Source organism: Vombatus ursinus, unplaced genomic scaffold, assembly GCF_900497805.2.
Source record: "Vombatus ursinus unplaced genomic scaffold, bare-nosed wombat genome assembly UNPS02014798.1, whole genome shotgun sequence".
Lineage (NCBI taxonomy): Eukaryota > Metazoa > Chordata > Mammalia > Diprotodontia > Vombatidae > Vombatus > Vombatus ursinus.
In genome coordinates, this window is record NW_020954576.1 from 77767100 (window position 1) to 78055457 (window position 288358).

At 36.8% G+C, this 288358-nt stretch overlaps 3 protein-coding genes and 1 long non-coding RNA gene across 6 annotated transcripts; 1 reads left to right on the plus strand and 3 right to left on the minus strand.

Annotated features, from left to right (window-relative positions):
* The first annotated feature begins 22789 nt into the window (after nucleotides 1–22789).
* LOC114050109 (saccharopine dehydrogenase-like oxidoreductase) lies at nucleotides 22790–41879 on the plus strand. The gene is made up of 12 exons (XM_027871682.1): nucleotides 22790–23045; nucleotides 26294–26406; nucleotides 27038–27118; nucleotides 28824–28953; nucleotides 32261–32310; nucleotides 33922–34052; nucleotides 34893–35010; nucleotides 35682–35801; nucleotides 35888–35944; nucleotides 38195–38306; nucleotides 39689–39770; nucleotides 41110–41879. The coding sequence occupies exons 1-12, from the start codon at nucleotides 22853–22855 to the stop codon at nucleotides 41213–41215; spliced, it is 1293 nt and encodes a 430-aa protein (XP_027727483.1). The 5' UTR covers nucleotides 22790–22852; the 3' UTR covers nucleotides 41216–41879.
* Nucleotides 41880–41979: 100 nt separating this feature from the next.
* On the minus strand, nucleotides 41980–101087 carry LOC114049470 (kinesin-like protein KIF28P). The gene is given in 23 exon segments (XM_027870710.1): nucleotides 41980–42562; nucleotides 42837–43018; nucleotides 43288–43432; nucleotides 43656–43759; nucleotides 43986–44152; nucleotides 45106–45240; nucleotides 47492–47766; nucleotides 49046–49153; nucleotides 50252–50370; nucleotides 56765–56909; nucleotides 61367–61490; nucleotides 65826–65880; nucleotides 69847–69937; nucleotides 72283–72404; nucleotides 73864–74006; nucleotides 75039–75106; nucleotides 79267–79378; nucleotides 80709–80863; nucleotides 86138–86362; nucleotides 89088–89123; nucleotides 90808–91011; nucleotides 96148–96342; nucleotides 101043–101087. Coding segments are annotated over 23 exon segments (3129 nt in total). The 3' UTR covers nucleotides 41980–42388.
* A 974-nt stretch (nucleotides 101088–102061) lies between these two features.
* LOC114049663 (protein ELYS-like) lies at nucleotides 102062–229686 on the minus strand. 3 transcript variants are annotated; one of them, XM_027870968.1, is made up of 36 exons: nucleotides 229561–229686; nucleotides 203236–203362; nucleotides 197082–197335; nucleotides 191733–191913; nucleotides 189092–189299; nucleotides 184616–184732; nucleotides 176178–176262; nucleotides 174807–174957; nucleotides 173861–173993; nucleotides 173562–173743; nucleotides 172746–172807; nucleotides 170157–170285; nucleotides 167161–167251; nucleotides 166972–167061; nucleotides 164866–165006; nucleotides 162482–162586; nucleotides 161189–161282; nucleotides 158279–158402; nucleotides 158068–158124; nucleotides 157382–157528; nucleotides 156441–156628; nucleotides 148074–148218; nucleotides 147865–147996; nucleotides 147056–147203; nucleotides 143995–144145; nucleotides 142451–142558; nucleotides 130387–130579; nucleotides 128218–128421; nucleotides 124262–124685; nucleotides 123112–123235; nucleotides 118575–118678; nucleotides 116904–117115; nucleotides 113219–115013; nucleotides 110173–110306; nucleotides 109799–109890; nucleotides 102062–102403 (listed from the first exon to the last, which is right to left on the minus strand). In XM_027870968.1, the coding sequence occupies exons 2-36, from the start codon at nucleotides 203354–203356 to the stop codon at nucleotides 102211–102213; spliced, it is 6819 nt and encodes a 2272-aa protein (XP_027726769.1). In that variant the 5' UTR covers nucleotides 203357–203362; nucleotides 229561–229686; the 3' UTR covers nucleotides 102062–102210. The 3 variants fall into 3 exon arrangements, with proteins under 3 accessions (XP_027726769.1, XP_027726770.1, XP_027726771.1); XM_027870969.1 differs by having other exon boundaries at nucleotides 229423–229686; XM_027870970.1 differs by lacking the exon at nucleotides 229561–229686 and adding an exon at nucleotides 229205–229281.
* A 52624-nt stretch (nucleotides 229687–282310) lies between these two features.
* On the minus strand, nucleotides 282311–285190 carry LOC114049634. Its single transcript, XR_003569888.1, has 4 exons — nucleotides 284990–285190; nucleotides 283759–283884; nucleotides 283440–283567; nucleotides 282311–282549 (listed from the first exon to the last, which is right to left on the minus strand). It is a non-coding gene; the product is annotated as an uncharacterized LOC114049634 (long non-coding RNA).
* Between the last annotated feature and the right edge of the window lie 3168 nt (nucleotides 285191–288358).

A 288358-nucleotide genomic window follows, 5' to 3' on the forward strand; every position in this document is an offset into this window, starting at 1 on the left:
GGGTCTGGACCAAACCAAAAATCCAAACAGTATGGTATTTCAAATTTTGGTTTTGCATAACAGCATTAAAAAGATAGCTGTCTAGAGACCTGGGGTCACAGTTGGACACAACTGAACAACATTTGGTGTTCTCTTGGCAAAGATATTGGAGTGGTTTGCCATTTCCTTTTGTAGCTCATTTTGCAGACAAGGAGACTGAATCGAACAGGGTTAAGTGACTTGTCCAGGGACACACAACTAGTAAGTGTCTAAGGTTGGATTTGAACTCAGAAAGATGAGCCTTTCTGACTCCAAGCTTGGTGCTTTATCTTCCGTGCCACCTAGCTGCCCTTTGTCATTTGTTCTTATATTTATTATCCCTAAAAACACCCTTGCCAGGTATTCTTTCTATCTTGGACATGACTGAGGTGCCATGGAATAGACCAACTGAATCACTCCATAAAGAGAGACTAAGCTACTGAAAAAAGCCTGGAAGGCCTTTGCTGACTTCCAGGGCTCGAATCAAAGCATGCTGCTTTCAGTGTCCTACCCCTGAATCCCAATAAATACAACAGATTCCAATTCATTAGCTGGAAAAGATGAATGGATGACCAGCAAAGTGTTTCCCTAATGATCCAGCAGCCTGTTGGTGGAGTCCAGCTTTTCAGCTTTATTTTTCTTGCGCATTTGAGTTAAGAGCACAAAAGTCACTGTTCAGTAAGTAGGCACCCTGGAAAAGACAAAGATCTCCAAACATCTAAACAAATAGCTAAGATCACCTGGCTCCTCACAAAGGGAAGGCAAGAGATTAGGTGGTACCAGAGACTTTACCAGGGCTTTCAGCTTGATGCAAAGATCAAAGGAATTCCTTCCTCATTTCTGCTTTCTAAATTATTAGATTTAATACTGATCTCAAATCTGTAACTACAAATAACAGAACAGTTCTGTATTGTTTTGGCCAGAGTTAAAGGAGTATACAAACACACCCCATTTACTATTTACATCAGTGCAGAAGCAATATGGGATAGAGAAGAGAATCCATCGGTGAAGATCTTTAAGCAAGCACCTATTGGCTTGGCCTAGACATCTCTCCAGTCTCTCCTAACTCAAAAACTCTAGGGATTCTTTACCTCCATCATCTATAGGGTCAGGGTCACTAGAGTCACAAGAGACTGAAAGATGTGATTGGCTTTTGGCATGATGTCCTTCTACTCCATTAAAAGAGCTAATGGCTAAGCAGAACCAAGTAGAGATTTCTGTAATCCCCCAACTAAATTCTACTAATCAACTCCTTTCTTAACATCAGTCCACACTGCATAGTAACAAGTATCAAATGGATTCACAGGAACAGCCTCGACTCTCTGCTTAGACAATTAACCACATGTCCATAGGATAGACATGAGATGACCGTCTGTAATGACTGTACCAAGTTAGAATACTTTCTGATCTGCAAATGATAAGACATTTTGATTCTGCTGCTCTGATCTTCAGTGGACTGGAACTGGGCAGGGATTACACAGTGAGCATCTGAACAAGCTTGCAGTTAGAAATAGGATTTGAGGTATTAGGCTAAAATGCTTTGCCCTTAAAAATAAAGTCACTTGGGGGGCAGAGTCAAGGTGGTGGAGTCAAAGCAGTGACGTGCTTGAGCTCTCCCCCAAACCCCTCCAAATACCTGTAAAAATGGCTCTAAACAAATTCTAGAGCAGCAGAACCCACAAAAAGACAGAATGAAACAAATTTCCAGTCCAAGACAGCCTGGATGGTTGACAGGAAAGGTCTGTTTTGCCAGGCTGGGAGAGGAGTGCAGTTCCGCATGGGCCACGTATGCAAAGACCAGGCCTCAGCAAAACCTGCAGCAGGCCTCAGGGGACTGAATCACAGGCAACCGTGGTGGTTTCTAGACTTCTCAACCTACAAATTCCAAAGACAACTTAGAAGGTCAGTGGGAAACGTCTGTCAGACCTGAGTGAGAGAGGAACACCTGTTCACAGCCCTGGTGCAACACCAGACGGCAGTGGGGGCAGCTGCTTCTGGAGCTCTAAGCCCACATAAGGTGGGGGTATCAAGTGGCTGATCAGAGGGGGACTGCAGGGATCTCTTTGCTGGTGCTGAGGCAGGATTCTCTTGCTTTGCTTGTGCTTGGATCTGGGTCGCAGTCCTAGGGGGCAGACCAGGGGCAAGGAGGAGTGCTGGCTTGGAGGAGTTTGTGGCAGCAGTGAAGAAGGAATCCTCCTCACAGTTCCAAGGCAGAAAAGAGTGTTTGTGGTCATTCACAGACCAGAGCACAGGCCAGAAAAGGAATAAACACATCTCCTTCGATCATACCATCTTGGAAGAACTGAAAATTTGCAGGTTCTTAGAAGTACCTCTGAAAATAGCTGCACAAAACCCCTGAAGCTTGGGACAGTACACACTCCACACTGGAAGCAGAGCCCTACCTTAACAAAGAATTTAAAAGTCAAGTAATTGGCTAGGAACATGAGCCAACAGCATAAAAAAACTCAGACTATAGAATCTTACTTTGGTCACAAAGAAGATCAAAACATACAACCAAAAGAAGACAACAAAGTCAAAGCTCCTACATCCAAAGCCTCCAAGAAAAATATGAATTATTCTCAGGCCATGGAAGAGCTCAAAAAGGATTTTGAAAAGCAAGTAAGAGAAGTAGAGGAAAAACTGAAAGTGACGCAAGAAAATCATGAAAAACAAGTCAACAGCTTGCTAAAGGAGACCCAAAAAAATACTAAAGAAAATAGCACCTTAAAAAACAGACTAACCCAAATGTCAAAAGAGGTCCAGAAAGCAAATAAGGAGAAAAATGCCTTCAAAAACAGAATTGGTCAAATGGAAAAGGAAGTCCAAAAGCTTACTGAAGAAAATACTTCCTTAAAAATTAGAATGGAACAAATGGAAGGTAGTGACTTTATGAGAAATCAAGAAATGAAAAACAGAAGGCAATGTGAAATATCTTATTGGAAAAACAACTGATCTGGAAAATAGATCCAGAAGAAATAATTTAAAAATTATCGGACTACCTGAAAATGAAAAAAGATCCTAGACATCATCTTTCCAGAAATTATCCATGAAAACTGCCCTGATATTCTAGAACTAGAAGATAAAATAGAAATTGAAATAATCCACTGATCAATTCCTGAAAGAGATCCCCGAAGGAAAACTCCCAGGAATATTATAGCCAAATTCCAGAGTTCCCAGGTCAAGGAGAAAATATTGCAAGCAGCCAGAAAGAAACAATTCAAATATTGTGGAAACATAATCAGCATAACACAAGATTTAGCAGTTTCTACATTAAGGGATCAGAGGGTTTGGAATATAATATTCCGGAGGGCAAAGGAGATAGGATTACAACCAAGAATCACCTACCCAGCAAAATTAAGTATAATCCTTCAAGGGGAAAAATGGATATTCAATGAAATAGAGGACTTTCAAGCATTCTTGATGAAAAGACCAGAACTGAATAGAAAATTTGACTTTCAAATACAAGACTCAAGAGAAGCATGAAAAGGTAAACAAGAAAGAGAAATCATAAGAGATTTATTAAAGTTGAATTGTTTACATTCCTACATGGAAAGATGATATTTGTAACTCATGAGACCTTTCTCAGTACTTGTGTAGTTGGAAGGAATATACGTAGACAGAGGGCACAGGGTGAGTTGAATATGAAGCGATGATATGTAAAAAATAAAATTAAGGAGTAAGAGAGAATTATACTGGGAGGAAGAGAAAGGGAGAGGTAGAATGGGGTAAATTATTTCACATAAAAGAGGCAAGAAAAAGCTTTTACAGTGGAGAGGAAGAGGGAGGAGGTGAGAGGGAATGAATGAATCTTACTCTCATCAGATTTGGCTTAAAGAGGGAATAACACACACTCAATGGGGTATGGAAGTCTATCTTACCCTTCAGGAAAACCGGGGGGAAGGGGATAAGAGAGGGAGGACAATAGAAGGGAGGGCAAATTGGGGTAGGGGGTAATCAGAAGCAAACACTTTTGAGAATGGACAGGGTCAAAGGAAAGAATAGAAGAAATGGGGGGCAGGATAGGATAAAGGGAAATATAGTTAGTTTTTCACAACATGACTATTATGGAAGTGTTTTGCATGACTACACATGTATAACCTATATTGAGTTGCTTGCCTTCTCAATGAGGGTAGGTAGGGAAGGAGGAAGGGAGAGAATTTGGAACCCAAAGTTTTAAAAACAAATGTTAAAAATTGTTTTTACATGCAACTGGGAAATAAAATATAGGTGATGAGGTATAGAAATCTATCCTGCCCTACAGGAAAATAGAAGGGGAAGGGGATAAGAGAACAGGGGGCATGATAGAAGGAAGGGCAGATTGGGGGGAGGCGTATTCAGAATCCACGCCATGTTGGGGTGGGGGAGGGGAGAGATGAGAAGAAAATTTGGAACTCAAAATCTTGTGGAAGTGAATGTTGAAAACTAAAAATAAATAAGTTAATTTTAAAAATAAATAAATATAATTTTTGCCAAAAAAAATAAAATGACTGGGGTTCTTCCCAGTGTATACAGAAAAATAAATAAACTCACTTATTGAGGTCCTCCACTCAATGCTGCTGGGCAGTCAGACAGCATGCCCCAAAGGATACAATCACAGAGAAAGCAGGGATAGAAGAAAGCCACTTGGAGAAGAAGGAGAAACACAAGCTAAAAGCTTCACCACTCCCCAGATTTTTTTATTTCTATCTTGATTGAAGCCCTATATGGAAGAAATGACACTTGTTCCAAAAGAATTCCGTGTTCCTGGAAAATTCTAGGATCTGGCTATAAACAAGATAATTAAACTGTATAGATCCAGAGACAAATCAAACCTCTCTGACACTGGTCATAAAAAATGTTTTACTGAAAACCTATTTCATCAAAGCTCAGGTAAATCTATTGTTTTCCCAGCATTTAACAACTGCCAAAAATACAGAAAAAGGAAAGACAATAAAACTTGGAGGGGAGGTGGGAGTACTTATAACTGGCATCCTCTCTATCAGTGGTTTAAACTAAAGAGTTTACCTTTACTATATTCCTAAGACACAGGTCAGGCCACATCACTCTATGCTAAAAATTCTTCAGTGACTTTTTATTGCTTTTAGGATAAAATGCCAGCCTGGCATTTAAGATTCTCAATTATCTAGACCTCCCCACCTACCTTTCAGACTTATTCCATAGTGCTTCTCTTCACATGCTCTATGTTCCAGCCAAACTAGATGACTAGTTTTTCCCTGAATTTGATATGCTAAGTCCCATCCCTGTACCTTTGTACATGCTATTCATCCTTTGTGAATCTTATCTACATCCTGTGATAAGTTCAAGACAGGAGATTCACCATTGCAATGTCTTCTTTGGGTGATGTTCAGTTTCAATCCTTTGGAGACTCTAGTGCCATGTGACTTCAGTTATGTAACACACTGGAAAAATACTGTCATTAAAATTCTGAGCCTTTGTTTCAGGAAGAAACTTGGAGATGTTAAAAGAACTTCTCAATTTTCCATAGGCAACCCAGGCCCATTCTTCTTCTGTTCAATTTTGGGCCCAACTCACTGCGTATTTGCTGTATCAAAGATAGAAGGATAGACAGACAGACAGACAGATAGATAAGCAGATAGAAATAATATACATACATGTTATATATATACACATATATACACACACGTAGTTATATAGAGATATATGTCTAGGTAGAGACTATCTATGGGTTTATGACATTATTGCAGACCACATCTTTATCTAGACATATCTCTCTATCTACCTATCCTGACTATGTCAGTGCTAACTCTCCTTGCTGCAACTAGGTGGGACAGTGGATAGAGTGGCTTGGAGTCAAGAAGACTCATCTTTCTGAGTTCAGATTTGGCCTCAGACACTTACTCAGCTATATGACCCTAGGCAGGCCATCACCAGTCGTCCTGATTTATATCCTGCCACTGGACCCAGATGGCTTCTGAGGAGAAAGTGAGGCTAGTGACTTTGCACAGCCCTCCTTCACTTAAATCCAATTCACTTGCAAATCATGGCATCACCTTTCTGATGCCGTGGTCCTCTTTGAGAATGAAAGACAAACAACAACCTGTGAGTAGTATGGGCTGCTCCACTGGGGACCCAACTGGCCAGTTCCAGTAGGGCAACAAAGTTCCTGCCTCCCGTCCTTTCTTCTTTCTTCCCTTCCCTTCCCTTCCCTTCCCTTCCCTTCCCTTCCCTTCCCTTCCCTTTCCTTTCCTTTTCCTCTTCTCTTTCCTCTCCCTCTGTCCACATAGGGTAGCATACCTTTACCTTGGGGTGCTCTGCCCAAAGGAATGTAAATTTTGATCACTGAAACCTCACAAGATATCTTAGGGTTTATGGGCTTGCAAGTCATGGCACCACCTTCCTGATGCCACGGTCCTCTTCTAGAGCAAAGAACAAACAACAACAACAATCACCAGTTTAGAAGTTCAGTTCTCCTGCTAATCACTGTTCTAGTCTTGCCTCAAGGAACTCTGTTGTCCTTGAGGGATGCAGGTAGAAACCAGGGAGTCTGGTCCAACATCTAACCTCACAAATGGATTCAAACAATGAATATTTCTTAATCACAGGACTTCAACTTCCCCTCTGAGTAGTTAAAAGAAAATGTGTTATCCCGCATACCTTCAGCTCCCAGATAATCCCGTGATGTATTTTCTATCTTTGAAGGCTTACAAGCTGACTTGGTACATTTCCACAATATATATTGTCCATCCTTGCTGGTCCTTGTACAATTTTTTTTATAAATAAATTTATTTATTTTTAGTTTTCAACAATTATTTCCATAAGGTTATGAGTTCCAAATTTTCTCCCCATCTCTCCCCTCCCCCCAGTCCAAGATGGCATGTAAATTGATATAGGTTCAACATATACATTCATATTAACCCTATTTTCACATTAGTCACATTGTAAAGAAGAATTAGAACCAATGGGATAAACCATGAAAAAGAAGAAACAAAAAAAGAGAGAGAAAGCAAATAATTGCTTTGATCTGCATTTAGACTCCATAGTTCTTTTTCTGGGTGTGGAAGGAATTTTCCATCATGAGTCTTTTGGAGTTGTCTTAGATCCTTGAATTGCTGAGAAGAGCTAAGTCTATCAAAGTTAGTCATCACACAATGTGGCAATTACTGTGTACAATGTTTTCCTGATTCTGCTTACTTCATTCAACATCAGATCATATAAGTCTTTCCAGGTTTTTCTGAAGTTGGCCTGCTCATCATTTCTTACAGCACAATAGTATTCCATTATGTTCATATACCACAACTTGTTCAGCCATTTCCCAAATGATGGACATCCCCTCAGTTTCCAACTCTTTGCCACCACAAAAAGAGCTGCTATAAATATTTTTGTATATGTGGGCCTTTTTTCCATTTTTATGATCTCTTTGGGATACAGCTCTAGAAGTGCTATTGCTGGGTCACAGAGTATGCACAGTTTTATAGCCCTTTCTCCATAGTTCCAAATTGCTCTCCAGAATGGTTGGATCAGTTCACAACTTCACCAACAATGCATTAGTGTTCCAATTTTCCCACATCTTCTCTATTATTTATCATTTTCCTGGTTTGTCATGTTAGCCAATCCTGACGGGTGTAATGTGGTACCTCAGAGTTGTTTTGATTTGCATTTCTCAAATCAATAGTGATTTAGAACATTTTTTCATATGACTATAGATAGCTTTAATTTCTTTATCTGAAAACTTCCTGTTCCTATCCTTTGACCATTTACCAATTGGCGAATGTCTGTCCTTGTACAATTAAAGAGGGTCTTATCTCCCTCATAGGAGCCATGGAATCTGTTATCTCTGGTCCACTTTCAATGGCCTCAGGATGCAAATGGGTCCCATAAATCAACCAAGCATTCTTCTAAGACAGAGAGAAGGGTAGTTGTTAGCCCCACATGGGTGCTAGTTTGCTCTTCTTAATGTAACCAATCATGTCACCCCCATCATGCTGTCAACCCTATAACCAATATTATTTTCTTTACCTAGTCAATTCTGTTCTTTATTCTATGCTTATAAAAAGGAGCTGTACTTCCTCCTCTGGGTCATTGGCCTATCTGAGGTAGCCATTTGACTATTTAATTAACAGGTTTACACCCTGCTAATAAACTGATAAAGCTCAGAATTTTGTGCCTTAATTTATCTTTATTAAGTTCTATGGAGACATTAATAGGCATTTGTTTTAAAAAACACCTTCCCAGGGTTAGTACAGATTAAATTCCATCTTCTATACTTCCCACATTAATTCTTGTATTTGAGATCTGGTATTCAGCATCATGACCTAGAGGTGCTGAAAAATTGTCACTATTATAAAGATGTGGGAGAAGCCTTTTCAGAAAAAATTTTCAACAAGAGCTGAAACAAAGAGATTCTTACTTTTAAACCTTGGCTTATATTATTTCTATCCCATTGCCCTTTCTCTTTCTTTCCATCTATTTAGATCCTACCTGTCCTTCAGCTCAATTGGTCCCATGAAATCTTCCAGGCCTAATGCAAGCCACTCAGTCAATGGCCTAAGAGGCCACATAGTACAATCTATATTTGTATAGAAATTATCTCCACAACATACTAAATAGTTTCACAGTCTTTGCTTGAAGATTTCTAGTGAGGGTGGAACACATTATTCTATGCTACTTCTTATCTTTTGGCTACCTCTAATCATTAATCTTTCCCCTACATAGCTCTAGGGCTGGAATACACTTCCTCCTGTTTTTTCTCATAAAAACTTTAGCTTCTTTTAATGTTCCACTCAGGAACGATGCATAGAAGACTATCCTAGTTGTTAGTTTTCTTTCCCTCCTCAAATTACATTAGATTATTTATCATGTTGTAAACCCCAGCAGAATATAAAATTCTTGAAAGCAAAGACTATTTTTTGGTTTTATATTCACAATGCCCAGAACAATGTCTTTAAGAACTTAATAAATATTTGTTGAATTTTCACTTTATTCCCATGACACTCATTTTAGCACTTTAATTTTATGTATTGTTTTATAATGCCTTTAACTTTTTAATGGGTGAATGTCCTGTCTCACCAACAAAATCTAAAGTTGAGGCTCTTGCCTCCATTGTTTAATCTATAAACTCAACTCAGCAAATATTTAAGTGCCTTCTGAGTGAAACCATTGGTCTAGGAACTGTGAGAAACAGAATTTTGATAAGATCTCTGCTTCTGGAGCTTGCAGTATAGGAAGCGCCTATGATTCCCTACTAGGCTTCAGCAAAACAGCTGACAAAATCTTTCATGACATCTTTTTGGACAAGATAGAGAAATAAAAGTAGCGAGGAAGATTTTTTTAAAAGATATTTATTATTATTGTCCTTTTAAATTTAAATTTTCTCTTTTATTATGAACTTAATAGTCATCAATAAACATGAAGATATCAGCATACAAAGAAGAAATGCATATGATCCTGGGCTTACAAAGCCCTTCTTTGTAATGATCAAGCAAAAACAATCCAATGCATTAGTTATATCTAAAAATGTCTTATTCTGTACTACTAGTACATCATCTCTGCTAATACTTTGTTTTCACTTTACCTTCATTACATGAGTATATCCCCCCTTGCATCTTGTGAGTCATTCCTTGTAACAAAGTTTTAAAAAAGAGAAAAATAAAGCAGTTCAGCAAAATTAACTAATATATCAACAGAAATTGTAATGTCCTAATAGGCTCTAGTTCTCCCCTGCAAAGAAAAGAGGGAACTGGATGTTCTCTTTTCTGGGACCAAGTTTAGTTATTATGATTACTAATTATTCAGTTTTGTTATTTTCCTTTCCTTTTACATTGTTGTAGTCATTGTGCATATTACGTAGATTCTTAACTTCTTGAATGACTGTACCCAAAGACTTGTCATTAATGGCTTGTAGTTAACTTGGTTCATAGTACCCCAGGGATCTATGCTTGGCCCTGATTTACATTTTTATCCATGACAGATAAATGAATAGATAGCATGATTATCAAATTTGTGGATGACAAAGTTAGAAGAATAGCTAAAGTGATGGATGACAGAATTCAGGTTTCAAAAAGATCTCAACAGGCTAGAACAGGGGTGGGGAACCTGTTGTGACCTCAAGGCCACATATGGCCCTCTAGGTCCTCAGGTTCCCCACCCCTGGGCTAGAACAACAACCTAAGAGTTTGAAGTTTGATAGGGATACATGTAAAGTTCTATATTTGGATTCAGATAACTAGCTTCACAAATACAAGGTGGAGGAAGTGTAGTTAGATAATACTTCGTTTGAAAAAAATCTGGGCATTTTAGTAGACTGCAAGTTCAATGAATCAACAGTACAACTTGGCAGACAAAAATCAAAATAGAATCTAAGTGAATCCTAGACTGCATTGAAGGACACAATGTCCTACCCAGGATTAGGGAAGTGATATTATACTTTGCCCTGGTCAGACCACCTACAACTAGAATAGTGTATTCATTAAACATTTATTAAGTTCCTGCTATGTACTAGGCACTACCAAACTAAAAGCTTTGCAAAGGATGTTCCAACTAAAATATCCTTTGAAAGGAGGTGGGCATTTTAAAAGGCGGTATAAGGTGGGAATGCATTCCAGGCATGGGGATAGTCCCTAGGTTCAAAAGCATGGAAGTGGCAGATGGTAAGTTTTTAGGAAAAAGTCAATAGGCCAAAATGACTGGGGTACATTGTATATGGAAGTAATATGAAATAAGAGGAGAAAAGCAGGTAGGGCCCATCTTATAGAAGGCTTTAAATGCCAGGCTGAGTTTATGTTGTCTTTGTCACAATTGAAATGTAACAAAAAAGGTAAACCAAGGCATATTCTCTCCAAGCAAGATAACATTTATTAACAGTGATGGGTATAGCTATGTATACAACAGTATGCCTCAGTTTATGCCAAAGATCCTAAGCAAAAGGATGGCTCCCCTTTTATGTATTTTTGGGGTATACAAAACAAAGAACTGAACAGGGTTGGTGACATCATGGGATTAAGGACAATATGACTGGTTGGAAGTTTGGTAATGAGAGACTAGCAATGACCTCCTCCTTCTCTCCTGAGACTAAGTGTTCATTGTCTGAGTTCACCTGCGAGATAGTAGCCCAGACTTTTTGGACAGCAAACTAAATATCCTTGAAAGATAGCTTGGTGGTGTAAAGATATTAGGCTCCTCTCCTTTATGACAAATTGCATCCCCCAAGGACAACAAAATTCCTTGATTCAAGAATAGAACAATGATTAGCAGGAGAGCTGGATTTTTAAACTTAACCCATTATAGGCCAGCTGAGTTCTGAACTAAGTTCAGAGACAGAGAACTATGACTTACACAGTTGAAGGACAAAATCAATTAATTGTAAATAGAATCAATAAGAAAATTATACAGGACTGCTTTTAATTTTTCTCAGTCCTACAGGCAAAAGGGAGCCCCTGAAGATTTTTTTAGAAGGGTAATGGCATGGTCAGATCTATGTTTTTAGGAATATAAATTTGACAGCTGTGTAGAAGATAGATTGGAGAGGAGAGATCACCTAGCCTCTGCTTTGATGACCTCTAGAGAAGAGGAATCTACCACCTGTAAGTCAGTCCATTCTGCATTAGGATAGCTCTGATTGTTGGGTGACATCTCTAGTTGTCCTGATCTATATCTTGCAACTGGACTGGTGACTTTGCATAGCCCTCTCTCACTGAAATCCAATTCACTTGCAAATCATGGCATCATTGTCCTGATGTCATGGTCCTCTTTGAGAACAAAGGATAAACAACAGCTCTAATTGTTAGAAAGTTTTTCCTTATGTAGATCTAAATTTAGAGGTAGCTAGATTGCACAGTGGATAGTCTTGGACTTGGAGTCAGGAAGACTCAAGTTTAAATTTTGCTTCAGGCACTTACTAGCTGTGTAATCCTGGGTAAGTTACTTAACTTCTGACTGTCTCAGTTTCCTCATGTATAAAATGGGGATAATAATAGCATCTATCTCCCAGGATTGTTGTAAGGATAAAATAATATTTGTAAAGCAATAAGAAGGGCCTGCCTGGCACAAAGCACACCCTTAATAAATGCTTGTTAGACAGAAAATCCAAAGTACAGCTTGGAGATGAATGAATATACAGAAAACTCAAAATTGATTGGACATTCCTAATATGAAGAAGTCAAGATTTCTACCCTGATGGTAAAAGTTTTCTTTCTAAATGTATAAACAGGCAGGATTGAAGGCAGAAATCAAAAAGAATTTTTGATAGAGTACTACATAAAAAGAAGTGAGAACCAGGTTTCCCAAGAACTAAGCATTTATTGTGTCAAGTCTCCAAAGGATGAACAAGAAAGAGAAAATTTTGAGATCCGAGAAAAGAAGTTTTACAGTGGAGGAAGAGTTTGAAAAAAGCATCTCTTCACAATCTGTTTGCTGCCCAAACAGATTCTGCTGAATTAAATTGTGATTCACAGACATATATACCTTATGAAAAACACATTTATGAAAGAAAACACCAAAGAATAAATAGATAATTAAATAAATAAATGAATAAATGAATGAATAAATAAATAAATGAATGCTCGTTGGAAGAAATCTGCCACTATAATTTCCACCCGTGACTCCTACTTTTTTTGTTCTCTTGTACCAAATAGACAAAGCTTAATTGCCTCATATACATGGAAGTCTACTTTGGCACCTGTGTGGAAAAGGGATTAGAAAAGGGAGAAACTGGAGATAAGAGAGACCTAGGCTATTTCAGTAGTCCAGGTGAAGATCTGTGTGGATGTAGACCCTTGGATGTCAGTACCTCTGAGACTCAATGTCCTCATCTGAACACTGTAAAATATGGGAAATAATACTTTATTTATTTATTTCACATGGGTGTTATGGGCAAGGAAATCTGTAAACCTTAGAGGACTTTATGAATGTGCATTGTTATTTTTTTCTGTTATTTTGTTTTTCTCAATTACATGTGAAAAAAATTTAACATTCTTTTTTCTAAAATTTTGAGTTCCAAATTCTCTCCCTTTGTTATTCCCCATCTCTCTCCCTGAGATGGCAAGTGGTTTGATAAAGATTATACATGTGCAGTCATGCAAAACATTTCCATATTAGCCATGTTGCAAAAGAAAACACAGACCCCTCCTCAAAAGAAAAAGAAAAGAAAAATTTTTTAAAGTATGCTTCGATTTGTACTCAGAGTTCATTATTTCTCTCTCTGAAGGTGGATGGCATTTTTCATCACAAGTCTTTCAGAACTGTCTTAGACCACTGTATTGCTGATAATAGCTAAGTCATTAATGCTGTTACTGTGTACAGTGTTCTCCTGGTTCTGCTCACTTCACTTTGTATCAGTTCATATAAGTCTTTCTAGTTGGCTCATCATTCTTAGAGCACAATAGTATTCCATCACAATCACATACCACAACTTGTTCAGCCATTCCCCAATTGATGGACATCCCTTCAATTTCCAATTCTTTGCCACTACAAAAAGAGCTGCTATAAATAGTTTAGTACATAAAGGTACTTTAGCTTTTATCTCTTTGACACACAGATCTACTTGTGGTATTACTGGGTCAAAGTTTTGCAAAGTTCCAAATTGCTCTCCAGAATACTTGGATCAATTTACAACTCCACCAGCAGTGCATTAGTGTCCCTATTTTTCCACATCTCCTCTAACATTTGTCATTTTTATTTTCTGTCATTTTAGCCAAATTAGGTGTGAAGTGGTACCTCAGAGTTGTTTTAATTTGCATTTCTCTAATCAATAGTGATTTAGGGGGCAGCTAGGTGGTATAATGGATGGAGCACCAGCCTTGGAGTCAGAAGGACCTGAGTTCAAATACAGCCTCAGACACTTGACACTAGCTGTGGGACCCTGGACAAGTCACTTAACCCTGATTGCCTTGCCAAAAAAAAAAAATACCATCTAAATCTATCTCCTCCACTTCCTCTCCTCTCCTTCACTTCTCAAACCTTTCAAGTCTGGCTTCTAACCTCATCACTTATTTGAAATTGCTCTCTCCCAAGTTACCAACAAAAGGATTCTAATATACAGCAACAAATTTCCATTTTAAGAAAGCCTATATAATAAATACTACACATTGTGTTCAGAGCTGTCTTTGCTTCCTTTTAAGTTTTCTTTTGTTCTCTGCTGTGCACTTTTTACTTTGTTCTTTCTCCCCCCTTCCTTCCCCTCCCCATTCCCCAAGAAGGCCCTAATTGAGTATACATACATATATACACACACATATATTTTATACACATATGTATGTATGTATATGTATATACACACATATATGTGCATGTACATGTGTGTATATACATACACATATCTACACACAAACATATCTACATACCTACACATACATATACTTAAATATCTATAATCATACTTATATAGACATATACATTCATATGCATCTATGTAAGACCATACTATACTTGTTTTTCCTATTTCTCTGAGGGTAGATAACATCTTCCTTCATAAGTCCAAGTCTTTCCATGTTTTTCTAAGTCCACTAACTCATTTCCTATACCACAGCAATATTCCAACTTTATACTGTCAAGGTATTTTAAATAGTCTAAAATAATATTAATTAATATGGCTGACACGTAGTATAGTTTCCCTATTTTTCTCTTTTGATTAAATCTATTTTAGCTTTAACTTTGTCTGAGATCATGATTACTACCCCTGCTTTTTTTCCCTAATAAATTCTACTGCTGATCTTTGTTTTATGTTTGTATCTCTTATTTCCTATCCCTCCTAACCCCTCTACTTTATTTCTACCTGCTACCTTGCCCTATTACTTAACCTGCTCCCCCTCCAAAGATCCTTCCCTTATCCTCTCTCCCCCTTCCCCTCGTTTCTATGAGTTTAGAAGACCTTTATAGCCTTCCAAATATGTTATTCCCTCTTATCCCATTCTCATTAATCTAGACACCCTTCTATACCCCCCTTATCCTATTCCCTCACTCTTTTATTTCTTTATAAATCAGAAGACTTTTATTCCCTTCTAGATGTATGTATTGTTCTCTCTTGAACCCATTCCCAGTGAGAGCAGGGTTCCAGAACTACCAGCCCTCCTCCCCCATCTAATTCCTCTGCGGCAGTTCTTCCTCCTTCACCTCATTTATGTAAGATTACTCTTTTTCTCTTTTCCTAAAGAGTTTTACTTTTTAGAATCACACCATACTCAGGTCTACCCCAATGCTTCTTTCGAACTATTAGACATCAGTTTTACATTTCCTCCTATAAAAAGCAAACAGTCTATCCTTATTGAATCCCTCGTAGTTAGTCTTTGATGTGTACCTTATATTTCTCCTGGATCTTGTATGTCAAATTTTCTATGAAGTTCAGGTTTTGGGGTTTGTTTTTTGTTTTTTTTTAAACAAAATCTTAAAAGTGTGACAATTTATTGAACATCGATTTTTTTTTCATTCAGGATTATGCTTAATTTTGCTAGATATGATCTTTTCAGCCACAACCTCAGTTCTTTAGCTCTTTGATATATAATAATCCAAGACCTGTCTTAATAAAATGGATGGGCCGGAGCAGTTGGAAAAACAGATTCTGACAATGAAGAAGAAAGTAGATTTCAAGGAGAATCTCATTACACCCCCCCATCTTAGAGTAAGGGCTGGGGGAGGATTAAGAAGTTGTGCCCATGAACCCATTAGAAATGTTGCCTTTGGAGCCCTCCTACTGCTGACCCCACAATCATGAATGAAACTATAAAGGAATGAAAATTGACCTGTAGGTTTTCCTCATAGGATCTCTTTAAGTGGTGATCAGTGGATTTTTTCTATTTCTACTTTTTCCTTTTGTTCTAACACTGCAGGACAATTTTCTTTAATTATTTCTTGTATTATTGCACCACGATTCTTTTTTTTTTATTGTAGCTTTTAGGTAGTCTGATTTTTCTTATATTTCCTCTTCTTGATCTGTTCTCTAGATCAGTTGTTTTTCTTATGAAATGTTTCATATTCTCTTCTATTTTTTCATTCTTTATATTTTATTATTTCTTGGTCTCTTATGACTTCTCTTGCCTAATTCTAATTTTCAAAGAGTCATTTTCTTCCTTAAGATTCTGAATCTCCTTTTCCAATTGTTGGAGTTTCTTTTCATAATCTTATTATTCTTGGATTGTGTTGTTTTTTTTTTAATTTTTCCTCAATCTCTGTCATTTGATTTTTAAAGTCTTTTTAAAGTTCTTCTATGAATTATTTTTGGGCAGGTGACCATGTGACATTACTCTTTGGGGTAAGAGAGGCTTTTTTGTTTCAATATCCTCCTCTGAAAATGAACCCCAGTCTTCTCTATTTCCGTGGTAACTTTCTATAGTTGGGTTCTTTCTCCTTGCCTACTTTTTTTTTTTATTTGTAGCAGCTTATTACTGTAATCACCTCTAGTTCTGGGGTACGGTGGATGGTGCCTTTAACATCAGATTCTCCTTCATTTCTCCCCTCTGGCCTGGAACCAAAACCAAGAACTCTACCCTCCTGTAAGTGCCCACAGCCAGTGGTGTCCCTGCCCTACTGCATCTGCACTCAGTGGGCATGTGCTGGTTCTTTCTTGCCCAGGGCAGTGTCTTGGCAGCACAGCTGGGTCTGGCATCCTTTATCAGCAGAGGTTCTCCCAATCTTCCTCCACTCGGATGCCTGACTCCCCACACTGTCTAAGAGGTGAAAATTTCTGTGGCTGGGGCTGAGGCTACCTCCCAACCCAGCTAGCCCCAGGGCTCATTGCTGGCTGTTTCAGGAGAACTAGCCTGGAGGTGTTTGTACTTCACAGGGACCAAACATTGTTCTTGGGATTTTTCTTTAGATCTTCTCCAGTTGTCCCAGGAGGACCACTGTTCTGCCCCAACTCTTGTTTATTTTTATGACTCTATGGTTGATCTGAGGTGCTATTTTGACTTGTTTGTGGTAGAAATCTGGTGAGCTTGGAATTTTCTGATCTACCCCACCACCTTCCCAGAATCCTCTCCCACCACTATATTTCTTAGCCAGTATCAGATTATTTTCATAATTACCACTTTGTCATACAGCTTGAGATCTGGAACTACTAGGCCACCTTCCTTCAAAATTTTTTTTCATTAATTCCCTTGACATTATTAACTTTTTTGTTCTTCCAGATGAATGTTATTATTTTTTCTACCTCTGTAAAATAATTTTTGGTAGTCTGATTAGGATGGCACTGAATAAATTAATTTAGGTAGAATTGTCATTTTTATTATATTGGCTTGGCCTACCCATGAACAGTTAATATTTCTCCAATTATTTAAAGCTGACTTTGTGTGAAAAGTGTGTTGTAATTGTGTTCATATGGTTCCTGGGTTTATCTTGGAAGGTAGATTCTCAAGTATTTTTTATTGTCTGCAGTTATATTGAATTGTAGTTCTCTTTTTATCCCTTCTTGCTGGACTTTGTTGATAATGTGTAGGAAATGCTGATGATTTATGTGGCATTATTTTATATCCTGCAACTCTGCTAAAGTAGTTAATTATTTCAACTAGTTTTAGTTGATTCTCTAGGATTATCTAAGTATTGCATCATATCATCTGCAAAGAGTGATAGTTTTGTTTCCTCATTCTCTATTTTAATTCCTTCAATCTCTTGTTCTTCTCTTATTGCTATAGCGAGCATTTCTAGTACAGTATTGAATGACAGTGGCAATAATGGACATCCTTGCTTCACCCCTGATCATAATGAAAAGGCTTCTAGTTTATACCAATTACAGAAAATACCTGCTAATGGTTCCACATGGATACTACTTATCATTTTAAGGAAAGTTGTTTATTCATATGCTTTCTAGTGTTTTTAATAGGAATGAGTGTTATATGTTGTCAAAAACTTTTTTTGCATCTATTGAGATATGATTTTGTTGCTTTTGTTACTGATATGGTCAATTCTACCAATAATTTTCCTAATATTTAACCAACCCTCTATTCCTGGTACAAATTTCACCTGGTCATAGTGTATGATCTTTGTGATATGTTGCTGTAATCTCCTTGCTAGTGTTTTATTTAAGATTTTTGCATTAGTATTCATTAGGGAAATAGGTCTAGAGTTTTCTTTTTTTGTTTTTGCTCTTCCTGATTTAGGTATCAGTACTATATTTGTGTCATAAAAGGAATTTGGTAGGACTCCTTCTTTGCCTATTTTCCCAAATAGTTTATATAGTATTGGAATTAATTGTTCTTTAAAGAATTCATTTGTGAATCCGTCTGGTCCTGGGGATTTTTTCTTAGGGAGCTCATTGATGGCTTGTTAATTTCTTTTTCTAATATAGAGTTATTTAAGTTTTCTATTTCTTCTGGGCAGTTTACATTTTTGTAAATGTTCATCAGTTTCACTTTGATTGTTAGATTTATTGGCATATAATTAAGCAAAATAGCTCCTAATAATTGTTTTAATTTCCCCTTCGTTGGTGGTGAATTCACTCTTTTCATTTTTGATCCTTGTAATTCTGTTTTTTCAATCAAGTTAACCAATAGTTTCTCTATTTATTATCTAGTTTTATTTATTAGTTCAATGATCGTTTTATTTTCGGTTTTATTAATCTCTCCTTTGATTTTCAGGATTTCCAATTTGGTGTTTAAATGGGGATTTTTAATTTGTTCTTTTTCTGGTGGTTTTTTTTTTAGTTGCATGCCTTATTTATTGATCAGCTTTCTCTATTTTATTGATATAAGAATTTAGAGCAATAAATTTCCACTAAATATCGTTTTTGATGCAGTCAATAAATTTTATTATGTTGTCTCATTGTTGTCAATCTCTTTAATGAAATTGTTTTGTTCTTTAATCCACTCATTTTTTAGCATTTGACTAGTTTCCAATTAACTTTTAATCTATGTTTTCAAGGCCCTTTATTGAATGTAATTTTTTATTGCAGTATGGTGTGAAAAGGATGCATTTAATATTTCTGCTTCTCTGCATGTGGTTGTGAGATTTTTATGTCCTACTACGTGGCCAATTTTTGTGAAAGAAAAATTATACTCCTTTCTATTCCCATTCAATTTTCTCCAGAGGTCTAGTACATGTAACTTTTCTAAAATTCTATTTACCACCTTAACTTCTTTCTTGTTTATTTTACAGTTAGATTTATCTAGTTCTGAGAATGTAAAAATTGAGGTCCCCCACTAGTATAGTTTTTCTCCTATAACTCATTTAATTTTCCTTTAAGAATTTGGATGCTATACCATTTGGTGCATATGTTTAATATTGATATTACTTTATTTTCTATGGTACATTTTAATAAAATGTAGTTTCCCCATTTATCTCTTTAAATTAAATCTATTTTACCTTTGTCTGAGGTCATGATTGCTACCCTTCCTTTTTTCTTATTTCAGCTCAAGCATAATAAATTCTGCTCCAGCACCTTATTTTTATTCTGTGTGTCTCTCTGTTTCAGGTGTGTTTCTGGTAAACAATATATTGCTGGATTCTGGTTTTTAATCTATTACTTTATCCAATTCTATTTTATGAGTGAGGTCATCTCATTCATATTCACAGTTATGACTATTTCCTTCCATCATATTTTTCCCTGTTTATCCTTCTCTATCTTTTTACCCTGCTCCCTCTCAAAAGTCTGTTTTGCTTCTGACCACTGCCTCCCTTAATTCACCCTCCTTTTGACCATTCCCTCCTCCCTTTACCACTCCTTCCTCTCCCACTCTTATTCCCTTCTTCTCCTACTTCCCTGTCGGCTAAGATCGATTTCGATGCCCAACTAATTGTGTATGTTACTCCTTCTCTGAGCCAATTCCATAAAAGCTGCCCACCACTGCTGTTCATCTTTCCCTCCATTGTAAAAGAACTTTTCACGCCTCTTTTATGTGAGAAAATTATCCCCATTTTACCTCTCCCTTCCCCCTTCTCCCATTGTATCCCTCGTTCTTACCCCTTTATTTTTTTAAATTATCCCATCACAATTAACCCACGTCCAAACCCTCTATCTATATACACTCCTTCTAACTGCCCTAACTATAGTTCTTAGCAGTTACAAATATTACCTTTCCATATAGGAATATAAACAGTTTAACCTTATCGAATCCCTTATGATTTCTCTTTCCTCTTTACTTTTTTACGCTTCTCTTGAGTCTTGTATTTGAAAGTTAAATTTTCTATTCAGCTCTGGTCTTTTCATCAGAATGCTTGTACATCCTCTATTTCATTAAATATCCATTTTTTCCCCTGAAGGATTATACTCAGTTTTGCTGGGTAGGTTATTCTTGGTTGTAACCCTAGCACCTTTGCCATCCAGAATACCATATTTCAAGTCTTTAATTTAATCCTTGCATGTAGAAGCTGCTAAATTTTGTGTCATTCTATAGGTCTATTATATTTGAATTGTTTCTTTCTGGCTGCTTGCAACATTTTATCCTTAACCTAAGAGTGCTGCAATTTGGCTATGATATTCCTGGGAGTTTTCATTTTGGGATCTCTTTCGGGAGGTGATCGGTGAATTCTTTTAATTTTTATTTTACCCTTTGGTTCTAGGATATTGGGGCAGTTTTCCTTGATAATTTCTTGAAAGATAATGTCTAGGCTCATTTTTTTTGGTCATGACTTTTAGGTAGTCCAATAATTCTTAAATTATCTCTCTTCAATCTATTTTCCAGTTCTAGTTATTCCACTGAGGTATTTCAATGTGCATTATTATTAATGAATATTTTCCCTCCTCTTCTAAAAAACATACTCCAACTTACTACAGTGGAGTGCAAGTGAGTAATGGTAGTACAGGGATTTTTAACCTGGTGTCTGTGAACTTCTTAAAAAATATTTTTATAAAAAAATAGACGGCCTCTAACATACTTTTTCACTCAAGATCTAGGATCCTATGACTTATCAAAGTCACACAGCTGGTAAGTGTTAGAGATAGGATTTCAACTCAGGTCTTTCATGAGGCCAGGCCCTAACCTCTGAATCATAAATTAGAAGAGACTTTAATATATGATTTTCTAAAATAATAATATAAATTTATTATTTTCTTTTACATTCTTTGTTTTAAATTTTGAGTTCCAAATTCTCTCCCACTCTCCCATGCCTCCCCCACTTATCGAGAAGGCAAGAAATGTGACTCAACTGTACATGTGAAATCATGCAAAACCTATTTCCATATTAGCCATGTTACAAAGAAAGCAAGAAAAATAAGGTGAGAAAAATTATGCTTCAAAGATATTTTATAACTGCATTTTAATATAATTATTTAAACATCAGAGGTCAGCTACATGGTACAATGAATACAGCACCTACTCTGGAGTCAGGAGGACCTGAATTCAAATCCAGCCTCAGACACATACTACCGGTGTGACCTGGACAAGTCACTTAACCCCAACTGCTTCCTAAAAATATATATAAAAAAGAAAAATAAATAAGAAACATTATTCTGAGGCTTCATTAGATTGCCAAAGGGAGGTCCATTTTAAAAAAAAAAAAGGTAAGAACACCTGTACTAGATTCTCAAAAGCATCTACATCAATAGAGAGAGCACAAACTCTAGGATGTTTAATTATGATGAAAAAGTTCTATATATGTGCTTATATCCACCCAAGGCACAGCCTAAAATAGAAGTTAATCTTCTGATAGTCACCAAAGGATACATTTATTTTTCTCCTTCAGAAACTTTGTGCCTCTTCTTTCCCCTTCTGCCTGGAAAGTATCCAATAATCCATGAGAGATATCATGGTACAGTGGAAAATTCTGCTGGAACTGGAATCAAAAGAAACAAGTTTAAATCCTGGCTTAGCCATGTACTACTTGTTCCACCTTGGGCAATCTATCCAATGGCATTTACTTAACACCAGTATGTAGATTCTGATAATCATTTAGGATAATGTGAACCCCAATTAGGGCCAAAGCCTGAACTAATCAACCACAAGCACTCCAACAAAACAGACATGCTTTTGTTTGTTCTCTCAGTGAACTCAAAATGCCCCTTTCTCTGTCAGCAACTTCAGGACCAGATGAAGCTGACCAGAATTCTTCTGTTCATGACCCCCTAAGGTGCCTTAGACCTGGACCCTACCTCCAATGGTGGAACTTTTCTTATCTATGTTAAACCCATTTATCCTGAATCTATAATATCAACTGACACTTTAACATTCTCCCATTTCATTGTATTTACAACCTATTCAATTAAGAAAATTCCTTTCTCATGCCGTGGTTAAGCACCTATAGAGACCATGAATCTGAGTAACCCAGACATCCTGAGTCAGAGTTTAAATGTCCTCCCTAAAACTGCTTGGGTCAGTCAGAGTTAAAGCTCTGGCTCCATGTAAGGGAGTAATACGAATTTACTTGTCACCCAGCTTGTTGGCTCTTTAACCAACTTTCAGGTCGACAATTAGATGACAGAAACGAAAGAATCTCTGCCCTCAAGAGGCCGACACTCTATCGATAAAGTTATTAATCTGTAAAATGTGGGGCCTGGATTGGATGGCCTCTCTTCTAGGGATTACTCTATGATCTAGAATTAAAGTAATAAAGTTTGGGAAAGGTTTGCGCAGGGCATTTTCTAAGAGAGGGCTGAAACATAGACACCGCTGGGTCACAAATGGGAAAACTGAGAGACTTCTGGGGGCCCTCGGGGTCTGGGAGTGACCAGTGCGGCCTCCCAGGCCTAGGCATCGTCGTCCATTTTTTCCTCTCTCTTGGGCAAACCACTAACGCAGCAAATCTAACCGAAGGCCCAAGCCTCAGCCCCCGCCCCACGGGCAGCGCAGCGAAGGCCAACGTAGCAGGAGACCAGAGACGGCGGCGGCCGCCAGGACGGCGCTGACGCCACCCCGTCGTGGGCGTGGCGCGCGGGGGGAGAGGCGCGCTGGGGGCGCTGCCTTTGGCGTAGACACAGTCTGAGCCGCGGTGATCCTGGTCCCGTTGCTGGCTGGTCATGGCGACCGTAAAGAGGCCTTATACCTTTGTGGTCCTTGGAGCCTCCGGCTTCACCGGCCAGTACGTGGTTCAGGAGGTGGCCCGGCAGCAGATGAACCCGGAGCTACGAGGCTCCGCGTTTACCTGGGCCGTGGCCGGCCGGAGTCGGGAGAAGCTGCTGCAGGTGTTGGAGAAGGCAGCGCAGAAATTGGGTAAAATGGGGGCGGGGCCTTTGTGGGGAAGAGACGGACCCCCGGGGAATTAGGACCCTCCTCGGCCCCCGTCTTTTTCCGCTTCTTCCACCCTTGAGTTTCAACATGCTCGCGCATGCTCCGTGCGGATGGTGGCCCCCTCACCCCCAAATCCTGCTCTCCCAGGGCGAGGGGGAGGAGGAGGGGGTGGGAGTGGCCTCCTTCCTGGGTTCGGTTTTTTTCCGTCTCCGCACGGTTTAAATTCCTACCGTCCTTTCTGAAGGATCTGAGGTATTGCCTTAGTTTCCCCCATTGTCATATCCGTAGACTAAATAACTGGGGGTACCCCTCCTGGGGGATGTGTGGTGAGCTCGGGAGGGTCTTTTGTTTTCCCTTTGTCAGGAAAGGGTGAGAAAACAAGTCAAGGTCAGCTAATCAGCAAGCATTTATTAAGTTCCTGCTGTATACCAGGCGCTGTGCCAAGAGAAGAGGACCAGAGAGGCAAAGCGAGCAAACACAATCCGCGCCCCGAAGGAGCAGCATCCTTTGGAGGGGGCGGTAGAGACGAGGCGCTAAGGTTAAGGAGGCCGGAGGAAGGGTTCCTGCAAAAGGGATTTTATCTGAGGCTTGGATGGAAGCCAGGAGACGAGACGAGAAAGGACAGAGAGTGCAAGGCCTCGGGGACAGCCAGGGAAAGAAACCTGATAGACAATGCAAACTTAAAAAAAATGTTTTTATTAAAAACTTAGTAATAGAAAAAACGAGATTGTGCACAAAATCCTAAACCTAAACTGTTTAGTTGCCTAAAAGGGGGGAAATGTAAACTTTAAAAAACATCTTTGTATGTTGTGGTATTCCCTTCTGATATGTTTTCTATTTGCGGATTCGAGTTTAGTTATTTTTATTTGGTGGTAGCCACTGTGTTTTCTGAGTCGGAATGGCTTGTTTTACATCATGACTTAAAATTTTGAACTATTTTAAAGTAATTTTCTATAGTGCAACCAGAGTTTATTTGAGCCATCTTCCACATAGCTGAACATACCAATTTCTAGTTTTTCACTATTGCAAATAAAGCTACAATAAACTTTTTTTTATAAAACAGCTTGTTCAGTTTTTTCCAGTTGTGTACGATTCTCTGTGACCCCATTTGGGGTTTTCTTGGCAAAGATACTGGAGTGGTTTGCCATTTCTTTCTCCAGCTCATTTGACAGATGAGGAAACAGAGGCAGACAGGGTTAAGTGATTTGCCCAGGGTCACACAGCTAGTGGCTTAAGTTAAATTTGAACTCAGGTCTTCCTGACTCAGACCCAGTGTTCTGTCCACTGCGCTATCTAGCATCTGGATTGTGAGGAAACAGGAAAAATATTCTGTTGCTGAAACAATGTGAAATGATGCAATCTTTGTGAAGAGCAACATGCAAAGCTCATGACCTTCGACCTAGTGATCCCATAAGACTAAGAATATTATTTAAGGAAAAGCAAAGATAGGATTCACATTGTTTAAGCAACGGAATATTTTTCCTGTTTCCTCATAATTGGTACAATATTTAAATTTTAATGCTCTGAACTATTTGAAAATTTGGATATTAGGTGGTAGTAGGGTTTCTTGACTTATAGTGCATAGATCCTGGAAATGGAAAGATTTCAGGGGGTCTGTGAGATTGGTTGAAAAAAAATTACATCTTTATTTCTAATACAGCTGATTTCCTTTATAATCCTACATATTTTATTTTATGCATTTAAAAGTATTCTGAGAAAGATTCTGTAGAGTTCACCAAATTGTCAGAAAGGTTCTTTGACAAAAAAGGATCAGCCCCTGCTTAACATTTTAATTTACATATTCTCTGATTATTACAGAATTTATATGATTAATAACCCATTGTTTTTCTGATTCAGAACTGAAATGGTTCATATCCTTTGACCATTTATCTATTGAGGAATACATGGGTTTTACTTTTGTAAGTGGTTATCAGTTGTTTATAGATCCTGTTTGATGAGTTTTTATAAGCAATGTTTGGAAATACATACTTTCTGGTTAAAATAAAACCTTAGGTTAGGCTGTCTAGTGTCTTCATTGCATGTGGTAATGGTTGTGCATTTTTTCCCTCTTTCCTAGTTTTTAATAAGTTAGGCATTCCCCCAATATGTTGCTGAGTTGAGATTTGTGACACCCGGTATTAGGGGGCAAGCTTCCAATTGTGAAAGCTAAATTTAGCTCTCGCCTTCATTGTCTTCTCCATTCCTTTTATCTTTTTTCAAGTTAATTTTCATTTTGAGTTGTGTTCAGTTTTTTAGTTGATAGGAGAGTAGATTGGAAAACCAGATTTAATTTTTGTTGTGTAATCTCTCAGTGCCCCTAGGCAACTCTCTAAGACTAAATTGCAGAGCAGGTGCTGCTTTGCTTGTGGGTAGAAGGAATTGCCTCTTTGAGAGTTCTTTATACCAATGAAATCACAAGTTTGATCCAGCCCTAAAGCCATTACTCTCCTCCCCACCCCCAACTGTGGAGACTTCTCTTCATAGAAAGTTAATAATCAAATCTGTTCAGCCACCTGAGCTCCCTTACAAAGTTGTCATATTATTTAGGTGATAGATCACACTTGGTTATGCTAGGTGTTTTTTTTTTATTATTAGTGATATTTTGTACTTATCCTTTTATTTTTTTAAACAATTATTAATATGAACATTGTTTCCTCTAAATATTTAAGAGATCTAAAATGTGAAACTCAAGAGACCTTAAGTCTTCCTTACTATTTGGTGAAAGATGTTAATAAAACAACTATGTTTTTTAAGGGTAAAGCAGAAGTTTTATGTGTGTTAAAAGGTGGAGAGTGTGACTTCTGAGTCCCTTTAGCCAAACTAGCCTACTAAGCTCATCCCTGAACTTGGCATTCCATTTTTCATCTAAACTTGACCAGTGCTGGGAATACTCTTTCTTCACCACCACGCCTCTTAAAATCTTTGAAGGCTCTGCTTAGATGCCATCTCCAAGGCCAACAGTCATTGGTGATCTCACTGCGCATTAGTGTGACTTTTTTTTTTATCTGTTTACCTGTTGCATCCTTCTAGTGGATAGTTAAGATCTTTGAGGTCGAGCCGTTTCATTTTGTCTTTGTATTCTTATTGCCTAGCATAGTGCCCTGAAAGTAGTAGGTACTTAATAAATGTTTGTTGATTTAGATTGTTTATTTTAGCTAATATTGTTTTAAAAGATCCAGAGGATCTAATGTTATACTATGTCTCTTTTGTAATTTTCTTTTCATTTCTAGAAAGACCTACACTTCCAGATGAAGTTGGTATAATAATCTGTGATATCATTAATTCAGACTCTCTTGATGAAATGGCTAAACAAGCAACTGTTGTTCTCAATTGTATAGGACCAGTAAGTAATCAGCCCTTGTATTCATTGGAACAAACAGCACATTCTTTTCTAGCAAAATTGCTACTTTGTATTCTAAAGGAACATAAGGTAGGAAGAAGGGAGGCAGCTCAGTTGGCATGGGGGACCTTAACCCTGTATCAGACAATTGCAAGGCCGGAGGAGAAGGGAAATGATGTGTTCCCAGGGATTCTTTTCTCTACTGTATGTAGTGTTGGTTCATACTATTTAACTCCATTTGAGAGTAACATTGCACGCTTAATTCTCATACTGTGCAGCAGCATTAAAGAGAGAATTTCTTTTTCAATACTATAGACTAATTTAAGCCTGGCCATCAATGTTCTCACAAAAGCAAGATTATTGGTCATGAGGGGGATCAAGTGAAAGTGTGGATAGTTCAGTGAAAACATATAATTACTGCTATGGAGAGAGTGCAAGAACCCAAGCTCTACAGATGGTATATCATTAGTGCTTTGCTAAAACACAGCATTAGATCATCATTATAGTATCGTCTTATTAACCAGAAGAAATGTTTCTTTTCCTCTAACAATTTCCATTGTTAGGTAAGATTGAGAGCATTTACTTTATTTTAACTGACTGAAAAGATAATTTATGTATTTTTTTATTTCCTGAGTATCGATTTTATGGGGAACCTGTGGTCAAAGCATGTATTGAAAATGGAGCTAGCTGTATTGACATCTCTGGGGAACCACAGGTATGTAAAATATAAAAGATTTAAGATAAAGTACAATTAGCATAATTTGTGAACGTTCAGTATTGTTTATAAGTTGGGAGGGAATCAAGTCAAAAAGCATTTATTAAATACTTCCTAAGTACCAGGTACTATGCTAAACACTGAAAATATCAACAAAAAGAAAGAATTCACTGTTCTCATGGAGTTCACATTCTAATGGGGGAAAACAACACAGGAAAGGGAGCTGAAGAGTGAGTGGGTAAGGGAGAGAGTAGAGAAATCCAGAGTGTCCTGAGCAGAGGTGGGAGAGGAGTGAGTGTGGCTGGCCTGGGCACTTCTTTCCTTTGAAGGATTCTGTAGGAACTCCCAAGGAAGGGGAGGAGATGATGGTAGTGGTGGTGGCGGTGGAGACAAAAAAATCTTCCAGGTTGAGATTGCTGCTTGAACATGGTGGGGAAGTCTGGAGAGTTCAGAGGGCTGGAAAAGGGAGCTTTAACTCATTTTTTACAAATAGCATAGTGATCTGGAGTCAGGAGGACCTGAGTTCAGATCCAGCATTTGACACTTAATAGCTGTGTGACCCTGGGCAAGTCACTTAACCCCATTGCCTAGCCAAAAAACCCCCAAAAACAAACAATCAAATAACTTAGTGAAATTTTAGCAATCCAATCAGTCTCTCGTTTAGTCCCCTTCTAAACAGTGACATGACTTCGACATCATTTTATAAGAGGTTAGTTATATATTTAATTTCAAATATAGTTATATTTGAAAATGAGTGACAGTTAAATAAACATAAGTTTAGAGAGAAATACAATCAGGTCAGCTTTGAGTATTGAATTTATTAAAGATCTTTTTTCTTTTCTTATTTTTATCTTACTTTTTCTTTTTTTTTAATCTTTTATCTTTTTTTTCTTGTTATCACTATCTCCCCCTCCTCCCTAAATCTTCCCCTCCCATGAAAAAAAGGAAAACACAGTCCTTGTTAAGAAATATGCATAGTCAAGCAAGGCAAAGCCATACATTTGCCATGTCCAAAAGTATATATCTCATTTTACATGTTGGGTCTGTTATCCTTATGCCAGAAGGTAGGCAGCTTGCCTTATTATTGGTTTTCAGTTGTGCTTGGTCACTGCTTTGATCAGGGTTCTTAAGTCCTTCAAAGTTTTTTCTTTACAATGTTGTTCTTACCATATACAACATTTTCTTGGTTCAGCTTACTCTGTTTTGCATCAGTTCATACAAGTCTTCCCATACTTTTCTAAAACCATTCCTTTTGTCATTTCTTAAGGTACAATTTAATATTTCATTACATTTTTAGACCTTAATTTTTTTTAAGCCATTCTTCAATTGCTAGGTACCCTCTTTGTTTCCAGTTCTTTGCTACAACAAAAAGTTTAAAGCTATGTCTACAAACCTAGATGACTAAATGGAAATCTGTGAAAGAAGCACTCATCTATACTTTCAAAACAAAGTGACAAACAAGTATTATGTGCATAAATAAGGCTCTAAAAAAGATGTCCCTAAAACTGAAAATGCCTAGGGCCAGTGCAGATAAGTTTGTAAAGTAAATCGTAAAATTGTTAAGTTACATCAGCAGTAGAGGTAAGTTTCCACTACTGAAGCTTTGTTGGTGTTAAAAGTTTCATTTTAAAAACAGTTCCATCATCTATAACCACTCTACATAGTTAACACTTTATGTTAAATATTATATTCTTACATTTTTCAGTTTTTGGAAGAAATGTATTGGAAGTATCATGAAAAAGCTGAAGAGAAAGGGGTATATATTGTTGGAAGCAGTGGTTTTGATTGCATTCCAGCTGATCTAGGAGTATTATATACCAGAAATAAATTGAAAGGTAATTATTGATAAGCAACAATTCATTGAAGTAGCATAGAAGTTTGATATATGTGATTAGTTTGATGACTAATGTAAAGATATACCTTGTTTAGATACAGATGTAATGATGAATTGTCAAATTTTGTTTTGAGACTTGAAAACTGTTTTTAATAATGAGTCAGAACTCATTGCATAATTTAGTTATGATTAAAAAATGTAAAATTTCCTAAATTTTGAAGCTGTGGAGAACTTTTTTTTTAATGGGGGGAGAGTGGAATATCTGAGGAAAAATTTCTAAAAAAAGCATTTATCCCTAAGCTTTCCTAATTTAAATTCAAGAGGCACTGTGGCATAGTGAATTGAGGGCTAGCCTTAGAGTTAAGAAGACGTGGGTTCAGTCTGCCTCTGACACACAGTAATTGTTTAACCAAGGTTGGAGTCAGTGACAATTGTGCTTCGGAGAATTAAGCTGTAAGTTACACATGAATTGCTGATCTCCGTCCATGGGGGGGTGTTCCTACGCCTGAGAATTCCCTGCGCCATTGACATCACGGGTCTGGACAAAGAATTCCAAAGTCACTTTTATCTTCCACAAGAACTTTATTGATGTTGACAGTTTGAAATTTTCAGGCTTCTTGTCTAAAAATAAAGCTAGTGAGAATTTTTTTTTTTTAACATGGAGCTGCTTATATTATTTAGTTTTTTGTCGTGTCGATTGGGTAGCATTTAAAGAGAAAGCTGATGTGACAGAAGCTACACCAGGAACAATGGCAAGCTCACTGGCTGGTGGATCAAGGGCCCTGAAGAGTGTGTTATCAGCCATGCGGCATTGGTCATGTCCTGTAAACTTTGGTGAGGGGCTTTCGTTTTCCTCATCTGTAAAATGAGGAGTTTAGACTGGATAGTACTTAAAGTTTAATGACTTTTGGACCAAAAAATTAGAGTGTGTTCACTTTCTTTTCCACTTAACCTAGGAATGATTTTAAAATTTCTTCAGGATACTTTTTACATACAGGTGTATTAGGTAATCTTAAGTAATATTTGGAAATGAATTCTTCAGTTGATAATATTTGCAGATTGTACACTAAGCTACCACATATACAAGTGGTTGAATATACCTAGTCAGTTAATTAGGAGGCCTTCCAGCACCTTCAGCTCTGTAGGCCTGAACTTATTCCTGAAGTTAAATAGGAGGATGATAACAACTAACCATTTATTGCCGTTTAAAGTTTATAAAGCACGTTACGTATATCTCTGTTTTACAGAGGGTAGGATAGAGGTACGTAGAGTGTTGGACTTGGAATCCGGAAGACCTGCATTCGAATCCCATTTCTGGCCCTTAGTAGCTGTGAGACCACAGGGAATATGCGTAACCTTGCTCAGCCTCAGTTTCTTAATCTGCAAAATGGGGATAATAATACCTGTAAATGCCTGTTTGTTAGGGTTATTGTGAGGCTCAAATAAGATGATGTATGTAAAGGTCTTTGCAAATGTCAGTCGTTATTACAGATGGGAAAACTGAGGCTTTGGGAGGCTAAATGATATGCCATGGTCACAGTTAAAGGTGGGATTTGAACTCTGGTCTTCCTGACTTCAAGTTCATCACTATCCACTATCTCATGTTAATGACACTGTAATTCAATAGGTGAAATAGTGGGGTCCAGTCATGGTTTACATGGGTTATTAAAAATATTGCAAACTGCCCGAAATATGGCTTGTCATTCTTAAGTCAATTTAATCTTCTATATTTCAATTAAAAAAGAGCCTTTTCAGCTCTTTTGTTGATCTTTATATCATCCAGCCAAAAAGAGGCAGGCTGCAACTATCTTCAAATTCTCAAACCTTTAGATTTGTGTTTACTCTTCTTTGTGTTTAGACTGTTGGTCTACTGTCTTGGTTTAACAGTAGTAATGTTTTTGTGTAATGTGTTTAATTTTGCAAAGCACTTTTCTATCTGTGATCACAGTTCTTTTTTTTTTAATAATATTTTTAATATTTTTTTTCCCAATTGCATGTAAAGAAAGTTTTCACCATTCAGTTTTATAAGTTTCAAACTTTTTTCTCCCTTCCTTCCCTCCCCTCTCCCCAAGATGGCAAGCAGTCTGATTTGGTTATACATGTACAATGTGATCACTGTTCTTACAACAATTCTGTGAGATAGGTATGGTCTAATCATTACCAAATGATAATGAACTTAAGGACTTCTCCAAGGCCATCTAGTCATTTTAACATTTTAGTATTCCTACCCTGCCTATATGCACAAAAAGATTTGCAGTGGCTTACAAAATTAAACAGTATAAAATTGGGCAATTAAAACAGAATGAGACCATCAAAAAAACTGAGTTGAGTTAATGAGTACAGTTGGGCACTAAATTTGTCTCTGTAATTCTTGGCACCTAGGGTGAAAATGGAATTTTATCAGAATACTGAAGTAACGTGGTCTACGTAGGTTGCTTTCTTATCTAACTTAATACTAATAAAGAGTTTAGGATATGGATGGCTCATGGACAGTACATATCCATTGGGTTGCCTCTCAAATGGCTCTTTGCCAGGTGTTAAATTTGTAGTCAATTCAGGGTTGAATTCTTTGAATACCTAAGGTACTGTTTCCTTGGCTGTTTAAAAAGTGATCTGTGTATGAGGTAGAGTTATTACTTGGTCATGAAAATGTAGGAGCCTGACTTAGGTTCATGCCCAGATGGAGGACATGGGCCAAGGTGAGGCCTGAAGGTAGGACTGATTCTTTCCTCTAAAAAGGGGTCGAAAGTCTAAATTATTTAGATAACACTTGGTTGAGATCTGAGAGTTGCTTGTCATAGAACATAGAAGAGAATGTTTTTGTCCTGAAAAAAATGTGAAAGCAGGTGGCCTGCCTCAGAATGTAGTCTGTAGAACTAATGCTTTTGAGTAGAACTGCATATTAATGCGGCCTCCGAAGCAAGTTAGCTACAGTGTTTTCTCCTCCCCCACCCCCATGGTTAAATGATGGGGTTTTTAGTATTGCCTCTTAAATGCTGGAGAAACCAAATAAAGTTATTTTATCCTTATATGATTTATGCTGAACTGCTTTCTGACAATAAACACATTCCTTGCTAGAGGTAGTAAAATTATAGCATCGGCATCGGGAAGAATGTTTTCTGTTATCATGTATTTAATTGGTACATAGCTGAGACTAAAGTCCAGGACTTATAGCTCTCAGCCTCAGTATCAGACTGTTGATACTAAAATTGGGCCAAGGGTAAGGAGGAGTAAATGAGAAATTGAATCTCTCATGGATGATTGAATTTTGTTTTTTGATGCGTTAACTGTTTTCTCCACTTTTAAAGGTACTCTGACTGCTGTTGAAAGTTTCCTGACAATGAATTCAGGACCTGAGGTTAGTGTTGTGAGCTCCTTAACATGTTAAACACATCCAGAAAAAGATTGTGTGCTCATGCTGCTATTATGCCCAGTGCTCCAAAAAGGAATTCTCACTCTTCTCCTCCCTTCTGTTGTCATGTCCTTCCTTCTCCCAGCTCTAGTTTATTTATTTCCAAAACACATCAATCTCTTTATTGGTAGAATTTCAGTCAATATAAGGGAGATATTTTTGGCCTTCTCAAAACCACACTACTCACCTTACCTTTATTTAAGTGTAGCTTTTTCCTTCCTGCCTCTGTGCTGGTCAAAAGAAACAACCAGTGCCCTACTTCTGCCTCCTGATCTTGAGGTCCTGACAGCCTAATCTTTGGCCTATCGGTAGGAAGGGAAATTGCTCTCACAAAGAGAACATTTTGCCCTTCCTTAAGTAAAGTACAGCTCCAAGCTCTCCTATCCTTCCCCAAATTTGGGAGTATGAACACTTGTCAGCACAAGGATCCTGGATTATGAGTTCCCCTGCCAGAAAATTTGGGGAAGCTTAACACCCTGGATTCTTTTGGGTAACAAATCGAGGGGTCTTCAGAGGGAGACGAGTGAGCAAGGTGGTCTGGACAGGTCGCTGGAAACAGTGGCTTGATTTTTACTGTGGGTTTATTTCCCCCCCCACCCCACCCCACCCCATTAACCTTAGAAATAGTTTCTCTAGGCCTTCTCTTTGCAGACCCAGCCTCAGGCCCTCAAATCTTTTTTTTTTCTCCTTTGAATTTTTCCAAGCATCAAACTGTTCCATACAAGCTCAGGGTTTCTATTTTCCAGGGTATCAAACTTAAACTCTGGCAAAAATTATCTCTCACTCCCAAAGTCTGGGTTGTCCTTCGAACGCTGCTCAATCTGCTCCTTGGTAGGTGGGGTGGGATCAGAATAGCTAGTTGTTGACTGGGCTGGCTCCTAGGTAAAATAGAAAGTAAATGAAATTTATCTTTGGGCTTTCTGACCTCTAGTGTTATTTATACCTAATTATTATTCAGTACAACGTCAATTTTTGTTGATTGTCTATCTCATATGTCATATTAACTTTGTTGTCAGGTTTATGTGATTTATTGATTTACTTGATTACCAAACTGCACCTTAGAGGATGATATGACTATCAAATAATACTTTTTAACTTATAACTTAAGCAGGTAAATGAATGTTCTTTGAGGAGGATTATGAAAAAATCGGAGGTGGGGGATATGGTCTGAGAGGTCTCTACAGTTGGCAGTAGGGTTAGATTTAGGCAATAAATTCTACTTTACAGGAAGGAATATGATTTGGTGATAAAGGGATGGAGTGGTACAGCATTTCTGGAAAGAACATGAATAGTGGCTGTCAGGGATACAGACAGGTTGTCCTATGCCAGAGAGGGAATGTAACAGTAAATGTATTGAAGCTAGTGAATTCTGGTGTAAGCCAACCAATTATGAAAGTCTGTCTTTGCTACTCTGTTAGATAACTGATAGTATCTCAAACACCTTGATTTCAGTTAACACAGTTAAATATGCACTGAAATAATGCATAATGAAAAAAAGGTTGTGTGTGTAGGATTTGCCACTTCTGAAGTATTTTATCACTTGCGATATTTCTTCAGGGAATGTGTATTCATGATGGCACTTGGAAGTCAGCTGTTCATGGTTTTGGTGACCAGAAGCATTTAAGAAACCTACGAAAACAATCAAATATGAAACCTGTTCCAGTTGTTGGTTCGAAATTGAAAAGAAGGTATGTAATCTTAAGATCTGTTAATAAGACACCTCTTATTCTAAGCATATTATTGCTCACTGGAATATTATTATAATTTGTGAAGGAACGGATTGCAGTGTACTAATTAGAGCAACTGTAGAATGTGTGGGATCTGGGATCAGTGTTATCAATTAAAGTAAAAAGAAAAAAAAAAAGAAACTTGAAGTTATAATTCAGATCACCCTAAAAAGGAATATTCTGTGTATAATAGTATATTTAGAGCCTGGGAGTAAAAGTAATTTTGTAGCAAATTTTATTACCCAATGTCAAATTTAAATGTGAATCATCTTAATATATGATACTCTTGTCTGCTCTGCTGTGTCTTATTGATAGCTTTTTTTTGTTGTGGGAAAAAATATAATCCTGAAGCCATGAAGCCTGTTGGTACAAACTACCTTGTACTTTCAGGATTTGCCTATAGAAATGTGGGTTCTTTAATCTAGAATTTGTTTGCCTTCGAAGGCTTTTGACAAAAAGAAATTTATTTTTTGCTAGGCAGTGGGGTTAAGTGACTTGCCCAAGGTCACACAGCTAGCGAATGTTATGTGTCTGAACAAAAAGAAATTATGGCATAGATCTTTAGTGCCCTCTGTGTGCAGAGCATGCTTTCGTCACTCCGGAATTTCTCATCATGGAGACAGGAAGTAAAGAGAGGAGAACGAAGCTGACTTGAGAGCAGATCTCAGCCTTCATGTCGTTATTGCTGTTAGAGGATCACCACATTTTTCTCTGATTTTTTTTTTAAAGACATTGTTTCTAAGCTTTTGTTGTGTTGGAAGCAGGAAAGAGGGAAGCCCTCATTTTGGATTTCTCTTTCAGATGGCCTGTTTCTTACTGTAGTGAATTGCGGGAATATTCTATCCCATTCCTGGGAGCTGATGTCTCTGTTGTGAAACGGACACAGCGGTTCTTGTATGAAGACTTGCAGGAATCACCAGTATGTTTATATGTTTGAAGTTTGTCAATGACTGAGCATTCTTTAGTATATTTTCCCTTATTAGTTTCTCCTAAATAGAAATCTGTTGTTTTTAAAGCAACAAAATAAAAGAGCTAAACAATGCTCATTTCATTATTTGGATGTAAACCAGAATCTTTAAGTAGGGTAGGACCAGATGGTTCCCAAGGAACATATTTTGTTTTTATTAGTTTTTTTATTTTAGCTACATGACTTTGGATTCTATATCACAACAGTGGTGGCTGGCCACTTGTCCATTTCTGTGGCCATGGAATAGCCCTTTCTCATATGTGGTACACCTGGACAGCTCCTTCCCTTCTTACTCTTTTGCTGTAACCTTCTGCTGCTTGAGACTTCTTGTCTCAAGCCAGGGCTGCATCTGGGGGATATCTGGTGCCCCAAATTGGAACTGGGAACAAATTCACGTAGAAACAGTGTTATTCAAGGTGGTGCTGCATACAGTTCTGTGATATTATGGGTTAAAATGAGTTTTCCTGGCCTGTCCTAGGAACTTAAACATTTATAACATTATTTCTACCGAATTCTCCCCCTACCCCCGAGTCCATACGTAAGAACTAAGGACCTAATCTCGGTGTTAATTAGTACAGCCAGAATGTAGAACATCCCATAACAGCTTGGTGCTCTTTATTTAGGTTCAGTATGCTGCTTATGTGACTGTTGGAGGCCTTACTTCCGTTATTAAGCTGATGTTTGCAGGACTTTTCTTTTTACTCTTTGTGAAGTTTAGCATTGGAAGACAACTTCTGGTCAAAGTAAGTATGGCTGTCAGTGTTTGTTTTAAAAGAAGCATTTGTCCACTTGTTCTCTTAAAATTCACTCTAGGTGTTTTTTTCTTTAGTTTCCGTGGTTTTTCTCCTTTGGGTATTTCTCACAACAAGGACCAACACAGAAACAGGTAATCCTTTTCTGTTTATAAAGCATTTTCTCAAAATTGTTTTAGATCAAACTTAATGGTAAGAGGCATTGTAACTCTTAGTTTTTTCCCAACACATTTGTAAGCTGTCCCTTCCACAGCCCTTCTGCCCCATTGAATAACAACAGAAAAATGAAAAATTAAACCCTCATCTTAAATATATAGTGAGCCTTTAGTTTTTGATTGTTTTAAAAACATCTTTCATCTTTGGTTTTTATTTTAATTGTATTGTGTCCCTAGATCTTTGACATTTGGGTGACTGGGGGGCAGCTAGGTGGCGTGATAGAGTGCTGGGCCTCTAGGAGGACTCGCCTTCCTGAGGTGAAATCCAGCCTCAGACACTTACTAACTATGTGACCCTGGGCAAGTCACTTAACCCTGTTTGCCTCAGTTTCCTCATCTGTATAATGAGCTGGAGAAGGAAATGGCAAACTACTCCAGTAGCTTTGTCAAGAAAACCCCAAATGGGGTCATGAAGAGTTGGACACAGTTGAAAAACGACTGAAAAATAAGCTTAAATAGAAAAATCATCTTTGACCCTTCTCTTATCTTTATTCCTCACTAAGACCAAGGCCTGTTTGATATCCTTACACTTAAAAAGGTCATTTCAGGTTCATATTCAGTCTGTTGTATTCATGTCCCAGTTTGAGAACTTTTAGCCTTTTTTTTGTGTGTGTGTCATGGACCCCTGTGGCAGTCAGGAGAAACCTGTCTTTTCTCAGCATAATTTTTTTAGATGCATAAAATAAGATACATAGAATTACAAAGGAAACATTTATTTTGAAATAATTATCAAAATATTTACCCCAAAACTCCACAGATTGAAAGATACCAGATTAAGAACCCCTGTCTTAAGTGATTTCCCTCTGTTCACTCTACATACCATGTCAAATTAGTCTTCCTAAACCTTCCTTTTGATTGTGTTGCTCCCAGACTCTAAACCTCTCTTGGCTGCTTGTGACCCTCAGGATAAAATCCAGCAGCCATCGGTCATAATTGTAAATCCTTCCTGTCTGCCCACAGCCTCCTTTCCAGTTACTGTCGCACACAATTGCTCTACACAAATCTTTCAAGTTAGGCAGATTGCTTGATTTACTTAGCATATTATGAACATCTTTTTTGCCTCTTGACCTGATAAAATCCACCTTTTTTTTTTTTGGCTAGGCATGGGGTTGAGTGACTTGCCCAGGGCCACACAGCTAGTAAGTGTTACATGTCTGAGGCCGGATTTGAACTCAGATCTTCCTGAATCCAGGGCTGGTATCCTATCCATTGCACCACCCAGCTGCCCCAAATCCACCTTATTCTTCAAGAGCCTTTTCAGATTGCATCTCCCAGGAAGCTTTCTCTTTCTACCTTAACCAGAAGAACACTCTGTTTTTTGAATTCCCTTGGTACTTTCTGTCTTTACCATTCGTGTGCACATTAACTTTGTGTAACAATTATGCGCTTGTGTGCAAGTATATATTTGTAGATACACCTATGTACAGCTATGTGAGCATACACATTTGTGCTCACACCTGTATGTGCATATATGTATACACATGGTGTGTGTGTATTTATCTACCCAACTAGATTGTAAAGTCTTAGAGGGAAAGGACTAAGGCTTATATTTTCTTTGAATCTCACAATCATTCTGCACACATGCTTGATAAATAATTCTTGAATGGTCTGGTATCTTTTAGGGGCATGTAACATTTTCTTAACGGAAGAAGGTGTGGAGGCAGTGAGGTGGCGCAGTGTATAGAGCACTGACCTTGGAGTCAGGAAGACCCGAGTTCAACTCTGGCCTCAGGCCACCACACTTAGTAGCTGTGTGACTCTGGCCGAGTCACCATTGCCTCACCAAAACAAAACAAATAAAAACAAACAAACAAAAAAAAAAAAGGTGCAGGGGAGGCAGAACTGTTATGTAGAACTGAAAGAAATACAGTATGAGAATATTAATGGGATGAATGGACTTTTAGGTGTTTTTTAATCTTTCTGAAATAAGAACTAAGCAGATTTGATGTACTAATAAGAAATTTTTATTTGGGTAATCACTTTGAAAATTGGAAATATCAAAGAAGCTAGAATTTTTCTTGCCCAAAGGATTGATATGACTTATCAAGTTGAATCTTGGTTTTCATGTTCTGAAAATGAGAATTTTATGACTTAGGGAGTAACAGGCATTCCTATGGTCAAAGAAGAAATATATATTAAGTAAATGTCTCTTTATTTTGTCTTTTGTAGATGGATGATGCGTCATTTACACTTACATTCTTTGGTCAAGGATATAGTCAGGACCATACTACAAAACATGGCAAACCCAATATTAAAATTTGCACTCAAGTGAAAGGACCAGGTATGTTTGTAATTTAGGGACATTGAGCTTTTCTTCTTGTGGCTTTGGGATATATACATTCTACAGTCATTTTAAAATAGAAGTTGATTCCTCTCAGCTTCAGGGATCCATGATTCAGCTCATTTGGGCACTTCCTTTACTTATCCCAATCCCAAACCTGCCCTACCATCAGAGAGATTTGAATTTTTTTTGGCCATAGCAACTCATTTATTATGTAGAGACCAATCCTTTGATGATGAATCTCTCCAAATTTAGCTAGGCTGGTCTAGTTTGTCTAGCTAGACTTCTGGTTTGGTGCTAGATTTGTATTCGAGGCTTTTTCAGTTTTTATACTCCCTGCTTGAGTTTATACTATGCTTTCAAGAATCCAGGATAACCTCCACAATGAGGCATTGGATTAAAGTGGAGGAGAAGTTGAATCATATTTGCATAAATTACATGAATCAAGTTGAAATGAGGGATACTGAGAGAATAAATGCATTTACAATAACATCCATCACAGTGGATTTCTTTAGTAAAATCAATTATTTAGCTTTATTAATTCCGCTTTGGGAAAAGTTGGGGCTAAAGTTAGCACTTGCATTTGAAAAGGGATGGTTGGCTTATAAATATTGATTATAGTATCAGAAGTCTGAATATAGAGAGAGAACTACAGAGACACAGTAGCATTTGTAAAACATGTAAACTTTTTTTTTTTATCAGTCAAGCCAAATTACTATAACTGGGCATCATTTTCAGATTCTCAAATGATTTTCTAAAGTGGATTGGTTTTTAGTCTCATATGACAGTCTGTCATCTGTTTGACTTTTATTGCTTTTTTTAAAGGACGAAGAGAGAGAGGAAAGCAGACTTATGATTTCATAGGTGTAGGAGTGATCACTGATTATATATCCTGTTGCAAGGTTAATAACCATAAGTAGCTATTTTTCCCTTTTGTAAGAAATAGAATAACTAAGTTTTTGAAAGTAGAACATAGAAAAACAGATAGCATCCAGTTTCGTTACTCTTTGTGGCATAGTGAATAAAGGGCTGGTCTTAGAGTCCAGAAGACCTGTTCAGGTCCTGTCTCTGACACATACTGACTGTGTGACTTCCCTGCGTCTTGGAACATCCTCAAAGACTTTTAAGACTCATCAGCTGCTGATCTGTTTCGATGGAGGGAGTTTCATACATCTATGAAATCATAACTCTGATTTTCTCCCCAACTCTCCAAATGAAAAAAAAAATCAAAGGCCCCAAACCTAGATTATTGGGCTTCATAAATAGGTTAGGTTTTAAAAGTTCTGTATGCAAAGTGACAAAAAAAAATTGTATTTGGATTATGTGACCTTGAATAAATAGTGTTTTAATTTTTTTTTCTTTCAATAAAATGTTTTCTGTAGAGGCTGGTTATGTGGCTACACCCATAGCAATGGTTCAGGCAGCTGTGACTCTTTTAAAAGATACTTCTGAGCTTCCTAAGGGGTGAGTTGGTTTTCTTATATTTAGAAGAATTAGCCCATGTATAGCTGTCAGACTTTTGCCTTTTTTGTGATGGTTCTCAGTATTTTCAGTTCCATTGTCCAAAGATACAGGGATATTTAAATTATTTTATCAACTGGTTATTTCTATTAACTACTTGTTTTTAAAAATGGACATGGATCCCAGGGTTAGGGAAAAAGTCTTAACTATACATGCCTAAGATGAAATCATTGCCCAGTAATCAGTCCTGAGCTGTATACTGTTGATAATGAAAGTATTTACATTTAAGAAGGAATGGGATAGTTTGTCCTAAGCTAGATATTCATTTATTAAACTATGTTAATGGAGAATTGAACTGTTACTTTAACAGTAGGACAACCCTGCAAAGTAATTTGAGACTACAGGCTTTTAGAGTCTATAAAAAGAAATTAGGCAGGGCCTAAAACAATTAGCCAATAGGCATTAAGTGCTGGAGATTGGAGTGAGACAACATACGTATAAGTTGGTACATAGAAGACAAAATACAGCATTTGGAAGCTCACCTTGGGATGGGAGGTACCAGGAAAGTCCTCTTGGAGGAGATGGTGTTTGAGCTGGATCTTAGAGAAGTGAGAGATTCTGCCTTGAGGTTAGGAAGGTGAGGCATCTTAGGTGAGGAATAACAGGACAGGACTATGGAGCGGGTGTGAAGAGGAGTGTTAAGAGTGTTAAAAGACTGGAGAGCAGGGTCAGGTCCTAAAGAACTTTAAATACCAGAGACATTTCATTTTTGATCCTAGAGGTAAATAGAGAACCAGTGGAGTTTACTAAATAGGAGAAAAACTAGGGCTGGATAGATTTGGTCATCATCTGCTTAGAGAGAATAATTTAACCAGGGAAATCAAAGGATGTGTAGAGAGTTCTTAGACAGTCAACCATATGCCCTTTCCAGAAGAAAGGTTTTAATTGAGTTAATTACTGTATATTTGGGGGGGAGGGGGGAGGGAGTTGGTGGCGGTGTGGCCCCACCCTAGAGTGAGAGTCCCAAACTGGAATAGTTTAGGTCCCCTGGGGCTGTGGTGTCAGGGTACTTAACTGATCCAGATGAGAAGCCCAGTGACGGTGCAGATGGCATGAGCTTTCCTTCAGGATGATAGGTGTTGATTTAAATAATTAAGAGTGTGGAAATGATAATGATTATAAGAAAAAAAAGTATCCTTCAGAGTTTAAGAATTGTGATTTTTTGATTCTGCTGTAACCTACATGTTTGTTGGAAGCAATCTGCGAAATAATTCTGCAGCATGTTAAAGGGATCAGGACTTGGATACTTTGTCTTAACGTTCTAATTTATCTTGTTTTCCAGAGGTGGTGTCTTTACACCAGGAGCTGCTTTCTCCAAAACCAAGCTGATTGAAAGACTCAACCGATGTGGCATTGAATTTAGTGTCATTAGCAGCTCTGAAGTCTAAAAATTAGAAATATTTATAAAATTGCATGAATTAATAGCTTCTTCATTTGACGCTTGAAATTCTTGTGGTAATTCCTTGTGATCAGGGCAAAAAAGCTTTCATAAAAAGCAGTTTGTGCTTGGCACACATGCGCTAAGTTGCTATTCTTAACTTGGTATCATTGCTTGTCAGAGCATGAGATATTTCCCTTACATAGATGTGAAGTGGCTGGTCAGGTGGGAGGAGTGAGCTTTGAAACATGGAGGGCAACTTTGCAGTGAGTTTCCCTGATGCTTTTATGTGCCTTTGCTATTCGAGCTTGATTCTCACTACCCTCTAACTAGCTTTGGTTATTTAGTGAGATGAAGACAAAGTACAGGTGCCATCGAGGTGATTGCTTGTGTGCTGACTTGCCTCTCATAGTTACGCAGGAGTATGAATGTGCTTCTCGTGCCCTGACTTACCTGCTAATGATACTTAGGGAGTCTTTCTTCTTCTGGCTGCATTTTTAAAGACTATACTTGAGTGTGCTGATAAAGATTTTTCTTTGATTTTCAGTGCTCAAAGTAAGTTTTTTCCTATTCACCTTTTAGGCCAAAACTGGGTTCTCCGTTGAAGTATGTTGTCCTTCATGAAAGCTGTATGTGGGTTTTTTAAAACATTAAACATGTGCCATATAGCCTTAGAGTGTCTTCTAAGAAATTATCAGATATCTTTGTATTTGTGCTATCTGCCCTTGGGAAAAGCCTCTGTGGCATGCAGTTGATTCATTTGTAGGATGTGAGGGAGTAGACCAACTTTTTCAAAGTCCATTCTGGTTTGTGCTGCTTTCTCAGACCCCAAGCGCTTATCATGCTGTCTCATTCAGAATTAAACTCTGAGTACACATAAAATAGTACAGTCTTTTAAAACATCCTCAGTGTGGTCACTGGAAATAGCTTTTCCTTTAATGAGTTTCCTTAGATAATTATTATACACACAAAGTAAATAAATGGTTCAAATGATAGCATATAATTAAAAAATTTAGGGTTTTAAGCCATTTACAGTTTGTCCTCGGTACCTACAGATTTCATTTTCAAACTACAGATAATTTTTTGATCAGTAATTAACTCATTCAGCCTCTTTTATAAAACATAAGTATTTAGTAAACCAGCATTAATATTAACAAGTTAATCAAAGTGAATTTTAAATGTTTTATGGGAAGCTGGAGCCTCGATATTTGGTGTGCACTAAACTCTCTCTCTTCTTCTTAACTATGAGAGCAACATCATTTTTCAGTTTCCACAGGCTGGCTTCGAGTAGTTCACCAATGTCCTTTAAGAGATGTGACTGTCTTAGTGTAAAAGGACGTAACATTTGATCGTCTTCCTGAAAAATAAATGAACCAAAATGAGTAAGAGTGGTCATGTCTTCTTTCTTTTTTTTGGAATAATGTAATACTTAAGGAGGCCTGGCTTTGTCACATAGAGCTCAGCCGAGAAACATATTCTGTACCTCATTTCTACTGTTACCTACAGAAGTTAACTCTTTACATTTTGATAGGCAAAAGAAGTTTAGTGACTAATACCTCCCAGGATGCTGCTAAATGTGTTGGAAAGAAAATCCATTTACCCATAGAAGATGGAAGTAGCTGGTTACTTACAGGAGGCCTGTTATGTCTTAGCTTGAGAAACTGTCCTCTTACTATGTTCATACCTTGATAGAAGACCTTAAGAGCTTTGGCAAAGTCAGCATCATTGCTGATCCGAGGAGTGTGCATCTGGGGAGTGTCTTTTTGTGATGCTGCCTGTGCAGTTATTCTGGATGCACTAGATAGTTTATGATCTGGAAGACAGGGGGGTTTCTTGGGTTGTTTTTTTTCAGGGTTACTCAAAAAGTAGGCATAGTCTCCCTGAAATAATTGATAGGGAAACATGTGTTTGCAAAACTTTTACCATCCTGTTAAGTGAAACATTTCAGTAATACTGTAGAATTACCCGGCAGAGCAGCAAATAGATTGTCCTTCCTTGGCTTAGTAGTTATATCAGAAACATTCTAATTAGAAGCCTATGATTGATAGCTTAACATAATCAAGGTTTAAGTGCATCACTGACCTTGTCCAGGACCACATCCCTTTAGTGAATCCTTGAGAAGTACGTTCTCTTCTTTTAGGGCTCTGTTAATGTTTCTCAGCAGTTCTGTTTCCTGTTCTAACTTCAGTAGCTTCAAATAAAGTTCTGCCATTTGGTTTGATGCAGCCTATAAAGTAATTCCAGCATGTAGTAACTTATTCTAGCCTCTTTTCATAGATTGCCTAGCTATCATCTTTTCTGGAGATTGTTACTTTTAGCATAATGTGAAAAGTACTTCTGAAGAGGCAGGAGCAAATGAGAGTCATATTGATTAAGGTGAAAAGAAAACCACTAATAACCGAAGTAAGTGTAATCATTTTCTATTTCATGTATCATTTGAACACACTTACCTGGTTGGCGTCTGGAGCTGTTAATGTTTTCGTATTGTCTACCAAAATGTTGCCTTCCCGTGTGATAAGGTCTTTCTGAGTATAGTTCAGTTCAGTACAGCCTTCTGTGGTAGGGCACAGATTGTAAAAAAAGAATTCAAGTTTCCCTTCTTAGCTCACTGGAGCAGACTACTACTAAGCATATACTAGTCACATTCTGGATTAGGAGCTAGGAACCCCTGTGAATATGAACAAAGACTGAAAAAGTTACTCTTCTATTCCCTTTATTACCGCAGATAGACAAACTTGTTATCTAAAAAGATGATTCTCAAAAGAAAATGAAAGAGATACCTTGAAGACCCCATAAGTCAACATTTAGAGCATTTTTCTGTAAGTAATTCAAGAACTCATGAGATGCATTTAAGGCCACAAAATGGACTGTCTCTTCAATTTTGGCATTCGTGTTTTTCCAGACAGGCTTTGTGTACAAAGTGATTGGAAGGTCATAGACTTTGTAGCTGAAAAAAAGAAGCCAAAGTAGGCATTAAGACTATGGAGGCATTGTCATGAATAAGGACAAGATTTATAGCCATGTTTACTTTGAAGTGTGGCCTTATGATTGCCCACTGTAGCACTTCAGAAGCAGCTAGAAGTTGCTATCATAATCTTATTAAGGATGCCTTGAAATTGTTGTTCTGTATCTCTTGAGGAAATCAGTGCTTTAGGGGCAGCTAGGTGGCGCAGTGGATAGACCTCCAATCTTGGAGTCAGGAAGACCTGAGTTCAAATGTGGTCTCAGACACTTTACACTTACTAGCTGTGTGACCCTGGGCAAGTCACTTAACCCCAGTTGCCTCACCAAAAAAACAAAAAAGAAATCATTGCTTTATATGTTTGCCTCCTGTATAGAACTTAAAATATTACTTTTTCCAGTAGATGGATGTTTTTAAGTCTTGACATTTTGTAATGTGTAATGAATAGTTCCAGGCATATTTAAAAACATAAATACATGCCCAGAGTGTTAGATGGTAATGTTCTCTTCCCAGTTCATTAGGAAAATATACTACTGTTCATATTAGATAATGCTGGAAAACAGATAAATAGGCTTTTAAACGTCATGTTTCTTCAAAATAATATTAGAACACCACTACCAGCCAGTTTTTTATCTTAGACTTGGCTCATACCACATAAACCTTGGTGATATTTAGGAGAGATTCTCAATGAACCTAAAATGGTGGTAGACTGGTTTAGTGGAAAGAGCTCATGGCTGTTAAATTACATGTGGTATGTGGGTATATATGTATGTGTATGCATATGCATGCACATGCGTATGGATGTGCATGCAGATAGATTATGCAGTTGAAGAAAAAGAAACTAGAAAAAATACAACTAAAAATTGGAGCGTCCTCATATCTAGACTACCAAGTTAACAAATAACATAGTTGTGTAAGGAGCTAACAGAGCACAATACCCAATTTGTATGCCCCTCCTTGCATCTTCTTTGAGCCATTTAACACCAAGGCACTGTGCAATCTGAATCTGGAAATCAATCCTCTTGCCAAGTAGCTCTAAAGGGTCGATAACCACATCGTCCTCACCATAAGCCCTGTAAAACAGGAGAGGGAAATGCATAGTCTGCTGAGATATTGACTGTTGCCCTGAGGCTTCCTTAGTGGATGAGGGGAAGAAGATGTACCACTAGGTCTATGGTGACATTTGTGAGTCACCAACAACCTTAAAGTCGGTTATCATCACCTCACCCCCAGTGGTCTCCAAACCTTTTTGATCACTTCCCCCTCCCCCCACTTGGCACAGTGCCTAGCACATAGTGATTGCTTAATAAATGCATAGTCATTCAAATACATGTATACTTAATTATAAATTATACGTACTACTACTACATTGATGATTATATACATTATAAAACACATAGAAATTTTAAAAGGATGAGATGAAGATGAAATAATACTTGATCCTTGAGGAGATAGGAAACCACTAGCACTTACTGATCTGAATCAGGGTGGTAGCTGTGTGAGTGAAAAGAAGGGGAATGGATGGAAGAGCTATGGAGGTAGCGTCTGTAATACTTGACAATTGATTGGCAATGGGACATAAAGGAAAGTGAGGAATTGAGGATGACGCCCGGCTTGTTAGTGTAGATGACAGGAAGGTTAATGGTGCTCTAAATAGAAGTAGAGAAGCTGAAGTTTTGAGTTCCAAATGATATCCCTCTGCCCAGGAGTACAGAACCTTCTGAAGCCACAAAGTGATCTGGGGAGTAAGGCATGGGTACATTAAGGAGCAGGGTGTGAATTTTGCATGCACAGTTGCTGGTGCAGTCGCACAGATTATTGTTAGGTTATAATTGCTCTGAGAGTTAACTCCCAGAGCAGCAGGGGCCATGCTGAAAGCTTGCGGAGCCATGAGAGATGGCACAAGAAGCACTCGTAGAGATGGTGGGATGCTGCTTCTCAATCAGTCGCCCACTGGGGTCACACCATGGCCTTCCCAGGTTGTAGTGCCCTCATTTTGGAGACAGATGAACTAGACCACAGCTAACTCCATTCAGTAGGCCAGAACAGGTTATAGCTTGTGCCAGAGACATGGTATAAGAGGCATCCAAGACAAGCATGACTAAATACAGAGGTGGACTGATGGAAGCAGTTGGTTTGGTTGAATGCTACATTGGTGTCCCTAGAATACTACAAGAGTCAGAGGAAGCCTTCCATAACATTGGAAAGATCCTCTATAGATCATTTATTTTAAAAAATGGAAAGAATTACAGAGGGGTATTGGGTAAATCCTCTATGGGAAATTTGTGATAAAACATGGACCAGTTTCCCAGGATGAGGTAAGGATGGGTAGACAGGGTCTCTGGGTCTTGTGAAAGTAGCACCTCTACTGATTAGTAGCATTGGTAGCAAACATGCTAACAGATGAAGTCAAGGCTCCCTCAAAGTATAAAGGTCATTCTTGTTGTTTTAAAATGCCTGTACTGATGTAGCATTGGGACACAAGGCACTTGTATATGACTATTCCCTCATGCCATGGGTGTGCTTGTTGGCTATGAAGGAGAGACGAGTTCGATCTTCAACTTCCCAGGATATTACTAATTGTTAGATTGCTACAGCTCTGGACGTGTAGAGCCAAAATCACTGGTGGGACTTTAAAATCACGTGGCTATTGTTTTAACTTGAAGAACTCAACAGCTTTTTTGTGGTGCAGAAATAAGGAAAACCAATAACAATAGCATTCTGGATTTATGTAAGCATTTTTCACTGCTACTGATAAGACATCTCAGTCCTCACTGACCTTTCTTCCTATCCATCAAACAGTTGGTAAGGAAATATTATCCTATTGTGCCCTCTGTTGACAAGGAAATGGAGTCATAGATGTTACTTGATGGATCCAAAGTCATCTAATAAGTTAAAACAAGTATTTTTACTTCTTTGGGGCAGCTAGGTGTCATGGTAATGTGCTTGGCCTGGAGTCAGGAAGACTTGAGTTCATATCTGGCCTCAAACTTCCTAGCTGTGTGACCCTGGGCAAGTCACTTAACCCTGTTTGCCTCAGTTTGCTCATCTGTAAGATGAGCTGGAGAAGGAAATGGCACATCAGTATCTTTTCCAAGAAAACCCCAAATAGGGTCACAAAGAATCAGACATGACTGAAAAATGACTGAACAACATCCCCCAAAGTTTCTAGCCCAGTACCATCTCAGGTGCTCAGTTACATGATTAAACACGGCTCTAAGTTCAGCATCTTTAGCAATAGACCATACTGCCTCCTGTGAATTTTCCAAATATTATTAGAACAGTTTCAAAAGAAGGAAAGAAGCAAAGGAGGAAGAAACCTACTCTCCTGTTCTTGAACATGGAATTATGTTGATGAGTACAACAGCCTCTTCCAGCCCTTCAGAGTTCAAAAGTTCTGCCTGCTCTTCGAGTTTCATGGAATAAGCAAGAGACTGGAGCCAGACATGAGCGGATCCCAGGTGAATGGCCTCAGTGGGATCCCAGAATGGGTCATCTTCTTGAGCTACCTGGATATCTTCTCCATCTAAAAAGTGCTGGTAAATTTCCTCCATTAGATATTTCCTGTTAATGAACTTGGCTTTATCCCATATCCATACCTGGAAATGCAAAGTAAGATCAGCGACATTTTAATGATTTTTTTTATCTCTTAGGATTAAATTGTTTTTATTCTAACTGGATGAATGTTGTGTTCTCAGGTAATTGGGCCTGAGAGTTGTTGTTAAGTCATTCAGTTACGTCCAACTCTTCTTCACCTCGTGGTTCATACTGTCTGTGGGTATTATTTCCTTCTCAAACAAAGGTTAAGTGACCTGCCCAGGGTCACAGAGCTAGTAAGTGTCTGAGGCTGGATTTGCACACAGGTCTTCTTGACTCCTAGGCCAGCTCTCTTAGCAACTGTGCCACCTAACTGCCTCTGATAGGCACTTCCTAATATTTGTTAAGTTCAGTTAAATGAGTCAGATATTACAATAGAATGGGCAATCAGGTTACAAAGCTCAAGCTGCTGTTGCAAGGTCGTAAATAGGAAGTGTGCTGTGCTGTGAGTCAACTTAATTTCTTTCACCTGCCTGATGATGACTGGCCAGGCTTAGGGTACAGTCTGTTACCACTAAGGGAAGGCCACAGGGTTCAGAACCTTGATCTTGCATCATTCCCATGATGTCCAGGCAACTGAACTCACACCCACATTTGGAAAACACTCACAATTTGAGATAAACACATCTCAAAACATACTTACATCTGGAAATGAAAAAGCTCAAGGGTTAACCATCTCAATCCCAGACCATTTCCCCTAATCCTTCCAACAGGCCTGAGCTTGGGCAAAACTTCCCACAGATGTGGAGCAGGAGAGCAGCAGAAAATTCATAGAAGCCACCAGTCATTTGGGAACTGCAATGTTGTATTTGCAACTCAGAAGAAAATGTTTAGAACTTTAGGAGTTCAGCAGTTTAGGAGTTGGACACGACTGAAAAACAACCCAACAATAACCTTTCAAATAGACAAAAGAATAGGAACTTAGGTAAAAAAAATTTGCTCCCAGGAAAGCATTTTCCTTTCTTTTTCCTGTTTTGTTTTGTTTTGTTTGCGGGGCTGGGGAAGGGTGGATAGCTTCCTTTCTTTACTGGTTTCCTCAGAGATAGGGATTAAACTCATGTTGGTACTCCTTGCTTGGTCTTCCAAATCAGTCCCATTGTTCTGAATTACACGGGCCATGGTTCCTTTACCTTTGGAGTACATTTTTCAGTTTTGTCTTTTTGTCACCTTTTGCTCACTGACATTTGTTCTGTTCTCTGCTTCCATGGATGAGGGAAAACATTTTCAAATGAAGCATGTCGCCTACAAATGAATGTTCATGCCTTCCCCATGCAGCCTCACCTCCTGAGTCTCTCTGTTGGTCACCTTCACTATGACTTCCTTTTGCAGATCATAACCTTTAGAATCGGATGATGCCAAATTCTTCACTTTTAGCTCCAATTTAAGCCCCTAGAAAAGGAAATACTTCTCAGATGGCTGTTCTAACTCCATCAGGCTTCAGGATATATTCTCTATCATCTTACCTTTTCACACACAGCTAAGAAACAAACTTTGTGAAGTGTGCTGGCCTAAACATTTTATTCCTGCTCAAGGGAATAAAGGGGGTGCATACAAACAGGTCAAACCAAAAATGCAGCAAATCATTCATGTTAGCCCAATTCATAAGGATAGATCAGTCAGGTTCTACTTCTTGCTCTGACACAAATTGGCTGCATGACAATTTCTAGGGCCATGTTTCTTCTTTAAAATGAGAGATTCTGTTAAATGACCACTAGGGTCTCTTCCAGCTATAAATATATGACTTAAATATATGACTTTATTGACTCAAGGATGCTATTTTAATACCAACTCTAGTTTTATTTTATTTTTTGAGGCTGGGTTTCCCTATTTTACCCAGGCTGGAATCACAATGGCTGGGACCACTGCTGACCATCATGGAAGCTTGGAGTCACTCCCTTCCTGATCTGAGCAGTTCACCTATTCTTAGGGGCAGCCTGGTGGCCCTCTCCCCACCTCCCTAGAGTCTCTTAGCCCTGCTGCTGCTCAGACCACCTGAATTCGATTCTATGCTTCTGTGAGGGCAGCAGTCATGACACTGTCTTGAATCTCTGAGGTGTCTGTTTAAATTTAAAATATGGCTCCATGCTCAGTTCACTCCAGCCCATGTGGTTTTGAGTTGTCTTCTTTTTGGAGAGAGGAATCTCTATGGATTTCACAGAATTACAGATTTAGAGACAGAAAGGGATCTTAGAAGCAATTAAACTCAAACTCCCTAATTTTATACGTGAGGAGACTGAGGCTGATCAAGGTTAAGTGACTGGTCCAGGGTCACCCAGATAGTAAATATTTGAGGCAGGATTTGAACTCAGGTCTTCTGATTAAAAACCCAGTGCTGCTTTACCCTCTGTGGCACCTAACTGCCTACATCTAAGGGAGGGTGTGTAAACAAAAGGCACATCCAGAAAAGGACTAATGAAATTAAGAGTACAGGATATTTGAGGGGAAGTGAAGGGACACTGGCTGGGCTATACCAGCATTGCTAATTACCTTCATCAGCTCTTCACTCATTTGATTTGCTTCTGCAACCAAAGGTATCAATTTGATATAATCCTGGAATACAGCCAGAACACTGGGATCAACTTTCCCATCTTTATTATTTATAGCACCTTTTAAGAAACAGAAATTAGAAGAAAATTAAATGAACTTTCACTTATTTTTTAAAATTTTTAATAGTTTTTCAGCTATTACATGTCAAGACAACTTGGCATTCATTATTACAAAATTCTGAGTTTCAGATTTTTCTTCCTCCTTCCCTCCCCTCCCATCTTCTGAAAATAGGAGGCAATTTGATACAGGTTACACATGTGCTGTCATGTAAAACATATGTCCCTATTTGTCACAATTGTGAAAGAAGAAACAGATAAAAATAAAAAAAAACACTAAAAAGAATAAAGTAAGTGAAAAAAGTATGCTTTGATATGTATTCAGAGTCCATCAGTTCTTTATCTGGATGTGGATATAGCATTTTCCTTCATGAGTCCTTTGAATTAGTCTTGGATCAGTGTGTTGACAAGAGGGGCTGAGTCATTCATAGCTGATTATCACACAATGTTGCTGATACTGTGTACAATGTTTTCCTGGTTCTACTCATTCCACTTTGCATTAGTTCGTACAAGTCATTCCAGGTTTTTCTGAAATCTGCCTGTTGATCATTTCTGATAACACAATAGTATTCCATTACATTCATATACTACAACTTGTTCAGCCATTCCCCAATTGACAGGCATCCCCTCAATTTCCAATTTTTTGCCATCACAAAAGGAGTTACTATAAATATTTTTGTACATGTGGGTCCTTTTCCTTTTTTTATGATCTCTTTGGGATACAGACCTAGTGGTGATATTTCTGGATCAAAGGTATGCAGTTTTTTTTGCCCTTTGGGTGTAGTTTCAAATTGCTCTCCAGAATGGTTGGATCACTTCACAATTCCACCAACAGTGCATTAGTATCCCAGTTTTCCCATATCCTTTCCAACATTTGTCATTTTCCTTTTTTGTCATATTAGCCAATCTGATAGGTGTGAGGTGGTACCTCAGAATTGTTTTAATTTGCATTTCTTTAATCAAAAGTGATTTAGAGCACTTCCTTCTATTATAGATAGCTTTGATTTCTTCATCTGAAAACTACTTGTTCATATCCTTTGACCATTTATCAAATGGGGAATGGCTTGTATTCTTATAAATTTGACCCAGTTCTTTATATATTTGAGAAATGAGGCCTTTGTCAGAGACACTTGCTGTAAATACTGTTTCACAGCTTTCTGCTTTCCTTCTAATCTTGGTTGCATTGATTTTGTTTGTGCAAAAGCTTTTTAATTTAACATAATCAAAATTATCTTTTATATTTCATAATGCTCTCTATCTCTTGTTTGGTCATGAACCTGTAACTCACTTAACTTCTCCTTTAAGAATTTGGATGCTAATGATCGAAAACAATTCCAAAAGACTCATGATGGAAAATGCTATCGACATCCAGAGAAAGAACTATGGAGTCTGAATGCAGATCAAAGTATATTATTTCCCCCCCTTTTTTTTTCTTTCTCGTGGTTTTTCCTTTTGGTTTTAATTCTTCTTTACAGCATGACTAAAGTGAAAATATGTTTAATATGATTGTACATGTGTGACCTATATCAGATTGCATGCTGTCTTGGAGAGTGGGGAGGGGGAGAAAATTTAAAACTCAAAATCTTATAAAAATGAATATTGAAAACTAAAACTAAATATTAAAAATAATTTGGATGCTATACCACTTGGTGCATATATGTTTAGTATTGTTATTCATTGTCTGTGGTACCATTTAGCAACATGTAGTTTCCTTGCTTAGCTCTTTTAATTAAGTCTATTTTTGCTTTTTCTTTGTCTGAGATCAGGATTGCTGTCCTTGATTTTTTTACTTCAGCTGAAGCATAATAGATTCTGCTCTGGCCCCTTACCTTTACTCTGTGTGTGTCTGTCTGCTTCAAGTAGTTATCAATATATTGTTATCAATATATTGTAGGATTCTGGTTTTTGATCCACTTACGTTTTATGGGAGAGTTCATCCCATTCACATTCACAGCTATAATTACTAACTGATTTTACCTCCATCGTATTTTTCCTCCTGTTTGTCCTCTCCCTCCTTCTACCTTTTCCCTCCTTGACAGTGTTTTGATTCTGTCTACTGCCTCACCCATCTACTCTCCTTTCTGTCAGTCCTGCCCCACCCCCTACCTAATGTCCCCAACTAATTTCCTGTCGGGTAAGATAGACTTATGTATTCAACTAATTGTGTATATTATTCCCTCTTTGCGCCAGTACTGATTAGAATAAGGTTCAAGCAATGCCCATCGCCCACCCTCCCATCTTTACTTCTATCATAATAGGTTTTTTACTCCTTTTCACTAATTTACCCTGTTCTACCTCTCCCTTCCTTCTGCACCCAGTGTACTCTTCTTTCTAATCCCTTAACTATTTTTTTAATGTCATTCCCTCAAATTCCCCTTATACCTGTATCCTCTGTCTATGTATATTCCTTCTAGCTGTACTATTAGTGGTATAATTTTTGAGAATTACAAGTGTCATCTTCCCATGTAGGGATGTAAACAGTTCAGCTCCATTGAATCCCTTATGTTTTATTTTACCTTTTTACCTTTTTTAGGCTCCTCTTGGGTCTTGATATTGGAGATCAAATTTTTTGTTCAGTTCTGGTCTTCCCCTAATGAAAGCTTGAAATCTTTCTATTTCATTGAATGACTGTTTTCCCCCTTGATGTATTATGTTTAATTTCGCTGGGTAGATGATTTTGGGTCATAGTCCTAGCTCCTTTGCCTTCCAGAATATCATGCTTCCTGACCTCCAATCTTTTAATGTTGCAGCTGTTAAGTCCTATTAATCCTGATTGTGGCTCCCTGATATTTGAATTGTTTCTTTTGGTCACTTGCAGTACTTTTTCCTTGACCTGATAGTTCTGCAATTTGGCTATGATGTTCCTTGGAGTTTTTATTTGGAGATCTATTTCCTGAAGTGATCAGTGAAGTCTTCCAATGCCTGTTTTGCCCTTGGGTTCCAGGATACCAGGGCAGTTTTCCTTGATAATTTCTTGAAAGATGCTGTTTAGGCCCTCCTTTTGGTTATGGCTTCCAGGTAGTCTGATGATTCTGACATTGTTTCTCCTGGATCTGTTTTCCACGTCAATTATTTTTTCCATGAAGTATTTTACATTCTTCTATTTTTTTTTCATTCTTTTGAATTTATTTGATTATTGATGTCTCATAGAGTCATTAGCTTTCATGTGCCCAAATCTAACTTTTAAGAAGTAGTTTCCCTCAATTAGCTTTTGTACTTTTTTTCTACTTGGCCAATTGTACTTTTAAAGGAGTTTTTTTCTTCAATGGATTTTTGTATCTCCTTTTCCATTTAAACATTTGTTTTCTTTTTCCAAGCTGTTGACTCTTTTTTCATTAGAGAATTATAAAATTATGAATCACTCTCATTTCTTTTCCCAACTTTCCTTCTACCTCTAAGTTCCTTTTTGAGCACTTCCATGAGTTCTTTCTGGGCTTGAGACCACTTCCATTTTTCTTTGGAGTTTTGCCCATAGGTGTTTTGACATTGTTGCCCTCTTGTGAGTTTGTGTCTTGATCTTAGCTGTCACCATAATAACTTTCTGTGGTCATATTATTTTTTGTTGTTTCTTGCTCATGTTTTTGGGCCTTTTCCCTTTCTTTTAAATTTGAGCTCTGCTCTTGGGGTAGAATTGGCACCGTCTCAGGCTTCTTGTGCCAGAGGCTGCAGGCCCTGGCTGTTTCCCTGGTGCTGCACTGTTGCTCTGAAGCCCATGGGGACCCTTGTATCTGGTGCTGTACTGAGGGGGTGGGGTAGCTGGCACTGCTGGAGGCTGTAGGGGTCTGGCAGCTTACCTGGTGCTGAGCTGGGGTTCTAGTGCTCATGTCTGGCATGTGTTGAGGCTGATGGGGTGTTTCTGCATTTCCCTAGGGACACACTGAAGCACTGGGTGGTCTGGCCTCTGGAGGCTGCCTGTTTGCCCAGGGCTATGCTGAAGCACATGGCAGGGGCCCAGTGATGGTAGCTGCCTGTTTGCTTAGGCAAGGGACTCCTCCTAGAAATGCTGCCTCAACAGGGCTTCTCAGAGCACTGTATTTTCCAATGGTAAAGGGATCAGCCATGCAGAGACTGGAGAAAACTGGAGGTGTGTGTTGGGGTGGGGGTGGGGGGCAGGATGGCTTTACAGACAGGGCTAAGGAAGACCAAAAAAGGAGATGGAGGGTAGTGGTCACAGTCAGAAGTTTGCAGTTTTTTCAGAGACAGCCCACAGTGTGGGCTGCCAAGTTCTAGGGTACAGTCTGGGGAGAAGATGTATGACTTTTCCTCCAAGCTGCCTGTGTCTGTGCTCCTGTTCATAGGGGAAGCTCCCAGTTGCTCCTAGGGAACTCTCAGTGATGAGGGAGAAGTCGTACTTAGGCGGATTGTACTATACCCAATCCCTCCTTTTCAGGATACAAAGGGAAAGCTCGTGTCCCTGGCTGGAAGGCTCTTCCTTCTCTGTGACTTCAGAGCAGAGAACTCCTCAGAGATGATGTGCTTCAAAAAACTGAATCAGAAGAAGAAAATCTCTCCTTCGCTGAGTCGAAACTACCAACATGTGTCCAAAGAGAAACCAGTCATAGGCCACAGTCAGATCGAGGATCTTATCAGACTTCAGGGCTGCATGGATCAGCCCATCTGCCCACAAGGAAAGGAGTAGGAAAGAGATGAAGAGAGGTATTTGGCACCTATACGGTTGGCATCTACCTGTTTGCCTGGGGCTACACTGAAGCACATGAAGGTCTGGCCACTGGAGCATGGCAGTTCTCAAGAGCTAGTCTTCCAGTTCCACTGGCTATGCTGAGGCAGGTGGGGGATCCTGGTGTTGGCATTTTCCTACTCCACCAGCTTGCTGCTGGCTTGCTGGGACATGTCCTGTCTTAGACTGAGTTCCTCTTTTACTTGAGTGAGACACACTTTTCCTTCCAATCTTCCAAGTTTCTTGGACTCAAAGATTGTTTCATCTGACTTTTTCTTGGTTCTGCTGTTCCAGGATTTGTTTTGGGGCACCATGTTATGGTTGTTTGGAGGTGAATATGGGAGTGTTACAGTGATTTACTGCTTACTCCACCATCTTGGCTCCCAGAAATCAATGAACTTTCATTTAGCAAGTATCAGAGTTCAAAAGACTTTTTCATTCATTCATTCATTCATGTATACCAAGAGTACCTGCCAAGTAAAAGACTCTCTGCTAAATACTCTCTGAGAGACAAAGATGCCTAAAGTACTGGTCCTGTGTTCAAGGAGTCTACTGTTTTTTCTGATCAAGATACCATATACTTCCTCGGTTTTAATGAAAATAGCAGCTCCTCAATATATAAGGCCAAAAAAACATCCCTGCCCTCAAAAGTTTACATTCTGATGAGGGGCATTATATGTAAACAGAGAAGTAAATATAAGACAAGTCTAAGACAGAGAGAGCATGGCAAAGGGGGATCATCAAAGGCTTCCTGTAGTGGAGATGATACCTGAGCTGAGTCCTAGAGGTCAGAAGGGAGGTCATGGCAGGAAAGGCATGACCTGTGGAAGATGGAATGCTGAGTTCATGGATTGACAAGTAGCATAGTTGATGTGGAATATAAAGCATGTGTCCACTCTGTTATTCATTACCCCAGGAGAAGGCCCAGAGAGAAGCAAAGATAAATCAGATTATTTTGCCAAAGAAAAGCATTTGAAGGTAGGAGGGAGAAATTATTTTGAATGACTTATGAATATTCTTTATCTGATAAGCATGTTATCTCTATTATTCATGACCATGGGTAGCACCATTTTACCAGGCAAACTTAATGTTTATCTTCTTTTATGAAGGAGAGGCAGCCTACAACGTAATATAAAAAGTTCTGGATTTGAAGTGAAAATACATGTTCAAATCCTGGTGTCCTTAGACACCTCACTTAATTTTTCAGGGCCTCAGTTTCCTCATCTATAAAAAGAGAGTTTGGACTACATCAGGGCTATGGAGCATTTCTCAGAGAGAATCATCTTTTTTTTTGTTTGTTTTTGGTTTTTTTTTTAGGCAGTTGGGGTTAAGTGACTTGCCCAGAGTCACACAGCTAGTAACTGTCACGTGTTTGATCTGAGGCCAGATTTGAACTCAGGTCCTCCTGACTTTAGGGCCAGTGCTCTATCCACTTTGCCACATAGCTGCCCCGAGAATCGTATTTTTTAATGCATAAAATATAATACATAGGATTACAAAGAAACTAAAAGTAAGTGAAAGTAAAGGTGTAATTTTTCCCCCATCTAAGCTCATAAACACCACAAAATCTAAAGAGCCTATGTATGGTGTGCAAATCTTCCTCCATTCTAGAAGAGACACACAATGGAGGGGACAATTGTTGGAGATGAGATACAGATATTTGTAACACAGGTCAGCACACAGGAAACATCAGAAATAAGACACACAGGCTATGCTTACCAAGCTTATCCACACTTACTCCCTCTGCTGCTGCAAGTTCGGACTGAAAAAAGTCATAATCAAACCTGGCCAAGTCGTCATTGCTACGTTCAGAAGGAAATCCAACGTAGAGGTAGGCACTGTTGGATCCCAAAATTACTCGGTCCTAAGGAAAAGACAGTGGATTTAAGGATCCCAACATTCCTTCTGATACTAAATATCACTGTTTTGAGAAGGAATTGTCATCTGCCACAGGCTGGGAGCAGGGTATGAGTCCACAGCATAGGAGTAGGGATGGAAGTCCTGATTTTATTGATATAGGAAACTCCCAGATGGGGAAACACCCTCCACTGATGTAAGCTGGCACCTTCCCTGTAATTTATAGTCTTAGAGAATTGACTAGAGCACTGAAACATTAAGTGATTTATCCAGGGTCACACAGTAAGTGTGGAAGAGAGGCAGGGTGGTATAATGGATAGAGAGCCAGCACTAGAACCATGAAGATCAGGAAGTCCTGTGTCAGATATACTTGAATGTCAGCGTTATATAGGAGAATAAGAACAAACTTCTCACAAACTAAGAGGACGATAATAATATGACTAAAGATAATAAGTAGGTCAGGTCACCCCTTTATAAGAATGTGCCACTTAATCCCAGAAGAATCTGTGCTTGTAAAAATAATAACTTGCATTTGCACAGCACTTCCAAGTTTTACAAAGCACTTTTTAGAATCTCCCCCTGCCCCCACACTACCTTCAAAGAAGTCCCATCTTGGATCTGACGCACCACCAAACTTTTGAGTTGGAAGGAATTTCAAGAGCATCTAATCCAACTCCCAGAGAGATGAAGTGATACATGGAGAAGCAGGTGATAGGAAATGCAGAGCTAGAACTCAAGTCCTCTTTCAAGGCTCTTTCTATTACATCGTTGTGTCTCTTTTTATTTCTCTTAACCCATTACAATCTAGTTTTCGACCTTATCATTCCACTGAAACTGCTCTCTCCAAAGTTACTAAGGATTTCTTAGTCACCAGATCTCTAATGGCCTTTTCTCAGTCCTCATTCTCCTTGATCTCTCTGTAGCCTTTGACACTGTTGATCACCCTCTCCTCCTTCGTACTCTCTTCTCTCTGGGTTTTTGCGACACCACCCTCTGGTTCTCCTCCTACCTGTCTGACTGCTCCTGCTGTCTCCTTTGCTGGATCCTCCTCCAGATCATGCCTTCTAATCAGAGATGTCCCCCAGGATTCTCTTCTGGACCCCCTTCTCTTGCTTCACGTGGTGATGTCTTCATCTTCCACGGATTTAATGACCATCTCTATGCTGATAATACTCACACCTGCCTACACTACTCTGCTGGCCTCCATTCTCACATCTCCAACTGTGTTTCAGACATCTTGAACTGAATGTCTAGTAAACATCTGAAACTCAATGTGTCCAAAAACCAAACTCATTGCCTTTTGCCCTAAACCACCCTTCCCTCTTACCTTCCCTATTACTGTAGAGGGCAAGACCATCCTCACAGTCCCTCAGGTTCACAACACAGGAGTCATCCTGGATTCCTTTCTATCTCCCCCCCCACCCCCATGTCCAAGTTGTTGCCAGGGCCTGTTGATTTCACCTTTGCAGTATCTCTTTTCTTTGCCCCCTTTTCTCCTCTTACACTGACCCCATCCTGGTACAGCCCTTATCACCTAACACCTGGACTACTGCAGTAGCCTTTTTGGTGGGTCTGCCTGCCTCAAATCTTCCCCCACTCCAATCCATCCTCTGTTCTGCCACCAAGGTAATTTTCCTAACGCAAAGGACTGACCACATTACCCACTATTCAGTAAACTCCAGCAGCTTCCTCTTGCCTCCAGAATTGAATACAAAACCCTCTGCTTGGTATTCAAAGCCCTTCATAACTGAATGCCCTCCTACCTTTTCAGTCTTCTTACACCCTCCTGCCTGCCATGTACTCTTTGATCCAGTGATGCTGGCTTCCTTGCTGTTCCATGAACAACACACTCCATTTTGTGGCTCTGGGAATTTTCTCTCACTGCTCCATCCTTAAAATGCTCTCCCTCCTCATCTTCATGTCCTGGTTTCCCTGGCTTCCTTCAAGTCCCAACTAAAATCCCATCTTCTACAGGAAGCCTTTCCCAATCTTTCTCAATTCTAATGTCTTCCCTTTGTTAATTATTTCCTATTTATGTTTCCTATATATGTTTAATACATATTTCTTTGCTTGCTGTCTCCTCTATTAGACCATGAGCTCCTTAAGGGCAGAGACTGTCTTTTGCCTCTTTTTGTCTCCCCAGTGCTTAGGCACATAGTTGGTGCTCAATAAACACTTATTGACTGAATAACCAATAGAGGAATGAGTCAGTCAATAAGCAGTAAGTCACTAAGTAAATAAAGTGCCTACTATGTGCCAATTCTTACATTACAGCTAAGGAAAATGAAGCTTAGCTGGGACCTGACCTTATCCAAGATCACCTGAAGAGTAGAGATGAGGGAAAGACTAAGACCTCCTCATTTACATCAGGTCTACAAATAAGAATGACCCTACTACTGGCACCTCACACCCCACTTTTTAAAAAATAATATTTTAACTCAGACATTTGACACTTACTAGCTATGTGACCCTGGGCAAGTCACTTAACCCCAATGGCCTCACCCAAAAGCAAAAAAAAAAATTTATTTTCCCCAATTACATGTTAAAACAATTCTTAACATTTGGGTTTTTTTAAGTTTTGAGTTCTAAATTCTATCTCTTCCTCTATCCCCTCCCTCCCCTTAGATTGCAAGCAATCCTCACACCCCACTTAAACAATTCCCTATAAAATTCATGATGTACATCTCAAAAGAATAAAATTAATTCTTATGTGGTTAAGGTCTTCCTTTGCTAAACACTCCAAGATCAATCAATACGTTAAAATACTTTTACAAAATGAAACCCCTGTAAGTCAGAATGATAGAAAGCCTCAAGACTTGACTCAGGGTCAAGAAAATTTAAGTTTGAGTCCCAACTCTGTCACTTACTAGTTGTATATGAACCCTACAAGAGATGGTCATCACTCCTCAACCAGCTCGTTGACTTGCTACTATTTTCATTCTCATCATTCTCAAGTTCTATGGTTATAGAAGGGTGTATTTGGATATTTCCTAAGTAGGGACTAAAATGATAACATGTATTTTATTTAAACAATTAGCTTGGAGCCCCCAGTCTGGGTTATTAAATATTTAACAAACTGGAGAAACTTCTTTTCTCAGAAGGAGTTTCTCATTTTTATTTTTCACTACATATCAAAAATTTAATCTATTAATTAGGCTTAAACAAATATCAAAGTTGCTAGCTATACAATTCATTAATAATGTAAGCAATAACAACACAAAACATAATTCTTTACATTTTGTCTGTGAGAAAGGTCACAGTTGGAGTTACCTCAAACTATAACATTTTGACTTCTTATTTCTGAGACACAGTCTCATCATTCAGTGTCTCTAGATAGCACCCCAAGTTTCTCAAGCATGCTTTTCTTATTTATTCATAATATAAGGGTGAAACTTAATCCTCTCTTATCAGGCATCATCTCTAATGGTCTCTCTAGAACAAGGGTTTCTGGTCTCTCTAGAACAAGGGTTTCTAGTCTCTCTAGAACAAAGGATCTGTGGACCCCTAAATGACCAGTGGATAGATTTCATGAGGGTCAATGAATATTTTTTTCATGCTCTGAAACATTTATTGAAATTGTTTTTCAGTATAATTGGATTCCTTTGAAATCCTATGCATTTTATTTTATGTATCTAAACACATTATTCTGAAGGGGTCCATGTGTGTCACCAGACTGCCAAAGGGGTCCACAACACAAAAAAAGTTAAGAACTACTCTAAAACAATAGTTAAAACTTCTGGTCTCCCACAAATTCCTCCAAGAAGGACAGTTAAACTGTAACTGGTCAAGATCCAAGTTCTCTTAAAGAGACAATAACAATTTCTAGATTCTGTAGGAGATAAAATGAAGCTGGTGTCACATATAACTGGGTCACTTCATCTCCCTGGCCTTCAGTTCTTCATCTTTGAAACACAGCTTACATCACCATCCACCTTAAAGGGTCTAAGAAGCAAATATAATATGATCTACCTAAAAACAATATACCTAAATAATAAGACTAAAAGTATACCTAAAAGATAACATATCTAAAGTAGAAATACCAGAGAGATGTAGTCATGTATGCCAGGAAACTAGGTGGCATAATGGATAGAGTACTGAACTTGGAGCTTGAGTTCAAACCCAGCCTCAGACACTTATTAGCTGGGTGACCCTGGCAAGTTACTTAACTTCCCTCAGCCTCAGTTTTCTCATCTGTAAAATGGAGTTCTACCTCCCAGGGTAGATAAAATGAGATATCATTTGTAAAGTGCTTAGCAGACCTTGAAGCTGCTCCTGCTCTTACACAGCACCTCTCTTTTGGGGACAGAAGACATGTTAACCTGGAACCTTATATATTTAGGTTTATTTGTCTAATTTCCTCATTTATTTATTCATCTGTCTATTATCTCTCCATTCATTTCTTTATTCATCTATCTACCTGCCCGTTTGTTCATTTATTTACTTATCCGCAGATAGCTAGGTTACCAAATGCTGTAGCTTTGTCTTTGTAACTGTTGGCACACCGTTGACAAGAACTCTGCACTTGTTCTGAGGCCTCACGGTCACTTCTCCATCCACGTTGGTGAATGTGGCATGTTTATCAGAAATTCTGCAAGGACAGAAGAAGATTTATGGGTCACTAATAAGTTATCATTAAAAACATAAGAAAGAGTGTCTTTCTTTTCCATTCCTCGGAGCAAAAAAAAAAAGCCTACATGTTAGGAGGAAGGTCAAATGAGGATGGAACAATAACAACAGCTAGCATTTAAGGTTTGCAAAAGCACTTTACAAAGATCACTTCATTTTATCCTCACAACTGTGGGAGGTAGGTACTATTATTAACCTTATTTTACTGATGAGGAAACTGAGGCAGATTGAGAGGTAAGTTACTTGCCCAGGATCACACAGCTAGAAAGTGTCTGAGACCAAATTTGAACTCAGATCTTTCTGACTTCAGGGCCAACTCTCCATCCATTGTGTCACCTACTTGCCTACAATGTATTTTATTCTGTGATCCCTGAGGGTAAAGATTAACACTTGCACACATAGAAGAATGGTGCATATTATAAAGTGGAAGGATCTGATATAAACAGATACTAGTTATGGGAGTAGAGGTTTTTCAGTCTTAAGAAAAGGGAGGGGGGCAGCTAGGTGTAGCAGTGGATAGAGCACCAGTCCTGAAGTCAGGAGGACCTGAGTTCAAATCTGACCTCAGACACTTGACACTAGCTGTGTGACCCTGGGCAAGTCACTTAACCTCAATTGCCTCACCCCCCCCCAAAAAAAGGGGAGAGAAACGGGAAGCAGACCCGTGATTTCAGTGGTCCAGGGAACTCCCATATGAGGAAATTATTTCTACTGATGTAGGTTTGCCCCTTCTTTGCTATTTAGCCTCTCAGACAACTGAGAGGTTCAATGATTGCCCAGGGCCATAAACCTAGGTCTTACTGGCTTCAAAGTTAGTTCTCTACTGGGCTACATTGCCTCTCCTTGCTTTGATATTTCTATTGTATATAAAATTTAGTCTTTCTCAGAGTCAGTATTTCAAAGTCTTTTTAGCTGGATAGGAATGGTGAATACCAACTGTACTGGCATAACCATTGAGAATCTAAGTTACTTCCACAATGAAATCTCTGAGGACTTTTATGGAGAATATGTGTGTGTTTGTGTGTGTGCATGTATGTGTATATGAAATTCTGCAATACAGGGGATGGTGACTAGCTTTTTCCATCTTCATAGAAGACAGATAAATTCCATCAGGGTGGATTTCTTTTTTTTTAATGTACATTTATTTTTTTCTCTTTTTTTAATTTTAAATTTTTAAATTTATTTATTTTTAGTTCTCAACATTTACTTCCACAAGATTTTGAGTTCCAAATTTTCACCCTATTTCGCCCCTCCCCCCACCCCAAGATGGCATGCATTCTGAATACCCCTTCCCCTAGTCTGCCCTCCCTTCTATCTTTCCCCCCCTTCTCTTATCCCCTTCCCCTTCTATTTTTCTGAAGGGCAGGATAGATTTCTGTACCACATTTCCCGTATTTCTTATTTCCCAGTTGCCTGTGAAAACATTTTTTTAAACATGTGTTTTTAAAACTTTGGGTTCCAAATTTTCTCCCTTCCTCCCTCTGCACCCACCCTCATTGAAAAGGCAAGCAACTAAATATAGGTTATATATGTGCAGTTATGCAAAACACTTCCATAGTAGACATGCTGTGAAAAACTAACTCTATTTCCCTTTATCCTATCCCGCCTCCCCCATTTATTCTATTCTTTCTTTTGACCCTATCCCTCCTCAGAAGTGTTTGCTTCTGATTACCCCCTTTCCCAATCTGCCCTCCTCTCTAACATTCCCCTGTTCTCTTGTCCCCTTCTCCCACTATTTTCCTGTAGGGTAAGACATATTTCCATACCCAATTGAGTGTGTATGTTATTCCCTCCTTAAGCCAAATCCTATGAGAATAAGATTCACTCATTCCCTCTCACCTTCCCCTCTTTCCCCTCCACTGTAAGAGCTTTTTCTTTTGTTTTTTTTTTGTGAGATAAATTACCCCATTCTACCTCTCCTTTTCTCTTTCTCCCAGTATAATCCTCTCACCCCTTAATTTTGTTCTCCAGATATGACCCCTTCATCTTCAACTCACCTTGTGCCCTCTATGTATGTATGTATGTATCTATCTATCTATCTATATACATATATATAATTTTTTCCCTCCAACTACCCTAATACTGACAAAGGACTCATGAGTTACAAATATTGTCTTTTCATGCAGGAACGTAAATAGTTCAACGTTAATAAGTCTCTTTTGATTTCTCTTTCCTGTTTACCTCTTCATGTTCCACTTGAGTCTTGTATTTGAAAGTCAAATTTTCTATTCAGCTCTGGTCTTTTCATCAAGAATGCTTGAAAGTCCTCTGTTTCACTGAATGACCATTTTTTTCCCCTGAAGGATTATACTCAGTTTTGCTGGGTAGGTGATTCTTGGTTGTAATCCTATCTCCTTTGCCCTCTGGAATATTATGCCCTGTGGTCCCTTAATGTAGAAGCTGCTAAATCTTGTGTTATCCTGATTGTGTTTCCACAGTACTTGAATTGTTTCTTTCTGGTTGCTTGTAATATTTTCTCTTTGACTTGGGAACTCTGGAATTTGGCTACAATATTCCTCAGAGTTTTCCTTTGGGGATCTCTTTCAGGAGGTGATTGGTGGATTCTTTCAATTTCTGTTTTGCCCTCTGGTTCTAAAATATCAGGGTAGTTTTCCTTGATAATTTCTTGAAGAATGATGTCTAGGGTCTTTTTTTGATTTTCAGGTAGTCTAATAATTTTTAAAATATCTCTCCTGGATCTATTTTCCAAGTCAGTTGTTTTTCCAATGAGATATTTCATGTTGTTTTCTAATTTTTCATTCTTTTGGATTTGTTTTACAGTGTCTTGATTTCTCACAAAGTCACTAGCTTCCAATTGCTCTATTCTACTTTTTAAGGAAGTATTTTCTTCAGTAAGCTTTTGGATTTCCTTTTCCATTTGGCCAATTTTGCTTTTTAGGGCATTCCTCTCCTCATTGGCTTTTTGAACCTCTTTTGCCATTTGGGTTAGGTTATTTTTTAAGGTGTTATTTTCTTCAGTATTTTTTTGAGTCTCCTTTAGCATCACTTTCAGTTTTTCCTCTACTTCTCTTACTTGCTTCTCAAAATCCCTTTTGAGCTCTTCCAAGGCCTGGGACTGATTCATATTTTTCTTGGAGGGTTTGGATGTAGGAGCTTTGGCTTTATTGTCTTCTTCTGGTTGTATGTTTTGATCTTCTTTGTCACCAAAGTAAGATAATATAGTCTGACTTTTTTTGCGCTGCTTGCTCATGATCCCAGCCAATTACTTGAGTTATAAACTCTTTAAGGTGGGGGTCTGTTTCCAGTGTGGAGAATGTACTGTCCCAAGCTTTGGGGGTTTTGTGCAGCTGTTTTCAGAGATACTTCTAGGGACCTGTAAATTTTCAGTTCTTCCAAGGTTTTATGATCAAGGGTGATGTGTTTACTTCTTTCCTGGCCTGTGCTCTGGTCTATGAGTGACCACAAGCCCTGTTTTCTGTCTTGGAACTGTGAGGAGGATTTCCTCTCCACCACCAGTACAAGCTCCACCACACCAGCGCTGCTCCTCCTCGTCCCAGGACCACCCCTCAGAACTGTGACCCAGATCCAAGCCTGGGCAAAGCAAGAGATTCCTGCCTCAGCACTGGCACAGAGATCCCTGCAATCCCCCTCTGATCAGCCACTAGATTCCCCCTCAGTCTCTGGGCCAGAAGCTAAGGAAGCAGCCGCCGCCCCAAGGAATGGGGCTGAGACCCTGCACTCCTCTCCTTCCACCGTAGAAACAGACTTTTCCCACTGACCTTCTAAGTTGTCTCTGGCATTTGTGGATTGAGAAGTCTAGTAACCATCACAGCTACCTGTGATGCAGTCCTCTGAGGCCTGCTTCAGGATCGCTGTGGCCTGCGCGCCCACGCTGAACTGTGCTTCTCTCCCAGCCCTGCGAGATATACCTTTTTGATCAATCATCCAGGTTGTTTTGGACTGCTAATTTGTTTCACTTTGTCTTTTTGTGGGTTCTGCTGCTTTAGAATTTGTTTAGAGCTGTTTTCTACAGGTATTTGGAGGGGCTTGGGGGGAGAGCTCAAGCAAGTCATTGCTTTCACTCTGCTATGCCCCCTCAGGGTGAATTTCTGTTAGAGAAAAGGAACAACTTCCTGGTAGTTTGGGTTGGTAAGAATTGGAAGGGGTCATTAGGAAAGGGCATACAATCTCCTTCTTTGCAATTGTCCAGAAAGAGTTGGGTGGGACCTTGCTTGGGGGCAGAGAGATAGACAAGATAACTTCTCAGAGCCCCCATTTAGGCTGAGGAATTAATAACTCTGATACTGAATAAAGGTGTAGATTCATAGAAACTTACCCCAATCCTTGAAGGATAATTTTATTTGAAGCTGCTTGACCAACATCAGATGAACCTGAAAATATGAAAACATCCCATTTTAAAAATGATAGGGAACAAAGCAGAACCAAAAGAATATATTAGCACAACTGTGTGAAAAAAGATACTTTTGAGATGGCAACAATACTGAAGTAAATAATGGTATTTAAAAAGAATGAGAAGCTTGTTTTGTTATCATAAAACAACACCTATCTCTAGTCATCCTGATCCATATCTGGCCACTGGACCCAGATGGCTTGAAGGAGAAAGTGAGGCTGGTCACTTTGCACAGTCCTCTCTCACTTAAATCCATTTCACTTGCATGTCCAGGCATCACTTCGCTGATGTCATGGTTCTCTTCCAGAAGGAAGGACAAAACAACAGCAGCAGCAGCAGCAGCAGCAATCCTTTATTTTGACAACAACGGAACTGCTAAGGCATAAGGTTGTATATCTCCATGACTTTTTATGGTGCTGTTTTCAAGGTGTAAATTGTGAGGGAATCAAAAGTGATTATGCACATTGTAGAAACAAAGTTTATCAATAACATTTTTCAAAAGTAAAAAGAAAACCCAAATGGCTTATGGCAAGGCTTTTTTTTTTCTACCTACTTTTTTGGTTTTTAGATTTTTTTTTTTAGGGTTTGTTGTTGTTGTTGTTATTGTTTTTAGACTAGGTCTACCTATCTCACTCAGGTGAGGAATATAGCAGCCACTTAAAGCCAGGTCCTGATACCCATCAATATGGAAGCTTTAATCTGGGGCCCTCCTTGGGTAACCTGGTGTTTCTCTGCTCCAGGGGGCTCATCATATTGGTGCCAGTGTGGATACCTGATCAGGTTTAGGTGTACTATGCCTTATGACTCTTGAACTCAAGTGATCCAGCAGCATCTGGGACTCCCTAGCATATGCCCTTGTGCCTGGCTATTTTTTATCTTTTAAAAAGTTTTACTGATGATTTTTATTTTTCTTAATCACAGTCATTTGGAGCTTATCTCAGAGTATGATGTGATATGGTGTGAACTGTTGGTCTATACCTAGTTTCTGCCAGATTGCTTTCTGGTTTTTCTAGCATTTATTGTTGAATAGTAAGTTCATATCCTACCTGCTAGAATCATTGGGTTTATCAAAAACTATTATACTTGTTTGCTTCTGTATATTATATACTCAGCTTTTCCAACTGATTGACTTTAGTCAGTCATCCAACATTTATTTAGCACCTACTATGTTTCAGGCCCTGTTCTAAGTGCTGAGATACAAAAAAGACAATTCTGGCTCCCAAGGAGCTCACAGTCAAAAAGGGGTGACACCATTCAAACAAGTATATACTATATAAAGATATATACAAGATAAATTGGACATAATCAACATTTCTTTGTCTTTTCCTTTTTTAAACTGACAAAGAGGTAATTGTATTAGGGTGCAGATTGAAACATAAGTTTTTTGGACATGGCCAATGTGGGAATTTATCTTCCTGGACTATTGATTTTTTTTAACTAGGTGGGGAGGTGGAAGGATGAGTAAATAGTTTTTTGTCAACTGAAAAATAATTTAAGAACAGAGATGGGGCAGCTAGATGGCTCAGTGGATAGATCATTGGCTTTGAAGTCAGGAGGACCTGAGTTCAAATCCAACTTCAGACACATAACACTCACTAGCTGTGTGACTCTGGGCAAGTCACTTAACCCCAATTGCCTCACCAAAAAAAAAAAAAAAAAAAAAAAAAGAACAGAGATCATTGGCTGTTTTGTGGTGAACAGTTTCAGCTGAATGATGAGGTCTTAAGCCAGATGCCAAGAGTTTAGAAGCAAGTGAGAAAAGATGAAGTGGAGGCATCTAGTATAGGTAGCTTTCTCAAATTTACCTGAGAAGGGTAGGAGAAATATAGGATGACATTTAGTGATAATGATTAGATTAAGTGAGTACTTTTTAGGAGGGGTGAGATATTGGCACATGTATAGAAGGCAGCAGAGAAATAGTGAGGAGATAAGGAATGATGGAAGAGAGGGTAAGTATTCTTCTGGAAAATGATGCTCGAAAATGATGGGATCTCCTCATACCCCAAGGCCACACTTATTCTCCCCTCTCTCCAAGAAAATAGTCAATCTCATACAACTACTTCACCGAGGAAATCAAGGCTATCTGTCCTCAGCTTTTTCATCTTCCTGACATCATACCTCAAAACTCTTTTAAATAATGACTCATTCTCCCTACTTTGCTCTATACTGAGAAAGAAATGGTCTTTCTACTTGTGAAGGCCAAGGTCAAAATTTCTACTTCTGTCCTTGTTCTTATTTTCCTCCCATCTTTTCTGAAAGCCTGTCCTCTTAATCATTCCCTCCAATCTCTCCTTTTCTACTGGTTTCTTCCCTATTGCCTACAAACATGTCTAAGTCTCTTCTATTCTTAAAAATCTTTGACTTAATTCAGCTACAGACCCAAGCTATTATCCTTTTCCTCCTTCATACCATTGCTAAGTCCCTAGAAAGAGCTGCCCACTTACTTCCTATACTTCTCCATCACCCACTAATAATCAAGCTTCAGAACATACCACTTCACCAGTTGTTCTCTTCAAGATTACCAAACATCTCATAAATTCAATGGAGCTCTCAAATTCAGTGATTTGTTTTTTCCTTCATGATCCTTTTTTTTAGCTCTTCACACTGTTGACCACCCATTCCTCCTGGATATCCTCTTCCCTTGGCTCCATTTCTCCTCTTGGTTCTCCTCTTACCTGTACAACAACTCCCTTTCACTTTCCTTTGCTGATTCATCACCATTTTCCTTGTCCCTAAGCATGGGTGTTAGTCAAACTCCTATCCTGGGCCTTCTTCCATTCTCTTTCTAAACTTCTTCTTAGCATCTTTTGTCAGATAACTCCCAAATCTATATATCTAATTCCAATCTCCTGAACTCTAGCCCTACCCAGAATCACCATAATTCCATAAGTTTGTATTTTATCCTACAGGCAATAAGAAAACACCTAAGGTTTTTAAGTGGGTGAGACCTGTGTCATGGAAAGATTATTTTGGCAATGGTGTAAAATGAATATAGGCATAATCCTGGTACTTCAGACCTTCCACAAGTTGGTTCCAGCTCACTTTTCCATTATTTCTCATTGTTCTCTTTCACATACTCTATGTTTCAGTCACAACGTATCCTGCTCAAAATTGATATTCCATCTCTACACCTCATGTACTAAACATGATGGGGAGGGTTGTGGTGGAGAGGAAGACCGTAAGTCAACTATTAAACTCACAGATGAAGAATGAAATGAACAGAACCAGGAGAATAATTTGTACCACAACACTGTAAAACTAGCAACTTTGAGAGGTGTGACAACTGTGATTAATACATTCATGATTCCAGAGCACTAATGATGAAAAATGCTATCCGTGACAGAGCAGTGATGGATATAAGGCGTAGAGTGAGACATATATGTATACATATATACATACATACATATGCTTATATGTATATATACATACATATACTTGTATATATACACACGTGTGTATGTATGTGTGTATGTTTGGTTACAGCCATTGAGGTTGGGGAAATTTATTTTGCTTGACTATACATATTTGTTACAAGAAAATTTTTTTTCAATAGGATGGGGGGAAGGAGAAACAATTCTGTTAATTAAAAAAAATAGAAAGGAAGGGGAACGCTACAGAAGTGGAATGTTGCATGCATTTCAAGATGAGGCCACTGTATTACTAGTTTTACTTAATTGTTTTATAAGAGACTACTCATGGTGGGGGTAAGCTATAAATGAACGTAATATTAAAACAAGGCACACCAATAAAACTTCAAAAAAGAAAGAAAAGAGGACAAATGACCCCAAGTCCTGCAGATGCCAACAACAAGGATTTGGGTAAGGTAATATAGAGAAATGAAGTGAAATTTAGCTAACAATTAGGTGAAATAATATAGTTATTATTAATAGCTGCAGGAGTGAAGAACATTGAGTACCATAAGAAAAATATAAAGTAAGTTGAATACCAGCTTGAATGAAGTGCTTAAGAACTCCTGTGAGTTGTGGGTCCTCATTGACATTGAAGAGATAAGGGAAAGCCTTTGTCATTTGCCGTTCCTAGAAAGGAAGCCAGGGTTAGTAGTGCCATCAAGAACATATCAGAATCAGGCTTCCTTTTCCATATACTTCCCCTGAAAGTGATACTACTTATTGACCTTAGAGAACATAGGACAACACTACATCTTAACCAAATCCAGAAGACAGAGAAAGGGGAAAAAAGTTTAAAAAAAAATCGTGGTCCCTTTGGATAAGGAAACTTAGCATTATGCTCAGTAATTATAGTTTTTCCTTCGACTGTGATAAAAATTCAGACTCCACCAATGTGAAGCTTTTATCACTGGAACCACCCAGTTAGGGTTATTCCAAGACATTATCTGCTCCAGACAATCAGGAGTGGACACTGTTTGGTTGTAGGCTGGCATATGGAAATCCATTAAATTGGACAGTGATAAGTGATAATCTGGACTTCTTCACATAATCTTTTTATGACAAGATAGGGAGCTTTTATTGCCTCTACGATAAAATACAAACTCTCCAGTCTGGGATTCAAGGTTCTCCATAATCTCCTTCCAACCTACCTTTCTAGCCTCATCTCATATCACCCCGCATCCCTCTTCTCCTCCAGCCTCTGACAGCACACTCTTCAATCTCTGCATCACCTTGAAAATAGAATCCTTTTGCCAAGAGCTCTGTCTTATCCCTTATTTTATACCTTAGTATGTCTTGACATTGTCCCTGATTCTCTCCTTCTTTCCTCCAGATTCTGTCTCTGATCCTTCTCCTTGCACTTTTTTTTTTTTTTAGGCAATTGGGTTAAGTGACTCGCCCAGTGTCACACAGCTAGTGAGTGTTGAGTGTCGGAGGCCGCATTTGAACTCAGGTCCTCCTGACTTCAGGGCCGGTGCTCTATCCACTGCGCCACCTAGCTGCCCCACTCCTTGCACTTTTGATCAAATCTGTTCCCATCTCCTCTTTCTTCTAGCAGACTGTTCCAATGATGATGCCCTTTTTTAGCTAATCTTCACCTTTCCCTCTCTACTGCTTCCTTTATTGCTGCTTTCAGACATGCCCAGGGGGTAGAACATGAAAACATTTTGGGAAGGAGAGTTGAAGTCAAGTTTACCACGGGCTTACTCTGGCTCCTTATTTACTCAGAATTTTCCTCCCTCTTCTCCAGTTGTCCCCTTAGACTGGATTTTGCTGATGCCTCGGACCAAACAGGGGTTGGGAAATAGGCTAGCTCTTTGTCCCTCATTCGTTTCAAGGGTATTAGATGACCAACAGGCTAAATACAAGGTTAGGTTGCTTTGTGTCACCTCAGAAGCACCTATCTTCCTTTCTGCTTCCCTTTATCTCCAATTTGGCATTTCCTACAGCCTTGATGGTTTGTCTTTCAAGATGAACAGGTTATAGAAATTAGAGGTTTTTTTAAGGTCTCTATTGCTTTTTTTTTTTTTTTGTGAGAGGCAATCAGGATTAAGTGACTTGCCCAGGGTCACATAGTTTAGAGATTAGTCAAACCTACTACCTTGGCAGAGATGGAAACTGGGTCCAGGAAAGGAGAACTAACTTGGGATCATAGATGTTGAGAGGAAAGGGAGATTAGAAATTATCTAATCCAAGCCATGTGAAAATTTGACTCCACATTTCCATGTGGAGATGGTGGCAAGTCTAGAGCAGTTAAGTCACCTGCCCAGAGTCTCACAATAGCAGAAGCAGTGTTTGAACTCAGGTCCTCTGGATCCAAATCCAGTACTCTTAACAACTGTGCTAGGCTTCCCCCCTCCTACAACCAAAAGGTTACCTGATAACTCTGTGGCAAATCCAGTCTAAGGACCTCAGATTCCCAACTTCAGTGTCCTTTCTATATCTTGTTCAGTCATTTACAGTCATGTCTGACTCTTCATGACCCCATTTGGGGTTTTCTTGGCAGAGATACTGGTGTGGTTTGCCATTTCCTTCTCCAGCTCATTTTACAGATGAGGAAACTGAGGCAAACAAAGTTAAATTATTTGCCTAGGGTCACACAGCTAGTAAGTGTCTGAGGCTAGATTTGAACTCAGTGCCTCCTGACTCCAGGCCTGGCACTCCAGCCACTGCACCACCTAGCTGCCCCATTCTTTCCACTACCCTGTGTTTTCTCAGTATATACTGAGCAAAGACTTTAGGCTTTACTTCCTCCATCCATCAATAAACATGGATTTCTTAAGCACACATCATGCTTGTTCCCACTCCATAAGAATTTTAATTAGCCACCAAAAAAGCAAGCAACTGTACCATGATTGCTCCAGTCTGGGAGTAAGAAAATCTCAACATATCACAAAACTCTTTAGCTTCATGAAAGCTAGTGGGAGGTAAGTCCAATTAATTTCTAAGCCCTGAGGAATCAGAAGAAAGTTCACCTGCGTGATTGCATTATATTGTTCTTCCCATTCCTTTCGAGCCTCTTCCAACTGGTGTTCCCATGTAATCTGTATAGTCTGAAGGCGCAGTTGGTTTTTTGCCAGTAAATACTCCAGTTCCTCTGGAAGGAAGGTGATGTTTTAAAGATCAGATGTACAGCATCAATGACTATGGATAAAATAACCCCTCAATACCTTGACCCAATCTTCAAGGCATATTGAGCATTGTACACCTATGTATTGTGTGTACACACACACACACACACACACACACACACACATATGTATATAAGAATATAATGCATATAAGAATTCTATTCCAGAAAGATATTACAATTCACTTGTAAATGAATGATAGCATTTAACTGTCTTTTTTTTAATACCTCCAATATATTTGCTTATGTAGCATATTTACCCACTCAGATTGGGGCTGACCAGTACTATAAAAAGAGAACTTTTAATGCAACATTTCTCTGTTCAACATCCAACCCATTTGGTGAGCCTTTTGTGTAATGGAGAATGGCCAAAAGAGTCCAGTGTATATTGATTTTATTATTATTATTTTATTATTTAGCGCTGTTTATGAAGTGATTTCCAGTTGTTTTCTTTAAAGAAAGTTGGAACAGAGTGACTTGTCCTTTGAGAGAGAACGCTTTGCCAGGTGAGTTTTCCTTCATGATTCATGATTTGAACTCACCCTGAGGTACGCTAAGCAAAATAAACACAAGCAGGTTGCCTGCTGGTCCAAAATGTTGCCATTTCTGAAGAAGAAAAGCAGGGTGGGCTGATGTCTATTAAGAAGGATAATTCAGGAATATAGAAATGAAAAGGATTAGGTCCTAGGGTTAATATGTTCACCAGTGTGATCTGTGAAGATCTCCACCGGACATTACTACCAGATGAGGACAGGGCTGTGTCTTATAGTGATGTAAGGCTGTCATTGAAACATATTCTGGTATCATTAGTTCAGTAAGTTGGGGCACATCCTGAAAACAATCCTCTGCCATCTCAAATGAAATTATTGGGTGCAGGCAGAGGAGAGAGAATCATCTCTCTACCATAAATCAGCCATTCACTTGTTACTCTTCCTAGAGTCAGGCCCAGCACACACCCGGTACTCCACATGTAGCAGGTAGTCTAGTAAAGGTTTGTTGGCTCAATTCCAATCCTTGCTATTGGTTCCTATGTCTACTTTGGGGTCACTGCTTTTCTTTTTTTTCCACCGGACATTATGTTTTGTTTTTGTTTTAGGCAATTGGGGTTAAGTGACTTGCCCAGGGTCACACAGCTAGTAAGTGTCAAGTGTTTGCTCTGAGGCCGGATTTGAACTCAGGTCCTCCTGATTTCAGGGCCGGTGCTCTATCCACTGCACCACCTAGCTGCCCCTTCCACCGGACATTATGTCTGCTCCCTTGGGCAAAGCTCTCAGATCCAACTTTGGTGATGACTCTGCTTAAATGATCCCAAACAGGGCTTGCTAGGCAGGTTTCCTACCTCTGACACCATCCTCTCAATACTTAACACCTCTATTTCCCTTAGTCTATGTGACAGAGACCTGTGGTTTTAGTTGATAATACCTACTTGTTTTATCTGCTACTCTTTTCCCTGAATTTCCCAGTCCAGCAAGCCTAGACAACAGTCTGTTGTTTTCTGCCTTCAGTTCTTTTATCAACTTCTCGGTGGGGCTTGTATTTATCACAGCTTTATTCTTGATCTTTTTAGTTCTTTCTCAAGCCAAGGCCAACAACAAAACAAAACAAAACAAACAACAACAACAACAACAACAAAAAAACAACAAAACACCACACACATTCAGATACCCCATATCCTTTTATAAAAGCATTTAATAATGATTGCAAAGCAGTAGCTAGAAATTGACCCATTGTCTTTTCAAAATCCAACTAGACCTATTTTCTCTTTCACATGGCCCAGTATTCTATAATTTCAACTTCTAAACTCTGAATTTAAAATAAATTCCACTCTTTACCAATCAATGAGCCAGGGGGTTCTAATGGTAAATGAGTGAGCTGCTACCTAGGCCTGCTCAGCTGAATCAAAGAGTGAAACTTTCAAGGATGTGTCAAGTTGTTTTGTAGAAATAACAATTCTAGAGACTGTCACAGAGTATATTCTAAGATGTGGTTTACAAGTCACAGAAAGGGCTAGAAATGAATATTTCATGACTTCTGGAGGATAATTGGGTTACACCAAAGATGCTAGGAGGCCAGCATTTCCACAGTAGATTATTAACAAGTTCTTGTTTTAACAATTTATCACATATATAGCCAAGATGGCAGACAGCTCTCTCCAGCTCCTTCACAGAATGGTTTATGTCTCTCACTCTCACTCCTGTAAGATTCAATAACAATTCCTCTCCTTCCCAGCACTACTATTCCCTAGTATTCCAGAGGAAGAATACAGATATGCTATCAGCAAAAGATAGTCAACTCCTGAATGAATTGTTCCTCATCAAATATTTTTAGTACTGGTGTAACCAAACACTCCCATAGAATTTAGAATATGTTTCTTCTCCCAAATGGAGGTTTTCAGAGTATGATGAAAGAATGAATGGTCCTAGATTTCTCTCTATCTTAGCTTCTTTTTTCTCAGCTCCACTTCTCCCTTTTAGCCTAATAATCCTACCTTTTCCCCTTAAAAAGAAAAAAAAAAGTTCATTCAGGAGCTGTGATATTGCATGAACCTATCTGATTTAAAAATCTGGAACCACTAAAGTTAATAAGTATTCACAAAATTACCTTTCAGCGTATCTTAAAGTTGACAAAGTTTCTTCATAACAGATATCAGCAGGACTTATAGCAGCAATCTGTAAATAATATTCACCAAGTTTTCAGTTCCATCTATTGACTTTATAAAGAGTCCTTGCACCAGGTGCTACTGAAAGAGATTTGAATAAGAACTAAATATAAAATTTTACAGACTGAGAGGTAACATGGTATTGTAGGAGGAGGACATGATTTAGTCTTAGAAGACATGGGTTCAAATTTCAGCTCTGCCACTTACTACAGCTAGGTCTGGATTAATGGGAATAAGAAATACTCTGAAGTGGTCATATTACTCAAATTCACACTGTATATTTCCATTGCAATGGAATCAGTCACCATATTCTACTCAATTATGACTTCTATCACAGAATCAGTCATTCAACAGGCAGCAAGGTTACTCAATGACTAGAAAGCTGGACTTGGAAAAGAAGATCTGAATTCAAATCCAGCCTTAGACATTTACTGACTGTGTGAGTCACTTAATTTCTACCTGCCTCAGTTTCCTCAGTCATAAAATGGAAATAATAACAACAATACAGGGTTATTGTGAGGATCAAATGAGATAATATTTGTAAAGCACTTTGCAAAACGTTAAGTGCTATACATATGCCCGCTATTATAGTAAAAGTAATATCAAGTCAGTCAGTCAACAAGCATTTATTAATCACTTACTGTGTGCCAGGCACTATGCTAAGTACTGGGGCTAAAAAGAAAGGTAAAAAACAACCCTGCTCTCAAGAAGCTCATGGTCTAAAGGAGAGAAAACATGAAAACAACTATGTACAAACAAGATATATACAAGATAAACTGGAGACAATTAACAGTGGGAAGGCACTAACATTAAGGAGGAATTGGGAAAAGGCTTCTTATAGAAGGTGGAATTTTAGCTGCAACTTGATGGAAGCCAAGGAAGCCAGGAGGTAGAGAGGAGGGAAGAGAGAATTCCACGTATGCACAACAGCCAGTGAAAACACCTGGAGTTGAGAGATGAGGGAGAGTATGAAGGCCAGTGCCACTGGATCACAGCTGGGTTGTGGTGGTAGTGGTGGTGGTAGTGGTATAAGGTATAAGAAGACTGGAAAGACAGGAGGGGAGCAGGACTCAAAGAGCTTCCAATGCCAAACAGAGGATTTTCTATTTGATCCTAGAAATAATAGGGAGCTACTAAAGTTTACTGAAGGGAGGATGGCTGAATGACACGGTCAGACCTGAGCTTTAGGAAGATCAACTTGACAACTGAATAGAAGATGGACTGGAGCGGGGAGAGACTTGCGGTAAGGTGATGTGGGGATGAGGCCTCTACTGGGGTGGTAGCCGTATCAGAGGAGAGAAGGTAGAGAATCCAGGAGGTGTTACGATGGTAGAATGGATGAGACTTGGCCGCAGATTAGATGTGGAGCATGGGAGAGAGGGAGGAGTCAAGTCACAAATGTCAGAGATGGAAAGGATCTCAGAGTCTAAGGTGTCCATGATCAAGAATCCCCTCTACCACATTCCGAATAAATGGTCTTCCAGTCTCTGCTTCAAGATCTCCAGTGAGGGAGAATCAAATCATCCTAAAGCAACCCATTCCATTTTGGAATAGTACATTGTGAGAAAATCTTTCTTTACATAAGCTTAAACTTGCTCCTCTGAAAACTCTGTCCATAGTTTCAAGGTTCTCTCTTCTGGGAATGAACAGATCGAGGCTAATCTCTCTTCTTCATGACTACCTTTAGAAACTCAAAGAGCACTATCATAAATACTCAAATTCAATTTGTCCAACAAAACACAACTCATTATCTTCTCCCTTTCTACAATCCTGCTAGAATTTCTCTGACCTCCCTCTTCTCTAAACTTCCCTATTTCTGTTGAGGGCATAACTATTCTTCCAGTCATCCAGGTTCACAACCTCCAAGCCATTCTCAACTCCTCACCTTAAGAGATGATTTGTGAATAGACTCGATGGGTATCTATCGAGATCTCTTACATCTGTCCCCTTCCTATGGCCACTGCCCAAATTCAGATCTTCATTAACTCTCACCTAGACTACCTCAAGAGCAACAGTCCTATTTGGTCTACCCACCTCAAATCTCTCCCCTCTATAATCCATCCACAGCAGAACCACCAAAGTGATATCTGACCACATCACTCTTCTCCTCGATAAACTCCCTATTACATTTAGGATAAAACAAAAACTTCTTTGTTTGCATTTAAATTCCTCACTGCCTGGCTCCGGCCCATCTTTCCAATTTATTATATATGACTCCCCTTCATACTGTCTATGATTTAGCCAAACTGGCCTTTTTGCCCTTCTCCTGTTTCTGTTCTTTTACACACTCTGTCCTCCATATCTGGAATGCTCTCTCTCCCTCCCTCTTTATCTCTGCCTCTGAGAAACTCTACTTTCCTTAAAAACTCAGTTTCAGAGTAGTATCCTTTCATGAGGCCTTTCCTCATCCCATCAAATACAACCATGCCTCCCCAGTCCAAATTACCTTGTATTTACTTTGCATATATTTATATGTGGACACGGTTCACCTGATAGAATGTAAGCTGCTTTTGGGCAGGAACCATTTGGTTGTTATCTTTGTAACCTCAGAACTCGGTACAGTCTATGAATATAGTAGGCACTTACATTTTATTGATTGACTGATTGAGGAGGAAAAAAAGATAAGGCTGGTCATGTAGTAAGTAATAAGTAAAACCAGTGGATTGTCCATGCACTCCTTTGGTATCCATACAACGCGAAGAGAATAAGAGGAAGGTCTCCAGCACACTGGGTTCTATTTCCTGTAGAGTATTTACAGGAAGATAGGACAAGACTATTATAGGATAAGCAACCATGGATAGGCTGAGAGATGTATCACTGGCATGAGTACTCACACTGACAAGAGCACAAATGCATCAAATAAATGGCTTGAGATTCTTAACAAACTCAAATATCAATTTAAACTTATAAATACTTTTAAAAATCAGTACTTGGGAAGATCAGAAATTTCAGGAGTACACATACTATCTGCCCTCTCTTACATTATAGATAATAAAGCCATTTGGGATTCATGAGTTACCTTTGCTAAAGAAAAATTCACTAGCTGGTGGCCAATGTTTGGCAATAAGCCTTCTTAACTTAGACTGGCCTTTGGATGACAGACAGAGTCTATCTCTGGACTTGTATTTAAAGTTTTTCCAGCTTGCTAAGACCTGGTGCAGCTTATACTCCATTGGCATGGTCTTCTAGATCCCAGGGCTACCTCCTCTTCACTTTTGGAATGGACCTGGGTAGTGGGAGTCAGAGAAGCTATCACTTAAAATTTCATAGATCTTAGTAAAATTAATGAGAAAAAAATTATCAGGCCAAACTGCATAGTCAATAGTAATAGAATACAGAGATCAAGAGACTTTGAGCAACACAGAAGAATACCTTAGACCAGGAAATTTCTTTTCTAAAAAAAGAGACCCACATTTAGACTAAATTCCTCTTGTGGCAGAAGAGTCTTATGTTTCTCACATTTTGTCTTATGCATTCAAGGTAATTGGATGTAAAAAGCTTCAATTGAATGACCATTGTATTATTTTAGAACATGCAGAGCAACATTGATTTCAAATAATTTTAAAATTGCCTAAGAAATAAGAGAATTTTAGAATGAATAAAAGGTTTAGTCTTAGAGTGGAAATCATTCAAGTCAGATGAAATGATAAATAATCAATTTGCTTTTTTTTTAAATCTTGGGATATTTTTGGGGAAAAGAGCAAATGTTTAGTTTCAGTGACCTATCTTTCTCTCCTGGCCACATCAATAGACCAGCATTACCTGCATTTAGTAAGAGATCCAACTAAGAAACTCATGCCTCAACTCCCTTCTCTTTTTTATACCTCTGGTAACAAATTATGTTAGGACAGGAGCAACATCTTTTTATATAATAGGATGTAAGCTTCTTGAGAGAAATAATTGCTTCAGTTTTGTTTTTTCATCTCTAGTACCTAGAACAATGGCTTACACGTAAGAAGAACTTAATAATTTTGGGACTGAAACAATATTTTTGACATCCAGACAGTGGATAATGGGAAATGACTTTTCGAGTGAGACAAAGTAAAATTGTTTGTTCTATAAAAGGATTTTGCTATTAGAGCTGATAGACTGTTGTTTTCATTGCACATATGACCAATGTGACAAAGGGTAGTAAGAGACAAAATAGTTCAACAAAATACATTATTTTACCATAATAGTCTTACTGTTCCCACCCAAGGCTGACTGGAGGAGTCTGGTCAGAACAGAGTCTCTGTAAGGGATGTGCAGAACTCTTTTCCCCATGGCAACATCTGCAAGAGCACTACAATTAAAAGAACATACAATAGGAGAAAACAAAATAAATCTCTTCGTGAGTGACAAGGGAAAACATAATTGCCATCTGCCTTGGAGAGAAAAATCCAAGAAAAGTATGCAAGATGCATTGTTGTCATCAGATTCTTTTGATTAGTTGATTGGTTTTGCTCAATTTTTTTTCCTCCTTTAAAAAATAAATCTTTTTTATGACAGCTACCTGTTTGTTACCTGGGAACTTGTGTTGAATCAAAGATGGGAGACCAGTGTAGACTTAGTGTTTCTGGATTGCCCGTCACTGGCCAGATGAGCCAATCAGTATTGAATTCTCCAGCACATTCTAAGAGCCAATGAAAACAACTGCTGGAGGGCCTGAGGCTGAGTGACAGCTGAACCAGCCAATGACACTGGTGAACATAGAAAGATCCCTACGTTTTTATATACCCCATAATTTCTAATGCCCCATTAAATTAAAATTCCTGTTCATAGCCCTTCTTTAAATGGACAGTTGTCTGTTCAGAGAAAGTATATGAGTTGTCATTGTATATAGAAAGACATTGATTAACAAAATGGGCATTATTAAAAATGAAAACTGAAGAACAAAAGACCCACATCATCTGTTAATAACATTGTTAATGCCAACCTCCAGTACCCAAGATTGGCCCAAATGTTCTATGCTCCTTTTCATATACTCTGTGATCTGGCTACCTTGGTCTTCTTGCCCTGTGTACAACATTCCAATCTCCTGACTCTGTGTCATTATATAGGCTGGATTCCCCCCCCCCCCCCCCCCATGCCTGGAATGCTCTTTTTCCTTACCTCTACCTCTTGGCTCTCCTGGATTCCTCCAAGACTGAGCTCAAGTTTCACCTATGGGCGGCCTTTCTCTGTTTCCATCCTTCCCATCTCACTTTCCTCTGAGATTACCTTCCGTCTACTCTGTATATATCTTGTATGTACTTAGTTGATTGCATGTTCTCTCCCCCAATAGAATGTGAGTTCCTTGAAGGAGGGAACAATGTTTCTGCTTTTCTTTGTATTCCTAACATTCAACAGTGTACCTAGCACAGAATAAAGGTTTAATAAATACTTATTGATTGCCTGGTTCTCAGACATGCACCACAAATCTAAAGTGTGAAAAGCCAGTTTTTAGGTTGCTTTCCTAAAATATCAGTCTTCATTTGTATATTTTTTATAATTTGTTCATATTTTTTATAATACCTAATTCTAATGTTCAAAATAAATGGATTTAAAAAGTCTTAAAGAAAAAGCCACTTTGAATATCATCTAAAATTTATGTTACAAATGTTAGAAAGATGCTTCCTTCTTGATTCCATTACCTGATTACATTGCCCAGTGTGGTTAAACTCAAGGTAACACGTGACCCTTCTCTCAATCTGTCTCCTTCAGATGCAGAGGATTTTTGCCTTTCACTACCTGCCAAATCCACCAAATTAATAATGGATTGCTTGGTGAGGTCTCCATCAAGAAAAACCTATTTAAGAAAATGAAGCATCCATTACTTAAAAATTGTAGAAGGCCATGCATCCACCCACAAAAGCAGATCATTAAAAATATCCTTTCCAAATGAATCTTGCATCTGAAAGAAGAAAGGGAAATTGTTACTGTAGAAATCTCTTGATTAATATAGTAGAGATTATTAAAAATGAAAACTGAAGAATAAAGCAAAATGATAAATGCTTTCTACTCTGGAATTGACATTCTATAATATTTGATGGGAAAAACCACTGGGTTTTGAGACTAGAGGCTCTGATTAACTTCTCTAAGCTTCACATTGTTGAGGTCAGATTCAGGAGAGTGGTTTGGGCGTGAAAGAATTCACTTAGACATTTTCTTTAGCCATCAGGAGCTTTATTAATGTGAAAGCACATGGACCTGTACTGTATCAGTGAGGCTACAATTAAGATGGTTGGTATTTGGGGAAGCTAGGCTTGTATAGTAAAATTCTGACAGAAAGCCTGTAGCTGCTTCAGATGAGGATGAAGCTTTATGGTGGTTCAAGATAAGGACAGGATAAGGAAGATGGGGGGAATTTTATGATGATAAAAGAAACCAAAAGGAGATTGAGAAGAGATAATTTAAGAAATATTGGACTACCTAAAAACCATGTTCAAAGAAAGACACTAGACATCATTTTTTCAAAAAATCATAAAGGAAGATTGCCCCAATATCTTAGATCCATCTTATCATTATTAGGGCAGTTAGAAGGAGTCTGCATAGACAGAGGGCATGGGTGTGAGAGATGAGGGAGACAAGGAATTTTATGGTCCAGGATAAGGGAAGCAGAAGGAATTTTTTTTTTGGGTAATTTTATGGTACAAGGTAAGGAGAAGTTTTATGATGTTTGAAGATAAGGGGAAAAGGACTTTTAAGATGTTCTCAAGTTACAGAATGAGCTCAGGAAGTACTGGAAAAGCGGCCCTTAATATTCTCTTTAACCCCTAGGGTACCATATGCTGTATCTTCATCAACATTAGTCTTTAAAACCACAAACTAGGCATGGCCTCCCTCACAGGTGTTCCTAACCTGAGGACTGCACACTGGTTTTCGGCTTTTTGAAAAATGTCTGTCAAGATAATTGCTTTCTTTTGTAATTATGTGTATTTTATTTTATGTACTTAAAAACATTATTCTGATTAGGAGTCCATTGGTTTTATTAGACTGCCAACAAATGCCCTTGATTTAAACTCATTTTTTAGGCTGAAGAGTGGCAAGGATAAGAGATGTTCAAAGAGAGATCTGAAACATTTTTCTGACTCATGTGACTTCAGCTTAGTCAGGAGAAGACGATAATTCAGTTCAACTTCTACAAAGTCACCAAGGCTTCAGACCTTCTTTCCACACAATGAACACAGGTATCATTCCATTCAGCCCTTCCCCATTCTCTTCCTTCAACCCCTTTCTAGCCCCCTACCAATGTAAGCACGTTTTGCAATCAGCTTTCCCCGCCCCCATCTCTACCACTTTATCTCTTAGTAATAGGTATGATACTTCTTCATTAGCTTTTCCTTTTGTTCTCCTGACCAATTCATCCAGGTTTCAGTTAACCTAGACTAGAATGTTGGTGGATTCCCTACAAAACAAGGGGTGGGAAGGGAATGGAAGAACAATTCTCAAAACACCTTTAAGCCATCAAGTTCATTTTCAGACTCTGCATCTCAGGACCTGAGCTGGCTCTTGCCCAGGTCTACCTTTTAACCATTTAGTCTCTTGGCTACTATAATAATGAGAGCAGCTCATGTTTAAATATCATTTTAAAGTTTACTAAATTCTTTACACACAAGTACCCTGTGAGGTGAAGCATTATTATCTCCTTTTACAGATGATGAAACTGAAGTGAAGTAAAGCTAAGTAAGTTATTAAGTATCTGAGCCAGGAATTGAACCCACATCTACTAAGGGAGGCCTTAGGACTCTCCATACCACTACATTGTTTAATATTCCTGTTTACTCATCTGAACATGAGAATACTAATTCTCATGTTATCTACTTACATACTCACAGGGTTATTGAGAGTATTTTATTCACTTAAAAGCATTATATAAAAGGGAGCTATGATTTTTCAAAGCCATTTTCCAGGAATACATTAGATTCTATTGGTTTCTTTAGTATATTTTTCAGCAAATAGGAATGCATAAATAGAGAACTCTTGCTAAATATCCAGATTAAGTTATAAGTAAGCAGAAAATGGTGCCAAATCTGTCTCCTGCACTTTTCTCCAAAATAACATGTAGCTTTTTTGTTCATTACTTCTTTTTGGAATAGGATTCCTAATCTGGGATCTATGGACTATCTGTAAATTTCAGGGAGGTTGTTAATGTGGCTGGGGAAAAATTGCACCTCTATTTTCACTAACTATGAACTGAAATTTAGTATTTCTTTCAATTATTTAAAAACATTATTCTGAGAAGGGGTCCATAGGTTCTATCAGACTGCCAAGGGGTCTATGATACAACAAAGGTTAAGAACTCCTTAGAGTTTTAGAGAGAAGATTGCTCACACCCTTGTCCCAAATATCAAGGTGGAAAAAAGATGTGGTAACGAGGTAAACTGAAGTAATAAGTAGAACAGTAAATTATCCCAACATAACTGACTCACACCCATGCCGTATGTCTACGAAGACTCCGTCTAACTGCCCTAATAACGATAAGGTGGATCTAAGATATTGGGGCTATGTTTTTTTGAAATATGATGTCTAGGGCCTTTCTCTGAACATGGCTTTTAGCTAGTCCAATATTTTTTAAATTATCTCTTCTCAGTCTCTTTTCCAGGTCAGTTGTTTTTGTTTTTGTTTTTTTTCTAATGAGATAGTTCACATTTTCTATTTTTTTTCCCATTCTTTTGACTTTGTTTTATTGTTTCTTGATATGGAGTCATTAGTTTCTACTCACCCAATTCTACTTTATCTATCTATCTATCTATCTATCTATCTAGTTGTGAAGCAATTGGGGTTAAGTGACTTGCCCAGGGTCACACAGCTGCTAAGTGTCAATGTCAAGTGTCTGATCTGAGACCAGATTTGAACTCAGGTCCTTCTGATTCCAGGGCTGATGCTCTATCCACTGCACCACCTAGCTGCCCCCCAATTCTACTTTTTAAGGAATTATATTCTTCAGTGAATTTCTGTACCTTCTTCTCCATTTGGCCTATTCTGCTCTTTAAGGAGGTCTTTTCTTCAGTAATTTTTTCTGTGGTACTTTTATCATTAGGCCAATTCTGTTTTTTAAGGTTTTATTTTCTTCAGCATATTTTTCTGCCTCTTTTTACCAAGTTGTTAATTCCCTTTCCATAATTTTCTTGCATTACTCTCATTTCTTTTCCCAATTTTCCCTCTACCACTCTTATCTTATCACTTTCTTTAACTCTTCTAGGAATTCTTGTTAGACTTAGGTCCAATTAGCATTCTTCTTGAGGCTTTGCTTATAGCTGTTTTCACATTGTTGTCTTCTTTTGAGTCTATGTCTCAGTCTTCCCTGCCACCATAATAGCTTTTTATGGTCAATTTTTTGTTTGTTTGTTTGTTTGATCTTTTTTTCCAGTCTATTTTTCTACTTTGAACATTATGTTGAAATTTGGCTCTACTCACCTGGGAGTAGGGAGGCACTGTCACAAGCTTATGATTTCATCAAGTTGCTGTTTTCAGAACTAGTTCGTAGGGTCTGCAGGCTTTCAGTGTTTCCAACAGGGTGTGATCAGGGGAGAAGTATAGTCACTGCTCTCCTGCTCTGTCTCTGGTCTTTACCCAAGAAGCAGCCACAAGCAATAGCTCTCCTCCTGGCCCTAGAACTATGACCAAGTTCCCTGTTCTGCCGAAGCCACAAGGGTTGGTGCTCCTTCCTGTCTTAGAACTGTGACCAGAGCTCCTGCTCCCCCGTGACTGATCACAAACGCTCCTCTGTACCTTGGAACTGTGCCCCAGAACTGCTTATGGGCGATAGAGTTGCCAGTTAGTGCCAGCCACACCCAGTGCCAACCAAAGGCCCCTGGCAATCTCTTTCTGACCCGTTGTCCAATCCCCTTACCATCTCGAGGCTGAGAGCTCATGAGGCTGCTGCCAGTAGTGCCGAGGCTGCCGTCTCCAAGGCCCACTGCTTATGCTGCTGTTGAGCTTCCAACTGGGCCCCTACCCTGGTGTCACAGACCTCTCTTACCAACCTCCTAAGTTGTTTTAGGCTGGAAAAATGTCTCACTCTGACCTTTTTTTGGCTCTGCTGCTCCAAAATTTGATTTGAGGAGTTATTTTAAAGTTGTTCGGAGGGGAATGTCGGGAGAATTCGTCTGTGCTGCTACCTGTATTCCGCCATCTTAGCTCCCTCCCTTCCTTTATTTCAACCAATAGTAAATTACAAAAGTATACGGTGGCATGTATCATCAATGACTATCACTTTTTCATTCAACTCATTTCATGAAGCATATTTTGTTTTTGGTTTATCTTGGTTTGTTGTATGAGAAACAAAACTTAACAGCAAACATTTTCTTTAAGAATTACTTTTGCCAAAAAAAAAAAATTAATCACTCTGAAACCACTGGTAATGGGCTCCTTTGATCTTAGTAAGGCCTGTCCTTAGAGAACAAACTAATAGTCTGCTACCAGTCCCATACTCTGAGCTTTTCCTATGGGGCTAGGAGGTCCTAGGACTTGGTATTCTGCTGGCTTACATTTTGAGAATCCAGGGTGAACATTAGGACTTTAGTACAGGCACAAATGCTTAACACTAAAAACATCCTAAATATAATAGTTTTTTGATGATTTAGAAGGATTTTAAAAAATTTTTCTCATGGTGATTATATTTGAACAATAGTTATCACTAGAAGTGCAGAGGTGTTAGCAGAGTGACTTTAAATTGTTAAAAGCTGGTTTATTTCAGCATTCTAATTCAGACTAATTCTTAGTATTTTGTACTATGCTACCAGTATGACTTAGAACCTCTTTCCAGAACACAGTATGTATATGGGGAAACATAATCTCCAATTCCAGGTATACTGCCTTAGTGCTGGGATATATCCATGACCCTCCCCCTTACTGAATCACCATGGTGAGGCTCACTTAGTCTTAAGGAACATAGTGAAGAGGGAAGAGTAGACTTCTCTTTTTCATCTTGCTTTATCCCCACATTCTTTGGTCTGAAATATGGACACCTTACGTATTGGTCAAGCCTGTCTGGGCACCAAGCTGATATAATCACTTTCAAGGTATTTCACTTAATGCCTCTTGGTTATAGATGGAAACAACAACATCAGAGTCATACCTGTTTAAATTGAATGGTGATGACCATATGGGACCGGCTGCTGGTGGCATTCATGCTTGTTGCTGCAGTAGTTCTGGCTTTAATGCCTTGTTCCATTAGCCTCTCAATTTGTGCGTAGCTGTCACAAGGTACAGAAGTCAAACCATCTACATAAAAGCCTTGGTGCTGATCTTCTCTTACCTTAAGCCCTCCAGGCTTCTTGGTTTTAGAGAGCAAATCCCTAACCTACAGGAAAAACAAGGACAAAGGGTTACTTAAGTCTTTGTGTGGAGTTTCTGGGTATAAAAGAATTATAGAATTTTTTAGAGAAATAATTTTATTACTTTCAAATACTTTAAGTAGTTGAAATTAAGCTAACAAATTGGAAGACTTGGATTTTAATCTAGTATCTGCAACTAACTAGCTATATAACTTTGAGTAAGTCAACTTTTAGGGGCCTCAGTTTCCTCATAGGTAAATAAGTGAGTGGGATTAGAGTTTTTCAAAGATTCCCAACATTCCTAAGCTCTTACATTAGGATTTTTTTTTTTTTAAGGAAAAGCATGTGATGAGAAACAGTTACCAGGCTAGTCAACAGATGCAAATCATCATTTGTTGTGTCTTTCATTTCCAAAGAGGACCAATGACATCATGGATGATGTTCCAACTGGCTTGGGAACTAGATTTAAGTGAGGCAGAGCTTCGTGAAGTTATCAGCCTCACTCTCCCAGAGTCACCGAAATCCTGTTGCAGGACAAAAGTCAAGACGACAAGAGATGGCCCAGGATTCACTGGATGACCTTGGAGACTGATGTCTGACCAAGCTCTAAGTGTTTCCACAGTGCCTGCTTCAGCCTTCTTTGTGGCCACTGGAACACACTGTTCTCACGCACCCATTTGGCTGGGGAAGTCCTCATATGTATGGGTAGGAACCCCCCCAACTCACTGAAGGGTTTGAGACTCTTTGGTTACCTGAACCTGGTTTAGCCTGTCTGCTGAGAGGGTTTTACTTTGAGGTGGCCGCTGCACATGCTACAGCTTCTTGGAGTCACAGATGAGAGAGTTGGGTGAAGGTAGACACCAAAGGTAAATGAATAGCCCTAAGAAGGGCTCAGCAAGCCCTCATATCAGAGGTGCTAGTCCTCCCTGAACACCCCATACACTTCAATATGCTTCTTCCTTCCTTAATCTGAGCTACATTGTGGCCATAGCCAAACTTACCTGCTTGCATAAATGAATAGGTAACCTATCATAAGGAAATGATAGGCTGGTGTGGCAAGTACAGAATTCAGAAGGGAAATACTAATGCCTGAATAAATCAGTTTTTTATTGAGTACCACTGATAATCAGAAGTTTGTATCAGATGTTGTATGGCTTTAAGTCATGGAACACTACAGTACAATCTCTAAAGAAATAAAGTTGAAGTCATCTGAAGGGCAATGGAAAGGCACATGGTAGGCATGAGGGGTTTGCCACAAATTACAAATGACAGACTATCAGGAAGTAATATAAAAGATATCATTGTCAAAGAAATATTTAATTGAGTCAGATGGACTGGACATATGTTTGATTGGTGACACAGTATCAAAGAGAACTAGAGGAAGATCTAATATCACGATGGATACACCCATGGAGGAGCTGGAGAAAGACATGGACCTGCACAGGATACTCAGGTATATATGGGTGGGGATCTACATCGTTGGAGGAAATAGCTAAATCGATGAGATAGGGACACAAACTTAGGAACTTGAGAGATCCTTGATTTCACTGGTATGAGTTCTTCCACTGATGGAGACTGAAACCTCTCAACACCCCTCATCTTCTGTGATTCTTGTCTATGTAGCAGTCTATGGAAAAGTCCAGGAAATGGTGTGGTGGGCCTGGGACCAGGCAAGATGAGGTACAAGCTCACAGAACAGAGCCCAGAGTGATAGGGTAGGATCTTAAGTACTAGGTGAGATAAGAACTTCTATCATACTTACTGAAGTATTTTCCCGATATCAAGGAAATTGTGTTGGACAATACTGATTAAAGGAATTATAATAAAGATATCACAAAAAATAAAGAATACATATGATATAAAATAAAAAACATAAAATGTAAAAAAAAAAAAAAAAAAAAAGCTTGTATAGTCTGATTGCCCCAACCAATAGTACAGGGGATAAAGAAAAGAAAGCCCAGAATAGAGCCTTGAGAGATAACCTCAGTTAGCAAATCCCCATATAAAGACTTATATTTTTAGCAACAATATTCTTTTGGTGATGCTATATGGCTGTAAGTCAGAGAAATTCAGTCTCTAAAGAATTAAACTCGATGGACGATGAAATGACAATGGGGAGGTAAATGATGAACAAAAGCAGACTTCAACCATTAAGAATGGTGTGAGAAACATGATATAAAGTTTGAGATGTGTACAAGCAGAAAAAAATGTTAGGCTAGTTATGTGGTAAGAATGAGAGATGACCAGTTGTCAGCCCATGTGCACCACTTATATCCCCTCTAAACACTAGGTGTAATTAAACATTGCAAGACTCAAAGAAGAGTTGTACAAGATAAGAGTGATGGATGGGTTGTGATCTACATCATTGGAAGGGGTATCCACATCACTGATATCCCAAATCCACTGAAGTATCCAACAATAGAAAGTAGTAAAGGGAAAACAATATAGTAACATAGGATGCTAGAATTAGAAGAAGCTCAGAAATTATTTTTTCCCAGCTCTTAAAATTTATAGATGGGAAAATTGAGCCCAGAAGGATTTGTCATTACCAGGTCATACGTGATTTATGTAAGAAAAAAAAAGAAAAGAAAACTGGAAAAATACTGATCATTTAATCAGTCAGAGCAACTGCTATGTGCAAGCAAAGTACTGTTCTAGATAAAAATGATTAAGATATGGTTTCTGCCACTAAGGAAGTTATAGTCTGGAAAGTGGTAATCAGAAAGTATTGGAAAATGCACTTATTTTTACCTGTTCATTGTAAATTTCCAGCATACTGAATGTCACCTGTCAAGACAAAAGTATAAAGAAAGTAAACATTGTTTTGAATGATTCTCTCTAAAGTTATCTTTGAAATACAGGTAATCATTTCAGAATAAACATGAAATGGAGGCAATGGACACCATCCTTAAATTAAAGTCATCTTGCTTTAGTTCTTTAAACAAACTGGCTAGTCATTTCTTTCACACAGGATTAAAGGGCTTATACCTAGAAGATAATTCAGCAATCATCTTGTCTTACTTTACAAATTATGAAGAAAATGAGACATGGAGAGATCAAGTGTCTTGCTCAAAAAATAAAAGTAGGAGAGTCGGGACATTAATACAGTTCTTTTGACTTGAATTTCTGCTTACCACACAGTTCCTCCCACAGCTCACTGATGGATGATTTATCTTTCTTTGACCTTCCACAGGGGAAGTATAAACTCTGATTTGAATGGTTAAACTTGAAGGGAAAAAAAAAACAACTGCATTTCTTAGTCTCCTCATCACCAACCTCAATCCTGGTTGCTGTGAGGAAGAAGTAGAAATAGCTGATTGCACTGGTCAGTTGACTTCTGTTTCCAAAATATCACCAAACATCCATTTATAGCAGGGTCTAAAATAAAGCCTTATACTTTAAAGTCATGCATACTAGTTAGGGTGAGAAATTGGATTGCTGTGCTTTGGATAAAAAGAAAAACAATCTTTACTTTGCCAATGACCAGCACTGTAACCTTGAGGAAGTTATTTGACTTTCCTGGTCCTCACTTTCCTCACCTGTAAAATAAAGGCCTGAGTATGGTGGATGGAGCACTGGCTTTGTAGTCAGGAAGAACTGGTTCTGAATCCCACCTCAGACACCTGTTAGCTATGTGACCCTGGACAAGTTACTTAGCCCCTTTGTAATCTGTAAAATGAAGGGTTAGGTCTGATGGCCTCAGAAGACCCTTCCAGTTGTGATCCCATGAACACGTATGACAATGAAGTGGATGAGTCTTACCCAAGCATTAAGGGGAATCAGAGAAGATTGGAAAAGAGAATTAAAAAAAATATCATTTATAAGAAGCATACCTGAAACCAAGATTGACAGAGTTAAAATGAAGGGCTGTACAAAATTTATTATGTTTTTAGAAACTTCAAAAGACAAGGGTAGCAATCATGACAACAAGGCAAAAGCAAAAACAGACAAGAGTGAAAGAGGGAAACTACATTATACTTAAAGATAGATAAAATAATATCAATACTTTATATATATATATTCACTACATGGCAAGGCATCAAAGTATTGCAGAAAAAGTCAATTGAATGACAAGGAGAAATAAGAGAGCAAAACTATAATAATAATCGTGAAGCCCAATGTGTGCCTTTTTCAGACAAATCTAACACAAATAATACAATTAAGTAACTGGAAAAATGTAGAAAAATAGGATGTAATAGATCTCTGATGATTACTGAAGATGGTTGGTTCTGTGCAAAATCACTTTTTATAACTTCTAATGGTTTGCATGCAGAGACAAAAAAATCAACTTTGTGCTTAACAATTTGATTTACAGTCATACTTAAATAGTTGGTCTAGTTGACATGTAAAATTGGTTTTTACCTGAAACACAAAAATGGTCATCATTTATCATTTGGGAGATTTTCACATAAAATAAAATTCCACTGAACCAGAAACCTAGAACTACTGACACTGGTAGAATAAATCTTACCTGATACTGCTGGTTTTTCTCTTTGTTTTCAGTGGCTTTAAAGAGTTCTTCACACACATTTGGGATTACGCCCTTGTCTGCACCATAACCAATCATGGAGTAGCTTTTCCCAGAACCAGTCTGACCATAGGCCAGGAGGGTGGCATTATAACCCTGCCAAGCACTGTCCAAAACTCCTTGACCAAGGTCACGAAAAACATCTCTCTACAAAGATCACAGTTGGGAAAGCTTAGCAAATGGAGAATGACAAAAAGAAGCATTAATAAGCACCTATCAGGTACTGGGCACTGTGCTAGGAGATGGGAATACAAAGAAAAAATATAAATGGTTCTTGGTTCCAAGGACATGAAACCGTTAGGCAAAACAACGATATATAAAACAACAATATTTAAATAATTTTTACATAGGAAAATAATAATAGCTAGCACTTATATAGTACTTTAAGGTTTACAAAGTGCTCTGCATATATTATCTCATTTGATCCTTTGAACATACTTTGTAAATGATTTTTGTAAATACAAACCGTATATGAAATAATTTCAGTGGGGGCATTTGCAATCTGGGGGAGGCGGTTTGGGAAATATATGATGTAAGGAGAGAGGACAAACCCAGCTTTGAAGGAATCCAAGCATTCGGAGCTGCAGAAGTGAGGATGGCATGTAAATGCACAGACACAAGATAGAGTATCACGAGTGAGAAGCCAGAAGTAGGGTAGTTTGGCTGAAACAAAGAGTGCGCAAAGGGGATAATATATATGAGTGGACAAGCCGCCTGGAGCCAGGCTGTGAAGGGCTTCATATGCTAAACAAAGGAGTTAGAATGTTCTCTTCTGGGAAGCTGGATAGAGTGCTGAATGGGGAATCAAGAATTCCTGAATTTGAATTCTGCCTCACAGACCTACTAGCTGTGTGGTATGGTTGCCACTGTTGTGTTAATTAGTCATGTTCTACTCTCCCTGACTCCATTTGGGGTTTTCTTGACAGAGATACTGGAGTGGTTTGCCATTTCCTTCTCTAGCTTATTTTACAGATGAGGAAACTGAGGCAAAACACTGAGTGACTTGCCCAGGGTCACACAGGTAGTAAGTATCTGGGGTCAAATTTGAACTCAGATCCTCCTGACTTCAGGGCCGGTAAAATGACCATGTCTTTTTCAGACTAATTGTCATCTAGTCATGTAGCCACCCTGTACTTGCAAAAATGATTTTTTTCAGCCCAAGTTTAAGACTTTACATTTACCCCTGATGAATTTCATCTTCACAATCTTTTCAAATTGTGTCACTCAGTGGGATAGATTGACTTCCTAGATTCTGTCATTAGAAAATTTGATACATGTTATTTATGCCTTCTTCCAAGTCACTGTTAAAAATATTAACCAACACTGGGCTGTTGCAGATCTGTGAGCCACTCAGCTGCAGAACTCCTGCCAGGCTAAAATGGAAACATTAACCAATCAATTACTCTCAGTTTAACCATTTGACTGAATCTACCTACTCAGTATATTATCACACAGTATGTATTTTTTCCACAAGAAAATGATACCTTCTCAAATGGTTTGCTAAAATTTAGATAAACTATACCTACAATATTTCTTTGAACTTTGGTAACCTTGTCAAAAAAGGGGAAAAGGTTAGTTTGGCATGACCTTTTCTTGATGATATCATATTGCATCCTTTGAAAAAAGTGATTCATTCTAGAATTTCCCCAGGAGCAGAAATTGTACTTGGCAGTTCTTTCAATACTCAAAGATGTAGTTTATCTGTGTCTGGTGCATTGAATTCATCAAGGGAAATTGGGTACTCCCCTCATGATTTTCCTTACTTATTGTGCATATTAACTCTCCGTTAGTAATTTTTGTTTTCTCTTTTTTTGTTAGGCAATGAGGTTAAGTGACTTGCCTAGGGTCACACAGCTAGTAAGTGTTACGTGTCTGAGTCTGGATTTGAACTCAGGTCCTCCTGACTTCAGGGCCAATGCTCTATCCACTGCACCACCTAGTTGCCCTCTTGTTTTCTCTTTTCTAGTGCCAAGTAATTCTCCTTGGCAGAGAAAACATAAGCAAGGTGAGAATTAAACAATATTGCCTTCTCTGTTTTTACTTATCAATACCATTCTTTCTGAGAAATAGTCCTTTCCCTTCTTTAATCCTTCTCTTTCCTCCAACTCAGAAAAAAAAGGACTATCTTTTCATTGTCAGCTTTCCTTGTCAACTTCACCTCATCATGTGACATTTCTGACATTTTCACAAGACTGTGCCACACTAACATTCATTCTCTTACCTATATTTGCTCCTATCTTTCCTACACATCTTTAAAAAATCTAACTTGCTTGGTAAGTTTTATGCATTCCTTGCATTCAATTGATGGCAGTGAGGAAAATACAACCTATGCCCCTGTGGTCTTCAGTTTATTGCCTAAACTTTGTAGCTTTGGTAACACTTTCTAGATTCCTTCTAGAAATATCATTTGTGCCCACATGAATCACTGGAAGCCGATAGTAGTCATCTGTTTTGAGAAGCCTTGGGAAATCATAACATACCACAAGTATCCTGGGAAGACAACAGACATCTCTATTGCTATTAGGTTGTCAAAGAGCTGCCGCAGTACAGGGAATCATCACCACTTAATCCTTTTCCTCCTCCTCTTTTTCACCCCTACTAGATAAGAACTTCTATGGATCTACTTTATCATTTGGAGGCAATACCACTATTTCCTCCTGAGAGGATCTAGCTCCTTCTCCATGAAAAGTTTCAAATTTGATTTTTGGTTTTTTCTTTTTTAAGCTCTAAGGATCACTGTCCTTTTTCTCTTCATCCTCTGCTGTGAGACATTCTTCCACTCTCCAACCTTCTGCCAAGATTCTGCCACTTCAAATCCTCCCCCCCCTCCACCCCAAGTCTTTGTTTTTTAAAGAATACTTCATTGTCCCTGTTAACGGGGAGTGTGGAAAAATGTCATTTCACTTTCTCTTTGGGGAGGCAGATCAGCTTATAAGCAAAATATAGATAGTAGTTACTTGAGTGTGGCAGAAATACAAACAATACTCAATATAAGGCATTGCAAAATTTTCCATTTCTATAATGAATAGGAATCTTGGCCTTGCTTTTAAAATGACTTAGGAGAGCTTATACTTCACCTTCTAAGCACCTCATTAAGTCTTTTAACAGGCTTTTATCACCTCTTAAAAATTTGAACTCTCCAACTTGCTTTTGTTTCCGTAACAACTTTACAGTTGTGCTCTATTTTTTTTCCCTTTTCTAACTTATCTCATACTTCTTTCACTATTTAATTTACCAATTTACTCATTTATTTTCTTATATTGCCAACCATCTTCTTGAATTCTTCTCTTCAGGTCCTTTTGCCTTAATCCTTTTCTTTCTTCAGGTGGAGAACTCCTTCAGATTAAGCCCTTCTCTTTCAATTTAGGTTATTCTCCTTATTTATCCTCAAATTCTCCCAAATTTAATCCTTGTCCTTCTGCAGAAGTCCAGACCCCTCCAAACCACTATTTCCTTACTCCTTTTCCTACAACTTTCTCTCAAAGAATCAAGGAGAATCTAGACCTAGACTTACTTTTTAAAACTGCTCTTGACAAGGTTCCTAAGAGTCTCTTAAATCCAAAGGATCATCTGACTTCTCTGTAATTTGTGATACTATAGACTTTCTAGACTCTTTTTTCTCCCTTTAATTTTTACAACTCTGCTCTCTTGGTTTTCCTGAACAGTGCGTTTCTGCCTGGGATCACCATTTCATGCCTAGGGCCGGGGTCGGGAACCTGTGGCCTTCTAAATCCTTAAATGTGGCCTTTTGACTGAATCAAAATTTTACAGAACAAAAAGAACAGGCTTAATGAATGCTTTACCTGATTGCCCTTCCTTATTTCCTTTACTCAATTTATTATTCATCTAAGTGTCTATAGATTTTACCAAGTCTCCAAGTGTCTAGACTGAGTGTCCCACAAAGGATATGAACACAGGAAACAAGGATGAATAGAAGAGGAATAAAATGGAGAAAATGAGGATTACAAAGATGAGGATGATTCAGAGCAGGAAGATAAGGACAGACAGAAAGTAATGGAAAAGTAAAAGACCCAGAGAAAGAAGTCAAAGCTGACAGCAGGCTCCGTAAATCTGGAATACAAACAACACCTGGCCAAAGAGGAAGAGAATGAGGCAAACTGGCTAATCACTGTGATGAAGAGAGAAAAGGTACTTTTGCCAGGAGCTTATATACATCCCAAAGAAACTAGCAGTGAAAAAAAAGCCTGCAAAAAGACATTGAGGTCAGAAGAGATGATGTCCAAAAACATGCAAAGCACTCACAGAAGCTGAGAACTCCATGCCTACCTACTCTTATTTATGGGATGTGGAAGATCTTGCCAACCTGCACTCATAAAGCAAAGATTTCATCCCCTAATCTTTCTCCTCCCCCACCACTCAAGCTTAAGACTTCTGGCTAAGCAATTTTCCAAGGAAGGACCCCTGTGGCCGAAGCCTAGAAGGCTTTCTGCCTTGACTGCTTCCCAGTTGGTAGAATGATGAAGCTCAGATATGAGTATCCTTTCTAGTACCCTCCTAGACTCTAATAGTACCCAGGGTGATTGAAAGAAGCAAAAGCCTGAACAGCCCAGGTAGAAATGGACCTGGGGTATGTGATCCTAGGTGTTGTTCATACAAAGTTAAAAAAAAAAAAGTCTCTTGCCCTCAAAGAATTTATATTCTGCTGGGGAAGGTGGGAGAAAGAAGTGAGGTAGGGAAGTAATGAGTCTCACTTAATCCAACATACTTCTTTTGAAATTGTTTTTGGAGTCAATTTAGGGGTTATACAAGGAAATGAGTTTCATTACTTTATAGCCATTCCCTTTTTTTTTTTAAACCACAAATAGTTATTATCCTGTTTGATCATCCATCTTTTTCACCACACTGAACCAGGAGTGAATTTTGTGTTTTGAAAAATCATATCAATCCTCAAATGATGACGATTGCTACAATAGAAGAAATTTTAAAATATGTATTGCTAAAAAGTCTATGAGGGAGGGGCAACATCTTTGTTGTTTTCATCTTCTCTAGTGCCTGAACAGTCCTTTCCATAAGTAGATTTTGGATGCAATTACAAATGTTCCAAAAACATGTAGAACCATGGCAATATTACAGGGATAAAGATTTATACTCTCAAGACAACTACTTTGAAAGGCATCATTTATTTGGATGCAGGAAATATACAGTCTTACCATATCTATAATTACCAATATGTATTGGTAAAATTGTCAAAATCTATTTTTATCTTATATCAACATTTTGTAGATGTTAAAAAAAAAGAAATTTCATTTTAAAACAATTTACCTGGCCTGCAAATTCGCTGTTAGGACCGGTTGAAATAAGTACACCATCTTTGTCCCTTTGAAAACCACTGTGAGACCAATATGCCAAATCAAAAGTAAAAATTTTTATGTGTTCTGGGTTCTTGGGGTCAATATATAGTGGTGGTAGTCCCAGATTGCATTGAAATCACACATTGCTTCCTGCATTCTTCTCTCGCTAAAAGCAAACCAGAAACAGTCTTAGAATAATTACAGATAGCTTTTTATTATCTAATTAAATTTGTATTTATTTTATTTGTAGCTAATAATGCAATATACCTGAAATCAAGTCATAAGTCCCAGTGACTGAACAATAAGCTTGTTTTTCTGAAGATGCATTCTTCTTTGTTGTTAGAAAAGGTGAATATTTTTGTGCTGTCTCAGAGTCTTAGACAGGTTTTGTCTTGCTTTGTAAATTCTTAGACAAGTGACTCACTTGTCCTATCCCCCACCCAAATTAGGGATATAGACATTGGGGCCTCTTTTGTTTTCTATTGCTAAGCACAAAATCACAATTTCAGAATTGGAAGGGATCAAGGCTGTGTGATGCTTGATTAAGAATTCTCTGTATAAAATGCCTGAAAAGTGATGATCCAGATTTTGTTTTAAGGCCGCTAGTACAGAGAAACAAAATATTTCCTAAGACCATTTGGATAGCTCCATTTATCTGGATGTTTTTCTTTTTATCTTAAAATTTGCCTCATTGCTCTTTCCACCCATGTTTAGTTTGGCACTCCGGGTCCAAAAAGAGTGTCCATTATTTTTCTTCTATATGACTGCCCTTCATACTTGAACACAGCTATCATGCTGCTCTCTCCTAATCTCCCATGATTTCTCTTGTTTGGGCTAAACATTCTTAATTCCTTCAATCCATCCTTACATAACATAATCCTTAGACTTCATCCTGGTGGTTCTTCTTTGAATACTTGTTTACCAAAGTCCTTCCTTAACGTGGCATTCAGAAATAAATATATTCCAATTGTGGTCTGACCAAAGCAGAGTATAGGATTATCAATTTTCTAGACTTGTAGCCCATATCTATCAGATCAAGATCACATTAGGTTTACTGGCTGCCATATCAAATTATTGACTCGTTGAGCTTTCAGTTCACTAAGACCACCAGATCACTTTCAGAAAAACAGTAATCTAATCATGCACAGACACCCTCTCGTCTCCATTACTTTTTTTTTTTTTAGGCAGTGGTGGTTAAGTGACTAGCCCAGGGTCACACAGCTAGTATCAAGTGTTCGGTCTGAGGCCAGATTTGAACTCCAGTCCTCCTGACTTCAGGGCTGGTGCTCTATCCACTGCACAACCTAGCTGCCCCATCTCTATTATATTTTATGCCTGCCCCATGTCAAGTTCTTTTTGGACCATGGCTCTGTCATCCAATGCATTAGCTGTTCCAGTTAATTTTTTGTAATCTGTGACCTTGATAAGCATGCTTTCTATGCCTTTACTTGAGGAAGAGAATCATAAAATTTAGAGTTAGGACTCCATTCTTTCCATTCCCATACCCCCAAAGGAATCCCCACTATAACCTGTCACAAGTGGTTATTCAGCTTTAGTGTAAGTCTCCTAAGAGCTTTCCTAAGAATCCACCACCTCTTGAGGCAGCCTATTTTATTTCTGAATGCCTTTAAGAAGTTTTTCCTGATACCAAGCTTAAATTTGCCCCTTTGCAACTTCCACCAATTTTAGTATTTCCCTGTGAGGTTAGAGAGGACAAGTATCATCCCTCTTCCACATAACAACATCAGACAGCTATAATGTCCCCCCAAAGCCTATTAACACCCTGTATCCACAAGTGGTCTCCCATCTAAATACTATGCCTGTGTATCTTCTCAGATCCGTCACATTTTGGGTAGCATAACTATAAATCAGACGTTTATTGAAAACGTTAAATAGTATAACAGGGTCAAACATAAATATTAATTGCTGAGTTACACAGCGCTTTAAGGTTTAAAAAGTGCTTTAACACTGCATAGATTATTTATGTATGTATGTATAAAATTGTCCCCCCATCTTACAGATGAGGAAACAACTTCAAAGACTGTGACTTCCTCATGTTGACTCAATGCCTTCTCCCTCTTCCCCCTTCTCTAAATATTTTTTGATAGGCACAAGAAGTTGTTTAGGAGCTGGATGGAGTGAAATTATATTGTGTAGGCAAACTACACAAGGTTTTGCTTTACCATAGCCTATAATTCTCTTAATCAGTTTTAACCACAATTTTTTTTTTTTAACGTAAGAAAATAGTCCTTTGTTAAGAATGGCAGCTATTCTTATCTGATACAGTAACTCAGATCCCACTGGGCTCTGACTGGTGAGCTTTCACCCTTTCTTGTTCAGTTTCAAGCCTGCCACTTTTCTGGTCATCAAGGTCAATGCCACCTATTAGAGCTTTCTTCTCCGTAAAATGGAAGGGCCCACCCCTGTGGCCTTGGGCTCCAGTTGAGGAGCTTTTACCTCTTGTCTCATCCTCAGGCCCATGACCCTAGTTCCTAGACTTCTTCCTACTATTCTGATTAAGAGAATCACTAGGTACAAAGGAGCTTGTACCGTTTGACTGCCTAACCAATTTAACTTCAACCCACCTTTCTCCTAATCAACTTCCTTCTTGTACTTGTCAAAAAATAGGGAAGAGGGAGGGAGAAGCCACTGAGGCAGAATACTAAATGTCTTAACATTTGTTGTCAGACCCATCCACTCCATTTACCTGAGATTTATTACAACCCAGGATTACCTTCAATTACAAGAGCTTTTCAGTGCCACTTTTTTGAGTGTGGAGGGGGTAAATTACTCTTCAATTAGCAAAAGCAAAGATGATAATCATCAACCTGTGATTTGATACTGTACTTACCCAGATTCTTAAAATAACAATCATTTAAGGCAGGGACTATCTTTTGCCTCTTTTTGTATCCTCAGTGCTTAGCAGTGCTTAGAACATAGTAGGTACTTAATAAATGTTTACTGATTAATAATAAAAGCTGACTAAAGAATTTTAAGGTTTGTAAAGGAGATGGAATGATATAGAGCTGGCCTCATTTAAGACAAACAAGTTTCAAATCTTGTCTCTGATACATACTGGCTGTGTGCTGCTTGACAAATCACAGCCTCTCAATGCTGTAGGCAACTTCATATAATCTGTGTAAATGAGATAATAGAGGAAGGTTTCTCACCCAAGACCTACCTGCGAAGATGACATCACTAATTCAAACAGATAAAAAGAGGTTTTCAAAACACTTTACATAACGTGGCAGGTATAGTGGACAATTCACTAGACTTGGGAGTAAAGAAGATAATCTAGGTTTGAATTCTGCCCCAAACACCCTTCTGACCTTGTGCACGGTCACCCAATGTCTCTGTGCCTCAGTTTCCTTTCCCCACAAAATATGTACATTAGCACTTGGTCCACAGGACTGTCCTGAGGATCAAATGAAATAAATATGAGGTGCTTTGCAGATTTTCGCATTACATAAATATGAATTATTACCATCTTAACATTTGATTTTCGTTAACAATCCAATGCAATGGGCTATCATCACCATTCTACTGATGAAGAAAGAGGCTGATAGACCAAGGGCCTTAATCAAAGTCACACAGACATTAATTGCTTGAGGGAGGCTCCAAGTGCAGGTCTTCCAGATTCTAAGTCCAGCGCATTTAATAGTTAGCAAAATGAGTCATAGAGGAATTTAACTAGGTAATTTCTTGGTTGAGCTCTTTATAACTATGGTTCAGCTTTGTTTGACCTCTCTAGGGTTAACCTTTTCCTAGATTTTTTTTTCTTAAAATGTTGTTACATTTCCCAATACATATTTTTCCACATCTCAGAGGGGCTCTCTTATGACAAAGGGGGAGAGAGGGAAGCACAGTTCAAACACATGCACATATGCCAGAAATGACTACAACAATGTAAAAACAACAGAAACTGATGTGAAATTATGACCATTCTTAACTCCAAAAAATGATATCCTTTCTTCTCGTAATCAGTTCAAAGGTTCCTTACAATAGTATGTCACAGTGACAAGGTATTATATAATTACTGAGAAAACTGACATTACTAAAACCAGTAAAACAAAATGTAGTTTTATGAAAAAAGCTGTAACAACTTTTACTTTCAAAGTACTTACTAATACATTTTACTCAAATAAGTGTTCTAGCCCCAAGTTGGAAATGTGGCATGCGGCAAATTCTCAAATCAAATCAACATTTTCTAAGGACAGTCTTTTAATAAAAAATTTTTTGCAAGGCATGTTAAGTTTTTATGATTTACTAAAAGAGCATAAAATTGGTTAATTTGATTGTGTATGATCCACTTCTGGACTAAAAAAACAAAACCATGGAAAGAAAAATTTTCATCCCACAATTTTGTTTTAGAAATCCTACTTTAACATATTGGAAAGAGTGTCTTCAGATATTTCTTTATATCCAAAAAATTAACTTGACAGACTGACATTAGATTACTTTCTACTGCGTTACTTTTTCTAGTGAATATACTTGTGTTTAAATAAATTACAGAATCACAAAAGAGGAACGGTAGAAGGGACCTCAATGGTCATCTGGTTCAACTCATACCAGAAAGTAAATCCCCATCATGATTCCTGATAAACGGTCATTCAGCCTCTTCCTGAAGACTTCCAAGGTTAAGGAATCCACCTTCCCTGAAGTAGCCCAATTTATTTTTCAACAATTCTAATTGTTAGCAAGTTTTATCTGACATTAAGGCTAAAAGATGCTTCTGGAAGAAGCTACTCAGATAATGTGTATAAACAAGTCTAAGTCATCCAAAAAAACTGCTTAAAGGGAAGGCTGATCCCTGCTACTATTAAGTCAAAATCAGCATGAAACTTTTGATGGGCACAAAGTACTTACCTGATTGAAAGGCCGAACTCGAACTGCAACTTTTACGCTGTCCATGCTTGCCATTTCAATTATCTTTTTATGGTATTTGGGAGAAAAACAGTTAAGAAAAGCACTCCTAACTTACAATAAGCCAACCAGGTATTGAGATATCTGCCAACCTTCTAAATGATTAATTTTTAATGGAGTCATTATAAACTATCAATTATGGGCTATAAATTATTTATAGGCAATCTTCTATAACTCTAGTTTATTCATGAATTCTGGATCACCACCAATTAAGCTTTGCTCAGATACATTCCAGAGACAAAAGGGTTTTGTTTTTTTAAGTACTGCATTACCTGTACTCTCTCAGTGAACTGAGTTAACATTTTCTAGGCTTTTCTACTGTGTCCATCAGCACCATTCTATTGCTCCTGAACAAAGGGCTAAAAATACTATGTCTCTGTAGCTCTGCAAGAATATAGACGATATAAGCTCCTTAAGTGCAAGGACAGTGAAACGAGTATTTGCATTTCTTAAAATACTTAGCACAATGCTAGACATAAAGTATAATGTTCAATGAACTGCAATTGTAAAGTGGGGGAAAATTATTTCAAACCTCCTCCCCTACCCTTTCCCATGTGTTTTTGTGGAAATGCTAGTGACCAATGAACTAGCCAGTTTAATAAGGATAACCCGGCCCTGAATGATTTAAGCATTTGAAAATGCAAAGTCTAAGTATGTTAAATTAGATATGCCACTGTATATGGTAACTACTGTATTACTTAGGGATTTGAGTATGTTTTTAAGAGAAATTTAAATTCATAAATTAATGAGTTGTAAAAAAAAAATGAGTATTATCTACAAAATTATACCAGTAATACACATTCATCTTCTTTCAAAAATTTGACAACATATTGTTAAGTATACAGTTTATTTAACATTCCAATAATAAGCTGTATTTACATATTATATAAATGTATGAAGTCTTAATATAAAATAGAAAAAACTGTATGTGACTGAAGGAATCACACTCCATATGGAGTTACTTTACTTATTGAAGACCATTTATTTATGAAAATTTACAATAATTTATATAAATTATTCTTTTCCAAATTAGATGATTTTTAATAATCCACACAATTCTGATGACTTTACAAACTGGGGTGGGGTGTACATTAAAAACTTGAAAAAAAAATTACAGCATCTTCCTGCGTAAAACTTGCTTTGGAAAGGAAGACAGTTTCCTTTTGCTCCTTCCAAGAGTTTTTTCTGTTGTTTCTGTAGTTCTTCTTGGTTTGCTCTTAGGTGCATCAACTGGAGTTGCTAAGGGAGAAATCAGCTTGATTTCCACAGGGGGAGGTGACCAAGAACTTTCTTTTTCTGTGGTTCTGGGAAGAGGAAGAAGAGAAAAATGTATTAAGGTGAAATAGGTGAAATATCTTATCAAATAGAATTGTCGTGTGGGAAAAAAAAAAGAAATTCTGGAATTTTAACATAACTGATCACTACTGAATTTACCTTTTGTTTCCTTAATTTTTATTAATTAATACTATCATACAAGCAAAGACTTGGTCAATACCTTTCTGATTCTGCAATCTGTAAGCAATTAGCAGCACTAGTACAGAACTAAGAGGGCTTTCTTAGAACAGGCGTAACAAATGTCCAATGGGAGCAAAATTTCTGCTCAATTACTTTGTACGTTCTATTTTATTTACAAATATCTACATGCCATTGAAATATTTCTCACATGTATAAATATACATATTAGAAATACGGAGATAACAAAATAAACATCTTAGAAATGGCACTAACGAAGAAGGGAAAATCTGTTAGAGGCTCCATAGGCATCAATATGGAGATTTGATATGACGAGATGGCAAGCTGTACACATGCTCTTGAAGCATGATACAGGGATATGACAAGAAGGCAGGTAGGTGGCATAGTGGGTACTAGAGTAGGAGTCAAAAAAACCTAAGTTCAATTCCTATCTCAGATACTAGCTGTATGATCCTGGGTTAGTCATTTAACTACTCTCTGCCTGTTTCCTCATTTGTAATTTGGGGATCATAATGGTACCTATTCTCAGGACTGTTGTGAGGATCAAATGAAATAGCATATAAAGTGCTTTGCAAACCTTTAAGTAGTAATATAAATGCCAGGTATTTATTATTAGAAAGCCTACTGAAATGCTTTAAAAATGCAGTCATTACATACATAGAAACAGAAGACACTGATCAAAGAAACCTAAAAAAAAAAAAAAAGAACCAGAATTTTATGACATAAGTGTTCTTATAGCTTTTTCCATCTAAAGGGTGTGTTTTTTTGGGGGGGGGGAAATGAAAATTGAACAGTTCACTTTGTTGATGGCATAGATTTTTAAATGGATGTTTGTAACCATGCTTTTAAGATTAATGAGGGGTTCCCATGTAGGGATTAAAAACAGCATAAAAACATGCATAAACATAGAACAGCATAAAAGAATGTGACATTCGACTAGAATCATGCTAAAAGGATTAAGAAGGCTCAATAGATAATGAAAGAAATAAGAAAAATACTTAGACAAAACTTTAAAACCCACTACTATGAAGTAGAGTCTAAATAATGATGAATAACATTATATGATGAATAACAGATGAATATGGAAATAGGGTCAGGAAGAACACTTTATGGCCATAGATCTTTACACAAGAGATGTGTAGTTTGAAGTGAATTTGGGATTCCAACAGAATGGTAACACCACTTGCCATTCATCTTTGAAAATCCAGCCTAGGGATGTAACCATCTTAACAATATTGAAACTCTGCAGGATTCTAATGAACTCTGTCTTCATACAACTTAAATAATAATCTGAAATCCTCAATTACTGTATGAAGTGCCAATCCCTTCCTCCTTCTACCTCTTACTAGGATTTTAATCCCTTATTAATCAACCTTACTAATCTTGGTCCAGGCTGTTTCAATGTGTCTGGAATGCCAATTTGTTGTAAATACATTTTCCTTTCACCCTGATCTCTTTTACTTGCTCTCCTATGTCTTGCAACACAAACTTGTGCTCCCCCTAAGAAAATTACATTGTTGGCAAATCATCAATATTTTTGTCAGCTTCATTGGTGACTCTAATCTCTCATGTTTGTAATTTTGGTGTTATCTTTTACTTTTCCTTGTCATATCTAAATAATTATTGTGACCTTTTCCGGTCACAGTAAGACTCCTTTTCAGGCATTTCATTTTAAAAATATTTGTTTTTAAAACTTGTCATTATTTTTGTCTATTATATCATAAACTGTTACTTTCTCTCATAATAATGCAAAGTAGGAAAGCAAAACTAACTAATGTAGTAAAGGTTATGTCTATGTGACCAACCATGTTCTGAATCTGACCTTAGGATTCTTATTTCAAGTTCAGTTGCCTTTTGGTGTTGTTTTAATTTACACTATCACAGCCATTGTGTATATTGTGCTCCTGGTTCTGCTTACTTTGTCTGGATCAATTCATACAAACATTCTCAAGTTTCTCTAAATTCCACATTTGCCATGTCTCACATTAAATTTCATATTCATTAAGTTTTTTCTCAACAATTTCTCAATTGATGTGTGCTCAACATTGTTTCCAATTTTTCTGCTAACACAGAAAGTGCTGCAATGCATTTCTTGATGATGAAATAAGACTATGCTTTTTGTTTCTGACTTCTTTAGGGGTATATCTCCAGTAGACTGATTGCTGGGTCAAAACGTACAAGAGACTCACTGAATGAATTCACAAATCCACTAATAATCCGCTAATAAGCAAAGCTAATATTCCACAGCCCATCAGCAATGATTATGTTCAGTTAGTCATCTTTGCCAATTTGATGGGTGTGAAATGAAACCTTGAGAACGATTTTAATTTGCATTTTCATTATTAGTGACTTTGAATATTTATAAAAATTATGGAGAGTCTGCAAATTCCCTCCCCCTCATTACTTCCTTGCCCAGGCTTGAAAACCTTTCATCTTATTCTGTACCTCTAGAATACCACTTCTCTTGCAAATGTAAGGAAGCATCATTCATTATCAGCCTTCTGGAGTCATGATTGGTCATTACTGATCAGAGTTGAAGTCTTTCAAAGTTTTCATTTATAATGTTGTAGTTACAGAAATTGTTCTTCAGGTTCTGCTAACTCCGTCCTGCATCAGTTCATACCAGTTCTCCCAGGTTTCTGTGAATATATCTCTTTTATTATTTCTTAGAATATTACTGTGCCATACTATATAAAACATATTTATATACTCCCAAATTGATGGGCTCCTACTTTTTTCCAAATCCTTTCAACAACAAAAAAATTTCAGTTCAAGGGCGGCTGGGTAGCACAATGTCAGGCCTGGAGTCAGGAAGATCTGAGTTTAAATCTGATGTCAGACACTTACTAGCTGTGTGACCTTGAGCAAGTCACTTAGCCCTGTTTGCCTCAGTTTCCTCAATTGTAAAATGAACTGAAGAAGGAAATGGCAAACTACTCCAGTATCTTTGCCAAGAAAACCCCAAATGGGTCATAAAGAGTCAGACATGATTAAAAAATGACTGAATAACTCCCAAATTGATGGGCTCCTACTTTTTTCCAAATCCTTTCAGCTAACAAAAAAATACTACCTACTATAAATATTTTGTGCATTTTTTTTTCTCCTTGTTTTGATCTTTTGGGTCTACTAGTTGTATTGAGGGCCAAAGGGTATGGACAGCTTAGCGACTTTTACTCGGAACCCCTTATATCTCCACCAGTGAAGTAATAGTTGTCTGTCCCTCCCACAGTAACACTAACATGTGTCACTTTCCTTATCTTTATCAATCTGTGTGATTTTAAATTTCATTCCTATCATTAGTCATTTGGAGTATTTGTTCACATGACTTTTGATAGCTCAGAATGGCTATCAAAATAGCCATTTGAATAGAGAATGGCTCATTTTAATATATTTTAATCAATTCTCTATATATTTGGAATAGGGACAGAAATGATAGCAATGAGACCTGTGTTTTCACTGGTATAGGGAATTCCTCGATGAGGAAACTAGACCAGGGTCATACAGCTGGTATTTTTCCAGGAAGGACTAGAATCCAGGCATTCTTGACTTTGAGACTGACTTTACATCCACTATGCCATACTACCTCACAGTAGCCATTATACTGGCATGGTAAAACCACGAACAATGAATATTTTTCTAATTAGTAAATCAGAATAGTTATATTTACATAATTTCTGTGTTATGATAGCTGGACTCCTAGATAGCTTACAGATTCCACAGCTATTTTGAAATGATTCTCTCTCTATTTCTTATGTTGGGTTTTATTGATAATATACAAAAAACCTGATAATTTGTCAGTTTTTTATCTTTCTTTTTACTTATTATTTGGTTCTTAATTTCATTTGAATTTCTAACATTCTTAAAGTAAACCACATCATCTACAAAAAGTATTGTTTATGCTTATTCCCTTAATTTCTTTTTCTTGTCTTAATTGCTGTAGCTAGTAATTTTAGAAGTATATCAAATAATAGTTGTTCTAAAAGACATCCTTACTTTGGCCCCTCACCTTAAACCTGAAAAGCCTTTAGTGATTCCTGTCATCATAGTTAATGTTAACTTTTAGTTTTTGATAGATACTATTTACTATATTAATGAACAGTCAGTACATGTTTCTGATTGAATATGAATGATTAAGATTTTTAAATATAAAGGATTATATTTAGTCAAGAAAATTTTCTGTATCTACTGATTTTTATTATTTTTGTTATGTGGGGAGGGTCTAGGATAGCTTTTGTAATATAGAACCAACAATCCTGCATTCCTGAAATAAATACAAATGGGTCATTATATTAATCTGTTTAACGTAATAGTCTTTTTGCTGGTACTTCGCTCAATTTATTTATATCACTATTCACTGAAGATAGTAATCTGTATTTTCTTTCTTTGTTTTCTTCTTCTGTATCAAGATACTTGCCTCACAGGAAATTATTAGGATGTTTTATGTCCCCAGTTTTGCAAACAACTTCGAAATATTAGAATAGATTTTTTTCTTTGAATACAGAATTTATTTATAAATCAACTTGGTCCTGTTCCCTGCCCCTCCTTTTCCCTTCCCTTTTTAGGAGGTTTTTTAATAGTTTACTCAATTTTTAATATTGGATTTTTTCAGAATCTTTATTTTTTGTGTCCAGTTAAGATTTTATTTCAAGCTTTTCCATTTTTTTTTAAAGCCACATGTCCAATTTATTCTCTTTCTCTTGGTGATGAAAACATTTACAGATTTTTTTTCCAATGATTTTTTGGGTAACATCTCTAAAGTTTTATGTCGTTTCACTGTCATTTTCTTTGCCAAAATTATGTATTGTTTCTGAGATCTGTTCTTTAAACCATGTTTTTTAAGATTAGTTTCCATTTAAGTTTGAATCCTTTATTCAAAGGGCCTTTTTTGATTATAATATTTAGTGCAGTGTGGTCAGTAAAGAATGGTTAACATTTCTGATTTTCTGCATTTATTTATTTATTGTGGCTAGGCAATGGGGTTAAGTGACTTGCCCAGGGTCGCATAGCTAGTAAGTGTTATGTGTCTGAGGCTGAATTTGAACTCAGGTCCTCCTGAATTCAGGGCTGGTGCTCTATTCACTGCACCACCTACCTGCCCCTATTTTTTTTTTTTTTCACATTTTCTGCATTTTTTTTTTTGAGGATTTTATAACCTACCAAATACACAATTTTATAAAGGCACCAATTCAGGAGTTGAGAAATGTGTGTGTATTCCTCTCTATTCTCATTCAGTAATCACTACAGAGCTATTCTATGTAATATTTCTAGAATTCTATTGAGATACTTCTTACTTTGTAAGATCTGACACTATCTAAAATTCTTCGTCAGTGGTTGATTTTTTTCTTTAAATACCTGGATGTTATGCCATTTGGTGAACGTGTGTGTGTGTGTGTGTGTGTGTAGATATCTGTATCTATACATGTATATATCTCTATATATCTAAAGATATATATATAGATAAGTACATCTATACACACATATTAAGTATTGATATTATTTCATTATCTCTGGTATTTTCACTGTGATGTAATTCCCCTGCTTTTCTCTTCTCAAAGCAGTTAATTTTGTCTTGCCTGAGATCATGTTTGCTATAACGTCCTTTTCTGTATTTACCTGAAGCACGAATTCTGCTCCAGGCCCCTCATTTTAAATCTATGTGAATCTGTTTCAAGTGGATTTCTTATTAACAATTCACTGTGGATTCTGCTTTCTAATTCATTCTGCTGCCCTTTTGTTTCATAGATTAATCAATTCTATTTACATTCATAGTTATGATGTTAACTGTGTATTTCCCTCCATCATATTCTCTTATACTCTCCCCCAAATCCTTCACTTTCAAAAGTAGATAAAGAGAAAGAAGTTGATTTACATTAGCTCTTTATAATTGAAATCGTCTGTTCCTATTGCCCTCCCCAACCTCTTCTTTTATCACAGCCCGAGACGCTGATCTCCAATTCTTCAACTACCTCTTTTTGAAATTTTCCTTTTTAATTCACTGAACAAAGTTGATATTTGCTTACGACTACTTTTTCTCTGAATCTACCTTCACTACTAAATACTTTCTTCCTGTACCTATCCATTTTCTTGATGAGTTTCATGTATTTTTACACTACATAATGTACATATGTTTTCAACTGTCCCTTGTATGACTCAGAAAATAGTTAAGTTTTTTGAGAGCCCTACTACTGCCTATCCGTTCCTCCATTTTTGGATGTTATTAACTCTAATTATGTGAATTGTAGGCTAGTCCCTCTCCTTTCTCATTTTTCCTAGTGAATTTTTTAAAAATTCTCTTCTGTTTTCTCCCTCTATGACATTTGAAAACAGTGGAACTTTGAAGGGACATTTATTTCTTTTTATCCCATTTAGAATGCAAAGCTTTTAACCAGTATTTAAGGTGCTTCCAAATGCTCAAAAACTGTTATCCTGTGTTTTGCATTTCAAAAGTTCAAGCTGTAAAAGTCATACAGGATAAAGGAGACATGGCTCAATAATAGTTCATGTGTAAAAAAAAAAAAAAAAAGAAAAATTAGGCTGAAAGTTCAATGTCAGTTAGTGATAAGCTTATTAAATAAGCTAATGTCTTAGAATATGTACTATATGCACAGTGCCCAAAACAAAATAAGTGCTGCTATACTTTTCTTGGATTATACAATTTCTGGAATGCTTTGCTCTGTGGAGATAAAATTTTAAGAGACATTAAAAATTATAGCAAGAAAACCAGAATAGTGAAGTCTCAAAACTATGTTATATGAAGATCAGATGAGGATTTTTTTTAGCTTGGAAAAATCTAAGATTCATGGCCAGGGGATGGACATGATAGCTAACTTTCTCACCTTCTGCACTATTAGCAATATGCTAATAATATGTTATATAATAATAATAATGATGATGATAATATGCCTTTTTAAATTAATCAAGCCATCAACAAATAAAGCACTTGCTATGCACTAGGCACTGATAGGTTCTGGAGACTCAAAGATAAAAATGAAAGAGTTGCTTGTTCACCTAAAACAGCAGAATTAGCATCGAGCTGTTATTTTACACACTTTAGAGTACATAACTATGACATAATAAAAGATTGCTTTCAGGAATTCATGTAAGTAAAGTTTATCAATGACAAAAAATTCTCAGAGTTCCCCAAAACTAATTAACAAGTTTCAGTTCTTATTCCAGTCTAATTTTGAATGAAAATAGATGTTATACTGTTGAAAAGTTTTCCATACTTGCTTGCTTTTGTTTTTGTTGTCCTGATTCGTTTTGCTTTTCGCTTTTCCGTAGTTTCTACTGATTTTGGGTCATTTTCAACTGGCAATTCCTTTGGATTAAAAAAACAAAAAACCATTTTAAGTACATTAAATACAATGTGAAAACTGACAAAGAAACCAATAGAGAATTACTTCTAATATCATCACATTCACAGCTGTTAGTAACTGCCAGGATATTTGGCACAAAGAGGCAGAATTGTCAAATAAAAACTGAGGCAGTTTTATGTTTTTAATATACATGTGACTGCTACTTAAACTGACATTAGAGACATGCCTCAAGGGAAAAAAAGGGTACTCTGAGAGATTAAAACCAACAACAACATAATTCTTACCAGTTCTTTTACAATCCGTGAAAGTTCAGATGCCTGTTTTCGTGTGGTCCTCAAAGTAGGGGGTGAGAAGACAAACTGAGAGGACAAATCTGAAACAAGGCCCTTCAACTGTACAGTGGTTTCTATTTTTTGAGCTTAAAAAAAAAATCACAAATACATAATTAAATTTAAGTGCCAAAATCTATGAATAGAAAAATAAAGTTCAGAGCAAATGGTATATATGTTATAAAGCTGCAAAAGCATTTCCATCTGTACCTGAAGGTAGCATTTATCCAAAAGTGTATTACATTTTTAATCATTGTAATAAAATGTGCTGGCCAGAGGTGAGCAGCATTAGGAATAATTCCAAGAGGCAATGTGATACAGTGGAGAGAAAACTGGATATGGAGTCAGAGAACCAGGGTTTAAAAACCCCAGTTATACTACTAATTATTACCTGTATGACCTGAGACAAGTCCCCTGAGCTTTCTGGTCCTCAGTCACTTTATCTGTAAAAAAGACGGTTGGACTAAAGGATTTCCAAGGACCCTTTCTCTAAATCTGTAAGATCCTTTCCCAAAGTCAATTCGACTTAACCCAGACGACTGGGATCAAATGTACTGACATACCATCTTACTCGTCCATGTATTATTATCTGATTCATGCCTTCTTGGGGATAAAACTAAATCAGTGTTTTAGCATAAAGTTAAAAACTTTTATAGCTCATTCTGGACTCCACATTGTAATTCAGTTAAATGATAAGCAGAAATGATAATGATATCAACAAAGGGGCTAAGTAAGCAAAGATATGAACGTGTCTCAAAGAAGCTAAAATCAAGGTTTATCATGGAGAAATCAAAATGGAATAACTGAGAACCAGATCTCTTTTGTAACTATATAGACATTGTTATTGTAGAATCTGATCTGTAGCCTTTTCCTTTCTATTCATGAAAGGGATCTCCGAGATTAATACAGAAGGATGTTAATTTATAAACCTGTGAAAGAAAATTCTTAAATATACATTGAGATCATTTTGCGAATCCTGAGAGGTGATTTTTATATATTTAAGTTTTGACCTCCCCCTGCCCCACAAATTTATTTTACTTCCAAAATACTAAGATCCTTAAAAAAGCACTAATAAAATGACAAAGCCAGGACTTGGCCAAATTTTCTTACTTTTACTAATCTAGTACTCATGACAATTAAAACTGGACATTTATTAAAATTGACAAACAAAACTTATATGCCATAACAGATGCTTTTATATAACAAAATTAATGTTTTAAGCATGTAAATAAATAGAAGTCTTGATTTTACATAAAGCTCTTAGATTTACTTCTTTCTTCTAAGGTTCTCTGTGTAACAACTCCTCTCCCTATTATTTTAAGTTAACTCAAAAGAGGTACTTAACTTTAGAAATCACAAAAAGATGAGATTCCCCCTGGAATAAATGTTACTACTTTTTTCTTTTCCCATTAGAAATTAGCTTCACATCTGTGCCAAATTTGATTAAATACCTTTAACATTTGTTATCTCTTGAATCTGGCTTTGCCTTAACTAGAAACTCATTAACCAATGGATAACTTATCTGAATTTAGTTTACTGACTCCGAATAATAATGGAAATTTTATAATAATTACCTTGGTAATTCAGAATGCATATAAAAACACTAGATAGTTGATATCATTTTTATTTATTAAACATCTCCTAATCAGAAGCAACTATACTTTTTATCATACTTTAGGAAGAACAAATTTGACTAATTACCTAAAAGCTCTCTTCAGTATCCAGAATGGAACATAACTCTGATATTCTTACAGTTATAAGAGAATTTACATTGTATCTATGTGGGGCCACAGTATCAAACAATCTGCTTGAAACTTTTTTTTGACCCTCTCATTTGATTTACAAGGTAGCAAACCCAAAATTTTTAAAGGGCAATTTAATGGGAGATTTTTTTAAATACAAATATATTAACATATTACGTGCATATGTAGTATGTGCATGACAGAACTTAAGATACTGTCTTCATATTTGAAGAGTTAGACTAGTCCTGAGTAATGTTCCTTAACTCACTGATCATGTATGTGCTTTTTACCTTACTATGAATTAAATTTATTACTAGCTAAGGGATTAGTTACATAACCATAACTTGAGTTTGAATAGCAAACTTATGCCACTTTAATTACATACAGAAGGTTAATCTGCTTTAAAATGAGTCTCCTTAACAGAACTGGCAATGTTACAACAATCAATAACTTCCAGATACCAGTTGGTCACAAAGCAAAAGAGACTGTTTTTGAAAGAAAAAAAATCATTTTAAGATGGTAAAACTACCTTTCAAATTTTTAGTTAGAGGATAGGAAGGGTAGAGGGAAACTTTTTTAAGCCTAGAAAAGAACACTCTTGGGTACTGTCACTGGACAGGTTGAAAGTAGTTTTAAGACTGGTGTTTTTGGGGAAAAAGCTAATTATACAACTTATTTAGAAAGTGAAGGAAGTGATGAACAAAGCTCATAACCCACTTGAGACAAGGGAGAGGAAAAACAGAATAAATGAGATGAGGGCCAATGTGATTTATTCAAGATAAAAATAAGCGATGAAGCAGGTAGTTCAAGAAATAATAGAATTAGTAATTAAAAATTAACAACACATTGGTTATAATCAAAACTATTTGATGAAAAAAACAATTACTTTTGGCTTATGAAGAGCCAAAAAAAAGGGGAGAAAGAAGCAACTAAAAAAAAAATCAAACTCCTTAGTAAAGAAATTTACAGAAATGCTACCCAGAATATATTATTTGGGAATACTACATAGAAAAACCCAGCAATTTGGAGAAAAAAAAAAGTAAAAAACCAATCCTCAATCAGTACTGCTTGACTGAGAAATAAACCACAAGAACTAAAAGTACATGAAACCAATTTAAAGAAAACAGAAGTATGTTCATTCTTAAATGATACATTTTAGTCTTCATACAGTTAGGTCTTAAAACAATCCCATGAAAGCCTATTTTAAGTTTTAGACTCTGAATGGAATTTATTTTGGTCTGAAATAAAAAAAAGTATACCTCTTGTCTTCCTTGTAACTTTTGAAACAGGTGAAGAAAACAAAAAAGAGTCAGTCTGGGGGTCAGAAAAGTTAGGAAAAATTATAGTCTTGTTGGATCTAGTCCTTGTATTACGAGAAGAATTGGTCAAACCATTATCAGCATGCAGTAATTCCTTGCTTTTGGAGTCCTTGAGAGTAATTTCTTCATCGGTGCTTCCTTCTGATACGGAAGAAAGTTTATTTTTTCTCCTTTGATTTTCAGTCACTTTTGTCAACTTCCTCTTAGAGCTCAAGGTTGTAGTCAGTCCTTCATCTGGTGATAAAGGGTTGTTTCCTAAAGTTAAGTTTCCAAGGTTATTACCACCAGTTTTACCTGGAGTGATTCTTGTAGATCTTCTTGGGGTAAGAGGAGTTTGTTTCTTCTCAGTACTAACTTCTTGAATTTCTTTATCTTTTGATGGATTTACTCTTCTTGGTCTGCCACGTTTCTTAGGTGTAGCCGGTGTCTTAAATTCTGTTTCAAAAGTCAGTTCAGATAAATCAAGCTGAGAATGTTCTGTAGATACTGAGGTGTTATTCACTCTCCTTCTACTTCTCCCACTCTGTCGGATAGGGTGCTTCTCTTCACTAGATGCACTATCTTGATTAGGACCAGCATTTCCAGAGAGTTCCATATTAGTGCTTCTCAATTTCCTTCTACTTCTGCCAGGGCTGGCTGCTAATTTAATGTTCTGGTCATTTAATAATTCACTACTTTCTGGCTCCTCTACAGATTTTTGTGTTCTTCTCAAAGTTCTTCTTGTAGCAGAAAGCTTAACATCTTTACTATGGGGAGTTTCATTGGATGATTCAGAAAGTTGAGACGATTTCATCCTCAATTCTCTCCGTGAAGTTGCGGAGTCTTGTAATTCCTGTTCTATAGCAATTTTTAATGTATCCAGATTAACATTTTTTTTCCTTCTTCTTCTAGGAGTAATAGAATCCTGGGATACTTTCTGAGAGGCTGCTTCAATTTCAGCAAAGACACTTTCAGATATCTCAGATTTTTCTTTTGTTTTCCTGGTGCTTCTCTTTATAGCAGAAAGCTCTAGTACTTCAGGTGCTGGAATGTCTGAGGACTTCTCCTCAAGTGTTGATCTGGTCTTTAGATTTTTGATGCTTTGTCCTCTTGTTCGTGTTCTGGAAGGTATCATGTCACTGCCCTGACTATCATTTAAATCTACTAGACTTGTTTCCTTCTCTGCCTTGGTGGAACGCATGACCTTCTGAGTTATTAAAGGCATAGTTTCAAGGATAGTTTGTTCTACTGTGTCTGAAGCAAATTCTTTATTCCTTGTGTCTTTAATGACATCTAGTAAATTTTCGGCAATAGCGACTTTAATTGGTTCTGGAACATATGGTAATGTCTCCACAACATTCTGCAACTCTGGATCATTTATTCTGACAGGTGCCAAACCTTTAAGATGTTCATCTTTACCACGGTCATCACTGTAATCTTTCTCCTTCTCAGCTGCAGTATTAGCTGTTTTAGCTGATACATCAGATGAGGCACAATCTCCTGTTTCAACTTCTCCTTCTTCACCTTCCAATATCAAGGTAAAGTTGCTCTGAGCCACAAAAAGCTCTCCATCTACTTCAGCCATGTCACATTCAACAGAGTCTTTGCTATCAGGTAAGCCACAAGTGAACTGTTGCTCAATGGTATCAAAGTTGCACTGAAGTTTTAGAGTTCTTGAAGGATATAACTCATTTAATGAAAGTGTCCCAGTCTCTTCTCCTGATGCCAAGGCTTCAACTCTTTCATGTTCAATCACCTAAAATATATTAAAATATAAAATCTATTAAGAAACATCTCCATAAATGAATTTATTTCAAAGACTTAACAAGGGTTTTGCAGTCAGTTTTACCCTAACTTTTCAATCATAAACTACATAATGAGAATATATACAACACATAGATATACTTATAAAACACATAATCATTATTTTAAAATATGGGATTTTGCACTTTTCAGTCAAAATAGCTAAACAGGAAATGTTTTGTTTCAGCAATCAGCCATATCTGGATTTGAGGCACAAAGGCCAGGTTGTCTCCTTTAGAAAAACGGCTTTACATTCTAAAGTTTTGTAACAATAATAGTTGTGAGGAGAATAAAGAGCACTTAAAGGTATTATTCTATTTGAAGGAGTAGGAGGTAGAGGGTGGAGGAAGAGAACCTTGGGGGAAACAAAGTACTTCATTTCATTCATTTATGCAACATTTAATTAAGCCCATACAAAGTACTATGCTAGGTGTTGGGAAAAATACAAATAGTAAATAAGACATAGTCCCTGCCTTCATGGAGCTCACAGTCTAGTACACATATACATACTCAAGGGACTACAACATATAATATGAGCATAAGGGGGCCAAAGTACTATGTGAGGTCTCAGCGGGGAAACGAGAAAATATTATTTCTAAATAACCCCCAGATGACTTAACAACTATCCATACTTTTCTAAATAGAATGATCCCCATAAGGTTGAAGAAGAGTTCACCTACATAAGCTCCCTTGGGCTAGCCTCAATCCTCTTCCCTTTGGCTGGGACTGCATAAACCATGAAATTCCTAAGGCTTTCAAGATGAATACCTCTCTTGTAAGGGACTGGTGGAAGAAGGAATGGTCCTTGCATTTACCTTTTGGTAAGGGAAGGGGAAAAAAAGGAGGAAGTAGAAACAACAGAGATCTCCTGACCAAGTAGGCAGAACATTATTACCCACCACTGAGAACACAGCCAGTTTCCCATTTCCCAAACATTCAGTTAGATTAAGAGAATGGCAATTCTTAGAAATAAAATTTCTCTCCCATTCATGCCATCACCACAATTTCATTAGCATTTCAACTTGAAGGAATGGGGATTCAGATATTTATCTTTTTGCTAAGGAGTAAAATGTGGCTAGTGACATGAATGTGGCTAGTCAGGGTATGATGAAAGTGAATTGACAAGTCATTAAAAAAAAGCTTTAAAACATTATAAATGCGTTATGTATTTGTTTTTTCAGAACAAAAAACAAAAGATTTTCATATGAAATGCTTTATACTGGCATGTCATCAATGTTACTACTGCCCACTGACAAAAGGATGGCTTGGCAGGATTCCAAAAACTAAAAATCACAAACAAGTTTCTAAATTAAAAATCATAACAAACAAACAAAAAAAACCCTGAAAAACTTGTGAGTGTAAATAAGTTCAATTATGTCTGGCTGAATGTTACTTAATTCTCTAATAGAATAAAAAATGCAGTTTTAAAAAAAAATAACTTTCATTAGCCTAATTACTTCTAAACTTATCTCAATTAAATGACTAGTCAAAGAACAATTCATTCTGAATTCCTTACCCTTCTCTTTTGAGTAGCCATTATCTGTTTAAGATTATGTCTAAAAATCTTCAAATATTACTTGGGTAGCAAGAAACTACTTCAAAGATGCTGATTTTGTTATTAGATAGCCTCTTAATTTTCATAAAATTAGAGGCTTAAGGAAATGGTGGTACAATTTTTCAGATCAGTATATATTACTTAAAAGGCTTACACAGTATAAAAACAGAAAATACACTATACTCCATCATTATGGCATATAATAATTATCGAAACTAAGATGGAAAAAATGGACAGATCCAACTGACCTCATATAGATAGTTCAAAATGTGGGAAACATTTTCTTACATTAATTTCTTGAGATTCAGAACTGTCAGAAACTGATGATTTTTCTTCTGGTAAATTAGCATTTTCTTCTGGTGCATCAACCTCTATTTCACAATCTTCATTTAAATCTAAGGCTATTTCTTGTTTAAGTCTATTTTCAGAGATATCGGTTGTAGGAGTCTCAGAAGTAACAGGCACAGAACTTTCACTGACATGCAGGATACTCATCACAGCTGAAAGACAGTGATAACCATTAATTGTCTGATCTGATGAATTTGAAACTGGGGAAAGCAAGTAGAAGGAAACAAATTATACTCCGCTTAAACCCTGTTCTGATTGACTGGTTCGCAACTTATTTTTAAAACTTTGCTGGTTCTCAACTTGTTTTTAAACTATTACATAATACTCAAGAGCAAGCTAGTACTATGAATTATATAACGATAAAATACCTATCAACCTATTTTCTATTACTGACAAGACTGGAATATCTTACAATTGTTTTAATTGCCCACATTTCATTTCTACCTAAAGAAAACATGTAAGCTGAAACATATTCTGCATTTTTTTTCAACTACCACTTTTGATTAAAACACAATACGTTTCCTTCTTGATTCAAATAATGTCATGACTTGGGAACTCAAATTCCTGTCCCTTAATCAGTCTGACAGTTCATTCAACAGGTCACTTTTGGCAAGTGGATATCCTGATTTAAACAGTATAATATCACACAAGGTTCACTGGGGAACCTCTGGCCTCAAGGCTACATGTGGCCCTCTAGGTCCTCAAGTGCCGCCCTTTGACTAAATCCAAACTTCACAGAACAATTCCCCTTAATAGAAGGATTTTTCTGTAAAACTTGGACTTAGTCAAAAAGCCACACCCAAAGACCTTGAAGGCCACATGTGACCTTAAAGTCACAGGTTCTCCACTCCTGTCCTAGATAGCTTTTTGGTGTTTTTGGCCAAAAAGAAAACTGGCTGATTTTCTTATGGAAGAGACCATCCAACTAGAAATATTAAGAAAAAATATAGTCTTTTGTCCCATGTTTATGTAAACATTAGTGGTACCTTATCACTCATCTCCATTACCTCTTTTTCTTACTCTTAATTTCTTTCTTCTCCAAACTTCTGCTACCAACAGGCACTGCAGATCTTAGTCCTGCTACTGGCACTCAGTGCTAAACAGCTTGCTAAATGCCTGTCCTAAAGTTACATTTCAACACTCTCATAACTCTACATGGATAAAGTCAGTTTCCCCTATTTTTTTTTTAAATCTGTACAGCCATAAATCACTAGGCAAACAAAGAATGGAATACCTGTCATTTGGGATCAGCAGGCCAGGTAGCTTTTCCAGCTGTGAATTAATGAGCTGGTCAGCTCCTTTCTGTACCTAATATGGCAACAATGCCTACAGTTACCATGCCAAAACATTGTCCACCAAATGCTATGGCTAATACTGTGAAAGCAAAAGAAATGACCCACCACACCTTTAGCAACAGTGCTAGATTCTTCTCATTCGTCATCGTGCAACTAAAGAGAGAATGGATGGAAAGGGAGAAAATAGAAATAATATAGCACAGGTACCATTGTTTCCCACTCTCCTTTGCTCATTCCCCATTCCAAAGAAAATAAAATCTGTGTTTCCAGACAATACTAGAATGCATCTGACTCTAAACTTTTAGAGTATACATACGTTCATTATTTGCTCCTGTTATTCCAAATGTGGTGGTACATATTTCATCAGATAACTGCTTTTCATCCAAAAGTGGCAACTTGGGCTCGTGGGTGAAGATTTCCCTTTTGAAACAGAATCATAGTTCTACTGTGTTAAAATGTACGATATATCACATGTGTTTATGGATTTATATTGCTTTTGCTGATTGTATATTATGTTTATGATAAAAAAAAAATCATAGCATGGTGGAGGGGCTGAAAGAAAGTTTAAGAGATCAAGAGCTTCATTTTACAAATAAAGAAAATGTGAATGCAAAAGATAAAAATCTAAATTTCAATTAATGTTACATAAATTGCAAGGAGAATATATACCTTTCTACAACATTTTCACTTACTCTTGTTTTCTTTCACTTCACTATATGCTTACCGATTACAGTTACATCAGGAGTTGTTCCTGTATTTTCAAATAAAACAACATATCCAATAGGTCTAGAGTAATAAAAAAGTAGTAATATTTTAAAATATCATTACTCAACATCCTAAAAAGTTGATGTACATTAAGGTTCTAATTTAAACTATATGTTATATATTCAGTTTATCCTAGAAATCCACAGCCAATTTCCAAAGAGATTCAACAAGTGTTTGCTAAACACCTTGCAGAAGGCACTATGGGAGTGGAGAAGAGGGTTAGTATACAGTCCTCGTTGATAAATAACAGTGGACAAGGTTTTGGATTGGTAGTCATGAGGGCCTAGAAGCAGAATTCAGCTCTATAAATACCTGTGTGAATTCTAAAATGAAAGCTTGATAACTTAATCCTAAATCTATGATCCTCTGAACATAGTGAGAGATAAAACGTAACACAGCAGAAAGATCAGTAGTGGTCTTAGAGCGATAAGAGTTGAATTTCAGTTCCAGTTCCAACACTTAACAACCCTGGACAAGTCACTGAACCTCAGTACCTTCATGACTTCAGTAAAATGGAGATAATACTAGCACTATACTTGCCCTGCAGAGTTGTTTTAAGGCTCAAATGAGAGAATATATTTAAAATAGCTTATAACCATAAAGCATTGTATAATCTGGCATATTATGAAGAATGTTGCTCTGACCAATATCATCTTACCTCATCATTATGCTATAATATTTACTGATCAAAAAAATTCATTCATTTAAAAATAAATAATACCCATTTTTATATCATTACATTTAGAATATTGTTCCTATGAAACTAATTATTCCCTACAACACTGTTTTGCCTCATGAGGTCTTTTTTTTTAGGATGCAATTAATGAAATAAGGAAAAGTATTGATGGCTACTGAGGCAATGTCATATACAGATAGAAACAATGAAACAGATTATTAGAAGTAAAAAAAAAATACATAAAATAAATACTATAGAAGTATCTAGATGGGATTCCAGATTAGAAAAGAAGGCTCTATTTCTGGGACAAACAGGAATGAAGTGTGGATAGATCTAGAGGACATTGTAGGTAGAGAGAATACTATTACCAAAGACTAAAAGAAATAGGAATAAGTATGATGGTTCACAGGACAAAGATGTTGCCTGACCATGTTAGAGTGGAAGGTTTTCCTTGGGAAATGGTGGGAGATAAGGATGTATAGTATTTGAGGGGCTGAGAGTTGTGAATATTAATCTGAGAAGTCTAGAGAGGAGAGGGACATAATAAACATAGTATTTTAAAAAGAGTAATATGAGGAGCAGTTACGTGGTGCAGTGGACAGAGCTCTGGCCTTGGAGTCAGGAGGACCTGAGTTCAAATCCAGTCTCAGACACATGACACTTACTAGCTGTGTGTGACCACGGGTAAGTCACTTAACCCTGACTGCCTCAAAAAAAAAAAAAAAAAAAGGAAAAAGAAAAGAGTAATATGGTGTCACTATAGGGGATGGATTTGAATTACATGAAAGGCTATCACAAGGAGGTTACTATAATAACCAAGATGACAAAAGACAGATTTGGTTGGGAGCAGAGATCCTTTGATGATCATAGATTAAGAGCTGAAAAAGGACATCAAAAGCCAACCAGTCCAAGCCTCTTAAAGATGAGGAAATTTAGGCCCAGGGAGGTGTACTGATTTGCCCACAATCAAACTGTAAGGCAGAGGTGGAATTTGAATAGCAAGTTCTCTGATTCTAATCCACTTCTGTTTCCACTAGAAATATCCCTTCTGCCCTGCCTCCTCTGCTCCTTAACTAGGGTGAGCTTAGGCAATGCAAGCTAATTTTGGAATTAGTCTCAGTAAGCCTGGATATGGGGCAGCTAAGTGGCACAGTGTATAGAGTGCTGAGCCTGAAGTCAGAAGACTCATCCTTTCTGAGTTCAAATTTGGCCTTAAGACACTTACTAGCTGTGCAACCTTGGGCAAGTCACTTAACCCTGTTTGCCTCAGTTTAGGAAATGGCAAACCACTCTAGTATCTTTGCCACAAAAAACTCAAATGGGGTCACGAAGAATATTACATGACTGAAACTACTGATAACAAAGCTTGGATAGAGTGATAATGCTACAATCAGCAATACCTGGGGGTTTAAATCATGTCTCTGACTTAGTAGGTGTGTTATCCTGAACAAATCAGTTAGCTGTGTCTCAAGGAAATATGGAACATATTTTCTAAGTCATAAACTAATTGCTGATCTGCCTAGGAAGAATGAGTTCCCATACCCTTCACCATCTGTCATCACAGAGCCTTCATTATTTATATATTAAGATCTGAATCTACTGGATAAAGGAAATTCCCACAGATATTTCCTGTGTTTAGTGCATAAGCAAAGAAAATGAGGAAATCATATAATGAATTTTAAAGTGATATATAAACGATTTGGATATAGGCTATTTAGAACTATCTGCATCAACTATTCCTTGTCCTTAGCACAGATAATTGAATCATAGTTCTTTACAATAACAAAGTTTCATCAAATATAAAAATCTTTAACAAAAATGATCTATATTTGTTCCTACTGTCACAGATAGCTATGAAAACAGCTTTTTATTAGCTAATTATGCTTCACAAATAGTTGTGATGTCATAATTTTAAAAATCCAAAAGATTTTAAACTTATAATGAAGCACTCAATTCAATACACAATAAAAACAAATTCCAGTACCGAACAATAAAGACAATTTTGATAATCTTGTGCTGTTAACCGTAATGTACATTTTTGATCTTGAAGTAACAGCTTAGGTCCCACCTCTTCCACAAAGCCTTCCCCAGCTACTTCGTTCATACTGATCTGTCTTCTGTGAACTCCTGAAGCACACAATTGAGCACATGATTATAGATAAGATGTAACTATTTTGTAATGACAATGATTTTCATGTGTGCCTTGGGGAATCAGTATTACTCCTTTAGTGTTTCAGGGAATATTGTTTTACCTTCCTGTGTTTACTGAAAATCTACTGAATCATGCACTGCTCCTCCCCCCAACCCCTGCTCCCAATAATGCTAAAAGAATGTAAATTCTATATGTTTTGTTCCCTGAGGGATTATGGGGAGCGAGAACAGAGGATCAAGTCAGCTCCAGGAAGAGGCAACAATATATGAACTCTTAACATACCAGCCCAAATCAAAAACAAAAAACTTCCCCATACAACCTATCAATTAGAGAATGAAGTTAATAGGTTCTTCTTTAGAGATGGATACACCTATATTTATTCACACCTTAGGTCATCCACTCTAATCAGAGAATCTGTTCAACACTGAGTTGAGACAGTGAAAGAATTTTAATTGGAAAGAACATGGGGGTAATTTTGGGACCTTAGACCACAGAAGGGTTACTGGGAATCAGAGATACAAAAGTGTATGAAATAAAAGAAAAGGCAATAGGTATATAGGAAGAATAGACAGATCTAGGCACCACCCACTTGTTTCCAAAGGAAAATAAAGTCACATTTTTCTCTCTGGCCATCCCTATCTTCTCTCTTTCCAATTATATCAACCTCTAAAAACTGAAGTACAAGGACTTCTGCATAACATAATTCTGGTATGATATAGGACACATTAAAAACGTTCATTTTAAATACCAATTCGGTTCATCAGGTTGGTCATCTTTGTACTGTACCATGTACTATACACCATGCTATAAAGGGAGCCATATGAACTTTAGGAACAAAATCAAATGATAACAGTGTCCAGTCTGGGGATGAATATTAGCAGTAATAGTAGAGCTAGATCTTGTACATGTAGTACAAATCTGATCATGGCTTCTATACTAGTATACTATTTGGTCCTATCAGTCACTATTTGAATCTACCTTCTATCCTACATTATACGTGGGCAGTACTGAATCAGAGTCCTTCTCAGTGTCAGAGGATATATAAGAAATGAAGAGACTAAAAATTATGGACTCTTTTGGGAAGAAAGCTTTTTTCCCAACTAAGTAATTATATCAATTCTCATCATTAAGAGAAAACTTACTATTATCAAAATGAAAACTTCAAAAATCTAAATAAAGTGTAATAGAACCAAAAAATATCTCTTTAAATTTTTCAGTGGCTTGTTTTTGAAGATTTTTATTTTCCTCCAAAAAACTTACCTTTCATGGTCTGATAAGGCACAGGGTGAAGGTTCAGAAACTTGAACGGAGCTTGGGTGATTTAATTCTGAAATTCCAGATATTGAAACTGAGGCCATTTTGTTTTCATCCTCTTTCAAAACATCTGTAAGTTACAAATGGCTAAGAGTTACCAATCTCCCCCAAATTATTTATACTAAAAGTTTTAAAAGTTTAAATCTTATTTTCTTTTGGAAGACAATAAGATATAGTCACACAGCTATGAAGATTAGAAATTAGGAAGCTTTGGTTATAGTCCTACTTCTGATACTAGAAAGCTGAAACTTTGGGCAAATCATTTAATCTTTTTTACTTCAGTTTCCTCATTTGTGAGATGAGCCAATTAATAAGCTACAGGATAGGAAAGATCCTTTTCCAGCAATAACTTTCTGTGATTTTATTAAATCGAAAAAGAAAATAATTTTATTATCTTATTATAAGAATACCTCACATTATCTCAGTTGTCTGACATCATCTTCTAGACAATGAAAACCACCTAAATTTAAGAGTCCTTTTTCTTTTAACAAAAGGATAATCTTTCTAAAATATTATATTTTACTGCCTAATTTAAAAAATAAAATGAACACTAATTTTAACCTTTCCAATGATTTGCTATAATCAGAACTATAATAAGGTATGGAGGACTGACCCTTCAAATTAAATAGCCTTTTCCTTTTCATTGTTTTTCTGTCTTTTCCTCTGAGTAATAAAACAAAGTTGTTATTTCTTGTTGTTTCCAACAGCTCCTTCTTCATTTCTACTTTGCAGCTTTTAATCTACTTGTGAGGCTAAAAAGTCACATAATCAGGCTTGTTAGTACTGTGAGATCTAATAAATACCATGTCGTATTATATGCAAGGTACTGTGGTTATAGCTATGACCAAATTGCAAATTTTGCTCAAATTCTTTAGAAAATGAAAGATTTTTTAAAAAAGTCCCCAAATTCATGAATATTTTTATATTTGTGACTGATAATGCTTTCTTTAGAACTTTAATGAGCAGGCACTTCATGATTCTATATCATGTAGAGAAGTCAAAAGATTAAAATTCTATTCTACAAGTTAAGTAATCAATATTAAGCAATAATGATAATAATCATATACTAAATGAGAACAACTACTCAAAAACATACCAGTTCGCTCTTCCGTCTCTGAAGATATTACTTCTGGCCCAGTACCTTCTTTGTCATCCTCTTTCTTTTGTACTTCTAAGTCATCGGTTAAGTCAGCTGAAATGTTTGCTGGCTTGGAAAAAATGAAAATAATATCATCTTCATCTTCAATGTCATCTGGCAATGGAGCAGCCTCATACTCCAAGGTGGTCTGGGTTGACTTGGTAAGAATATTGCTGTTCTCTTTAGCCACTTCTAATTTCTCTGTGTTTTCCATGGGAGAATTCTCTGTTAATTCAACTGCCTCTTCATGTTCCTCATTTTGGCCACTAGGGACCAATGGTAAAGTCTTATTTTTGTTCTTCAGCCACACATTCTCTGAATGAACTCCACATTTATGCAAAGGTGAGGGTATAAATAATTTTGCTTTGTTGTCTTCAGTAACCTTTTAAATTTAAAAAAATTTTTAAAAGCAGTTAAATTTTCAAGTAAAAATGGTCAGGCTCAGTACTAGATAAAATTGTTTGTTGGTTATTGTTACTTGGGTACCTGTAGTACAGTGCTTCCCCCAAGTCAGCCTTTTTCAGTAAACAGGCCACACACAGTACTGTTCCTGTCTTTCTGCCTTCTCAAAATCTACCTGCTTTGAATCTCCTCTCCCAAGCAATATAGTTGCATTTGCATTTAGGGACTTCCAAAGCAGTAGTAAGTTATAAATCTAAAAGAGTAATTTTAATATCTGAATCTTCCAAAAAGTGAGATGTTTTTGGACAGGTAGGCTTTAAAGTACTCTTCAAATCACATTACAATGGAAACTACTATTGAAGAGGTTAGAAACGACAGGCCTATAATTTAAAAAGATAGCCATTGAAACAGTTGTAGGGAGAGTTACTTATTCTACAATATCAAGGTAAACTAATTAATTTCCTGGGTGTAAAGCCAGATGATACACAGTAGTCTACTAGAAACTCTATCTGTTTTTTTAGAAGGGGAGTTGGGGAAAATTTACGAGTATTAATAGGTACTTTTCAATACGATATTCTACAAGAAGCAGAATAATTTCTGCACCAAAAATTAATCATCAAAATTAATGCATCAAGGTTAAGAAGAGAAGTTGTTGCATGAGAATAAGGATTTGGTATCCATGATAATATCAATAAGAGAGAAAAGAGAGAGGTGAGAAAACCAAAAGCCTTTCTCCAATAAATCAAAGGCTATGAATAAACAATTCTCAAAAAAATTGCAAGGTATTAATTGCCATAGAGCTCTGGGTCACTAAAAAGAGACATTAAAATTAAAACAATCCTCAAATCCTACAAACTGGGAGAAAAGACAAAAGATGGAGACAGTCAATGTTGGAGGTGTTGTGGGAAAATAGGAACACTAGTGCACCGTTGCTTAAGTTGTGAATCAGTTGTGAATATCATTTAGAATTATGAAAATAAAGTAACTAAAACGTCCATAACTTTTGATCCCGAGATTCCAATACTAGGTTTATACCACAAGGAGGTCATTCGTAAGAAGGTTCCCATGTACATTAGCACTTTTTATGACAGCAAAGAAGTGGAAACAAAGTGCACGACTACAACTGGGGAATGGCTAACCAAACTGTGATACATAAATGTAATGCTATACTGTGCTGTAAGGAATAACAAACATGATGAATATACAGAGGATGGAAAATCTACATGAACTGATGCAGAGGGAAGCAAGCAGAGTGAGGCAAACAGAGCCAATAAAATAATATAAACAATGACTACAATAACAGTTAGAACCACACAAAAAGTGAATGTTGCAAAATTTTAAAGAACAAGTATTGCTCAAAAGAAGAGAGAGAAGACACTCCGAACCACCACAAAGGTAAGGAGGTCCATGAGTATGGTCTATTGCACGTTTTCAGACTTTTTAATGTACTGGTTGGTTATGCTGAATTTTTTTTTTAATATTATTTATAGCGGCAGCTAAGTTGTACAGTGGATATAGCACTGGCCCTGGAGTCAGGAAGATCTGAGTTCAAATCTGGCCTCAGACACTTGACACTTACTAGCTGGGTGACCCTGGTCAAGTCATCTTTAACCCCACTGTCTAGCAAAAAACAACAACAGGGGGCAGCTAGGCTGCGCAGTAGATAGAGCACCAGCCCTGAAGTCTTGAGGACCTGAGTTCAAATCTGGCCTCAGACACATAACACTCACTAGCTGTGTGACTCCGGGCAAGTCACTTAAACCCCAATTGCCTCACCAAAAAATCAACAACAACAACAAAAACAACAAAATATTATTTATAAAATGTTTTTTAAAATAAAATATTTGTTACAAGGGATGGCTCTGAGAGGAGTAGGGAGGGAAAAAACACCAACACTGACATTAATAAAAGTTACTTAAAAAAATTACTTTTGAGAGGCAGTTTAATGATAGAGAAAACTAGACTCTGACACATTCTGACTGTGTGACCTTGGGGGTTCACTTAGCCTCTCAGTGCTTTAAGCAACTCTCTAACATAAGTTGCAGGGAAGATGTGACCAGATTTGGAATAAAGAGTTTTCTTATCTGGCTGGGAATTCCCTATGCCAAATCACAAGTTTAATTCCTATCTCAATAATTTACCATGTAAAAGTATGTGATTAATGTGAAATTCATATCAACCCTTTTCTTTGATTATATAAAGACAGCCCAAATGCAAAATCATTCATCTTTTCTTCCCAGTAGCATAACCCACAGAAACTAAGTTCCATTCCTAATTAACTAAGAATACTGCACAGGTCATAAATGAACTTCCTAAAGAAAAAAGCATCAGGACTAGATGGATTTGCAAGTGAATTCTACCAAACATATAAGGATCAACTAATTTCAATATTAAATAAATTATTTGGAATAATAGGCAAAAGGAGTCCTACTAAACTCCTTTTATGAAACAAATATGGTGCTGATACTTAAATCACGAAGAGCAAAAACAGAGAAAGAAAATTATAGACCAATTTCACTAAGGAATATTGATGCAAAAATCCTGAATAAAATACTAGCTAGGAGACTACACTATATCACAAAGATTATACATTGTGACCAAGTGGGATTTATACCAGGAATTCAAGGATATTTCAATATAAGGAAAATCATTAACATAACTGATTTTGTCAATAACAAAAGTAAAAAAAAAATCATGACTATATCAAAAGATGCAGAAAAGGCTTTTGACCAAATGCAATACTCATTCCTATTAAAAACACTTGAAAGCACAGGTATAAATGTATTTTTCCTTAAAATGATATGAAGCATCTACCTAAAATCATCAGCAAGCACATCTGTAATAGACATAAGCAAGAAGCCTTCCCAAAAAGATCAGAAGTGAAATAAAGATGCCCATTATCACTAATATTATTTGATATTGTACTAGAAACACAAGCAATAGCAATAAATGAAGAAAAAGAAATTATTTTGAGTGTGCCTGGAATTCCAAAGTAAACTTATTTCGTTATATATACTTACATAAAAAGGTAACCTTTAGTTTATAGACATACAATATCTATAGTCTGGTACTACTGAAAAGCAAGTTTTTGTCTCATGACAAAATTAACTCTTGTTTTTCTCTTAGTCATTATTGTTAAGAAAATAAAATAACTGGGGAAAAGGAAGTCATTATTTTAATCAGGCAACTAAGTTGGAGGCACTTATAGTTGGAGGCATGTTATATGAATATAACGTTTACAGGTTAGTAAAAAAAAGGTAGCCAAGTAATCATATTTACATTTTTCATTCCAGTCAGCATGGTGCAGTGGAAAGAGCAATGAATTTGGTTCTAGTCTTACCTAGCTTTTTCAGATTTAAGCTATAATATTAAGATAATCAGTTAACTTTTCTGAGTATCAGTTTCTTCATCTATAAAGTCATAATAATATTTTGCTTTATTTTATAGTTATGAGGAAAATACTATATAAAATACAAATAAACATAAACTATAATTATCACCACCAAACTTACTTCAGTATTCCATTTTGAAGTTGTACCTTCCTCCATGAAAGAGATCCTAGTTTCTTTTGCACGTGGGGGAGGGGTAACAGATCTTCCAGGTGACCCAGAAGGAGATGCTAAAGGTGTTGTGCGAAGACTAGACCTTAGGATGGAATGAGGAGTAAACTCAGGAAATTCAGCAGCAGAAACAGATGTGGCCAAAGCTTTAGCTCTCTATAAAAAAAAATTAATGGAATTTTACTGTTAAAGCCCATTTTAAAAACTGATTTCCATAAATACATGTTAAAACGCATGTTTCAATTAAAAAAATCAGTTAAAAAATTTTAGAATTCTAGAATATTTCCGAAGAAAACAAATTGTGTTACCTTTAAGTATTTTAGTATTACTGATGTTTGTATCTTTGCTACAATAACCTCAAACGAGATCACAAAGAGTCAGACACTACTGAAATGAATGACAACACCAACAAGTGTTTTAGATAAAATTTCAGCTCAAATGTTCCTATGATTTCAGTGCCCATTTTGGTATACCAATGCTTATATATTTCAGATAGGGATAAACCAAAATCATTGCTCTAGAACTCAGCAGGGTAAGAAGCCATCAATGATTTTTAGTCATTATATAAAAGTTCAAAGTAAAAGGAAGAATTATTTCCTTTAAAAATGAGATAGATTTAAAAAAAACTGGGGACCATTTTATAAAAATATTCTGTACTTGTATTCAGAGGAGCCTAATACAGAGACTGGCATAGAGTTGGCACTTAATGGTTATTAATTGTTGGTACCATAATTTTAGAGATCAGTATAGATGGAGATCAATCGAGGTGCTCTTCCAAATTTCCAAAGTTTGATGAAAGTACCACCGTATTTCCAGTCTCCCCAATTCGTAACTCTGGCATTATTGTGACTCTTCTCACTCTTCCTCAGCCTACATATCTAACCAGTTGCCAAACTTTGCCATTTGAATCTCTACCATATCTCCTGAATGTGAATCTTTCTCCCTACTTACACAACTACCACTTTCACACAGGCTTTCATCACCCCTTGCCTAGATTTTTACAATTGCTCCTTATTGGAGAGGTCATCCTGACTCTAGTTATTCCCCACTCCAGAGCACCTTAAACACACCAAAGTCATTTTCCATAAGAAAAGATCTGATCATGTGACTGACTCCCTGACTCAAACTCTAGCTGCTTCCTATTTATTGCCTTTAGTTTAAAATATAATCTCTTCTTTTTGGTTTTTAAAGCCTACACAACTTGCTCCAGACTAATCTTTCCAGTCTTACATTATTTCCCCTCCTGCACTTTGTGGTACAGCCAACTTAGTCTTCCTTCTTTTCCACAGTGCCTTTGCCCTGTCCATTCCAAACACCTATACTGTACTCCTTCCTTACCTTTACTTCATTAAAGTCCCTCATCTTAAGACACAGATCAAGCAATATCTTCTGCAAAATTCTTTTTCTGATTCTCTCAAATACAAGTGCTATATTTCTTTAACTTAACTACTTGGCATATATTCATTTTATATTTACACTCTGTATGTCTGTATATCTTGTCGTCTTCATTAGAATGTTAGTTCCTTTCAAGCAGTAATTCTTCCTTCACATTTGTACCTCTGCCCTTGCCAGCGTATACTTAATACTTGCTGATTATTCATTTACCTAGCAACTTTAAATATTTGGAACAGGGCCAGGAATCCACTCTCCCCTCATATATTCTACACTAGGCTACTCTCTTTTCAACTGTCACAGGATCTTACCTGTTTTTCCATACATTTGCATAAAAATGGAATTCCTATACCACTGGAGTAAAAACCTTTCCTTCCATGGAGGAGTGGCTCAGGGACACTCAAGAGAGATAAGGATCCCTCACTCCCAAAATCTCTTCTTTACACCTGTATTCTAATTCACATTACAGTAATTTAGAGGTCTCTCTCCCCAGACTAGGCCTGAAAAACTTAGTTGGTGGAAAGCAGGGTCATTTTTCAGTTTAGCATCTCCAGATTCCTCAATCCCAACAGAGCTTTGTACACCTGAGCTTATGAAATGTTTGAATGAACCAATAATGGAATTTTAAAATATTCACAATCGTTTCTAGCAGCTAGGAAGCAGGATTCTTTACTTTTCTTTCCTTGGGCCTTCAAGGTATAGAGTTAAAAGTGTAGTATTTCTACTCACCTTCACCACAAGAGGGGTTTCAAGCAAATTTAATTCAGATGCTCTGGTAATGTTCTGAGATACCCCTGTTAGCTGTGATGTTGATGGCAATGAATTAGATGTTATGTATATCATAGCTCCTCCTGGACTAAGCTGATTATACTCCAAATTAGGAGAGGGCTGAGGAATAGGACGAACAACCAAATCCAATAGTCTATACAAACAAAGAGAAGTATAAAATGAAAACTTAGTTCAGTTTGTGAATAATTTGTAATAATTATAAAACACTAATATAACCGTTTAAATTATATTTAAATAAATGTGATTTTGACACATGAAATGCCATAACCTTAGTCACTTCTTCCAAATTCCCATCATCATTCTCAGTCCATTCATTCTTATTCAGCTTATCTTGTACACGGAATGCAGTAATGTACACTCTGTTATTCTAGCTCAGCCTTTTTTCCCCACTTTGTATTATTACATAATTATCTATTTTCCTCATATTCAGATTTTGCTGAAATAAATTTTATTCCATTAATGTACTATGATTTAATTAACCACTCATTTATGGGTGAGCATTTAGGTTTCTTTTTTCTCAGTTTTTTTCCTTAAAAAGAAAAAAAAAGCAAGCTGGTGTAAAATCTGTGAAGGGGTAGTTTTCTTTTCTTTTGGCAGTACTCTCTAGGTATTTTCCCAACAGTGGAATTATAGTACAAGACTGCTTTCCAAAAAGAAGGGCCTATCCTACAAGTTCTTAATTTCACTATCAATGAATGACTGAATCTATTTATTTACTAACTTGATAATTTCAACTGCTTAAAATTATTTCCCTCAATTTGAGGGCTAGCAACTAGCACCTCAGGGTTGCTTTAATTTTCAACTTTAATCAATTCCTTTGATTAATGAGACTGAGCATCTTAAAAGTATTATTAATAATTTGTTACTCTTGAAAACTGTTCACATCCATTTGCTGATCAAGTATATCTTTTCCTTAATCTTTATTTAACAATTTATCAAACACTAATCTTTATATGTATTTGGCAGAATGTAAGATAATGCTATTACACTCCTTCAGTCCATTTATTCTGTTTCTCTGGTTTTTGACAAGTTTCAGACAGTCTGGAAGATAACCAATGCTTATTAGTTTATGAAATTTATAAAAGTATCAAATTATTTTCCTCAGCAGATTTCTCATTCTGATTCATCTTTTTGTCCTTTTAATTCGACATATATATATACACATGTATCATTATGATTTTTAATAAAATTTTGTGAAGAAAGTCTTTGGTAACTTGATTCATATTGAATTAGATATGTGAATTAAATTTGGAATTATCATAATCTTGATTATGTCTTGAATTAAGAAGTAGGTGAAATGGAATATGGCATGTTTCAGGCAAATGTCTGTCTGAAACAAAGAGATATGTTGTAAACAACTGTTTTGAAAAAGGCTGGAAATTTCCTTCTCATCATTTTCATCAAGGATATTCTTGATATACATATAGATCACTCACATATAGACGCTAAAGTTAACAGATGGATCACAGTTACAGATCTTGTTTGCCTTTGCTGGGTATTAATATGGTCTATTTTTTTTTTCTGGGACCCAAAACAATTTGTCAGTGTTTTCAAGACTTTCCCCAGCATCAGGAATTTTCTCACAAGAAAAAGAAATTACACTTAATTAAATGATGAGGGAAACTGGGTTTACAGAAAGAACTCAAACTATTAGAATAGCCTAGTCTTATCTAAGTTCTGGGCCATTATTTCTAAGAAACATTAGGAATTTACTTTCTACCTACTTCCTAAACACTACTAAATAGCATGTCATTAAAAAAAGCTTTGATGAAAAAAATGACACAATAAAATCAGAAGCAGTGTCTCACTTCATTGAAAGGCACTAAGACAGCTATGAAAGGAATCTTAAATCCCTTTTCACCATGAAAATACTTTTAAAAGATCATCTGGAAAGCAAAAATAAATTATAAGTAATTTATTGACTAGGAGATGAGAAAGTCTAAGCTTCTTAACAATGACTAACAGCTCTGATTAAGTTATTCAAAACTGTTATATACATAATTTACATTTAAATATCAGACAGCATAAGATGAGATACTTCAGGAAAGGAGGGAATATAAAAAATACAGCAAAGAAAACTTTCTTCAAATAAAGCATTTTTAGAATAACCCATTATCAACTAAAATTACCCAAGAACCCTAAAAACTAGATTTTCCCCTCACTTCTAAATACTTAACAATGTATGTGAATTACATATATCTTAGACTATATCTCATCGAAATTATGTTGATATTCCAGAACATATCCAATGGATTGTTTTGAAATGAAACTGATGAATTATCACAAATATTAAAAGCAGCATATCAAAATTTACTGATACACCAAAAATTGTATTTATCACTCTGTTTTCTGAGGTTATTTATTTTTACAACCTATTATCACCTCTATATCAGCTACTACTCCCACCTGTGATATAAACAATTTAACACTTATGCTGAAAAATATATATTTAACTTCTTTTACCCTTCATGGATTGAAAATTATAGGATCATAGATTTAGACAGGCTCTGTCCAAACTTTTCAATTTATAAATGAGGAAAATGAGGCCCAGAGAGGCTAACTTGCCCATGGTCACGCAGGTAAATGAGAAAAGATTTGAAACCAGGTACTTTATGTGAAAATTATACTGACAGAAAAATTCAAATGGATGACAATTTAGGAAATTGTAATTAAAAAATAGAAAGAAAAAACTAGCAAGACTTAAACTGAATACTGACAACTGATCCCTATAAGTATGTATTTCCAAATACTTTCTATTTGGTAGGCACAGGACAGCAATAATACTTTATATTTCTTTGGCTGCCAAAATGGCTCATCTGAGCAAGTATTATATGCTTAATACCAAACAATAAAATATTAATAATTCCTTTTTCTCTGGACTTTGTCACTGTCCTTTTTCAAATCACATTTCAAGTATCTTTTCAACATAAGGAGAGATGGCACAATATATATCCAAGTTGCAGCTGATAAAACAGCATACACTTGTTGACAACCACAAAAAAGTGACTATTCTCAAAAGAAACATTTTTGAAAGGCTTCTATAGAACCTATACCAGTGGAATTATGAGTTCTCTTAGGAGTTACACATCAGATTTCTCCAATTTTCAATTTTGCGCCCATTTTCTTCCTCTCCCTCCCTCTCCCCAAAACCTACAATGTGTGAAAATAAGTTGAATTACTGATTACCAAAGAATATTTAGCAAAATGTTTTACATTTTCTCATATTTATGCTTAAAACTCTATGCAAGTGTTGAAATTATTCTCAGATCTACAGATTTAGCTATGAAAGATTACAGAACCATAAAGTGTTACAGATGGAAGGGGACATTAGTGACTATGTAACTTAATTCATAACTGAACAAGAACTCAATATTCCTAGTAAAAGGTTAAGTAATTTTCTGTTTTAGGCCCTTCAATAAAGGGAAACCATTTTCTCTTAGGAAGTCCATTCCACTTTTGGGCAGTGTAGTGGTCTGGAAAATTTTCCTTAAATCAAAATTGTATTTATTTGCCTTTGCAACTTCTTTGTACTTCTACTTATTTGTTTAAACAGAACAAATCTAATCCTTCTTCCAGGTAAGAGACCTTTAACTTGAAATTAAGTCTCTCCACTCCTAAGTCTTCTCCAGTCAAAACATCCCAGTTCCTTTAACTAACAGCTTCTTAACCTGGGTTCAAATGAACAATTTTTTAACTTCAATATTACTGGTTAACCTTAATCCTATGTTATTTTATGCATTTAAAAATCAAGTTTTAAATGCAAATAAATTTTATTCTGAGACAGGGTCCAAAGGCTTCACCAGACTGTGAAAGGGTCCATGACACAAAAAAGTTAAGAATTACTGCTTTAACCGATCCTGATGGCCTGGAGCTCTATTCCTGGAGTGTTATTATTCTTTGATGTTTTGCTATTTGGAATAAATGGTCTTCTTCCAATAATTCAATTGAACAAACATTTGGAACTTAATCTTAATGAAGACTGAAAAATGGTACAGTGGTCAATTCTCATGTAGTGAGGACCAATATGAATTTAATGAATTTTTAAAAAATCATTAATAAACTATTTAAATTACCAGGAAAATAGTAAAAACTCTCATTTCAACATCTGCCAACAAGCTAGTTTTACAATAACTATATAACATGCTTTTAATAACTCTTTTGATATCTTGTCCAATGATTAGTTTTGAGTGACAAAAATAATATTTATTAGTTTTATTGAGTGACAAAAATAATAATCACTCTTCCCTCAGTGTAATTACAACTTTAAAAAAATACATATTGAACAAAAATAGCTTCCTGACATTGCCATTAAGCACAAGGATATCCCAAAAATCTTGGTGTCATTTTTAAGCTTAACAGCTCTGAGTTATTTTTATTTTATCTATGGGGGCAACATTTCATGTTTTTAATTTCATAAAACAGTCTACAGATGATAAAAATATCACCAAAATGTCAATAGAAAACTGTTCCAGGGTTAGTTTGCAGAAGGCTTCATTACTTCACCTAAAAGCATGGTATTATTTTCTGAATACAGCAAAAATTATAAACTATAATTCTGAGAAGACTTTGACTAAATATTATTTACTCAATAGAATTAACTCCTAACAAATTACATTTTAAGTTTGCAAAACAACATGCCATATGATAAAAGAATACTTACAGAACTAAACAACAACTAACTGTATTTTTAAGTCCTAGAATCTCAAAGGAAAAACATTATCTTTGATGGGAGGGTGCACAATATACTATCAAGCAGTCATTAGCTAAACTATTTGGCAACAGATTAAAAAAATGTTAAGATAAAATGGCAGCATCATAAGATGATCATAAATACATATAAGATAAGCAAGACACAGAAGCAACAGAACACAACTGTCCAGTATAAAATCCATTAACAGACTACTGAAAAAAAGACTCCTTATTCAATAAAACTGATGGGGGAAAACTGAAGAATCTGATGAAAAACTGGTTAGGATCAGTGCCACAAAAATATATAAAATAAATGTAGAGGTGACTTAAGGCCCCATTATGTAAAAGTCAGAGTGGAAGGAGGGTCCTTTCAAAACTATGGCCAGAGGCAAAATTGAAAAGGTCAGCTATGGTTCAAGGGCCTTCTTTACTTCCCCTTCTTCACCACTTTAGGGGAATATCTGAACTCTGGTGGATGTACCCTCAGGGGAACAGTTCAATGGCTGGAGGTCAATAAATTTAAGACAGTACAGCAAGGTAGGGCAGCAAAGTGGTGCAAGTAGATAGAATGTTGGCCCTGAAGTCAGGAAGACTCATCTTTCTGAGTTCACATCTGGCCTCAGATACTTAGTAGCTGTATGACCCTGGGTAAGTCATTTAAAACTTTTTGTCTCAGTTTCTCAATCTGTAAAATGAAATGGAGAAGCAAATGGGAAACCATTATAATATCTTTGTCAAGAAAACCCCAAAAAAGTTCACAAAAAGTCAAACACGAGTGAAACCACTGAACAACAACGAGGTAGATAATAAGACTTACTATTTTATTTATAAATATTGTATTTTATATATTTTGTATAGGTCTGGCACAAAAGGTATTTTTTAAAAAAAAGGCTTAATGGCCTACTCTTACATTGGGAAGGGAGTAGTGGTAAGAAGACACATAGCTAATAAGCAGCATTCAGCAGATGAGAACCATCAAGAAACATAAAGTAAAGAACTTAAATCATTTGGGGAAAATCATCAGTGCTCAAGGTAATATAAGACAATAAGGTGCAGAGAGAAGTTATCAACATGCACTGGTAAGAGGGAGTTTCCTCTTACCACTGGAAAGGAAATTGTTCAACATGAAATTTCCTATACCAATGAAATCACAAGTCCAAATCCTGTCCCTATCCCCAAAAAAACAAGTGATCTGAGGACAGGGACAGTTGTCCAAAGAGATGGAAAATGGATAATTCTATCAAAAAATGCTACAATTCACTACTAATACATACAAATAAAAACACACTGAGGTGTGACACACCTACATCAAAATAACAGAATGCCAAATGTTAGAAATAATTAATATTGAATTTAAGTCTAGAACACTGGAAAATGTTATTATGCAAATCATTCAAGTATTCACACTTAGCAATACATTTGTATCTCATCGTGGCACTGATCCAAATCAGTTCTCCATCAATACTAAGCAATGGGGATACAAAAGATTCTATTTTGTAAATTACTAGTTTGTGTTGGAACAACCTAAGAGTCTTTGTGAATTTTCTCAGGATTTGATAATATTCTCTGCTTAAAAGGCTATTGTTGGGAATTTCAGCATTTATGTCAATGAGGTTGAAGACAGAAAAATCTTACATATACAAAAATGAAGACGCAGGGTGAAGTAGTAAAAAGAGGGCTAGCTTTAGAAACAGGAATTCCTACTTTCAAATCCTGCTTCAAACAGATAGTATTTGTATGACCATGAGTAATTCATTTTAATCTCTTCAGTGCTCTAGGCAACTTTCTAAGAATGTCAAGTGATAGGAGTTGCTGTTCTGCATTGGTGGAGTTTTCCACCAGTGAAGTCACAGGTTAAGGCCAAGAAACAAAACAAAAACAAAAAATATTCTTAGTAGCCCTTTTGAAAGAAAGAAAAATAAACATCTTTCAACTGTACAAACTGAAACACGAATAAATGGAGTATAGCTGTGTTTTAAAAAATATGAAAAATGAGAAACATGGGGAAATCATATACTAATGCAATAAATCAAGTAACAGCAGAATACACACGCTGACAAAATTAGGTACATTAAAAGTTGAAAATGCTACAGAACAAAGGCTTTTTCAGAGGAGAATCAACCCTAGGATTGACTTCAGAAGCTTAGTATGCAGGGATAGATCTCCTGGTAGGTCTCAGGTCCTCCAGCTGACTGTCAAAGTAGATGTAGTTTCTAACTCTTTAACATTCATTCAGTTTTAGGTTAATCAGTTGATAAACATTTATTAAGTGCCTACTATGTGCCATTTATAGCTTATCAATACGTTTGTATCTCATTGTAGCACTGATCCAAATCAGTTCTCCATCAATACTAAGGATTGGGGATACAAAAGATTCTATTTTGTAAATTACTAGTTTTTGTTGGAATGACCTAGGAGTCTTTCTGAATTTTCTCAGGATTTGATAATATTCTCTGCTTAAAAGGCTATTGCTGGGAATTTCAAAACATGCCATTTTCCCATTTTTAACCTGCAAAAGACAGTGGAGCTGCTGTTTTACCTTCCTCCTTCATTAGTGGTGGCAGGATGAGATAGGAAAGTTTGTACTCATACACAATATTTAATACTGTATTTTTTTTAATCAATTTTATAAATTATATAATGTTCATCTTACCAGAAAGTGCTTATTAGCACTACAAAAGGCAGGAATTGGAAAATGTTTATAATGATAAGAAAGCTATTAATTTTCCTTTTTAAAGTTTGACACATCCCTGTATGTGCTTTTGAGTATAATGAGGATGTTTTGCCCAGAACTCACTTCTCCAATAATAGCTAGAACACAATGTTTCCGTTAAAAAAAAGGAATATTTATACACAAAAAGTATACATTAACTTGCATTGTGTAAGGAAAGAACCATTTTAAGTAGCGTGTTGTTCCTTGGGTAATTAGTACAAAACACCTCCCACAACCACTTTCTGTCACTTAAAATGAAAAGGGTTACACTGAATTCAGCCATACACTTCACAAGGAATATATCTTTTAAAAGATGAACATTTTCCAGAAAAGCTAGAAGTAATCAGAAGTATAAAAAAGATGAAAATGAAGCTGATCTTAGTGATCTACATGATATCAAATGAATGTTTTGTCACTTTAGTAAAATTCAAATTTTTTTAAAGAGCTCATAGTATAACTAAAAATACTCAGTTAAAAAATAGCAAAAACTTATGAGAGTTGCCCAACAATGGTGATCGCAATTCTGAAAAAAAAAAAAAAAGACAACCATCCTCAACTTGGGTCTTTAGGTAAATGAAACTTAAAATAAGTTCACATAAAATAGGGACTTTTAATTTGGCAGTGGTCTGACAAAGACTTTTCAGTGAACAAAGTCTAGAACTGAAAATAAAAGACTGAAGCAACTCAAACTGTTTCACAAATACATCTATAGAAAACTTGATTATTGCCAAATGGAAGCAAGTAACTGTAGATGTGAAAAGGTGGTTTAAAAAAAATTGGTTCTATTGATGGGAAAATAAATGGATGCCAGTAATAATACAAATGACTTCCACTTATAAAATTACCTTCTTATGAAGCTCATTAAAGGGAAACAACTTAACTAAACCTAAAAAAAGAAAAAATAAAATCAATCTTTGAAAGTTTGGCAGTATATATGCACATTTAAGTGCACTCTATAAAAGGAATACTTCAACATACATTACTCAATTTATCTTGTATATTCAAAGTTCAAATAGTTGTATTTCTAAAAATACTGAATTTGTCATTCAGAAGGTTGAACGCATTACAAATTTAGATCACAAAGTCTTAAGAAATTCTTGAAAATGGAAGCAAAATCACAAAGATTTTTGAGGCCTTGGGGAACAATCAGCAGAAAATGATAACACTGACATATTTAACACAGAAGTTTGTCTCCTGTGCTACTGAAGATACAGAATATATATGATCCTTTACTGTTCACAGAACAATAAAATAAAGTCTTCACAGGTACAAATTTACAGAATCAGAAGATGTCTAATTTTAGAGACCTCAGATCATACTGAAAAATCCAACCGTGAACAAATATTCCCTTTACAATATAACTAACAAGGGGTCATCCAGTATCTGCTTGAAGACTCCCAGAGTGGGAAGAAACACAACTTCTGGAAATATCTCTGTTAAACTTGCTTACTGAATGCTCAAAATTCTTTGAAGGAAAGCAATCAAAGTCCTCTTCCACATGAAAGCCCTTAAAGTACAGCTATGTTCCCAATTAAGTCATTTCTCCAGAATAAAAATATTCAATTCCTTCAATCAGTCCTCATGTGACACAGTATCAAGGCTCCTCACCAACTTGGCCACTCTTCTCTGGATACACTATAATTAATGCACATTCTAAAATCTCATACCCAGAACTGAACAAAACACTCCAAAAATGGTCTGGCCAGGGCAAAATACAACAGGACTATCACCAACTTGTGCTACCTACCCCCATCTTGTGCTTATGTTCTAGTTTGTCAAGATCCTTTTTGATCTTTACTGTCATCCAACGTGTGCTACCTCTCCTGGTTATGTGTCATATATAGTACAGGATTAAGCATAGATAAACAGGGCACCCTAGGACAGGCATCCTTTCAAGCTGACAAAGAATGATTATAATAACTACTATGTAAAGCTAACCAATGAGATATTTTTGATCTGCACTCTGTCATCCAATGTATGCTATCTCTACATTTGCAAATTTCATAAGTCACTGATTAACAATGTTTAAGGCCCAGTTTAGATCCCTCAGGTACTCCAAGAAAGGCTTCTGATCAATTTGACATGGAACCATGAATAACTCCTCTCCACAGTAGACCAGCTTTAAATGCACTTAATTTTATTTCTCCATCTTTCCCATAAAAACAGTATGAGACTGTCAAATGCTTTGCTCAAATCTAGGTAAACTGAAGTATACCACAATCTCTTTATTTACCAGTTCAAAAATTCAAGAGTAATGAGGTTACAACATGACAAATTCTCAATGGATACTTCCTTTTCTAGATGTTCTTCCTGCATGCCTTTATAACATACTGAAGAATTTTGCAAGGATTTGAATTTAAGCATAGCAACCTGTATTCTACTGACTCTATTTGTTTCCTCTTTTTAAAAGCTGCAACATAATATCTTCTTTTGCAGTTCCCGGGCTACCTTTCCCATATTTCATGAACTTTCTAAAGACACTGACAATAGCTTAGCACTCACATTCATGAACTATTTCAGTACCGTGGGAAGTAGTTCATCTGGGGTCCCAAAGTAGAATGGTGGCATACTCCTTGCTCAGAAAGCAGGGGCTCGGTGACCACATCAGGTGATGGAAGTTATAGGGACTTCTTAGATAAGTGGGGTCAAACAAATAGAAATGGGGCCCACTTAATCATACATAAGGATCCCTGTGGGCTGTATATTGACTTGGAAAACCACACATTTATATATTTGTTTTTATTAACACATAAAAACATTAAAACTGGATGAGAACTACATTTTAATCTCGTTCGGGTTGTACTCATGACCACATACAGCCTACAACTTTTTTGGATTGGATGACCCCTGAAATCCTTTCCAATTTTCAACTTCAGTGATAAGGTTCTGTCTTCTTCCTTATCTTTATTTTTATTAACTCCTCTTATCCTTTTCAATCCCTATTAGTTATTTTTATTCTACTCATCACAGAAGAAAGATTTTTCTACTTGGGGGACATAACAGAAGTAATTTTGCCTCCTCTCCACTGTCAATTATTATTGTCTAAATGCCCCTTAGTAAAGATCTTCTTCCTGTTTTTTCCTCTGTACAGCTTAAAAAAAAACCCAAACCCTACCATTGTTTCCTTGTCAGTCTTAACTACAATATACATAAGTTATTATATTATATGGTGGGTTGTACTCAAACAATGTGGACTATTTTAGTGTTCTTATATAATACCAAATTGTTTTTAAGAAAGGTTGGGCCAATTCACACCTCAACTAACAGCTTCTAGAACTTCTCCAACACTTTTGAGTATTTCCAGCTTTTCTCATCTTCTCCACTTTTGGGGGCAGAGAAGACATGAAACTTCAAAATGGTTTTTAATATGATTTATATGTATTATTAGTGTATGGTAACATTATTTATATGGTCAAATTTCTATTTATTCTTTTGAAAGCTATTTGTTCATATCCTTTAATAAATCATATGGGAAATACTTTTTCATCTTGTATTTGATTCAATTTCTCATATATCATAGATAGATTTTTTGTCGTTATGTAGAGACCTTCCCAAACTTGATAATCTTTTTATAAGCTGATATTGATTTTGTTTGTGTAACAGCTTTGATTATGGAATTAAAACTGTCCAACTCTTTACTTGTTTAAGAAATATTCTCTTAAACTCACACACAAAATCTGCTGCTTTCTGTTCTCCGCTTAATTTCCTCTACTATCCTTTCCAAAAGGATAACAAAAATGCACTTTGAGCTTAGCTAAGAATTACTTTTGCCAGGGAACAAAGAAAACATTACGCACTATATACATATCACCAAAGTTCTCCTTGCTTCCCATTATGTTTTAGAAACAAGATCTTCAGTCCTTTGTTGTCCTCAGGTCTTGCTACTTACTGATGGCCAACATCCCTGTAAAAAACCCTCTTCACTTATTAGAGCCAGAATATCCACATATAACTTCACCCTCATCTTTCAAATCAAATGCTAATCAGATTCAGTCTTGGGCCTTCTTCAAAATTCCAAAAACTTTCAAACTGTCTTCTTTGTGATTCCCACTCCTCTGGTTGTTCCCATTGAGAGAAGTAGGATTGTTTAATGCGAAAGGTTCAACCTTGCAAATTTAATGTGACAGTACAAATAAATTCAGCTACTCAAAATTTTCTAAATTCATAATCTTCACAATATGATTAATGTTACATATGAGAAAACTTGGAAATTCTGAGCCAATGGTACAGTCTAAGACAAACTATGTATTTCAATGAGAATCATGCAATGAAGAGCAGGGTCATACTAATACTAATGCTGAAAGCTCAAGAACAGGGAGCCAATAAAACTACAAATTTAACAACCACCCCAAAAAAGGAACAAATCTGAAAAATTCTGTATTTATAAGAACAGAAGCATATTAATAACCCATTAACTACCAAATTCATACTAAATATTTCCTATTTCCTAGAATTGTAACGTGTAACATTCTAAATGTTAAAAAGAAAAAAAGCAATTGTAAAAATCAAATGACGTTTATAAGTTTAAAAGTTACTTAAAAGCAAAACTGAAATCATTACATAATTCCCTTTTACATTTTGAATTAAAAACATAAGTCTTACCTGGAAATTTTTTCTGATGCTTTTGTAATTGGTGTTCCAACAAATGCATCAGGCAATTCTGTATCTGGGATAGAATATACTACAGGAGAAGTTTCTTCAATTTTAGGGCTATATAAATAAGAAAAATTTAACATCTCAATCTTAAACATGTGTAACATTAATTTTAAGAAATTAATCTATATGCAAAATTTAAATATTATTTAATATTTCTAATTGAAGGAAAAATCTTAGTCCACCAATCTATAAAGAACGTAAAATATAATCATACTTCAAATGGATCTGTGATTCTGTTGGTATAGGCTGTCCTTCCACCAATGTAAATCAAAAGCCCTCTATAACATAGCAAATAGACTTTAAGAGTTAATACGGCAGAAAAATTCATAAACCTGAGGTCAATCCAATGATAAGCCTAACCAAATTTAACACTAAGAAAATGAATATTAAGCTCACTCTGAGCAGGGATTAATTCATTCTTTGTATCTGTATACCTAGCATAGTGACTGGCACAAAATAGGCACAGAATATATACTTGTTAATTGACTGACTGAAGTAGAAATGTGCTGAACTTAAAATTGTAAGACCTGGGGTTCAAAGCTCAGATCTGTCATTTACTATCTGTATGATGACAGACAAATCATTTAATTTAGGTCTCAGTTTCCACTTTTGTACAACAAAGGCATTACACTAAATGATGGCCTTTAAGGTCCCTTTTGGATCTAAATACATGACCCTATTATTATCTAGTTCATCCCTGGATTCATATTCAAAGTTTTATCAAGGTTGGGAGGCAGCTCGGTGGCGCAGTGGATAGAGCACTGGCCCTGGGTTCAGGAGGACCTGAGTTCAAATCCGGCCTCAGACACATAACACTTACTAGCTGTGTGACCCTGGGCAAGTCACTTAACCCCCACTGCCCAACCAAAAACCAAAAAACAAAAACAAACAATAAAAAGTTTTATCAAGATTGGTAGACTGTGCTGTGTTGGCATTGTCTTGAAAAATAAGTCGCATTTCTGTGTCTTAATAAGGCAACAGACTAGTACCTTAGTGGAGGTATTATGTAATTATGCAGAAGCAACAGAGATGATTGCATATGGAGATACAATGTGGATTGGGGGACAGAGAACTGGCCTTGGAGACAAAAGCTTAAGATTCGTGTCCTATTTCTGACACTCTGGCTGTGCCATTCGTGGCGTTATGTGTTAGCTCTCAGTGTACCACACAAGCAGCTCTCTAAAACTCTTGAGTTGCAGGAAAAGTGCTAATTTATATTAGTGTAGTGAGTTTCCTCATCTTTCTCATTTTACAAGCATAATCCCAACTATATCTCTCCCTGTCTTATGATATAATTATTTTTAAAGGTTAAAAAAAACCACACAAAATATCACAACGATGAGGTCTCTAGTTGTATTCTCCAATAATATTGAATTTTAAAAGAAGGTTGGCATTTCTGAAGTAAACATTACACTTATAAGAAGTCTTTCCTAGACAAATATACAAATTGCATAATTAAAAGAAGCATTAAAAAACAGAAATATACTTACCTATTATAAGGGGATAAGTTATTTTTCAATTCATTCCCAACCCAAACTTCTCCAATTTTTGATAATACATTATTGATGAAGGCTGCTCTTGTTAGTATGGTTCCTCCTGTAGTTTGCTTTGCAACAGTAGATAGTGGCTTAGGTCTAGAAACTGAAAACAGGATTAAAGATTGAAAAGGATCTAAGAAATAACTTAGTCCAGCCTCTAAATGAAGCATGAACTTTCCTTACCACACCTTGAAAATGGATATAACACTTTTATCTGAACACATCCCACATTTAGATGAACACTGGTGGTCAAAGTTTGATTCAGAAAACCAACAAAATCAGCACCTTGAGGAAGGCACTTCATTTGTTCTTTGTATTCTCGGAACAGAGTAAATGTTTAATGTTTGTTAAAATGAACAATCAAAAGAGAAGTTCAGAAAACAGGAATTATAAAAAAGGGTAAAAGAATGAGAATATAGCTGAGAGAAGGGGAAAGGAAATAAGCATTTATTTAGCACCTACCATAGTCCAGTCACTATGCTAAGCAATTTACAAATATCTCATTTGATCCTCAAAACTACACTGGTAGGCAGATTCTGTAATTGTTCCCATTTTAAGGTTGAGGAAACTGAGGCAGACAGAGATTAAGTGACTTGCACAGGGAGCATCACTGAAGTCGAATTTGAACTTTGGTCTTCCTAATCTCAAGCCCAGTACTCTATTTACTGCTCTACTCTATTTTTAGTGGAGAAAGTTAACAAATGAGACAATAAGTATATTAAAAGTTATGCATAAGAGGCAACTTGCAGAGTGCAGAAATCTGTTAGGAGTTAGTTAGGAAAAGCTCTAGGTAACCTGAACTTCAGTTTCCTCACTTATAAAATAGTCATGCACACACAGAGACAGAATAGTCAGTGCTACTACAGATCAAATGGGATGGTGAATAAGAAGTGTTCTGTTGTTCAAAGGTTAACTATTATTAGAAGATGGTAACTGTCTCTTTTGGCTATCTATTGTGGGTTAAACATGAAGGATAAAACAGGCTGAAACGAAGTATAAGAAATCTTGATATTGTGACAGTAAAACTTTGAATGTTAAAACAACAGTTTACTAAAATAAATGTATTCATTTTAAAGATCTATTTTGTGCACAGTATTTTTACTGGGGTAGATAAAGAAATTAACAGGGTTTATAGCCTAGTCAGAAGAATTTCTTTGGAGGGGCAGAGCCAAGATGGCTTACTTTGGTGACAAAGAAGATCAAAACATACAACCAGAAGAAGACAACGAAGCCAAAGTTCCTTCCTAGCCAAGCCTCCAAGAAAAATATGAGTGGTCCCAGGCCATGGAAGAGCTCAACAAGGATTTTGAAAAGCAAGTAAGAGAAGTAGAGGAAAAGCTGAGAGTAATGCGAAAGGCACTGTAACACTAATCCAAAGGAATGAAAAAAATAGAAGAGAACGTGAAATATCTCATTGGAAAAACAACTGACCTGGAAAATAGATCCAGGAGAGAGAACTTAAAATTATTGGACTATCTGAAAGCCATGATCAAAAAAAGAGCCTAGACATCATCTTTCAAGAAATTATCAAGGAAAACTGCCCTGATATCTTAGAACCATAGGGCAAGAGAGAAATTGAAAGAATCCACCGATCACCTCCTGAAAGAGATCTCCAAAGGAAAACTCCTAGTAATGTTATAGCCAAATTCCAGAAATCCCAGGTCAAGGAGAAAATATTACAAGTAGCCAGAAAGAAACAATTCAAGGATTGTGGAAACACTATCAAGAAAACACAAGATTTAATCAGCTTCTACATTAAGGGTCCGGAGGGCATGGAGTATGATATTCTGGACGACAAAGGAGTTAGGACTACAACCTAGAATCACCTACCCAGCAAAACTGAGTATAATCCTTCAGGGTAAAAAATGGTCATTCAATGAAATAGGTGACTTTTAAGCATTCCTGTGAAAAAGACCAGAGCTAAATAGAAAATTTGACTTTCAAATACAAGACTCAAGTGAAACATGGAAGACGTAAACAGGAAAGAGAAATCATAAGAGACTTATTAAAGCTGAACTGTTTACATTCCTGCAGGGAAAGATGATATTTGTTAACTCATGAGTCCTTTGTCAGTATTAGGGCAGTGGGAGGGAAAAAAATTATATGTATGTATAGATAGATAGATAGATAGATAGATAGAGGGCACAGGGTGAGTTGAAGATGAAGGGATGATACCCGGAAAATAAAATTAAGGGGTGAGAGAGGATTATACTGGGAGAAGGAGAAAAGAAGAAGTAGAATGAGGTAAAATATCTCAAACGAAACAGACAAGAAAAGGCTTTTATAGTGGAGGGGAAATGGGGGAAGGTGAAAGGGAATGAGTGAATCTTATCCTCATAGGATTTGGCTTAAGGAGGGAATAACATAAACAATGGGGTATGGAAATCTATCTTACCCTACAGGAAAATAAGGGGGGAAGGGGACAAGAGAGCAGGAGGTGATGGGGGGGGCAGATTGGGGGAGGGGATAATCAAAGGCAAACACTCTGAGGAGGGACAGGGTCGAAACAGAGGACAGAATAAATGGGGGGTAGGACAGGATGAAGAGAAATATACTTAGTTACTCACAACAGGACTACTATGGAAGGATTTTGCATGATTACACATCTATAACCTGTATCGAGATGCTTGCCTTTTCAATGAGGGTGGGTGGGGAGGGAGGAAGGGAGAAAATTTGTAACCCAAAGTTTTAAAAACACATGTTAAAATAAGAAAAAAATAAATAAATCCTTGTTGAATAAAGAAAAAAAATTTCTTTGTAGAAATCTTCTAAAAAAATAACAATCTATCAAAAAAATAATTTTCCCAGCTAACCAACAAAAAGAACTATAAAAATGGCAAAGAATAATGAATTCATTTATATATTCTTTTCTGAGTCTTTTACCAGTTTTTTCTGAGGCTGGTGAGAAGAAAAAAGCTTCTGAAATGCTAATTGAGCATATTATTTACAAAGCTGGACTAATCATCAGTTTGGGATTACAAGGTGAAGTCAAGAAACTTAAGTGAAATCTTACCTTCTCGAAAGACTGAAGATGACAAATGATAGGGTTTAGCTCGTTCCATGGCTAACTTTCTCTGTACTCTAGGAAGTATCTTCCCATACTGATCTAGTATGGAATTTCTAGCAACTGACCTCTCCCTCAAACGAGGATCACGGTCATTCTATTAAAGACACAAAAACCACATATACACACACATGCAAAAAAATCAATCCTGAAAAATCTACACATACCTTACTATAATATATACAGGAAATTAAGGCCTTATGAAATTAGCTATAAACATTTGTATCAATCTTCCTTATACACCTTTCCTCTAGTCAAAATATCCCCCATACCTGGAAAATATCACACAATTCCTACCTAATCTTCAGTTCCTTTTTTTTTTCGGTGAGGCAATCAGGGTTAAGTGACTTGCCCAGGGTCACACAGCTAGTAAGTGTCAAGTTGTCAAGTGTCTGAGGCCAGATTTGAACTCAGGTCCTCCTGACTCCAAGGCCAGAGCTCTATTCACTGCACCACTTAGCTGCCCCTTCAGTTCCTTTCTTAATAAATCTTTTAATAGACAGTCTCCTTTCATTTTTTCTATAATGAAGTGAAATAAAGTAAGGAAGGTAAAATTTGCCCAGTTATCTGAGAACAATTAAAATATGCAAGAAGGATAGATTAGTAAGTCTTTTCAAACATAAGTGAGGTGGGGTTTCTTCTACTTAAAATATAACAAGCGTAATGATTTATATTTCTTGTATGAATTTTAAAACTGAGAAAACTTTCAAAAAATGTTTTTATTATCTTGCTTCCTGAAATAGAAAATTAAATCTTACCATGAGATTAACCTTCAGAGACTGATTCAGCTGCAATGCAGGTATATAATTGGCACGCTGTAAATGGTGAACTAAAAGTAATTCATGATTCTGAATATCAGCACTGGACTGCAAAAATTTCACTAAACACTCCTAAGAGAAATAGAATGGATTAGTCACCCATCAAACTAACTTCAAATTTTGAAAACTTTATTCTTATGAAAACCTACTTGTTCAGTGTCTGTGAATGGTAATTTCAGCAAATCTTCCATTAAGCCCATTTCCTGGCATGCTTCATACATGTGTTTAAGTAATTCTTCTACATTCAACCTGTTTGAATGTTGCTGCAAGAGACTCCAAGCCTCAACCATACACCTGCAATTAGTATTTGACAGTTTCATTATTTTGTAGCAAAATTCCCAGTCCTTTGAGGAGCTCATGAGTAGTTTCACAGAACAGCTCACAAAACCTTTTCATTTTACCACCTTAAAGTCTACAAAGTCCTTTCTTCACAATAGCCCAATGAGGTAGATAGTACAACTGCCATGTATGCAGCAAATACAAAGCTAGTTTAAAAAAAAAAAACAAACTACCACATTCTTTATGAACAGAGACTATTTTCCCCGCTTTGTATCTCCTGGCTTATTAACATCTCTCATACCTTTCATCCTCTTTCTATGTGTAGTCTTGTCCTACAGAACGTAAGCTCCTTCAGGATAGAGACTGTCTTTTTTTTGCTTGCATTTTTGTAAGCCATGTGTATTAACACAGAAATTGGCACAAAGTAATAAATGCTTGTTGGTCAAATAATGTGTCTGGGAATTAAAAAAAAAATCATTTCAACAGGTATTGAACTGAGCTGAAACTGACTAAGCCATGTATTGGGAATTATGTGGGGACAGAAAAATTAAAAGCAAAGGACAAGTATCCTTCCTCAAAGGAACTGATAGTGGAGCTCGAAAAACAAGACATAAAAAAAGAATCAACTGGTCACAGCAGGGTATGATGAAAAGATCAATGAACTAGGGGTCCCTAGCCCACTCTTGAGACTCAGGTTAACACAGCTATAAAAAGAGAATGGGGTAATACTTCTTAGCTATTTCATAGTGTTGTGATGATTAATGATATGCAAATAACTCTTACTATAATACTGTCATATTACAGTGTGAAAACAGGCAATGCAGATCAAAAGCCCTAAGAGTTCAAAAAAGGAGTTCAACATGTTTAAAATATATCTTTCTCCCAAAATCTCCCTTTTACCAAACTTCCTTATTTCTGTTAAAGGCACCAAAATTATTTTGGCCCTCCAGATTTGTAACCTTGGCATTATCTTCAACTCTTCAGTTTCCTTCACTGCATGTAATAAATCAATTGCCAAATTTGATCATTTCTACCTCCACAACAACTCCTGCAGCTGATCCTTTTCCCCCACAGCCAACTTAAAATCATACATTTTGCCTGGACTATTGAAATAGCCTCTGTGCCGTGTCTCCTTGCCTCAAGTCTCTCCCTACTCCAATCTATTCTCTAGACAGCTGTCAATGTATATTAAGTTTACATACAGTTGACTACTTTACTCTCTTTCTCAATAAATTCCAATGACTTTCCATTGCCTCTAAGAAAATAATAGAACTCCTTTGGCTTTTAAAGGTGGTCATAACCTAGCCCTAACCTAACAGGCTCATTATATGTTACTCCTTCTCTTGCACACTAGGGTCTATCAAAATTCTTAGGTGAAACTCTCTAAGTTTATGTGTTATTCCACTGGCTGTCCAATATGCATGAAATTCACTCCTTTCTCACTTTCACCACAAAGACTGCTCACATTCAAGGCATAACTTAAGCACTTTCTATGTGATCCTCCCAAATTCTAGCCCTCTTTCCCTTAAATAGATAGAATGACAATGTAAGCTCCCTAAAACAAGGGATTGTTTCATTTTTTTGTCCATGTATACTCACCTAGCATGTAGTGTTTAAATGTTTATAGCACATAAATGTTTGTTGATTGGTTGAAAAAAGAACTCAATGTGAGTTGTTACCAGCTGAGAATTTGCTAAAGGAGAAATAAGACTTGGCTACAGATGGATAAACAAGATTTTGGTAATAAGAGAAGAGGCAAACACTAATACATGAGGTAAAAAGAACAGAACATTTGGAGTCAGAAGAACTGGAATCCTTGCTCTGCCATTTACCACCAATATGATACTAAGAGTGTATTTATCTCTGAAGTGATTGCTTGAGGGATCTCTATCTCTAGAGAGATTTCTATCTAGAGATCTCTCTCTCTCAAACTATAACCCCATGGATAGCATAATCAAGATAGCTAAGAACCAGAGACTCAGAAATTGTCAGAATAATTAAAGTCAAAAGAATGAATCAATATTCTAAGAAAATGTGTATGGAGAGAAATAAAGAACAGAATTCTGAGGTAGGCAAAATGATTAAGAGGCCGTGAAGACTATAGAGTAGAAAGCACGGACAAAGTAGGAGAAGCAGGCATTGACTTTTGAAAAACAATTACTTTTTCCAGGAACAGGAATGATGTTTTATACCATTTTAGAAAATGCAGAGAGATTACATCTAAATACTGGGAGGCCAGCACCGTTTTACCCTTATTAAACTAGATTAACATAATAAAAAAAATCAATCTTGCTCATTTCTGAATTTCTAACACAGTTACTCATATAAATGCTATTATTATTTATACAACAGTAACTAACAACTAGAAATACTAAGCAACTGATACTATAGTGATACCATACACATATGCAGGCCAGAGACAATTAAAAGATTCCTGCCTGAACCCTTCTGACAACCAGACAAGACTGATAGCAATAAGCATCAAAATTATAAAATAGGCATTAAGAATCTAGGTACTGTAAGTCTTCATTACCTGATTATGCAAATGTAAAAACATGCCACGGGGCAATTATGAAACAACATTTCAGCTATATAACATAGTAGCGATAGTGGTGAAGAGTATCTAATGGAATACTATTGTTCTATAAGAAATGATGAGCAGGCAGACTTTAGAAAAACCTGGAAAGACTTATATGGACTGATGCTGAGTGAAATGAGCAGAACCAGGAGAACGTCGTACACAGTAACAGCCACACTGTACGATGACTAACTTTGATAGAATTAGCCCTTCTCAGCAATGCAAGGATCCAAGACAACTCCAAAGAATTAATGATGGAAAATGCTGTCCACATCCAGAAAAAGAACTATGGAATCTGAATGCAGATCAAAGCAAATTATTTGAACTTTTTTCCCTTTTTTTGGTTTGTTTCTTCTTTCTCATGGTTTCTCCCATTGGTTCTAATTCTTCTTTACAACATGACTAAAGTGAAGATAGGTTCAATATGATTGTATATGTAGAGCCTATATCAGACTGCACACTGTCTTGGGGGGGGGAGGGCAGAGATGGAGAGAAAATTTGGAACTCAAAATCTTATTGAAGTGAATGTTGAAAATGAATGACACTTAGTGACACCTTTGGGGTTTTCTTGGCAAAGATACTGCAGTGGTTTGCCATTTCCTTCTCCACCTCATTTTACAGATAAGGAACTAAGGCAAGCAGGGTTAAGTGACTTGCCCAGGGTCACACAGCTAGTGTCTGAGGCCAGTTTTGAACTCAGGTGCTCCTGACTCCAGGTCTGGCACCCATTTATACTGCCCACCTCACCTCCTTGCTTCAATAAACAAATAGTGAACACAAAAGCAAACTTTGTTGATGACTGCCAGGCATAACCATGATCAAAGACTGTCCTATACTATAAATGTAGGTGGTTTCTAGCATGGGATGAATCTGTATTATCCAAAACATACCCTGGAACTTGTTTCTTTGTACAAATCCCTGATATCTTGTTTTCCTGTCATAGGCCTCTTTTTCATAAAAGTGGAATGCAGAAAGTACAGCTGCATGATCTTTTGTGCAATGTAACATGACTGTCGTTCTGAAAAATTAATTATTAAATCAAAGGCTAATAAAGCAGCTTTCTTCTAAGTTGATTTTTTGCCTTCAATAAAAATCTTCACTGTCTTTTTTAGTGTCCTTTGATATTTCAGTAGCATTTAAAACATTCTCTTAAAAATCAATAATCATGAAGATGGTGGAATAAAAGCAGTGATGCGCTTGAGCTCTCCCCCAAGCCCCTCCAAACATCTATAAAAAATGGCTCTAAACAAATTCTAAAGCAGCAGAAGCCACAAAAAGACAGAGTGAAACAAATTTCCAGCCAAAGACAGCCTGGATGGTTGATCAGAAAGGTATATTGCTCTGGGCAGGAAGAGGAACGCAGTTCGGCGTGGGCACGTAGGCCACAGTGACCCTGGAGCAGGCCTCAGAGGACTGAATCTCAGGCGGCTGTGGCAGTTACTTGACTTCTCAAGCCACGAACACCAAAGACAACTTAGAAGGTCAATGGGAAAGGTCTGTTTCTGCAGTGCTAAAAGAGAAGCAAAGTAGGGTTCCAGTCCTGTTCCCCGAGTGCAGCCCCAAGGTGGTGGCTGCCTCCTGAGCTTCTGGCCCACAGACTGAGGGGGAATTGAGTGGCTGATCAGAGGGGGAGTGCAGGGATCTCTCTGCTAGTGCAGGATTCTCTTGCTTTGCCGGTGCTTGGATCTGGGTCACAGTTCTGGGTGGCAGTCCTGGGATGAGGAGGAGCTTGTAGTGGCTGTGGAGAGGAAACCCTCACAGTTCCAAGACAGAAAAGAGTGCTTATAGACCAGAGCACAGGCCAGGAAAGGAGTAAACACCCTTGATCATAGCACCTTGGAAGAACTGAAAATTTATAGGTCCCTAGAAGTATCTCTGAAAACAGCTGCACAAAACCCCTGAAGCTTGGGACAGTACATTCTCCACACTGGAAACAGACTCCTACCTTAACAAAGAGTCTACAACTCAAGTAATTGGCCGAGATCATGAGCAAGCAGCACAAAAGAGTCAGACTACATTATTTTACTTTGGTGACAAAGAAGATCAAAACATACAATCAGAAGAAGACAACGAAGCCAAAGCTCCTACTTCCAAAGCCTCCAAGAAAAATATGAATTGGTTGTAGTCCATGGAAGAGCTCAAAAAAGATTTTGAGAAGCAAGTAAAAGAAGTAGAGGAAAAACTGAGAGTGATGCTAAAGGAGATCCAAAAAATACTGAAGAAAATAACACCTTAAAAAATAGCCTAACCCAAATGGCAAAAGAGGTCCAAAAAGCCAATGAGGAGAAGAATGCCCTAAAAAGCAAAATTGGCCAAATGGAAAAGGAAGTCCAAAAGCTTAATGAAGAAAATACTTCCTTAAAAATTAGAATAGAGCAATTGGAAGCTAGTGACAATTTGAGAAATCAAGGCACTGTAACACTAATCCAAAGGAATGAAAAAATAGAAGAGAATGTGAAATATCTCATTGGAAAAACAACTGACCTGGAAAATAGATCCAGGAGAGAGAACTTAAAAGTTACTGGACTATCTGAAAGCCATGATCAAAAAAAGAGCCTAGACATCATCTTTCAAGAAATTATCAAGGAAAACTGCCCTGATATTTTAGAACCACAGGGCAAGATAGAAATTGAAAGAATCCACCGATCACCTCCTGAAAGAGATCCCCAAAGGAAAACTCCTAGGAATGTTATAGCCAAATTCCAGAGTTCCCAGGTCAAGGAGAAAATATTACAAGCAGCCAGAAAGAAACAATTCAAGTATTGTGGAAACACTATCAGGATAACACAAGATTTAGCAGCTTCTACATTAAGGGACCTGAGGGCATGGAGTATGATATTCCCGAGGGCAAAGGAGATAGGACTACAACCAAGAATCACCTACCCAGCAAAACTGAGTATAATCCTTCAGGGTAAAAAATGGTCATTCAATGAAAAAGGTGACTTTCAAGCATTTCTGTGGAAGAGACCAGAGCTAAATAGAAAATGTGACTTTCAAATACAAGACTCAAGTGAAACATGGAAGACGTAAACAGGAAAGAGAAATCATAAGAGACTTGTTAAAATCTGAACTGTTTATATTCCTGCAGGGAAAGATGATATTTGTAACTCATGAGTCCTTTGTCAGTATTAGGGTAGTGGGAGGGAAAAAGTTATATGTATGTATAGATAGATAGATAGAGGGCACAGGGTGAGTTGAAGATGAAGGGATGATATCTGGAAAATAAAATTAAGGGGTGAGAGAGGATTATACTGGGAGAAGGAGAAAGGGAGAAGTAGAATGGGGTAAATTATCTCACATGAAAAAGACAAGAAAAGGCTTTTACAGTGGAGAGGAAATGGGGGAAGGTGAAAGGGAATGAATGAATCTAATTCTCATAGGATTTGGCTTAAGGAGGGAATAACATACACAATGGGGTATGGAAATCTATCTTACCCTACAGGAAAATAAGGGGGGAAGGGGACAAGAGAGCAGGGGGGTGATGGAGGGGAGAGCAGATTGGAGGAGGGAATAATCAAAAGCAAACACTCTGAGGAGGGATAGAATAAATGGGGGGTAGGATAGGATGAAGGGAAATATACTTAGTTTTTCACAACAGGACTACTATGGAAGGGTTTTGCATGACTATACATCTATCTATAACCTGTATCAAGATGCTTGCCTTTTCAATGAGGGTGGGTGGGGAGGGAGAAAATTTATAACCCAAAGTTTTAAAACACATGTTAAAAAGAAAAAAAAAGACTCAATAATCATATTAACTCTCTCGTCACTGTAAACCAATTTTTTTCTCACTTCTCTTCTGCTTGTTTTTAAATATGAGGCAAGTGGGTTTAAGTGACTTGCCCAGAGTCACACAGCTCATAAGTGTTATGTGTCTGAGGCCGGATTTGAACTCAGGTCCTTCTGACTCCAGGGCCAGTGTTCTATCCACATCTCACTTCTCTTCCAAGTAAAAGGAGAAAAACCTAGTCCATGAAGTTTTCCATGTTAATCCCAGAGCTTTAAATAATTTTTTCCTCTAACTTTATCTTAAGGCACTTTGTACTTTGATGTAACTTAACATGTCTTAACCTCTCTTATAAAACTGTTAACTCCTAGAGGGAAAAAAAAGTATCTTATTTAACTCTGTGGCCCTACCAATAGAATAGTGTGCTTATTTATTTGCTGAATTAACAAGTGCCATCTTGGGGGCTTTAGGATATTGCCTTTAAACACCACTTTGTAACAACAGAAAGACTAGCCATTTTAAGTGTTTAGCTTTTTTGCTACTGTGCTGGTTAAGGGTACCAAATAATTGAGGAATTTTTAGATTCCATAATAATAAGCAGGTTTACATATTGTAAATTTGTAATTTTTCTATATAGTATCTTGGAAAAAAGACAATAGAGTCTATCTAGGACGCAGGCATAGTGTGAGGCAACTAAAAATAAATAATGTAAAGTAGGGGTTAGGTCAGCAATTTTTCAGAAATGGTTTGCCAGTTACTATGAAATGACAGTGAGTAAGTTCCGACCCTAGAAAATAAAAACAGGATGAAACAGAAGTACTTCAGTAATCTCTCATAAAGGAGAAAGGCAGTAACAATGATACCTGGCTACCAAAAATCAGGCCAGATTGCTACTCTCTAAATAAAAATGTTTAATCCAGGCTATCTCTAGATTCTTATTTCTATTTCAATTATTTTTCCAATACCCATCATTTCTCATGCAATTCTGCAAATATCTTACCGGGATCAAATTTTGGCAAAAGCTTTAGGGCAGATTGATTCTGATTTAGTAATCAAAGATAATTTCACATCTTTGTATTTTTTATGAGGCCTCTTTTCAGGGGCATTGGCAATGTGATTAATAATCTGGTCATTTGATCAGTGATAAGTAAAGGAAATGTTCTTTTTAAAAAAAATTCATAATTGAGCAACAAATAGAAACGTGCACAATTAAAAGGTCCAAAGACAAGACATACACAGCTGCACTGTGATTTTGCCCTGTGCAGTTTTATTACACAAATGAATAAAAACTCATATAATCAGAAAATTTCAACCTTTCCATCAAAGCTCCCAACCACAGCAATCATTTTCAATGTTACTATATATACATTCACAAAAACTGTGAATGAACTATGGTCAATGGAAGAAAGGAATACCGCAAAGAAATGAAGAAATGTTCAAGAGCTCCTTATATCTAAACTTGATATAACAGATCAATTAATTGGCATCTGCTCCTTCAGCTAAGTTTAAATGAGGATAAAATGAAAATTTATAAAAACAGAAAAATGTCATGATTAAATAACTAATACTAGTAAGAGAAAAGGTATGATATGATCAATTCACAACCAAAGATGAAATGTAAAGAATTTCATTCCTTCAAAACACCCAATCATAATTAAAACATAGTCAACTCTTGATTATTCACGCTACGGTTTATTCCAAGATAGTCTTCCCTTGCATCAATAATGCTCCTTGTACCCATTTCACCAATTAGTGAGCATTCGTGAAATGTGAACTAATTTTGCAGATTAAGCAAAATATAAATATAAAGCTTTAAATTTCACAACAGGATCATCTAATGCAGGTCAAACAACACAGAAATGATTTTTCAATTATACACTTCACTGTTTCCTCTAACTCTACCTTTAAATGAAAAATACTTTTGCTACTTACCTGTTAAAAAGCAAAACGGTGAGGTGAAGCATAACCTCATTGCTGCTTGACACAGATGGTTTCACTGTTTGAATGTATCTAAGGGCTAGTCTATGTTCACCTTGGCACATGAAGGCCTGAATAATCTTTGTATGTTGCCATGTCATAGACTTTATTGTAGCTGGATGAAATAAGAGATCCAAAGCACTCTGTAAAAATGAAACAGAAAAGTTCTTATTAATTTAAAATATTCAAGATTATCAAGGGAAGGTATCTTAAAACAAACACTATGGCAATATTAAAAGTAATGCAAGTAGTTAATCTTAAATCTTTAAGAAAAAAGGGCTACTAAATCACAATGGAAAATATAAATTGTTTGCATTCCCCTCCCAAATCAGCTTACTGTCCATATTAGCTCAGTTGTGATAAATGCAGCTTAAATAAGTCTCTAACATTTGTGTTAAATACATAGTTCAAGAATCTATCCTGTTCTTTATTGAGAAAGTTAACATTTCCACCTTCACGTGCTAAATAAGCACTACAATTTTTAAATTCTTATTTTATCTAATTCTTAGTCAAATGATAGATGGGGGAGGAGGTGGGGCAGGAGTACCTTCTAAAAGGTATTTTAAAAATCTAAATAAAGCAATAAACCTATAATCATTTATGTGTGCATGCATGTGCTTGAGGGACCGGTTTTCTGAGCCACAGCTTCAAGACAAAATAGTCTAAACTCAACAGAAAAGCTGCAGGAGAATGTTACATTAATTTTTTATTATGCTGAATATGACATTTTCATGATTTAAATATATTGAAAACTTAGTGAATTTCCACCTATTCCTACATCAGTGATTATCAAGCAATACAAGCAGTTTATCTCATTGTAATCTGTTTAGTGATTGTATCTAATTTTCCAGAAATTTAATTTCAGGTAACCTGAATGAAGAAAATGATATACCTACCTCACAGTCATTATGATCTATAAGCCAAAAACCTTGAATAAGTTTAACCAGACCCCAAGGGATTGCAAAGGCAGTTGGAAAAGATTCAATTGTAGTATCTGTTTTATTTGGAAAACAATATATGATATCAAGCAGCAAATAAATGGTCTTGAAATCCTGATTAAGGCTGAAAACATAAAAATGGAAATTTCCTACATGTCCTTAGTGTAGCTATTAGCAGAAAGCAGTACCACATAGGCTTGGAAAGGTACTACTTTTTAAGGAAGTATTTTTATTGGTTCAGAAACCCATCATAGCTGGATCTAAAGTAAGTTACTGATCTTCTTTATAGCAGGAGTATGTATGGTTATTAATGCTCTGCCTCTACTCTTTCCCAGATGTATGGAGTAGTAAAATAGAGGAGTTAAAGTAAAGCATAATTTAGCATCTTCCTGATGTTAACTGGCTTAAGAAATGTAAGAGAGAAATATGTATATATCAAATTCTGTTTGTCTAGTCAAGCAATGCTAACTAAATCTGAAGACTTTCCTTTCTAGGAAAAGTACCTTCCTTACCAGTACACAAATAGGTTCTTGAAGTCACTGTGGCTTACAATTTCCTGTTCAAAAACGTGTTACTTCATGTTGTGTGCCATGCTTAAGACACAGTTGGTGATCTATAACATTAAATAACATTTAAAAGGATACAATAGCATGTTTATTTGTTTCATCAACATTTTCCAGTAGGTATACATCAAGAAGTGCCTATAAAATAAAGGGGGAAAAAGTTTTAGTGTTATCTCTCACAACCACCAATGCTTTCTCTTTTTTCCCAGTCCAATGTCTAGGCACAGGAAATTTATTCCTATATCACAGGCACTGTTCTATTAAGCACTAAAAAAAATATTGCAAAACCTACATGGAGGCTAGCAGGAGGATATTTTCCGGTGCCTCCTTCATCCCGTTGCCACAACTTCTCAATTCGATCCCCTAAGTGGGAAAGCATTCCATCAATCATCAAACAGTCAGAGTTCCACTTCCCTCTGAAACAAGGACAACATAAAAAGACTGTTAGTTATCACAGTCTTCAATCAAATTATTAACACTCAGGTACACAGTTATTAACTATACTGAAACCTGTCAAAATGTTTCAGGAACACAGGTTCTAGATATAGGCTCCAGAATTTCTCCAGCTCTGAAAACAGCAATTAAAGGTGTAGGGGCCTTATGGTGAATACGGTCATTGCAAGTAATGCCTAAGGTTTTCTTATTCTTATAAATTTGAATCAGTTTCCTATGTATCACAAAATTTAAGACCTTTATTAGAGAAATCTGCTGCAAGGTTTTTTCTGCTCATTTGCCTGCTTCTGTAGTACCATTAATTTTATGTAATCAAAGTAACCAATGTATCTTCTGATCTTCCCTATACCTTTTTTGGTCAGGAATTCTTCTATCCATATATGTGAATTTATTATGTAATTTATATATATATATATGTGTATATAAAAAACATAATTTATTCCTAGACTAGCTCCTCTAACTTAGCAAGTTACTTTTTGCATGTAAGTCATATATCCATTTGGAGTTTTTCCTGATAAACAACGTGAAAACATCTAGTTTCTGCCAAACTGCTTTTTAATTTTCCCAGGAATTTTTGTTGAATACTGAGTCTTCCCCCAGTAACTGTGGTTTTTGAGTTTTCCTAAGTTTATTGAACACTATGCAACTGAGTTCATTTGCTTCTGTATATTGTGTACCTAATGTATTCCACTAATTTAACTCTTTATTTCTTAACCAATACCAAATTGTTTTGATGATTACCACTTTGTAGTATAGTTTGAGATTTGGCATTGGTGCCCCTTTGTGCTAAGCCCCAGGGACACAAAAAGAGGCAAAAGACAGTCCTTGCCATCATGAAGCTTATAATCTAATGATAGTCAGATGAATTTCATTATTATTTTTTCTAGCTCTCTAAAATAATCACTCAGTAGTCTGATTACTATGGCACTGAACAAGTAAATTAAAATTTTGTAGTTGTAATTCATATAGTTCACAGGTAAACTCTCAAGTAACTTACACATTCTAAAGTTACTTTAAATCTCTTCCTGCTGGGTTTCATTGCTAATATAGAGAAATGCTCATGATTTATTTGTGTCTATCTTCTATCCTACAATTTTGCTGAAGTTATTCTTTTAATTACTTTTTAAACTGACTCCAGTATTCTTTAAGCAAACTATCATATCATCTACAAAAAGATAATTTTGTCTTCTTTTTGCCTATGTATTATTTCCTCAATTTCTTTTTCTTGGCTTATCTCTGTAGCTATCAAACAATAATGATGATGACAACTATGCTTTATCCAATTTCATCAGAAAGCCATCTAATTTTTCCCCATACAGGGAATATGCTAGCTCTTAGTTTTAGATAGATTCACTTATCATGTTAAGAAAAAAATCCATCTATTTCCATGCTTTCTGGTGATTTTTTTTAAATATGAATGCATGTTATTTTCTCAAAAGACTCTGCTACATCTACTGATAAAAATCACATGTTTTTTTGTTGTTTTTGTTATTTATGTGCTCTTGTTATGTTGACAGTTTTCCTATTATTTAAGCAACCCTGCGTTCCTGGTGTAAACTGAACGTAAACATGGTCAACTTTGCTAATATTTTATTCAAAATTCTGGCATGGATATTCATTAAGGATATTGGTCTATAGTTTTCTTTTTATATTCTAGGCATCAAGATTATGATTGTATCAAAGAAAGAATGTAGTAGGACCTCTTCTATTTTTTTCAATTTATCTACTATTGGTATTAACTTTCTTTTATGGTTTGATATATAAAATATGTTTGCAAATCCACTTGGTCTGATTTTTTTTTTGTTTTGTTTGGGTGCTCATTTGTGGCAGAAGGAAACACTGGGTAAAACTCCATTATTACCTTTTTAAGTTTAATAGATAATCTTTGTTAATCTTTAAAGAAGTGGTTCTAAAAGGTACTTCATTTTTAAGTACTAATAGTTAAAATCTTTTGTAGATGCTTCTATCCTTTATTTCCTTCTTTTTTGATATGGTAGCTACTGAAGTATGCTTAAAAAGACTTCCATTTAATATTATGCCTCTCATAAACAACCACCACAAATCATCTATCACAGTAATTGAAAAATTCCTCTGGTCTCTGTGAAATAAAGTGTTATATACAGTCTCATTACAAAAAAGCAAATTTAGCCATACAATAGGATATTAAAAACACATCTGTATAGTGAAGAGGGGATTGGGCTATGATTCAGAAGGCCTGAGAATCTTCCACTCCTGGTCATTATCAATCAACAAGTATATATTCAGCAAATACTACATGCCAGGTACACGTTAGGCAATGGAGATACAGGTACAATGAATAAAATAATCCCTACTCAAAATGAGCTTACGGTTAAAATGGGGTAAATAAGAAGTACTTAACAGGGACACATACCCACACCCACCCACCTCCTCACCCTGCCTCAAATACAAGGAAGTTTGATAGGGAAAGGACTGGAACCACCATTTGGGAGGCTTAGGAAAGACTGAACACTAGTTAGACATGTAACCCTGGGCAAACTGTTTACCATCTATGTCTCAATTTTCTCATACGCAAAATGAAAAAGGGGTAGGATAAAATAATTTAATATCTCTTCTAACTCTATAACTTATTAACATTGGTGACAAAATTAAAATCCTTCCCCAAAAACAAGCTTTAATATTTAATAACATGCTGAATCATTACATGAGCTATCAGTGGTGACTGAATTTTAGCAATAATTTTGGAAAAATTTTCCTGAATGAAATGTACCTTGCCAGATGCTGAAGCTTCTGTCGATGACTTGTGTAGTAGCTCTGAATTACAGGGTAGTTGTACCATAATCTTGACAACTGCATAGGATCATCTAGATTTTTTTAAAAGTAATTTTTTAAAAAGGTAATATTTCTACAAAATCCAAACTATAGGTATTCTACTTAAGAACAATATTCACCTATAATTTTACTAAAATTTTTACTTCATGCATTTCATAGATCATTTTAAGGAATAAAGGAATTCTGTAAGTGCTTTTCTATGTAAATGTCCAAAGATGAAATTAAACATAGCATAAAAACTTACAGAATAATTTATTTTAAAGCACTGTAAATCTGGTTCCCCAACCCCTAGAGCAGAAAATAACAATTTGAAAGCAACAAGACCCTCAAAATGTTCCCCAACTCATAAATATTTTTAGTTTATAAAATAAAAATGAAAACAATTAGTCAGAAAAAAGTAATTGTGAACAAATATAACAACAGAAGCACTTAGCAATGTAACTGCAATTTAACAAGCCTTTCAAATAGGGGGTGGGAGGAGTAGGGTTAGTCAGTACAAATGGAAAACTTTCAATGGCACTTGGAAAACCTGTTAAGAAAATGTTAATGTTATCTTTATATTAGTGCATGTCCAGAAAAGAGTATTTGTGTTTTATGTTTAGTGTAAAATTTAACCACTCTGATTCACAAACCATAAGTATTCAATCCCAGGCGTATAGATTCCATCACCCAATCCAACCCCTCATTTTTACAGATGAAAAAACTGAATTGAAAGAAGGTTCACCCAATATTGCCCAGCTAGTATGTGACAGAAAGCGAATTTACATACTTGCCAATACTAATGATCTCACATAGGAACTCTTAATGCAGAGATATAAAGATTAAAAAATCATATAAAAAGGCCTATATTATTTTCTATGACTTGTCATAATAATAATGACAATCCACACCAGGCTTGTGAGGTAGGCAGTGCATGGTTTGTTTTTTTTAATCATCTGACAAATAAGGAAACAGATTCAAATAAGTTAAGTGACTTATTTAGAATAAGTAATTATCAAAGTCAAGGTCAGAATCCAAAACTGAACTCTATTCCAAGGTTCTTTTCATTACCCTGTACTAATGCTAAAAGATAGTTCACTTGGTACCAATTTTCAAATCCACTTTCTTTCTGTAAGAGCACATTATTTAAACAAATAGTTTTAAGTTAACATATTACATGCTGCATTATCTTAAGTGTACATAAGCTTATTAACTTAATAATTACTGAATAACTGTATAAAAAAAATCTTACCTAAACCTTCTGGTAAGAGACCAGAACGTGAAAACCAAAGAACCACTTGTGCATATTGAGAGATAAGATTAGTAACCATTTGCTTATTGGTTAAATCCACCAGACCTGTAAAGATAGGGTCATCAAAAAATACTTATTTAGTGGTTAATGTGGTTGATCATACTAAAATTCTCAAACACTCAACCTAAATGATTATATGCTTTTGAAAACAAACAACAACAAAAAACAAACAAAAAACCCAAAAAACAAAACAGAACAAAACAAGCTATTTTGGCATGTGTTTTACCTAACATGTGATAAGGATAAACTATGTCGAAAACAATATCCTAAATCAGCGAAGCCAGTCATGGACAAATACTTCAGTAAATCAAGGATATGGGATATTGCTTAAATCTCACAGAATGAAACTTCTAAATAGATGATAGTGCTGTGAAAAACAATGAATATGATGCATACAGACAAGTACAGAAAGACATGACCAGATGCAAAGTGAGTAAGCAGAGTCAAAAGTAAAACAACGTACCCAAAGACTACAACAATGTAAATGGAAAAATGACCATCTCAAAGAAATCAAAAGCTAATGTTGCAGAAACACAAGAAGTAAGAATAGCTCTAAACAAGAGATAAGATGAGCCCTCCTCCCACTGATTTTGCTGAGAGACAATTTCACATGGGTAGAACATTACATATATTTCCAGACTTCTTTCAATAAGTTGTTCATTTTGCTGAACAACTTCTCTATTTTTCTTAAAATGTATTTGTTTTCATTCTGAAGAGTAATTTGAAACTATGCCCATAAGGCTATAAAACTGATCAAGTAATACCACTACTAAGTCTATATCCCAAAGAGATTTTTTAAAAATAGGGGAGGGGGGAAGCAGCTAGGTGGCGCAGTACACAGAGCACCGGCTCTGAAGTCAGGAGGTCCTGAGTTCAAATATGACCTCAGACCAAAGACTTGACACTAGCTGTGTGACCCTGGGCAAATCACTTAACCCCAACTGCTTTTAAAAAAAGGGGGGGGGGAGGACCTATTTGCCCAAGGGTACTTATAGTGGCTCTTTCTGTGGTGGCTAAGAATTTGAAACTGAGGGGATGCCCATAAATTGGGAAATGGCTGAACAAGTTGTGGTATTATGGTAATAATGGAATACTATTGTGCTAAAAGAAATGATGAGCAGAATGATTTCAGAAAAACCTGGGTTTACATGAACTGATGCAGAGTGAAGTGAGCTGAAGACTGTACATAGTAACAAGAATATTGTATGATGAAGAACTGTGAATGACTTAGCTATTCTCAGCAATAAATGATTCAAGACAATCCCAAAGGACTCAATGAAAAATGTTATCTGCTTCCAGAGAAAGAACTGCTGGAGTCTGAATACAGAGCAAAGCATACTATTTTTCTCTTTCTTTTTTTTTTGCTTAGTTTTCTTTCACAAAATGACTAATATGGAAATGTCTTACATGATTGCACAGGTATATCCTGTATTAGGTTGCTAACCATTTCAGAGAAGGGGGAAGGAAGGGAAGGATAGAATTTGGAACTCAAAATTAAAAAAACAAAACAAATTCTTTTACATGTAATTGGGGGAAAAAAATTATTTTTAAAAATGTATTTGTTGCTAGGAAGAATGACTATCGGAGGAGAGGAGAGGAATACGGGGAGAAATAAAGGATATCAATAAAAATTTATTGAAAGAAGCCAGGGTGAGAGGGCTGGAGTGGGGGGTTTGAAGCACAAGTAGACATTTAGGACATGTGGGAATTCAATTTCATTCACTACCATCTTAGAAGATGTAACGCATCTTAGAAAATGGTCTGTTTAAAAAAAATGTCTATTTGTAGCCTTCTGCTATTTGGAATTGTTCCCCCCCTCCCCCCTCCCCCCACTATATATTAGAAACAAAGATAACAGCTTCTGAATATGCCCACACATTCATAAAATGAAAGAGGCCATATTCCACAGAACTTATCAAGTCAGGAGTTTTCTGATGTCACTTTCCCCTTTAACAATTCCGTCATAATATTCTAATATAAATCAATACAATAAAACTCTTACAGATTGCCTTCAACTGAGGCTATCAAAAGTCACCAATCTTTTTATCTTCATTTAAACCATTGGTTATCCGAGATATGCTTACAATCAAATGTATGTGGAGAATCAATTAACCTGTAACATGCTGATTCCCCATAACCAAGAATAATACTATGCAGTAAGCAAAAAAAGCTTGGAAAAAACAAGACAATTCATGCTAGTGGCTTATTTTCTATATTTTCCCCCTTAAATACACTGTAGCCTAAGAAACAAAATATGATCTTTTCCAAGGATCACGATATTGCAGTTAAAAAACTTTCCAGAAGAAAAAAAATAATGAACAAACCTCTCTCAGTGAGCTCTTGAGCCTCTGATAAAAAGCAGTTTAAGACTGTGCTAAGGTTGCTAAGAAGCAACTGACATTGCTGAAGAGACTGGATAGTTTGTGGATCAATGAAATGACAAGAACCATCAAATAATGAAGCACCTGTTGAGGGTAATATAATACAATTGGCTTAAACACAATAAATTAGTAGAGTTAGCAAATTTAAGTATCACAAAGTCAATTTGACATCAATTTTGACAAATGGAAAAAAAATCACAGTTGTAAAATTTATGACCAAGATCTTATATCCAGGGCTATTATAGAATTATATATAAAGAGCTGGATGAGATCTCTGAGGTCATTTAGTTCACCCCTTCATTTTACAGATGAAGAAACCCAGGCCAAGAGGAGTTCAGGTGATTCGTCCAGGCTCACACAGTTAGGGAGCACCTGAAACATTGGTCTTCCTGACTACAGGTCAGGCACTCCAAGCCCACCACTCGGCTGCTGTAAAACAGCTATCTCTTTTTGATGACATCACTATTTTAATTCCTTTCTCTGAAGCCATCAACATTTCTGTAACAGGACAGTGTTCTCAAAGTATAAGTATGGCCAAATATGCTTTATAGAGGGATGGACAAGAACAGAATGAGTAGCTTAGAATTCACAAACTGATTCTACATCCAGGTGATAAACTACTTCTCCAGGCATCTAGCTCTTTCCTGACCTCATTTGAAGGAACCTAGGCACTACTGTGGCTGTAACCATAAATGGTTGCAATGAACTAGACTCTATTGAGGGCATACTGAGTCCTTGGTCATGTGAGTCTGTCAGAGAGAAGGAAGACGAGTGCAAAGAGCTCTCTTCTTAGAGAAGATCATCAAGTTTGGGAATTCAAATCAGTGGGTAAGAATCTAAAACTAAAGGTCATTCTAAGAAACAGTGTCTTTGATGTAACAAAAATATATTATAGATGTTTCTCAATTTATTAAATTTTATTGTTATCAGTATAAAATAACCTAGTTTTACTTATTAGTATCTACTCAATACCATTCTAAGTCATGGGTTAATTTAACAATTTCCCAAAAACATGGAACATTCACTTAATTGTTAATGTACAACAGGCGTTAGATAATTTAAAAAAGTTACTACTCAGTATAGTACTTTTATTTTACAAGCTGCATTCCTCATCAAAACAAAAAGAAACACCCAAAAGACTATGAAGGGGATAATAGGAAAATTGTCTTCATTTTCAAACTGAGAAATCTGTGGAAAAAATATGTACTAAGTGACTTGCCTAAAGTTACAGAGCAAGTAAATATCAGTACTCAGATTCTAACTGAGATGTTTGAGGTTCAAGTCCTGTTCACTACACTGTTTTATCTTACTGCTATAAGTTACAGAGACAGAGTAACAGGAACACAGCTTCTGTATAAAGAATGCCAATTACTTCTGTGGCAATATAATTTAAACAATTTCAACATAAGTCACAGTTTCTAAAATGTATCTTGGTGACTATATTTTTAGTAACTATAGACAACAGAATTCATTTAACTAACTTTTAACTTTAACTATTTACCATATTTTTAATCGATAAAAGGTGATTAAAATAGCTGTTAGTGTTTTAACATTTCCCATGGAGCATAACTAGGTCCCTTCTAGTTCTCAATATATGATCCGCTACCTTTCTACCCTCTATTTAGGCATCTATGAGAAATATAAACACAAGGGGGAGGGTACTGTCATATAATTTCTAAACACTTCAGACTTGATCCACTAACCTGAAAGGATATTTTGAAAGTTATCATAAGCAAGCAAGCAAGAATAATGTATTATGGAGCTACTCTGCAATGGCAACAGGATTATAAATAAAGACAACAAAATAGTTCCTGTCCTCTCAAGGAGCTTAATTTTACTAACAAAATAAAACTTCACTTTATTTTTTATTTCACTTTATTTTAAAAGGTAAATGTGACACAAAAGAACTTTTTTTCTCTGATAGTTTTTCTTTTTTCAAATTACAAGACATGTCAGACTCTAGAGTAATGAATTCTTAGGACCCAGTATTTTCAAATTGGACCCTAAATTCTGCCCCAACTCTAGTCTAAGAATACTTAGAATACTTACACATTCGATCAAATTCTTCTTTTGTAAAAACCACTTTATTCCATGTCCACTCGAGAACAAAGCGCAAATTAACAGCAGAACTTGGTTGTTCTTGTTAAAAAAAAAGGGGCGGGGGGGGAACGACACACCATTAATGTATTCCTTTTAAAATACAAAAAGAACATTAATTTCAAAAGTAAAAAGCTTTACCTTCTGTTGTCCATCTTTTGATGCATCCAGTTAGGAGTCCCAAGGAGCTGGTGTGAACAGCTGCTGACAATATAGCTTCTAACTGTTCTTCCTAAACAATGTTAAAAAACAAACAAAAAAACAAACTCAGGATGTTGAAATCACTGACAAAGGTAAAAATGCATAGTTTGTAATACAACAATTTAGGGTAAGTTGCCTATCAATGTAAAAGTGCTTAGAACCTGTATGAAGTCAATCAAGAGTCTTTACTAAATAATGACAATGGATATTCTCAAGGAAGGCCCAATTCCTAGTGGGATTTACAGATTTCTAGATTTCCTTCCACCTCACACCACTGGTCCTTTAAGTCCCAGAATAAATTAGTGGAGTAAGCTTGTTTTCTTCCAACTCCTGTCCCTCATACCTTTATAAAGTAAGTTGGAAGATCCAAAAAAGCCTTAGAAATTATCTTCCGTTCCTCCAGAACAGATCCAATGAACCCAAAGATAACTACTAGAATATTGAGTATTTAGGGTATTTATTAACTTATGACAAGAAGCACCAGAAGCAGCCAAAAGTTTCTTTAAAAAAAAAAAAAAGGTATCATTTTATATCTGTCACAAATAATTCAAAGTAAAACAATACTCATTCATTAACCTTGCTTTTATTCAAAGCTACTCTCATCTCTTGAGATGTTTCCATCTTAATTCTTCAGCCACTATCTATCTCTCTTGCTACTACTACTTCCATGAAATGTCTTTTCTAAAAGGTCAACTATGAGATGAACACAAAAACGGTCGCAGAATTAACTAAACACTAGAATACCTTTTAAATACCAATCCTTCTGTGAAGAATAAAAAGACTATAATAGAAAGAAAGAACAAAGGGAGTCTACTAGGATAAAAGAATCTTCTGATTGGAAGAAAAAACGGTTTTATCACATGCCTTTGGTAAGGTACAAAAAAAAACCAAACAACAAAACAGAGAATTCAATACCCTTGGAGAAGGCTCTTCTCCAAAAAACCAAGTGGGCTGCCTGATTTGGGAAGACGGGATGCCCAGGTCACCAACATCTATTCCACCAAACTCCTGACATTCATACCAGACTGAATAATTTATTAGGAAATCCAATTAAAAAAACTACATTAAAAGACATCTTCCACACCAGAACTGTGCAATAAGTCAACCAGATATCCACTGGCAATAGGAAAACGGCCCCTCAACCAAAGCAAAGGTTCTATATCCAAAGACAGCAGGAGCAGAGGGCTCCTTCTGAGAAAGAAACAAGGTGGTTAGAAAGCCCCAGGTCATAGCAGCAGGTAGAGGAAAAACTGGAGGGCCACTGAAACAGAAATGAAAAGAAAGAAAACAGAAGGAATTTCAGATGGAAGCATGGACAAGTAGAATAGTTTTGATAACATGTCAAAAGTAAGCATACCTTTTTTTTTTTTAAAGTAAGCAGAAATTATTTCATTTTTGTCTTTATATCCCCAGTGCCGAGAAAATGCCTGGCTTAAATGATTTTATAAATAACTAGGGGATGAAGGCAGGGAGGGAAATAAATCTATGATATAGTAAAGTATAGGAAGATGCTGGCGTAAAAACTCCCTCTACGAAATGCAAATCAAATAATTAAGGTACCACATCACATCTATCAAGATTAGCTAACATGACAAAACAGGAAAATGATAAATGTTGGAGAAGATGTAGGAAAACTGAAACAGCACTGTTGACTGAGTTGTGAACTGATCCAACCATTCTGGAGAGCAATTTGGAATTATGCACAGAGAGCTATAAAATTTTACATACCCTTTGACCCAGGAATACCACTTCTAGGTCTGTATCCCAAAGAGATCACACAAATGGGAAAAGAACCCACGTGTACAAAAATATTTATAGCAGTTCTTTTTGTGGTGACAAAGAATCGGAAATTGAGGGGATGTCCATCAATTGGGGAATGGCTGAACAGGTTGTCGTATATGAATGTAATGGAATACTATTGTGCTGTAATAAATGATGAACAGGCAGACTTCAGAAAAAATCTGGAAAGACTTAAATGCACTGATGCTGAGTGAAGTGGCCAGAACCAAGAGAACATTGTACACAGTAACAGCCACATTGGGGGATGACTGACTTTGATAGACTTAGTTTTTCTCAGCAATGCAAGGATCTAATACAACTCCAAAAGACTCATGATGGAAAATTCTATCCACATCCAGAGAAAGAATGGAATCGAATGCAGAAGGAAGCATACCATTTGCTCTCCTTTTCTTTTATTGTTTTTTCTTTCTCGCGGTTCCTCCTATTAGTTCTAATTCTTCTTTACATCACAACTAATGTGAAAATACTCTTAACATGAATGTATATGCAGAGCCTATATCAGATTGCCTGCCGACGTGGGGAGGGAAGGGAGGAAGAGAAAAATGAAAACTCAAGATCTTATAGAAGTGAATGCTGAAAACTAAAAATAAATGAATGAATGAATGAATGAATAAATAAATAAATAAATAAATAAGAGATAAGAAAGGAAACAAACAAACAAAAAAACAAAAACCTTCCTCCACCAGTACAAGCTGGCAACTCTTTTGCAACTTTCAGCTGCCTGGGCCATTTACAACTTGCCAGTCAGTATGGGTCAGAATTGGGACTTGAAACCAGGTCTTCCTAACTTAGAGGCAGGCTCTCTTTGCACTAAACTCCTGCCTCTTTCCTAGAACATTTTCCTAGATTCTTCTGCTACTTATCACATTTGACTTCTCTGTAAGAACAGTTATATTATCTGCAATAAAAATAATGATTTATACTGAATTTGTAACATTTTTGTAACATTTTCATAGTTACCTTGCATTCTATCCACTAAGTCACAAATAAATGGATAATTCAAACCAAAAAGTACTTTTTCCAAGAATTATTTCGGAAATAGCAAGTCAGACCTTTTACAACATGCAAAATAACCACCGTTAGATGCAAACAAGAAAAAGGAAAAAGACTAAATACAGACATTTTAATAGCCTCACCTGACTTAAGCTGGAAGGCTGTACATCAATAAGTCTTGGAGAAAGGAGGCCAGCCACAAGACATCTATTATAACCATCAGGAATGGCTTCATTCAAAGATGGTCCTGATTTCTTTAAAAAGGTCAAGGTCTAAAAAAGTGAATTTTAATAGGTTCTCAGCAATAACTCACATTAAGTAATTAGTCAACAATCATTTTAAATAACCCAATTTACAGTAAATTCACCACTATAACAATTACTCAGTTATTATTTTGCTTATCATTTTGAATGTAATTCTCCAAATGATCTCTGTTCTCACTGATGAGAGAATTCAATGCCAACTTATTAATGCCTTTTTTCCTCTGTGAGGCACTCATTCATTTATTTCAAATAAATTCATCTCAGTGAATCTACTAAACTCGTGTTCTCTTGACATTTCAATGATAGTGTGTGACCATTCTACTTTTTTCTACTCATAAACTTTCTGCAGTTTGCTACATTTCTGAAAGAATGTTGTATGCATGGAGGATATCTTGAAGAGCCTTCTTCAAGGATAACAAATTTTCTGATTTTTTTTAGTTATCAAACAATAAGCAGTGTGGGTCCCTATATTCTTTACATCTTTCAATCAATTATATGATTAAAAACACAATTTGTAATTCTTCTTTTGAAAAGTATGTTTATATCCATTAAATCACTTAACTATTGAGGAATGGATCTTGGTCTTCAACATTCGCGTAAGTTGTCTATATATTTTATATGTCAGTCCCTTATCAAGAACATTTGATGCAAAGACTTTTCCCCCCAATCAGGAGATTTTCTTATCCTAGTTGTAAAGATACTGTTCCTGTAAAAGCGTTCCAATTTCATTTAATTATCTTCTATGATCACTTCTACTTCTGTCACTAACTAGATGGCTTCTGAGGTGCCTCTCAGTTCCAAATCTGCTTGGTTAAGAATCTTCCTCCAGACATAACACAGAAAGCTAACTTACAAAGGACTCATTTTTTTTTTTAGATAATATGACATTTAATATTTAGGTTATGTATTCATTGAGTTTATTGTGGCATATGCTGGAAAATGCTGGTATAAATCTAATTCTGACAGGATGCTTCACAGTTTGTCTAGCAGGTTACTGTCAAATAGGGAATTCCTCCTCCTTAAACTAGGTTATTCCTTCCACTGAATTATTTATTGGTATTATAGCCAATACCAAATAGTTAAGGTGACTGAACTTCTCAATAGTCAAAACCAAAATATTTATAGCAGCATTTTTCTTTCTTTCTTTCTTTTTTTTAAGGCAATTGGGGTTAAGTGACTTGCTCAGGGTCACACAGCTACTAAGTGTCAAGTGTTTGGTCTGAGGCCCAGATTTGAACTCAGATCCCTCCTGACTTCAGGGCCAGTGCTCTATCCACTGCACCACATAGCTGCCCCAGTAGCAGAATTTTTTTCAAGAAAAGTTAACAAAAACAAAAGTATATATATGTCCATCAACTGGGGAATGGATAGACAAACTGTAGTACTTACAACTAAAATGGAATATTATTGTTTAGTCATTCAGTCGTGTCTAGCTCTTTGTGAATCCGTATGGTGTTTTCTTTGCAAAAATACTGAAGTAGTTTGTCATATCTTTCTCCAGCTCAATTTTATAGATGAGGAATCTGAGGCAAATAGGGTTAAGTGACTTGCCCAGAGTCACAGAGCTATTAAGTGCTTAAGGCCAGATTTAAACTTGGGAAGATGAGTCTTCCTGACTTCAGGCCCAGCACTCTACCCACTGTGCCAATTACTGCCCAAAATGGAATATTACCGCACCATAAGAAATGATTGTGGGAAGCTTTAATGAACTGATGCATAGCAAAGTTAAGTGGAACTAAGAAAATAATATGCATGTTGACTACAACCATGTAAATCTTAAGAATAAAAAGTACAAAATGCCAATGAATGCAGGATAATTTTAATGACCAAACACATCCTGTGAGAAGAGATTTATAAAAAATGTCCATCCCTTCTATGCAAAGGTAGGGGATCATGGGTATGGAACATCACTGACATAGTAGTTAGTTTTCCTGAAAGGATTTTTGTTAAGCCTTTCTTTTGGGAAAGGGAGGAGAGAGGGATATATGTATAGAGAAATGAAGGTGATGTAAAAATTTAAAAAAAAATTAATAAAAAGAAATTTTAAATGAAGCAGGATACCTTCAAACTAAAACCCTGGTTATAAAAATAAAAAGTTAATTAATAAAAAGAAAGTTTAAATGAAGCATTATACTTTCAAACTAAAACCCTAGTTATATCCTTTTCTATTTAATTTCTCTTTAGGGATATCTATGGTATAGTCAAGAATAGATGGCATCTGAAATCTAAAGAGATAAATACAAATATTGGTTCTCTAATTACTAGCTCCAAGATTTATGCACAAATTACTTGGCCCTCCCTTTCACACAAATGATGATAATATTCACATGGCCTGCCCCATGGACTGTTGTATGTAAATCAAAGAGCTCTATAAAAAAGTGTATAATCTATGTAATAGAAGATATAACTGTAACAGTGTCAGAAGCATTAAGCTCATTTCTCCATATTTAGCACTAAACATTGACCTACCTCCTTCTGAAAGCCAGTGCAAGTCAAGTGAACAACTCCTGAGTTTAACAAACAAGTAGCATCTGAAAAGGAACATAAAGCTACTTTAAAGTTTTAATGATTTTTGATGACATAAAATTTAACATTTTAGAACAGACTTAGCGAAGTACAAAAAAAGGTGAGAAAAAAAATCTAATTTATGTAAATTCATGTAAAAAGCATACCAATCCTATGGATTATGCATACGAACTTATATAAGTCACTTAACCTTGCTGGGTTCGCACTGTCCTCAACCGTAAAATGAGAGTAAGGTAGTAGCTAAGGTCCCTTCTTTAGCTCTAAATCTATTATTCTATATGAAGTCAATTATCTGAAATATTTCCCCTGTAATGATAGTGTAATAATCAGTAACTCTATATAAAATAAATAAACTATATAAATTCTATATATCATAACTATATACTTAGTTTGTTCCTTAACTCTCTGACTCTTATCTTCATAAGGTATAATGATAGAATAATAATCAGTAATTCTATATGAAATAAATAAATCTATATAAATTCCATATATCATAACTATATACTTAGTTTGTTCCTTAACTCTCTGACTCTTTATCTTCAGTGAGGTATAAACAATGAAGCTAAGAAAATATCCATAAAGGTATTTTACTAAAGGAAATATGATTCAACTGAAAAGAACTAAATTCACACATTTTGTTTGTAAGAGAATTTTTCCAGAAAACTTCTCACTTCTTATTAATAAAGTAAGGGAAACTTTATATGTTTAAACTCAGTAGTGACTTTTCCAACAGGCATAAGTTGTTAACAAAATACATACCAAAATTATAAGTACTGGGATTAAAAAACTGCTCAGGAGGTGGGTATGAAGGAGGAACACCTCGATTCAAACTTCTTTCATGTACCAAGATATCCAAGATGGAATTTGGAGAAGTCTTACTCACTACAGAATCCAATGACCACAGTGCAAAATAAGAGCAATTATGAAGAAATTCTCCTGGCCTTAAAAATAAAAATGGGAGGGAGGGATGGGGGTGGGAGAGGAGTATTTTACTGACCTGATAACCACAAAACAAAATTAAGGAAAAGTTAAAAAAATCACTACAAAAGTAGTCGTACCTTAAAGAATCTGGCATTTGTGCATGATACCAACGATTTATATCAAAAAGACCTAAATATGTAGATGGCTTTCCTTGTCCATATGTATTCACCTGCCAGCTAAAGACTGAAACACTGGTGTCAGGAGACAGAACTGGGGGAGGAAAGCAACATATTTTATATACACACACAGAGTAATCTTAACAATTCTCATTAAGTAGTGTTTATTAAACTTAAGGGATTAGCAATTCTCTTCCTCCTCCAACCCATTTTCCACATTTCTTCTACCACAGCTTCCCTACAGCATCTGACCATATCACACTTAAATTCTAAAAGGTTCCGGGTTTTTTGTTGCCCTTAGGATAAAATAACTTCACAGATGTCTTCAAATTCAAGCTCTGCTAAGTACTACCCATTCAGCTTTAGGCTAAGTTAGAACCCCTCCTCTCCTCTGGAGCTGTTTTAGCTGTAAAATGCAGAGTAGAAGAAAGGTGACATTCTGAACAGAAATTAGCAAGTTAGGAAGGAAAGCTGGTTTAAGGAAAAGATAATAAATTTAATTTTTACAAAGAGAACCAAGGACATAGCTTGAAGGACAGAGGTAGATCTTCTCCCAACTAGGTTAGAGTCAATCCCCCAACTACGGGCAGATGACTGAAGATGTTTCCTAAGTGGTTCCAACTATATAGAGTTCATATTTTCAGCGTTCTACAAAACTCACTAATAACACTTTTAAGTTGCAGAAAAGGTACAGATCTGCAATTGCTCTAAGTTGTTCAATGAGAGCACTGGTCAGGTCCCATTCTACAGGGACAATTTCTCTTGTATGGTTTGGGGGGTTAGAGTAGATTAATAGACCCAATGGCCCTCATAATGTTTAATTTCCAGAAGAATTTCTAGAATTCATCTACCAGCCATAAATCTCAAATCAAACATGTGCTAACTACTATAATGGCATTATACAAACCTTCATTCATGCCTTCATTCATGTCGATGTGGCTTCGAAATTTCTCTATGCTCTGGCATCCCAAGAGTTTGGTATTGCTAGTCTGACCTCTCAAAGGAGATATACCACCTGTGAGATCTAGGCTGTATCTCTCTTCACAGTATTCTAACCCCTGAAACATACATTCACATAAATTATTAAAGTTTTAGTTGGTTTTCAAAATCATAAGCAAATTCATCTCATATCTAATACTCTAGGGAGTAACACATAAAGTACAAAAAAAAGAATACTGCTAGACTATTCATGAAAAAAAAATTTGCCTCTTAGTACAAGAATGTTTTATATAATAGTGACACTTTCCTACAACTGAGGAACTGATAAGGGATTTTTCTTAACAAAGAGAATAACAACACTATCACTTAAAAAAATGGTTAAAAATTTGTATACAAGTATACTAAATTTAAATAAAAGATTAAAATGAAGTCAAAATTATGATTAAAGTCAAAGATACATCTGTTTAGGGGGGTTGCAGAGATGGGTCACATGGAAGAAACTCACAAAACTTACCAGAAAAGGCAGACCTGGGCTACTGTGGCTTGCTTAGTCCTGTATTGCCAAAATAAAAGTTTAATACAGGGGTTTCCAAAGTCTAAATGATTATTACGGAATCTTCCAATCTAGCAAGAATCTGGGTAATGGGAGATACAAGGATTATCTTCATTCCTTAGGATAGGACACTCCCTAGAATTGGAAGGGAATATTTGTTGTGGCAAGGGCCTGGATTCATAGAAATTGAAGGTTTCTCTCAGAGCTCCCCACTGCCTGAGACTGAGGTAGAGGAAGGACATCACTGACACTTGGCTAAAAGACTGTTCTAGATCATGCCTACCAGTCTGAATTATAGAATAACCTACTTACTGACCTTTTCCAGAGGCAGATAAAATAACATTAGCATTAGCATTCTCCTCATTCTCAGAAATAAAGCACCCAGAAAAAGATCAGAATCTGTTAAGCAATCTTTTATACCAAAACTTCAAAAATCAACAATGCACAGCTTGTGTTGAGAAATACATAATCAAAGTATATTTCATACCGAGAAGGAAATAAAAATCTTTAAAATGAGGAATTAGCTACCTGACCAGTGATGTAGGCAAATGAGACTCAGAGGACTTAAAATTACTTGCACAAGGCCATACATCTTGTTAGTGGCTGAACAAGACTGGAACATAAGTGTCCTGAATCCTAGCCCAGTGCTCTTACCCCTATAATAAGGGACAGTTGCTCAACAAGCACTGATTTTATATATTAATTTTTCAATGGAAAAAGTAAAAATATTTAGAAGAGTGATACCTCAAATAATGATAATGTGTTGCCATGATTTTTTTTTTTTACCTCATATAAGATCTGTCCTGATGCCAAGCACTTTCTATCACCAAAGGCCAGCTGAAGCAGGTGCAAACTCAAAATGTCTCCTTCACTGAAACCACATAAAAATTTAGCTATGAGCACTTTACATGTTTCATACACTAAATGCTTCTACTATTGTTGATATAAAATTTTCACAAATAACCACATTTCATTTTGTATATATGATGAACTGATAAAACTTGAGCTGCCAAAAAACTAGTTTTAACTGGTACATTTCAAAAACAATGTAACAATGTACAAGTGTAACTATTTACATGGTTTAGTTAACATAATAACAAGAAAATAAATGCACATAGCTTCTGTCAAGTTTGTTTTATAGACTGCATGACCCTGGGCAAGTCACTTAACCCCAATTGCCTCACAAAAACAAAACAAAAAACAAAAATAACGAAAAAAAAAGTTTGTTTTATAGAATAAATCAAAAGGCAGTTATCAGATTTGCTCTATAAAAACATATAAAATTAAATTAAAAAAAAAAAACACAAACCACACAACCCTAGTTGTACTTTAAAATTCTTATTCTAAAATGTGGTTGTTCTTTTTAATGAAAGTCTTTTTTTTTTTAATTTATTTTGAATTATCAACAATCCTTCCATAAACTTTTGAGTTTTAAATTTTTCTCCCCCTTCCTCCTCACCTCCCTTCCCAAGACAGTGCATAATCTGATATAGGCTATATATATACATTCCTTTTAAACATATTTTCACCTTAGTGATGTTGTAAGGAAGAATTAGAACCAATAGGAGGAACCATCATAGAGAGGAAACAAAACACAACACAAGAAAAAAAAATAGCAAACAGCATGCTTCAATCTGCATTCAAATTCCACAGTTCTTTCTTCTTTGTGGATAGCATTTTCCATTATGAGGCCTTTGGACATGTCTTAGATCCTTGTATTGCTAAGAAGAATTGTCTATCAATATTAGTCATTGCACAATTTAGCTGTTACTGTGTACAACGTTCTCTTGGTTCTGCTCATTTCACTCAGCATCAGACCATACAAGTATCTCCAGGTTTTTCTGAAGTCAGCCTATTCATCATTTCTTATAGCACAATAGTATTTCATTACATTCACATACCACAACTTGCTCAGCCATTCCCCAATTGATGGGCATCCTCTCAATTTCCAATTCTTTCCCACAACAAAAAGGGCTGCTATAAACATTTTTGTACATGTAGGTCCTTTTCCCATTTGTATGATCTCTCTGGGATACAGCCCTAGAAGTGCTATTGCTGGGTCAAAGGGTATGCACATTTTTATAGCCCTTTAGTCATAGTTCCAAATTGCTCTCCAAAATGGTTGGATCATTTCACTACTCCACCAACAATGCATTAGTGTTCCAATTTTCCCACATCTTCTCCAACATTTATCATTTTCCTGTTTTGTCATGTTGGCCAATCTGATAGGTGTGATGTGGTACTACCTCAGAGTTGTTTTGATTTGCATTTCTCTAATCAATACTGATTTAGAGCATTTTTTCATATGACTATAGACAACTTTAATTTCTTCATCTGAGAACTGCCTGTTCATATCCTGTGACCATTTATCACTTGGGAAATGGAAAGTCTTTTTTTATTCAACAGAGAAGATAACTAAGGAAGACAAGTTTTATATGAATAAAATACTTCAAGGACACAAAAAAGTGGGAACAGTTATATAGCAGTCTTTTTTTTTCTCATGTATTCACTCATTCACAGCCACAGACCTCTAAAATTCCCTGTAGCAAGTAATCATTCCCAACAACAAATTACAAATGCAGCCAGTTATTGAGTCTTCTTAGTTACTTTTAAATGATAAATTAACACTCACCAGTATTACCTTGAACATAAGGATGTATCGAACTAAAAATCAGCATCTCCCCCCCAAACACAGGCACTTGATTTTTCTGATGATCACATATATATCACTTTTTCAGGGCAAAAAAAAAAAAAAGGAATCATTCTAACCATGTGCCCCCCAGGGGATGGGACGGGACACAGGACAACTCTTTCCCAAGAAAATACTCCAGAATACCACACTTGGAGGGATGATGAAGCCACAACCCACATTTTGAGAAAAAGTACTATGTCTTATCATAAATAGATTATACAAGAATGATCCATCCAAGTTCCAAAAACTGTAGTAGGCAACATTTGTTATTATAACACCACAATCTTTCCAACTTAACCCAAATTATTTCTTAACTACACTCCAGAAAAGTAAGGGATGGATAAGTACAAGGAAGTATATTTATAAAACAAAGGACATTAAATTACTGGTTATAACCCAAAAAAGAGGAAGGGAGGGGAATAAGAGTCACTGTAGTTTAGATTCTGAAAATTACAGGATATAGATTTAGAGCATAAAAAGCATTCGACTAGTCTAGCTCAGTCAGTTTACATATGAGAGAACTAAAAAGCACAGAGCTTAAAGACATGCCAAGTTCACAGAAGTAGCAAGGAGCAGAGTGCGGATTTCAACCCAGGTCTTAAGACTCCAAATCTAACAATATTTACAGTATGCTATATTGCCCAAGGAGTAAAAGATGGCTAAAGGGTAGCCATCATCAACAAGAATGTCACAAACAAATCAGTTATCCTTAATCATTATAAAACTAGGATGCATCCACACTGAATACTATATAAAGGTTAGGACATCATATTTCAAAATTAATATATAATAGAAATAGAGAAAGGCAACTAAAATGATAGGATTGTTAAAAAACAGAAAAGTAGATCAGTAGAAGAAACTAAACAAAAACCCAAATAAAGACCTCAAAGTTAGAGAAACTCAAGAACAAACTACTGTAGAAATGATTTTCTTATTCCAAACAAACTGCTGAAAAAGCTGAAAGACAGTGTGGGGGAACTTAGGTTTAGACCAGTATCTAACACCATATTCCACAATAAACTCAATACTGAGTATGTGATCAAAATGCAAAAAGTAACAATTTTTTAAAAAAGAAAATAAGGAGAATGGAAGTAAGATACTTTCACAACTATAGCTAGGAAGAAATTTATTTTCTTTCTTTTTCTTTTATTTTGAAGCAATCTGGGTTAAGTGACTTGCCCCTGGCTATATAGCTATGAAGTGTCTAAAGCAGGATTAGAACTCAGGTCCTCTTGATTCCAGCACCTGTATGCCATCCACTGTGCCACCTAGCTACCCCAAGAAATTTCTTAATAAAAAAATAAAATCAATGTAGCTAGAATAGGGGAAAATGTTCAGAAGGTAAAAAAGTTTTTATTAGCAATCTCAGAAGGAAGTCTGATATCTGAGATATAGAATTGACAAAAATATAACACACCAAAAGCAAGAGCCCTCCACAAACCTCTAGTCATTTAATTCACTTGCTCTGCCACTGTCCCATTAAGGTCTTCCAGGTCTTTCCATTTGCCTTGCAAGTAAACTTTCCTTTCTGTGTTGCCCTACCACAACTATAATTTGAAAAAGATCCTTGAAAAAATACCCTGCCTCAAGTTTTCTATTTGTATTTCCAGCACTTACCATAGCACTTAGCTCATCATAAGCGCTTAATGCTTTTTCATTCTTCTAGTTACTTCCCAACATCTGAGTGGTCAAAGGACATAAACAATTTTTAGAAGGAAAGTAAATTACCCACAACGACATGAAAGATTGATGAAAACCATTAAAAAAAAAAAGATTTAATTGTTTCATACCTCACCCTTCAAATTTGCAATTATAAAAAATGAAGTTAATGTTGGAGGAACTGTGGAAAAATAGGTACACAATATTAATAGTAGTGCTGTGAATTGGACCATCTTTCTAGATTTCAATTTGGAATTATGTGTCACTTAAATTGCTTGTACCATACCTTTCCTGATGCCCAGAGGTAGTGCCATCCCCCCTCCCTGGTTTCCACCAACCTCACTGATGGGGTATGGGCCCAAGAGGAGACCTTTGCCCCATTTGTCCATGGGTCCCAGAAAACCCTTAAACTTTCTTTGACCTCACTCTAGTCTCAAATGGTTACCTGAGGCTATACTCCACTCAATGACCTTTCTTTATAGACTCTCCCAATCTCCCTTTGAAAATTTAATGAAGCTTGGTCTCTGACCCTAGTATATTTCCCACCTTTAATCTTATCCAGATCCCAGTCAAACCTCTTCCTTCCAGTACCTTCATTATCTATTCCCATTGTCTATTCAACCTCCCAGACATTCCCCTCTGAACTCTCCCTAAACTCACCTCAGCTTCAGGATCTTTCTCCCAGCGCCTCCTCCAAACACCCAAAATTATTTGAGTGTATACAAGATCCACCCTGGCCCCCATTTAAACACTGAGATTTCCTCTTGCTAACTTGATCTTACTGGCGTCACTAATGTTCAGATTCCTTAAGAGCCTGGCTTGTATAGCCCATCCCTAATAAAACTTTTTCCCTGGCTGAAAGAAAAGTTGGGTCGAATTCTTTCAGGCAGGACCTGCTGTGCCTTTCGGGATCCCAAAACCCCAAGAATTTAGACCTCATCATCACCACTAGCCAATCATGCGACTCATAGTGATTTTGTATAAACATCTCCTTCCCCAACAGAACATACGCTCCTATGAAGAGACAATTTGTCTCGGTATCCTCAATAACTAAAACAGCGCCTAGCACACACTATAGTAGATACTTCATAAATGTTGAGTCCTTAACTCCACTAAAATTCTATCTTAAATCCTCAACTTCAATTTCAATGACTTCATTCTTCAACTCCATAACAAAACAGTTATATAAGACCTCATTATAATGACTAAGCATATACTAAAGACCTATTCTGTGGCTATTACCCCAGGGCCTGGTAGTTGTAAATCTTGGGCTCTGCTACTTGCTTCCTCTGCCACCTTGACAAATCTCACCTCTCTATTCCTTACTTTTCCCATCTGCAAATTAAAAGGGGGGGAGGTGTATGTGAATGAGTTTTCTCTGAGGTCTCTTCCTAAGTCTATAAACCAATGATCTTGAAATACTACTCTCAGACAACATTTCAAGCTTGGTTCATTGACAAATCCTAGTCACCTATTCAAACTTCACTTGAACCTATAAAATCAGCCTTTACCACATGGTCTGCAACTATAACATAAAACCACACGCAACAAGATTACCTAATTCTCTGAGATCCAATATAAACTCCTTTAGCCCCTCTCCTCTATTCCCCCAAAACTTTTCACCATCATTTTCAATTTTCTCCTCTTTTGCTTTGGCCACAAAAGAATAGGTATTTTTACAATTCACTAAGTCCTCTACCCATGCCCTTTATTTCATATCTTCCTGCCTCCTCTAGGACTTTACTCCATTGATCATTCTTCCTCTCTTACATTTTTAAAAAAATTCTTCCCTTTCTCCTCTGGTTCTTTCCCATCTGCCTAAAAACATGTAAGATCTCCACAAGTTGGGAGGAAAAAAGACTTCTCATGACCTAGCTTATTCATCTACCATTCCACCTGATAAACTTCTTGAAACAACTATCAATAATTAATCTCTATTTCCTTATTCTTGTTTCAACCTCTTTCAAACAACCTCCTTCACCACTCCACTGAAACTCCCTTAGAAAGTTCATAAGGCCTCTGATCAACAAATTCAAAGACCTTTTTTCATCCTCATGCTCCCTGGAATCTCTTCTAAAGTGACAGATCTAACTATTTCTCTATTGGATACTCTCTCCTCACTAGGCTTTAAACATAACACATTTTACTGGCTCATTTCCTACCTCTCTACCCATTCCTTTGTCTTCTTTACTAGTTCCTTGTTATTTTCTTGATTTCTTAATGTGGAGATTTTCCAAGGAGCTTATCTTTGAACCTCATCTCCTGTTTTCTCTCCACTTTATATTCTGATAATCTCATCCACTCACAGGGTTTCAATGACCACCTCTATGCAATAGACACCAATATTTGGATCTCTAGACTTCACCTGGTCTTTCTTCTAAGCTACAGACTTATATCTTAATCTGTCTAAATATTTTGAAAATGTGGCCTTTTTGCTAATGACTTTCTTTGGAGATGGCATATATCTAGACACTGGAATGTCTGAATCAAATACTGCAGCATTATTAATGATTTTTGTAAATTCAAGCTGATAATGGGGCAAAATTATTATTTTCCATATCCCTTTAGTAACATGATTTTCAAATTAGAAGAGAGAAATGATTATTTGTCTTGGAGAACAAAAGAAGACAAAAGGGAAGAGATTAAAGACATAATTAGGAGGGTTTAATGATGAGAGGTACCAGACAACCATATAATGTACTTCTATATTGTGCCATATATGTTGTCACTTTCTGGTCTTCATTGATTTAATCTGAGATGATATTCTAGCAAATTAGTCGAGTACGAGAGTTTCTTCTTGTTTACAGATAGCTATTCTTAAAGTATGCAAAGCAAATTTCACATGTTAACTCTTGATCCTCACAACAACTCTTGGGAGGTAACCAATAGTACAATTCTCCTCATTTTATAGATGAGGAAGCTAAAGCAGACAGAAGTTTAGTGATTTGCCCAGGGTCACACTATTGTAGTAGGTTCTTAGGTTGAACTGGAACTCCAATTCACTGCTTTATCCACTGTACCACTAGTTTCCTTTGCTATCAACAGCCATGTGAAAAAAAACACTCCAAATCACCAATAATTAGAGGCAGAGTAGTCCAATGAAAAGAGTTCTGTGCATGTAGTCAAGAAGACCTGAATTCAAATCCAGGCTCAGACTCTTATTGACTGTAAAACCCTGGGCAAGTTACTTAACCTGTCTGCCTCAGTTTCCTCAACCGTAAAATGGGGATAACAATAACACCACCTACCTCCCAGGGTTGTCATCAAGATAAAAAGAGATCCTAAGGACCCATACGTACAAAAATATTTATAGCAGCTCTTTTTGTGATGGTCAAGAACCGGAAATCAAAGGGTGCCCATCAAGTGGGGAATGGCTGAACAAGTTGTTGTATATGAATATAATGGAATACTACTGGGCTGTAAGAAATGATGAGCACGCACACTTCAGAAAAACCTGAAAAGACTTGTATGGACTGATGCTGAGTGAAGTGAGCAGAACCTGGAGAATGCTGTACAGTAACAGCAACTTTGTGCTATGACTAACTTTTATAGACTTATCCCTTCTCAGCAATGCAAGGATCTAAGATATCTCCAAAAGTCTCATGATGCTATCTACAACCAAAGAAAGAACTATGAATTTGGATGCAGATCAAAGCATGCTATTTGCCATTTTCTTCTTCTGTTTTGTTTCGTTTCCTCTTTCCTGTGGTTCCTCCTATTGGTTCTAATTCTTTCTTACAACATGACTCATGTGAAAATATGTTTAATCAGAATGTATATATAAAGCCTACATCAGACTGCGCTCCCGTCTAGGGGACGGAGGGGTGAAGGAAGGAGGAGAAAAATTTTAAACTCAAAAGCTATGGAAGTGATTGTTGATAAATCAAAATAAACTAATAAAAAATTAAAAAAAAAAAAGATAAAAAGAGATCCTGGCACATAGGCACTGAATACATCCCTACTTTTTCCTTTTTCTTTTTCTCCTTCTTCTTTTAAATATAAAATCCTATTGGCTTTTTAAAAAGCTCTTCATAATTTGACCTCTTCCTACCTTTTCAGTCATCCTACTCCCACACCTGGCTCTCCCTACCCTATACAATACAATTCAGTGACCTTAGCCTTATTTTGTTTTCCTTGCCCTAGATACCCTATCTGGCTGTTCTCTATGATCAGAATTCTTTCCCTCAGGGTTTCCTTCAACTCTTAGCTAAAATCTCATCTTTTGCAAAAAGCCTTCCCCAGTAAAGCTAGTGCCTTCTCTCTGAGACTGCCTGACAGAGACTCTGAGCATCTTCCCTGGCTTTATCCATGCTAGGAATTCTCATTATCTCCTGCTTCCCTGGCTTATTTCAAGTCTCGCTGAAGTCCCACTTTCTTCAAAAAGCCTTACCCAGTCTTCCTTAATGTTAGTGCCTTCCTTATGAGTTTATCTCCAATTAATTTGAGATATATATATATACATATATTTATGTATATATATTTTGATTTAAATGTCTTCCCCATTGGACCATGAGCTCCTTGAGAAAAGATACTTTTTCCCCCTTTCTTTGTATTCCCAGAACTTAGCAGAGGGCCTAGCACATAACAGACACTTAAAGCTTACTGACTGACTGCTGATAATAACATCCACAGTGCCTACACCTCAAAGAGGTGCTGTGAGAAAAATGCTTTTGGAACTGTAAAATGCTTATAAATGTGAGAAATACATACCACAAATAACATACATTTAAATTTTTCATCTGCACTTTTATGCAGTAGGAAATCAGTTCAGCCTATCTTTTTTTCACTAAAATGAACTCCAGAATGAAAGAATGCTTTTCACTAATAAATATTTCATTTTCATATTGTAGTAGCTCACATATATTTTATTTACCTATCTTGTGTAGACTGGACAGCCCATAAGTAGCAGCAATTTCGAGGATCATTTTCAGGTTCTTGGAAAGTAACAGCATAAACAGGTACTCTTCCTCCTTCTAACTGGGCATAATACCTGTAAAAGGCAAAACAGAGTATTAATAAACTTTACATATTTTAAATTATAACCTCAGTTACAAAATTTTCCAATTCTGTAAAATTATCTGAGAAATGATGCAAAAAGTCATGTCATGCATCATTTCATTATCTTAATTTCTAAAACCATAGATCTGTCTTCAATATAGCATGCACAGATTGCTTCAACATAACAACCTCTCTCCATTTCAACAGCCATCTATGGAAAGTTATTGTGGGAATTTATGGATATTAAATAAAAGAACAAAAATATCATTAAAAGAGAATCATATAGGGATAGTTACTGAAACAACTGAGTGCTGACAGGCATAAGTCAAGAAATTTCTAGGATTTCCCTTAAATTTTAAGTAACATTTATAATCCAACTCCCTCAAAGGTAAATTAAATTAATTGTCACAATATTTTTAGCTGGTAAAATGGCTGATTCTACAGAATCAAGCAATATTATATAAACAAAAACTTAAGTATTTCATTTTTTGGAGTAAAAATATTACTTAAAAAAAACAAAACAAAACAAAACAAAACAAAACAAAACCAAAACCCTGACTCTGTATGCAAATAAAGTTCTCATATGAGATAAAGGAGACTGATTTAGATGGAGAATGTTAAGCTGGAATAAATATCAGATGTCACAGACTAAGGATTCTTATAATACAAAGTAGTTATATAAACATTAGCTAGCATGGTCAGGAATTTTCTGATTAGTAATTTCCTAATTTTTCAAATTTTCAAATTTCCTAATTTTCAAAAATACTAACAAAGAAAACATTAAAACTATACTCAGTATAAAATTAATTCTTCATTAATTTAAAATATATTTAAGTAGATAACAATGCCTTAAAATATTATAGACATCAATTTAATAATTAATTTTTAAAAATTTTAGACAGCAATTTAATAATTAATATACAACATACATACAAATTTTACACTTATAGACAGCCTTATACTTTTCAGAAATTTCCTCCATTTTTTTCATTAAAAATTTCCTCCATTTTTTTCATTAAGATGTGTAGAAGTGATAATAAAGCTTGCTGGTTGAAAACAGAGGTTCACTACACATGATATTTGAAATTATGATCATGTAACCTTTTAAGAAAGTTTTAAAACTCAGTTTCATTTAGCCATCAGACACAGAACCTCTCTTATTCTATGAAGATACACAAGTTCTGAAATTTGGGCAGTGGGAGGGCCAGAAGAGGATTCTGGACTTATGATTTTACTGTACTAGGCAACCACTCTACTGATAAAGATCAGCATCTGTTACTCTACTTAAGAGTTACCTGGGACCTTTGAGAGGTTATAAGTTGCTAAATGTCACAAAAGCAGCATGTGTCAGAGGTGGTACTTGAACTCAGGTCTTCCTGACTCCAAGGTGGCCCTCTGGTCACTATTCCACACTGCCTCTAAATATTTATTAAAGAAAACCATTCTCAACAATTTTATTAAGTGCTCATTCTGTACTACTGCAGTTAAATACCAAAGGCAGAGTTAGTTTCAATACTCAAAATAATGGATTTATATTTTTAAAGCTAAAATGTGCTAAAAATAGTACATTAAAAGTTGAATTATCTTCCAAACAGCCTAGAAATCAGCATTTTTGAAAACTCAACACAAATCTTTAATCCATGAACCAAGCACAATGCTGTTAGTAAAATTTAATTGAACAATTATTAACTGCAAGGCACTGGGGATACAAATACAGAAGTGAGACAGTCCCAGCCCTCAAGGAGCTTACATTCTACTTACATTATACTGTGAGCTTAAGTCTGCACACAGACATTTAAACGAAGATATTCTATGGAATGTATTAGGGGGGAAAATCCTTTAAACAGTGGGAGATACGGGACTGTCAGAGGTGAGAAGTCAGGGCTTGAAATGAAGAACTGGGAGTCATCCAAGTACAGGCAGAAACTGAAATCATGTAAGCACATCAACAATCCAGTGGAACTATTACAGAGAGAAGAGCAAAGGGTCTATGACCATGTGGAAGCCTATACAGATAACAGGTGAGTGAAAATTGTAAAGGGAACACACATATAAAGCAAAATATAAAAAAGTGGGAGGTGACAGTGTCCCAAAAACCAAGGAGCAAAGTTCCAATGAGTGGAGGATTGCCAACAGTAATGAAAACTCAAAAAATCAAGAAGCAAAAAATCTATTACTGGAATTCTATAAGGTTTTATTAATGTTAGATTTAAGTGTAGTGATAAAGGCCTGAGAAAGATAAAGTCAATGAAAGACTTGACTGATAGGCATTATTGTATTTGTGAAGGTAACAGGGAATTACTGGAATTTAGTAGTAGGGTGATATCAGACCTGAATTAAATTTATTTTGGTGTCTATGTGGAGGACAGACTTGAAGCACAAGGACAAATTAGGAAGCTAAAAGGACAGTTCAGGCACATAATGAAAGCCTAAACTAGTTGTTGTAGATGTGAGAGACTTTGTGGTGAAAAAACATGATTTGACAACTGACTGAATAAGTGTAATGAAGGAGAGTGAGGAGACAAGAAAACACCCAGGTTACAAATCAGAGGGCTAGAAGAATTATTTCCTTGACTGAAAAAGTGTTTCTGAAAGGGGTGGAGTTTTGACCAAAAAGATAATAATGACTTCTGTTTTTTGTATGTTAAGTTTGAGATGCCTACAGAGTATCCAGTTAGAAATGTACAGGAGGCAATTGGTGATAAACTGAATGCCAGCATACCCAGCCTACGTTCAACTAGTGTAAGGTGATGAGGTCACCAAGTGAGAGAGAATACACAGAAAAGAACATAGGACAAGCCTGGAGCTGGAAAATGGTAGGACGAAAAAGCACTAGGCTTTTGTAGGACGGTAATAAAAGCAAGTACAAATTGCTTAAAGGTCATTTTGCACATAAAATAAACACAGAAGCTGAATCAACTTTTTCCTGACTGATTTTCCCTTCCACTACTCTTGGAAGTAATCCAGAGTAAATTTTCCAACTTGATTTTCTATTACTACTTTAAGATTAGGACAGTATTCTAAGTAGTAATAATTGCTCCACCATATATAGTGACAGCTCTTAACTATCTACTGGAAATTTTTACTGACCATGCCAGATGCCCCAAATATACTAATTAACAAAATTTTTTTCATACATGGAGATGACAGATAATAGACATGGTCAGTTCTGTTCTCTCTCCAAGTCTGTGTGGTAAAGTTCCTACTTTCTTCTTAAAGTACAAAAGTTCTAAATGATCAAGAAACAGACAATTACTAGGGGTACAGATTAAAGTAAAAAAAAAAAAGATTTTGAAGATTATGAAACAAAAAATTATCACCTAACATTCTCAGAAAAAAGATTAAAAGAAAATTCTTTATGTTCCTCTTATGCTTCTTTGCTGTTACTGTGCAAACCAAAGCATGTATAAGTGAAAAGCTTACAAAGTACCACTATTCACAAAATCATTACAAAACAAAAATCTAATTTCTGACCCCTTACAATAACAGCGAAAAAAAAAAACCCTACCTTCAGAATGGTTATACTATAACCTCCCCTAATCAATGCATTTAACTTGTCTGAAGATTTCTATTAAACTTGAAAGAAATTTGTCCTCCTAGAACTTGTTCAGGTGGCAAAACTGTCAATATATACCACTTCCACTGTGTTATGGTAAAAACAAATAAGAATCTTATTTCCTGTACCACACTCCTCTCATTCAAAATGAATTATTATTCAAATAATTATATCTGTTTCTTAATTTGAAAATCATGGCCCTGAAGGGATATGAAAAATAATAATCTTGCTCATTATCAGCTTGAATTTGTTAAAAAAAAAAACTAATAATGATACTGTATTTGATTCAGAGATTAAGAGCATGGATTGAAGCATATACTCAATGTCTGCTCAAAAGTTTGTTTTGCTTAATTGTAATATTTATTAAAAGGGTGTGTTCTATTGCTAAAGGATACTAGGAAATGACAGTGATGTTTTATTTTTTAAAAAGCATCAGTAAAAGATTAGAAATAAAATAAGAGAGTGTTTTCCAACTCTGAATCTTAAAATTGAACTGAAAAAGTTTCAGCAATCTGACATCAAACTCTTGCTCTGCTGCTATACAAGAATTCCACCATTTGTTTTCCTTCTGCTCAATTAATTTGAGATTTTGGATGCCTTGATAAACAAATCTATGTTGTTTCATTTAGGTAACTACCAGTTATTTTATACAAAAGAATGAATTAAATGATGCTGTCTCCCTGTCTAGTGATGTAAATCACGATTTAGAAACTAATTTTTGTTTTAATATTTATAAAAAAGCTCAAACTAGCAATAATCATCCATTTTAGACAAAAATACATTGATTATACTCACTCCCTTTTCAAAGTTTTCATGTTCCAAAGGGCTAAACAGCCATCAGAAAAACCTGCAGCAAGTTGATTGGTCCTGCTAATATAGCTGAGGGTTGAAACTGCTGTTCCTGATGGGCTTAGTAACTGGAAACAGAGATGTCTTCCCTCTCGGGTCACACCTTCTCTGATATGTGGTACTTCAGCTGGGATGCCAGTTATAACTTCAAGATCTAGATATAATAATGAGTGATGAACAAGCTTATAAAGAATATAAAAACAAAAAAAAAATCATCCATTATTCCAGGCCTCATAAATTTCTTAAGAGTATAAAAAACAAAACTGATCCTTGAAGACTAAGAGCATGCTTTTATCTCTCATATCTTTATCTCTCAATGAATTACACACAGAATACCAATCTTTTAAAATACTTAAACTTAAAAGGGAAATATGCTTTGAATGAATATTAAACTTTATTTAAAATGAGAGAATTTTTAAAAAGTAATTTTCAGAAATTACTAAATACAAACGTCCAAAAGTTAAAGCAGTCTCCCTAAAATCTGCTAATGACAATTCCAATAAACTTAACCTCTGCCACTTGTTAACAAGACTGCCTCATTCCACCCTTCTTGATGCGCTCTTCTTTTGAGAATTATGAATTCACTCTCTAGGCTCTCCTACCTCTCTGATCCTCCTTTCAGCTTCCTCTGCAGCTCTATACCTTCCTCCTGCCTCTTGCAGCTCTATACTCTTCTTTCTCTAGACTCTTTTCCTTGGTTACCTCACCTACTCTCACAGTGTCAATGGTAAGTTCAATGCATATGACTCCCAAGCCCATATATCCAGACTCAATATCTCCCATGAACTCCAGTCTGGCTTTTCAAAATAGTCTGCTAGGCTGCTTTACCTGGATACACTACCAACAACAACTGAAGTAATAATTTTCCCTATACTCCCTTCATTTTGTTTTCACTTAACTTTTCAATATTTTTCATTAACTTGTTTATGCTCCAGCTGACAATCATCTTTGATACTTGTTCTTCCTTGCTTACAAAGCCACCATACCAGTTAAGGTTCTCATTAGACTACTGGAATGGCTTATATGATCCCCCTCTGTCTCTTCTCTCCAAATAATCCTTCACACAGCTAACAAGATAATTTTCCTAATACAGAGGTCTGGCCACCTCACTCACCCTTTCAAAAAACTTTGATAGCTCCCAATTGCATATATAACAAATATAAATTCCCTGATCTGGTACACATGGAATTTGTATTTTGAATTAAATCAAAAGTATCTTTTTAGCTTTATTTCATTTCACCTTTGCAACATACATTTATGTTCTTGACAAAATGGATTATTAGCTGTTCTGGAATCGTGCATTACACTCATCAATTTACATTTACCCTCATGCCTATAATGCACTCTCTCCTCATCTTTTTTCTTTCAATACCTACCTTTTAGGTGCCATTCTTACCACAAAGCCTTTTCTAATGCCCTGAACTAAATATGATCCAACTAGTCCTCAAATATTTCTAAAGCACCGCAGCATAGAGCTTTCTTTCATCCTTTCATCACATTCTATCTTGTAACAGACTCCGTATGATCTACTCTAATGTCGAGACAACAATGTGTGTCGGGCAAGTTAAATACCACCATGACTTTGGGTCACCATCTGCTCTGAGACTCTGATGCAGAAAGATAAGAAGGAGCTGAACTTAGGACTCTTAGGAATATCAGTATCACCTAAACGACTTGATCTGCTTCCAGTCTAGATCTGAAGACATCACTGAAGGAAGAAATCACTGCAAACAAGGGACCCATCTTTCGTATCCCCACTAACACCTGCTGACCAACTGCTGCTAGCACTCCCTACAACACTGGTCCTCCTTGCAGCACAGCCTTAACAGCCTTCATCTAAGAAAGCAACTCTGTGGAGAAGGGGGTCTAGGTGAAGCATCAAGACATCTAGAGAGACAGAAAACAGTATGTTCTAGGTAAGCCCAAACCACCACCACCACCACCACCACCTCCCTTCAGATCCTGTTGGAGACAGCCCAGTACCCTGAACTCCAATAACCACTGGAAACAACTCCTGTGGAAATGCAGTCTGACAAATACTCCAGCAGTGGCTACAGACACAGCTGCTTAAGATCCAGAAAACAAAGTTCTTGCTACCAAAGTCCTTAGCACTGTCAAATGGTCCAACATCAGAAAATGCAATGATTTCAAGAGTGGGAATGACATTAAAGAAGCATTACCATTTTCTTTGCTGCTGCACAATGATGACTATGGGACCTTTCTATCTGACTTGAAACTAAAAGCTTTCATATATGCTGTTTCCTCCATTACAATGTAGGTTCTTTAGGAGCAGGAATTGTCTTACTTTTCTATTTGTATCCCTAAGCATTTAGCACAGAGTAAACACTTAATGATTCATTCATTCATGTTAGGTATAACCCTTCAATGACCAGTACTTGAAGATCAGGAAATGTGTTTTTTTTTACCGTATACCCCATACTGAAGCACAAAGCCATGAACAAAAAAGACACCTTAAGTGTTTAATTTGTTGATTTAAAGTAAGCATATTTTAAGATCAATGATTCATTTCTATTAACTATGTTAGAATTTTCAAGCATTAACTCCCCCCCCCCAATAAAAATATTACCTGACGCCTCTATCTCATTTTGACTGCAAGATAAGTCATCCAAACACAGATCAACGAGAAGGATCTGCCCAACATCAGTAACCACAGCTGCCACACCAAAAAGCCATCGAAGACTCTGGTGCAAATGCTGAGTACTTGCACTGGCTCCTCCATGATTAATTATTGGTTCAATGGCAGTTACCTAAAAACAGAATAAAAGATCTATTTTTTTTCATTTGTGTAGTATAAGAAAATTTTAATAAAAATACAACTGTACAAATTTTGAAAGAAGTTACTTCAGTTATGTTGGATTAAATAATAGCAAACCACTCATATACAGTATAATAATTTATATTATGTAACCTAAATCATATTAATCGTAAGTATATTGGAGCCTTCAGATTCATATAGAATTATATCCAAAGAATTAATCACATAAAATACTAAGGTCCATACTAATTTGGGAAAGAATAAAGCAGAAAAAAAGATCATTTAAACTTGTCTTAAACTTTAAAAGAGAAAAACCTATGTAATTTCCAAATAGTGTTTAATATTACTTTAATTTCTCATATCATTTTCTGGCCTTTAGAGACATGGGCCCTAGATTCTGGTGTTTTGTGTAAGCAAAGTAATACATGGTTTCACCTAGAAAGGAATATAAATTATTCTAATAATGATGATGATGATGAAAATGATAACAGCCAATATCTGTATGTTTACTATACTATACCTTAATATTTATATCAAAATAGGACAGCAAGTTTTATTGTCACTTTACACACAACAGTTTTATTGAGGTAGGGACAGCAAATATTATCCCAATTTAACTTAAGAGGACACTGCGATTTAGAAAGGTTAAATGTTTTGCTGATTGGTACACTTCTAGTAATTGGAAGAGCCGGAATTCAAACCCAAGTCCACAGGGCAAATTTAATACTCTTAGCACTACATCAAAAATAATTCCCATAATTTCTTGTGATCAAGTTACTTTAATAATTAAAAGAACTCATGATCTCATGAGTATTTCTTCCATCTGAACACACCACAAGCCATACATTTCTTACAATTTTGTATCGTTAGCCATGTTCTCTCATAAATTCACCAGGAGACTAACATGCTGAAGGCTTTCATTTCCTTAACTACCTAGATCTTGATGTTAATTTTGTAATATTAGGCAAGGGAACTTAAAAATTTTTAAGACATTAAACTGTTTTTCATGTTTAACTGGTAAGTTTCAAAATAAAAAGAGGATGTGTGTAGGAGTCTAATATTTTCATCTAGTCATATGAACAAAATAGGATTAATGTTTTCATTTCAGTTTAATCTGAACAATGAAAGAGGCCTTAAAATTTCATTATTTTTTTTGTCCACAAAATTTTTAAAATAATTATATCTGTTTCTTAATTTGAAAATCATGGCCCTGAAGGGATATGAAAAATAATAATCTTGCTCATTATCAGCTTGAATTTGTTAAAAAAAAAAAAACTAATAATGATACTGTATTTGATTCAGAGATTCCAATGCTAGATATATGCCCCTTCCCAAGAAAGTCAATAGCAAAAAGGCCACATTTTCAAAATATTTATAGCAGAATATTTTGGAGGAACAAAAAACTGGAAATAAAGTAAAATGCCCATCAAATGTGAATGGTCAAATAAAATGTAGTACAAGAATGTAATGGGTTAATCCTATACTCTATGAAATAATGAATATAATGAATACAAACGTGGAAAGACATATGAACTGATGTAACATAAGGTAAGGAGAACTTAGGAAAACATTATGTGCAGTGACAATGACACTTTAAATGGAAAGAAAAAGAGAAACATAAAAAACAATAAAAACGCAATGCTAGAAAATGAGAAGACTAAGCCTAGACTGAAAGAAGAGACTTGAGAAGACAAATTCCTCTCTTTTCCATAGATGTGGGAAACACAGATCTTGAACACTACCTATAATGTCATACTTTTTCATTCTGTTAGTTTTGCTGAATTTTCTTCTTCTTTACATTCTTTTTTTTTCAATAAAGAATGTTTCTATGATAAAGGAAAAATAGCAAATGCATATAGGTAATATAAAAACAAAAGACAATTTTTTAAAAGAGTCAGGATTAGACTAAGTACATAACAAGGAAATCCATTCTGGAGGTAATATAATATGGTGAAAATTAAGGGGTTTACAGTTATCTCAGAGAAGTGAAAATTCCTAAAGAACAGAAAAAATTACAGACAATATTACTACCCCAAAAGTGATATGGAGGTCACCGATCTACAAACAAATCAAGGATTCCTTGTGATAAAAATGTAAGGATGTGTGTGTATGTATATATGTATGTATGTCTATACATAAGGGAATAAGTAGATACAGATATTATAGACAGATATATAGATTTATATATGGGAACAGACAGACTTGTACATATGACTGACAACCTCTATCTGATTATACAACTGACTGAAAACTCAATAAAACAAAATTTAACTTGGTGTTTTAAATGTCTTCCTGAAAAGACTTTCCCCTTTCATTATTTAAAAAAAGTAAGATTCCTTGAAAAATGTAACCACAGAGTAATAACTGTTCAACAACACTGATAAGTACCATAAAAACAATGTATAAAATAGGGAAATGTGTCACTGTCATGGAGGACACATGTCCAGGACCTTCCTTTGAATACAAATGGAAGATGATGAGGGCCTCAAAAATTCCCAAGTGTATGTATAGTGCTGAATGCACCTAGCTCCAAAACACTAGACTGCCTTCTTAATAGCCATATTAACTCAAAAAGGATTGACCTAATAAGCCATACAGAAAATAACTGGTTTTAAAGAAAGCCTAAGTTCAGCGAACCAATATATACATCGGAATAGGCATTTTTGATGGACAATGAGTTGGGCTGAGAAAGAGATAGGAGGAAAAAGAGATGGCAGTGATGGGGCTGATGGAGCAATCGAACCTCTAAAAAAGTGTGCCTGAACTTTTCCACAAATTTCAGCAGCTCAGATAGCAGAAATTCACCCGAGGCATCCGGCCCATCCCAGTATAATCCTTTAAACAGCTCTTTTCTAGTCCCGCAACCGAAAGCTACATTCTGTTCCATCCAGACAACTCCAGGCTACCTGACACTCCTTAATCCCAAGATCTTTTCACTGACCCTTTTTCCCTTTCTCTGCATAAAAGTATCATTTTCACTCTATGCATTCACTCTGCATCAAGTGCAGACTCACTAGTAATCTTGCCCACCCACCCAGTGTCATAATAAACTTGCTACTTGGACTAAAAGAAGGCTTGAGTGGTCGAATTCTTTCGAGGCAAACTTGCCCTGTACCCTTGCATTTCAACGGTTCCTAGCACTCCCACAGATCTCATCAGCAGGATCACATTTGGAAAATTGTGAAGTGCTTTTAACGGTCTCAAGGGGTTCCATAAGCAAAAGTTTTTCTTTTTAAAGTCTTAGTAATGCTATGCTAATCTTTGAACACAACAATTTCGCAAAGAACCAAAGTGTCAAGTGATCCAAATATCAATGGAAAAACCTATGGTGGGTGCAAATAGACCTTGGCACACTGCAGTGATGACCTAGTCATGACAAATGATGTAAGAGAAACCATTAAAGAAATATGCGGTTCAAAAGAGGCTGCTGGACACCTAGCAAGAATAAGGGAAAACAGATCTGTCCAAAATTCTATTCGAACTACAGCAATAAAATAAATAAATTCCTTCAAAATCTAGAAGGATTTATTTAATATCAGTTCTGGTTTTTTATTATATCACTGGTTTTTTATTATATTACCTTGGATTTTCAATTAGATGTTGGAAAATAATACAATTTAAAGATACAAGAAAATTTCTACTAATATGTTGATTAATATCTTGGAAAGCAAAATGGAAATTTATACCAATGACTTTTAGTTAACATATTGAACGTTGTACCAAGAGTTTCTCTATTCATTATATACCATTACTTAGTATAACTGATTTTCTTTAAAAAACAAACAAAAAATAGCTTAAGCAATGGTTCTGTAGTTTACTGGAAACAACAGTAGATGTGGTTTCAAAAGACCTAATAGAAATGCTGGCTCCACCTCCCATTAGCTACATATTAAGCAGTCACTTAACCTCTCAAGAACTTCAGCTTCTTCATTTGTAAAATGAGGGAGTCAAACTAGAAGATATCTTTTCAGCACTATCATTCTGTACTATCATTAAGTAAGAAGGCCTGAGATGGATTCCAAGCTCCTCTCCTCCTTACTAGTAATGTGACCGTAGGCAAACTTCATCACTATGAACTTGCTTCCTCAACAAAAAAAAAAAAAAAAAAAGAAAGAAAGAAAGAATATTTTGAATTGTCTTCACTACCTCCCTCAGGACAGCTAGGTGGCTCAGTAGATAAGAGTGCAGACAGTGGAGTGAAGAAGAATTCAAATTCAAACTCAGACACTAACTAGAGCTGTGCAACCCGTGTAAATCACTTAATCCTGTTTGCTTCAGTTTTCTCATCTGTCAAATGAGCTGGGTTTGCCAAGAAAACCCCAAAAAGAGGTCTCAAAGAGTCAGACACAGTTGTTTTCAGGACTACCTCCCTCATTGTAAAAACAAACAAACAAAAAAACTATATATTTATTTTTTAACTTCAAAAGACAAAATTGCACATACCTACCCTGGTCAACTCCCTTAAAAAAAGTGAAGAAACCTTTGGCCCCAAATACTGTTTACGTACATATATTCTGTACCCAAAGAAAAGCTGACAACCTAGTGAGCTGCTATGGCTAAGACAAGTTACAGCGAAATTCTTTGATTTGGCTAATATAGGATCCATACTAGAACCCAACTAGTGAAACAAAAACAAAAACATCTCTAGGATTAGATTGCATGTCTATGGGAAAAGATAGGCTTTAAAAAACAGCCTTTTATGGGGCAGCTAGGTGGTGCAGTAGATAGAGCACTGGCCCTGGATTCAGGAGGACCTGAGTTTAAATCTGGCCTCAGACACATAACACTTACTAGCTGGGTGACCCTGGGCAAGTCTCTTAACCCCCATTGCCCAAACAAATAAACAAACAAAAAAAAAACTCAAAAAACCCAAAACAATATTTTATGACCTTCAATGAACAAGAATTTCAAAAGATTAAGAATACTACTTTTCATAAGTAAATTCAAGTATTAAAATCACGGGCAAACAGCTTTTAGAGTTGAAACTTGATGACCTCTAAAAATTCCTTCTTGCAGATTTAAATCTATGATCTTAGGAACCCCACATATATCCTCTTTTAATTCTGAAACATGAGAAACAATATAATGAAATCAACAGGAAAGTTTAGATTAGATGAAAAAATGAATACCCCAAACTCTCCATTCTTGAGAAATACATACCCTTCCAGGAAGGACAACTGCTTTAACTACTCTTGAAATCCCAAGGTCATAAAGACAGAGAACACTCCCTTCTGTTTCTTCCAAACCAATTAACAATCCAGTTCTTTTCTGCCAAGAGAATTCTTTCACTGCAAGGACAGTGGGAGGCTGTTCATTTATTCCACTAAATCTATATGCAGACAACCGCTCGCCAGTAATAGAGTTTACTACTTCAAGTTGTGGACCACAAGCCAGGCAAGCTAATCCGTTCCTCCCTAGAAGCAGAAGAAAAAATGATTTAGTTTGATATAGTTAAACTACAGAAACATGAGACAGGGCAACTAGATGTCCATTTATTATTAAGCATTTACTACATAAGAGGATCTGTGCTAGGTGCTAGATAAACAAAGACAAAAGTGAAACTGTCCCTGCCCTCAAGGACCTCACATAATATGAGGAAGGATAACATATACATACATAGGTATGTATACATATTTACATAGGTAGGTAAATAGATATTCTGAATTTTTGGAAAGTCATCTAGCAACTAGGAAAAATCAAGAACACATACAGAAGGTGGTACTTGAGCTAAGTCTTAATGGTAACTAGAGATTCTGGGAGATGGAGATGAAAATAGAGAACATTCCAGGAACAGAGGACAGCCAGTATAAAGGCATTGAGTGCTGTGTATGAAGACCAGTTAGAAGGCCAGTCTGACTGGACCACAGAGAATAATAATATGTAACAAAGTGCCTGGCACAGAAGGCAGCAGCCAGATTGTCAAATACTTTAACTGGCCAAAAGAAGTTTATATTTAATCCTGGATGTAACATAGAGCGATTGGAGTTTTTTTGAAGGGAGTAACTATGCAGTATTCGCTTTGGCAGCTGTGTAGAGCATGGACTGAAGAAACGAGGGTAAAGGTGTGTAGGTTTGGGGGGGACAAGTCCTAATAAGGAAATCTGAACTACAGTAGTGGTTCTGTGAATGAAGAAAAGAAGAAAGATGCTGTGATTCAAAGGCAGAATTTCAATATAAGAACAATGAGGGATAAGGTAAGACCAGACTGGGAAGGAAACCTGAAAGTTAGAACAACAAACTTGAAATTTCTTCTCTAGGCAAATAAGGTTATTTAAAGTTTTATATCACATGACTGACACGATCAAAGCAGTGTTTTAAAAAAAATTAATCTGTGGGGAACAAAATGGATTATACAAGAGAGAAACTAGAGACCAGATACAAGACTGCTTATTAATAGTAATATAACATAGTACAGATCTGGTCCAGGATATTGATAATGAGAATGGATCATAAGGATCAAATGGGCATTAAGGGTAGCTAGGTAGCACAATAGATAAAGTACTGGTCAGAAATCAGGCAAATTTAAGTTTAAATCCAGCCTCAGACACTTACTAACTGTGTGACCTTGGGTAAGTAAGTCTCTTAACTTCTGTTTGCCTCAGTTTCTTGAACTGTAAAATAGGGATAATAATAGCATCTACCTGCCAGGATTATTGTGAGATCAAATAATATTTGTAAAGCACTTAACACAGTGCCTGGCACATAGTATCACCTATATAAATGCAATACTTAAATGGATCATATTGATTCAGGAACTTCCTTTAAAAATGCAAGTAATGTTAAAATTGTTTTTACATATAATTACGGAAAAAATGAAATGTCAAATTAAAAACAAACAAATAAATAAATGAAACTGGCATTTTATGGGGCAGCCTGGAATCAGGAATACTGGAGTTCAAATCATGTTTCAGACACTTACTTGGCAAGTTTGCCTCAGTTTCCCCATTTGTAAAAGGGAGGAATAGTAATAGTACCTACTTGCCAGGGTTGTAGTGCGGATCAAAAGAGAGGTAATTGTAAAGTTCTAAGCACAGTTACCAGCACATTGTAAATGCTGTATAAATGTTAGCTGCTACTATTATTACAGATAGTTCTCACTTTATGTAAGTGGACCGTTAGATCTCTACATAAAGCAATTTTTAGCAATGTGAATTTGCCAAAGGATGTGGGGGACGAATGAAGAGAAGCAGGAAAGGGCCGGCACAGGATCCAAGGACATGTGGGAGCCACAAACAGAAAAGCAAGAGCAGGAGGAAGAACATGTGGGGGCTGTGGCCAAGCACGTGAGAGCCGGGCCAGAACCAAGAGGAAGATCACTCAAGGGGCAGACGCACAGGGGCTGGACATGAACATAGACAGAAAAGGATTGGCGATGACACGTGGTATCTACACGCTGATGCACAGAAAACAGACACTCGGGCAGAGAAGGGCAAAGATCTTCTCTCTCATTGCCGGAGGTCTCAAGTCAAGGCCCCCAATTTGCAGCATAAGTGGTAGTATACTCATCCATCCATTCTTCTGCTTCCATTTTGAGGGTCTATGTTTTAGGTTGTTGTTTTTTTTAAGGTTTTTTTCCTCCTGGGGAGGGGGGGGGAAGGAATTATATTGATTCTGTATCATTTTATAATTGATTCTATTCTGTAATTCATCCTCTTTTGTGTTACTGCCCCACTGTGTATAACTGTTCAAGTCACAATTCTTCATCTCTTTGTCTATGAGCTAAGTTTAGAAGTTCAGTTCTCCTGCTAATCACTATTCTAGTCTTGCCTCAAGGAAATGTTATCCTTGATGCAGGCTTGGTCTACTATCTCTAACCTTGCAGGTAGACTCAAACAATGAACATTTCTTAGTCAAAGGAGTTCAGTTCCTCCTCTGAGTTAGTTAAAAGATAACTGTCCCTTACACCTTCAGCTCCTGGAAAATTCCATGACATGTTTGCTAACTTTGAAGGCCTACAAATTGATCTGGTATCTTTCCACAAGATATACTGTCCATCCTTGCCTGTCCTTGTAGAATTAAGGAGAGTCTTCTCTCCCTTCTAGGAGCCTGGGAGCCTGCTATTCCAGATCTACTATCAATGGTCTCAGGATGCACATGGGTCCCATGAATCAATTAAGCATTCCTCTAAGACAGAGAGGTTATGGTTACTAGCCCCATGTGGGTGCATGTTGTCCTTACCCCAATGATGCTGACAGCCCTATAATCAATTACATTGTTTTCCTCACCTACCCAACTCTCTTCTTTGTTCTCCTGTACTTCCCAAAACTACATATGAAAGTTAGTAAGTCCTACCTCAGGTCATGAGAGAAGCCACTGACCCAATTTATTGGTTACTGCTAGCCTAATTAATAAACTGATCAGACTCTGACCATTGTCTCTCAGTTTACCTTAATTCCAAATCTAAGGGGGGAGGGAGAGGGCGTGGAACACTAAGCTGAATAGCAGGAGTAGAGAGAGAAAGCACAGTACTGTATTATAAAATTAACATAGGTTGTTTTTTTTTTGGAATGTAGACTTTTCAGAATTCTTTATTCAGAATTTGCTTAATATGAATTTACATAAAGTGAGAACTGTCTTTATTAAAAATGCCTATCACCATCTATCCAACATTGCCTAGTCTGATTAACTCTTGGCTAAAAAGTTCTCCACAGGGGATCCACCCAAAAGTTGAAAGCTGTCTTTGCTTTCTCTTGCTATTACAAGGGTACAAGTGGAACACTCTAGTTGCCTATTTGTCATCCCTTGCTCTTGACTAACTCTTCTCTTTCTGTCATGCAATTTTTGATGATACATATCCTTTATTCTCCTCTTTCAGGTTTTGTTGGTATATGTTGCACCCTACTCACATCTACTACCCATCTTTCTACTGCTCTCCTTATGATATTCCTCTAGTTCTTCAGACATTGTATGTCTTGTTTCCATACAGCAAATACTTGTATAATATTAGAATTAAAAAAAACAAAAAAACTTTTGCTTTCATGAGAAACTAGAGGGCAGTAAAAGAGTTGGGCAATTTACTATAAGCAATCCAGACTGCTTTTTTTCTTTTTAGACTCTGGGGCCCAGCTCACCATCCCATGCATACTATCTGTCCCAGATATACATACTGCTGGAGAAGTTCTATAGAATGTCCATTTAAATGGATGTTGAAATATGGAAAACACATTCTTTATCCATTTGGCATTTCCCGTGAGGATTAACAGGCCTTTTCTGAGTTATCACAGATCTCTTCCAGGAGGCTCACAATGTTTTAGAGCTTGATGCAATCATTACAATGCCAACTCTCCCAAAAATAGCATCTAGAGGTCCTTACTAACCATAGGGAATCCTTTCTCCATGTGGACTCTGCACTGCATCTCATCCATAATAATGATGAACACTTTTGGCAAGTATAAGTCTCCCTGTTTCATATTTAGCTTGATGTTTATTACAAGAAGTTCATTTAAATTGGACTGATTTTGTTCTTATATCATCCAAGGAGTCCTAAATGATCTGTATATGTAAATTGGAGACAAGTTGATGTAAAAGCCCAGAAGATGGCATTTTGTTCTCTCGAATCAAATGCTTTTCCATAATTAAACAATAAGTACAACTTTTAGTTAATTATGAGATGGTAAAGTTACATTATCGCTGGCTTGCCAATCCTATGTTAAAATTTTGTGAATTATATTTTCCATATAATTTACAATATTTTTCTACACATTTCTATATAAAGACTCCATGAAGAATCTTGGTTAGAAGAGAAGGCTGTAAATAAAAAACACTCAGTATTATTTTCCTCAAAAATGTTGATTCAATTCCAGGATACTAAAGTTGAGCTATTTAAAAGAAAAAACTATCAGTGTAAACTGAAGCACAGAGCAGTTCCTTGAAAGGTAGAATCAGGGAAAAATATGGGTCTTTAAAAATTGCACAAGCGTACAATAAAAGTTTTAATTCTCTTTTTCCACACTTGGAGAACTGCATTTTTAACTGTAACTAGTTTAATAAATCAGTAAGTCAATCAACAAGCATTTATTATGCCCCCACCACATACTATGTTAATTACAATAACATTAATAAGAATACTATAAAAGCTAGTGTTTATATAATGCTTTAAAATTTGCTTTAAAAAGTCCTTAAAAAAGTACTTTACCAATATGATCTCATTTGATCCTCACAACAACCCTAAGAGGCAGGTGCTATCATTATCCCCACTTTATGGGGAGTGAGGATAAGAAGTGATTAAGTAATTTGCCCAGGGTCACACAGCTTTTTATTAAGTGTCTGAGGCAGAATGTGAACGGAGGTCTTCTTGACTTCACATCTAATACACTGCAAACACTTTACTAGGTAGGCCCTTGGGGAAACAAAGTAATCCCTGCCCTAAAGAGTTTTCATTCTATTGGAGGACACAACTTTTAATCTTGTACATATATAAATTTACATAAAATAAGCACAAGGTAGTTTGTAGGGAAGGGCAGTAGAAGAAAAAAATCAGGAAAGGCATCATGTAGAAGGTGGTACTAGAACTGAGTTCTGAAAGAAATTTGGAAAGAGACTCAAAAGAGGCAGAAGTGGGGTGATGGTGAGATTTGCCCCTCAAAAATCAATCTGACAGAAGTGAAAAGGATGGATTGTAGAAAGGATATATACTTCAGCAGGTAAACCAAATGAGAAGCTAATGCAACGTCTAGGCAAGAAGTAATGCCTATGATAGTGATGCCTTAACTATGATAGTGGCCATATAAACAGGCATAGTGCATAGAATGCTGAACTCATCCAAAGACCTTAAGTTGAAATCTTGCCACTTAGAGTGTAGCCTTGGGCAAGTGAGTTTAACCTTCATCTTGCCCCAGACTCTTACAGTTATAATCCTGGGCAAATGACTTTACCCCTCCGAGCCTCAACTTTCTCACCTGTGAAATAGGCACAACAATATCACTTCTGGGCTTGCTGTGAAGATCAACATAAATATAATGTCTTATAAATTTTAAAGTGTTAAAGAAAAAAAATAGCTAGCTATCTAAACAAGAAGAAACTACTGTACTTATTTCACTTGCTAGAATGTTATCTCAAAGTAAACCAATGAAGAACAGAAACAGACAACACATGGCAGTAGATAAAATTTTTGTATGGTCCTCTAGTACCTATCATTACTAGGCCGTCTCATTTTTCTCTTTAATCTCTTCCCCATGCTTGCTCTTCTGTTGTAAGGATCAAGAGAGAGAACCTAAGGTAGGCACTTTGCAATTCTTGAATCAATATATAAACATTAACTATTAAATAGAGTAAAATGTGTTGAGTCAGTAAAATCTCAAAAACTTTAACTTGCCTCCAGTAAATCTTCCCCAAAGTACAGACTCTAGTGTTATTTCATCTTCTCCAAGGGCTTGAATAGTCACTTCTGGAAACCGCAGCAGCCTGCTGGTTACTTGTGCAGTTAGGTCTCGCATACTTCACTGTAAATACATATAATACTACAATTAAACACAATTAAAAAAAAATACAATTATGCCACATTTTTTCATCCCATAAAAAAAATCTGATCTGAGATGATTCTAATGGAAATGCAATCATTGCCATATTACTGCACTAAAGACAATCGACAGAAACATGAGAAAACTTGTAGGAAAACGCAGTAGGAAGAAACAAGAACAAAAATAAATGCATGATAATAATGTAAATGAAAAATTAAAAAGAGGCTGAACTCAGGAAGCTCCCTCTAGGCAAAAAAACAAACAAATGCTCCAGTTTGGCATTTAAATCTCTTCACAACTTAGCTCCAGCCCATTTTTCCAGATGATCCGACATTACTATTCCCTAACATACTATACAGTCCAATCAAATTACCCGACTAGCACATCTCATCTAAGTGACATTCCAGCTTCCATCTCCATGCTTTTGTACAAGCTGCTCCCTAACTTCTTACACCCACATGCCTGTGATGTTTTCCCTCATCTGCACTTTTCTCACATCTTCACTAGCTCAAGAGGTTTTTAAGGCCTACCTCAAGTGCCAGCATGCTACAAAAGGCTTCCCCCCCTTACTTAAATGGTCTCCCAAATTACTTCATTTTGTATCAATGTGTATGTGTGGATCTGTTTCATTTTTTCTAAACTAAATTAAATTAAATTGACCAATCTTTGAACTGCAATGACAGTCTTGAAGTGGAGGAAAGCTACAGAGAAGTAAGAATGGAAAAGGAAGCAATGTAACAGTTTTTATCATGGCTAAGCCTGGTAATAATATCTTCTTCAAAGGGAGTTGAGGGCACTGAGAGGTTAAATAACTTTGACCAATGTCACACAGCTAATATGTGTCAAAGGCTATATCCAGGTCTTCCTAACTCCTAGACCAGCCAGCTCTCTATCCACCATGACTCTAAATATCGAAAAGTGACCCAAGTTAAGAAACAAAACCAAGAACGAAGACATTCAGGAAAATTTTTTGTAAAAGAAAAAAAAGCTACAATTTCAAAGCAAAAAGCAGTTAATCAGAAAAAACAGAATAGTCAAATAATAGAATATCAAGAATAGAATATCAAAAAAAGATGAACTGCTTTCTGAACATCAATTAATAGATCTAGATACAATATTACTATATTCCATTAGTACAGGTATATTGAAAGATTATATACATGAACTATTTAGCTATCCATAATACTTAGATTGCTGGGCAAAATAATCAAAACAATTCATCATATCCTCTTTCTTTCATGAAACCTGGTCAGGGTCAATAAGAAGCAAAATTTACCTAATTTTGCCTCCCTCCCTAGCTTTAAATAAAATTTTTCAGGGGAAGACATTAATGAACAGTGAAACTAAACTGTTGGCTGAAAATATAAGAGAAATAAAAGATCCGGATTATCTACAAACTGAATAATTTATCAGTTAATAATCAAGATAAGTTATACTATTTCAGACAGAAGTATTATGTTGTCTTATAACTTCAAAAAAGTACTTTTCCCACAAAATATTAAGATAACTGTAAATATTACACTATATTATACAACTTTTGTGCCATTACTTTTCCCTTGACCAGTGAAGGTGCCAGAAATCAGGTTGTATTCTTGTATCACTGTAGATCACTGCAAACATATACACGGAATTTCTGCCTAAAATAATTTAATATACCTATTTCAATGTACCAAATAGACTGGGGTTTCACCTTTATCTTTTGCCTTCCAATGAGTTTCCCTCTAAGAACATTCTTGGTTTGCCATTTTCTGGCCATAAGAGATTTCAAAGGTTATTTCTGAAAAGCATTGTATTTTAGCATTGACTATTGCAATAAGAAGTACGCCATCTTTCATTAATACTTTTATTTTCTAAAGTCAGCTTTTTATGATGTCGTTGTAAACAGAAAATCTTAAGAGCAAGAATATCACTAATCTACGAGTTAAGTGTCCTTAGGGGATTAAATACTAAAAAATCTGCCTATGATATGTAATTTAGGAAGAACAAAACTAGACACTGAACAAGATCTATAATGTGTAAAACCTGATAAGCTTATTTTATTTCTGTTTACCAACAGGGAGGGAGGCAATAAACATTTATTAAAAACCTAAGAATGACATTAAATGTTTTAAAATTTTATTTTAAGACTGGCATTAAGTGCTTTAAAACTTTATTTTTCTAACCCTTACAACAACCATGCCAGGTAGGTGCTATTATTATCAGCCCCATTTTCACATATGAAGAAAAAGCATATATACACCAAATGACTTACCCAGGGACATGGAGCTAATAAATGACTGAGTCCAAATTTGAACTCTGGTCTTCATAACTCCAGAGCTACAACTCTATCCACTGTACCAACTCTATCCATTGTACCTAGCTCCCAATACTGGGAATCAAAGGAAAAGATAAAAAATAATAGTGGTTGGGCACTAGATCCTACACTATGACACATACCTTTTCTAAGCCTGCAGTTGAATATACTGAACTCTTTAATTAAATGTGTCCCAAAGAAGGAAAGAACATTAGATTTGGAATCAGATGATTTACATTCAAAATTCTAACTATGCTATGTGACCCCAAATCTAAGGGATTGGACCCAATGATCTTTATAATCTCTTCAAACCCTAAATCTATGATGCTAGACATATTTTGATGAACTTATTTTTCTCAAGTAAAGGTATTCTATTTTTTCTCACCCCAAACAGTTCTTAAGAGCCTTAACAGGCAATGTCAATATAAATGTCTATTTACCACACTTTATATGATGCTGAATGTCAAGGATTCAAAAAGGATTTCAACAGATACTTAAAAGGCTCAAATTTAACATGACTATACAGTCATCCCTAGATATTTGCAGGTGCTGGTGGCGTAGCCCCTGAGAATGTGATAAACTATGAATAACTCTAGGTTACATCCCAAACTTTTATTTGAATAATTCTGATCATATTTAACATACAAAACAATTAAAACCACACACTGTACCTATAAAAAAAAGTTGCAGTTTCTATGTAAGAGACACTATGCAGAGTCTTCGAAGCTGCCTGTATAGCTCCCACAACTGCTTCAGATTTCCTTCTCCTAAGAAAAGCTAAGAACACAATGATCACTGCCGGAGAAAATCAAGTGACCAAGTGTGGATGGTAGAGAGACTAACAGGGCATTCCCATAGAGTGCTTAGATCCATAGTTCTTGTGCACTGAAACTTTTAACAAAAATTAACTGTTTATAATAAATTTATGCATGTATACTTATAGTAGCAAATGATAAAAAAGATGAATATATAGTATTTATTATATCATTTTAAGTTTTCTTTACATATATGCTTTGCTTCAAATCTCCAAAAGTTCCTATTTAATGGGAATGTGGCCAATACACAAATAACCAAAATTGTGAATGTAAAACCCAAGAATGTCAAGGGATGGCAGTATTTATTAAAGAAAAAAAATTAAATCTTGCACAAGGATTCAAAAATCAATTATTAAAAACACTTTTCATTAGTTATTTAGTTAATAAGAATTCAATCCTCAGGGGGCAGCTAGGTGGTGCAATGGCTAGAGCACTGGCCCTGGAATCAAGAGGACCTGAGTTCAAATCTAGCCTGACACTTGACACTTACTATCTGTGTGTCCCTAGGCAAGTCACTTAACCCCATTGCCTAGCAAAAAAAGAAAGAACAAAAGCAAAAAGAAAAAAAGGGGGGGGCAGCTAGGTGGCACAGTGGATAGAGCACCGACCCCGAAGTCAGGAGGACCCGAGTTCAAATCCGGCCTCAGACCAAACACTTGACACTTACTAGCTGTGTGACCCTGGGCAAGTCACTTAACCCCAACTGCCTAAGCAAAAAAAAGGAAAAAAAAAAAAAGAAAATTCAATCCTCATTTTGAAAATGTATTTTACTGGTTGTTTGTTAATGGTTAGGTTTATAATAAAAATGTTTTTAAGCCAACTGTAGGAGCACAAATTAGGGGAAATGTAGCATGACTTTTGGAGTTTTAATGAACTGCTAACAGCAGTAATTGATTTGAAAAAGAAAACATCCAGGAAGGACAAAATAAAAGTTCCCCTTCCAATTATCTGAAGTGATGGAAGGTAGAAGGGAAAAGCTTATATCTACTGTGTGCCAGGCACTGTGCTAAGAACTTTTAAAAAAAATTTCTAATTTGTTCCTCACATTTTACAGTTGAGTAAATTGAGGCAAACAGAAAAGTAACTTGCCCAGGGAGATACTGCTAGTCAGTGACTTAGGACACATTTGAACTCAGGTTTTCCTGACTCCAGGCCCAGCAAACCATCTGACTCTAATGATAGCACTACAAGATGAACAGGCCTATTGTGTATATCTCCTGTGGGGAGAACTAGAATCAGTTAAGTACAGCTTACGAATGAATAATTTCAATACATAAGGAAAGACTTTTTAAGCATCAGGCATATATAGCCAAATATAAGATTGCTAACAGAATATTTGATGCTGTAATCACCTTGAAAGTAGACTATGAAATTAAAACTCTTCTAATTAAAGTTAATGTTGATATAAGGGAAAATTTCCTAATAATTAAAAATGTCCAAAAGTGGCGTGGGCTGTCTTGCAGGGTAGTGAATTCTCCATCACTGGAAGTCTTCAAGTAGAGATTAGATGACCATTTCTCAGGATGCTTACTTATCAGGGATGCTGGAGAGGGAATTCCTATTCAGGTATGGGTTAGACTAGTTAACTTTTGAGGTCCCTTCCAACTCTAAGGTTCTTGAAGGTCTAAGAAAGTATCAACGTTTTCTTTCCCTTCGTCATTCCCTTGGTTGCTAATGACAAGGATGACACTGATTAATAGACACTAGTTTGTCACTATGTAAATACAAGTTCTGAGTTTATGCCCTATAAAATCTGTATTTTTCTTGTATTGTGATTTTTGTATTTTTTTTAACATCAGATTTACTGTTCAATTGTGTATTCATTTTAGGTTAAACTGCCTGAGATGTGATTTGAGACATACTGCATTTGTTTGTATTTGAAATGTAAGCAATCACAGCTTGAAATGATAGATGTTATCACCTGCTGCTGTATTTTCTACAAGCAAAGGCAAATGTTGCTCTAAAGTAAGAAGTAATTATAACTAGAAATAGGCTATAGATGTGATATTTCAAAGAGACTTGTTTTGCTGTTGTATATTCCTGAAAATTAAAAAATGTATTTTCATGGACAAAAAAGAATCAGGCATATCAAAACAAGAAAGGACTACATTAAGATACTACTTACTAGTAGTAGTCCATTAACATTTATTAAGGGCCTACTATGTACCAAGCACCATGTTAAGTACTGGAGATACAAAGAAAAGGCAAAAGATAGTCTCTGCTCTCAAGAAGATCATAGTCTAACAGAGGAGACACCATGAAAACAGCTATGTTAAAAAAAAAAGAAAACAAAACAAAATGCTAAAAAGGGGGCAGCCAGGTGACATAGTAGATAGAGCAACGGCCCTGAAGTCAGGAGTATCTGAGTTCAAATCCGGCCTCAGACCAAACACTTGACACTTACTAGCTGTGTGATCCTGGGCAAGTCACTTAACCCCAATTGCCAAAAAAAAAAAAACCCCAACCAAACAAACAAACGAAAACAACTATGTACAAACAAGACAGATGCAAGAAAAATTGGAAACCATCAACAAAGAGAAGGCACTACTACCATTAAAGGAGATAGGAAAGGACTCTTCAAGAAGGTAGGATCTGACCCGGGACTTCATGGAAGCCAGGAGATGGAGATGAGGGCAAGAAACCCAGGCACAGGAGACAGCCAGTGAAAATTGGGAGTCAGGAGATAGACTGTCTCCTTGCTTGTTCAAGGAATAAAAAGAAGGCCAGGGTCACTATATCCCAGGAAGTAGGGGACCAAGGAAGTGGAACATGGAGGTCAGGTGTAGAACAAAGTTGAGGGGAGCAGGTTTTAAGGATCTTTGAATATGAAAAAAAGTATTTTATACTGGATTCTGGAGGTAAAGGAAGATCACTTTGACAGCTGAGTGGAGGATGGATTCCAATTCCCATGATGACAACAAGGACAATGAGGACAACAAGAATGACAATGACTACCACCACCCAACACCACCACCTCCCATACCTACAAATAAAGACCTCAAAATATTCTGGAGAACTCAACCAATAAACTGGATTGAAAGCTGATTACTATTCCAAATGAAATTGCTCCCCACAACCACCCAGATATAATATTGATTCAATTCATAAAAACTTGAAGAGCAATGTTTTTAATAGATCTTACCATCATCAATACTCAATCTCCAAGCTACATAGAATGAAAACTTCCAAAGAATAGAGAACCAGTAAAAACTGAACAAAGTCAAAAAAAAAAAAAAAAAAAAAAAAGGATAAGGTACATAAATCATTCTTATTGTCCCACATGTTAACGGTAGTTCTGCCAAGGTCATTTTCACTGAGCCTGCAGAAAATGAGCTCACATCCAAATACTTTTTGTTATTGTTTAGTCATTTCACCTGTGTCTGACTCTCCACGACCCCATTTGGGGTATTCTTGGCAAAGATACTAAAGTGGTCTGCCATTTCCTTTTCCAGCTCATTTTACAGAAGAAAAAACTGAGGTAAACAGAGTTAAGTGACTTGTCCAGTTAAGTGACACAGCTAATAAGTATCTGAGGTGGGATCTGAACTCAAATCTGCTTGACTCCAGGCCCTGTGCTTTATCTACTACACCACCTAGTTAATTTTATTCAATTACAAAAAGCATTTATTTCATCTACTTCTGCAATATTCCGTAGAAAACTGAACTTAAGGAAATAAACTGCAGAATAGGACTCATCTCAGGGCCATTTCTATCAGAAGCTCATCCAAAAAGCTGACAAGAATATTTTCATGATATTTTCATTTATAAAAAGTAATTCTTTAACCAACCTGGACAATAGTATACCAAATATTAAACAGATCTAAGTAATTGGAGTGGTATAACTTCTCATGGTTGGGTGGTACCAGAATAATAAAAATAAGAACTAAAGATTCAACATCATACCAAACTACTAACGGGTGACTTTAGAGAATAAGAACATTAATCTTAAGAAATAAAAAAATCTAAAATCTAAAAGGAAATATTGAAAGGAGAGGGGGCCTAGCACTACATGGCAATTAATCATCTTGGTTAACAGAAAAGTAAATCAGTGAAAATGTTTAGATAGGTACACAAAACCCAGAAACAACTGAACATAATAACAGCAGTTTGATAAACCTAAAGATGACATCTACAAAAAAGTTCTTTGAGAAAGCTAGACAAGTAGTCTGATGGAAATTAGCTTGAGACCAACATCTCAAATGATATAACACAATATGTTCTAAATGGATACAAGACTTAGATGTTATCATAAATTAGGCACAAGGAAAGTGACACCTTTCACAACTATGGCTAGAGGAAAAGTTCTTGGTCAAACAACGGATATGAAAGATCACAAAAAATGAAATCACAAAAGGATCACAGAAAATGAACAATTCTGAATTCATAAAATTTTAAAGAGTTTGCACAAACAAAATCAGATGCAGTTAGAACAAGAGCTATTCCCCAATAAATGGTCAAAATGTCCCAAATCACTACTAAGAGAAATGCAAATTAATACAACTCTTTAGGTTCTAGTTCACGTCCAAGAAATTGGAAATTACGATAAAAAAAGGAAAATGCTCATTGCTGTAAGAACTGTGGGAGCATCTGAATATTATTGCACAGCTCAGTGGAACTGTGTAGTACAACTATTTTGGAAAGAAATTTGGAACCATACTCAAAGTCATTAGACTATGCATTCCTTTAACCCATCCACACCCAGGTCATGCTCAAGAGACCAAAGAAAGTGGCAAAGGCCTCAAGTGAGCAAAAATATTTATAGCAATACTTTTTGTTTTAGAAACAAACAAAACAAAAAAACCTAGAACCAAAGTGGAAATCCATCAACAAGGGAATGGCTGAGCAAATTTTAGTATATGAATATAATGGAAAACCATTAATTCTAAAAAATGAAAGGATTAAAGCATTAAATAAAAATTCCTTGATAAAAGGATACAAAAGGGTACGCCACAATTTGGCTCTAACCTACTTTTCCAGAGTTATTTCTTAACTATTCCCCCATTCAATCCCCCTTAACTATTTCACCCCAGCTCAGGTGCCACCCCACTACCTATCCATTCATTACTGAATTAATTACTCTAAGACTCTCCAATGTATTTTTGGCATTCTAAATTATAGAAAATAATACTTACAATCTAACTTATAGAAACAATGCTATAATACATAATACTTATATACTGTAGCTATGTATATTCTTACTTGATTTTATGATGCTCTTGTGTTTAGACTGCATTATGTGACCTCAGGCAAGTCATTTTTCCTCACCCTGGAGCACAATTTCCTCATGTGCTATAAATAAATAAATGAATAAATAAGTGAAGGGGCTGGACTAGAACCCTGTGGTCAAACTCAAAGAGAAATGAGAAATGGCACCACCAGATCATGCTTAAGGATCCCTGCAGGTCACATACTGACTTAGAAAACCACATTATCTTATGTTCTATTATACGTATTTTGTTAAATACTTGCCTATTTGCCAGATATTTGCCTATTTGACTCTTTGATAAGATTTAACTTTAGGATCCTATGACCTCTATCTTCCTTCAGGTCATGAGGCAGGGGGAAATATAATGGATTTGGACTTAGAAGATCTGAAGCCACCACTTAACTGTCAACCACTTTTTGTGAGCTGTGTGACCTTGGTCAAGTCACTTATTGTTACTAGGTCTAAGTTTTCTCCGATGTTTTAAAAAAAAAAAAGTAAAAACAATAACATGACTATTGCTAATGTTCTTTCAAGGTCAAAATGTATGGTCCTATGAACAAATGTGAGAACTGTGAAGAACTCAAAATACGAAACAGAGAATAAAGAACCACAACTGTCTTCTGTCATTTACTATAACCAAGAACAAATGGGCCCTGAAAGAACTCGTATTAGAAGCTACAGTTCAAATTGACCTAAGGCTGTCACAGAAATCTAAGGACAAAAAATTTTATGGCATTTTTTTTAATCTTTTAAAACAATCCAGCACTAGCCAAGAAACAAAATGGTGGATCAGTGGAATAGATTAGGTAACCAATAAACTACAATACATTTTTTTATCAGGGATCCTTTGAAATTGTCTTGGATCGCTGTCTTGATAAGGCTAATTAAGTACTTCACAGTTGATTATCATTACAATATTGCTATTACTGTGTACTACATTACTGTAGTAAATGATCATAGTAATTTAATGTTTGATAAATCCAAAGATCCAAGCTTCTGGGGGAAGAACTCACTATCTGACAAAAATTGCTGAGAAAATTGGAAAGCAGTTTGGCAGAAACATCTCACACTGTATGGTCAAACTGATTAACTGATTTAGACCTAAAGGGTGACAGCATAAGTAAATTAAGGGAGCATGGAAAAATACCTGTCAGATCTATGGATGAGGGATGAGTTTATGTCCAAGCAAGAGATAGAGAAGATCACAGGGAGTAAAATGGATAATTTTGATTACATGAAATTAAAAATTAAATTAATTAAATTAAAAAGTTTTTACAAAAACAAAATTAATGCATCCAAAATTAGAAGGAAAGCAGAAAACTGGTGGGGGGGGAGATTTTATAGCAAGTTTCTCTGATAAAGGCCTCTTTTCTCCAATATACAGGAACTGAGCCAAATTTATAAAAATGAGTCACTCCCCAATTGACAAATGGTCAAAAGTTATAAACAGGAAATCAAAGCTATCAATTGTCACATGAAAAAATGCTCTTGAAATCACTACTGATTAAAGAAATACAAATTCAAATAACTCGGGAGATACCACCTCACACCTATCAGACTGGGTAATATGACAGAAAAGGAAAATGACAAATGTTGAAGGGGATATGGAGAAACTGGAACACTAATGCACTACTGGTAGAGTTGTGAAGTGGTCCAACCATTCTGGAGAACAATTTGGAAATGTGCCCAAAGAGCTATTAAACCATTTATATCCTTTGACCCAGCAATACAACTAACTACTAGTTCTGTTTCACAAAGAGATCAAAGAAAAGGGGAAAGGACCTATCTGTACAGAAATATTTATAGCAGCTCTTTTAGTGGTGGCACAGGACTGGAAATTGAGGGGATGCCCATCAATTGGGGAATGGCTAAACAAGTTGTAGTAATATAACTATAATGGAATACTATTGTGCTATAAGAAATGACAAGCAGGATGGTTTCAGAAAAACCTGGGAAGACTTACATGAACTGAGCAAAAGTGAAGCTAGCAGAAATCTAGAGAACACTGTATATGGTAACAGCAATATTGTATAATGATCAATTGTGAATGACTTAGCTACTCTGATCAACTGTTATTGTTCAGTTGTTTCAGTTCTGACTCTTCATGACCCCATTTGGAGTTTTCTTGGCAAAGATACCAGAATGGTTTTCCATTTTCTTTTTTAGCTCATTTTACAGATGAGAAAGCTGAGGTAAATAGAGTTAAGTGACTTTCCCAAAATCACACAGCTAGTATGCATCTGAGGCCATATCTGAACTCAGGGCTTCCTGACTTCAGGCCCAGAACTCTATACATTGTGCCAACTAGCTGCCTGTATTCTGATCAATACAACAGTCCAAGACAATTTTGAAGATCTTATGATGAAAAAATGCTATCTACCTCCAGAGAAAGAACTGATGGGGGTCTGGGTGTAGACTGAAGCATATTTTTTTCACTTTCTTTATTGTTCTTCCTTAAAAGAAAAAATGGCTAATATGGAAATATTCTGCATGGTTTCACATATATAACTGATATTTCATGCCTTCTCAATGGGTAGGGGAAGCTTCAGAGAGAGAGACAGAATTAAGAACTCAAAAAAATATATATTTTTTAAATGAATGCCCTCCCCAAGAATAAATGTGGAATTTAAGAATTTCAAAAAAGCACATGATTTAAATATCCAGATGTGGACAACCAGGTCAACTTCAAGGGGACATGACTATCAGTAAGCATTTATTAATCTCCTACTATGTACCAGGCACTGTGTCAAGGACTGGGGATAGACAAAAAACAATCCCCCCCTGCCCTCAGGGGGCTCACAATCTAACGGGAGACAATATGCAAACAACTAAGTACAAACAAGAAATATAAAGAATAACCTGGAAATAATCAACAGAGGGAAGCTATTAGCATTAATTTTTGTTATTCAGTTGTTTTCGGTCTTCTTTGACTCTCTGTGACCCCATTTGGGGTTTTCTTGGCAAAGATACTAAAGTGTTTTTCTATTTCCTTCTCCAGTTCATTTTACAGATGAGGAAATGAAGGCAAATGGGGTTAAGTGAATTGCTCAGGATCACATGGTAAGCATCTGAGGACAGATCTGAACTCAGGAAGATGAGTCGTCCTGACTGCAGGTCCAGCTCTCTATCCATGGCTCTACCTAGCTGCCCTTAACTATCATTGAAGGGGAGCAGAAAAGGATTCCTGCAGAAAGTAGGATTTTAGCTGGGACTTGAAATAAGCCAGTAAAACCAGGAGGCAGAGATGGGGAAGGAGAGTATTCCAAATATGTGAACAACCAGTGTCACTGGATCCCAGACTACATGGTAGGGAAGAATAATGGTACAATAAGACTGGAAAGGTAGGAGGGGTCAAGTTGTGAAAGGTTTTTTGAAAGCTAAATTAGAGGATTTTGTATTTGATTCTAGAGATAATAGGGAGTCACTGGAGTTTATGAATGGGAGGAAGAGGGGGCACAAGGTCAGATATTCATTTTAAGGAAATTAATTTGACAGTTGTGGAGGATGGATTGGAGTGGGGGGAAACTAACTAGAGCTGTGGCAATAGTGTAGGTATGAGGTAATGAGAGCCTACACAGGATCATGGCAGTGTTAGGGAAGGAGGAATAAAGGAGAGATATTACAAAGGTAAAAATCAATAGGACTTGGCAACAGATTTGACTTTGAGGGGTGAGAGTGAGGAGTTAAGGATGATGATACCTGAGCTGCAAGACTACAGTAATAGGGAAGTTGGGGTAACACATGAGTTCAGTTCTTAGACAGATGAGTTTAAGGGAGATAGAGATGATCATTGAAACCTGGGAGCTAATGAAGTCCCCAAGTGAAACAGCATAGGAGGAGAACCCAGGCCAGACTCTGGGGACACCCACCTTAGCAGGCCTGGCCTGGAAAAATGGCATTTTCTCCCCTTACCCCTAAGACAGAAGACTGGTGCTCAATGAAATATTGTTTCTCCTCTTCCTTCAATAGGAAGGAGACCTGGAGTGGAAAAACGATTAAATTTTGTTTAGCTGGGCCTCAGAAGCCAAAACTAGGGCAATAGGTGAAAGTTGCAAAAAAACAAATCTAAGGAAATACTTCCTAATATTTAGAACTGTCCCAAGGTCAAAAAAAAAAAAAAAAGACTACCTCAAGAAATAGTTAATCTTCCATCACTGAATGTCTTTAACCAAAAGCTGCATGACTGCTAGATGGAGTTAAGATCAGAGATATGAAGCTAATGGGATCACAGGAACAATCAATTAACCTATGAGCATTAATTAAGCACCTACTATATGCCTGCCAGGAACTATGACAGGTGTTGGACTATAAATACAAGAAAGAATTCCTGCTCACAAGAAACTTACATCCCAACGACTTACATAAGTGCAGCTTAAATGTAAAGTTAACAAAAACCAAGTAGTTAAATATAAGAATAAATCTAGGACCTAAAATGGAGAGCTAGAGATCATTTATCCAGCTTCCAACTCATTTTACAGATAAGAAAACTGAGGCTCAAAGAAGATAAATTACTTCTCCACAATCTCACACTCATGTAGTGTAGAGAATGTATCTCCTGAGTATTGGTACAATACTTGTTCCACTACAGAATCCTAAAAGTATAATTTGTATTCAATGTCTTAATGATCCCACGAGTTCAATTCATCAAACCTTCAAGATTCCAAAGCAATTTAAGTGCATCACTTTTATTAATTCTTATAAAAAATTCTAAGGATGACATTTTAATATCCATTTTTATACAAGCAAGAAATTTTGGCATTTATATTAAGTAACCTATCTATTATTGCCAACTCAGGAAACCTGTAATCTAAGTCTAGAAACTCCATATCCAACAGTTCATTCAGTATTTTAAAATGTCAATATCAACACATTTGACTCTGTATTTTCACTCAAGAAAGTATTATCTCCTGTTGCCCCTTGCAGTACTCCGTGTGACTGACAAAACCAAAACTTTACCCTCTATAATTTATGCAAATAATGGCTTATGATTTATAAGTGGACAGACTACTTACCTCGTTAAAGAAGTCTTTACTTTTCCAAAGCAGTTTACTGCAACGTGGGAAAACTTATGCTCATATTAAAGCACAAACAGAATATCCTTATCTGAGGTGCCAGATATGACTCAAAGCTAAAAGCTATACTCTTCGCTGACCAGATTATGTTACCTATGTAAATGAAGAACCATAATACTGTGACACTCTACCCATGGTTTAATAACATACAAATTTCTAATGCATGCATAAGATTTAATTACAGGGAACGGTAACGTCTCAAAAATTTCCATATGCTTATTAAGTTTTTGAAGAATCTGAAAGTCAACCTAAGTCAACTTAAGCAAAGATAAATGAAGACCGAATTTATTAAAAGGAGAGAACTTTAGCTATGGTAATTAAGAAAGTGAATTATTAAGTTTGTATGGAAGATAAAAAAAAAATCAGAAATAAGACAGTTCAATATTTTGGTCCTCTAAAAGGCAATGTCTGGAGTTTACAATAAAGAAAAATCATGTTAGTAGGATAGAAGATGTTTCTTTTCTAAAAAAAAAAATTTAGTTATTCTTTAGAACAAAAAAAAAATCATGAAGTTGGTTCATGAAGTAACTCATGAAACAAAATCTATAGGCATATAATATTTAATTCTCCCTAATTAAATCTATCAAAATTTGACATAAAGTTTTTACTTATTACATACTTTCTAAGACCATTAGATACATAAATATATATGTTGAATCACCTCAATGAAGTAACAATTTACATTTTTTTCTACTAACATATAAATTAGTATTGTACTTACTATTTTTAGGGGCTATTTAAAAAAATACCACCTTTCAGGGCCAGCTAGGTGGCGCAGTGGTCAGAGCACCGGCCCTAAAATCAGGAGGACCTGAGTACAAAACCAGGCTCAGACCAAACACTTGACACATACTAGCTGTGTGACCTTGGGCAAGTCACTTAACCCCAACTGCCTCACTTTAAAAAAAATTAAAGAAAAAAAAATACCACCTTTGCAAAATTTATCATTTTTTTTCTTTCAATGCCAGTTGCTGAAAAAATCGTATTTAATTAAAGTAGTGCCTCTTTCAGCTACTTTTTCAGATATTTTCATAATAAAAGGCATGGAGGAAAGGAGGGCATTATGTACTCAAGGATCTTACATAATTTTACCCAGGCTGCTTTTAGTGGCTATTTGGAAGCTTGATAAAACTAACTGACTGAAAATGGTAGCTAACTAAATTATAAGTTGAAGGGTTTTTTTTTCAACAATCTGTTTCTTTCCCCAGTAGAGGCTAACTAGACAAAACAAAACATAAATAAAACCAAAATAGGATTAAATTTTAAAGTAAAATTTTAAAAATTTAAATCACTTTCATATACATATAAAAACCTTCTAAATTCTATGAGGAAGATAAACTTTCATTTCAAAAATAATTGTTGAAGCATTATTCAATGGGGTAAAGCTGTCTGGTAAATACCAAGTAAATCACTACTCAAATGAGCAATGTATCTTACTTTCTGGGGGTTTTCATTAGCTTAAAATCTACCCAAAATTGTTACCCGAGAGGAATTTCCTAATCTCTTCTTGACCTAACACATTTAAACTCAAATGATCTTAAGCTCATGTTAGCCTTTAATATACTAATCATTTTCAAGTTTTATCATCTCAGCAGATGGTGCCACAAAAAGGAACTGATTTTAAGTTTATATCTTCCACCTAATAAACTGAAAAGTCAAAAACAAAGAAACCACCACCCCTCTAACAAAGACTTAAGAGAATACTAGTATATTTCAGGAAAGCATCAACCTGAAAGGATTTAACATATTTTTCACTGGATAGTCATTCTTAATTTACTGCTTTCCTACAGAAACCCAGAAAATGGAAATTAAAAGGGTTCATATATAAGCAGCCACTTTATGAGAAGAAGCAAAGGGCAAAGAGTATGGTCCTGAAATCAAAAAGACCTGGGTCCTGACTGTATCAATGGTCAAGTTACAACCTCTTAGTACCTGTGTCACCTAAGGAAGGAAGCGGTCAAGACATGAAAGCCAAAGAAAGGAATCTATATTTGATCCTGGAAATAGGAAGGAGCCACTAGACTTTAAGGAATGGGGGAAATAGGTCACTTTTGACAGGTGAGTAGTAGATATGGAGTGGGGAAGAGACAAATTACAATTTCACACTGGGAGTTCCACATACCAATGAACACCAAAAATGTAAAATCAACCATTTATCATTCAAAAAGATGAATTATCCTATCTATAACTCTACAAACTTCATAACAGAAGAGTCGCACTTTCTTGTTCTAAGGGATGCAATTAGTACAAATAAATTACTATGATTAGAAAAACTTTCTTTTTAATCACTTTTAAGCTTCTCCCTCAACCCCATAAAGCAATACACAATCTAAAAAAAAGAACGAGTTAAAAGTCACAGAAAAATAGTCCAAAACATATTTGTGTTTACAAGCTCCAACCTTGAATAACATATCCTTAGGAGATGGAAGACTAGATTGATGATTTCAGGATACAATACACTATTTTATTCACCTCTCCACACATACAAGGGGAAAAAGAAAAGGAGAAAAGGGATGGAAAGTATTGTGGGATTAAATGAGAAGAAGGAATTGCTCACACAGACTTTTCAGACTGAGCCTAGAGGTAATATGGCTGACATCAATTAAGTCAACAAGAATATAAAGCATTAGATACCAAAATCAAAACTAAAAATAGATCAATACATACTTGGATTCTTTGACAAAATGCCAAATACTAGATAGTTGGCAAATTATTCACCAAATCTCAAAACACTAAAAAGAATAAAAACCAAAAGAAATAAACTTAAGAAACATATAGTAGATAATAAATTCATGGTAACAGAAACTGAAAATACACTTCAGAGGATCCTAAATTTAGAGCTGCAAAGGAACTCCAGCCCAACCCCCTCATCTTACGGATAAGGAAGCTGAGGTCCAAAGTCACACAGGTCTCAAACTAGGTTTTCTGACTCCAAATCCAGCACTCTTCAACTATACCACTGAGGCGCTGATATACTTTCTCATTCTATCTCAATCTCTACAATTCTTTTGTCCATCCAACATCCCATGGCTATTACTCAGTCTAATTATGTAACAGGCAGATTTTTGCCTAATTTTTTTTCCTGATCGTACATCTCGGCATCCTTTGCAGTGCTTCAGTTTAGCAGCTTGTTCACGCCCACTACATACCTACCTCCCCATTGCCCTTTAGGTGACCCCTTAACTTTAATTCTTTAGAGACTGGGGTATTACATAACTCAAAGCAGTACAACATTACTAGAAGAATACCATTAAAGAAAATAAGCTTTAGTTTCAGGGGAAAGCTTGGGATCATTAAAAGTTCTACACCAATTTTCAAAAGGCTATCTTACCAACTCTCTTCTGTTCAATTATGGGCACAGCTCACTTTATGTCGTTTCTACCCAGGAGATATACAAACACACAGAATGCCCATTGACCAGATTTTCATACAGTTATATAAAGTTTCAGAACTGGCATTCTTCACCAAATGATTTTTCCTGTGTAGATAATTGGGTCCCACTGTTTTGAATGACTATGTCCCTGTACTTAATGCAATCAGCACAAAGTCATGCACAAACAGGGAGGAACATCTGTATAATCTTTTTTTTTTCTTGGCTAGGCAATGGGGTTAAGTGGCCTGCCCAGGGTCACACAGCTACTGTTATGTGTCTGGGGCCATATTTGAACTCTGGTCCCCCTGAATCCAGGGCCAGTGCTCTATCCACTGCACCACCTAGCTGCCCCCAACATCTGTATAATCTTACCACCGGTAAGCAGACTGTCCTGGATATCCTAGAACATAGTGGCAGACACCTTTTGTGAACACATACATCTTATTTTATGTCTTGCTTAACTGCTAACAATCAGGAACAAAATTATCTTAGTTGTTACATCCTTCAAGGAATCTTGCATGATTCTGACACAAGCAAGGCAGACAACTTGGAAAAAATGGTATTACTTTGCTCTACAGAATCAAATGTAGCTTTATAATCAACAATAAAGTGAGTATTGTATTGTGACCTTTTCCAGTCATTTTTGTGAACAGAAAAGATGCAAAAATATAAATTGCTTAAAAAAAGATTTAGCTATATTTGTGATTGATGGATTATAAAGGGCAAATTAGAATGCTTCTGGATATCCATGTAATCTTCTGAAGTTGTCAAGGAAGACAACCAAATATCCCTTAGTGCCCTGTACAGAATAGGATCAATAAACATCTGCTAAATAACCAAATGAAGAGTACTATCGTTAAAGACAGGTAATTAGACCATAAACATGACTACACATGGCAATTTTTAACTCCTCAAATAATATACAATGTGATCTAGAAACCTAAAAGTCCCTACAAAGTATTGTTCCAAAATTTGATCTGGAAGCTTCCCTAAAAAGTTTCACTGCTGCTGTGTTAACAGCCATCCACAAGCACTTTGAAGGATTATTTAAATAAAATAATAATATTATCTAACATTTATATATGTAATGAATCCACGGCTAGGGTGATGTCATATGAAAGTAATACGTGCAATGACAACAATAATAATAACCACAACAATAATAATAGCTAGCTTTATATAGCACTTTAAGGTTTGTAAAGTGCTTTACAAATTTATTCCATTTTATCTTCACAACAACCCTGGGAGACAGGGGCTATGATTATCCCCCTCTTTACAGATGAAAAAACTAAGGCAAAAAGAGAAGTGGCTTACACAGGATCACATATCTATTAAATGTCTGAAGCTGCCATTTGAACTCAGGTCTTCCTGACTCAAAATCCGGTGCTCTGTGCCACCTAAGCCCTTCCCTCTCTACCCTCTATTTCCACTATGCCTACCCTAATATGGATAGTCATCATTACCTGCCTCAATAAGGAAGTAGTAACCAGTCTTCCCACCTTCCCTCCCCATACTCTATTCTTTCTCCCAACACTAGATTAGTTTTCCTCATGCACACTCAACAAGCTTTTAAGCTGTGTTTTACCAGACACTGAGGATACAAAGGCATAACATGTAGAGCCCTCCAGGAACTCATATTTAACTGAAGGGAGTAAATAAATAAGATAATTTGAAAAGAGAAAGCAAACTAGAGGCACCAGAAAGGCTTCACGTTAGAAGTGGCTAACACTAGAGCTAAGCCTCCCCAACACTCTTCCAAGCTTCCATGCCTTTTCTCACAGCACCCCCTAACCACAGAAATGTCACTCCAACTCAAAGCTTGAAATGCTAACCACCCTTTAAGGCCTAGCTCAACTACTAATTCCCAGATTCCTTCAAGTTCCAGTTAAAATCCCAGAAGAAATCTTACTAAATCCTACTCAATCCAGTGCTTTTCCTCTGTTTAATTCTTACTTATCCTGTAAATAGTTTGTCTACAACTGTTTGCATGCTGTCTCACTCATTATACTGGGAGCCTCCAAAGGTCTGGAACTGTCTTTTACTTTTCTTTGTATCCCCAGAGCTTAGCATAATGCCTGGCACATAGCAGACATTTAATAAATGCTTACTGAAGCCTCCCCTCCCGCCCTGCCCCACTTTCCAAATATCACAGCTTTTAATTTCCATCTCTCCTGCAAAATAAACTATAATAGAAAATAATGTAGCACACACCCCTATACCAGATTCTGAGTTTCACGGAGGCAATCACATATATTTTACTTATCTATTAACATACTGTATCCACTAGTTGAATATAAGTTTCTTAAGAGCTGGTACTATTTTGGATTTTTTTTCTGTTTTTACATTTCCAGATCCCAGAACAGCTCTGATAGCATAGCAGACGTTTAATAAATGTGTAATTATTGGAAACATAGCTAACTGACCCATAATAATGATGGAACCAGGGATCATGCTTTTTAGTAACAAAGTTTATGTTTAGTACACATTTATTAATTATCTCAACTGTGCACCATACTTAATTATCTCAATTGTGCACCATACTAGCATAAGGGGATACAAAGACAAAGAATAAAAACCCCACAATCTTTGCCCTCAAGGAAATTACCTTTACCTAGAGAATAGAACTTGTTAACAGATAAGTAAAGAATCTGAAACAGGAAATCACATTGCCAACTAGAGAGATCAGGACAGGCTTCAAGCAAAAGATGGAACCAGAGCTGAGCCGTGAAGGGAAGAGAAGGATTCTAAAAGGTTAAGGAGGGAGTGCATTCCAGACACGAAGGTAAGCCACAAATTGAATGCTAAGTTTGGGGTACAACAAAGGTTTGTCTGCAAAACAGAGTAATGTGAAATAAATGTGGAAAGGTAGGCTAAACCACACTTCAAATAACAATATAAGGATTTTGTATTTTATATTAGAAGCAATTAAAATTTGCTAAAGCTAATTGCTAATGCCTAGAAGTATCAGATTTGAAGGCAGGAGAGTAACATGGCTGTGTGCTTTAGGAATAATAGTTTGGTAGCTGTATGGTAGATGAATTAGGGAAGGGGAGAAATTAGAAACAGAATGAGGCAATCAAAGCAAGAAATAAGACCTTGAACTTTGGTGATGATTCTGTAAGTGAAGAGAAGGTACAGATATAAGAAATGTGGAGGCAGTCTTGATAATACTTTTTGTTTTATATAAAGTAAATATGGGAAGAGAAGAGGGAGAAAAATAGAGGATGACATGAGTCAAACTTGACTAAGTATGATTTCAACAAAAATAGCTAAGATTGGAAGGAGAATGGATTTAAGGGTTTAGTAAAACATATGAATTCTGTGGTTTTGTGCTTTTATGTCCAGACTGAACTATGCTGAAATGTACAAGAATGACTAAATGAACTAATTAGAGAAATGCAAATTAAAACAACTCTGAGATACCACTTCACACCTATCAGATTGGCTAATATGACAAAAAAGGAAAACTGATGGATGTTGGAGGGATGTGGGAAAACTGGGACACTAATTGGTGGAGCTATGAGCTGACCCAGTCTTCCTAGGGAATTTGGAACTATGCTCAAAGGGCTACAAGACTGTGCATACCCTTTCATCCAGCAATACCATTGCAGGTCTGTATCACAAAGAGATTAAAAAAAAAAAAGGAAAAAGGATCTATTTGTACAAAAATATTTATAGCAACTCTTTTTGTGGTGGCTTAAGAATTGGAAATCAAGAAGATGCCCATCAACTGAGGAACAGCTAAACAAGCTGTGGTATATAGTTGTGATGAAATATTACTGTGCTATAAGAAATGACAAGCAGGATGATTTCAGAAAAACCTGGAAAGACTTACATGAACTGATGCCAAGTGAAGTGAGCAGAGCCAGTTGAATGTTGTACACAGTAACAGCAACATTGTATGATGATCATTTGTGAATGACTTAGCTATTCTCAGCAATAGAATGATCCAAGACAGTCCGAAACGACTAATGATGCAGCATACTATCCACCTCCAGAGAAAGAACTGATAGTGTTTTAATACAGACTGAAGCATGTTATTTTTCACTTTCATTCTTTTTCTTTTATTTGAGTCTTCTTGTACAAAATGACTAATATGGAAATATTTTACATGATTGAGCAGGTATAACCTATATCTGCTTACCATCTCAAGGAGGGGAGAGGGATAGAAATTTGGAACTCAAAATGTTTAAAAAAAAAGTTTAAAAACTGTTTTAAATGTAATTGGGGGGAAATAGATTAAAAATCAATTAATTTACAAAAACAAAAAAAGAATAGCTATGTAAAAACTCACCAATACCATTTAACTCATCAATAAATACCTGCCAGCCATTCATTAACATACATCTGTAAGATACACCAAAAGGCTAGCAGGATGGGACAAAGGGCTGTGAGGGCATTGTTCATTTTATCTCAATACCAGCATTATTCAAATTTGGTAAAAAGGCTTTTAAAAAGTATACATAGCAAAAGTTGGGAATTATAAAATATATATTTCAAATCAGCTTTAGCCTCACTAAAGAACCAATTCAGTTCAAAACGTATTGACTTTTTTTTTTTAAATTCCACTTAATAATTAAGGGCCTACTGTATATCCCTTGAGCAGGGACTCAACCTAGAATTGGTCAACTTATTTTTTAAAATATTTTGATAACTTTTATAGTTGGTTTCCTTTATAAACCAATGTAGTTTATTAATTTAAAAACATGACTCTGAGAAAGGGTCCATAATCTTCACCAGACTGCCAAAGTGTGCCTCACCCCCAAGCCCCAAAACATTATGGTAAGTAATGATGTAAGATAAAAGGACAAGTTCTTTACTGTCATGTAATTTATAGTCTAGTATGTAGATAAAAAACACACAGATATTACTATAATACAAGTTCATTAGAGAAATACAACAATAATAATAGCCTAAGTATGATTTATAAAGCACTTAACATATATTATTTCATATGTTTCCACAACACTGAGGCAGGTATTACAGGTATTTTCTCTACTCTAATGATCAGGAATCTGTGATTCAAAGAAATTGAGTGATCTGCCTAGGGTCATAGTTCTTAAATGCCAGAGGTGGATTCAAATCAAAATTTCTCCTAACTCCAGGTTTATCTTTGTTCAAAACAAAGTGCTATGTTATTAAGTTCAAAAAAGGGATGGTCTTATGGAGTAAAACCAACAGCATTAGGCTTCCTCACACATAAAATGAAGTGTTCCAATTAGGTGACCTCTAAGGGCCCCCTCAAATTCTAAGTCTATAACCTCTAAAATCTTTTGACTATAACTGTAGAATGTTTTAAATACCACCTTAATATACAGAATTCCTACACATCCAACATTGAGGATGCTTGATGAACAATAGTCCTTGTTACTCATGCTTACCCTACGGATGTTGAGAATATTTTTTACATTGTACACTTATCAAGCATTATTACTAATTTTAGGAATTAACACTAAAATGTTAACTACTAACAAATCCAGAGATTCCTAGCCTTTCTAGAGTTGTGACAATTAATGATTCTTTCTTTGGTTTAAGATATACTTATGCCTCCCCTAAAAATAATTACTTGTATTGATTTTTAAACTAAGGCAAATCCTAATTTCATTTGAGAATCTGCCACATCTTGGTATGAATACGGAGGGAAGAGTTGGTTGGAATTTAACAGTCCAAGGAGGCCTAAGCACATTCCATGCCTAGAAAATAGCTATTTTGTGCTGTGTGTCGAACAGAATTAAGCAGATTGACAATGGTGAGCAAACTTTGAAAACTAGCATGTTAAAGTTCAAGTGCTTTCCTGTACAGACCAACAGTAACTAGTCACTGCCACCTACTACTATCACTGGCCCAAGAGCCACAGGATTTCTCATACCTGCTCTAGTAGCTTAAAAATCTAAGACATATAAACAAAAGGGAGACAATGAACAAATGTGAGTTCATCTTTCACCCTACACCTTCCCACCCTCCAAATTTCCCTATCACTGTTAAAATCACCACCATCCTCCAGTCTCAAAACCTAAGTTGTCATCCTCAACTCCCCACTACCTCTCATCCTTCAAAAATCAAGTCTCTTTTGCAAAGGTCCATCGATTTTACCTTTATCCCTAGAAGTGCCTCCTTCTTTCCTCTAATACTGCTGCCACCCTGGTGCAAGCCCTCATCATCTCATACTTAAGACCTCTGCAACAGCCTGCTGGTGGGCCTGCTTGTCTCAAGTCTCTACAACTCATCCTCAACTGACAAAGCAATTTTCCTACAAAATGAATTTCTCTACAACACAGATTCAACCATGTCACCCCATTATCAACTGCAGTATACTCCAATGGTTACCTATTATGGCCAGGATCAGATACAAAATCCTGTTGGCCCTTCCTTTCGCTATCCCAATCTCCCACTTTGCAATCTTCTTATTTATAATTTGCTTCTCATCAGATACACTTTTGATCCAGGGATGGTGACTGACTTGTTCTTCTGACAAAACACACCATCTCTTGGCTCCAAGCATTTTCTCTAGCTGTACTCCATGCCTGGAATGCTTTACCTTCTCATCTCCACCTACTGCCTACCTGACTTCCTTTAAGTCCCAACTAAAACCTCATCTTCTACATGAAACTTTTCCCAACTCCTCTTAACTCTAGTGCCTTTCCCTCTTTAATCATCTCCTATTTATCCGGTTTATCATTTGTTGTATATTTGTTTTACTTGTTGTCTCCTCTATTCAATTGTAAGCTCCTTGAAAACAGAAATACCTTTTACCTTTCTTTGTAACCCCAGTGCTTATTAGCACAGTGCCTGGCACAAAGTAGGCACTTAATACATGTTTATTGATTGACTATAGGCAAAACACATTTTAAAAAATCCTTCATCCTTTCAACACTGAATATATTTTAAAATGAATCTTTTTCAGAACTAGGCAGCAAGAATGAGGTAAGTATAATCACTACATAAGAAACATTAGAATAACTGATTCCAAACTGTTTTTCAATGTGCAACACTGTCCAACATGGTGAATTTGAAGTCAAGGAGACTGGACTCAAAGTTGAAGCCTTGTGTCAAGATACGAAATGATGTGTTCCAACTAGCTGAGGGCCCATTCAGACTCTAAAGTCTATGACCCCTAAAATCTTTTAAGTCACAACCATAGAACACTTTAAATACCATCTTAATACACTCAATTTCTACACATCCAATATTGAGGATGCTTAATGAATAATAGTCCTCTTGTTACTCATGCTTACTCTAAGAATGTCCAGAATATTTTGCATTGTACATTTCTCAAATATTATTACTAATTTTTGGAATTATCACTAAAATGTTAACTACCAACAAACAGCAATTCTTAGCCTTTCTAGAGGTGTGACAACCACCAATTCTTTTTTTGGTTCAAGACACACTTAATACCTCCCCTAAAAATGGGTTACTTGTATTGATTTTTTTTTTAAACTAAGGCAAATCCTTAATTTGCATTTGAAAATTTGTCACATCTTGGTATGAATACAGAATTGGGAATCATTGTAGTGGAAGAAAGGGATTATACATTTTGTGTTCAGTATATAGCACAATGAAGCTAGAAGGTTGTCATCCTATGCTGGCTAAATACCCTAACAATACTTAGATTTACAGCCATATAGTATCCAATATCCATAATGAAACTGAAGTACAATGGAAGTTAGATGACTTGGCAAAGGTCACAAAGTTATCATTTAACATAGCACAATACCCAGATTTCCTGACTCTTGGTCAAAAGTTCTTGTCAGTCCCACAAGTTGACAAAACAATCCTACATTCTTAGAATAGGATGGAGTCAGAATTGATGAAATTGATGAAAGGTCTAAGACTTAAAACAAAAAAAACACACCAATACTCAAAGTAATTCTTGGTTTAAACAACAAAAAAAACCCAAACACCTATAAAACATGGTAGACTAAATAGAAGTAACATTCATTTAGTTTATACTGTATGCAATAATTGTACTGCGTTAGAATTTTAAGAACTAAATTAGCTTTTCTTATCACATACAGTAGGGCTGCTAGGTGGTGCAGTGGATAGAGTGCCGGACCTTGAGTCAGGAAGACCTGAGTTCAAATGCTGCCTCAGACACTTACTGTGTTTACCCTGGGCAAGTCACTTAACTCTGTCTCAGTTTCCTTAGCTGTAAAATGAGCTGGAGAAGGAAATGGCAAACCACTCCAGTGTCTCTGCCAAGAAAAACCCAAATGGGGTCATAAAGAGTCAGACAGCCTGAATAACAAATCACATACAGTATATACACATGCATTGATTCTCCAACTGACAGCAAAATGAAATGATAAGTGTTTCAATATCTGTTTTACAGGAGTGGGGGAAAGTATCCCTGCTCCCGGCCACATTTTTATTTTAACTGTGTTTCTCTAGACTTTCTGAAATTTCTCCACCAGTTTCAGAGTCAAACGACTATTACTTTCTGACCCTCGACCCATGCATGTGCCTGTCTACCCCAAACCCAACGAGCAGGTTTCCCTCTTAGATAGGAGCGCATGGGGTATAAAAGGAGGCGAGTGGAGAATGTGGGTCCCTGAGCGCTTCCCCGATCTCTCCCGGGGAAGAGAAGGATGCAGGCAGGCAGGCCGGCCAGGAGGGGCGGATACGGCTGCGCCACACCGCAGCCATGTGCCGCCGCCGCCAAGGGGAAGAAGGGAAAGAAGTTATATAATAAGAACTCACCCTCCCGGAGAGCGCCGCGCAGCGGGTGGGGGTGGGAGGCAGCCGCCGCCTCTGCCTGCCTGCCTGGCGCGGGGCTGGGGAGGCGGGCCCCGGCATGCTCCCCTAACCCCCGGGAGAGGCCTTCCCTACCCCCAAGGTAGCGGCGGTGGTGCAGACAGGGCGATCGGCGAGCCAGGGAGGGACGGAGGCCCCGCGGCCGCTACCTGTCTCGGCATACACCCGGCCTAGGGCGAGGTAGCGGGGGACGAGGTGGGCAGCGACAAGGGGGGCCCAGGCCGCGCCGACTGCGACCGGCTCCTGCCGCCCGCCTGACCCCCCACCGCCTTCACCTACCCGCCCTGCCCGTCCTCCCCTTCCCCCAGTACCTGGGAAGGGCGGGTGACCCAACCGGTGGCTTGCCGAGTCCAGCGCGGCGCGAGGCCGAAGCGCAAGCGGCTCCCGCGCGACTCCGTCACGTCACAGCATCGCCCTGGAGACCCCTCCCCGCTGCGGCTCGCGACTCGCAGGAGCGGCTCCCTCCCCTCCCCCCAGCCCAGCCCAGCCCAGCCCAGCCTAGCCCCGCGATCCTCCCACTCCATCTCACCTCACTCAGCCCCCAACGTCGAAGCCGAACAACGGCTCGGCGGTTAAAACGCAGCTGCAAACCCGCCGCGGTTCCGGGGATCCCCCTCCCAGACTCCTTCCCACTCTAAAGCTATGTCGATCGTGCTTTGCGCATTACCCAGTGCCGCCACAACTGCCGCCGCCGCCACCAGGCTAAGTCTCTCACACCGGGAAAGGGAGGAGAGGCGGTGGGGAAGGGGGGGGGGAAATAGGAGCTGCGGAGTGGAAAGACCCGGAGGTCTCGGCTGCCAAGAGCCGGGAGTCTCGCGAGAGCTCAGGCCTCCCGATCTCCTGCCGCGGGAATTTTCAAACTCTCGGGTTTAGTGAAAGGATCCCGAAAAGGGGGAGGCGGGGCAGGGTGAGACAGAATGGAGTTGGGGGTTGGGGTAAGGGTAGGGGTGGAGTTAAGACGCCTTCATTGGCGTAAGCTAGCGTCCTCCCTTTCTGATCCGAATAGAAGAGAAAAAGACTACGATTCCCAGCATGACTTGCGTGCTTAACCATTCCCGCTGCCCGACGGCCTCCCTCCCCAGCGAGGAGAGGGGTGAATCGGGAATGGTAGTTTTTTGTTTCAACCTGCCTTCTTTTGCGGAAATGTAAGACCAAGGCCAGGACCTCCTCCGGTTGCCAGGAGAACCATCCCGACGTCAGGCCTTTCCAGCAGTTGTCTGAAGTCCCTAGGACCACTAGAACCTGATAAATCATTGTCTTCCCTTCTCAAATCCTTGCTGACCTTAAGTGTGTTTTACTGGCAATTGATTTTACCTGCCTTTTCCCTTCCAGGTTTCTCCAACTCTTCCAAAAGAGAATACAGACCACGGCAGTTTATAAAAGATGCGTGCGGTATCCAGCCCTAGCACCTCGCACGCCTTCCCCCCGCTCCGCCGCAAGACTAGTAGTGTTTTAAGAATATCCCAGTACTCCTTTTCTACTTCCCCTTTGCCAGTGCACAGTTGTATGCTTAATTTTGCTTGATTTTTTTTAAGTATCCAAATTATCACAGTTTGCAAACCTAGTAGAGTGTTAGCTATTCGAGGACGAGAAGTGTTTCCTTTTTTTGTCTTTTTGGGGCCTCAGCACATCAGAAGCAGGTTGGTATAATGAGTAAAATAAATAAATAAAGGCTGGCCTTGGAGTTGGAAATCAGGGCTTCAAGCTCTGTCTCATGAGATACTAGCTGGGCAGCCATGAGCAATGCAACAAGCATTTATTAAGCTCTTACTCTGTGCCTCGAAATAAGCAATTAAATGAGCAAGCTACTTAACCTCCCAGTGCCCCCAGACACCTAACTAAGACTATAACAAGTTGCCAGTTTCTCATTAGCTTCTAAGAAAATGGCCATCTCACACTGGGAGTTTCATACACCTATGAAATGATATGTCTGATGGAAAGCACGAGTCCGGACCAAAAACGACCAGCCTCAGAAAGTGCTTCTGCATGTAGGAGATGCTCAATAAATTCTTGTCTAATTGAAAAGAAACTTTTCAAGTCCTTTAGAAATAGGTTATGAACTGAGTTGAATGTAATATTCAAGTTCACTTCTATATCAAATGTTTTTGAGGCTCATATGACTACCCTAAATCTTATGTTCTGTTGTACTTTTAAAACTATTGATCTTTTTTGAAAGTCACTTCCCCTTTTTCTATCATTTCTTTTTCTTTCCTTATTTTTTTTTTTTTGGTCAAGCTCATTATCACCACCACTCAGAAGTATTTATCCAGTAGTTGTGGCACTGAAATTTACAAAATGCTATAGTTGAATTTCTTCCTAACATAATTCTAAACAATGCCTGGTGCATAGTAGGCCCTTAATAAATGTTTCTTGATTGATTAAATCAGTCAAAGGTCACGCAGTCATTAATTGGTGGAGCCAAGACTCAAACCTAGGTAATGATCTGTATCATAGCCTCTTTGATTCTAATAACCCCCTGGAGGGCAGATTGCCCTTTTAGTTAATAGTTACTATCAAAATCTGGTCACAAAGATTGCCATTGCCCCAACTAAAGACAACCAGATGTGATCGGGGCTAGTGACTGTTCTTCAGGACTTCTAAGCTGTAGCTGAGTGAGAAAAGAGAAAGTGAAAGTCTGTTTAGAAAGCCTGATATTACATTGGGAGTGTGCTATAATCTACCATATACACATACACACACACACACACACACACACACACACACACACACACATACATATATATAAATTTACTGGATGGACTTCCAATCTTTCCTCCCTCAGTTATTTTGTTCTAATCCCATTGGTTTCATATCAGTGTTATATCAGTACAGATAATCTTATTTTTGTAGCACTTTGAGTTTTCAAAGTATTTCAAGTGATTAATCAATACAATATCTTATTATTATTTAGGTAGGGCTATAATAAAAGCTTGTTGTTTTCTTGGAAACTGTGGTATAGTACAAGGACTCCCATTAGACTGTGAGCTCCTAGAGAATCTTTTGCCTTTGTTCATTTCCCCAGTGTTAAGCACGGTATCTGGCACATAATAAGTACTTAATGATTGTTTATTATGTGGTTGTGGTTGTGGTTGTGGTGTATCCTGCTTTCTAGAAAAGGACCATGACATCAGGGATATGATGACATGACTTGCAATTGAATTTGATTTGAGTGAGGGAGGGCTGTGCAAAGACACCAGCCTCACTTTCTCCTCCACAGCTATCTGGGTCCATTGGCCACATATCTATCAGGACCACTGGAGATAGCCCAGGATGCTGGGAGACCTTGGCCTTTTTAAGCTAAGATCTTTTCAAGTTCTCACCTTGAGTGAGGCAACCCCATTCAATGGATAGGCCTCTTTAAAAAGTGAGTCTAGGGATGGCCCCTTTAATTAAAAAAAAAAAAATCAAACTGAGAGGGGAAGACCCTTAGGGTTGCTGGCCAAAAGAGAAACAGTTACTATTTACATTCACTATTAGCCCTGAGGACCCAAACAATAATTATTAAATGGTGCTTGGGCGGGACAGGGACCTATTGTTGTCCAATTGATGACATCCAGAGTGAATTGGATTTAAGGCTTGGTCTTTGAGAAAAAAAATCTAGCCAGTAAACTCCAAGTTAACTGGGTAGGTTTCTGCCATCAAAATTTACACTCCTTTGGGCAGAACACCCTTGAAGAGAGAAAGCTGGGTCCCCAATAGGGCAGTTCAGACTATTTACAGGTTGTGATTTGTCCTTTGTTCTGGAAGAGGACCATGATATAAGGTAGATGATGGTATGACTTGCATTTGAATTTTGTTTGAGGGAGGGAGGGCTGCGCAAAGTCACCAGCCTCACTTTCTCCTCCTGATTGTTTATTGACAGATAGTGGAAAGAACCCTGGGTTTTTAGTCAAAAGACCTGGGTTCAAATCCTAATGTGTCAACTGGGGCAAGTCACTTCACTTTCCTGAGGTTCAGTTTCCTCATCTGTCAAATGAGTGAATTACACTCCATAGCCTCTTGAGATTCCTTCCAGATCTAGATTTATGAATTGAAGACAACATTTGACTTTGTTTTAAAATGTCATGGATGACTTTTTAAAACAAATCATGTGTGTGTGTTCAACTTTAAACCATCCTATTGATCATGACAAAAAAAAAACATTAATTGTCCTAATCAACCACAAATATGTTTGGTTACACATTTCATTTTCCATTGCAAACTTATTAGAGCTTGTAGGACCCTAGTCTTTTGTTTATTAAATAGTAAGCAAGAGGATCTTTTGCAGCCTTTTAAACAAAGATTGGGCAGGTAAGTGGCACAGCGGATAGAGCTAAGGCCCTGGAGTCAGGAGGACCTGAGTTCAACTCTGTCCTCAGACACTTATTAGCTGTGACCTTGGGCAACTCACTTAACCCTATTTGCCTCAGTTTCCTCATCTTTAAAATGAGCTGGAGAAGGAAATGGCAAACTATTCCAGTATCTTTGCTAAGAAAATCCCAAATGGGGTCATGAAGAGTTGGAAATGATTGACATGACTCAATAATTAACAAAGACTGGCCTTTGTCTCTGTGCCTTAAGTACCTTGAAGGACAGACAGCTCATTGGGCAGCTATCCCCTAGACTTCTTTTGTTCTGATATTTTCCAATCTCCTTATTTCAAGCATGCCAAGGAAAAGAATATGACAAAAACTGCAGCAAAATAACTATACCTTTATCACAGATTATGGCATTGCAAACGCGATGCACTTTATGGTGGCTTTAAATATCAAAGCACTGCAATTCAGAGGGCATTATATCCGGTTTTATATATTTCCATAGTCTTTTTTTTTTTAATTTTTGTGTCATAGGAAGGGTTTTGAATGCTCTAGATAACTGAAACAGTAAATAGGATATCTTTTTAAAAAGTATTGTAATAATTCCTTTTGCTTTTTCATCTCATTTGTTTCTGAATATATCTCTCCTTCCTCTAATACCTAGCAAGTTATACCTTAGAAAAGACATTAAAAAATAAAGAAGAGAAAAAAGCACTTATGTATAACCAACACATAAATAGTGTCTTAACACCATTCCACATCCATAATCCCTCACCTCTGCAGTGAAGAGAGAGAAGACCATTAAAAGAATTCTTCTCTGGAGCCAAACTTGGGCACTATGTTTACACGGACTTCAAGGTTTTTTGTTTTGGTTTGGGGGGAGGGTTAGTCCTTTTTCATTTATATGGATATAGTTATTCACTGTATATATTGTTTTCTTGGTTCTGCTTATTCAGTTAATGTCTTTCCTTACTTCTCTGAATTCTTTATAGACATCTTTCCATATGGCACATTGCTATTCCATTCCATTCACATACCACAATTTGTTCTTAATTACTGGGCATCTACTTTGTTTCTAATTCTTTGCCACCAAGGTAGCTATAAAGTAATACTAGGAATATTTTATTTCTGTATTAGATCTGCCTCCTTTAGGTACATGCATAACAATGGAATCTGTGGATCAAAAGGTATATGGATATTTTGCTCACTATTTTTGCATAATTTTTTAGATTTTGTTTTTTGGCAGTTCTTTGGAGGCAGGTGGGGTTAAATGACTTGCCCAAGGTTGCACAGTTAGTAAATGGCTGAAGCCAAATTTGAACTCAGGTCTTCCACTCCAGGGCCTGTGCTCTTATCTGCTGTACCATGTAGGTGCCCCTTTGCTATAATTTTTAAAACTTATTGATATAGTTAGTTTTTATATCACCTTCAATTCCCAAAATTTTCATATCCTTTCTTCTACCCAGAGACTCATCCCTTATTACAAAAAAACAAAAGAATAAAAGTAGTTCAGCAAAATTATCCAAATCAACTGAGTCTGACTGACAGTATGGGAAATGTTGCACACCCATAATTCTCCACATCTACATAGAAAGGAGGTGGTCAATAAGCATTTACTAAGTACATACTATGTGTCAGGAACTATGATAAGCACTGAGGATACAAAGAACAGCAAAAACAGTCCCTGCCCTTAAGGAGCTCACATTCCAATAAAGGAGACAAAATAAAATATACAAACAAATTGTAATGAGGAATTATGGATAGAGCACCTCTGATGTATATTCTCCACCTGGAAAAGGCTGGGTATCCTGCTTCCAGGAGAGTCATGATGATGTATGAGGACAAAAGTGCTTAGAAGCTGACGTTCTGTAACTGGTGCTGGTCTGTTAACCATAGGGTGGACAGTAGCATCCTTAATTGGCTACAGTTGAGGAACTGCAACTGAGGACACCTTCAAAAGGTCTTGGTTGGCCCCAGTCCTCTTGCTTAATGGACCTCTGTTCCTAGCTTCCCTCCCTTGTCCTGTGAAAGACACCACTATAAAAGCAGAGGCGTCAGGCCCGCTTCCTCCAAGGCCAACATGTGACCCCATGAAAATGGGCCTCAGTCCTATGCCCACCTTGGTGTTATTTTATTTTAAGTGAAAGAAGAATTTATGAGTTAAGAGAGGTGAGGAGAGGGACCTATCCCAGAATAGTTGATAGAAATCTTAGTCCACTCGTGACCTATCCCAGAATAGTTGATATAACTTATATCAGAATAGTTGATATAAATCTTAGTCCACTCTCCAGAGACCAAAATGGGATAGGGGAGAGTGTGCTCCAAGGTGTTGGGGGAAAATGTACAATATCTTTGTGCTGTATCTCTGAAGTAAACATACCTTTATAAAAGATAATTGATATTATTTGTTGAAAGGAACTGGCAGCTACCAGTAAGGGGAACACAACCAGTGGAGGGTCAAACAAAAGCATTATAGAAGGGATACCCCTAACCCTTCAGGTCACCCTTAGAATCCTGGAGGGGGAGGTGATTAGTGAGCCCAGAGTTCACTTGCTGCACAGTGTAAATGAAAGGTAATGTTAGAGGAAAGGTCTTAGCAATGGAGGGAATAGGGAAGGGCCTCTAGTAGAAGGTGTACTACCTTGTAGAAAGCCAAGGAATCCAGGAGACAGCCAAGAAAGGACTGCATTCTAAGAATGGGAGGACAGCTTGTGTAAAAGCACGGAATAGAAAGATGCAGCGTCTTGTAAGAAAAACAGTTTAACTGGATTGCATAGATTGTACAGAGGATTAAGTTGTAAGAAGATTGGAAAGGTAGGAGGGGGCCAGGTTGCAAAAAATTCTAAAAAACAAATAGAGGATTTTACGTTTTATTCTGGAGATAGTTGGGAGCCATTTCTTGGTTATTGATTAGGGGTGACATGTTCAGACCTATGCTCTAGGAAGATCATTTTGACATCTAAGTGGAGAATGGATTGGAACGGGAAGAGATTTGAGGCAAGGAGACCAACCAGAAGGCTATTGCAAACGTCTGTGAATGCTGTGATGAGAACCAGCTCCAGGAAGACTCATTTTCTCCTCTATTCTTCGGGGTTAAACTGGGTCATTGTAATTAGGTGGAAACGGATGGAAAGATAAACATTTATTAAGCACTTATTATGTGCCAGAGACTGTGCTAAACTCTGAGGATGTAAATATAAGCAAGCAAGAGAGTCCCTGACAGTAAATTGTTTAAATTCTATTGAGATTAGACAACACATAAAGGGATACTGGAAAGGGACTGGGGTTCAGAAATGAGGTGAAATACTCTTGTATACCCCTGTATTTTCTGGAGATGATCAGGAAGTAAAGTGGAGGCTTAGATCTGGGCAAGATAATATGAAAGTCCATCAGAGCCCAGAGTGGATCCAGGGATGGAATTTTCAGTTTCTTTTTTTTTGGCATTTTTTTTTTCATTTACAATGTTGTAGTCATTATATTATTTTCCTGATTCTGCTTACTTTACTTTGCAACAATTCATGTAATCCTTCTCATACTTCTCTCTATTCTTCATATTTATCTTTTCTATAGAAAGTACCATTATTAATATTTTAGTATATATGGGTCTTTTCTGTCTCTGAGCCGGTTGGGGTATATACCTAGCAGCAGATTTTTCAGGTCAAAGGGCATGAATATTTTAATCACATTCTTAGTATAATTACAAATTGTTTTCCAAAATAGCTGGACCGATTCACAACTCCAAAAACAATGCATTTGAGTACTTATATTTCCACAACCCCTCCAATGTTGACTATTTTCATCTTTGCCAATTTCCTGGGTGTGAGGTGAAACCTTAGAATTCTTTTGATTTGCAATTCACTTATTATTAGTGAGCTGAAGCAACTTTTTAGATGATTGCTAATATTTGTAATTCTTTTGAAAACTTTTCTTATATAGAAAGACAAGTATTATGTTATCATATCTTATATAGTCATATCGTTTGACCACTTAACTATTCATGGAATGGCTCTTGGACTTACATACTTACATTAATTCTCCATCAATCTTGGATATCAGACCTTTATATTTGATGCAGATTTTTTCCCCAGTTGATGATTTACTTTGTTATCCTACTTCCATTGATTTTGTTCATGTAAAAGCTTTTCATGTAGTCCAATATGTTTTTCTTATATAACTTTGCACAATTAAAATTATCTTATCTATTGTGATTTCCTCATAATTTGGTTAAGAATTCTCCCCCATGTATGGCCTCATTTTAATTTTATTCTAGACAAGCTTTTGCTGCCTTTACATTGAACCTATTTCTCAAAAATAACATGATTAGTATTTAATGATAGATAATATAAAGAGACTTGCTCGTTGAAGGGCAAATAATGAAAACCTTTTCTATAAAAAATGAGAAAAAACATCAACTACAACTCCCCATTCATTATAACAGAAGAATATTAGAAAAAGAAGAGGGCAAAATTCATTCAAATTGTGAATGAAGAGCATGAAAATTTCTTCAAGAAGTAAAATATGGCAGAATCATTAAAGGATAAGTCTAAAGAAAAAAGCTCGGGAGATGGATATTCAAGTTGACTTGACAACCATTTAGCAATTAGTTATAGAGGATACATTTCAATAAACTAGTCCATGAGTCTGAAGCTGGATTCACAAAAGTTCAGTATATCTGCTGATCATTACCTATAGAAGCATCTCAAGAGCCCTAGAGCAAATTCCCACTTCATATCAGCTGAGTCACTCCTCCCAGGTTTCCAATCCCTATAGACAGAAAGTCCTAGAAATGGACTTTGCCCTTCTGGTGCAAACCTAGAATGTTATGCTTTAAATGGAATAGCCTCCAGGCACAGGAGAAGAAACCTTTACTATTAGCACTTGTCCCCACAACCAGCTTTTTGTGGATAATATATTTACTTCCTACTTTTTATGGTTAGATAAACATGTCACAGAAGGTAATATAGGGGGTTCAGGGAGGATTAACACCTCTGGCATAAGGGCTAGTTGAGCCCTTTTCAGGGCTGCTTATCCACCTTTGGTGTCCACCTGTCAACCAAGTTTCACCTGTGGCTCCATGAAGCTGTAGTATGCCCAGCAGCCATACCCCATTAAAACTCTCTGGGCAAACGGGCTAAACCAGGTTGAGGGTAACTGACAGGCCACAAACCTGTTGGTGAGTTAGGGAGATGTCTACCCCAAGTATGTGAAGACTTCCCCTGGCTCAGTGGGTAGATGAGAACAATTTGTTCCAACTGCTGGCCAAAGCAGTCACTATGGAGGGCTTAGAGTGTAGAGTTTGGTCAAACATCAAAGATGCCAAGGTCATCCACTGCATCCTGGGGCATCACCAGTCATCTTAACTTTTGTCTTCCACTGGTCTTCTATGACTCTGGAAGAGAGAATGAGGCTGACAACTTTGTGCAATTCTGCTTTACTTAAATCCAATCCACCCATGAGTGAAGACATTACCCTGTGATGTCATTGGTCCTCTTTGAAAAAGAAGAAGAAGAATAACAGATAAGGTAATATGTTACTTTGACACTTTGGATGAAATATACTATATAAATATCAACAAATAATGATGGCATAGTTCTACTGTGATTTTTTTTAACTAACTGCCAGATTACTTTGAGCATTGATCTATAAAGTATAGAACTCAAGATATGTGGTACTTACTACATATAGAATCTTAGAGTTAGACAGGATCTTGGTGGTCAGTCATGTAGTTGAGAGGAAGTATGACAGAGTAAAAAGAGCACAGAATGTTATATTTAGAATTGGAGAACCTGAGTTCAAGTTCCAACTCTATCCCTTACTATATGTATGACCTTGGGCAAGGCATTCACCTTTCAGCCTCAGTTTCCTCATTTGTGAAATGAGAGGGCTTTTGTATAGATGTCTTCTAGCTCTAAATTTCTGATCCTAATCTAATTCCCTCATCTTACAAATGAAAAAACTAAGACCCAGAGATGTGAAGTAATTTGGCCACGGTCACACAACTAGTAAATGGTAGACCTGGTAGTTGCTTAATAGACTAACACAAAAATCTATGGTAAAGCTGTATACATTTAGGCACAAATGAAATCTATTACACATTTCAAAATATTAACAATGACTGTTCTGTAAGAACAAAATAAATTAAGATAAGCAATGGAGATTAAGGTATGAAACAAAACAATTACAGATAGACTTAGAGGAAAACAAAAAAAATCAGAGTAATTAATGTTATGATTATATATTACATATTATAATATATTATAAAATATATAAAATATTATATAATATATATTATGTTGTTTCATCTGCAATTTTTAATTCAATTAAAAGATATTGTCCTGGCCATCAACAGAGGAAGAGATAAAATGGAAGAGGAATATTATGTGGTTGAGATTATAATATGCCATCAGACAATCTATTGAACTACTTCACTGGGACATATCTTGAATAGCTAACCTGGTTGCTATTAAAAAAAGTCTATCAAGTAAAGGCAAGGCAAGTCAAGCATTTACTAAGTGCCTACTATGTGCCTGGTACTGTGCTAAGTGCTGAGGTTATAAAAAAAAGTAAAAACAATCCCTGCCCTCAAGAAATTCACAATCTAATAGGGGAGACAACAGGCAGATAACTAGTACAAACAAGATCAGTGTTAAGAATTCTCCAAATGATAGTTAGAATCATGGAACACAATGATCCTAAAAGAGTCACTGTTGTGAATAGCTAAAAAATGCAATGGAAAGATGGATGGTGAGTATCAGTAGGATATGTAGCATAAAGGATGCTGAAGACATATATGACCAGAAAAGGAGAAAGGCCAGTCAGCCTATTACTGCTCAGGCAACCAAAAGATAGTAAATGAATCAAAAGGCCTCCAGTGTATGGATGGATCCCCTATGGAGCATTAATAAACAACAGAGAGGAGTCATGCAGCAGGGAAGGTGTAGATTGATGTTTTCCGTCTATACCAGTAGAGCTCACTCAAGCCAATATTTTTGAGAAGCAGAACTTAACCAGAGTTTTCCTGACTCTAAGACCAACTTTCTGCCCATGACAGTAATTACTATTGTTAGCTGATGGATTTTAAAAAAAAATAGAAGAGGATATTCTAGAATGGGTTCTTACGTCAAGTCTATGGTTAGAGTACAAGATCTGTGAAGTTGGGTGAGAAAAAGAGTTTATCTTTAATTTAGCATTTCTTTCAACTCTGAATTAAAAAAAAAAATACTGAGAAGGGGTTCATATGCTTTTCCCAAACTGCTAAAGGGATCCATGATACAAAAAAAAAAAAAGGTTTAAAAACTCCTGTTCTTCCCATTCAAGCTCTATTCTCAACTATCTGGATTTGGAAACTATGCTTCAGTTACTATCTCTTCCTGGAATTTCCCAGAGTCTCTGAGTTACTCTGGAACATTCAATCATCTCTGCGTCCTCACCCTCGAATATCCCTCTGTCAGGCCAGTTCCCTTATCCTGTTTGTGAGTTCCTTCTGGAGCCTCCATTTTGTGGAGGACCCAGGCTGGCCAAACTTTGGCACATGGTAAGTGCTTAATAAAAGCTTGTTACATGTCTTTTTTGTGTTTCCTAAATAAAGAGATTAACCAACTTTAGGCTGCTGGAAAGTGAGCCTTTGTTTGGGATTTTGATTGAATCTTCCTATGGAGGGTATGGACTTGTCCTAAAGAACTGATTGAAAGGGTAAGGAGGCAGGTTTAGACCCAGCTACAACTCACTGATAATGAGTAATTATATCACCAAGCTAACATGATTAGCTCAGATGATGGTGGATCAGAACTACCCTTTGTACTTGTCTTTAAAAAGAGTCAGTTGGAATAATTGAAGAAGCACTGAGCAGGGACAATTGTACAGAAAATATTGTAGCAGACATAATATTGGTTCTGAGCCTATGAGGAAAAGGAAAAGTATTGTATTTGTAATCAGCAGCTCTAGCTTCTCATCCCAGGTTTCCCATTTACTACCCTGTAAAACGAGAGAAACTATATTATTTCTAAAGGCCCTTCTAACCCTAAATCTGTGACTTCACACACAAGAACACTAATGGAAGCCTTTGAAAAGCAAGGAGAGAGTTATGCTCCAGTTACCACATATTTTTAGGCCGGCTACCACCGTGGCAGTTCAAAGCAATAGTGGGACCTCTTAAGCACACCTCCCCAACAAAGACTAGAAACACATGACCCAATCTCCAAAAAAGCATTGTAATCAAAGTCCCCAACCAAGATTCACATGTGTGTGTCCTCATCAAGCTGATCCTAATCCTCTTATCAGATGGATTTATGATCCCATTTATGAAGATACTCCTTCCATTTGTGCAGATATCAATAGCTCCATACCTTCTCATCCTGTAAGATCATTTGGTCTGTGTCTTTCCATAAATTCTCCTTGGAGAATCTACCCAAAGGTTTGGGGTTTTCCTTTGGTTCTTTTAATATTATGGGAGTAGCCTTGCTGTATATCACCTTATTTTTTTTTTTTTTGTTTTTTGGTTGTTTTTTTGCTAGGCAACAGGGTTAAGTGACTTGCCCAGGGTCACACAGCTAGTAAGTGTCAAGTGTCTGAGGCCGGATTTGAACTCAGGTCTTCCTGACTCCAAGGCTGGCCCTCTATACACTATGCTGCCTAGCTGCCCCAAATTTTTAAATTTTTTTTTTTATTTTTAGGCAATTGGGGTTAAGTGACTTGTCCAGGGTCACACAGCTAGTAAGTGTCAAGTGTTTGGTCTGAGGCTGGATTTGAACTCAGGTCCTCCTAACTTCAGGGCCAGCGCTCTATCCACTGTGCTACCTACCTGCCCCACCTTATTTACTTAACTTACATGCAGAGCACATCAGGCAAAATGCCAGGCTGGATGAATCAAAAGCTGGAATTAAAGTTGCCGGGGAAAAGATCAACAATCTCATATATGCAGACAATACCACTCTGATGGCAGAAAGTGAAGAAGAATTAAGAAACCTCTTGATGAAAGTGAAAGAGAAGAGTGTAAAAGCTGGCTTGAAGCTCAACATTAAAAAAGAAAAAAAAAAAGACCATCACATCCCATCACTTCCTAGCAAAGAGAGGAAGAAGAAATGGGAGCAGTGTCAGCTTTTATATTCTTGGGCTCAAAGATCACTGCAGATGGTGACTACAGCCATGAAATTAAAAGACATTTACTCCTTGGAAAAAAAGCTATGGCAAATCTGGACAGCATACTAGAAAGCAGAGACACCACCTTGCTGACAAAGGTCTGTATAGTCAAAGCTATGTTTTTTCCAGTAACAAGTATGGCTGTGAGAGTTGGATTGTGAGAAAAGCTGAGAGTCACAGAACTGACACTTTTGAATTACGATGCTGGAGAAGACTTTTGAGAGTCCCTTGGATAGCAAGGAGATCAGATCAGTCAACACTTTAAGAAATTAATTCAGACTATTCTTTGGAAAGTGAAATACCGAAGCTGAAGCTTAAATACTTTGACCCCATAATCAGAAGACAGGACTCATTTGGAAAAGCCCCTTATGTTGGGAAAGATTGAAGTCAAAAGGAGAAGGACAGAGAATGAGATAGCTAGATAGTGTCATGGAAGCAATGAACACGAGCTTGGATAAACTTCGGGAGATAGTGGGGGATAAAAGGATCTAGGATGCTATAGGCTATGGGGTCATGAAGAGTCAGACATGACTGAATAGGTGAACAATAGCCCCCTTTTTCTTTTTTGAGCTTGATGTAACCACAGATGTAACAGATAGAGATCCAGCCAAGAATTTCTAGGTTTAAGACTTTCCTTTGCCACACACTGACTGTGTGATACTTGGGTGAATCACTTAACCTCTTAGTGATATCGGCAGTTTTTCAAGACTCTTAAGTTCCAAAGAATGCAGTGGCTCACATTGATAGAATTTCCACAGCCAAGAATTCCCAATATCAATGAAACAGGTCCAGGCCCTATCCCCATAAGCTATCATTCTTATCCAACTAGATTTGGAGATGCTACTATGCTCAGCTTTGTCACATAGTTTGGGCAATGAACATTAATACCCATGCTTCCTGTGTGATGACAATTCTATGGGGGCATGCCCATGTACCCAAAGAGCAACAGAAATATTAAAAAAGAGGCTCCAGAGTCTGGTGCATCAGACTACTTGTGTTTATTGTAGAATAAAACAGCGTGTTGCTGTTTCACCCCCCTAGCAGTGAGCAATGACTACATTAAATTCTCTACGTATAAACTTGAAAGGCCTGATAAAATATTCATTTTTAACATATCATCTGTCTCACTTCAATATGTCAAAGGATTATAATTTCATCATCATGTACATTCCCTCCACCAAACACAGATTATAATACCTCAATAACTTAGTAGATAATATGGAGTTAAAATCATGAGTAACTGCAGACAAAAATAATTAATTACTTGATGATTACTGTTCTGCTAAAGGTAGCTGTTGTCTCTAAGTTAATCTAGGCTGGCCCTTGGATAACATATACACATTGAAGCATTGGGCCTGTATTTTTAAGCTTGATAAGACGCGTGACAGATTAAGCTCTACTTAAATAGTTTTTGAGAATTCAACTCTCTGTTGCTACCATGATGAAATATCAGAATAGTTATTATATTAGAGAACTATGCCAAGTTTATATTTGATTATTTGTATGATATTCATTGACCTCATTTCATTTAACTCTTATCACTGTAGCACTCATTTATCTGTTTAAGTAATTGATTTGATCAGAACTGCCCCTTTAGCTGCTCATTTCCCTCACAGATCTGTTTCACCTACACACTGGCAGCCTTCTTCCATGTACCTCCCCTTTATGTGTTGTCTCCCCCCATTAGAATGTAAGTTCCTTGAGGAGAGGGGCCATCTTGTTTCTGTATCCTCAGCACTTAGCATATCGCCCAGTGCATAATAATAAGTATCTAATAAATGTTCTGTTTTTCTTGAAATGTTAATGGCTTCCTTTTTTTCCCTCTAATCTTCCATTATTATTTTGCAATAGAGCTGTCATACTTTTATCAGGACTTACATGGGATCCTAGCATATCCTGTCCCCTTAAAGAACCAAAAATCCTTTTAATAATGGCTTTGCCCAAAAGCCCATCATCAGGGCTAATCACCTTTGAAATTCTGTACATTAAGTCCGTGCCTTTGGATTATCAAATTCAAATCTCCAGACTCTCACATTCAGCATTATGACCCATTATAGTACAGTATTCTGTCTACTCTGTCACTACATGTGACTTGTGCTACCTGGCTTACCCCTTCAGCTTTGGTCCTTGGTATTTGGCATTTTCTGCAATCCTTCCCCTTCCTTTTCTCTTGGTTTGAGCTGAATTCCAGTCTTGGTTGCTCCCTTGCAACCAATTTTCTTCCCAAGACTTGGGAAACTTCTCCAGTAAACACTAGTTCCCTACCTCTCTTGACTCATTCTCTGAAACTTTTCCAGCTGGGAATCCTAAGTCCCATCCATGAAGATTTTCTCGTTGTAGCTACCTTTTGACTTGACCCAAGTCTATACAGTCTTTTCATTACCCAACTTCAGGAGCTGTAGTTTATCCCTTCATCTCTGGGTTTTTATCCAAATATGACAACAATGTCTTTCTTGTCTTCATCCATACCCTTTTACCTTCATTCTCTTTCAAAGCTTTTGCTCCTTTCTTTTGCCATGTTCCTGTAACACAACTCCCATCTTTTCAACTTTCTGATGCCATTTTTATTCTATAGTTACTTTTAATGTCTTTGGAGACTCCTTACTTGGATTTGGGACTTTTCTTTCACTCTAGGTTTTTCACCATCTTTCATCATTTGTATTTCTTTATTTGATAGCAATATATTGCTTATAGCTATAATTATAATATATTTCTGTTATATAGTATATCATACTTTTAGCACAACAGTTACTGCTGCAAATAATTTACATTTATATAGTACTTTAAGACCTCCTCAGAATAACCTGCATATAGCCCAAATATTCTTATCTACACTTTACAGGTAAGTAACCTGAGACTAAGAAAGCTTAAATGACTTTCCCAGGGTCATACAATTAGTAAGTTTCAGAACTAGAATTGAAACCTACATTTCTCCTGACACCAGGTCCAACACTCTTTTCAGTATACTATGTTGCCTCTTATACAACAGAAATATTGTGAATTCATGTATTTTGTATGGAGTATGGGGAGGTAGGGAAAGACTTTTTTAGCCTGGTAGAAGAAGCATTGGATGGTATTGATAGGGCACTTTTATCTAAAATAGAATGGCAAAGTTTCTCAAGTTTGTTTTCTGGGTCTGTCAACTTCTATAACTTCTTGTTTCTGATTTTATGGTTTGGTATAACGTTTTCGTGAATTGTAGTTACCTTTTGGGGATGCATAATAGAAGGGCTCTTTTTTCCCCCACTTCAGAGTAGGTACAGAAATTCTCTGTTTCCTGTAAACTAAGATGACAAAGAAAAATGACGTTGCTTAGAGAGGCTACAGAAAGGCAGAGGCACTGATACTTTCCTAGCAGAGCAGTGAATTAATTGGTCCAGCCTTTCTGGAAAGCAATTTGGAACTATACCAACAAAGTCACTATACTATCCTGTGCATACCTTTTTACCCAGCCTATCCCCCAAAGAAATCAAAGAAAGAGGAGGAAAAAAACCCATATGTACAAGAATATTTACAGTAGCTCTATCTGTTGAATCAAAGGACTTAGAAACTAAAGGGGTGCCTACCCACTGGGGAATGGCTGAACAAATTATGGTATATAAATGTAATAGAATATTACTGTGCCATAAAAAATTATGTAAGGGATGGTTTTAGGGAAGTCTCAAATTAACTGAGAGTGAAATGAGCAGAACCAAGGGATCACCTTTAACACAATAACGATACCATTGTAAATAAAAACTTTGAAAGACTTAAAAATTTTGATCAGTAAAATGATGGATCACAACTCCAGAAGACCAATGATGAAGCATGATCCCTACTTTCTAACAGAGAGGTAATGGTCTCTGCATACTGAACAAGACATACATTTTCAGACGTGGCCAACATATGCATTTGTTTTGCCTGATAATGCACATTTGTCACAAGCGTTTTGGTTTTGCTTTTTTCTTTTTTTGAATTTCTGGGAAAGTTGAAGAGGAGAGGGGCCAGTAACAATGTGGTCAAAAAAAGGAGAAAAGAGAGTCACCAAAATATTCTTTTAAATGCATACATGTGAACAGAAATAAATTTAGAAGGAAACAGATGAGCAGAACTGCTTTAAAAGTGGCATGTTGAATTTATCATATATTTGAAAGGGAAAAATAAGTTGTATATAATAGAGGTTTGTGATTTCATGTGTAATCCCAATTACCTTCTCTAGTGGTATATGAAATTATTCACTTTGTCGATTGTTATGTGTAGAATAAACAAAATGTAAAAATAAAAATAGTATGAAGGAAGAAAACAATAAAAATATTACCCCAAAATAAGTTAATCAAATAGATAAACTTGATTAATTAATTTGTCTTATTGTATAATTATGAAATCACATCCATTTGTATGTATGTATAAGCATAAGACATAAGTAGAATTATTCACAAATATAGGTGGACGTATATTTGGGATTTCATCCATGTGAGCACTCCTTTCATTGGTGTTGATCACAATCCATTCCTTCTTATCCTGTGTGACTTTAGTATATGATTTCCCATATATCCTACACAAGGAGTCCACCCAATATATTGGATACACAGATCTACAAAAATGAAGTTACTTGAGAATTTAGCAGATATCATCTTTAGCATATACTGTTCAATCCACATATCCTTGGAGAAAGAAAGGAATTTGACAATTTTATGCCATCTGATGTGAATGAACTTTGCTCACTACTCACAAGCCATTTTTGAAAGAGAAGTCTTCCTTACTTAAAAACATTTCATTATTGTTCTAAAATCACATTCTAGGCTTTGGTTACTGGAAGTAAAATGAGTGAGTAAGGTCTTACACAACTCATAAAACTCATGCACTGGTCAAGGAAAATATGATTCACTGCCCTTATCCAGTCACCACCTATCCTTCCTTTAGTTTTCTTACTTATGATCTTTTAGGAAAAGACAGTTGGTCTAAACGCAAATGTTTGCTCATTTTAAAATTCATTAGCAAAGACATATATAACTAAGTTATATTCAGGATAACCTGATGCACAACTAGACCAGCTCTCTAATTTTACAGATGAGGACAAGCTTTAAAAAAGAATTTTTTAAAAAGTAAGTATGGTATAGCTAAAAAAGGCACCATACTTACTTTTTAAAAAATTCTTTCCTAAAGCTTTTATTTAGTATTTTTCATATAGACAATTCTCATTTATGTAAATTCACATTATGCAAATTCAGTTTTACATAAAAAAAATTTTCTTGCACTGAAAAGATGGATCCAAATACTTCAAGATTTTTGCAAAGACTAATTAAGGACTAATTGCTATTGTCAGATATTTGAGGAAAAAAAGAAGAGAATCTCTCTAGATAGCTTCTTTTAAAAAAGTTCCACAGTCAACCAGTGATAAAAGCTAGGTATGGTGGGTAGGGAAAGGGCAACACACTGTACCTTTGTTAACATTACATAACCTTTGTTAACTTTACTGTACAGTGCTGTGCATACTTTATTATTAACTTTACCTTTCATTTCATAATTCTGCTTATTGTCATGGTACAGCATTTAATACTGCCAAAATCTGCATTTTAGTTCATTGTATGACTTGTGTAAAGGTATTATTTTGTGTGTGTCTTTGTTATGTAGCCTAAGTGAAGTGGTGGGTAAAGGCAAATTCACATTGCATAAAATCACTTTACATAGGGGTCTGCAGAAAGATTTATTTATGTAAAGTGAGAACTCTCTTTATTCAGCTCTGCACGAGCAGCCTCAGATTAGGTGGCAGGTACCCAGAATGTTTAAGCTGAAGTGAAAGTCCCTTTCGGGGACCGTTTGTCGGCCTTCAAATTCATCCTTGCCTGGGGCAAATCTCCACTTTCCTCAACCTGGAGTGGTGTTATTCAGTGAAGAAAGTACTGACTTGGAAGTTAGAGGCCCTGGGTTAAAATCCCGCACTGACTTGGAAGTTAGAGGCCCTGGGTTAAAATCCTGCCTTTGACACTAACTGGGCTTCAGCGGCCTCATCTGTAAGATGAGAGGACTGGACCGGATGTCCCTGAGGTCCTTCGAGCCCTGGAGCTATGATCTCATGACCTTTGACCGTCGCTGGCTGTTCAGCTCTAGGATTCATCTTCTAAGTCAGAGCCTGCTGGCCTCAAGTAGCCTAAAAAATATAGTTGGGAGCTGTTTCACAAAATCAAAATAGAGTAAACCAGAGGTAATATTAGTTTGTGGTTCTCTAAGTTAATGTGCAGGAGGATCCGAAGCGTTTGAGTTCGACGCTGCTGTTCGACGCTGCTGATGCCCATGGAAGTTGTGACTTCCCAAAGTTTTTAGAGCTTTTTGGTGGCATAACTGACCTAGGCCCCTCTTCTTCCCTTAGGCTATTTCAGCTTAAACATTCTGGGCACCTAACACCCGACCTGTGACTGCTGGCACAAAGTTGGATAGATGTCTACACACAAGGCAAAGGATGAAGTCCTGGGGAAGTGTGGGCTTGCTTCACCCTCAGTCAGCTGACTCTAATGGGGTCTGAGGTGTCCATGAACCTACAAAGCTGGCCCCTACCTATGATTAGATAGGAAACTCACGTTGGCTCCTCAGCTGACTGATCAGAGTAGAGCGAATGGAAGAGTATTCTATTAGGGTCAGGAAGCTTTGCCCCTTCATCTGGACTCCTCTCCAAATCAAGAGGAGGAGATGAATGTTGGGACCAGTTATGGACATTAGATAACCATGAAGACTCCAAAGATAAACTCTCTCTGGCACCCTCCTCCTTTACCCCGCCCCCATAGCAATACCACTCATAGATACATCTATTCAGCCTAGGTTGGGGTGGTGGGTTAACGCCTACTACCACTATCTTCTTGATTTGCTGGTGGGTCCCATCCTTTTCCACCCCCTGCCCAAGGTCACACAGGTAATAAGTGTCAGGGCAGGGGGATATGAAGTCAAAATCTCTCACTCAAACTCTAGCATTCTTTCCACACTACCATGTGCCTTGGTGTATGTATTCCCTCCAGTGATAATCACACCAGCTCCATGTTTTCTCATCTGACCATTCTCTAGTTTACAAGACATACTGAGAACCTCCCTCCAGATCTCATGACACTGTGTCCATACCACCTCTGGGTGTTCCCTGGCTACTGCTCTCTCTCTTACTAAGACTAACTGCTCTGGCCTCTTTTCTTCTTCTTTTTCTGATGGTACATGTATCATATGACATCCTTTCTGGGACTTTTGTTTGTAATGTGTAGAAGCCTCCTTGTGGCAACTATGCACCTCCTCATTGCCCTTTGATTGAATTCAATGTTAACCCCTCAGAAGCTGCAATATTCTATGACTCACAACCTTATAGCATTCCTAACAGAATATTATTGTTTAAAATGATGGGCCTATGTTTCAGGGAGAAGCTTGGGATCATTAAAAGTACTGCATAATTTCCAAATGTAACCTAGCTCAGTCCCTTCCTCATGTTAAATTCTGGGTACAACTCATTGTTCATATGCAATATCTGTCCAAGCTTTGGATTCTTTATGTGCAGCCACTATATACGTTATATGTATTTAATACATATATAATATGTCTGTATGTTTATATTCACAGTGATGGACAAGTTCTAGAGTTTGGCTATCCATCCATCTGTATAATATTGTCTAGATAATGGGATTCCTTCTTCTCTAAGATATATGTGTACGTGGGCTATCTAAATATATAAATGTGGCTCATGGATAGATATGTTCTAAGGTCTGGCCCATCTTATCAGAGAATAGAAGGACTGTGCCAGAACCATTACCATTCTAGTTTGGGAGAGGGCAGGTGAGGTCTTGAACCACTGAGGGTAGGCCATCTCTTCTATTGTCTCGAAGAGGGGTTAAAATTGGGTTAGAATTCTATTTGCTACCCTCCAAATATTTATAGGCTAGAGATACAATCCAGGGTTAAAAAGGAAAACTGTTTCCCTGATCACTCAGCCCACTAGCCAGCTTAGTCACTTCCTATCCAAATGCTAGCTATACAAAAGACTGTCATAAATAGTAATAGTGAGTAAATCCATTTATTCAAACAAAGCAGCAAACAGAAATTGGAAAAGTTCTACAGATTAGAGTAGGTCAAAAAATACACAAGAATAAATGAGCTCTTCAGCTGAGAAGGAGCTAAAATCTTAGCTCAAATTAAGAAAGAATAATTTAACCAAGGAGAGCTCTACTCTGAGCAGTTTCTTGAATTGTAAACCCTGGAGATCAAGCAATGTGATAGAGCTAACTCCCATATGTGTTCATAGCTTTGAGGGATAGAGTCTACCATTTAGGAGTTTCTCTCTCTCCCTCTCTCTCTCTCTCTCTCTCTCTCTCTCTCTCTCTCTCTCTCTCTCTCTCTCTCTCCTTTCTCTCTCCATCTGTGTCTCCAAAGTCTCTCCAAAGTTTCTCTAACAAAGTGAAATAAATTATCAACCTGCATCATTTTCTCATCATTGCATACATCATCCCGCTCATAATTCTCAACCAAGATTGGTGGGGCAGAGGCTCCCAGCCTCAACCTATCCCTCTGTATATGCAGAACAATGCCTGGGGTGTCCCTCAGCAAAATTGCCTCAGGCTTGGTCAGAAGCAGGGTAACACTTCTATTTTTGTTTTTGATTTTTTTTGTTTGTTTTTTCCCTGCATGGAGAGTTAGGCCAAAATCTGTTGAGTGATTGTAGGTCTCACTTAGGAGGCTCTGCAAGGTTCTGGGGTCTGATGCAATCAACACAATATCACCCACAAACATCTGGATGACCTCACCATCTACAGAGAATCCCTTTTTCATTAGACCGTACATTACTGCTCCTTACTATTTCAAACATCTTAACTACCTCTTGCCAAAAAAAGTTACTTAACTTCTCAAAATGCTTACCCAAGGCAAAATAAAAACAACTAGAAAGCACCTATATGAATGTTACCTATAGGAAAAGTGAATTCCCCTTACGCAAGTTTATCATCAATTATAGAAAGTGAGGAGCAGGATAGCAAGATGAGACAGAGGTAACTGTAGCACCAATCTGCTACCAGCAAAACCAGACTATCTGTAAAGACAGATTTTTTTTTTCTTTTCTTTCAATTTTTTTTTAAATAATGCAACTCTGATTTACCCGGAGAGGCACAGACAAGCCATTCTTAGGAAACATATGGACTGCTCAGCATCTCTCCAAACATGTAACAGAGAATAGTCACTTGGCTTGCACAGGTGAAGCATATCTATACCCAGCAATGGAGGGGAAAAATGAGGAAATGCCCAGATCAGGGGTGAGGAACCTGTGGCCTTCTAGGTCCATGGGCGCAGTCTTTTGACTGAGTCCCAGTTTTACGAACAAATCCTTTCATTAAGGGGATTTATTCTGTGAAGTTTGGATTCAGTCAAAGGGCCACACTTGAGGATCTAAAGGGCCACATGTGGCCTCGAGGCCGCAGGTTCCCCTAACCCTGGCCCAATTGAATCCACACTTGTAAAAGGATTCCTAAAGCTCTGCAGCATTGAAAATACTTCAGTACTATATACCTGGTGGTGGAATTTGTATGTCCAGGTGACCAGCTCTGAAGTCAGCAGCATTACTCTCAGCACTTATAGAACCACGGCCAGCTACTCCAATGAGCTACCCTCTAATTTTAGTCAATGACTTTTAAGTGTATGAGACCTTAGAGTTAACAAGTGTACTACTGGCTATAAAACAAGCTCCTCATTGACAGAAGCCTTGTGCCAAATGTTCCTTTTGACCAGATTAATTCAGCTGTCTCCCCACAGGAACAAAAACATAAGTTGTTCTCAAGAGAACTTAATTATAATTCACATATATTTCCTGCCAAGTTTCACAAACCTTTAACAAAGTATTATTTAAGGAAGTTAAACATATCGAAATACTTCCTCTATACTGCAAAGACAAAACATCTGTAAACAGTGACGTTATGAAAAATGAAGCTGCTTTTGTTTTTGCCAGTTTTGGGTAATGGACAGCACTGCTCTCTCCAGTTACTTTCCAATTATCCAGCTGAGCTATTCCAGCAAAGAAAGAAGGCTTTGATCAAGATGTTAGAAAACAAAGCAGCTTCTGGGCTCTGCATAGTGTTTGTGACTTGCTATGGCCTGTAGAATTATTATTATTATTATTATTATTATTATTATTATTATTATTATTATTATTCTATCCACTGCTATTTAGAATAACACAGAAGCCTGGTCAGTGTTTTCTCAGATAAAAGCTGAGTAAAACAACTTATTTGTATTCATGGTGATACTGAGATTACAATATCAGATAGGTCCATGGGGAATGTAATCTTTATGCAAAGGTTCTGGTCTGTTTTTGGTTTTTGGGAAATGCTTTGCCAGCTTAAAGAGCAATATAGTGTTATGGCAGCAACACCAGGATTGATGAAGATCCTTTAATGAAAATGGTTGTCTTCTCCATGATCACTTTCAAGGCCCTCCTGCCAGGAAGACTGGCCATTTGGCTAGGTTTCTCCCACCTGGCATCCACTCTAATGCGAATATTTTCTTGATCCTCCTGGTGAGCAGCTGCTAAACTGCCACTGCGGTGGTGCTCAGTATAGACAATTAATCTGATTCATTCCTGTTCAAATCCAGAGCAGTCAGTACACAGCCAAGATGGATGATAATGAAACTATTTCAAAAAGGGGCAGCTAGATGGCACAGAACATGGAGCCTGAAGTCAGATAAGACTCATCTTCTTGAGATCAAATCTGGCCTCAGACACTTTCTAGTTGTGTGACTCTGGGCAAGTCATTTAACCCTATTTGCCTCAGTTTCCTCATTCTGTAAAATGAGCTGGAGAAGGAAATGGAAAATGACTCTAATATCTTTGCCAAGAAAACCCTAAATGGGGTCATGAAAAGTTGGATAGCAACTATTTCAAAAGGATTGAGGTATTATCTTTAAAGTGAAGGAGTATAAGCCAAATTCTCCCTCAATAGACAATGAATTTTTGCAGATTCATCATCATCATCAAAAAGTATTCCTTAAGCATCTATTTGTATGATATTTTGACAGGAGTTCAATATCTAGAAAACCTTCCCCACTCTTTGTAGCCCATAATGGATGCTCCTTTCTAATGGCTCCTGCAGCAGTCGGAAGCTACTTTTTCTTCAAAAAGGATATTTAACTTTTCTGAAGCTAATTTGGGGATAATGATATCAATATTTATATATGCTTTAAGGTTTACAAGGTACTGTATATAAAATCTTATTTGATGCTCACTACAACCCTGTGAGATAAATATTATTTCCTGCATTTTACATATGAGGAAACTGAGAGTCAGAAGTTAAGTGATTTGCCTAGAATCATATAACTAATAAGTGTCCCATGTAGGAGTCAAACATGAGTCTTTCCTGATTCCATGTCTAGAATTCTTTCCACAGCACTTCCTCTCAATGAAATCCTGTATCTCTTAACTTTTTTCATTAATATACTTTGATTTATCAACAATCACTTCCATATGCTTTTGAGTTTAAAATTTTTCTCCCCTTTCCTCCCCACCACCCTCCCCAAGATGGCACAGAATCTGATATAGGGTATACATATATATTCTTATTAAACATATTTTCACATTAGTGATGTTGTAAGTAAAAATTAGAACCAATAGGAGGAACCAATCTCTTAACTTTTAATAAATCACATTCCAACTTCTGGAATTGTACAGAAGAGTATAAAAATTCTATATGGGAAGAGCTATTTAAGCTGAGGTTTTGTGTAAGAAAAAAAACTCATGAAATTTGAGTAGGTGAGATTCTTTTGAACATGATATGACTTTTTCTTGTCTGTTTTTAAAATCACTTTTTTGTCCTTATAGTTTTGAGCTTGCCAATAATGGGTATAGGTAAGTGGAATCTGGGAATATAAGGTAAGAAACTGGAATTCTATTCATGAGATCTGTTACTCAATTTAAATCTGTCAGGGAATTAAAAAAAAATGATTTACCAAAACATATTCCAACCCTCTAACGGATGTGAAATCATCAATGTGGGCATTCCTTCCAACAACGCAGATCACAACCTACCAGTATCTGCCTATAATATGCATCTTTTATCTATGTTCTGTCATAAGCTTATCATAGGGGATACACCAAAAGAGCTTTATATTCTCTTGATGCAGTGAAAATACCAATAGAGCATGTGGTCTGTCCATCAATTATCCCTCACTCTTATCACATCACATGCAAAGTCACCAGCCTCACTTTTTCCTCCAGAGCCATCTGGGTCCAATGGCAAGATGTATATCAGGACAACTGGATATGGCCCAGGATGCAGTTGGGGGACCTTGGCCTTTTCAAGCTAAGGTCTTTAATAGGTAGATCGATTTTTTTTAACTAGATAAGAGGCCATCCTCTGCCTCATTTCTTATATATATACAACATATAGATGAACAAGCCCTGTAGGTTGTCCATCCAACTGTGGCATTTAAATGATAGACATCTTGTATTCCCTTGGGATTTTTTGCCTGGATGGGTAGGCCAAACTCTTTTAAGTGATCGTAGATCTCATTTAGGAGGTTCTGAAATTTTCTGAGACTTGACACAAGTATCAGAGTATCATCTGCAAATAAGAGCAACTGGAGGACTGCCTCATTGATAGAGAATCATATGCTGACTTAGACTCAAGGAGAAATAATCAAGACCCCAAAACATGCTTGTATATTTTACGTCAAGAAAACATAAATGAAAATTGCCTAGAATTCTTAGAAAATAGAACAAACCCACCATTCACCTAATGAAAGAAACTCCAATGTGAGTAATGGCCATAACAGTAAGACAGGAAAGAGAAACTGAGAGAATAAGCATAGGAAAAGAGGAGGGAAATCTCCTTCTACAGATATATTTAGAAAACCCTAAAGAACAAACTAAAAAAGAATTGAAACAATACATTTAGCAAAGTTTCAGGATATGAACAGATGTAGTAGTATAGTGTTCAATAAATTCAAAGGCTACATGTACTGAGGGCAGGAGTCACTATTTGACAAACACTGACAGGAAAACTAGAAAATCCAGCAGAAATTAGGCATATACTAACACTTCACATCATATGCCAAGATGAGTTCCAAAATGGATACAGGACTTAGACATGAAAATGACATCATAAGTGAATTTGAGGAATAAAGAAGAAATTACCTTTTACATCTACAGACAGGGGAAGAGTTTACAACAAAACAAAGAATAGAGAGAATCACAGAAGATAAAATGGACAATTTTGATTATTTAAAAGTTTTGCACAAACAAAACTAACCTAGTTTAAAATTGGAAGGAAAATAGGTAACTAGGGAAAAAAAGCTTTGCAACAAGTTTCTCTTATAATGGTTTCATATTCAAGATATGTAAAGAACGAATTCAAATTTATAAGGCTAAGAACCATTCTGCAGTAGATACATGGTCAAAGTATGTGAACAGGTGGTTTTTAAAGGAAGAAATTCAGGCTATCAATAAGCATATGAAAAAGTGCTCCAAATAACTAATAATTATAGAAATATAAATTAAAGTAACTCTGATGTTGAATCTCACATCCATAAGACTGGCAAAAATGACAAATCTTGGAAGGGATTTGGGAAAGCCAGAACACTGGTGCACTGTTGGTGGAATTGTAAATTGATTCAGTCCTTCTGGAAGGTAATTTGGAATTTTGCCTAAAAAGCCACTCAACCATCCATATATTTTGACCTAGAGATATCACTACTAGGCCTACATATCCTAGAGATTAAAGAGAGCAAATGGACTGATATATACAAAAATATTTATAGTAGCTCTTTTCATAGTAATTAAGAACAGGAAACTAATAGGATGCACATTTATTGGGGAATGTTGCTAAACATATTATGGTACATGAATGTAATAGAATGTTATTATGCCATAAGAAATAATGAAATGAACAGTTTCAGAGGAAATTGGGAAGATCTTCATAAAGCCAAACACAGTAAAATGGACAGAACTAGGAGAACAGTTTATACAATGACAACAACATTATAAAGAAAAAAATGCTTTCAGACAAATGTAAACTTTTCTTAAGGAAACCCAAGTTACAGTTTTCTCACTTAGTTGCCTCACAAGGCAGAAGAGATGAAGCAAAAACCCACAGTGGCAAATCTAACAAACTAGAGCAATGTTTATATTATAGTCTTATTCTTTGGCAATTGACAGGATGTTGCTGACTGAGGTTTCTTGTTATAGACTTCCTTTCATTATCTAGGCTTACAGGTGCAGTGAAGAAAAAGAGAAGATTTAGATTTGATTCTGTCTGTCTCTTGTCTATAAGAGACACAATAAAATACCTTGCAGAAGTCAAGATTGAGTTCATGAGCCTGAGACAAGGCAATATTATCTTTAAATGGCCTGTGCTAACTTGAATGCTCTTGAAAAACTTTTTACCAAACCCTAGGGTAGTTCTGATTACCCCATGGATCATCACTCAATCTCAAAAAATACAATAAGCATATTGAGTATCTATACTACCTCTAGCCCCAGTACGGCGAATCATTGAGAATAGAGGGGTCACTAGGCTACGTAAGATGGGGCAAACTGAACCAGGTCAGAAACAGAACTCATCAAAGCTTCCATGATAATTAGTAGTGGGACTGGGCCCACATGTGATCCCTGTACTTCTAAGCAGGGTGATATAGGGAGACTCTGTCTCAAAAAATAAACAAATAAATAAAATTAAGTATTTGGCTTATTTATTTTCCTCTAAGTTCTATTTTAGTTACTCAAAAATATTGGTATGATGTCTCATTATTATCATTGTCCTTAACATAAGTTTTTATTGTTTCTGTGAATTGATCTTTGGCCTATTTATTATTTAGAATTCTTTTTAGTCAATAACTCAACAAGTGTTTACTGTTTTCCGCATACTGTGCTAAGCTCTAGAGATACAAAGGAAAAACACAATCAGTCCCAGCTGTTGAGGAGCTTACATTTAAATGGGGACGCCAATATATACATAAATAGGGACATATAAGATATACGTAGAGCAGATGAAAGATAACCTTGGGGGGAAGGGCATAACTGGCAGAGGTGGGGTGCAAGCCTCCTGCAGAAGGTAACATTTGAGATGAGTCTTTAAAGACAAGAATTCTAGGGGCAGCTAGGTGGCGCAGTGGATAGAGCTACAGCCTTGGAGTCAGGAGAACCTGAGTTCAAATCCGGCCTCAGACACATAACACTTACTAGCTGTGTGACCCTGGGTAAGTCACTTAACCCCAATTGCTTAAAAAAAAAATTTTAAAAGTTTGAAAAAAAAAAGAGGTTTAGAGTGAAGGAGGGGTCAGCTAGGTGGTGCAATGGATAGAGCACTGACCCTGGGGTCAGGAGGACCTGAGTTCAAATCTGGCCTCAAACACTTACTAGTTGTGTGACCCTGGGAAAGTCCCTTAACTTCAATTGTCTCCCTCACAAAAAAAGAAGTGGAGAAGGCAGATAATGCGAATAATCTAGCTTGAAGACTTGACAAAGAGTAAGAGGAAATAGAACATAAGATCAGTGGATTCAAGGGTTTAACTGCTACATTTACTAAACATTGCCTATGTGACCATGAAAAGTCATTTAACCTCTCTGGGCACCTGGCAATTGTCTAAGCTGATAAATTACAGAGGAATTATAGATCTACATGGGTGAATAATTTCTTCACTGGGAACTCCCCTACACCAATGAAGTTATACGTCTGGACCTCTCCAAAAATAATGTAATATTATGTGGAGTATAAAATTGAGTGGTGCCAGAACGAGTTAGTAGTATGAGAAGGTGGGCAGATCAAGTTTTTCCTGGGAGTTACACAGAAAAAGGAAGAAATAAAGGAAAAGAGGAAAAGATGGTGACACAAAATATAGGTATGAATTCATGGAGAGATAGGAGGTAATATGATTTTACAAGAGCGTAAAACAACAAGAAACAAAAATAGCTGAAGCATTAACATAAGCTTACAGTATAGATTTCTAAGCATTACAAAGAGCCCCCTTTAATCCACCATTCCCCAAAACTCTTTTATACCCTTTAGGACTCCTGCCATTCATGGGGCACATAGCAGAAACTGCTTGGATAGTAACTATTTGTGTGAAATGAATTAGAGGATGTTGCTCCTTGTGTCAAATTTCCCTTCAATTCTGGCTTCTGAATATTTCAAATCTGTTGGAGTCAGGATGGAACCAGCTGAGCAAACCGTATGCAAATTGGCTCCAGAGAGGTAGTAAAAACATTTTATTTCCATTGAATGCATAAATCCATTTTAATGCAACATTTGAAATGAAAGTGATTCTAATGCCAAAAGATTAAAATCTTCAAATTTGTGCCAATTAACTGCCATGTGCAGAATTTGTTTCCCCACATGTACTAGGAGTTGTTTCTGGCATCTCTTCAGAAAGCACCAGCATGCTTGAAATGTAGTTCTCTTGAGAAGAAAAAGTCTGAAGTCCTATCATCTGTGCAATTAAAATGTACCATTGGTCCTGGGGATAAAGCACTGGTCTGGGAATTGGGGTACTACATGCCAGATTTTTAGCTGATGAAATAATTCTATTAGGGTTGCATAGTATTTTCCTTTTCTACATCTTCACACCAGAAAGTACAAAGGCATGGTTTTACTGGTCTCCTTATGTGCCTCCCCAGAGTGCGAGAAAATCTCAGTATTCTATCTATTTGGCACAAATCTGTCAGAGGCAAATTTCTTAATTAAATTTTAAGCATAACTGCTTAAGGAGAAGACATAAGGGCAGAGTTTCCTTGTTATTAGAATAGTCTTCAGCCTAAGCCATTAGTATTTACAATTTTATAGTGTTCATTAAACAAAGACAGAACTCCTCAGAAAGATTAAATAAAGGTGTACATTTTTGGTTTGAGTTTTAGATTTGCTTGAATAGAACAATGGTAACTCAAAATGTTGGTCAAGACCAAAGAAAAATTTTCTTAAAACCAAGGGTAGGACTGTCTATCAATCCAATTAAGATAGGTACCTATATGGCTAAGAATTGGAAATTGAAGGGATGCCCATCAGTTGGGGAATGGCTTAACAAGCTGTGATATGATTATAATGGAATATTATTGTGCTATGAGAAATGGCAAGGGGGATGATTTCAGAAAAACTTGGAAAGACTTACATGAACTGGTACAAAGTGAAGTGAACAGAACTAGGAGAGCACGTACACAGTAACAGCAATATTGTTGGATGAAGAGCTGTGAATGACTTAGCTATTCTCAGCAGTACAATGAGCCAAGATAATCCCAAAGGACTAATGATGCACCAAACTATTTGCCTCCAAAGAAATAACGAATATTGTTTGAACACAGACTGAAGCATACTGTTTTTCACTCTCGGTCTTCTACACATGGTAGGCAATTAACTACAAGAGCACTGAAGTTTTTCAGTCATTTTCCTTCATAACCCCATTTTACAATATTGTAATCATTTTATAAATTGTTCTACTAGATCTTCTCACTTTGTTCTAAATGCACTCGTACGAGTTTTTGCAGGTTTCTCTGAACCTGTCATTCCTTCTGTCATTTCTTAGGGATGGAGACCAGATCTACGATTTCTTGGGTTTAGGGAACTCTTAAGTGAGGAAACTCCTGCTAGCAGCACCTGCTCAAACCTTCTTTTCAACTTATAGCCTTACACAGTTACCTGGAACACAGGTGTAAAACACATGGCCCTCAGGCTGCATGCAGCACTCAACATTCCTGAGTGCAGTACCAACCAGATTAAATGTGGTTCTTATTTTATGTTAATGTATTGATACATTGATGTAAAAATACATAAACATGTTTATATATAAGTATATTTATGTAAATATATATGAAATAGATAAATGGGTTTCTAAGTCAATATGTAGCCAAGGGGACTCTTTATAAATGGTTTAGTGACTCCCATTTATTCTCCTTGAAATTTTTTATTTGATTAAATATTTCCCAATTACATGTAAAAAATTTTAATATTAATTTTTAAAAATTTTGTGTTATAAATTCTCTCCCTCCCTGTCCTCCCCAACCTCTTTAGAAGACAAGCAATATAATACTGATTATACATGCAGAAGTGTCCCCATTTCTATTGAGTTCGATATCACTGACCTAGAACATTGAGAAGTTGAATGGGTTGCCCAGGGTCACACATCCAGTATGTGGCAGAGACAGGGCTTAAATCTAGATCTTCCTGTCTTTTAGGTCAGCTCTCTTTCTACTATGCCATCGTACTGTCCACTTCTTAAAACACAATAATATTCCATTACATATATACCATAATTTATTCATCCATTGTCCGGTTGATGGGTACCCATTTAGCTTTCAATTCTTTATTAAAACAAAAAAATTGATATAAATTTTTTTTACATATGAGATCTTTTCCTCTTTCTATGATCTTTTTAGACTATATGCCTAGTAGTAGTGTAGATGGTGTTGAAGGTCATGCACCATTTAATAACTTTGGTGCTATAGTTGCAAATCGCTTATCAAAATGGTTGGACCAGGGGCATCTAGGTGGTGCAGTGGATAGACCACTGACCCTGGACTCAGGAGGACCTGAATTCAAATCCAGTCTCAGACACATAACACTCACTAGCTGTGTGACTCAGAATAAAGTCACTTAACCCCAATTACCTAATCAAAAAACAAACAAACAAAAAATGGTTGGACCACTTCACAGCTCTACCAACAGTATTTTAGTGTGCCTTCTAACAATGATCTTTTTCCATTTTTTGTCATCTTTGTCACTGACAGATATGAAGTGGAACCTCAGAGTTTTTTTTAAATTGCCTTTCTCTTATTATTATAAATTTGGGGTATTTTTTCTCATATGGTTGATAATAATAGAGGCATTGGATATTAATATATTAAGGTATTCTTATGTGAGGAAGTCCAGGATCCAAAGAGAGGAAGTATGGTGGAGGCATAAGGTAAAACAGTGGTTATTTTGTCATCAGAGTAATAATTTAGTCAAAATGGAAAGAAAGAAAGAATAATGAGTTCAGGAAATTTATTACAAATCTGGCATGATATGGTAGCTTTTGCTGCCAAAAGCAGTGTAGCTAATAAGTTCTTGACTTGCATTAGTGATAGTTTCATACTTCAAAATATGAAGGGACCAATAAGGAAAAATTATATTCCAAATCTGATTCTTTTTTTTAAAAATATTTTTTATTTTTATTTAGGCAATTGGGGTTAAGTGACTTGCCTAGGGGCATACAGCTAGTAAGTGTCAAGTGCTTGGTCTGAGGTCAGATTTGAACTCGGGTCCTGCTGACTTCAGTGCCAGTGCTCTATCCACTGCGCCACCTAGCTGCCCCCTAGATCTGATTCTTGCTATTAGAAAAGAACTAGTTGTTGGGAATGATGGGAACCTTAAGGGAAAATAACCACTCCAGCTTGAAGTTTGTGATAGAAAAGGAGAGGAAAATAGAACACCATAAAAATACACCATCAAATTTTGGGAGATCAGATTTCCAGAAATTCACAGGAAGGATAGATATGAATTAAATATTGAATATGAATTAAAATTCCAGAAGAGAAGTCAACCCAGGAAGACAGGCTACTCTCAAGAATAAACTCATTAAGACACAAAGAAAAACAATTCCAATGAGAAGGGGAAAGGATAGTTATATAAAGAGAGTGATATGGATAGACAGGGAACTCACCAATGAACTTAGATTTTAAAAAGATGTGCAAACAACAGAAGCAAGAGTAGGGAATAGAGGAAGAATATAAAAGTGTGGCACAATTCCATAAAAATAGTTTCATCATTACTAAGGGTCGGAACAAGCTGAGGCTAGTGAGGAAAACAAGTGTTAATTTTTTTAGCTATATTAAGGAAAATAGAAAGATCAAGGAATGGAAAGGACTTTTGCTGGGTAGTGCATAAGACAACAATCAAGCAATCAATCAAGCATTTATTAAGCATCTATTATGTGCTAGGCACTGTGCTAGACGATAGGAATGCAAATACAAAGAATGAAACACTCCACGCACATGGAGCTTACATTCTAATGGGGAAACAAGTAAGTATACTAATAATAACTAGCATTTGTGTAACACTTAAAAGTTTACAATGCACTTTATAAATATTATCTCATATTGTTGCAACAATCCTAGGATGTAGGTGTTATTATTATTCTCATTTTACAGTTGAGGAAACTGAGGCAGAGGAAAAGGGAATAAGCATTTATATAGTACCTACTGTATGCCAGGGTTTTATAAATATTATTTTATTTGATCCTCATGGCAACCCTGGGAGGTAAAGGGCTAGTATCATTCTCACTTTACAATCGAGGAAACTGAGACTAACTGAGGCTAAGTGACTTTCCCAGGGTCACACAGCTGGTAAATGTGTGAGGCAGGATTTGAACTGAGGTCTTCCTGACTCTGGGACCAACATTCTTTCCACTGTTCCTCCTAGCTGCCTATAACACGAAAGTACATACAGCATTAAAAAAGTGAATTATACATGATATAATTAAATACAAGTCAGTTTGGGAAGGAGGATACCAGCAGATGATAAGAACCAGAAAGGATTTAAACAGATGATGCTTGAGTTTATCTCAATAATAACTGATGACAGGGACAAGGGAAAGGTACTTAATTTTTGCTTTAGTTTTCCCTACCAAGGAGAATGTTCTTTGAGCTGAGGACAGAACAAAAGTAGTTATTCAAGATATTCAAGATAAATGAGGAGACAGTAAGAGGCCCCTAACTATTTTTGATAAGTACAATGCATCCAGTTAGATGAACTGCATCTTTAGATACTGAAAGTAATGGCAGATATGATTTCAGTCTGAGACACCATCAGTGATCTTTGATATATTGTGGAGAATGGGAGAGATGCCATAGTGCTGGAGAAAGAGAAGAAGGTAATTTCCTAATTTTTAGAAAAATGAAGAGAATGGAACCTGCAAACTATAGACCAGTAAGCTTACTTTCAATTCCTGGCAAAATTTTACAACATGTTAATAAAGGGATAGTGAGTGAGTATGTAGAAAAGGAAGTGATCACAAAAATGAGTGTAGCTTCATTAAGAACAAGTTAACGCAAAACATGAAAAGTCTTAAATGAACTAATCAATAGCAAATAAAATAGAACCAGGAGCTCACACACTAGCTCATACACAATAATGTAAATGAAAAAAATGCTAAAATGAACCCAAACAATGAATAACTATAATGACCAATCTTGATCCTAGAGAAGACATGCAGTACTTTGTGCATTTCAGTAGGGAAGTAGAGGACTATGAGGGTGGAATATTGCATACACTGCCCATTCCAGTTGCTGTGTCAGCTGGTTTGGCTTAACCTTCTTTGTTGTAAAGTAAAACTGAGTGCCCCTGGAAATGACTGTGATGACTATGATGTAAAACAGAAGGGATGACTTACACTTGTTTTAAAAAGAAAAGCAGTCCAAATTAACTTTATTTCTTTTTTTGATAGGGTTACTAAACTGGTAGATCAGGGGAATGCTATGAATATTATTCTATTTAGATATTAGAAAAGCATTTGATAAAGTTTTTCCTGCTATTCTTGTAGAAAAGTTGGAGAGGTATGGTTATGAGACACTATAAAGCAAGTAGATTCAGAACTGCTTCATTGCCCAAACTCTTGGGAAAACTTTATTACATTATTTGAACCTAGCCTTGCATAGTTGAGAAACCAGACCTATTGCTTAGAGACCAGGTTCAGTTAATGCTTAACTCAGGACCAAGGTTATGCTGATTGGAAACCCTCTCAGATCCAAAGACTGGTGCAAGAAATGTGAAGAGTTTTCTCTTGCCATACATCCCAAGCAACCCATGTATATTAGCTAGAAACTGCCTCCGTACTGGCCAATCAGGTACTATTTCTTTGCTCCTTTGTTTGAATCCTATAAAATGTGTAACTTAGAAACAGAGGGAGTGGACCATTCCTTTTTTGCTCCTTTATTTGAAGCCCATAAAACATGTAACTTAGAAACATTCAGAGGGAGTGGGCCATCCCTCTGCTGGACCATTTAATACACTTCTTTCTAAATTATTTTAGTTTAAGAATCTTTTGTTCTCAGCTCACAAATTGGTGTCAGAAGTGGGATCTTTGATGGTTGTCCAGAGAGATGGGATTTAACCTAGACAAGATCACTCTGCCCAGCAACAACCAGATGACTACTCCATGTTCACATGGAACACAGTCAAGTCACCCCTGACCCTGGACTAGGTCTTAGGACTGAGGACTCCAGATATCTAGAAAGATAGGGTGCTATGCACTATCTTGACCCAGGAAATTACTCAGGGAGGGTTGGAACTAGCCTAGCCACCCTTATGAACAAATGAGTAGTCCTCTTTAACTCATCAACTAAGAGTTTGGGAGACAGGGACAAGGGGAGATCAATCATCTATTAATTCAGACAGTCCTCCAGCAGACCTTTCCACCTTTTTCTCTCCTATTTCTCTTCCTGCCCTTCTCTCACCCTCCCATGACTACTGGAAAATAAACTGGATACCTGGTCTGTGCTTCTGTACTGGAAGCAGAGCTATCAGTTGAACCGTGTCACCTGACAGGAGGAAATCTTTTATCCATTTAGTGGACCAAGAACTGGCTGCCTAACATCATCCAAACATTCGTTAACTTAGGATGACGCTAGATTAATGAAGGAAGCTTCTGTGTGTATTAGTCAAAATGAATTGTTGTCCAGAGTTGAGCCATTTGCAGGCTGAATACTCATACCTCAACAGCAGGGAACCCTTCTTTTTCTCCCTCTCTACTCTCTCTATTAACTTCTCAGGAATATCTTTGTCTTGTGTCATTTCTAGTGTTGTTTGTAGTTTCTGCTACTTTGGAAGATTTCTAAGGGAAAATACAACTAGTCTTAAAGACTACTGTAAAAAATTGCAGCTAGAGAGTTTAGAATGCTGGGGAAGATTAATGAAGTTTTATACTTGAAACAGTTCTCACAGCTTTCTGTAATCTGATGCTAAATTCTCCATCCCATTAAGCAGGGACTTAGTCCCACTTCAGACTTTCAGTGGGAGATAAGATTTTGGGGGGTAGGGGGAGAAAGAAAAAAAAAACCCTGTAAGACACTTTCTCCCTGTCATTTCAGCCCTAGCTGGCTTGGTGTTACAGAGATAATGTCGGACAATAAAATAAACGAAAAAATTTTTTCCTGGTTTGTAAAAATTGATGGCATTATAAACTAATTAGAGCTAAAATTTGCAGTTGAAACATAATATCTTTGTTGTAAATTTACAAATTATAGTTTGAAGATTTTTATTAGTACTGAAGTATTTTAAGAAGATATGAGAATATGAGATTGCCACCATAAATTTTTGGAATTATCGATAATTAAAAGCAATGGGCTCTATAATTTGAGGTGCTGGCAACTAATCATTCTTGGGAAAATTGAGATTTTGAGTGACACCATTTGTGAATGTAAATTCAGATTAGATTTGATTGAGTTTGTCCTAAAACTAAATTATAATGTGGTCTCATTTAAAGTGAAATGTGATCTTCTATTAAGCTAATTGTGATGTTTGATGCTCTATAGGTATCAGACCTTTATGGAAAATATACTTGCTATCTGGCATTAAAGAGATATGTTTAGAAACTTCCTAAATAAGAATTAAAAGTGTAAGTACTCTGTATTGGTTTTTTGAATGTAATTAGTTTATGATGCCAAATTGATTTACTATGTAACATGATTTGTACATGCATTCAAAAGAATTGATATTATTTGACTGATAAAAAGTTTTGTGGTATGTTTCAAAAATCCATGATATTGTTTACTGTTACTCTTCCAATTTTTCTTGTGTTGTGATTTTGGGGAAATAATTGCATAAGAAATGTTGTTAATTTGAAAAATTATATACAGAGAGTGGTACAATTGTATCATTAGAAGATTAACTCCTCTTTTGGTAGAGAATTATATTTATGGTTAAAAAAACTATCAAGAATTTAATTGGGTATATTTTGCATAAAATGACTAATAATAATCAGAGTTTGGGAGAGTACCATAGGCTTTGTAAATATTTGAGAATATCTTTGGGGATTTGCCAGATTTTCAATCCCCTGGATCGTCAGCCTTAGCAAGGTCATAAATATTAGTAAGTCTATGAGAGAAGTTGCTGAAAGAATGTTGTGGAGATGCGTCCTGGGCTGTGGCTGTGGGGAGATGGAGCTAATACATACCTGATGAGGAGACAAATAAATTGCGCATGGTCACATAGCTGGCATGTCCTATGGAAGAGAGATTACACTCGATCCGCTTGGCCTCTGAAAACAGGACAAAGAAGAACGGAATGAAGTTTCAAAGGAGATTTCATTTAGATATAAGAAAAAAACTTCCAAACAACTAGAAGTATCCCAAATAATGGGTGGCCTCAGGCACTATAGGGTTCTACTGCATTGGAGGTCTTTAAGCAAAGAGTGGGTGACCACCTCCAGTTTCTTCAGCTTTGTAAAGATCTTCAAGTGGATGCCTAATGACTACTTATTAGCACATTGTAGATGAGCTACCTGTTCAGTAATAAGCTGGACAAGATGACCTCTGAGTTCAGCTCCCTTCCCCTCTGAAATTCTGACAGCACAATGCTTAGAATCATGCTTGGCACATAGAAATTGCTTAATAAATGCTTATTGACTGACTGAAAAAAAAAGAATGTTGTGAAGTTCTAAAATAATGTAGTGATAATAACAGTGATGATGATGAGAAACTAGGATCTCTCATAGCTTAAGTAAAGGGACTTACATGTTTATTTTATAGAGTGATTTTTACCTGCTGGATTGTTTGACCATTGCTTATGAAAAGTATAAAAATGCACCTGGGATAGTATGTATTGAGGTTACATATTTGAGCCAACTTAGAATGAATAGATCTCAGATTTAAAGATTTTATTTCACTGAAGAAATTAACGTGCAATGCTTTCAGATATACATATCTGTCATACTCAAGGCTTACATTGGCTAGTGTTTTTCTGTGTTTTGAAAGAACTATTGTGTATAATCATTGAATGTGATTATTTTCTTAATTTCTAATGGTTGGTTTCTGTTGCAAGATGAATTTAAACTAGAAAGAAGAATAAGATAAAGCTTGTATGTGTTTATTGTTAATGGTTATTGCAGCAACAGAAAAATAACAGTAATAACTGTACCTAGATTGTGATAGTAATTTGAGGTAAAATCTCTCAGGGCTGTAATTTAACATTGTTCTGAATTTTGACTTCAGGTATAATTGTCTGAACTGTTATTGAGCCAATAATAAACTATGTAAGGAAAATGCCAAGTGCTACTGAAAGTCTGAGAACTGCTACAGGTAGATGTCTATACCCGGGATGGTTGAGAGCATGACCTTGCATAGGCAAAGGTTTTCCTACTGAGCTATTTCCTTCTGAACAGGAAATTGTCCCACCTGGCTAATTTTGAACCTTGTTATTATACCATGTAAATCATGTGGAACTTTGCAACATGATTGGTTGTTCTAAAAATATAACTAACTATGACTCTTATCTGGAATAAAACAGAGTTAAGAAAGCTTACACTTATGTCAGTGAGGAATTGTCTGATGTTGGCTACGTGCCACGTGGGGGTTGTGGCAAGATGGGGCAGGGACAAGATATTAGGAAGTAACAGGAGCTTACGCTCCTGAGGCAGGGGGCTGTGCCAGGTGGAGTTGTGGAACTGGGATAGGAACTGGATACGGGGAAGTAGCCGGAGCATGTGCTCCTGAGGCAAGGGGCTGTGCCACATGGGAGTGGGACGGCAGAGAATGAGCTCCCTTTGTCTAGTCCTCTCCCTAGGTGCAGCGCTAACCCCAGACGTCTCCTTCCGGTATCCGGGCCTAGCTTCCTTTGTCACGTCCTCTCCCTTGGTGCAGCGCTAACCCCAGTCATCCCCTTCTGGTATCTGACCCTACAACCAATCACTAGTAGGCGGGCTGAGGAGGAGGGGCTAGGAAGGTATATAAGGGGAGGTAGGGATTGGAGCTCGCTCTCTTGCTGCTGCTCATGCTTTCCTACTTGGCCTTGCTGTAATGGTCTCTGAATAAAGTTTGAGCGCTTGCACCTCCTGATCGGCTCGTCTCTGTGTTTATCCGGGTGGGCTCCAAGGACTGGTGAGTATGACCCTGGCAGCCTGCTCCTGTGAGAAGGAGAGTGCATGGCCAGACCAGCACATATGTCAAGTCAGTTTGTACGCTTTAAAGGACAATCTTGATATTGTTCCTTTTGTAGCAAATATCTATAATAAGGGAAGTTGAGTTTTAAATATATGATAGCATATATATTAGTTCTTAGAAAATATCTAATCTTTTCACTTTTTTCTCAAACGTTTCTATTAAGAACAATAACAAAAGGACACATATAAGGTTAACTTCATAAGGTTTGAACTGGTTTTCACCACATGAACTAGTTATTGGAAAACCAAATTTAAAAGGAGCACCCCAGGGGCAGCTAGGTGGTGCAGTGGATAGAGCACTGGCCCTGAAGTCAGGAGGACTTGAGTTCAAATCTGGCCTCAGACCAAACACTTGACACTTAATAGCTGTGTGACCCTGGGCAAGTCACTTAACCCCACTTGCCTAAAAAACAAAAATAAAAACAAAACAAAATAAAAGGAACACCCCTCCACAACTGTCTTGAGAATAAGGCCTATTCCAGAATTTCCAAGGGAAAATGTTTCTAAATATCAGACAGCTACATGGGACAGCTGAGGCTCAAGATGAAAGAAGTTGATTAAAAATAGTTTAATCTGTAACCTGACTTAGTTTATCTATTGAGTCTTTTTTAATAAGGTTTGTTTCCTTAGGGGGTATTTGATATTATGACTTGGCTTAACTAAGTTTGTTCAAATTTTATGATGTTAAAAGAAGCAAGGGGTTGTAATTTTTTTCAAACTTTTTGTGATATTCATGGCCATGTGTGTTCTTTCAATGTCTGGAAAATCTCTCTGTATTGTGTAGCGCATTTTTTTCCTGGTACAAGTCTAAATCCCCTGACTTATAGCCACTGATGCTTACCCAATTTGATCTCCCTGATTCTGCCATCAATCAAGTTCTTATCACTCTTTAAAAGAATTTTAACAAAATCTTTATAAGATGAACAGTGAAGGAGATGCTTCCAGTGACTTAGGTTTATTTTAAGCCTTAACCTAGCTATCTGCTTCTATAGTTGGGCTTCCATTAGTATAGAAATGTTGGACTTAAAACCCAAAAGGGGGTAAATTGTGGAAAAATTTTATTGTATTTCTTGAACCTAGCATGCATTGAGAAACCATACCTATTGCTTAGAGACAACATTCATTTAATACTTAACTCAGGACCTAGGTTTTGTTGACCAGAAACCCATTCAGATCTGAAGACTGATGCCAGGAATGTGAATTTTCTGTTCACATACATTTCAAGCAACCCACATGTTTTACCTGGAAACTGCCTCCATGCTGGCCAATCAGTTAGTGTTTCCTTGTTCCTTTGTTTAAATGTTGTAAAATGTGTAACTTACAAACACTGTAGGGTAGAGTGGGTGTGTGTGTGTGTGTGTGTGTGTGTGTGTGTGTGAAGCAGGCTACCCTTTTTTCAGCTCTTCCCTCTGCTGGACAACTTAATGAACTTCTTTCTAAATTATTTCAGTTTAAGAATCTTTTGTTCTTAGCTCACAGTCATTAGTGGGCCATCTCCAGTCATCCTGTTTTATATCTTGCAACTGGACCCAGATGGCTCTGGAGGAGAAAGTGAGGCTGGTGACTTTGCACAGCCCTCCTTCGCTTAAATTCAATTCATTGCAAGTCATGGCATCACCTTCCTGATGTCATGGTCCTCTTTGAAAACAAAGGACTAACAACAACCCAGTGATTATTAACATGACACCTATTTGTACCTTATAAGAGGAATTAAAAATATTTTTTAGATATCAATTGCCTCTCCAGAAACAGACTCATGATGTCTCAGGGGACAGGATCCTAGGAATTCTTCTTCCTTCCCTTTTTCAATTGAATTTATCATAAAAGTTACTCTAAGCTTATATTTGATACTATTTTTGCTTGGTTCTTTTTTTTTTTTTTTTTAAGATGAAATAGGTAGTTTATTCCCACAGAGAAAGAAAGAGCACTAACCAAGGAAAAATCACAACTCTAGTTAACGTAATTAACAGGATTCTTTAACTTAACTTAAAACTATGATATAATTGGTTGGGAGGATAATATTGTAAGCCTAAACAGAATTTTACCTTGGCACTATGTACCATCTAATTGCTTCTGGAACTTGACTGTTGGTGAAATGGCAAAACTTGTCCTGCTCTTCTTTTCTCAGTGGACACCATCTCAGTTGTAGATGACTCCTGTTATGTACACCCTTTCCCAGGTTAAATATTACTATCCTCAACAAATTGATGAGGGTGCATTTTGTATGTTTTGGCTATATTTCTAATCTAGAAAAATTCTGTGGGATTCTGATGATACTCAAGCATTATCTTTTCAAGTGCCTCCCCAGTATCATGCAGTAAACTCAAAGCAGTCCAGGAGTCACAGATCTCCACTATACTCTCTAATTAGGGGAGACACATAAAACAATAATCAGCTGCAGGGCAGATGGCAAGTCCTTAAGATCTTTAGGTTACGACAGATAACTCATATAACAATGATGGGGTTCTGCAGGTCACAGAGGCCAGGCAGGTGGTAAGGCCTGGTGGACTGTAGGCAGTGGTAAGACAGATGGTAAAACACAGGCAGTTCTTCCATTTCACCAGAAGGAAGAGAACTGGAAACTCTCCATTCATCCAAGCATTCAAGCAGCCTGTTTGATGAAAAGGGGGAGAAAAAGAAGTTGTCCTTGGTAGTAGTAAGTCTTTGAGCACCCAACTATCCTAGATGAGTTCTGGGACAATCTGAGCCAGGGGAGGAAGGAAATGGGACAATGTAGTTATTAAAGAGATGAACTTTTTCAGCAGCACATAGTTTGGAACAAAGTAAATAATTAGAGACTAAACTGTACTAAATTGTGCATCACTGACTGTGAGTACAGAAGTTCAGAAAAGGGAGAAGAATCAGTGGGGTTGGACTTGGCCAGTTTCTCAGCAGGGAGAATGGAGAGGTCATTCCCAGAAAGGTAATAGAACAAAGTCATCTATGATATTGGCTACTGCTTCTCTTATGGCTTCTTTGTGATTGATTTCAAAGATTTATCTTTGATATACAATCTAATAAGATAAACATTTATTAATTAGGGAAGATGTAAAGTTAAGATAAGACAGGGTCCTTGCCTTCAAGGATAGGCAAGTCATGTAGTCAGAGCAAAGGCCAATATATGGGTTAGTATCTTTGTAATGTTAGGAGCCCTAGATAAGGATTCCCAGCATATTGGATGAACACCCTGTAAAGGATTTATAGAAAACCAGGAACAAGGATGGAAATATAAATATGAGCTAGAGAATTGGAAAAAAATACAGAATGATATTTATGAAATGATGCAAAGAAAATAAAATATAAATAGAAGAACAGATGATACACTAGTACCTTATGAGAGAGAAAAGTGAGAATGAATAGACCAAAAAAAAAAAAATCTAATAAGTTATGAGATTTTATGCATCAAATTCACTTATTTAAATGTAAATAATTTGAGTGAATTTAATTGATTTTATTAAAATTTGATATTTTTACAATAAGTAAGCAAACATACAAATAAAACAAGTGGGTTGGACTTCATAATATCTGTGGTTTCTCCAAATCCTCAAAAAAAAAAAAAGGGGGGGTTGTTGAATTGCAAACCATTGTCTTCTTTGAAGGTCTCAAGTCATTCCACAGAACTTGTTCAAGGTCTCCTCTTCTTGATCACATAGAACGTGTTTCCTTGTTACAAATTAATTTCCATTGTGTGACCCTGGGCAAGTCACTTAACCCCAATTGCCTTAAGAAAAAAAAATTCTTAACCCAAATCATCAGTAGTGTCTTGGTTAATTCAATATTTCTAGTGGATAGAGCAGTGACCCTGAAGTCAGGAGGACCTGAGTTCAAATCTGGCCTCAGACCAAACACTTGACACTTACTAGCTGTGTGACCCTGGGCAAGTCACAAAACCCCAATTGCCTAAAACAAAACAAAACAAAACAAAACAAAACAAAAAAACAAATAAATTTCCAGGCCAAGGACAGTGAGATTTAGAGTTGTTATGGAGCACAGCTTCACAACATGAGAGTGTCTCATTTTGCAATGCCACAATTATAGAGCATGTTATCTACATACATGGTACGTGGTGGGATGTGGAGCCTCTCCTATCCCACCACTTCTTACCGTTCTTTCCCCTTAAAATTACTCTGTGTTTACTTTCTTATAACCCAGATCTCAATGCAGTGAGGCAATGTTTCTGTGCTTGTTTGTGCTATGCCTTTGATGTAAATATTCCTTTATAAAAGCTAATTTGACTGGTAAGGGATTAATAATTTAACTGGGGTGATGGAGTCCCCTAAAGTTGAAGGAATACAGTTAGTGGAGGGCTTAAGCCAAATGCAGACTAGACACCTCTGAATCCCCTTTGTTGTTGTTGTTTTTTATTATCTTTTTAAATTAAAATTAAAAAAATTTTTTAGGCAATTGGGACTAAGTGACTTGCCCAGGGTCACACAGCTAGTGAGTATCAAGTGTTTGGTCTGAGGCCGGATTTGAACTCAGGTCCTCCTGACTTCAGAGCCAGTGCTCTATCCACTGTACCACCTAGCTGCCCCCTTGATGTTGTTGTTGACTCATGTCCAATCTTCATGACCTCATTTGGGGTTTTCTTTACAGATACTTGAGAGGTTTGCCATTTCCTTCTCCAGCTCATTTTACAGATGAGGCAAACAGATTTAAATGACTTGCCCAGGGTCACACAGCTAGTAAGTGTCTGAGGACAGATTTGAACTCAGGAAGTTGAGTCTTTCTGACTCTAGGCCCAGCACTCTATTCATTGTGCCACCTAGCTGCCGAGTCCTTTTTAGGTACCAGAGATCCTTTGGGGAAGGTTGAAATATAACATAATTGGCCTTTAGGTAGCAGTGGCCATAGTAGTCAGTGGAGTGTTTACATTGTATCCCGTACTAAAACATAAGTACCTTGAGCAAAGGATCCTTTTTTTTTCTTTTCTTCCCTTTCCTTTCTTTTTCTTTTTCTTTTCTTTGTCTTTGTGTATCTACTTAGCACAATACCCTGAACATAGCAGATACTTAATAATCACTTATTGAATTAAATTGAATTTGTGGGAAACCATTAACAAAAATTGTGCAGGATGAAAAAGAAAGAAGACAGCCATAACCTGAATTGGTGGAAGGAATACCTTTCACATCCATGAAGCCATGGATCCATGAATTAGTTGTTTCTTATGTGTCAGTTTTATTTCTCTAACTAGATTAAAAACTCTTTAAGGAGAGGGGCCACGTCTTACACTTCTGTTACACCCCCCACAACGGCCGACACAGTGATAGACTCAGAAGATACTTTTTGAGGACTAAGTATTGTAGGACCTGAACTAGAATCGCAGCTCTTTCATTTATTATCTGGGTGACCTTGGGCAAGTCATTTAACATCTCTGAATCTCAGTTTTAATCATCAGGAAAACAAAGGATATATAACATCTACTATATGCCAGGCATTATGCTAAGCACTTTTTACAAATATTATCTCGTTTTGAGGATCACCTTGGGGAGTAAGTGTTATTATCCCCATTTTACAACCGAAAATTGTAAAAGAAAAAGGTGAAATGACTTACCCAGGGTCACACAGCTGGTAAATGTCTGAGGTGGGATTTGAACTCAGGTTTTCTACCTTCAGGCCCAGTGCTCTATCCACTGTGCCACTTAGTTGACATTGTGTATCCAACCCAGCGCTTAATATTACAGAATTTTAGAGTTGGAAGGTATCTCAGTAACCAACTAGTCCAACACATATCTAAAAGGAATTCCCACTATAACATACTTGATAAATTGTCATCTAGCCTTCAATTGACTTCCAATGAAGTAGGACTCATCCAAGGCAGCCATTCAACTTTTGCACAACTCTAATTGTTAGGAAATTACTTCCTTCCTCCTCCCTTTTCCCCTCCTTTCCTCCTACCTTTCTTTCTTTCCTTTCTCCCTCCCTTCTTCCTTTCCTTCCTTCTTTTTCCCTCCTTTCCTTCCTTCCTCCTTCCTCCTCTCTCTCCTTCCTTTCTCTCTATTCCTAGTGCCCCTTTTCCTTAAAACCTTTCTAACATATACAGCCAAGCAAAACAAATTTACAAAATGACTATGACTGAAAATACGTCTTATTCTTCAAATTGACTCCATTGCCCACTACATTTCATCATCAGTCCTCTGGAATTGTTGGTCATTACATTGATCAGAGTTCTTAAATTTTTCAAAGTTATTATCACAAAGTTCACAAAGTTGTTTTCACTATTGTATAAATTGTTCCCCATATCAGTTTAAACTGTTCCCATCATCATTTCTCATACTACAATAGTATTCCATTACATCCATATTCCATAATTTGTTTAGCTATTCCCCAATTGATAAGTACCCCATTAATTTCCAGGCCATTGTCAGCATAAAAAGAACTATGCACCTAGTAGTAGCATCTCTTGGCCAAAGGATATGTGTAGTTTTGTAACTTTTAGGGCATAGCTCCAAACTGCTTTCCAGATTGGCTGGACCAGGTCCACCAATAGTATTAATGTATCTTTTCCCACAAAGCCTCCCAGTATTTGTCATTTTCCTCCTTTGGCAAGCCTGCCAATCTGATGGGTAGTACCTCAGAGTTGCTTTAACTTGCATTTCTTTTCTTTTCTTTTTTTTTTCTTTCTTTCTTTCTTTTAACTAGGCAATGGGGTTAAGTGACTTGCCCAGGGTCACACAGCTAGTAAGTGTCAAGTGTCTGAGGCTAGATTTGAACTCAAATCCTCCTGACTCCAGTGCTGGTGCTCTATCTACTGTGCCACCTAGCTACCCCTCCTTTAACTTACATTTCTTAAATTATTAGTGATTTGGAACATCTTTTCATATGGTTATTGATAGCCGGTATTACTGCCTCTGAATATTGATTGTTTATATTCTTTGATCATTTACATATTGGAGGCTGACTCTTATTTTGAATCAGTTCCCTATAGATCTTGGAAATGATATATTTATCAGAGAAACTTTACACAGAGATTTTCCCTAGCTACCTGCTACCCTTCTAATTTTAGCTACATGGTTTTTGTTTGTGCAAAAAAAAATTAATTTTACGTAACAAAAATTGTCAATTTTTATTTCTATGATCCTCTCTATCCCTGGTCTGGTATGTACTCTTCCTTTTGCCATAATTGTAAAATTTATGTTCATACTTGCTCCTCTAATTTGCTTATGATGTGGCTTAAAATGTCTACATCATGTATACATTTGGAGTTTACCTTTGTGGTGTGAGAGGTCTATACCTAACTTCTTCCAAACAGCTTTCCAGTTTTCCCAGAAGTATTTTATCTATTTTTTTGGGGGGGGGCCCTAGGTAATGGGGTTAAATGACTTGCCCAGGGTCACACAGCTAGTAAGTGTCATGTGTCTGAGGTCAGATTTGAACTCAGGTCCTCCTGACTCCAGGATCGGTGCTCTATCCACTGTGCCACCTCGTTGCCCAGGAAGTGTTTTATCTAATAGTGCATTCTTATTCCAGTAGCTAGGGCCTTTGAGTTTATCAAACACTATGCTATCATTTCCTTCTGTATGTTATGTAACCTGTTCCACTGATTGACCTCTCTATTTTTTAACCAATGACACACCATTTTGACAATTGTTGTTTTATAGTATGTGAGATCTGATATTGATAGGCCTCTTTTCTTTCTACTCTCTCTCTCATTTTCACACTTGATATTCCTGACCTTTTGTTTCTCTAGATAGAAGTGTCAAACTCAAATAGAAATAGGATTACTCTACCATGTTACAGTAAGGATCCCAATAATGACTTAGAAAACCATAGACTAAACTTGTGTTCTATTGTATTTTTATTTACTCAGGTGTGTTGCTGACTGGGAGTTTGACATCTGCTTTAGAGGAATTTTGGTTGTATTACTTTTTTGTGCCATACTGCTTTCTAGTTTTCCCAACAATTTTTTTACCAAATAATGAATTCTCATTTTGAGAGGTTGCTGGGAAGATGGCAGAATAGATCAAAAATTTCCAGGCTCTCCACATTTCCTCCACAAATGACAGAAAATTGCCATGAAATGAACATAGAGCAGCAAAAATAAAGGGGTAAAGCAGCTGTCCTCCCAAGACAACTTGAGAGGACAGCAGAAAAGACAGTACTTCCAGGGGCTGAGGTTTGGCTTCAGTGAAATGTAAATGCCTCTAGGCCAACTCCACTGGGTCAACAAACAGCAGGCCCAGAAGCAGCTCTGTCAGGAAGCAGACTAGGCCTCAGGAAATTTCACCTCAACTTTCACCTCACTAGAAGCCTCAAAAAATTTCACCTCAGGAATTTTCACCTCATAGCCTCAGGAATTTTTATCTGACAAACTTTCATCTAAGAAAGAGCAGATGGCTGAGTGGGAAAAGATTGAAGGACTCACTGCTATTTCCAGATGTCAGGCCTCCTGATGCTGACCAGACATGATCCCTGGCTGCAGCTGTGGGTGAGGATGAGTGACCACATGCACCGTGAATGCATTACTGCATCTAGCAAGAATATTTTTGGAACAGTGTGAATGGTGAATGGGGAACCTAACTGTACTTTAGGAGAGGAGAGGAGTCCCTGAGGTTAAACTCCCAGACAGAATTCAGAAAACGATAGTAAGGAGGACCTGAAGCCTAGGGCAACATTACCCACAATTTGGGATTAAAAGTTGATAAAAATAACAAGCTGCTAAAAATAAAATAAGACTAATTAAAAATAAAAATGAGTAAGCAAAGGAAAAAGAACCTGATCATAGGTAGCTACTTTGCTGTAAAAGATCTGAGTTCATATTTAGAGGAAGATAATGTGGCTTAAAAAAAAAAAAGCTACCCCTGCTTTAAAGAATAATGTCAAATATTTACAAGCCCCAAAAGAACTCTTGGAAGAACTTAAAAAAGAATTCAAAAATCAAGTAAGAGAGATCAAGAAAAAATTAGGGGAAAAAAATAAAAGTAATCAAAGAAAATTATGAAAAGAAAGTTAACCAATTGGAAAAAGAGATACAAAATCTTAAAGAAGAAAATAACTCCTTGAAAACTAGAATTGGGCAAACAGAATTGAGTGACATTAGAAGACACCATGAAATAATAAAACCAGAAAAAATAGAAGAGAATCTGAAACATCCCATTAGAAAAACAACTGATCTGGAGAACAGATCAAGGAGAGACAATATAAGACTTGTCGGACTACCTGAAAGTTATGATGAGAAAAAGAATCTGGATAAACTACTGTAAGAAATTATTAAGGAAAATTGACCTGAAGTTCTAAAACAAGAGAATAAAACAGAAATAGAAAAAAACTAATGTTCACCACCTGAAAGAGATCCCAGGAGGAAAATTTACAAGAATGTCATAGTCAAGTTTCAAAATTCCCAGGTTAAGGAGAAAATATTGCAAGCAACAAGAAAAAAAACAATTTAAATACTGTGGAAAAACAGTCAGGATTTCACAAGACCTAGCAGCTTCTACATTAAAAGACTCTAAGTCTTGAAACATTATATTTTGAAGACAAAGGAGGTGGGTTTACATCCAAGAATAACTTACCCAGCAAAGCTGGATATAATCCTGAATGAAAAACAAATGGATGTTTGATGAACTGAAAGACTTTTAGGTGTTTGTAACAAGAAGACCAGAACTCAGTAGAAAAATCAATATAAAAGATCCAGAAGAAATGTAAGGAAAAGATTAAAGACTAATTATAAGGCACTTATTAAGGTCAAACTGTTTACTTATGATATATGAAAATGTTATCAGTATTCTTAAAACTATCATCATTACTAAGGTAGTTCAAAAGAAAGATTGGGGCTAAGTTGTGTATGATAGGGTGATTCTAAAAAACAAAATTGGGTAGGAAAAGTTAAAAAGGAGCAATTACCTCATAAAAAAAGGGGCATGAAAGGAAGAATTATTACAGAGGAAGTAGGTGGGTGTGGAGGGCCGGTAACTCACTCTCATCTGGGTTGAAGAGGAAAAGTATACTTCCAGAAAGGTTTAGAAGTCTTCTGAACTTCTAGAGAGGTGAAAAAACTGGGGGATGAGGCGGGGGAGGGACTTTTAGAGGAATAGGCAAAATAAGGAATAAGAGGGTAAGGGGAGAAGATAACATAGGGAGAGGGTAAGAAGAGAGGCTGAGAAGGAAAACAGTGAGTGAAAATAAAATGGAGGGAAATTCACAAATAGTAATTATAACTTTGAATGTGAATGGGATGAATTCACCCATAAAACAGAAATGGATAGCAGAATGGATTAAAAATCAGAATTCAACAATATATTGTTTACAAGAAACACATTTAAGAATGAGAGATACACACAAAATTAAAATGGAGGATTGGAGCAGAATTTATTATACTTCAGGAGATGCAAAAAAGGCAGGGGTAGCAATTATAATCTCAGACAAAGTTATGGCTAAAATACATTTAATTAAAAGAGATAAACAGGGTAACTACATTTTGATAAAAGGTACCATAGACAATGAAGCAATTTCAATACTGAACCTATATGCACCAAATAATATAACATCTAAATTTTTTTTTGCTTGTGTGTGTGTGTAAGGGAATTGGGCTTAAGTGACTTGCCCAGGGTCACAGAGCTAGTAAGTGTCGGGTGTCTGAGGCCAGATTTCAACTCAGGTCCTCCTGACTCCAAGGCTGGAGCTCTATCCACCGCACCACCTAGCTGCCCCAACATCTAAATTTTTAAAAGAAAAATTAAATGAATTACAGGTGGAGATAGATAGTAGTACTATAATAACAGAGGACTTTAATCTTCCCTTCTCAGAACTAGATAAATCTAACCAAAAAACAAATAAGAAAGAAGTTAAAGAAATTAATAGAATTTAGGTAAGTTAGATATGATAGATATTTGGAGATAACTGAATGAAAATAGAAACTCAGCAATTTGTGATACCTTTACAAAAATTCACCATATATTAGCACATAAAAATTTTATAGTTAAAAGCAAAAAAGCAGAAATATAAAAAGTATCCTTTTCAGATCATAATGCAATAAAAATTATGTTTAATAAGGGACCATGGGAACATAAATTAAAAACTAATTGGAGATTAAACAATCTAATCTTTTTTATCAATTTATTTTTGGTTTTCAACATTCACTTCCATAAGCTTTTGAGTTTTAAATTTTCTCCCCCTCCCTCCCTCCCCAAGACAGCATACAATATGATATAGGCTCTACATATACATTCCTATTAAGCATATTATTGCATTATTCATGTTGTAAAGAAGAATTAGAACCAATAGGAGGAACCACAAGAAAGAAGAAACAAAACAAAACTGAAGAAGAAAAAAAAAGAGCAAATAGTATACTTCTATCTGCAGAAAGAATCAGAATAAGGAATGAGGTAATAAAACTCTTTATTTTTGGAGATGATACGATGATATGCTTGGAAAATCCCAAAGATTCAACTAAAAAGTTAGTTGAAACAATAATTTTAGCAAAGTAGCAGGATATAAAGTAAATCCACATAAATCATCAGTATTCCTATATATCACAAACAAAACTGCAAGAAGAGATAGTAAAAGATACCTCATTTAAAATAACTCTAGATAGTATAAAATACCTGAAAATATACCTGCCAGAACAAATCCAGGAACTACATAAACAAAATTATTAAAAAAAAAAAAAAACTTTTGGGGCAGCTAGGTGGTACAGTAGATAGAGCACTGGCCCTGAAGTCAGGAGGAACTGAGTTCAAATCCAGCCTCAGACCAAACACTTGACACTTACTAGCTGTGTGACCCTGGGGAAGCCACTTAACCCCAATTGCCAAAAAAACAAACAAACAACTTTTTATACAAATAAAATCAGATTTATATGATTGGAGAAATATTAATTGTCCATGGATAGGCAGGGCCAATATAATAAAAATGACAATTTGCCCAAACTAATTTATATATTCAATGCCATCCCAATTAAATTACCAAAAAATTATTTTACTGAATTAGAAAAAATAATAACAAAATTCATTCAGAAGAACAAAAAGTCAAGAATATCAAAGGAAATAATGAATAAAATGTAAAGGAAGGAGGTTTAGCAGTACCAGATCTTAAATTATATTATAAGGCAGTAATTATCAAAATCATCTGGTACTGGCTAAGAAACAGAAAGGTAGATCAATGGAATAGAGTGCAGCAAATAAACAAAATAACCTTGTATTTGACAAGTATAAAGATTTAACATTTGGTTTTTGATATTTTTGAGTTCCAAATTCTCTTTCTCCCTCTCTTCCCTTCCCGCTTCATTGAAAAGGCAAACAATTTGATACAGGTTATACATGTGCAGTCATGAAAAACATATTTCCATTTTAGTCATGGTTTTTTCTATTCATTTTGTTCTCAGATACATAAAGACCAAAAAAAAAAAAAAGAACATTTCCATGAATACAGCACAGCATAAAAAGAGGATTCACTATAAAGCCATGAATTTACGTTTCACACTCTTTACTCTTTTTTAAAAAATTTTTAAAATTTTAGAATAAAGTACTATAACTTTAATATATAAGAAAAGAAAAAGAAACATAAACTTAAATATATAATAAAAAAGAGGAAAAACATCATATGTACAGCAGAACATAAGAGAGGATTCAAAATATATAGCGATAAATTTCCATTTCAAGAAAGCCTATATGTTAAATACTACTCATTGTGTTGAAAGCTGCCCATCTTTTCTTTGCTTCCTTGTAAGTTTTCTTTTGTTTTCTGCAGTACACTTCTTACTTTGTTCTTTTTTCTCCCTTCCTCCCCCCCCCGCCAAAGGCTACAATTAAGCATGGATAAACAATCATAGACATATATTTTACATTTTACATATATAAAAGGTAAAGAACCCGTCTTTATTAAGTCCCCTGTAATTGATCTTTGGTATGCACCTTATGTTTCTCTTGGCTCTTGTATGTCAAATCTTCCAGTAAGTTAAGGTTGGTTTTTGTAACAAAGTCCTGAAAGTCTGATAATTCATTAAATATCCATTTTTTTTTTCATTAAGAATTACGCTTAGCTTTGCTGGGTATGATATTTTTGGCTAGAGGTCCAGTTCTTTTGCTCTTTGTGTTTCAAGACCTGCAGTTGCCACTGATAAGTCTTGTGTGATTCTAATTATGGCACTACCATATGTAAATTGTTTTTTTCCTTGTTACTTGTAATATTTTATCTTTGAGCTGGGGGTTTTGGAATTTGACTATAATATTCAGAATTGTCTGGGATCATTGTATTGCTGAAAATAGCTAAGTCATTCACAGTTGATCATCATACAATATTGCTGTTACTGTATATGGTGTTCTCCTGGTTCTGTTCATTTCACTAGCAAAGGCACTTAGTGAAAGAGATAGATAAATATGGAATTGATTAAGTGCTCATTTTCTGCGAGGCACTGTACAAAGTGCCAGAGATACAAATATTAATAATAATAGCTAGCATTTACATAGTGCTTTAAGGCTCACAAAGAGCTTTGCAAATATCTCATTTTCTCTAACTCTAGGAGGTAGGTGCAATTATATTCCCATCTTACAGATGAGGAAAGTAAGGCGAACTGAGGCTAAGTGACTTGTCCAGGGTCACGCACTATTATGTGTCTAATGCAGAAGTTGAACTGATCTCAGTATTCATTGTGCCCTCAGGGAGCTTATATTTGAATTGCAGAAGACAACACAGCCAGGGGGAGCTGGAATGGGATAGGTGATGCGTTCTGTAGCCTAGCATGGAGATCCCAGGAAATGGCATGGAGTCCTGGTGCTGGACAAGAACATGAAAGCTCACTTATCAGAGATCAGTGCTGATGTGATGGAGTTCCAGTAGGAGAGGGGAGGAATGAGGATATTGGATAGAATGACATTGAAGAGGCCGGTAAAGAGAAGTAATGATATATCTCCCCCTATAAATCTAAGGCAGAGTTTGCCACCAATATACCCCATCAAAGGGAAGCATGGACACGTGTAGGCCACACTTGTGGTAATCTGTGCCCAGGGCACAGGTCTGGAAAAATCAGTGCAAGCCTCTAAGACTTTAGGATGGACAATGTCTTTGTTGGTCGATATTTGTTGGGTTGCTCTTGTCCATGTTGCTCTCAGCTGGTCTCCTGTGGCATGCAGACTCTGCCCAGCATAATTCCATGATCTTGTGTTTGCAGTTGGCAAGGCTCTCTGGAACATGAGGGTCTGTATAAATGACTTTTCTATGCTGTCAACTCATCAGTCAAAAATTTACACCTGCCAGAAACCCACACACTTTGCTTTAAAAGGTCTCAAGGACACTACTAAGGTGGTTTTTTACTTCTGCATTTTTATAAGAAGTTGTACTTTGGGATATGATGCTTCCATCTGCTCTCAGCTCCTGGCTCAAGCTGAAAATTCAGCTGAGCTGCTACTTCTTTCTCATAAGAGGATGATTGGGTTCTGCCACTATTGCTCTTTTTAAAAATATATCTATTTATTCGTTTGTTTGTTCATTCATTTATCTATTATTACCCAGAAAACTCTTACAATAGAACAGCTCTTTTAAAAGGCAAAGGAGCCTTCAGACACCTAACCATGATACTAGAGGAAAAAACCCTAGAGGATTTTTCCCCAATAACGTAAAACACATCTGTTTTTTCCAGCCTTGGCTAGAATGAGCATTTCCTATGCAGAAGGAGATTTCTTGACCCAAGTGCCCTGAAACAGAATTGTCTTTTCTGACTAGTTAGTTTAGACTTAATTCTGTTTTCTTTCTTTGATTTCCTGGTCACCAGTGGCAAGGTTTTTGTCGGAGGGCTGTCTTACCTAGAATTGGGATTTCTTGGGGCTTGCTGTTTAATTTCTGATTGCTCAACTGCACCTTATCTCTGTCTATTTAGAGAATACCCTCCCAGAAAACTGTCTACAGTGGGTTAGGGCACCCTCAGTTTTCAATCCCCAAATGGGTTAAAGGAGGAAAAGATATAAGAATAAAACTAAGACCAAGAGGCAGGATCATGTTCTTCCCCCTACCCATACCTGACTGGCCTCATTCGTGCCTTTCCTATAGATAAATGGCTAGCAAGGAGTTGACTTACTCATAGGTGTCTTCAGTGTGTTTTTTGATCTGAATGGAAGTCATTTGGTCAAGTTGTCAAGCCCTCCTCTAGTCTTCTCTCATTCCCGTGATACACTACTGCTTGTATGTTTCCTTTCGTGAGAATGCCTAGGAATGAGAAGAATGACTGTCCAAGAAAACTGGTCGCATCCATTCTATGAAGTTAGTCTACTGACCAGAATATCCAGGACTTAGGGCCCAACTCCTCCTTCCCCTTTCCAAAAAGTAAAACCAATGCAATTCGCTACCCAAGTCCCATTGCCCCAACACAGCCATAATCCCTCTTATATTCAGGTTACCTCTGATTTTGCAAGGGAAACTCTTTACTTTATGAGGAAAACACCAAACTGCCACCAGGAACATCGGGATGCCAAGCAGGGACAACCAAATCCATGGATTTGTGTTAGACTCTATAGTCACAGTGCCTAAAACAAGAAGTTAGGATCAACCAGAATCAATCTGTTGTGGGGAAAGGGGAAGGAGGATAGGGGATGAGAGTATGTGAAGGAAGCAAGGGTGGGGAGGGGGTGCAGGGATGGGACGGAGCAGAGAATAGGAAAGACAGAGTAGTAGAGATTTTACTCCTTGTAGAATTTTTTTGGCATCTAGGTAAACAAGAACCAGGAAAATGGCAGTGGGGAGTATGGAAAGATGAGGAATGAAGAGAGAAAAGGGCCTAGAACAGGGGTGAGGAACTCACAGCCTCGGGGCCACATGTGGCCCTCTAGGTCCTCAAGTGCAGCCCTTGACAGAATCCAAACTTCACAGATTCAGTCAAAGGGCCACACTTGAGGACCTAGAGGGCCACATGTAACCTTGAGGTCACAGGTTCCTCACCCCTGACCTAAATGGTTGGAACAGAGAGCAGAGATATAAAGATGATCAGATAAGCTATGAATAAGATAGGACAATAGGCAGCATCTTAGAGTATCTCTTCTAGAGTTCTTGCCTACCCAGGATTTACTAAGCTCCTTCAGTTCTCCTTCAATTTCTCCCCAAAAAGCCTTCCTTCTCTCCCAATGCGCACCAGTTCTCTTCCTCAAGTACACGTCCTTGCCTCCTACATCTCGTCTCTCTCCTGTCAATGAGGGTGCACCCAGAAGACAGGGATGGTGTTTCTACCTTACTACTTCAGGAGCACATTCACCCCTTAAGGAGCATTCCTCAGTCTAGGGCAATTCCCACAGGGAGGGCTAAGGAAGGAATGAGCGACTGATCAGCTCAATGACCTTCACATACTTCTCCAGGGAAGGTAAGTCTATAATTCAGTCAATCCTATTCATTCATTTGGGCTGCCTCTTAAGTTTGTGACCTTGGGATAGTCTTTTCAACCTTAGTCTTCTATCCTCTAAATTTCACTTATGTAAGGAAAGAGCAGCTCTGTCCTTCCTTCCCTTTCTAAAACGCAAAGTTGGAGGGGACCCAGATTTTGAAAAGGTCTGAAGATAGGAGAATGGAAGGAAGTTTTTTAAAGTGTACAAGCGTGTGGTAGCAAGATGGGGTCCAAATGGAGACATGTGGCTCATTTACCAAGGACAGTTAAATTGAACTTTTCAATATATATCTCTCCTGAGACTGATATGATATGAGCTTCATAATATCCGTTGTCTTCACAAGTCAGATTCATGATCTTCAGAGACTCCCCATCAGAAACAGACAGCCTCCCGTTGTATTCCTTCCGAGGAATGATCCAGCGGGGACTGCTCTCCCCTGACCAGATGGTGAGTAGGCTCAGATTCTTAGACAGAAAATACCATTTGGTCAACATGGTCTCGTTTCCAATTTTTGAATCAGGGCGCAACAGAACATAATCTCCCAGAGTCCTGTTCAGAGAAGACATCTTCCCTGATGTGATGCCAATACCTGTGAAAGGACAGAATAAGACTTATCAGAGAATAGGAAAAGAGGCCCCTTACTCACCTGAGACAGACAAGGGGATTAAAAATACAGGAAGGTCCTGAAAGAGGTCTACCTACAAGTACTACAGGCATATCAATCTCATGTGTCTTTCCCTCCAAACCTGAACCTTCTCCAGACTTCTCTCCTTCTCTTGAGGGCACCCACCATGATCTCAGTCTCCCAAGTGTGGAGTCTTGTATTCAACCATGACATTTCCTCTCCTACTTTTCACAGTCAATTGGTCACCAAGTTTTATCACTTCTACCTCTATAGACCTGGGAAAGACCTTGATTTTAAAAGGCCATGGTCAGCCACTGCATCCTGGGGCATCGCTAGTCATCCTGACCTTTGTCTTGCCACTGGACTCCAATGACCCTGGAGGACAGAGTGAGGCTGGTGACTTTGTGCAGCTCTACCTCACTCAAATCCAATTCATGGTGCAAATCATGACATCACACTCATGATGTCATCAGTCCTCTTTGAGAATGAAGGATGAACAATAACATCAACATATATAATCTATTCTTTCTATTCACATGACCACCACACTAGACCAGGTTCTCACCACCTCTTGCTTGCACTATTCTAATAGCCTCCAGATTCATCTCCCTATTTCTATTCTCTCTTCTCTGGTCTATCCTCCACATAGCCAACTATCACCCTCCCTGCTCAAAAGCCTTCAGGGGTGTTGCCTCTACAATGAAAATGCAAATTCTGGAGCCTTTCTAACTTTCGTATGTTCTTTCCTTTTATGCTTTCTTCATTCCAGACAAACTTGACTATTAACCATTTCCCAACGTCTGCATTTCCCATTTCCATATCTTCACCTATGGTTAGAGAGTATACTTTGCTTGCCTGCATCTATCTGAATCCTCACTTTCAAGTTTCAGCTCATGTGGTAGCTACTATTGTATATTAGAAAGTGGATTGAAATTGGCATCAGAGCCTCATTTTGGTTTTGGGAATTAGGGCAAAGATACTGGAGTGGTTTGCCATTTTCTCGTCCAGTGGATTAAGACAAACAGAGGTTTAAGTGAGTTACCCAGGGTCACATAGTTAGTAAGTATTTGAGACCAGATTTGAACTGAGGCCTACCTGACTCCCCAGGCACAGTGACCTGTCCACTGAGCCATCTAGCTGCCTCAATAGGATACAAACTGTATCAGATATTAACTAAAATTCACATCCTGCTAATGTGCTGAATCAGCAGAAGCCAAACAGGTGCTGCTGTCAGGGTTCTGGTCCTATGATATGTAAATTTCGGACAAATTCCAGACCTCCGCAGTTACAGACCAACAAAACATCAAAAAGATGCTAATAATTTTGAGATGATTTGGATATGTTAGTGAAGAAATTCCAAGATGGCACAGATAGAAGTAGGTCTGTTTCCCCCAAAAAACCCTATAAAAATGAGACAGGGTGCAGGGTGTGGGTAGAGCTCAGGAACCTTATCAGAATTGACTCAAAGAGGGAATAACATACATACTCAGCTGGATATAGAAATCTATCTTATCCTACAGGAAAGTAGGAAGGGAAGGGGATAAGAAAAGGATAGAAAGGAGAGTGGATTAGGGGAGGTGGTAGTCAGAAACAAGACACTTTTGAGAATTGACAGGGTGAAAGGAGAGAGAGTAGGATAAACAGCAGGGTGGAAATAGGATGGAAGGAAACACACAGTAATGATAACTGTGAAAAAAATTCTTGCAGTGTTTCTTTGATAAAGGCCTCATTTCTCAAATATATAGAGAACTGAGTCAAATTTATAAAAATAAAAGCCATTCTTTTTTTAAAATTTTTTTTTTTTAGGCAATTGGGGTGACTTGCCCAGGGTCACACAGCTAGTAAGTGTCAAGTGAAGTGTCATTCTTCAGTTGATAAATGGTCAAAGGATATGAACAGTTTTCAGACAAAGTAATCAAAGCTATCTAGAGTCATGTGAAAAAATGCTCTAAATAACTATTGATCAGAGAAATGCAAATTTTTAAAAATTCTGAAGTCCCACCTCATACATATCAGATTGGCTAATATGACAGAAAAGTAAAATGACAAATGTTGGAAGGGATGTGGGAAAATTGAGATACTAATGCACTGTTGGTGGAATTGCGAACTGATTCAACCATTATGTAGAGCAACTTGGAACAATGCTCAAAGAGCTATAAAATCATGTATACCCTTTGACCAGCAATACCACTACTAGGTCTGTATCCCAAAGAAATGAAAAAGAGAAAGGACCTATAAGTACAAAAATATTTATGGCAGTTCTTTTAATGGTGGCAAAGAATTGGAAATTGAGGGGATACCCATCAGTTGGGGAACGACTGAACAAGTTGTGGTATATGATTGTCATAGAATACTATTGTGCTATAAGAAATGACGAGCAGGATGCTCTCAGAATAGAAAGACTTACACGAACTGATACAAAGTGAAATGAGCAGAACCAGGAGAACATTGTACACAGTAACAGCAATATTGTATGATGAAGAACTGTGATTGATTTAGCTATGCTCAGCAATACAATGATTCAAGACAACTTCAAAAGACTCATGATGGAAAATGCTATCCACATCAGAGAAAAAACGGAGTCTGAATGCAGATGGAAGCACACTATTTTTCACTTTCTATATTTTTTCATTATTTTTCCTTTTGTTCTGCTTCTTCTTTCACAATATCACTAATATGGAAATATGTTTTACATTATTGCACATATATAACCTATATCAAATTGCTTACTGTCTTAGGGAGGGAGGAGGGGAGGATGGGAGGGAGAATATTTGGAACTCAAAATTTTATTTAAAAAATGAATGTTAAAATTGTCTTTACATATAATTGGAAAAAATAAAATACTACTCAAAATAAAAATAATTAATATGATGAGGTAGGATTGCCTCCTTAAAAATGTTTCTAGAGCTACTTAAAAAAAAAAACAACCCTGGCATTTACAAAATAGTTGATAAAAAAAAAATAATTGTACAAAAAGGAAGTTAATAGGGACAATTAAAA

Coding starts and splice junctions, on each gene's coding strand:
- LOC114050109 (XM_027871682.1), top strand. CDS start 22,853: ATGGCGACCGTAAAGAGGCCTTATACCTTTGTGGTCCTTGGAGCCTCC. Junction 35,802..35,887: donor GAAGACAACTTCTGGTCAAA/GTAAGTATGGCT, acceptor TTTTTTCTTTAG/TTTCCGTGGTTTTTCTCCTT. Junction 39,771..41,109: donor ACTTCTGAGCTTCCTAAGGG/GTGAGTTGGTTT, acceptor CTTGTTTTCCAG/AGGTGGTGTCTTTACACCAG.
- LOC114049663 (XM_027870968.1), bottom strand. CDS start 203,356: ATGCGAGACCTAACTGCACAAGTAACCAGCAGGCTGCTGCGGTTTCCA. Junction 123,236..124,261: donor AGAGACGGAAGAGCGAACTG/GTATGTTTTTGA, acceptor TGTAACTTACAG/ATGTTTTGAAAGAGGATGAA. Junction 109,891..110,172: donor CACGGATTGTAAAAGAACTG/GTAAGAATTATG, acceptor TTTAATCCAAAG/GAATTGCCAGTTGAAAATGA.